This window comes from Aotus nancymaae, unplaced genomic scaffold (assembly GCF_030222135.1).
Source record: "Aotus nancymaae isolate 86718 unplaced genomic scaffold, 86718_ANA_hifiasm-v0.15.2.pri h1tg000011l, whole genome shotgun sequence".
NCBI lineage: Eukaryota > Metazoa > Chordata > Mammalia > Primates > Aotidae > Aotus > Aotus nancymaae.
In genome coordinates this window covers 12,326,217-12,614,574 of record NW_026988422.1, presented here as the reverse complement: position 1 = coordinate 12,614,574, position 288,358 = coordinate 12,326,217, and the positions used below count along the sequence as shown (strand labels likewise).

General features: G+C 37.3%; 1 protein-coding gene across 4 annotated transcripts; it reads right to left on the bottom strand.

The window, feature by feature from the left end:
• Positions 1-74,601: 74,601 nt before the first annotated feature.
• Positions 74,602-202,021, bottom strand: NECTIN3 (nectin cell adhesion molecule 3). 4 transcript variants are annotated; one of them, XM_012460941.3, is made up of 10 exons: positions 201,661-202,021; positions 161,571-161,912; positions 154,443-154,739; positions 151,424-151,541; positions 146,389-146,540; positions 128,302-128,440; positions 125,819-125,900; positions 83,643-83,686; positions 76,323-76,385; positions 75,453-75,542 (listed from the first exon to the last, which is right to left on the bottom strand). In XM_012460941.3, the coding sequence occupies exons 1-10, from the start codon at positions 201,818-201,820 to the stop codon at positions 75,533-75,535; spliced, it is 1,407 nt and encodes a 468-aa protein (XP_012316364.1). In that variant the 5' UTR covers positions 201,821-202,021; the 3' UTR covers positions 75,453-75,532. The 4 variants fall into 4 exon arrangements, with proteins under 4 accessions (XP_012316362.1, XP_012316364.1, XP_064230662.1 ...); XM_012460939.3 differs by lacking the exon at positions 83,643-83,686 and having other exon boundaries at positions 74,602-75,542; XM_064374592.1 differs by lacking the exons at positions 75,453-75,542; positions 76,323-76,385; positions 83,643-83,686 and adding an exon at positions 90,626-90,682.
• Between the last annotated feature and the right edge of the window lie 86,337 nt (positions 202,022-288,358).

Genomic DNA, 288,358 nt, shown 5'->3' with positions numbered 1-288,358 from the left:
AATACGAATCTTTAAAGATGATAGGAATAAGTGTTTTACCCCATTTTATTGCTATGGGGTGCCTCTCTACCACTCTACTATCTAGTGCTTGATCAGTGTTAGTTGAGGCAGAAAAAAGGAAAAAAAATAAAAAGGCAAGAAGTACAGTGCTTCTATTTATGAAGGGAAAATAGTAATTACTGCTTGGTAATTAAGAGGCTATTGCAACAACTAAGCTGCTAAGACATATTACGTGTCATTATAGGAAAACATTTTTTAAACTATGGTGTATTTCCATTTGATTAATATTAATATTATGGATTTATATGCTCAGAAATTGGTTAGCCAAGCTTCTCTCTTCATACAGAATTGCATCCAGTTCATCATAACAAAAGAGAACCTGACTTAGCACTAGAGAAAATAGAGATTTTTTTTTTCCTAAGAGAAAGCATGGCAGGCCCAAAACTCGGATGGACTCTCACTGCTGAGGTGCTACTCGGAAGATATTAATGGTGGGCATGTGACATCTAGCAGGCCATTGATAAAACTACTTATTTCTTCCCCAATCACAAGGATTTGTTCACCAGCCTGGTTTGCAGCAGGGCCAAAGGGTTGTTGGGGAGATGATAGAAGGCATTAAGCTAACAGACAAGGAACTTGGGACAATATGATTTGAGTTGGGAAAAGGGGAGCTTGGGTAAATGGGTTTAAAAGTTGCCAATAGAAGAAAGCTTCAAAAGAAAATTTTCATTTTTATATAATTTTTAAGTGTCCTCATTTTGCACAGAACCATATAAAAATTTCTAAACCTATAATTATATGTAATAATGAAAAACTACATTCCTCCCCCACATCAGAATAAGGCAAGGATACAAATATTATTCAACATTACTGGAAATTGTAGCCACTGCAGTAAGACAATAAAAATATGCACACACATTGGAAAGTAAGAATTAAAACTATCCCCACTTACATATTTCATTCTGCTGTGTATATAAATAAATAATCATTAATTAATTAATTTACAAACCATCAAACCCTAGAACTAATGAGTTTAGTAAGATCAGAGGATACAGGGCCAACACATAAACAATCAATTTTATTTATTTATTTATTTTTTCAGCAAGGCCAGTTTTACTTTCTGCAGAAAGGGTGCTGCTCGTTAGCAATCCTGCCACAAGAGCACACCAAACCAATGGGACAGGCACATTTATAACCTGATGCAGTCACCCTACTGCTGTGTCCAGTTTCCATTGGCCAAAATGGGGCCTCACATTCTACACTTGACCCAATTGGGTAACAATTTAAAACTTTCCTAAACAGGCAAGTGGAGAGAGAACAAAGAAAAGGAGGAAGTTAGTCACGAGATGGTCAGGAGATGCTACCAAATAAGGAATGGTAAGGACTATGACCTAGGCTTGCCCAGGCCTGTCTGAGCATGTCTGCGTAAGGTAAAGCAGCTAACTAGGTTGGAATATGAAAATAACAGTGAGCAAAGATTTTTAGTATGTGGAATGGTTATTCTTTAGTGTTTAAAATGAAAACTTTAAAGAACTTCTCTCTTACATTCCACAAATATCTATAATTTTTATTAGTAAGTTATAGAACATAGCTACAGGAGAGAGAGAAATTAAGGTCAACAAAAAGTAATCTAACAAAGGGGAAAAAATCTAAAGTTCCAAATTATTGTTAACATTTTGTGTTCCCACCAGCAATATGACACTTTCAGTTACTACACATCCTCAACAGTACTTGGTATTGTTTGATTTTTTTTTTTATTATACTTTAAGTTCTGGGGTACATGTGCAGATCTCACAGGACTGTTACATAGGTGTACACATGTCATGGTGGTTTGCTGCCTCCATCCCCCTGTCACCTACATTAGGAATTTCTCCCAATGTTATCACTCCCCAATCTCCCCAGCTCATGCTATCATTCCCCTAGTCCCACAACCCCCAACAGACCCCAGTGTGTGATGTTTCCCTCCCAGTGTTCATGTGTTCTCATTGTTCAACACCCACCTATGAGTGAGAACATGCAGTGTTTGGTTTTCTGTTCTTGTTTCAGTTTACTGAGAATGATGGTTTCCAGCTTCATCCATGTCCCTGCAAAGGACATGAATTCATCTTTTTTACAGCTGCATAGTATTCCATGGTGTATATGTGCCACATTTTCTTTATCCAGTCTATCATCGATGGGCATTTGGGTTGATTCCAAGTCTTCACTATTGTAAACAGTGCCACAATGAACATACGTGTGCATGTGTCTTTATAATAGAATGATTTATAATCCTTTCGGTATATACCCAGTAATGGGATTGCTGGGTCAAATGCTATTTCTATTCTAGATCCCTGAGGAATTGCCACACTGTCTTCCATGATGGTTAAATTAGTTTACACTCCCACCAACAGTGTAAAAGCATTCCTATTTCTCCACATCCTCTCCAGTATCTGTTTTCTCCAGATTTTTTAATGATCACCATTCTAACTGGCATGAGATGATATCTCAATGTGGTTTTGATTTCCATTTCTCTAATGACCAGTGATGATGAGCATGTTTTCATTGTATTTCTATAAACACATGATAAACTTATGGAAAATGCAATTAAAAGTACACTATCATTTACAATTTCTCCAAGGAAAACAGAATAGATAAAACATGTACAGAACTTGTATGCAAAAATTACAAAAAAAAAAATACAAGAAATCAAAGAACTAAGTAAAGGGAGAGACATGCCATGCCCATGGATTAAAAGCCTCAACATAATAAAGATGTCATCCTCTCCAAATTGATCTATAAGTTTAATAAAATTACTATTAAAATCTCAGCAAGAATTTTTGTTAACATAGATAAGCTTACTCTAAAATTTATATGAAATGGCACTGGCCTCAAATAGCTAAAACAAATTTTTAAAAAGTGAAAAGAGTCTCTATACCCTATAAGAGAGAGCCTTACCCTATAGCTATAGAAATTAAGACAATGTGAGATTGGTAGAAAGAAACACACACAACAAGTCACACAAATAAGTCCAGCTGATTTTTTTTTTACCATTATAATCATTTTTAAGTGTATGGTCGAGTAATATTGACTATATTCACATTGTCATAAAAGAGATCTCTAGAAATTTTTTATCATGAAAAACTAAAACCATATGTATTGAACAATCCCCCATTTCCCCATCCCAACAGCCCATGGAAACCATAATTCTACTTTCTGTTTCTATGAGTTTGATTACTTTAGATACCTAATATAACCAGAATTATAGTGTCCTTTTTGTGACTGGCTTATTTCACTTAGCAAAATGCCCTCAAGGTTAATCCATATTGTAGCAAGTGACAGGATTTTCTTCTTTTATAAGGCTGAACAATGTCCCTTTTTATGTATATACCTCATTTTCTTTGTCCATATAGCCACCAGTGGACATTTGGGTTGCTTTTATTTCCTGGCTATTGTGAATAATCCTACAGAAAACATGGGTGTGCAAATACATCAAAGAGATCCTACTTTCAATTATGTTGGATATATACCCAGAAGAGGGATTGCTGAAATAAATGGTAATTGTATTTATAATTTTTTAAAGAAACTCTATACTGATTTTCATAGCAGCTGCACCATTTTACATTCCTACCAACAGTACACAGAGGTTCATGTTTCTCCATATTCTCACCGACACTTGTTATTTTCTATTTTTTTGATAGCAGTCATCTTAATAAGTGTGGGGCAATATTACATTGTAGTTTTGATTTGCATTTCTCTAATGATTAAGTGATATTGAGTTATATCTTAGTGTTGGCATATTTGGGTTTATTCTATTTGAAATTTATTGAGATACTTAAACTTTTATGCCCATTTTCTTCCTCAAATTTGAAACTTTTGGGCTATTATTTCTTCAAATAGTCTCTCTGCTGATGTTTTTTCTCTCTTCTTCTGAGATTGCCATAATGTATATGTTGGTCCACTTGATGGTGTCCCATAACTTACTCAGGCTCTTTTCACCTTTCTTCATTCTTTTTTTCTTTTTTATTATTAGCCTCAATAATTTGAAATAATCTATCTTCAAGTTCACTGATTTTTTTCCTTCTGTTTTTTCAAGCCTTCTATTGAATATCTCTAGTGAATTTATCAATTCATTTATTCTATTCTTCACTCTGGAATTTCTGCTTGGTTCTTTTTTACACTTTCTATCTCTTTGTTGATATTCTCATTTTGTTCATGCATCTTTTTTTCCTGATTTGGGTAATTGTCTCAATGTGTTATCTTTTAGCTTATTAAACATCCTTAAGACAGTTATTTTGACTTCTTTGTCAAGTAATAATAGATCTCCATTTCTTGAGGACCAGTTTCTGAAGATCTAGTTTGCTACTTTAAGTGGGGTTTTATTTCTTGTTTCTTTGTGTGTTTTGAGTTGTTGTTGTTTTTTTTTTCTTGAGATGGAGTTTCGCTCCTGTTACCCAGGCTGGAGTGCAATGGCGCGATCTCGGCTCACCGCAACCTCCGCCTCCTGGGTTCAGGCAATTCTCCTGCCTCAGCCTCCTGAGTAGCTGGGATTACAGGCATGTGCCACCATGCCCAGCTAATTTTTTGTATTTTTAGTAGAGACAGGGTTTCACTATGTTGACCAGGATAGTCTCGATCTCTTGACCTCATGATCCACCCGCCTTGGCCTCCCAAAGTGCTGGGATTACAGGGAGTTGTTTTTTTTTTTTAAAGACCACCTCTCTCAGTCATTACTGACTGACTTCATTCAGGGAAGGCTTTCACCAGTCAGTACAGATAGAGATTCTGGGAACTTCTCAGACTGTTTCTGGAGATATGTCTTATCTGTGCTTATGAATGTAACTTCCCAGTTAAAAAGGTTTTCCTCCATTATTTTCCAGGAGTTCACAATTTGTTGCTCCTTGTGATGTCTTTGCATAGTAACATTGTCTCTCCGATGCTTCAAAAAGCTCATTCATTCACCTTTTTGAACTTAGCAGCCCGAAAGCATCCAAACTGTGACACCTCTCATCAGGATTTTGTGTCAGCTGAGACAGAAAACAGCCCCACAGATAGCTTTCAAAAAGTCAGAACATTTAATGTACATTTTATTTTTATTTTTGCTTCCGAAGGGAGAAGCCACAAGTTGAGAGTTTTCTTCCAATCAGACCACATTGTGCCAGCCAGGGAGAGGGGATATAGCAAGTAAATGCAACAAACTTTCTTACCTGTTTGGATGTAGTTTTTATTGGCTTTATACCCACTTGGGGTTTGCAATCTATTGAATGGTTTCTGGAGTTCTCAAAAAGGCAATTGGGCCCACATATTGTCGTTTAGTCAGTGTCTCGAGGGAGGAAATAAAGACTAGAGCTTTCTACCATCACTCTGGTCAACTCTGTCAAAATTTTAGCTCACTTCAGCTTTATCTAACTGATTGTTGTCTCTAGCCTCCTGCCCAAATGACTTTTGACAAAGGTTAAAAAGCAACTTAACAGTTTTCAACGAACATTTCTACAATTAGACATCTTTAGGGGTAAAAGAAGCCTTGCCCTAAATCTTACACTTTATTTAAAAATTAACAAGAATGAATCATGAATCTAAATGTAAAACTCCACAAAACTTTTCAAAAAACAAAAACAGAAACAAAAACAGAGAAAATCTTCAGAATCTGGACCTAGGCCAAGAGCTCTTAGGCTTGATATCAAACACACAAATAATTGATAAATTAGATCTCCTCAAAATTTTGCTCTGCAAAAGAGCCTATGAAAGGGATTAAAAAAAAGAAACTACAGATTTAAAGTAAACATTTGCAAACTACATATCCTATATAATAATATCTAGAATACATAAAGAACTCTCAATACTCAACAGTTAAAAACAAAAGACATAAAGATACATTTAACTGAAGAAAATATACAGATGGTAAAAAAAAAGCACATGAAAAGATGTTTAACATCATTAACCATTAGAGAAATGCAAATTTAAACCTCAATGAGGTATCCTGACATAATTATTAGAATGGCTAAAATAAGAAGTAGTGAAAACAACAAATACTGGTAAGGACTCAGAGAAACTAGACAACTCATACGTTGCTGGTGGGAGTAGAAAATGGTATAGCTGTTCTGCAAATTAATTTGGAAGTTTCTTATAAAATTAACATGTGATTTCCATACATCCCAGCAATTATATGTTTGGTCATTTATTCTAGAAATATGAAAACTTGTTCACACAGAAATCTATACACAAATGTTTATGGCAGCTTATTTTTAACAGATTAAAAACTAGAAACACCTAAATGTCTTTCAATAAATGAATGGTTAAACAGTGTTACATCATTATCATGGAACACTACACAACAAAAAACAAACTATTGATATACACAATGGTCTGGGTGAATCTCCAGAGAATTATGCCCAGTTTAAAAATCCAATCTCCAAAGGTTACATACTACATGATTACATTTATAAAACATTTTTGAAATGAGAAAATAATAAATATATTACAGATTGGTGGTTACTGGGGGTAGGAGGTTAGGAGTGAGTGTGGTTATAAGAGGACAGAAAAAAAAAGATTCTTGTACTGAAACTTTTGTACTAATAACTTTATCAATGTTAATATTCTGATTGTGATGTTGTACTCTAATTTGCAAGATATTATTATTGGAGAAACTGTGTAAAATTTACAGAGGATCCTTCTGTATTATTTCTTACACTGTATGTGACTCTAACATTATTTCAAAATAAAAAGGTTAATTTAAAAAAATCACTAGAGAAGCAAGTGTAGTAGTTGAGGGTCTCTAAACACTGAATGTTTAAGCCCTCCCAAAATTCATTAATTGAAACCTAATTCCCAATGTAATTGTATTTGGAGATGGAGTCTTTGAAAGGTGATTTGGTCATGAATGCAGAGCCCTGGTAAATAGAATTAGGGCCATTATTAAAAAGGCCCCAAAGAGTGCCCCTGTTTTTTTCATCACACAAAGACAGTCAGAAGATTGCCATTTATGAATCAGGAAGTAGGCCCTCACGAGACAAGGAATCTGCCAGTGTCTTGCTCTTAAACTTCCCAGCCTCTAATTTGAAATAAATTTCTGTTTTTTATACACTACCAGTCTGTAGTATTTTGTCTATAGCAGCCTGAATGGACTAAGACATGAGTAGAGAGTTTGTTGTCAGACACAACAAATTTGCAGTCCCAGTTCCATCATTAATAGCTGTTTTACTCTGGACAATGTCATAACATCCTTGAAACTCTAATCCCTTGTCTATCAAATGGGGTTAACAACAGCATCTATCCCATAAGCGTATGGCAAGGACTCAATGAATTAACACATAGGAAGCCTTATCCCAGAGCTGGTCATATGATAAGTACTGCATAAAAAAACCACTCCTAATTATTATTACACAGCTCCTCTCTCTCAATATTGTTCATAGTCGTGGACATCATTTTAGGTTCACAGGAGAAATAAGAAGAGATAAAAATTGGAAGACTGAACTTTACATTGAAGCTGTGCAAAGATTTAGTGTAGAATTACTCAGATGCATAAATTATAATGAGACACCAATGCATTTGTAATTAAACTAAGTAACTTTTGGGACTCCTGGCAAGAAGGCCAAATAGGAATAGCTCCTGTCAAACTCCCAGAAAGACTGACATGTAAGGCAGGTGATTAACTGCATTTCCAACTGAGGTGCCTGGTTCATCTCATTGGGACTGGTTGGACAATGGGTGAAGCCCAGGGAGGGCAAGCTGAAGCAGGGTGGGGCATTACCTCACCTGAGAAGCACAAGGGGTCAGAGAGCTCCCTCTCCTACCCAAGGGAAGCCATGAGGGACTAAGCAGTGAGAGACTGTAATGGGAGGAACAGTGCACTCTGGCACAAATAATGCACTTTTCCCACAGTCTTTGCAACCAGCAGACCGGAGATTTCCTCTGGTGCCTACATGACCAGGTCCTAGGTTTCAAGCACAAAACTGGGTGGCCATTTGGGCAGACACTGAACTAGCTACAGGAGTTTTTTTTTTTTTTCATACCCAGTAGAACCTGGAACACCAGCAAGTCAGAACCATTCACTCACCTGGCAAAGGAGCTGAAGTCAGGGAGTCAAGTGGTCTGGCTTGGCGGTTCCCACCCCCACGGAGTCCAGCAAGCTAAGATGCACTGGCTTGAAATTCTCACTGCCAGCACAGAGTCTGAGGTTGACCTGGGACTATCAAGCTTGGAGGGGGCATCTGCCATTGCTGAGGCTTGAATAGGCAGTTTTACCCTCACAGTGTAAACAAAGCCACCTGGAAGTTCAAAGTAGGCAGAGCCTGCTGTGACAAGACTGCCTCTTTAGATTCCTCCCTTCTGGACAGGGCATCTCTGAAAAAAAGGCAGCAGCCCCAGACAGAGACTTATAGATAAAACCCCCATCTCCCTGGAAGAGAGCACTTGGGGGAAGGGGTGGCTGTGGGTACAGCTTCTACAGACTTAAATGTCCCTGCCTGACAGCTTTGAAGAGAGCAGCAGATCTCCCAGCACAATGTTCAAGCTCTGATAAGGGACAGACTGCCTCCTCAAGTGGGTTCCTGATCCCTGTGCCTCCTGACTGGGAGATACCTCCCAGTAGGGGCCAACAGACACCTCATACAGGAGAGCTCTGGCTTGCACCTGCTGGGTGCCCTTCTAGGACAAAGCTTCCAGAGGAAGGAACAGGCAGCAATCTTTGTTGTTTGACAGGCTCCGCTGGTGATACCCAGGCAAACAAGGGCCTGGAGTGGACCTCAAGCAAACTCCAGGAGACCTGCAGCAGAGGGGCCTGACTGTTAGAAGGAAAACTAACAAACAGAAAGGAATGGTATCAACAACAACAAAAAGGATGTCCACTCAGAGACCCCATCCGAAGGTCACCAACATCAAAGACCAAAGGTAGATAAATCCATGAAGATGGGGAACAACCAGTGCAAGAAGGCAAAAAATTCCAAAAACCAGAATGCCTCTTATCATTCAAAGGATCACAACTCTGTGCCAGCAAGGGAACAAAACTGGACCAAAAATGAGTTTGATGAATTGACAGAAGTAGGCTTCAAAAGGTAGGTGATAACCTCCGAGCTAAAGGAGCATGTTCTAACCCAATGCAAGGAAGCTAAGAACAGTGAAAATAGGTTAGATGAATTTCTAACTAGAATAACCAGTTTAGAGAAGAATATAAATGACCTGATGGAGCTGAAAAACACAGCATGAGAACTTTGTAAGCATACACAATTACCAATATCCTAATCGATCAAGTGGAAAAAAAGATATCAGAGATTGAAGATAAACTCAATGAAATAAAGTGAGAAGACAAGATTAGAGAAAAAAGAGTGAAAGGAAATGAACAAAGCCTCCAAGAAATAGGGAACTATGTGAAAAAAACAAATCTACATTTGATGGGTATAACTAAAACTGATGGGGAGAATGGAACCAAGTTGGAAAACACTCTTCAGGATATTATTCAGGAGAATTTCCCCAACCTAGCAAGGCAGGCCAACATTCAAATTCAGGTAATACAGAGAACACCATAAAGATATTTCTTGAGAAGAGCAACCCCAAAACACATAATCGTCAGATTCACCAAGGTTGTAATGAAGGAAAAAATGTTAAGGGCAGTACAGTTACCCACAAAAGGAAGCCCATCAGACTCACAGCAGATCTCTCAGTAAAAACACTACAAGACAGAGAGAGTGGGGGCCAGTATTCAACAGTCTTTACCCCTTTCTTACACCTTATACAAAAATTAACTCCAGATGGATTAAAGATTTAAACGTAAGACCTAACACCATAAAAACCCTAGGAGAAAACCTAAGCAATATCATTCAGGACATAGGCATAGGCAAGGACTTTGTGACTAAAAAACCAAAAGAAATGGCAACAAAAGCCAAAATAGACAAATGGAATCCAATTAAACTTAAGAGCTTCTGACAGCAAAAGAAACAATCATTAGAGTGAACCAGGAACAAACAGAAAGGGAAAAAACTTTTGCAAGCTCCCCATCTGACAAAGGGCTAATATCCAGAATATACAAAGAACTTAAACAAATTTACAAGAAAAAAAAAAAAAAAAACCATTCCAAAGTGGGTGAAGGATATGAACAGATACTTTTCAAAAGAAGACATTTATGCAGCCAACAAACATATGACAAAATGCTCATCATCACTGGTCATTAGAGAAATGCAAATCAAAACCACATTGAAATGCCATCTCATGCCAGTTAGAATGGTGATCATTAAAAAATCTGGAGAAAACAGATGCTAGAGAGGATGTGGAGAAATAGGAATGCTTTTACACTGTTGGTGGGAGTGTAAATTAGTTCAACCATTGTGGAAGACAGTATGGTGATTCCTCAAGGATTTAGAAATAGAAATATCATTTGACCCAAATAGAAATCCCAATACTGGGTATACCCAAAGGATTATAAATTGTTCTATTATAAAGACACATGCACACGTATGATCATTGTGGCACTGTTTACAATAGCAAAGACTTAGAACCAACCCAAATGCCCATCAATGATAGACTGGATAAAGAAAATATGGCACACATACACCACAGAATACTATGCAGCCATAAAAAAAGATGAGTTCATGTCCTTTGCAGGGACATGGATGAAGCTGTAAACCATTATTCTCAGCAAACTGACACAAGAACAGAAGACCAAACACTGCATGTTCTCACTCATAAGTTGGCATTGAACAATGAGAACACACGGACACAGGGAGGGGAACATCACACACTGGGGTCTGTTGGGGGTTGTGGGGCTAAAGGAGGGATAGCAGGGGATGGGAAGATTGGGGAGGGATAACATTAGTAGAAATACCTAATATAGGTGATGGGGGGATGGATGCAGCAAACCACCATGGCATGTGTATACCTACGTAACAATCCTTCAAGATCTGCATATGTATCCCAGAACTTTAAGTATAATAATAAAAAAACATGAAAAAAGATGAGAGAAAAAAAGAATTTTCAACCCAGAATTTCATATCCAGCTAAACTAAGCTTCATAAGCAGAAGAGAAATAAAATCAGATGAGTTTGTAACCACCAAGGCTGCCTTACAAGAGCTCCTTAAGGAAGCACTAAATATGGAAAGGAACAACCAGAACCAGTCACTGCAAAAACATACCAAATTATAAAGACTATAGACACTATGAAGAAACTGCATCAATTAACAGGAAAATAACTAGCTAGCATCATAATGACAGGATCGATTTCACACATAAGAGTATTAACCTTAAATGTAAATGGGCTAAATGCCCCAATTAAAAATCACAGACTGGCAAATTGGATAGAGAATCAGCACTCATTGGTGTGCTGTATTCAGGAGACCCATCTCACATGCAAAGACACACATAGGCTCAAAATAAAGGGATGGAGGAAGATTTACCAAGCAAATGGAAAGCAAAAGAAAGCAGAAGTTGCCATCCTAGCATCTGATAAAACAGACTTTAAACCAACAAAAATAAAAATAGGCAAAGAAGAGCATTACATAATGGTAAAGGGATCAATGCAACAAGAAGAGCTAACTATTCTAAATATGTATGTACCCTAAACAGAAGCACCCAGATTCATGAAGCAAGTTCTTAGAGACATACAAAGAGACTTAGACTCCCACACAATAATAGTGGGAGACTTTAACACCCCACTGTCAATATTTGACAGATCAACGAGACAGAAAATTAACATGGATATCCAAGACTTGAACTCAGCTCTGGACCAAGCAGACCTAATAGACATATACAGAACTTTCCACCCCAAATGAACAGAATATACATTCTTCTCAGCACCACATAACACTTATTCTAAACTTGACCACACAATTGGAAGTAAAACACACCTCAGCATATGCAAAAGAATGGAAATCATAACAGTCTCTCAGACCACAGTGCCATGAAATCAGAACTCAGGATTAACAAACTCACTCAAAAACACACTACATGGAAACTGAACAACCTGCTCCTGAATGACGACTAGGTAAATAATGAAATGAAGGTAGAAATAAAGATGTTCTTTGAAACCTATGAGAACGAAGACACAAAGTGCCAGAATCTCTGGGACACATTTAAAGCAGTATGTAGAGGAAAATTTACAGCACTAAATGCCCACAAAAGAAATGAGGAACGATCTAAAATCGACACCCTAACACCACAATTAAAAGAACTAGAGAAGCAAGAACAATCAAATTCAAAAGTGAGCAGAAGACAAGAAATAACTAAGATCAGAGCAGAACCGAAGGAGATAGAAACATGAAAAACCCTTCAAAAATTAATGAAACCAGGAGGTGGTTTTTTGAAAAGATCAACAAAATAGATAGACCACTAGCCAGACTAATAAAGAAGAAAAGAGAAAAGAATCAATAGACAAAATAAAAAATAATAAAGGGGATATCACCACCAATCCCACAGAAATACAAATTACCTTTTGAGAATACTATAGACACCTTTGTGCAAGTAAACTAGAAAATCTAGAAGAAATGGACAAATTCCTGGACACAAACACCCTCCCAAGGCTAAACCAGGAAGAAGTCAAATCCCTGAATAAGCCCAGTTCTGAAATTGAGGCAGTAACTAAAAAATGTCGAGGACCAGATAGATTCACAGCTGAATTCTTCCAGAGGTACAACGAGGAGCTGGTACCATTCCTTCTGAAACTATCCCAAACTATACAAAAAGAGGGATTCCTCCCTATCTCATTTTATGAGGCCAGCATCATCCTGATACCAAAACCTGGCAGAGACACAACAAAAAAAGAAAATTTCACACCAATATCCCTGATGAACATCGATGTGAAAATCCTCAATAAAATACTGGCAAACTGAATCCAGAGCACATCAAAAAACTTATCACCATGATCAAGTTGGCTTCATCCCTGGGATGCAAGGCTGATTCAACATATGCAAATCAATAATGTAATCCACCACATAAACAAAATTAATGATAAAAACCACATGATTATGTCAATTGGTGTAGTAAAGGCCTACAACAAAATTCAACAACCCTTCATACTAAAGACTCTCAATAAACTAGGTATTGATGGAATGTATGTCCAAATAATAAGAGCTATTTATGACAAACCCACAGCCAATATCATACTGAATGGGCAAAAACTGGAAGCATTCTCTTTGAAAACCAGCACAAGACAAGGATGCCCTCTCTTATTACTCCTATTCAACATAGTATTCAAAGTTCAGCCAGGGCAATCAGGCAAGAGAAAGAAATAAAGGGTATTCAAATAGGAACAGAGGAATTCAAATTGTCTCTGTTTGCAGATGACATAATTGTATGTTTAGAAAGCCCCATTGTCTTGGTCAAAAAAGTCCTTAAGCTAATAAGCAACTTCAGCAAAGTCTAAGGATACAAAATCAATGTGCAAAAATCACAAGCATTCCTATACACCAATAACAGACAAACAGAGAGCCAAATCATGAGTGAACTCCCATTCACAATTGTTACAACGAGAATAAAACAGCTAAGAATACAACTAACGAGGGATGTGAAGGACCTCTTCATGGAGAACTACAAACCACTGCTCAAGGAAATAATACAGGATACAAACTAATGGAAAAATTGTTCATACTAATCGATAGGAATAAACATTATCCTGAAAATGGCCATATCACCCAAAGTAATATATAGATTCAATGCTATTCCCATCAAGCTACCATTGACTTTCTTCATAGAATTGGAAAAAAACTACTTTAAATTTCATATGGAACCAAAAAGGAGCCCACGTAGTCAAGACAATCCTAAGAAAAAAGAACAAAGCTGGAGGCATCACACTACCTGACTGCAAACTATACTACAAGGCTATTGTAATAAAAATAGCACGGTACTGGTAGCAAAACAGACATATAGACCAATGGAACAGAGACCGCCAAAATTATCACACGTCTACAACCATCTGATCTTGAACAATCCTGACAAAAACAAGCAATGGGGAAAGGATTCCCTGTTTAATAAATGGTGTTGGGAAAACTGGCTAGCCATATGCAGAAAGCTGAAACTGGATCCCTTCCTTACACCTTATACAAAAATTAACTCAAGATGGATTAAAGACTTAAATGTAAGACCTAAAACAATAAAAACCCTAGAAGAAAACCTAGGCAATATCAGTCAGGACATAGGCATGGGCAAAGACTTCATGACTAAAACACCAAAAGCATGGCAACAAAAGTCTGAATGGACAAATGGGATCTAACTAAACTAAAGAGCTTCTGCATAGCAAAAGAAACAATCATCAGAGTGAACAGGCAACCTACAGAATGGAAGAAATTTTTGCAATCTATCTATCTGACAAAGGGCTAATATCAAGAGTCTACAAAGAACTTAAACAATTTACAAGAAAAAAACCAACAATCCCATCAAAAAGTGGGCAAAGGATATGAATAGACACTTTTCAAAAGAAGACATTTATGCAGACAACAAACATGAAAAAAAGCTTATTATCACTGGTCCTGAGAAAAATGCAAATCAAAACCATATTGAGATACCATCTCATGCCAGTTAGAATGGCGATCGTTAAAAGTCAGGAAACAACAGATGCTGGAGAGAATGTGGAGAAATGGAAACACTTTTACACTGTTGGTGGGAGTATAAATAAGTTCAACCATTGTGGAAGACCATGTGGCGACTCCTCAAAGATCTAGAACTAGGAATACCATTTGACTCAGCAATCCCATTGCTGGGCATATAACCAAAGCATTATAAATCATTCTCCTATAAAGACACACACACACATATGTTTATTGTGGCACTGTTCACAGTAGCAAAGACATGGAACCAGCCTGAATGCCCATCAACGACAGACTAGATAAAGGAAATGTGGTACATATACACCATGGAATACTATGCAGTCATAAAAAAGGATGGGCTCATGTCCTTTGCAGGGACATGGATGAATCTGGAAACTATCATTCTCAGCAAACTAACAAGAACAGAAAACAAAACACCACATGTTGTCACTCATAAGTGGCAGTGGAACAATGAGAACACATGGTCACAGAGAGGGGAACATCACACACCAGGCCCTGTCATGGGATGGGTGGCGAGGTTAGGGATAGCATTAGGAGAAATACCTAATGTAGATAATGGGTTGATTGGTGCAGCAAACCACCATGGCACGTATATACCTATGTAAGAATCTTGCATGTTCTGCACATATATTCAAGAATTAAAGTATTAAAAAACAAAAAATGTCATAAGAGCTGGGTGTGGTGGCTCACACCTGTAATCCCAGCACTTTAAGAGGATAAGGTGGGCAGATTAAGCGAGGTCAAAAGTTCAAAACCAGCCTGGTCAGCATGCTGAAACCCTGTCTCTACTAAAAATACAAAAATTAGCTGGGCTTTGTGGCAAGCACCTGTAATCCCAGATACTCAGGAGGCTGAGGCAGGAGGATTGCTTGAACCTGGGAGACAGATGTTGCAGTGAGCTGAGATCACACCATTACCTTCCAGCCTGGGTGACAAGAGTGAGACCCTATCTCAAAAAAAAAAAAAGAAGGAATGAGATAATGTTGAAGATGAAACCCACAGCAGCAGACCATCCATATCAATGTGTGAGGAAAAATATTCATCTTGTTATGCCCTAACTGAAGAGGACCAATGATTAACAGCAGAAACAATAACCAACCATAGACATTTCAATTGGTTCAGCTTACACAATTCTGACTGAGAAATTAATGTCATGCAAACTTTCTACCCTAAAATTACTAAAAGCATTGCACCCAGGTCAGCTGCAGACAAGAGCAGAGCATTTGAAGGAAATTTTTTACCAGTGGGACGAAGATCCTGAAGCATTTCTCAAAGAATTGTAACAGGAGGTGAGACACGGCTCTCCCGGTACCATCCTGAAGACAAAGGACAATCGAAGCAGTGGCTGCCAAGAGGTGGAAGTGGTCCAGTGAAAGTAAAAGCAGACTGGTCAGGAGCAGAGGTCATGGCATCAGTGTTTGGGGATGCTCAAGAAATTCTGTTTGTTGACTTTTTAGAGGGCCAAAACTTAAGGAACATTCTGCTTACTATGAGAGTATTTTGAGAAGGGTAGCCAAACTTTTAGCAGAAAAATGACCACAGCAATGCTGCTGGCTCATTCCTCTTATGGAACAAGGGTAATTTTGTGAGAGTCTCTAAGGGAAATTATTAAGCATTCACCTTCCAGTCCTGATTTGGCTCCTTCTGACTTCTTTTTGCTTCCTAATCTTAAAAAAAAAAAAAAAAAAAAAAAAAAAAAAATCTAAAGGGCACCCATTTTTCTTCAGTTAGTAGTGTTGAAAAGATTCCAATGACATGGTAAAATTCCAAGGACCCTTAGTTCTTTAGATACAAACTAAAATGGCTGGTATCGTTGCTTACAGAAGTGTCTTGACCTTGATGCTGAGAAATAATTTTATTTTTTTCATGAACTTTTTGAAGGTTTCTCATATATGCAGCACAAAGTAGTAGTTGGTTTCACTTAAAATTCTTTAGTCTAAGAAATGTTCCAAATAAGACGAATAAGCAAATTTTTCCCGCTGTTTGTTTAAAGCATGTGACTGCATTGTTTAATGATAATAAATCTAGAGATCAAAAGGCTTATCAATCACTACTAAAATTATGTTTTCACTGACAATATAGAGGAATTACTCAAATTTACCAAAAAATGTGGGAAATTTTTAAGAATAATTAATAAGCACATCTAGTGGGAACAGCATGCTTACTTCAGTAACATAGGACAAAATATGAAATTTATTTTTTCTGCATTGGTCATTTCTTTGTATAATTTTCTAATAAAGATTATTCATTTGTGACTAAATATAATCATATCATTGTATCATAATTAAATGCACAAATGAGAAAAAACATCTTTATTAGTCTCTACATATAAATTATTGTTTCAAAAATAAAAAAACTAAGCAACTTTATGAACTCAAAACAAAATCACTGCCCAGGTTTTTGTATCCTTTTGTTTTTTTATGAAACAAAGATCCAATCAAACAGCCTGAGTGAAAGCTTGAATGAGCATTGAACAGAAACTAAGAGTGATGAAAACAATTCCTTACTCGTTTCCTCAATTGCTAATGATACTAACCAAAATTAATTCAAGTATTTTTAAGATGACCTTTTCTCTTGCTTGGAAAAAAACTTTTGAGATATTCACCCTTCTGTGAGAATTGAATTTTCCAGGTTGGTGTTCTGCTTTCATTTGGGGAGAAATCTTTTCAAAACCAAGAGAGGACGTAATGACATGAAGACCATCCTTTCCAGAATACTAGTAGAAAGAGATAAAGCAGGCAACTGAAGACTCTTTAAAACAATGTAAATTTGTTCTAGCAATTATTTTTATCTTCTTTCCTACCAAACAGCTAACCATCAACAAATAGACTGATGAGCAGTTTGCATGTTTATTTCGCCCTGATTTATTTTAACAGTATACCACCAATTGATAAAAAGAGGAAAAGAAAAACTCTTAGAAAGGACATATTTTAAACAATCTAGTATCCAGATTATCTGGATAATATTTGTACTTTGAAGCATATTGAATTCAGGAATTTATGGAACCTAATTAAACTCTGAATTACAGAACAAAAGAACACTGCATAACATGGAGAATATTATTAATGAGATTCTGCTGTTAGTGTAGATGAAGCTATTACCCTAGTGCAAGGACATTAAAATTGACAAAATTTAGTCAAAACTGAAGCTCCCCTACTTACTAGCTGCATGACTTAAGGTATTACTAACCTCTCTGACTTGCCTTTTTTTTTCATCTGTAAAATTGGGATTAAAGTAATTAACTTGCTGGTAGGTGTGGAATCAAGTGATATCATGTGGATGATGTGACTACCTCAGTGCCTAGCTTGTAGTAGGAGCTAAGGATAGTGTTAGATCCTTTCCTTCTTTGCCCTTATATCTTTTGATTCTCTTGTGTTGTGGCTCATGATTATGCTCAAGTTATCCCCAGCTTTTGATAATGACATTTCTTCTCAAAGACTGAACCCTGACATTTCATAGTAATACTTAAGGAAGATGTGATGCCTATCGAGCATAGATACTCCATTTCCAGGTTATTGTTGACAAAAAAAAAAAAAAATCCTTCTGAATTAAATGCAACTCATATATACCAAAGCTCACATAATGTTCATTCTTTGAAATACTAATAAAGAGGGAGAGATAAAATGGATTTTGGAAAAGTGCTTATAACCACTGACTGGAGGTACTTCATAGATGTGGGGATTTGTTCTCATAATCTTGTAAAGTAAATGATCTCCCCTATAACCTTAATCAAAAATCCCTGGCTAATGAAGTAAAGCTTAAAAGTCTACGTTAAACCTACTTTCAGCCACCAAAGTTTCAGAATAATGAGAGTAGTAAAGTGGTTGTCTCCTTGAAAGAGAGAAGGGTAGCAGTAGCTACAGATCAAGAAACAAGAATCTAGGTTTAAGCCAAGGTTGGAGGCTCTGCTGATTCTTTATCCATTATGCCGTCACTTTTGTATTATTTTTTTCATGACTGAATAGAAACAAAATACCATTTTAGGATGTATTCTGATATGTGACAAAACGCTAATAATGTGCATGACACAGTACAGAGTCAGAAAGCTTTAATCCATTTATAAATTTCTGGTGGTTTGTTCATCACAGTATATATGGTAGATTGTTACAATAATGGCTTTCAATGAATGACATCTCTCTATGTCCACACCTCTTTGCAATGTGACTAGCCATTCCTCTCATCAAGAGTTAGTCTGTTTCCCCATTATTTGAAACTGAGCTGGCCTTGTGACTTGCTTTGATCAACAGAAAGTAGTGAAATGATTGTGTGTGACTTCCAGGACCAAGCTTGAAGATGCTTTCCAGCTTCTGGTTTGACTTTCTTAGAACACTTTTGCTATCATGTTAAGAAACTTTTTTATATGGAAAATGAAAATGCACATTGACTGTGATTCTCAGCATTATACGTGACAAAACAGAAAACATTTGGAAATTTCTTAAAAGGTCTTAATATCAACAGATTTCCCACCTGACTGAAACTTTTTATATTAAATTGCACTCAAAGTATTTTGCATCTTCACTGAGAAAAGCAAAAAATGGGAGAGTGCTATTCTTATTGCAAACCCAAAGATACCAGATGAATATAAAATTCAAGTATTAAATACTCACGTATAACTTGCAGCTTAAATACCTTTTTGTGATCCTCAGTTAAGTATTGAAGGATGCTTCTCTCAGTTCCAAATATGAATTCACATGTAGCTCTGGGCTTCAAAGAATGAAATAAAACAATAATTTCAATTTTATAAGTCCTTGGAGTGAAAACAACTGAGATGTAGCTTTTCTTTGGCTGTGGTGTGTTCCAATCCCTGCAGGCCAATTAAGTTCTTTCAAAGCCCAGCAAGGGCTTGAAGGTTAATTAAAATGTGTGATTTTCAGAAAAGGAGAAAAGCCAAACTAAGTATAATATATAGTGCACATTCTTCACAAGCTGCCTTGGAGTCAACATTTAATTAACCAGCAGTGAGGCGCAGCACCTGTTTTTTTCTCCATTTCTGTACAAACACGCACTGTGGTGCAATCACCAAAGTCTCCATAGCTGATGTTTGCAGAGACTACTCTATTTCCTCCCCTTAGACAGGACCCTGTTTTTGGTGACTTTATCATTGCACCATCCTAATATTTTCTCCCATAAATAGATTCTTCCCCACTGTCCCTCCTCCAAAACTCCAGAGAAAAAGTTTTCTTATGCCTCCTATCACCCCTCTACACACAACTTACCCATATATTATATTGCTCTGCTTTTCGTGGTTGAAGCTACTTGGTTAATTAATGAATGGCCTGTGATATGCTAACCCTCTCTGAAAACACCTGCATTTTAACTGAAGGTCCCATAAGATTGTAAAATCCACCCATGGAAGGTGTGGTAGCCAAACTCAAAGACCCCATTGACTTCTGCTTTCTGATACCACACCTTTGTAAAATCCCTTCCTGAATTTTATGAGGGTTTATCTGAGTGACCAATAACATGACAGAAATAGTGGCGTGTCAATTCCAAGATTAGATTTTTTTTTAAATTCCATTTTATTTCTCCTCCCCTGCCCCCTCACACCCCCTTGTTACTTGCTATTTGCTCTGGGGAAAAGCATACTCCTGCTATATCTATGGAGAAGCCTCCATAGCAAGGAACTGAAATTCATGTGCATGATCTTGGAAGTAGTTCCTTCAGCCCATTAAGCTTTCGGAGACTGCAGACTTGATCAATTCTTTGGCTGCAGCTTCATGAGAGATCCTCATCCAGAACTACCCAGCTAAGTCCCTCCCAGATTCCTAACCTCCAGAAACTGTGAAATAAACTTTTTTTTTGTTTTAAGCCACTAAATTTTGAGGTAACTTGTTATACAGCAATAGATAACTAATATAGAAAGTCTAGATCTTTCTCACATGATGGAGCCATTTAGCAGCACACCGAGGTGACCTGCTGCAGCAGAGTGAGCTATGCCCTCTTTTTTGGGTGACTCTAGTAAGAAAAGAGAAGGAAAGCACGGATTTCAGGAGATGTACCACATGGTATGTGGGGGCCAACAGGAAAATGTTGCTGGGCAGGCTCAGCTGGGACTGGAGAAGGGAAAGGGAGGTTGAATGTTCAGTGGTCCAGGGATTTTCCCTTGTCAGGTTTGACATTGAGGCCTCCTCTTTTCCACTCTTTCTCTCTTCCTTAAGCCTCAGCTACTTGCAGGCTGTAGATAAACCAAGTGTTGCTGTCAGTCTGTTTAAGACTGTCCGTCTCACGTCATCTCCGTTAAGGTGTGCATCTCTTTTCTTTCTCTGGTATTCTTAAATGGCCAATAAAATAACAAATAAACCCTGTGGTGCTCTGGGACTTGTTCAAGCCCAAAGTAGATGCCCTAGTGTTCATGTTTGAGAAACAATTTGCTACAGTTTGAAAAGCATGTGTGGCACCAGATGCCTCTGAGTCCAAATGTAGCCTCTGCAACTTAATAGTGGTAGGTGGGTTCCTCTGAGCCTTGGTTTACTCATCTATAAAATGGGAATAATATCTAACTCATTAGCTTGTTAAGTTCATTAAGTGATATAACATACATGTATCTCCAAATACAGTTTCTGGCATCCAGAAAAAGCTCACCAAATACCAGTATACTTTCCTTCTATTCTCCCATCTGAATTATTCAAAGCCACTCTAATAACTCACAGAGATTTAGAAAGAACTCCAAGGTTTACTGTGTGATTCAAGAAAGAGTAAAGGTATGTTATGACCCATTTGGATGTGCGGTAACTTGCAAAGAGAAAATCAATTGTATGCCCCAATTGTATGTTATTTGTGCTCTACCACCAGATAGTACTTTAAATACATATGATTCAAATAAATCTATACAAGTTATGTAAATCACAGATGAAGTAAGGATGGATTTTTAACTGTTACTTTTATAACAAGAACAATCTCTATTAAAAAGACTTAGAGGTGAAAGGCAACTCAAAGCACACCCAGGCTAAAGTCATGTCACATATGAAAATCTCAACTTGACCACCTTTTAGAAAGAGATGGTAATGAAATGAATGTGTAGATTCAAAACCCAGCTCTGTCCCTAATTAGCTATATGACCTTGGGCAACAAACTCTCTGAGCCTCAATCTCTTTACCTCTAAAATGGGAATAATGATCATACCTGACTTCAAGGGTTGTTGTGAGAATTAGATAGATAGATAGTTGATAGACAGATATGTAAAATGCTTATACCAATGCCTCACAATGACTAAATGTAAGGAGTCACTATCATTTTCAAGTGTCCCTTGAGCTCTAGTTTGAAATTTTAGAGACAGAGAATTCAGGGCCCTAAAAGACCTTTCATTGTTGGACAGTGCCAGTTCTGCCCTGTGGGTCAAAATAAAGCAAGGCTACTCTTTATCCAGTAAGGCAGATCTCTTGATAATCAGGGGCAACTAGGTCCTTTCTGTCCTGTCCCTCTTATTGTGAAGCTTTCTAGATCTTCCATTCTCTGGCTGCTTTCCTCTAATTCCTCCCAGTTTGTCAATTATCTTTCTGGTATGTTTCACGCAGAATTAATGCAGTGCCCCAGATGTAACTGGGTAAATAGGACTAGGATTTCCACTAACAAGGAATAACTCCTTAGTAACAGAATCTCAATGTGTTCTTTTTGTTGTTGTTGTTACCTTGTTTGTTTATATGCAATGTTGTAAAATTAACCTTATTTTGTACTGAATATAGGTATTTGTCTCTTGAGTTTTACCTTATTTGTTTAATTTCAGCCTTCTGTCTATTCTGTCTTACTGACAGCACTTTGAATTCTATTTTTCCCAATTTTTTGTCAACCACAAAGCTACAAACCAGACAAGAGTTTTCATTCAAGTCATGGGGAAAAGAACATTTTCTTAAATTGCTGATAGTGGTCAGGAGTAGGTGGGGGCGAGGAGGTGAGAATTACTCTATCTCAGTGGATTGAAGAGAATGAAGGTGTTGGGCATTTTTGAACCCAACTATCCATGTATGATGTGGCCTATAGTGGTGTAATCTCTGTAAGCCAAGAAAAGTCACTGATCAATAGCAAGATGAATGAATGAATAGTTAGGAAGGCACTTGGAGGAAGAAATACTCAGGCTAAAATTTACACATAACTAAAAATTACTAACATCAGATACTCCTTGAGAAATGTTTTATGGGAGGTAGGTGACTGGATTTCTTAACAGGGCAGTGGAAAAAATCATAAAACAAGATAACTGGAAACATTCAATAGAAACTTTAGTTATTTCACAAGTCACTGGGCTCTAATAGAAGCAAGACTTTTCTAGAAATTTTGGAGGATTTTTAAAAATTTAGTAGATATAGACTTCATGTCAGATAATTTAGGCCTTCTGTATATACAGATAACTATGTTGATATAAACTGCATAGATTTTTTTTTCCTTAAGGAATTTGCTTTAGAATTAAAGAAAGGAAATGAATACATGTAAGTAGAATACAGGAATATTAAACACAAGAAGCTATGGGAGACTGAAAGAAAGAAAAATAGAAAGAAAACCAAAATGCTATTGAGAGTATATTGTGTACTAAGTACTTTCCATACATGAGCTCTTTTATTCTTCTGCAAGATTTTTTAGTGTAAATAATCCATTTTTTATAGAGGCCAAAACTGATGCTCAATGAGTTTAAATAATTTTCTCAAGGCACACAGGTAATAGGAAGCTGAATATGATTCAAACCAGGTTTGTCTATCTCCAAATCCTACATTTCCTAATGCAACACTTTGTCTGTTTGGTTTACAGTCTATTTGGGGAGAATATATATATATAATGTAAATTGAACAAAACAATTTATACCAGAAAAAATTAAATTGACAAATTGATGATTGATAATATTGATAACCTCATAATATAGATTGAAAATAGTTTTGGAGTTCAAAAGCAAAGAAAACCAAAGAAGTCTGGAGATGTCAGAGAAGGTAGCTTTGCAGAAAAAAATTGACCAATTGATCATGTTTTGTTAAGCCTTGAAGGATGGGGTTGGAATTTAACTGGGGGTCAGGGGCTAAGAAAGCACAGGCCAATTTGGGAAGAAAGAGAAGTTTCTTAAGAAAATGTATTAAGACCTAATATGAAGCAGGATATGGAATGTAAAAGAGAAGTATAATGGTGTAACCACTGAAAAGGAAATCAGAGAGAAAGATGCTTTCAGGTGAAAGATAATACATTATATTTTTAATTGTTGACTCTAGGGTAACAGTGAATTGTACAAAATAAAGTATCAATAAAATAAACAAAATAAAATTGATAAGAAAATAGGGCTTGGGGTGGAGATCTGAGAGGTACTTCAACATTGAAGTACTAATTGAATTTAAGGATCTTATTGGTAAAGATAAGAGCATAAGACAAGAGATAGAGTATTGCTGCAAATCCAGTTTCCTAATTAAAGGATCTAGTGAAAGGTCATCAGAAACCTAGGAAGAGACACAGAATGATGCAGTCACAAAAGTCAAAGTAGGAGAGTGTGTCAGGTATGACAGACTGAAGGAATGGCTTCAATTCTCCACCATTACCTACATCTACACCTTTACCATGGAAATGGTTGTAGTGCTCCAACCCTAGACTTTGGGTTTATCCATGTCACTTGTTTTGGCCAATATTGTGTGTAAAGAAGTGACTGTGCCAGTCCCTGCCTAAGTATGTGAGGCTTTAGATGTTTCCACTCAGCTTTTGTATCTCTACCATTTCCATGAGAAGAACATGCCCCAGAACGCTTTTTGGTCATAAAAAGAGGATGAGAGAATGTGCAGAAGAGCCCCCCGCCCCCCACAAATGGCATTAACATAAAACAAAGCCACCCCAGCAGCCATGAGCTGAAGCAAGAGCCACCACAGAAACTTATTCTATATCAACCAAATCCCAAGCAACCTACAAAAGGAGTGAGCAGTGATATGTGGTTGCTGTTTCATGTCACTGAGTTAAAGTTGGTGTGCTATACAGTTTAAGCCTCAAGATAGTCAACTTTGGCAAATATGTCAGAAATGATACACAGAAAAGACTATTAAGTTTGTAAACAGGGTAGTCACTATAGAGCTTAGAGAATAAATAACAATGTTTTAGGAAAGTAGCAAGTGCAAAAACTAGATTTCAAGGAATTAAGCACAGCAGAAGTTTCCAAGAAACAAAGTCATAAGAAGAGATCACGTAGTTGAGAAGCCTGAAGATTAAAATAAACAAGAAAATAGTATCATATACTATTGGAAGTGTCCTAATGTAGAGGGAAGGAGTCTGTGTGGGCTGGGGGTAGTGAACAGTTTAGGGAGGCTGATGATGGTATAGTGGGGAAGGGTCCTCAGAAATCAAACAGGAACAAAATACAACACAGAGAATAAAATCGGATCCAAGATGGCCAGTTAGGAGCAGCTCAGGATTGCAGGTCCAAGTGAAAGCACAGAGGGTGAGTGGATGCCGCATTTCCAGACGGATTTTTACTGCCCACAGACCAGGAGATTCCCAGGCGGAGGAGCCCCACGGGTTGCCAGGGCAGCTGTTTTGGCTGGCACGGCTGTTTTGCCTATGCCCCAGCGCAGCAGTTCCCAGTGCAGAGTAAACGAGACTGTGTCCCCTCTTAGCCAGCAAAGGGAGCTGAAACAGGGAGCCAGGCCAGGAGATTCCCAGGCAAAAAAGTGCCACAAATCTCAGAGCCTCAGTTTCAGCTGGCACAGTGGGTCGCTGCACTGGAAATCACACAGATCCCGGTGCCTATTCAACAGATGACCAGGTCACCTGGTAGAGAGCCAACCATTCAACTAAAAAACAAAAGGCTCTGAGGCAGGGAGCCAGGTGATCAGGCCTGGCTGGCCCCACCCCCACAAAAACAAAAACAAAAACAAAAAAAACAGCAATTGTAAACGCTCTGGGTTAAGACTTTCACAGCAAGCACAGCTGAACCCGGGATGGTCCAGCTCTGTGGGGGAGGGGCGTCCACCATTACGGAGGCACTCTACCACTACAGAGACAGTCTGCCATTCCTGAGGCAGCCTGCAGTTGCCGAGGCAACCCGCTGTTGCCAAGGCAACCCGCCATTACAGAGAGAGTTCGTCATTACAGAGGCGGGCTACCATTCCTGAGGCAGTTCTAACTACACCCACATAAACAGGACTGCAAGGAAGTTCACACAGCAGCTCAGCGAAGCCTCTGCAGGCCGAGAGTGACTAGGCTGCCTCCTTGTGGGCAGGGCAGCCCTGAAGAAAAAAAAAAAACAGGCAGCAGCACAGCAGAAACTCATAAACCCCTAACTCCCCAGGACAGAATACCTGGGGGAAAAAAAAGGGGTTTATGAGTTCTGTTACTGCAGACTTAAACTTACCTGCCGAGCAGCTCTGAATGAACAATGGGGCTCACAGCTCAGCACTTGAGCTACTATGAAGAACAGACTGTTTCCTCAAGCAGCTCCCTGACCCCCACATATCCAGAGTCACCTCATAAAGGAGAGCTCAGACTGACATTTGGCAGGTATCCTTCAGGGACAAAGCAGAAGAAACTGGTAGCAACCTTTACAGTTCGGCAGCTGCTGCAAGTGATCCCCAGGCAAGCAGGGCCTGGAGTGGACCTCAGCAGTCCTACAGCAGAGAGGCCAGACAGTTAAAAGAAAAACTAAGAAACAGAAATAACTTCATCATCGACAAACAGGACGGCCACTCAGAGACCCAATCTGAAAGTCAACAACTACAAAGTCGACAGGTGAATAAATCCACAAAGATGGGAAGAAACCAGCGCAAAAAGGATGAAAAGACTCGAAACCAGAACACCTCTCCTCCTCCAAGGGAGCACAACTCCTCACCAGCAAGGGAACAAGACTGGATGGAGAATGAGTGTGATGAAATGACAGAATCAGCCTTCAGAAAGTGGGTAATAAGAAACTTCCGTGAGCTAAAAGAACATGTTCTAACCCAATGCAAAGAAACTAAGAACCTTGAAAAAAGATTTGACAAAATGCTAACGAGAATGGACAACTTAGAGAGGAATATAAGTGAGTTGATGGAGCTGAAAAACACAACACGAGAACTTCGTGAAGCATGCACAAGTTTCAACAGTCGAATTGACCAAGCAGAAGAAAGGATATCAGAGGTAGAAGATCAACTCAATGAAATAAAACGAGAAGGCAAGATTAGAGAAAACAGGGTAAAAAGGAATGAACAAAGTCAACAAGAAATATGGGACTATGTGAAAAGACCTAATCTATGTTTGATAGGTGTACCTGAATGTGACGAAGAGAATGAATCCAAGCTGGAAAATACTCTTCAGGATATTATCCAGGAAAACTTCCCCAACCTAGCAAGGCAGGGCAATATTCAAGTCCAGGAAATACAGAGAACACCACAAAGATATTCCTCAAAAGAGCAACCCCAAGGCACATAATCGTCAGATTCACCAGGGTTGAAATGAAGGAGAAAATGCTAAGGGCAGCCAGAGAGAAGGGTCACATTACCCACAAAGGGAAGTCCATCAGACTCACAGCAGATCTCTCAGCAGAAACCCTACAAGCCAGAAGAGAATGGGGGCTGATATTCAACATCCTTAAAGAAAAGAACTTTCAACCCAGAATTTCATATCCAGCCAAACTAAGCTTCATAAGTGAAGGAAAAATAAAATCCTTGGTGAACAAGCAAGTACTCAGAGATTTCATCACCACCAGACCTGCTTTACAAGAGCTCCTGAAAGAGGCACTACACATAGAAAAGAACAACCAGTACCAGCCACTCCAAAAACATACCAAATGGTAAACAGCATCAACAGAATGAAGAATCTGCATCAACTAACGGGCAAAACAGCCAGCTAGCATCAAAATGGCAGGATCAAATTCACACATAACAATATTAACCCTAAATGTAAATGGACTAAATGCCCCAATCAAAAGAAACAGACTGGCAAATTGGATAAAAATCCAAAACCCATCAGTGTGCTGTATCCAGGAAACCCATCTCACATGCAAGGATACACAAAGGCTCAAAATAAAGGGATGGAGGAAGATTTACCAAGCAAATGGAGAATAAAAAAAAGCAAGAGTTGCAATTCTCATCTCTGATAAAATAGACTTTAAAGCAACAAAGATCAAAAGAGACAAAGAAGGACATTACATAATGGTAAAAGGATCAATGCAACAAGAAGAGCTAATGATCCTAAATATATATGCACCTAATACAAGAGCACCCAGATACATAAGGCAAGTTCTTAATGACTTACGAAGAGACTTAGACTCCCACACAATAATAGTGGGGGACTTTAACACCCCATTGTCAATATTAGACAGATCAACGAGACAGAAAATTAACAAGGATATCCACGACTTGAACTCAGACCTGGACCAAGCAAACCTAATAGACATTTGCAGAACTCTCCACCCCAAATCCATAGAATATACATTCTTCTCAGCACCACATCACACCTACTCTAAAATTGACCACATAATTGGAAGTAAATCACTCCTCAGCAAATGCAAAAGAATGCAAACCATAACAAACAGTCTCTCAGACCACAGTGCAATCAAGTTAGAATTCAGAATTCAGAAACCAATCCAGAACCACACAGCTTCATGGAAACTGAACAACTTTCTCTTGAATGTTGACTGGATAAACAATGAAATGAAGGCAGAAATAAAGATGTTCTTCGAAACCAACGAGAACAAAGACACCACATACCAGAATCTCTGGGATACATTTAAAGCAGTCTCTAGAGGAAAATATATAGCAATAAGTGCCCACATGAGAAGAAAGGAGAGATCTAAAATTGACACCCTATCGTCAAAATTGAAAGAGCTAGAGGAGCAAGATCAAAAAACTCAAAACCTAGCAGAAGACAAGAAATAACTAAGATCAGAGCAGAACTGGAGATAGAGACACGAAAAACACTACAAAAAAATCAATAAATCCAGGAGCTGGTTTTTTGAAAAGATCAATAAAATAGACAGACCACTAGCCAGATTAATAAAAAAGAAAAGAGAGAATAACCAAATAGATGCAATAAAAAATGATAAAGGGGATATCACCACAGATTCCACAGAAATTCAAACCATCATCAGAGATTATTACAAACAACTCTATGCACATAAACTAGAAAACCTGGAAGAAATGGATAAATTCCTGGACACTTGCCTCCTCCCAAGCCTAAACCAGGAAGAAGTCGAAACCCTGAATAGACCAATAACAAGGTCTGAAGTCAAGGCAGCAATTAAGAACCTACCACCCAAAAAAAGCCCAGGTCCAGATGGTTTCACAGCCGAATTCTACCAGACATACAAAGAGGAACTGGTACCATTCCTTCTGAAACTATTCCAAATAATCCAAAAAGAGGGAATCCTTCCTAAATCATTTTATGAGACCAACATCATCCTAATACCAAAACCCGGCAGAGACTCAACAAGAAAAGAAAACTACAGTCCAATATCCATGGTGAACATAGATGCAAAAATCTTCAATAAAATACTGGCAAGCCGATTACAACAGCACATCAAAAAGCTTATCCACCATGATCAAGTAGGATTCATCCCGGGGATGCAAGGCTGGTTCAACATACGCAAGTCTATAAATGTAATTCACCACATAAACAGAACCAAAGACAAAAACCACATGATTATCTCAATTGATGCAGAGAAGGCCTTCGACAAAATTCAACAGCCCTTTATGCAAAAACCCTCAATAAACTAGGTATCGACGGAACGTATCTCAAAATCATAAAAGCTATTTATGACAAACCCACAGCCAATATCATACTGAATAGGCAAAAACTGGAAGCATTCCCTTTGAAATCTGGCACTAGACAAGGATACCCTCTCTCACCACTCCTATTCAATATAGTACTGGAACTTCTAGCCAGAGCAATCAGGCAAGAAAAAGAAATAAAGGGTATTCAATTAGGAAAAGAGGAAGTCATATTGTCTCTATTTGCAGACGACATGATTGTATATCTAGAAGACCCCATCATCTCAGCCCAAAATCTCCTGAAACTGATAAGCAACTTCAGCAAAGTCTCAGGATACAAAATCAATGTGCAAAAATCACAAGCATTCCTATACACCAATAACAGACTTAAAGAGAGCCAAATCAAGAATGAACTGCCATTCACAATCGCTACAAAGAGAATAAAATACCTAGGAATACAACTAACAAGGAACGTAAAGGACCTCTTCATGAGAACTACAAACCACTGCTCAACAAAATAAGAGAGGACACAAACAGATGGAGAAACATTCCATGTTCATGGTTAGGAAGAATCAATATCGTGAAAATGGCCATACTGCCCAAAGTAATTTACAGATTCAATGCTATCCCCATCAAGCTACCAATGACCTTCTTCACAGAACTGGAAAAAACCACCTGAAACTTCATATGGAACCAAAAGAGAGCCCGCATAGCCAAGTCAATCCTAAGCAAAAACAACAAGGCGGGAGGCATCATACTACTGGACATCAAACTATACTACAAGCCTACAGTAATCAAAACAGCATGGTATTGGTACCAAAACAGAGATATAGACCAATGGAACAGAACAGAGGCCTCGGAGGCAACACAACATATCTACAACCATCCAATCTTTGACAAACCTGACAAAAACAAGCAATAGGGAAAGGATTCCCTGTTTAATAAGTGGTGTTGGGAAAACTGGCTAGCCATATGCAGAAAGCAGAAACTTGACCCCTTCCTGACACCTTACACTAAAATTGACTCCAGATGGATTAAAGACTTAAACATAAGACCTAACACCATAAAAACCCTAGAAGAAAACCTAGGCAAAACCATTCAGGACATAGGCATAGGCAAGGACTTCATGACCAAAACACCAAAAGCATTGGCAAGAAAAGCCAAAATAGACAAATGAGACCTAATCAAACTCCACAGCTTCTGCATGGCAAAAGAAACAGTCATTAGAGTGAATCGGCAACCAACAGAATGGGAAAAAATTTTTGCAGCTTACCCATATGACAAAGGGCTGATATCCAGAATTTACAACGAACTAAAACTGATTTACAAGAAAAAAACAAACAAGCCCATTCAAAAGTGGGCGAAGGATATGAACATATACTTTACAAAAGAAGACATACATGAGGCCAACAAACATATGAAAAAATGCTCATCATCACTGGTCATTAGAGAAATGCAAATCAAAACTACATTGAGATGTCATCTCACGCCAGTTAGAACGGTGATCATTAAAAAATCTGGAGACAACAGATGCTGGAGAGGATGTGGAGAAATAGGAACACTTTTACACTGTTGGTGGGAGTGTAAATTAGTTCAACCATTGTGGAAGACAGTGTGGCGATTCCTCAAGGATCTAGAAATAGAAATTCCATTTGACCCAGCAATCCCATTACTGGGTATATATCCAAAGGATTATTAATCGTTCTACTATAAGGACACATGCACACGAATGTTCATTGCAGCACAGTTTACAATAGCAAAGACCTGGAACCAACCCAAATGCCCATCAATGATAGACTGGACAGGGAAAATGTGGCACATATACACCATGGAATATTATGCAGCCATCAAAAACAGCAAACTGACACAAGCACACAAAATCAAACACCGCATGTTCTCACTCATAGACGGGTGTTGAACAATGAGAACACATGGACACAGGGAGGGGAGCACTATACACTGGGGTCTGTTAGGGGGAAATAGGGGAGGGACAGCGGAGGGTGGGGGGTTAGGGAGAGATAGCATGGGGAGAAATGCCAGATATAGGTGAAGGGGAGGAAGGCAGCAAATCACACTGCCACGTATGCACCTATGCAACAATCTTGCATGTTCTTCACATGTACCCCAAAACCTAAAATGCAAAAAAAAAAAAAAAAGAGAATAAAATCAGTGACTTCTGCAATCACCAAGGGGATATAATAAAGGAACTGACATCAGGCAGTGTCAATAGGCGTCATTTCATGAAGGAGGTATTTTTTCAGGAAAATTATCCAACTCTGTTGATCGCCAATTACAAAAGTTTAAAGATTATCATATGCTTGTCACTGAAATTTCTGTTGTCCTTACATTGAATAGAACTCTGAAGAATAAAATTTGTAATCAAGATATGCATTCAAAGTTATAGTATAGTTTTTGTGATGAGAGAAGGAAATTGACATGCCCTATAAAATTCAAGTCCATTGCTTTGATTTTAGGATGTTTCTAAGTGAGCAATCATAATTTCAAATGGGAAAGTGAAAGATCAAGTTGGTCACTATGCGAGGAAAGACATACGTTGTGCTGGTATGTTGGAAGGAGGTATGGTGCACAGATGCTGTTTGCTGTTGCTGGGCCACTCCAGGCTAACTAGAGTGCTGAGATCTTAGTGTTTCTATTACCTGGAAGTTCAAGAGATTTTCTTTTATTGAACTGACTCACAATCTCCCATCAAATATATGGGTAGTATCTGTCTGGAAGCCCTTTAACATGACATAACAGGACTATGGAAAATGCCTGTAAGCAATTTATAGATGAGGCTGGTTCTATTTTGGAGAACTGGTTTCCAATGATGTGCCTCAAATGTATTAGAGCCATCTGTGTAAAGTGGAATGGGAGCGGACTTTCTAAGATGTATTCTCTGCAGGGCTACTGCTGACTCACCCGGATAGAGAGTGAGCCCCACATCAACCATGCCATCATCGGCAAGTTCTTCTGCCTCATTTCCTCTCTAATAGCAAGTCAGGATAATATTTACTTTGCCTGTTCTGCTCCCAGTGGAGTGTTAAGAAACCTGCCCGATGGTGCAGCACCCCTTCCTGCCTACATACCTCAGGCTGTATCTAGATCATTGGTGAAAATTGGAGACTCAGATGTATGGTGCCACTGGCCCGTTGGTTTCAGCCACACCTGTATAAGCAACTGATACCTGGGTTTATGTATCCCCAGAGCACAGTCAGGTGGGAAAAGCATACTTCTTAGGGAACGGGAGAGTGTGGGGAGTGAAGGAAGCATCTCTTAGGAGTTCCAGTAAAGAAAATACAAATGCACTCTGCAATTGAAAGAGATGAGAATTCAGCAATCCAGCATACATCTAGACAGTCATTTCTAGAGGCACATTTGGAAGTATTACTTGGGGCAGGAGAGAAGAGTGCAGGATGGATCTTACGATGTTAGGTAGAATATCCCTAGGTCCCCCAGGATGAGATTTTAAATTTGTCCTTTGCAGATGTCAGATAGCCGATTCCCGGCATGAATAAACTATATAAATCATAAAATGAGAGTAGTTCCCTAATCAATGAGTGAATAATCTGTGCTGGATATTGTCTGTTAAAAATCAAACCACTCCATCCTTTTAAGCTCTGCTCTGTAGTGCAGGTTTGAGAAGCTCAAAAACTGCAGTTCCCAGATTCCTTTGGGAATCTAACTGTAGCGCTTAGTCAGATTGGGTCAATGAGAAGCACTCGTTTGAGATTTTAGGGATAGAAAATAAGAGCTTTTTCCCCCTAAGCTGTATATCAGTGTATAGATATCAGCAGATGGCAGGTATGGCAGGGATTTTACCTGAGGCTTTAAGGCATTCTCCTGAGAGCCACCCACTGCTCCACACAGGAGTCAGCTGAAACCACTGATGACAGGCTTCCTAAAGCCTGTTCCTCCAGGTTTCCTGGAAGCAGCCTTTCTTACCTTTGCTCCCCCAGCCTCTCAACGTAAATCTTTAGTTGTGCTGGATTTTTATTTCCTTGATTAAACTTCTTATTTCAAATACCTAGGGTAACTTCTATTTTACTGACTAGCTCTGACTGATAATCTATATGCTTCTGATTTTAAAATGTTTATAAATATTAGAATAATCTGGTTCTTGACCCAAACTAAGTACCAGCAAGCCACATACTCCTCTGGGTTGAAAAAGCAGAGTTTATGCCCATGAATTTATGAGCACTATGCCTTCATCCGTGCTAATAATATTTACTGAATGCCTCCTAGTGCCAATGTGGTTTTAGTAGTTTTAGCAGCTTACATTTTAGCAAGAGAAGAAAGATTATAAACAAGTAAAAATATGACACATCAGACAGTGATGGGCGCTATGGTTTAAAAGGGGAAGTAAAGGGGACATTGTGCTGTGGGGAGGGGGTTCTTTAATATGAGGCAGTTGAGAAAGGCCTCATTGATAAAGTGATATTTGAACAGCGATCTGAAAGAAATGAGATAGTCATGGACCTGTCTGGAAGAGATTTCTCTCAGTGTAAGGTCTTCGAGGCATGAAGACGCACAGCCTGAGTGAGGAAACAATATGCCTGGAGCAGAGTGAGAAATAGGGAGAAGAGAAAGAGATTGGGTCAGAGAAGTGACAAGATCTTACAGACCATGAGAAGGATTCTGGCTTTTACTTTAAGTGAAATGGGAAACTGCTTCACTGAATAGTTTCAAGTATGTATTGTTTTTAAATGAAGAAGACAACAAACTAAAAGATACCTTTATTTTAGAAAAACAGAGCTTGAGAAAACATAGATACTGCATTCTATCCTCAAAACTACACTTCACCGTGGTTCCCACTGGTCAATGACTCCTCAGACATAATCCTATCAGCTTCTTGGTTTTTATTTGAATATCCCAGTTTTTGCCATCCTAACAATCTGGCTTTTAAAGTCATTATAAAGGAATTCCCCATCTAGCCTTTACCATAATATTCCACAAATTTCAAAATAAAGGCTGAGTTCCTTGGAGGGATACAAGATAATGTTGGATTTAAAGAGAGACAAGAGGCTGAAAAATAATAATAACTTAATGCTAAGAGAGAAATGCATGTAATTTGGCTGAGATGATTTCCCTGGGAAGAGTGCCCACTTGATTAAATTAGAGTGTCTCATTGGAGGGAACCATAGCACGAGAAGCACCATGAAAGTTTTTCATAGCTACATTCCACATTCCGCTGTGCTGAAGAAGACATCAAGAGGCACTTGTCCCTTGGAAGAGTTCATTTCAGTTCTTAAGGGCTAATCGCAAATTCTACACTAGGACTTGTCCAAGCTCAGGGACTCCAAGAAAACCTCGTAGCTAAAAGCGAAATGGGTATTGGAAGAAAATGATGGAGGTGTTGGGGGAGGAAGAGGGGAAGGGAGGAAAAGAAAACAAAAAAAGAGAGAATATTTACTGTCCTAGGCAATATTCGGTGTCTATTGTGAGGGGATGAAGGGAATCCCTCAACAAAACACTGGGAAACAAAGAGAGAAAAATAGCTCAGTTTAATTAACTAAGCTTAGCCAGTAACAGAAAGAGGAATTCTAATTTGGCTTTAGAAACATTTTTAATGGAAGAATGAAAGAGGTTATTAGAGCTCTTATTTGCTGTTTGGTTCAATCCAGCCCTTTCCCTCATAAACTCTTCACCTAAAGCCTCGTCTGGGAAAGTAACAGGTATCTATTAAAAAATAAAAATCATCAAGCTCTATGTCGACATGAGAATGTTTTAAAATATCAGTTGTACAGCCAGAATTCAAAGGGTTGTTAACATACAATCACATTTTTAATAAAGGCATTTCTGTCTCTAATAGCTGACCACATCAAGACCCTCCTCCCCACCCCCAGCCTTCCTCCTCCCACCCCCGACACACACAATCCATACCACACTCCTTTCACTCCGCTATCATTATGACCAACTGTGCCTTCAATGATAGAAGGTTGACCGACCAACCATCCCAGTTTGCCTGGCACTCAGGTGTTTGTTTGGGATACAAGACTCTCCACAGAATATTGAGAGGCCTATCCTTAGGGGCAGTAGGGTAGAGAAGTTCTTCCAAAACTTTAATGTGCATAAGAATTACCCAAGGACCTTGATAAAATGCAGATTCTGATTCAGAAGGTCTGAGGTGGGCTCTAAGATTGTTCATGTCTAACAGACTCCCAGAGTGAGCCATGCTTCGGACAGCGCTGGTTTAGTGGACCTACACGAGGCTTTGGAACCACCTGGGTTGGCATCCTACCTGCAGCTCTTCCCAGATATTATTCTCACTTTCCTGATTTGCTTCATCCTACTGCCCATGAGGATCCAATCACTTCCCACCAGGGCCCACTTCGAAAACTGGGGATTATAATTTAACAAGATTTGGGTAGGGACACAGATTCAGACTATATCCAGAATGCCGAGTTGGGCCAAGCAAACATTTGATAAGATTAGTATAGATAGAAGGAAGCCAGATGCTACAATTCATTGGGACAATGGAAAAAAGACCCAGAAGGCATTTCTGAGAAATTTGTGGCTGCCACATCTATCACAGGCCCAGTGATTCAGGGTCTTCAAGGCACAGTGATTTCAAAGAGGAGCCCACATTGCCCCTGGGGTCTTGAGGCTCATTCCCCAGGGTCTCCTGAAGTTTCTTTCCACACATTCAGGAGGAGTTCCTTGGCCACCCCAACCATGGCTCATGTGGGCCAGGTTTAGCTCAGGCTAATCCTTTAGAAGGCACCAGCATTAAACCTTGGTGACATCTACACAGTGCCAACTCTGCAGCTATGCAGACTTCAAGAGCTGGGGAGGTGTGGCCACCTCCACCTAGATTTCAAATTGACATCTCAGAGAGCCTAAGGGCATAGAAAGAGAACTGCCAGGGGAGCAGGACTGCAACAGAAAGCCCCTAGTAGGGAAATTCTTGGTGGAGTCATGGAGGACAGGGCTATTCTGTAGAGCTCACAGTGTGTTACCCCAGCCTGGGAGAGCCGCAGGCACCAGATGAAAACCTGAGAGCTGTGGCATAAGCTGTGCCCAGAGAAGCTACAGGGGTGAGGCTACCGAGAGCCTTGGGGGCCCAACTCTCATACCAGGGTGTCTAGAAGACAAAATATGGAATCAAAGAAGATTACTCTCAAGCCTTGAGGTTGCCTTCTTGGGTTCTGAATTTTGTCGGGACCCATCAATCCTTTCTTCTTTCCTCTTTCTCCTTTCTGAAATGGAAATGTCTCTCCCATGCCTGTGTTAACTATTGTATTCTAGAAGCATGTGACTTGTTTGATTACACAGGCTCAGAGTTGAAGAGAAATTTGCCTCAGGATGAATTATACATTGAGTTTCACACGTATCTGATCATATAAAATGTAATTGAGACTTTGGACTTGAACTTTAAAGTTGATGCTGGAATAAGTTAACACTTTTGGGGCTACTGAGATGGAATGAACATATTTTGTAAGAGAGAAAAGGCCAAGAATGGAATGCTATGGTTTAAATGTTTGTGTCCCCTTCAAAATCGATGTGGAAACTTAATCACTTAATCCCAATGCCACAGAATTAAGAAGTGGGACCTTTAGGAGATGATTAGACCTTGAGGGCTTTGCCCTCATAAATGGGATTAGTGCTTTATAACAGGGCAGCAGGGAACTAGCTAGGAGTTTTTTCCTTCTACTCCTCCACCATTTGCGAGCACAGCATTCATCCCTTCTGGCGGACATAGAAACAGAGCACCCTGAAAACCAAAAATAAAATTCTAAGCTCCCTAACTTACTGAAGAGTTGGCCAAGGGGATCCCCAAGAAACCTGAAAAACTGGTTCAATCCATGACTGGAAGTGGGGGATTGGACACGCCTCATTATTTCCTCCTCCTTCTGGAGTTTAGGCACAACTGACTAGCATTAACTTTAAAACAGAGATCTTCAGACTAACAAAGCAGACTCTGTGGCATAAATACATGAAATTCCAAATTGACTCTTGTATAGCATCACATGACAGATAGTAGGCCCTGAAGTAAATCAAAGTATTTTACCCTAAAATATGTTCCTTTGACATATTTTGAAATGGATCTGCAAAGCTGTCTCTTAGAGAGAAAGTTGCATCCTGTAGAGAATCGCCTCCTCTTACCAGGTCCTTTCCAGAGTCTGGGACCTTTTAAGGTTCAATAAGAGACGTTTACTATCTATTCTCTCTGAAGCCTGCTACCTCAAGTCTTCCTGTACATGACAACAACCTCGGTTTCCACGACTACCTCTTTTCTGAACTCAAGCATTTGTTTATGCTGACTTCAAACAATTCAGGCAAAGTTTGGCACTTTCAACCAGCTGCAAATTGGAAAATCTTTGAATCCACCTATGACCTGGAAGGCCTCACTTTGAGATGTCCTATCTTTCCTGGCTGAACCAATGTATACCACACATATGTTGATTTATGTCTTGGCCTATACTTCTGTCCCCCTAAAATGTATAAAACCAAAGTGTAACCCAATCATGTTGGGCACATCTTCTCAAGACCTCCTGAGGTCGTCTCGCAGGTCATGGTTCTTAACCTTGGCAAAACAAACCTCCAAACTGATTGATACCTGTCCAAACACTTTTTGGTTTACATCTCTCTTGGAAGCAGGCAGCAAGTCCTTAACAGACGCCAAATCTGCCAGCACTTTGATCTTTGGGTTTTCAACCAAAATAATTTCATAGTTATTTCTCCTAACTGTGAGAAATAAATTTCTGTTACTTACAAATGACCCAGTCTAAGATATTTTATTATAACAGCACAAACAACTAAAGACACCCACCAACACCTACTCACATCCATACAAAATTTTTGTCCCTCTTCTTCACTTTATTATCTCTCCCAAGCACTTATTAACATCTAAAATATTTTATTTATTTATTTTCTTTTTGTTTGCCTTTCTCTCCAGAAGCATAAATTCTGGGAGGTTGGGTATTTTGTTTATATGTCCACTGTTCTAGCCCCAGTACCTACTACAGGTTCTGACACATAGTAGGCCCTCAATAAATATTAATAGATAAATATTATAAATGTTTTGCTCTATTAAGACCTTCTGTATAAGATGACCATAGTTAGCCAGACTGAGACACATATTAACCACAAAAATAAAATGTATTCTGACTTCTATTCCCTTTATAATTTTTTTCTGTAGCACTTATGACCTGAGCTTAAATACTTAAAATGCCTAGGTAGGTGTCTATAAATTTTCACATGTGTACATGGGCACAAATGCACACACATACACAGTTTAATACAGACCACAAAAAATATGCTTTATAAATGTTTCTTTTGTGGCAGAGTGAATTCTTCATGAGCCCTGAAATGCAGCATGTTGCCAACTGCCTTAGCAGACGGCAGTAGAAAACTTGTCCTGAAAAGAAAGGTAGTCCTGATTTCTGGATAAAGCAGAAAGACAGAGGTGTCTAAAAGGCTTCTTGGCTGTTTCACGATGGCCTTAATTTAGTGTTAATGGTTTAATTTCCAGGTTGTACCTCCTCCCTCCTTAAATAGCACTTAGTGTAATTGATGCCAAGTTAATCACTGTGCTGCCAAGAGAAGTGTCCATGGGGTAGGAACCACATGCTGTTTTACCTGTGCTTAAAGAGGAAAACGTCACGCATCTCTGAAGAAACAATGTTGACTGAAAAATAGCGCCAAGTCTCAGACAAGATCTTTGTGAAAAATAAAGCATGAGCACAAAATGAGAGAGTAAAGCTTATCATTATTTAAGAATTTAAATGATGATTAAGGTGATTACCTTTATCTTCTTTACTTTTAAGTAGTTTGCCAATAGATATGCCTTATTTTATAATTATCGACAACATGGTGTTATGTAAAACAAAGTTTATTATATGAAGAATATTCTCAATTTTAGTTGGAGCTATAAAGAACTAAGACTATGCAGAAGCACAATAAAAGGCTAACAGTGAACATCTCTGGATAGCGGGATTATTGCTAAATATTATCTATTCTCCTTTGCTTTTTATTATTTTCTAAATTTTAAGCAGTGATTGTATGCTACCTTTGTAATCTAAAAATAAAGTTGGTCAATTTTCTAAAAGTTGTTAGCAGCTTCTATTTACAATAACAAAGTATTTTGTTTGTCTGCATTGGGTTTATTTTAAATAAGTTTCATCTCTTTTTCTTGTGTCATACTAATAAGAAGAGAAAAACTTAATTTAGGGGAAATAAGAGTGTTTCCCTTAAAGTGTGTCACCTTTTAGAAGAAATCTTTCCATCCCACCGGTTCCTGTGATTTCTCCATCACTAGTTGAGACAGGGCAAGCATGAAGCTTTGCACCCCTGGCTTACATTCTTTTGAGTCTAGGGCTAGAGCATACCTTCAAGATCAACCAACACCATCTTCTTTCACAGCAGAGGAAACAGTTCCTGAGAGAGAATGAGATTTGTTCATGGTCACACAGTGTTGTAGACATTATAACAAAGCCAAGTCTAGAACCCCGGCAAGAACATGTGTCTCTCTTTTCTATGTGTTTATTCTGCTTATTATTTGCATTCAAAAATAAAACAGGAAAAGAACTCCACGCACAGTGCCTTGTATATAGAATACTCAGTAAGTGAATAATGAATAGGTAAATTAACTAAAAAATGTTGAACATCAATAATAACTACTTTACAAAGAAAAAGAGGCTCTGGAAATAAGCATCAGCTCCTTTTTCTTATCTTAATAAGTAGAAAGAAAACACAGAGAAAGAGCTACCTTAAAAGTAGAGAGTGTGCCACTGTCTGCGGCATGTGCTGGCAGTGGGTGCCCAAGATTACTCTCAGAGAGGCAGCCAAAATGCCTCTGATGACAGAAATGCATGGACAGGCCCACATATATCCTTCCCTGAGTTTAAATGGCCCAAAGAACTTGGAGGAAATATGAAAGTGTTTCTATATGTTCCTGGCAGGTAAAGAAAGGACTTGATTCAGTAGTCACAAGGGACTTCCTGTAAGAAATTGATTGAGGCACCTCCAAAACCCAATGGGATGTTGCTTCAGTGAAAACCAAAGTGGCTGACACATGACAAACTTCAGGTAGCAAAGGGAGGTTTAAATGCACCCTGGAGGACATAAAAGGAACATAAAACATTTAGCCTTAAAAGTAGGGATGGTTTTACAACCAAAGACAACATTTTCAGGATTTAGTAAGACGTACTAATAACAATACACAGGTTTCTCAAATGATGGATCTACATAAAATGCAGGGCTTGCTTTTTTCTATCATTCTTCTATCATATTCAGACCAACTAAATTTTCCTCAGTTGCCTGGATTACTCTGTAAGGCATAGTCATTTCATACAACTTTTCATGCAACTTAGTAAGCCACCTCATTCACAAAATATGGCAGCTGCCCTAGTTGACAGAAAATTCCCTATCATCCCCATTTCAAGATGCTCCAGCACCACACTTCATATTCAACCATCCAGAGATACCCTTTCTGAAGATTGTCTTTTTTTTCTTTTTTAGAGGTAAGGTCTTGTTCTGTTGCCCAGGCTGGAACATAGTTCCATGATCACAGCTTTCTGCAGCCTCAGACTCCTAGGCTTACGTGATCCTTCTGCCTTCACATCTGGAGTAGCTAGGAGTGCATCATCATACCTGGCTATGTATTTTACTCTTTTTTAGAAGCTGGAAACGCAAGTATATAAATTTTCCCCTCGAGCCCCCAGAACAAATACAGCTCCACTGATGCCTTAATTTTGGCCCAGTGAGACCCATTTCAGACTTCTGCAGAGCTGTAAGATCCTAAATTTGTGTTGTTTTAAGCCACTAAATTTGTGGCAATTTGTTAAAGCAGCAGTTGAAAACTACTACATAATCTAATTGAAAAGAAATATTCGAGAATTACTCATCAATTCATTCCTCACTCTCTTCCTTAAAGAGATGATTAAAAGATGGAAAAAGCCATCCCAGAGATTTCTAATATGGACTCTTCCACTAGACTCATCCAACAAAACCATGCCCCAATGACCCACAAGAATGAGCACAAGAACCGTGCCCACCTTCACTTTGGCCAGTGTGCATTTCACCGAGCTATACGTAATCACAGCAATCAATTCTAAATTATAGAGTGTTTTGCTCTGAAAATCAGCTCTCTGGCCTCCTTTTTAACTCCAGATTATAACAAATTCAAATACCTCTGTAGCACATGAAACAAAGACATTGCCTAATGTGTAATTTGGGAGGGAATTTAATGATACATCTGTCTGTTTTGACAAAGCACAGCCTTGAAGTATCTATTTAAAATAAAATCAGCAGATTGGCAACAATTAAAAATGAAAGCCTATAAAAAGTTTAGGGCAAAAAGCATTAAAGTCTAATAGCTCTTGGTTTACGTGCCAGCACTATAGTAAATATTTCCAGCACCAAATTTCTCTACTGAAATCTTGGCATTAGCTACTGCAAAAAATACCACCATTAAACACACATACAAAATCCATCTTTTATGAAAAATAGGCAGTGAGTCCATCTGGGATCCAGTAAGACTGAGAATGCCTAACACTTCAAGATATTTTATTGGATGTTGCTAAGCATTATCTTTCAAACCAGTAAGGTGGTAGCAACGCTATTAGTTTGTATAAAGTGCCTTGAAGCCTTTCTGATACTACACTGTTATTCTACCTGAGCAATTTACTAAGAAATTTTGGAAGTTTGTGAGTTTAGGATATTTTAAATGATCTTGGAAATATGCTATATAGCCATAAAATGTATCTATCTTTTTTCAAAAGCTTTAGAATAGTTACACTTTAAAACAATCTGCAATGACAAGAGACAGATACTACAAAATGAACTTCTAAGTCAATTTAGTTATAAAATTGCAGGAATTGTCAGTGACTGAATGATACCTGTGAGAACTGTGGGGGCAAAAGTTACTTCCTATGCAGCAGTCCCAGCCCCAGCACCTACTCTGCCGGCCTCTGGGACATGAATTATATCCCAGTGACAGACCTCTGTTCCCTCCTGACGTTAATTTTTCTCTGCTCTCTGGCTCTGATCATACTTTGCGTCTATTTAGGTCTTCTGCTTCCTTTTCTCAAATTCACTTACTAAAATTTTGGGGGGGATTATATCTTATCTGGTGTCTACCTAGTGATATAAATTCTGTTGGCCAGGCGCAATGACTCACACCTGTAATCCCAGAACTTAGGGAGGCTGCGGTGGGCAGATCACGAGGTCAGGACATCAAGAACATCCTAGCCACCATGGTAAAACCCCATCTCTACTAAAAATACGAATTAGCTGGGTTTGGTGGTGCACACCTGTAATCCCAGCTACTTGGGAGGCTGAGGCAGGAGAATCAATTGAACCCAGGAGGCGGAGATTGCAGTGAGCCGAGATCGGGCTGCCGCACTCTAGCCTGGTGACAGAGTGAAACTCCGTCTTAAAAAAAAAAAAAAATTATCTTGCTCAAGTTCCTTATGCTATGGTGAAGGCTTAGCCACACTTAGTGGCTCTCCCAAGAATTACTAATGGAGACTTCCTAAGAATTCTGTAGTTTTATGGAACTAATTAACTGTGTAAGTGGCTAGAGATGATTTGTGACATGGTATGGGACTGCAAATGTGGATATTTATTCTATTATCATAGCTACTTCCTAAAAGTATAATTGTCCAGGCCTCTCCAAGAAGAAAGTAGAGGTAGAAGAGAAACTGATAAAGGAAATCATGTTTTTTCATTTAGTCAATATTTATTGTATACCTACTATGTTCCATGGCTTGTGCCAAGTATTGGAAATACAATGAAGGATAAGACAGACATGATCGTGGCCCTTTTTTTCATAGTTAAAATAAATGCTAGAGATCCAGCCATCATATATACATTCCAACATGTAGGGAAGGATTAAAAAAGTACATGTCTCTTCCCTGTAAGGGAGGAGTTGTCTACACTATCACTTAAATTCCATTGACCAAAACGGAATTTTCTTAGCTTTCTTGTAGGACAGTGTGAATATTATTACACATTTTAGCTGTGTGTTGTGGCCAGCTCAAAATTAGTATTCTTGTTTCTATGAAAGAAGTAATAGATCCTTGAATTCAAATAGAATACTCTGACACTGCATCTTTATTTCTTTTGCATTCAATAGCATGTAACCTAACTATAAGCATAGAAAATATTTTGTTTGTATGATAATCAAATGTGACAACAAAAAACAGCTTTGTAATCTATAAAGTGTCACATAAGTGTAGAGTATTATTACTGAAGATAAAACTCTATTAGCTGTTAATTCAGAAAATTGGTACTTTCAACACCCAGTGTCTGAAAGGTATATAGTAGGAAAGGACCAGGATCAATTATATTATATATAGGCCTCTTCTCTGCTAAACTAATAATTATTTCAATTTCAGATTTATTTGGTTGCTAATATTGTTATTCTTATTAACAGACTGTTTTTAAAATATTTAGTTAGTGTTTTCATGCACATCATCTGTTCTCAGGGATTTCGGTCTAGAATACACCACATACATTTATTTGTTAAAATGAGTCAGGTATAAATTCGTTCATTCACTCATCCAACATATGTCTACTGAATGCCTATGTTGTAGCAAGTACTGTTTTAGATACCGGATGATAGACCATTCAATATTTTAAAAATTCTGTGATGGTTAATTTTAGGTGTCAACTTGAATAGATTAAGAAATACCTAGAGAAAGAGTAAAGCATTAATTCCGGGTGTCTCCTGGAGGGTGTTACCAGGGGAAACTGGCATGAGAGTCAGTAGATTGAGTGAAGAAGATCTGCCTTCAGTGTGGGCAGGCAACATCCAACTGGCTGGGGGCCAGGATGAAGCAAAGGGAGCTGCGACACACTCTACTATTTCTGCCTTTGGACATCAGGTCCCCCAGCTCTTCAGCCTTGGGACTCCAGGAATTACCATCAGCAGTCCTAACTCCCTCTAACCAGGCTTTCAGGCCTTCAGCCTCAGACTGAGAATTACACCATTGGTTTCCCTGGTTCTAAAGCTTTTGAACTTGGACTGAGCCACTTTACCAGCATCCCAGGGTTTCCAGTTTGCATAAGGCCTGTTGGGGTCTTCTCCATCTCCACAATCGCATGAGCCAATTCCCCTAATAAATGTCTTTTCATATATATATGTGAGCTACATACATCTTACTGGTTCTGTCTTTCTAAAGAATGCTGACTAATACACATGCTTTTATATTTTAGTGGGAGAAGGGGGAAAAAAATAGAAAAGATAATCTTTCTTTTTCTTGCTTTTCAATTTGTGCGTGTGATACGAAAACAAAGACACAAAACCACTTAATGCCTCTTCTGTAATGATAAAACAAGCATAGCAATAGTAAAAGTAAAGATGGTACCCGGAGACAAGCAAAGTTTGTAGGATTGAATGAACCAGTTGAACAAGTCACTACTTTATGGTAAGAACAGGAAAAACAGTATAACAAGAGAAAAAAAGTTGATAAATGTTAACTAAAGAAATAAGCTCCCCCACCCCACCCCATCCCATCCCACTCCCAACAAATGGTAATAGTGCAGAATGTTTTGCTGATATGGGCGTGACTTGGAATGAGAACAGATGGAAGGGCAATAGCTTTTATTGTCCTTTGATGTCTTAGCCAATTAGAAAGCTCATTGACTAAGTGAACAGAGGCAGGGCCACCCAATACAGAAAGGATATGGCATCACCAAGTTGGATTTGAATGGGAATTTATTTATCCATCCAGTCATTGTGCTACTAGGGCTAGAGATAAATAAAATAGACATAATCCCTGTTCTCAAGTAGTTTCTAGTCTAGAAACATAGATATTAATAAGAACAAATATGTAATATTTGTATATATGTATATATTTAGAGAATTTTTATATTTATAAATATATATTCATAACTTATGTACAGTTCTGTGAAAGAAAAGACAGCGATAAGGCATGTGGTTCTTAGTTAAAATTGGGGATGGAAGGTGGTCAGTGGAAACTTTTCTAAGAGATCTCTAGGCACAGATAAGGATAAATAGATGTTGATGGGAGAAGAGTGGGTCACTTCTGGGAAAGCAATAAACATTAGAGGTTACTGCTGAGAAAATAGATTTTTGAGACCAAAGTCACTCAAAAACTCACAATGTGTGCATATTACAGATGATGCATTTGAATTATATATTGTAGAGCACTTTCCATTAGTTCTGTTTAATATGTCCCTAGCACTGGCATGCTGGAGCCAGCTCACACAGACTTGCCAGAACCTATTCTAAGTGTCCTTTCCAAAATCTGCATTCAGTGGCATCAAAATGGTAACATGAAATTGGCAATAGCAGGAGTATTTACATTACAGAAATAATTGTAAAATTGGCAAATGTGACAAATCAGGGCTTTTTTACCCCCCCTCCAGACAGCTAGTTGTAAAACATTTATGCCAGGATGGCCAAGTAAGGAACACCTGGAGAGAGGTGATAAAAAGCAATAATTAAATTAAATAATTCAATTAATAAGTTGATACAGTATTTTTATATTTCCATAGTGGTTTAACATCTTTATAGAGAAAGCATCAAGGTTATTTCGTGAAAAAAATATGATAATCAGACATTCAGTTTGCTGTATCTATAGTAAATTGATTAATAAAAATGATTCTAGAACATACCCAAGTCTGATAATATCACTTCTAAAGAGAAAGTTGGTAATTTTTGAAAATGACAGTGTGTTTTATTGATTCATGCTGCCTTTTATCTATTCAACTCGAATCATTCAAAAACTATTTTCTAATTACTAATTATTGTGCCTGGTTCTGTGAAGGAAATACCAAAGGAAATAATAATCTCAGGATGCACAGAGTTTTCAATTTCGTTGGAATGAAACTTTAAAATAAAAAAATATTTAAATGTTAGAAGGTCACACTTGTGAAGGAATAGTTCAAATATTATGAAATATAAGCTAGAACCGAGGACAGATAAAAGTAATGAGGGAAGGATGACCTCCCTGAGAACTTAAATTAAGCTATGTCATCAAAGATGTGTGGAATTGCATTTTATTATTATAAAAACAATATTACACATTGCTGGTAGAAATGTAAAATGGTGCAGCTATTCTGGAAGAGAGTATGGAAACTTCTTACAAAACTAAGTATGTGCTTACCATAAAACCTAGCAATTTTATCTTTGGGCATTTGTTACTGAGAAATGAAAATTTATGTTTACCCACATATCTGTACACAATTACTTGTAGCAGCTTTATTCATGTTAGTCCAAATCTGGAAATGAACCACAGTTTGTTTAATCATTTACCCTTCAATGGAGTGAATGATTAAACAAACTGTAGTAGATCTATACCAAGGAATACAAGTCGGTTAGATCTCAAGGGAATTATGCTGAATTTAAAAAGCCAGTATCAAAATATTACATATTATATGATTCCATTTATATTGCATTCACAAAATGGCCAAAGTATAGAGATAGAGAACAGAGTAGTGGTTGTCAGAGGTTAGAGACTGGAGAGAAGGAGGGAAGTGGCTGCAGCTATAGAAGGGTAGCCTGAAGATTCCATACGAAGAACTGTTTTGTGTTTGACTGTGGTAGTGATCACAGGAATCTATACATGTGATAAAACTGTATCAAACTAAATACATAAACACACAAATGAGTACAGGTAAAACTGGTGACATCTGAATTAGGTTCATGAATTGTATCAATGTCAATTTTTTGTTTGTGATATTGTACTATAGTTTTTCAAGATATTACTACTGGGGAAAACTGGATAAAGGATATACCTTTTGTCTTGTTTCCTCCAACTGCTTGTGAATCTATAGTTATCTCAAAATAAAATGCTTATTAGAACACCATAACATAATAGTAAATAGAAAAGAGAAAATAATTTTTATAATTTCATCACACTATTAAAACAATATGGCCATTCCTTTTAGACTTATGATAGTAGTCAGATAAACACAAAGAATGAGAGGGAGATTATTAGAATATCCAAATAATAATGTGTTATTTTAATAAGACAAAAAATTTCAGTCTTATTTATTATCTACAAATATAGACTATGAGAAGAAAATAGTACAGAACTACATATAGTAATGCAGTTCTGTACTGTTAGTCCTAGCCCACCTTTGATCAGCATGCCACACTACCTCTATGGACTTTGTTTCTCCTAGCCCACCTTCGATCAGCATGCCACACTACCTCTATGGACTTTATTTCTCCTAGCCCACCTTCGATCAGCATGCCACACTACCTCTATGAACTTTATTTCTCCTAGCCCACCTTCGATCAGCATGCCACACTACCTCTATGGACTTTGTTTCTCCTAGCCCACCTTCGATCAGCATGCCACACTACCTCTATGGACTTTATTTCTCCTAGCCCACCTTCGATCAGCATGCCACACTACCTCTATGGACTTTGTTTCTCCTAGCCCACCTTCGATCAGCATGCCACACTACCTCTATGGACTTTATTTCTCCTAGCCCACCTTCGATCAGCATGCCACACTACCTCTATGGACTTTGTTTCTCCTAGCCCACCTTCGATCAGCATGCCACACTACCTCTATGGACTTTATTTCTCCTAGCCCACCTTCGATCAGCATGCCACACTACCTCTATGGACTTTGTTTCTCCTAGCCCACCTTCGATCAGCATGCCACACTACCTCTATGGACTTTATTTCTCCTAGCCCACCTTCGATCAGCATGCCACACTACCTCTATGGACTTTGTTTCTCCTAGCCCACTTTCGATCAGCATGCCACACTACCTCTATGGACTTTATTTCTCCTAGCCCACCTTCGATCAGCATGCCACACTACCTCTATGGACTTTATTTCTCCTAGCCCACTTTCGATCAGCATGCCACACTACCTCTATGGACTTTGTTTCTCCTAGCCCACCTTCGATCAGCATGCCACACTACCTCTATGGACTTTGTTTCTCCTAGCCCACCTTCGATCAGCATGCCACACTACCTCTATGGACTTTCTTATTTGTCCTAGCCCACCATCAGCATGCCATACTACCTGTATCAACCTTGGCTCTTCTAAGAGATACGATTTCAAGATTCATAGCTAGAACATCTGATTACCATTTAGAGCATGATGCTATACAAACTGATAGCTTCCTTCCCTACCTCCTGTTAATTTTAAAAGATACATTGACAATCAATACCTCTGTAGTCGAGTGAATCCCAAAGTCTTGGCCTGCTGTTGTGTTGGAATGTAAAATTTCAGGCACAAAATGGGAGTGAACCATATATTTTTTTCAGATAAGGTACAAACCTATGCATTAATCTGTTTAGTTGTAAATCAGAATCATGGAAATTGGATTTTTATATACAATACTCCCCTCCATCCTCTCTCCGCCACACATTCAAAACATATGCATGTTTTATGTTCTTCTTGTAAATGAATATAGGAAATTATATAAAACTTACTGATAAAACCAAGTCATAAATTTGACATTTGAATGCCTCCTCCTGTGTAGCCCCAGGTAACATCTGAAAGTCACAATTTAATTTTACACCTACAGTGAAAGGTTTATGACTATGTTATTCAAACAAACACATGTTGCTGTGAAATACCACCCTCACCAGGCCATCTGTTTATCTGGGCAATTTCATTTAGTACAGAGATCTGACAGATAAATCAGCTGCTTTTTGGAATACTGGGAGACTGCAGAGAAGCCCAAAGTCTGTAATTCAGCTTCGGCTCATCATTGGCCACGTAAGAAGTTATAATCAGAGTCAGTGGCAAGTGGCTGATTTGAAACAGCAGGCACTGATCTCTATTTCTGAAATCTCTATAGAAGATCCTTCAAGTTCAAGTAGACATAAAAGTCATACGTGTGTCTCTGATGCTTGTATGACCCAACTAGGTATTATGTTGAGAATGTTAATCATATTGTTTGTCCTTTCAGTTATTTTTTATGTGATTGTTTTCAAAATATGTTTATGGTCTTAGGGTAAAAGAAAGTAGTTAAGGTTAACTGACCATTATTGTGTTGTTTAATGAAGATCTCACAGCTAAATTTAACAAATATATCTTTGGAAAGCGAAATAAATTCAGATATTATTCATTTGCATTTTTTAGCATAAAATAGTGTAAGGAATACACAATTGAGATCAAATAGACACATATTCAAATATCCACTCTCTTTCTTGACTAGTCGTGTAGCCTTGGGCAAGTTACTTTACCTCTTTGAACATCACCTCTCTGAATCTGTTTCCTCACTTGTAAAATAGCAGTAAGGAAAACTACCACTCAAGGTTTCATGAGAAGTGACTTAAATGCACACTCAGTAGGTGCTGAATGAATGCTCACTGAACTGTCTTCATTGAGATCTACTTGAGTAACAGAATTTTTTTTCATGTTGTAAGAATTGGCCTAATTGACTGACATACCATAGGTGATCAATAAATGCTTGTTCTAGCCCTTTACTGAGATTTTTTTGGGGGGTAACAGAGTGGAATCATTGAACAGGAACTACCATTCAATTCAAGGTGTATATGTATACTAGTTAAGAGTGTAGATCCTGAAGCAAGACTGCTAAACTGTAAATACCAGCTCTGCAACCTTTTATTTATAGGCTTGGACAAGTTATTTTATCTATCAGTCTCCTCATCTGTAAAGTCTGGACAATAATATCCTACCTACTCATAATAATTAAGTAACTTAATATAAACACCACAGTAAAGCACTCAGGACAATTGTAGGCTTGTAGCAAACATTGGGTAAATATTAATTCTCGGTATTACTACTGTGTATTGTTTAAAATGTTTATTTCATGGCTCATATCTATCACTAGTCAATTATTTTTGAAGACCTTATTTTGTTTCATTTCCTATCAATCATTTAATAAAACTATTTTTTTTTCTACTAATTTATATTTTTTAATGCTTGGGTAATTCTAGCTCTCTTTCTTCCTTTCCTGCTTCATCAAATCTTCCTGGGTGATTACATTTCAAACGAGGGAATCAATGACCTTTCTAAGTCTCTCAGGAAGTACAGTAGGCTCTAAGATTCTATTGAATGTCTGATTTTTTTTTTTTCTGGTAAGCCTTAAGGCTTGATGTTCTCTAGGGCTCCTTCCTACATTAAAATTCTGTCAGGAAATTCTTTTCCACTCTTGGAGATGATTAGGGAGAAGGAAACAAGTTTATCTAAATCTCCATGGGAAATAAATGATTAAAATGGAACTAAGACATTGTTACACCCTCCTCTTCTTTAATGGTGACTCCATTAATATACTTCAAGGCCATTCTGTCACAAAGGATTTAAAAAAGAAAAACTTATTTGGCTTTCCATTTTATAAAACAGCATATTTAATGGTACTAAATAAGAACTTCTAAAGCCTAGCATGACAGCAACGTTCTCCTTTGCAGTGAAAAACGTGGCACTGCTGTTCTCCAGCAGCAGGACAAGTATTTACCTTGGGGGATAGATCTGCACTTTTCCTGAACACAGTCTGTCTCACTGTGGTTGCCTCAGGCTAGGAACGTGGGCTCTCTCCATAGCCAGGGCACAAGGCACAACTGCCAGCCTATACCATCATCAAGCCTCTGAGTTGGTTGCAACAGTCTCAGAGCAAAAAAATTGTAAGCCAAAGGGAATGGGGCAACAGCTCATCTCAGTACTCTTGGCTGAGAACATCTTTATCTTCTAAAGTAAGGGACCAAGATAAGAAACTATCTTTAAACGAACATCCTGAGACTTTTTCTTGCCTAAGAAAAATGCCTGAGTTCTCATCATCTTTCAGATCCTGAGTCATATCATATCCATGAAATAGTTGACTCTTCCTGGAGTTCAATAAAGTACAGTTCATACTTCAGAGATTAAGATCTTAGAGACAAAGGTGACCTTATTCAGAAGAGGGGGTACTTAGCCACCCAGTGTGGTTCAAGAGGCTCTGGGAAGCACCCTGAAGTTTATCCCTTCCTGTCTTCTCCCTCATTAGAATTGACTATTTAGATACTTGCTGTAAGTAATTTGTAATTTGAGATAAATTGTCTTTAGTTGACCTTTGAAAAAAATGAAACTGCCACTGATAAATAGTAGAGGACAGATCTAATTTTAAAAAAAAAATGCTTACCGACTATATAGAGTGTTTCAAAAGCTTAGAAGTGAAAACACTAAAGCTCCTTTAGGAGTAAGGTTGGGGATGGCTGAAAGCTGCCAGCCTGCTAGTCCATAGGTGGTAAAGTAATTATGCACAAAGCTATCCAGGAGCAAGGGCATCAGAGGGAAGAACTGCTGCCAAATTTAGGTTGGAGTAATTCAGCCTGGGTTGGGAGGGAATTCCAGGCAAGACCTCATGGACTCTCCAGGGCTTTCTCAGGACAGTCAGCCATAAGTACAGTGCTATAAGAAACAGATGTGCTGGGACAGCTTGATTTCATGCTTTTTTATTTCTTTTAACTCAAAAGAAGCATTTTACTAAATATGATCTAATTTGTATATTTCAAAGACTTTTCCAAGACAAGTTGAGGAAAAGTATCCTTATTCCACATGTTCTGGTTTGAGGTTAGGAAAATACAGCTTTTATAGTAAAGAATGCATAATTCGGAGCTGAGCAACTCAGTTCCAAGGAAAGAGGACTGATGGTGGGCTACAAGCTGAGGCAAGTGTGGGAGTCCTGGGAGTACAGGATGCCTCACCCAACTAGAATGTAGGAGAGAGACAGGGAGCTCAAAGCTTGCCTGCAAGGCCTTCCAACTGGAGCAGGTCAGCTGCAACAGGGAGGAAGGGAGGATCCTGGAGCAGTGTTTTACACTATAGCTGCACTGTGGCTCAAAACACCAAACCACATGTGGACACAACCCTTAAGGCATCCGAGGTTTGCCTCCTTTCTTGCTTAAGGACCTGACTCCTCCAACCAACTATTCATTCTCTTACTTTTCACACAAGAGACTCCAGGACAGTTTTTCTAGGATTTTACTTAAAGTTTGTTTCAGGGAAAATGAAATAACTTTAAAATAGAAGACACCTTTTGTTCTTGAAGTTCAAAATTACTTTCTGTCTTCCTGTGTATGTCTTTAGTTTATTTGCACTTCTTTCTGTGAGAAGCTCCACAGTTTATGCCAACATTTTTATATCCAGAGAGGGAAGACCTGATGTAGTGAGCCTACTCTGCATACTTTTCTCTGGAACTTAGCAAGAATCATGAGGTCATGATGGTCAAATTTAGCTATTCAGTTTAAGTTCTAGAAATCTTATTGAATGGGTGTGTTAGTCTGTTCTCACACTACTATAAGGACATACCTGAGACTGGGTAATTTACAAAGAGGTTTAATTGACTCACTTTTCTGCATGGCTAGGGAAGCCTCAGGACACTTACAATCATGGCAGAAGGGGAAGCAAATATGTCCTGCTTCACATGATGGCAGGAAAGAAGAGTGCTGAGCAAAAGTGGGGAACCCCGTTTAAAACCATCAGATCTTGTGAGAACTCACTATCACAAGAACAGCAGCATGGGGGTAACCATCCCTATGATGTAATTACTCCCACTGGATCCCTCTCATGACATGTGGGGATTATGGGATCTATAATTCAAGATGAGATTTGGGTGGGGACACCCAAACTGTATCAGTGGGTTCATCTCAACAAAGGAAATTTTATGCCACTATGATTGTCATACTGAATCCCTTGATAGTTTCCTTTGGATATAGAAAGAAAAATAAGCGTTACATACATAAGCTAAGAAGCTGAAAGGTTGTAATTTCTCAAGCAATGTAATAAGAAAACTCACTGAGAGATGAACATTACTATTTTACTAGACTGTTTCTCTTATCAACTGCTGGAGGATCTGTGACTCAAAAGCTCCCATAGCTAAAAATGCTTACATTGAATTCAAAGTCTAACTACTTATGTGTTTTTTATTCTATTTTTGAGGTTATAAAAGTAATACATGTTTATTATGGAAAATCTGAGAAAATATAGAAACATAATAAAAATCTATTGTAGCCCAATAGAGGAGTGCTGTTAACATTTTAAGGTAGTTACTTCAATCTTAATTATAGAATATACACATACACAAACACATGAACATACTGTACCACTGTAACATAACCAATGTCACAGAATATAGCATTTTGAATTTTTCTGTTTTCACTTAATATTATTAACATTTCCCATGCTTTAAAATATTATCTGAAAACATCTCAATGGCTGCATAATGTTCCATAGTATAAATGTATATATTATATTTTAACTTTTTTCCTATTGAGTTTTTGTATTGTTTCTCAATATTTACTATTTTAAATAATAATTGAATAAACATTTGATACATGAATCTTGGATTGTTTTACTATATTTTTAGTGTAGGTTGTTAAGTGGGAAATTATTGGGTCAGAGTGTATGGGCTTTTTAGAAAGATGTATTAGTTTATAATCCTAGAAGCAGTGTATGAGAGCTTTTATTATCCCATTTTCAATACTGAATATTATAATTTAAAAATTCTTTATTACTACAAGGAGTGAAAAATGGACTTTTCATTATTTTTTAAAGCTTTCTATTTTTAAAGAGTTTTCCTTTTCATAGAGAAAAGAGTATAATTGAGTGTATAGCGTATTTTCTTCAAACCATGTATAATAGGCCTACCCATAGGGCTTCCCTTAAATATCATAAATTGAACCATTTGGTAGTGACTATGATACTCTTAGTGCAAAGCACACCCTCAGAGTTTCAAGAGAAACCTATCAGACTCTGAGGGTATGCTTTGCAGAATCAACACATCAGAACATCAGCTGCAAAAAAGAGAGGCCGTTCTCAAGCCTGGGCATCACCATGGAAAGGGCAGGCTGTAGTCAGAACTGCTGCTCCAGAATGAGGACTTTGGACACTGGGAAAGAAGATGCAGGAAGATAGGAAATAGTCTTAGAGGATGTGGAAGCAATTGAAACAAACACTGTTTAGTAGCTCATTTTGCTGAAGTTGTTCCTATTGAGAAGAAAACTTACGAAGTTTGTTGAAGTAGGCAGAAATAACCAAACACTCACATAGCAGTGGGTGTCAGAGTAAGGTGCTTGCTGGAAATGAAACAGGTCAGACCTACTCATCCGGTGAGCCAGCCTCCTGTCAAGCAGCAGATGGTAGAAAGATGTCCATTGAGGAAGGCACAGTATGCCATCTGGAGGATAAGGTGGTGGCTCTTACCCAAGCAGACAGCACTTAGCCGGGAGGAGTATCTTCAGTGATCACTGATGGGTGTATATGACCCTAATATGGCATGGAGAGCTAAATACACTGTCTGCCCAAATATGAGTCTAGGTCAGGGTGTTTCAACATGCAAAAGCAGACTCTGAGCCCTTGTCTGTAGCTCACAAGAAGGACCAGCAAGGGTAAGGGGGACACTGGATAACTTGAAGATTTAGACAAGTTATCAGGTCAAGCCCTTGGGTCTGGGACATCCAAACAGTAGGCCAGTTACTAGGGTTCATGTCAAGTTACGGGCTGGCTGAGGATATCCTCAAGACCTGTGACGCTGACTCGACACATTCTACCACCAAGGCCTAGATTGGGCCAGAGCCTGCCAACAGGTGAGGGATGAGAGGTCTCAGCTATGGCACCTGAGAAGACTGAGATAGCAAGACTTAGGACTGAGAAGATTGAATTGGCAGGGAGCCAGGAATGTCATCAGAGAAAACAAGGAAGCTGCTCTCAAGGACACCCCAGATGAAACTCAGAATATCGCATTTCATTGTCACCATTCGAGTTCATGAAGAACTGGAAACTTCAAATGATACATTACAATAAATTTATGAGTAAAAAATAGGTATTAGAAGAGCTCTAGGAGGGATTGAGCAAAAAGTGCAACTATTTAGTAGACAAAGAGGAATAAAATGAGCAGCCAAAATGAAGTGTGCATTAATGCCAGCGAGGGGGGATTAAAAGCAGGAGGAGGATTTGTAGGGACACATTTTTTTTTAAGTCTGCTTGTAAATCAAGAGCATGAGATCAATGATGACTTCAAAATGCCTAAGGTATTGAGCTGATTTCCTTAACCTGTCTTTAATAAGAGAAATGGAACCAAGCAGCCATTTCAATTAGGTGGTAATGTAGAGTTTGCAAAAATGTCCGCAGCTGGTAAGGAAATCTGGAGCCTGTATAAATATGCAGCTCAGCAGGTCTTGATGAGATTCATCCTTGAAAGTGATGCCTGCAAATAACCCACACAAGGCAGAAAAGGGGTAGGTAGAGTGGGAGAGAGCAGGAAGAATGGGAAGGAATGAGAAAGGCAGCCAGCTATTTGGCACCTAGAGGAGATAGGTATTATGTATGTGAAATCTATGAGATATCTTCATTACAGTCCTAGAAAGCAGGCATTAAGGTGTGTTACAATCCCAGGAAATACTCATTAGGAGAAATAGTTAAGAACACAAAGAATTGTAGGTGGCAGTTAGCATCACCACGTTTTTCCACGTGTCTTTAATATATTCAATAGGTTGCCAGGTCACTATGAGAAAGCTTAGTTTTGAACAGCGTATGTTAGATTTTGTTCTGCCTAGCAAACTCTTGCCAAACACATATTACCTGCCTCATCTGTGTTGGGAGGGAGAAAGAATGCAAAAGTATACATCCAGTCCCTGCCTTTGTGAGCTTATGAACGCATGGAAGCACTAAATAATAAATCAGCAAATAGTGCAAAACGATGTAAACCAAACAGTAAGTCCTGTGAACCTGCACCTCACAGTGAGCATGTGAGGTGCAGGTTCACAGGGCCAAGCCAACGAACGGAGGTGCTCACATCGGCTTTCAATATTAGGGAAGATACTGAGCAGGTGGCACTGGAAATAGGCTTTCAGGATAGAAAGATCTAGGCAAAAAAGAGATGGTGGGCTTTTCTTGCAGAGGTTAGATTAGCAGGTAGTAGGGATGGGGGTGGGAAGAATAAAATAAATGGACTGGAATAGAGAGCTCATGCTGGGAAGTTGGCAAGGGGTGGAACCAAGTAGAGAGGAAGACTGCCAAGGTGCAAAAAAGAGTACTAGAAAAAACAACAGAACATGATTTGGTCAACAAGGAGTTACTTTGGTGTTCCGGAGTAAGAAAGAACCTTAGAAAAGTGGATTTTTAGGAAGACCAATTCAGCCCTGGGGAGGCAGAAAGGATTAGAGCATGAATTGTTAGGAGGATATGCCTTCCAAGTAAACTCTTACCTTTTCCTGCTGCCAATGTGATCCAAGTTGCCACAGTCTCAGCTAACTCCTTGAACTGGTCTCTTACCTGGACTTCCTGCTGCCGTCACTTCCGCCTTTGGTCAATCTCAACAGGGCAGCCAGAGTTTTCTTGTTAAAGTTAAGTAGATCGCTCCTCTGTTAAAAACCCTCCAATGGCTCCTCTCGCACTGAAGGAGAAACCCACAAAGGAGTACCTAATCCAGCCCCTACCCCTCATTCCTTCTCAGACCTCATCTTCTGCTATTTGTCCCCTCAGTCCTTGCCATTCTCCAAATATGATGGGCATAGCCCTGCTGTAGTACTTCTGCACTTGCTGTTCTGCTCAGATAATTCATAATTCTTCCCTTGAATGCATGACTCCTCCCCCTCTATCAGGTCTTCACTTAAAGACCAACTGTCAGTGAGGCCTGCCCTGGCCCTCCCGTCTAAAACTGTTTCCCCTTCCCTTCTTTATTTTTTGCAGTTACTACTCTCTAGCATACTCCCATGAGTTTACAAACTCCATGATCCACGGAATGACATATCATGTTGTTACTGACATACAATGCTTTTTTATTAAACTGTTCACTGTCTCTTCCCTCCACTGCCCTGATGAGGCGGAGATTTTTGTTTGTTTTGTTCTTTGCCATATTCCCAGTATCTAGACAAGAACCCCGCAGGCACTCAATCACATTTATTGAATTGATGGATGAATGAAGGAAGGAAAATCACAGTAAGGTGAGAATGGTTGTAGATATAAAGTGGATGAGAGCTGTAAGAATGGAGGCAAGGGAGATAACTACAGAGAGACTGCATAAAGATGCCAGAGCCTTTGAATGACTGCAGGAAGAATTAAGAAAATGCATGTCCCTCAGGAGAAGCACTACTGTTACTCAACATGTCTGAATGATGGGCTGATAAGGCTAGAGTTTTATCACAATCATCTCTGAAGCATGATAAACATCTGAATGAGAATGGGTGACTTGCTAAATGAGTAAATCTCAACTTTTTCTTTCCAGGATATTCCTAATGAGGTTTTGAAACATGTACTTTCCCTCATTCTATGCTGAATTCTGCTTGATATCACTGCACAAGAACCCATTTTAATACTAGTCTGAATTCTAAAATCAATATTAGTATGTTCTAGTCACTTTGAGAGCTCATTTTTAAGGTAGCATTTTGAGGTTTTTTATTACAAGCATTACAATTCATTGTTTTATAATTAGAAATGTCGATGAACCTCACATACGTGGAACTTGAAAATAAGAAATAAAACATATATGAGTGAGTAATATGAAGGACAGGAAAATGAATGTGAGAGTGACAAATATTGAGAATAAAACCAAGAATGCATGGGGCCAATTTTTTTTTCCTAAAGTGCTGTTACAAATAATCACTTGTGGGACTGGAATTGAGGTTAGATCAATGCAAGGAAAAGCAAATGGGATGGGGGCGGGGGAAAATAAGGGCCTGTTCATGCTCTGAGATGGACAGGAGAGGACCTGGGGGGAGGCTCTGCATCCAATGCTTAACATACTCTCGGCATCATCTGTCAATATATGGTCCAGATGGCCTAAAGACAGACTGGGAGGCTTAGAGGACCTGACAAATTAAGAGAGGATGTAGGGATGGAGGTACTGACATGACGGCATCCTTTACATATGTGAAGCAGGGTTTTAATCAGTCCATACACTCAGGTGTGCAGGAAACATCATATCTCCTTATTTTCTCCTATGAAACTTCTTCTAAATCCGTGACCCCATACAACAAAGTGAGCTGGAAATCCAAAGCTATTCTAGCGGCAACATTCTTATGCTTACCTTTTCTATTTCAGGATTGTGCCAGAGTCTTGGGATCCCACATAGCATGGTGGTGGGGTGGCAATTGGAAATTACTGCTCAGACACCTGTGCGTCAGCCCACGTGTCTTTTTGGGTCAACCACTGTATAGTTTCTTGGCCTGGCCTAGGACACAGGACAGTCCAGCCTTTTGTATTTACTCAGTAACCACTCCCTTTCAGGCTCTACTGCATACACAGGGAAATAGGGAAATATGAGACAACATGCTTGCTGTGTTTCTTGTGATGCCTTTTATTTAGTTAGAGAGAAATTGTTTTCTCTTCAAACTCCATTTTCAGAACAATGGCTTTAAGATTCGGGGAGAAAATCAAGAAAGGAATGGGACAAATATCTCCTAAGATGAGGAAACATAAAATGGAGGAAATATAGGGAGAAAAGTTAATAAATTGAACGTCACTTTGCCATTTATAGAACCTCCCTATCCTGTAAACAAATTAACAGTAGCCCAACAGAATGAAAGTAGCTCCAGCCTCCTTGAATTCTTTTCCCGGTGTGGTAGACATGGAAATGCACTGGCCACATTCCCCTTCAAGGAGAGACTTGTTGCCCCAGCTATCAGCCCTTCCTGTGGTAGCTCACATCCAGACTGAGGGAGGCAGGGGTATAAAAGTCTGGCTATTTCAGCCCAATGTGGAACAACTCAGATGGGCCATACCTGCTCCAGAACTCATTGCTGGGGTAGATCAGGGTCTTGTGAACCTGCACCAGTTCTTCTGTCTCTCTGTCTAATCTTGCTTACTGACCCTGCCTTCCACAACTGTTCATCTGTAAAAACATACCCTTTGTGCCACACACCATTTCCACATCTGCTTCCTGAGAACCCAACCTACAAACATTTGTTTAAGAGTAGCCCTGGAAAATAGCTAAAAAGATGACCAGGCACGGTGGCTCAGCCTATAATCCCAGCACTGTAGGAGGCCCGAGCGGGCGGATCACGAGGTCAGGAGATGGAGACCATTCTGGCTAACACGGTAAAACCTCGTCTCTACCAAAAATACAAAAATTAGCCAGGTGTGGTGGTGCGCATCTGTAATCCCAGCTACTCGGGAGGCTGAGGCAGGAGAATCGCTTGAACCCAGGAGGCAGAGGTTGCAGTGAGCTGAGATTGCCCCACGGCACTCCAGCCTGGGCAACAAAGCGAGACTGCATCTCCAAAAAAAAAAAAAAATGCTAAAAAGATGTGATTTTGGAGCCAAATCCCTACTCACCTGACAGGCAATAAGGACTGAATTGGTTATAGATAAAATACAGCCATCCCTTTACACAAATTGATGGTCCGGTGGTGGTCAAATGGCATAGTATGGCCCCAGAAGAGAACGCACTAGCAGGTGAGATTTATCAGGTGTTTGAGAAATGAAGGGGAAACAGTAAGTCTAAGGACAATGGGATTACATGAGTATTGCTGAGAGCCACTGATAGCCTAGATAATAAAAAGATGCAGGCAATAGGCAACTGAGAGCTAAATATGTAAGCCATGAGATTTCCCTGGTAGTTTTCAGAGACATGTTCATATCCTACAGCAGGAAGGCAGAGGAGCTGAGGATTGAGCTCAGAGTTAAATATAGTGCTGATTTCCAGATACACTTAAATACCCAACTAGGGCAGAACAGTTATTTCAACATGGTTGGGGAGAAACAGGACCCTGACACTTGAGATGGGAACATCTGGGAAGAGGCCCTGAATATGTGGAATCCCCAGAATCCTGAGGTGACCAGCTCTCTTGGTTTGCCAGTAACTAGGGAGTTTCCTGTGATGTGGGGCTTTCAGTGCTAAAACCAGGACAGCACTGGGCAAACTGGGGCTGTTGTCACTCTACAATTCCTCTGAATCCTCTGAGCCTACAGAAGTGGCCTATCCTCCCTACTTAGAGCTAGCACTTCTCTCTTGCTTGAAACTAATGCTGTCTCTTTCCCTCAAGACAGCACATACCACCACCCACCACAATCTCCCCATCAACCTCTCCTCCTGCCCATTAGATGTATAAGTAGGATTAATTCATAATTAGCCCAGGACATGCTGAGCTCGATAAGGGAAAAAAGGCACTCCTCTATTCCAAAGAAGCTGCAAATCCTAGCCAATATATGCTGGCAGATGCCAGGGCAGTACCAGTGGGACTAGATTTTGAGGCTGCTTGACCAAGAGGAGTTGGAACATAAGATTGGAGAAGGAAAAGTTTATTGATTTCGGAATACTCTCCAGGGACACAGGATTTACACCTTGGCAAGGCCCCCAGGAAATGGTGTCACCTTGCTACTAGGATGGCTCCTAGCAGCATAGAAAAGGCAGTGGCCCATACTAAGCAAAGATGGAATGCCAGAATTTCCCTGGCAGATGGAAGAATGGCTTAAAAGGCTCAGGGAAGTGGACATGTTAGACTGAAAGTACTGTATACATATTTATGTGAGGACCAAACATCCTCCAAAAGACTGTGTTTCACAGAAAGGCACAGAGGACACACCATTTTCTAAGGCCATGAGGAAGGCCACACAGGTGAGGGGGTTCAGCCTCACTAAAATGTTAAGCAATGAGGAAAGGACCTCAAATGGTGAGAACAGTAGTGATGATAGGACCCCAATATAAGAGGCCAGGTAATGATGTGTAACTGCCTGAAGCAAGGCAGGTGGATACAATTATCCTAATGAGTGGTAAGGTTGCAGTGGCAGCAAAGGCGGCCCAACGTGCAGTTATGGAGATGATTACAGTGATCCCTGGACCAGCAGCATCAGCATCACCTGGGAACTACTTAGAAATGCAAATTCTCAGGATCCTCCCAAGGCCTATGGAATCAGAAACTCTCGGGCTAGGACCCAGCATCTGTGGTTTAACAAGCTCTCCAGCTTATTCTAATGCAAGCTAGTTTGAGAACCACTGAATTAATAGAACATGGCCTCTCAAGGATTAAAAAGGTGGACAGGTAACAGGAGAACTGGCCATTTTGCACCATCAGAAGAAATTGAGAGATTATTAATAAGCAAGCTGGAAACTGATAATTAAAAAGTCAAAAGTTTTTGCCATTTCTGAACTTGAGACAGTTTTCAGACCTATAATTTACTGAATGACCACAGGTCTGCATGATGAAGACCCTTGCAGAACCACAGCAAGTATTCATGACAAGAATTTCCCCAGTTTTTGTCCAAAATAACATATGGGTATTTATTTAGGCAACTGTACACTGAGGACACCAGGCACTTCAAGGACTCTTGAGTCCAAGTTGACATTGATAGCTGGAGTCCCTAAGTGTCACTACACCCTCCCTTCATTAGAATGGGCACATACAGGGAGCTGCAGACCCACTCGATGGTCACTTCCCCAAAGGTACAGACACACTTGATAGTTGGCACAATACCCATATTAAGTCTTTGGCCTGTGATTAAGAGTTAACATAATGAGGAAGTCCAAATAGAAGTCCCTAAAACTGCCTCCCTGCTGAGTCAAATAGTAGATATATAATACTGCCAGGAGAGATGGCAGAATTTGTGCTACACCTAAGCGTTTAAAGGATGGTGGTCTCTATCATATTTCCATCAAATTTATCAGTCCGGTTCTTGAAGAAACCAGATGGAACCTGGAGGATGACAGTAGACTCCCACAAACTCAAAGTAGTATCCCCAGTTATATCCATTGTGCTGAATGTGGTATCTTCATTAAAGCAGATTAATAAGGTATACATGGCCACTGGTTTAGCAAGTGTTATTTTCTATTCTGATTAAAAAAACAGAGGATCAAGAGATCAAGACCATCCCAGCCAACACGGTGAAATAGTTTCTATCTCTACTAAAAATACAAAACTTAGCTGGGCGTGGTGGCGTGTGCCTGCAGTCCCAGCTACTTGGGAGGCTGAGGCAGGACAATTGCTTGAACCCAGGAAGGCAGAGGTTGCAGTGAGCTGAGATTGCGCCACTGCAGTCCATCCTAGCAAAAGGGCGGGACTCCGTCTCAGGAAAAATAAAATCAGGCAGAGTTCACATCCATGTGGAATGGGTGACAATATACCTTCACAGTTTTGACTCAGACTATATCAACTCCACTGCCTGTTCCATAATGTAGTCAAGAGAAACCCAGAATCATTGAACATTCCAGGGAATACCTCATTGATCCACCAATAGTGGGCTGGGCTTAGAATTGGCATGACACATGTACTCCAGGGGATGGTAGACAAGGATTCCAGAGCCTGAAATGTAGGTAAAATATTCAGTAATCCAGTGATCAGAGGTAGCTAGAATATTTCTTCTAACGTTTAAAATAAATAATTGCCTCTTGCACCATCCAGCATAAAAAAGTAGGTAAAAAAAAAAAAAAAGCAAGTACAAGGCGTGGATGGCCTCTTCAGGTCCTCAAGGCAGCATATTTCACACCTGAGAATACTGCTTCCAGCGGCTACGGGAATGGAATCCTCTGTGGCCAGAACAAAGAATAGGAGAGTGGTGGATGTTTCTGTAAACAAACTGCAGGAGAAAACAAGATTGCCTGAAAACACACCGATACCACAGGCGGCACCTTCACATTACACGAAATCAAAAGTAGTGATGCTTTAGATTATGGTATAGGGCACAGACCCTGGGTGTTGAACCCAGCATGGTGACAATCACTCTAACATGCTCCAGTATTTAGAGGGATAACAAGGCTGACTTTGGAAAGCAGGACTATGGCAGGAAATCCAGGACATTTGGCTGAATCACAGCAGGGCACATCTGTGCTAGAATGTCCTTTGCATTTTAGAAAAGGCTTTGTTTTTTCTTTAGTCAAGAGAAGAACAGGATAGTTTGCAGATAAAATCACAAATTGTTCAAGTCCCTTTGCCCTGCATATTTCTATTTGGGAAATTTCAAATTTGGGAAATCAGTAAGTTCTGATGAAATGATCAGCATGTCTCTTGACAATAAATAGCTCAGCTCTTCTACACTGAACAAGGTTAAGATAACTAATACTTCTGCCCAGTAAAGCGGATTCTTTCTTTGCTTTAATTTAAACAGACAAATATAGGTCAAAGCATCAATCCTTCACTGAACTTTTGGCTTTAACACCAGTAGAAAGGGAAATATTTAGAAAAGGTGAGAGCCCAAGAGATTGTGGATAAAAAGGATTGGTTATTCTTAAATATAGTACGTGAATCCCCATTTGGAAACATATTAGACAAGAATTTCCAAAGGGTATTTATTTTTTAGAGACAGGGTCTCACTCTGTCACCCAGGCTGGGAGGCAGTGGAGAAATCACAGCTCACTACAGCCTTGACTCCTGGGCTTAAGTGATCCTCCCTAGTAGCTCGGACTACAGGTACATGCCCCCATATCTGCCTAATTTTTCTTTTTCTTTTTTAAGAGATGGGATCTCACTATATTGCTCAGGCACACCTTGACCTCAAGTGATCCTCCGAGTAGCTGGGACTACAGGTACCTACCTCCATACCTGGCCAACTTTTTCTTTCTTCGTATATTTTTTTAGAGATAGGGTCTCACTGTATTACCCAGGCACACCTTGAACTTCTGGACTCAAACGATCCTCCTGCCTTGGCCTCCTAAATTGCTGCGATTACACGCATGAGCCACCTTGCCTGACTTAAAAGGGTTATTTAAAATATGAGATATAAACTGTTTATTTCCCGTATAATTCACCCTCTAAATCTCTCTAGAACTTTCTTGCAGCAATTTCAGAAGGTGTAGAACAATTTTTTTCCGTGCATATTGTTTTTTTGGTAGAAACAGAAGTCTAAAGTCGAGGCTTTTCTTGGAACCTCTGTAAAAAGAAACTCAGGCAAAATGTCTGACGGCATACTGCATATCTAACTGCTTAGACAAATCTTCCCCAACTTTTGACTCTCACTTTTGAACGCTTGCACAAACCATCCATATGTATGAAATGTCTGTTCTCTTGTTTACATGGCCATTTCCAGTCTATTCAACACCCCAACTGCAGGGTAAATGCTCCTGAGAGCAATAACTTAGTGTACCCTGAGAATGACCCTGTATGACACACATACCTGAATGCGTTTTCCAAGCTAGAGAATCCAACAGTGGCCAACCTGGAGATTTGTTCCTTGTCTATGAGGAACCATCTGAGCCCCTAGCGCATCCTGTGGAACACCAGCCATACAGAGGATTGGGGCCCCGAGTTTGGGTCGAATGAAGGTCGACAGATGAAGGCTGTTAGGTAAAGGAGATTAAGTGAAAATTTTATATAAATTGCATGCCTTTTGCAAGTGGCTGCAGTTCTGCCCAGCCTGCCGGCACTGGACTCTCTCCCTAGTATGTAAGCCCCAATAAAACCCCATGTCTTGTTTGCTGGCTCCGAGTCTCTTCTTCAGCCTCTTGAATGTGGTGCCATCCCCATTACAGTCAATAGGAGTTACTCACAACACCAAGATACATTTTCCAGGACGTTTTCTGGATGGATCAGAACATGTTAACTTTTGTTGCTTTGCCTTTATTCCAACGTGGTTTTTTTTTTTTTTTTTTTTTTAACATTTTTGGGAGGATGCATGTTTATATACTTATTTTGCCATGTGGAAATGTAGCTATGATTCCAGGGTAATGAAGGCTGAGAAAAAGCAAAAGGCTATCTGGGAGTTTCATAATCCAATGAGAAGGGGTAAATATTCTCCCTCCCACTGGATGCTGGTAGGAATGGAGAAGACCAACGACAGCCTTAAAGATGTTACCTCTATTTAGTGATTACTGTTTGTCATGCAGTCAGAAGTGGTTACACCAATAATGTGCTAGAGTCAGCTGGTACCAGCTTGGAAGTGCTGATAGTGCACATCTCTTCCCAACTTCAGGTTCAGTGGCGCCATGTTAGTAGCTTAAAACTGGCCCTGGTGATATCAGGTACATGACAGAAATCAGCAAATGATGCAAGTCAAGGTATTTTTTTTGTTTTTGTTTTTAAACCCAGCAAGCCGATTTATCAGCACTCTACCTTGTATATTCTTTTTAATCTTCCATATCCATCTTTAACAGGTTCATGCTTTCCTCTACATTCTTTAACATATAGAAAGTATTTATGATAACTATTTTAATGTATTTGTCCACTAATTCTATTCTCTAAGTCAAGGTTGGTTAGCTATGGGCCAAATCCAGTCTACAGCCGGGTTTCATATTGTTTATAAGCTAAGACTGGCTTTATCTTCTTAAAGCGTTGTAGAAAACAAACATCACTAGCCATCAGGGAAATTTGAATAAAATACACAATGCAATACCACTTTCCACTTATTAGAATGACTACAATAAAAACAGAGAGAATAACATGTAGTGAGAATGTGAAGAAAGTGGAACCCTCATACACTGTTGGTGGGAATATAAAACGGTGCAGTAAGTAGCTTTGGAAATCAGTTTGGCAGTTCCTCAAAAAGTTAAACCACAGAGTTACCATATGATCTAGCAACTAGATACCTAGGTATATATGCAAGAGAAATAAAACGTGTTCACTCCAAAACTGGTACACAAATGTTCATAGTAGCAGTATTCATAATTCATAAATATTTCCAAAAAGTGAATGACCCAAAAGTCTACCAAGTGATGAGTAGATAAAATGTGGTATATATCCATACAATGGAATACTCTTCAACAATATAAAGAAAAGATACATACATGCTATGACATGGATGAACTTTAGAAACATTAAGTAAAAGATGCCAGTCACAAAGAACTATATAGTATCTGATTCCATTCATATAACATGTCCAGAATAGGCAAATCCAGAGACGGAAAGGAGATTGGTGGTTGCAGGGACTGGAAGCAGAGGTGGACGACTGTTACTGTGAAAGGGTTTCCTTCTGGGGTGATGAAATACTTTAAAATTGATTGTGGTGAACTCTGTGAATATACCAAAAACCACTGAATTTAACACTTTAAAAGGATGAATTTTACAGTTTCTAAAAAGTTATTTTTAAAAAAGCAGTCCCTAGACTCTGGGATTTCTAAGGCCAGTAAGGCATCCCCAAAACAAAGTTCAGGAATCCATTATAGATGCCAGCTTTTCTTTTTTGGGGGTTGGAGTAGGGCAGGGGGCTGGTAAATGAGAACATTTAATGATCATTCAGCACTAATATAATTTCATAAAAGAAAGGCCATTTTAACTCCTAAGGATTAATCAGGAATGAAGAACAATTATTTAAGTGGAATAAATGTAGCTTCACTAAAAACGTATTAAGTTATTGTTGTAAGTAATTACAGTAAGTAACATCATATTAAAAAAAATTCTAATGCTACTTGATGCATAAGAGCATTTCTATTACTTTAAAAATCTTTTTAAAAAGGACTAAAGTATAGAAACTTAGTTGCCATAAAAGATGCTCTTTAAATCTTACATTTTATAGTCATGTAATTAGGTTTTTACATGTATTTTAATAATTTATTGATAATAATGTAAATGAAAAATCTTAGTTGATAAAAACTTTATTCAAAACTTGTAAAGAATCACATAGTTCAAAACTGCAAAAATAAAAGACAATTTCTGGTAACTTAAAAATAAAGTATATCTAAAATCTACCACATTAACATCTACTATTTATAGTACAATCTCCAGTTCAAAGCTAATCTTTGTATTTCTGTATATTTTAACACTTGAGCTAGAATCTTACCCCCATCCAACTACACTGTTATGTAGCCCTTTGTTTTAACATTTAACAATACAACTTGGGTATACTAAAAATAGTTCAATTGACTAGAAACTAATTAAAAAAAACAGGTTAGTAAAACACTTCTTTTGAAAACAGTGGGTGAATTAGTATTCTGAATTGAGTTAGAGCACATTTCTGCTTGAAGACTCTCCATATTAGGCACTGTGCATTTATATAGTACAGAACAATTGCAAAATGTTTTTCACCATTTATTAGAACCCACAACACCTGGACGCTGGGAAATAGCTGATTACCTCAGCTTGCTTACACAGGAAACACTGAGGCACACTGTGAGATCTTGCAAAGGCTAGAGTGAGACCTCATTAGCTTCTGAATTCTTCCAGGAAGAGCCAGATGTTTCTTTATGGAGGACACATCAATTTGTTTAATGATAGGAGTAAAAGTATGTGGGATTTATCTTTGGGAAAATTAGTTTGGGCTCCATAAATAAAAAGTTCAGAGCATGAATAAGGTGGAGATTTCACTGTGAAAAGGGTTAATGAGGAGAAAGTTAAAACCAGATATGACTCTTTCAGACAGATCACTTTTCAGAAGTAATAATAGCAAAACGAGAATAGGAATTTCTAACCCAAGGGGATTTGATAAAATAACTTTAGAAGAAGGATCTCTCTCTTAAAACAACCCTTAAACATCTTTTTTCCGTCTCATAAAGCCCCTGTGAGGTAGAGAGCACTTACTTGCAGGGATGAAGCTTAGATGTAAAGAAGTTAAGAGTTTAAAACCACATGGAGAGCGAATAGGCTGGAGCAGATGTTATGTCTTAAAGCATTGGCTTAGAAATAGAAACAGAAGGTAGAGAATAAACAGGAACTTTAATGGATGGACAAGTGGGATAATCCAGGGGTCTAGTAGCAACACCAGCTACTTAACATATCTTTTAAAAAGAACTTGGAATTTCAAGTATGAAATGAGACCTAAAATGACAAACACTTGTCTGAGTACTGAAATGCTCAGCTGAAGGAAATATACGCAGTAAGTTCTCATAAGACCATGTGGGAAAAAGCAGAGGCCTAAATGAGCTACAACCTGGGCAAGTGCAAACTAACGCATGTAAGACAAACTGCTATTACCTCTAGCTAAAATATAACGGGCACTGAGCCATCAATAAGGCTTGAGACAGGAACTTAATTTAGCCTGATCAATATGCTAGGGTAGGTTTTTAAAAATACCAGTCATTATTGGAAAGGGTATTTTAAACCAAAACAATGGTGCCCATTCACTTGGAAAATCACATACAACTCTGGTATTCAAAGATCCACTGTGATTTATTAGGGGAAATTAACTTCTGAAAGACACATAAAACATCTCTTAATGGTTGACAGACACATCTGTAGTAGGACAGGCCACAGTTCCAAGCCAGCATAGCAAATCTGATGTTCTGGATCTCCAGGGAAGCTTTCCCTCACAGTCTCTAATCAACTTTCACAGTCAAATTCCACACCATGATAATAAATACAACCAATTTAGGTCATGGTACCAAGGATCCTGCTGGGTCACAGGGCACCTGATTATAGAAACTTTATAAATTCTATTGCTGGGAAAAAGCACAAGAGGGCAACTGTTTGGTTTCCCATCTTTCGATGCAGCAAAAGAATGATATAGTTCACTTGGGTTTTATTAAAGATTGTGTGGGATGGCATTTATAATCTAATCATCTTAAGTCCACGAGTGTATCTTCTTGGGTCCAGCTGATATGCGTCTTCTACAAATCATGTGCTAGTGGCGCTGTAAACACAGCTACCGAATGGGAGCATTTAGGATAGTATCCTGCCCATTTTCAACTCATGAAAATGTTGTTTTCCATAAATATATATAGCAATAATATTCAAAGCATCTATTCCTCTTAAATTAGGGAAGTTAATCAATTTTAAGATACAGAACGTAACTAGTACTTTTTGATGTAGGGAGGCATGTCATTTGATAGATATCATAACCTCAGCTCCCAAACACTAACTAGAATATTCTGGGGGAAGGATTAATGGAATGGGTTTATTCATAACTAATGGAATGGAAGATGTTTTTGTCAGTGGTAGTTTCCTCTCTCCCTGAGACTCAGAGGGAACTTGTACATCATTACCCCAATTGATAACGTATGACAACATTTTTTTTTTATTGCATTTTAGGTTTTGGGGTACATGTGAATAACATGCAAGGTTGTTGCATAGGTGCACACGTGGCAGTATGATTTGCTGCCTCCCTCCCCTTCACCTATATCTGGCATTTCTCCCCATGCTATCCCTCCCCAACTCCCCACCCCCCCCACCATCCCCCCTCCCCCCAACAGACCCCCGTGTATAGTGCTCCCCTCCCTGTGTCCATGTGTTCTCCTTGTTCAACACCCGCCTATGAGTGAGAACATGTGGTGTTTGATTTTGTGTACTTGATGACAACATTTTTTATGTTCTTCTGAATTGTTTATGTTCTTTTTAATTTTACTCTACTCTGCTTCAAACTTCTACAGTCAAAACTTGAGTGGAGAAGAATAACAAACCCAACAATAGAAAAAACATAGAAATAACCAATATTTCACGTATTGAGACTGGAAAGGTAAATGTGGCCTCTCTGCTGTTGCCTCTAACCTTTGCGTGGAGTTAATGTTAACACAAATATAATAAAATGTGTCTGAATTAGTGAGAAGTTTGCAGGGGTGTGATTCTTTTGTACATGTGAACTGCAAAATGTTTTCTGAGCTGCAAATTTTTAGTAGCATTTCTTACATACACACACACATACCTCTAAGAAAGAACAGGCTATCTGTCACTAAGGATAAATGCCAGTTCAACTCTATGCAGCAGGTTGTTGAGTTTAGAGTGGTAAAGAGCTCCACCCCACCCTACTGAGAGGGTATAATAATCTGCGAAATCTTTAACAAATTCTGTTACACTTGATATAATTTCTTTAAATCATTTTGGCATATGTTAATCAGTCATAATACTTACTCTGGGGGTGGTTGCTTAACATCTGACATATCCTAATCAGGAATACAACTTCAGGGCTGTCAGCATTTGAAAAAAAAAAACTCTAGTCACTTCAGAGACTACCACAGAAGCTTTATTTGTAACTTAACACCAGAGACTTTGTTAATAAGTAAATATTTCCAATAGTCAAATTAATAGTGTTAAAGATATGTGGATTAGCCCAAGTGTTGCAGGGCACCCTACTCCTCCCATGAGCAGTATATAAGAATCTGAGAAGCCTAACAGTTTGGGATTCCTAACTTATTCTGTTGGAAGTGAAACTAAGAATTGACTCGCCTGACTGAATCTGCTGGAATATTCCTGGATTCACTTCTTTTTTTTAATTGCATTTTAGGTTTTGGGGTACATGTGAAGAACATGCAAGATTGTTGCATAGGTGCACACGTGGCAGTGTGATTTGCTGCCTTCCTCCCCATCACCTGTATCTGGCATTTCTCCCCATGCTATCTCTCCCCAACTCCCCACCCCCCGCTGTCCCTCCCCTATTTCCCCCTGACAGACCCCAGTGTGTGATGCTCCCCTCCCTGTGTCCATGTGTTCTCATTGTTCAACACTCGCCTATGAGTGAGAACATGCGGTGTTTGATTTTGTGTTCTTGTGTCAGTTTGCTGAGAATGATGGTTTCCAGGTTCATCCATGTCCCTACAAAGGATGCGAACTCATCATTTTTGATGGCTGCATAATATTCCATGGTGTATATGTGCCACAAAAATGCTCATCATCACTGGTCATTAGAGAAATGCAAATCAAAACTACATTGAGATACCATCTCATGCCAGTTAGAATGGTGATCATTAAAAAATCTGGAGACAACAGATGCTGGAGAGGATGTGGAGAAATAGGAATACTTTTATACCGTTGGTGACAGTGTAAATTAGTTCAGCCATTGTGGAAGACAGTGTGGTGATTCCTTAAGGACCTAGAAATAGAAATTCCTGGATTCACTTCTAATAACTCTTCTAGGTAGGATAATGTTGGGTTGCACAGGACAGAGTTGGGACTTTTTTAAGCTTACAGGACAGGTTGCATGGCTGCTCTGGTGCTTGCTTGCTCATAAACACGCATGATGCAGCACTTGGTCTAAGACCTGATTTCAGTGTAAAGTACCACCTGATGAGGTTGGGGGACCTACAGCCCTTAAACATTTCTATCTACCGAAGGCTGCTGAAACAACCTAATAATTATGAGTTCCCACATTGGCAAAGGCCAGGTTATAACGTTCTCTAGCAGAGGAAACCCAATAGTTTTATAGATATAACAATATCAATCCAGTCATAGTCAACAGTTAAAATAAGCTTGGAAATATTAGCTTCTAGTTTAACAGGTATGAAACTCTCTGGTCCTGCTATAAGGTCTACAAACGACTTAAGGAGGAAGGAAGGGCCTTAGCCAAACACAGGAAGAAGAGAAGCACAGAGCTGAGCCACAAGTGGGGACTGTGATGTTTCTATTTGATGCTTTTCTATTCTTCTGTCTTTCTGACTTCTTTCCAGTTGTCCAGCATAGGAGTGTTGCCACTCCTGGGAGTTCAATAAAGGTGAAACAAACAAACAGAGCAATGAGCATACTGAAGAACTAAGTTGAGGGAGAGATGTTAGAGAGGCTTGTGCCCACTAAAGTTGAGCCAACTGGGATGAAGTGCTTGTAATTTTGGTTGGCTGTTTTTGTAGCTATGGGTAATCTAAAGAATATGAGATTCTGAGCATTTGGATTACCCATAGTTAAGTAAAAAAATGAGCATACATACTTGCTTTCATCTTAATAAACATTTCTGATGGTTTTATTCTATATACTCTCTTATATCTCTGCTTTAAAAATAATTTAAAAACTATATTCCCCACTCCCCAAAAGCAGATTTGGGAGAAGTAACAGCCAACTGCTGCTCAGCATGCCCTAAGATTGTGTGGCAGGGGAGTATGAGCCTGTGTGTCCCCACAGGAGCTCCTGGGAAGAGGGCAAAACAGGAGTCTGGTTCTACTCTTTGAGATGATTCATGTAAGGTACTTGCCCTAGAACCCAATCCATACTATATACTCAATAATGTTATTAGTAGCAATTTTTAAAATAAGAGCAAATACTGGTAATAGTAACATGCATTTTCAATTCTAGCTAAAGCCTAAGCAGCTAAAATTCAGATAAAGAGCTTTCCACATGACAATTATTTGTTATAGTCAAAGGAACTTCTCTAACTTGCACTTGGCTATACGTGAATTTTCATTTTGCCACTAGGGAAACTACAGTACTCTAAATGCTGGTAAGGGCCCTGGACGTTTAGGTTCAATATGCAACAATAAAAGAGTCACAGACATTTTGTCAGTTTGAAGGAAAATTACAATTCTCCAATTTCCCATCCATTATCATCTTCTTCGACTCTCACCACAATTCTCAGAGGTTGCAAATGATACCCCAGACAGGTTAAGTGACTTGCCTATTTCAATGGCTACAAAGAGGTGAAGCTGGGAGTACCTGTTCTTTTGATACTTGGTAAATGGTCTACCTTCCAAACTCCAGGGAATGAGTCTTAATAGAAAGCTCTACTGTATATAAAGAATAGCACCAGAAAACCAGTATAGTGCAGGAAAAGAGTGATAAATGGAAAACCAAATAGTGAATTTTAGACTACTGTGAAAGGGGTTCCAGGAAATCATTTGCAATAACAGGATGAAGAAACTATCTTGTCCCTATAAGTAAACAAGGCCACAGGAAAGTAATGGGGAAACCTGTTCATTTAGTTTCCAGCACATTTCTTAAGTATCTATTATGTACATAGAAGCCTAGCCCAGTAAGAATTTTATATTACATGCCCCAAAGAACATGGACTTCTTAAACCATTACATCAAGCCAATTGTAGGTGGTGTGCATGCTCTGTTCTTAGCGTGGTGTGCAAAGAACACGGTGATCTGCTACTGTAGCAACAATGCACACTCCTGGAGCTTGGGCTACCTACAAAGTAGGCAATAAATGCTGTGTGTTTAAGGTAAGCATGCACACCCCACCCAGAAATGCAAAGTTGCAACCATAAGTAGATAAGCACTCTGGGGATTTATGTTTCACAGTGTTTTAGTAAACAAGTTATGGGAAGAGTATCTAATATCAGCTGTGGATTATAACCCTAAACCTCAATCACTGACCTTTAAGAATCTAATTTCCAAATTTAAATGGCATTGTCAAGTAGTCTAGTCTCCAAATTTAGAGATCAACAGGCTAATTTTGGATGGCAACTTTTGGTAGAGAGGGCTGGCTGATCAAACCCTTTTAAAGCTGCTTTCTATTTAGCTGAGTTTTTAGAGAGAACAGATGGAAGGCACCAGGATAAGCTGTTATAGAGCTTACGTGACCTGTGTAAAGGGCCAAGAGCTATATGATCTACCAGTTAGTTAAAGAAGTATAACAGGTGACGCAAAGGCAAAGAAGATACTGAACTCAGTAGTTGCAGGAGAGGTGAGACTACATCCTGAAATTTCTTTTTCATAACTACACTGAGAATTTTAAAAGGTAGACAGAAGGTTCCTCATGATAAGGAGGGCGCTGAAGACAGGCCACAGGGCTCCTGAGAACCAGTGTTTCCAAATCCCTTTCTCTTACGCAAATGAAGACAGCCACTCCCCTGGGTCTATGGTATGCTTTTGTGAAACTAATTCAACAATTCACTTCCCAGAAGGACCCTGGAAACTATCCCCAACATGTAAGGCACTGACATTTTTAAAGTTTTCTAAAGGAGCCGGTGCACCACCTTATTGCCTCCATAACATCCAGTGTTTATGAAACACTTCCTTGTCAAGGAGAGCTCTGATCACAGCCATCATCCTACTGGAAAACAATTGCCAGGATTCCTATACCTTCAGTTATACTAATTCAGTCTTGGTCTTCCAAATAATAAAGTTGAATATATTCTTTGCTACAAAGGGCAGTAAACTCCTATTCTGAGGTAGCACAGTAGCAATGAGCATCCTTGGAATTCACCCTTTGACCCTTACAGCTATAGACTAACATTGCTAATTACCTAGCTAAAGCATTGAGTTGAAATTTAAGCATCCTTTCTCCCAGAGTTGTTGGTTACTCAGGTAAATGGGGGAGAAAATATTTCTGCTGTAAAACTACCTAGATAATTTGATAAAGCATGGCAACTAAAAAAAAAACACACACACACAAAGAACTAGAGCCAGCACAACATAAATCATAACGTATCTTTGGCATCTCATTAGAAATTTGTGCTAACATTCTCCTCTACCCTTGAAGTTTAGGTTGCAAATATACACTACTTTATTTATTTTATTGCTTACTTCACTCTTTCCTAATATATGCAGAGTTTGTAGCATTTTCTGTATCTTTGACACACCTCTAATCTTCCAGAACACACAGTAAGATGCTTTTCTTAAGATGTGAGGGAAGTGATGGACATTCATGTGAAACTGTGTTCCTTCCACCTCTGCTTTATAATTACCTCATCGTAATTACTATTGTCAATCTCAGGGAAGGAAAGTTGGCAAAGGGAGATGAGAAAACTCAAGACAGACATTTACAGGCACTACAGTGTTACAGGGTACCATGGTAGATAAGTCATTATATTTACTTTTTAGCACCTCTTGACTCTTGGTGACCTGGTAAAGCAGGAGAAGGGATAAAGAACGTGAGGGTTTAACAAACATGCCATATTGAAGTGCCTTTTAAGTTTTCAAAATTTTCATCTGCTTTTAAGAGCAGAAGTTATTTCATGGTGACTTTCCATCAGGCTTTTCTGAGGTAGATAAAACATGGATGATAAGTGGTCTGAAGAATGCAGAAGGGGAGGTAAAGACTGGCTGGGATTGGTTTGAAAGAAATTTCAGAAGTGAAAGCTGAGCCTGTCATGTAAAATACTAGAGAAAGAAGAATAAGGTTAAAAGCTGTTCACCATTTAAACAAGGTTTTTAGAGTTTAATAGGTGCAAAATAGGCTAATCTAGCTAGCAAAGAACAGGACTGTAGGAAGAATGACAAAGCAAAAGAAGAACTTTGTTACACACAGCTAGTCAAGAGTAGGCAGATAACAGCAAGAGGTATGTATCCCTCAGGACATCAGTGATCAGCAAGGAATATATATCACAATAACATGAGGGTTTAAAAGCAACCAGCAGGCTCCAAGTTTTCAACTGCTTTTTCTTGCTATTTGGATGAAGAACAAACTTTGCCTCTTTCCTCAGGTATTGTAATTGTATTAAATATGTCAGGGAAATCCAAATCCCAGCTAAATAATTAGTGAAATAGATTCTGAACTCATTTTCATGCCCGTGTGAATTACAGATGAACAGGCTAGCATGCCTGAGACCCAATGAAGTTAATAGTACCAGCTGGGGCCTTTCTTTCTGGAGAATCACTGCAGTTATCACAGGCAGATGCTGTACTGTTAAATGAAAATGCCATTGTAGGGCAAATGTTAGTAGTTAAACACCATCGGCACAGAAACACACAAAGCTATAGTCAAGTTCACAAACACAGCTGGTGGTTAAGAAACCCTTAATGAAGACAAGAAATTTGCTATTGGCTTTGCGTCATTCATTAAGACTTCTAATACCCTTGGAGTGGGACTGTTCTATACGAGAGACAATTAAATAACTATTGCTCTCAGTTTCTCTCCCCAATCTAAGGATAAACATTTGTTAGAATGCTCATTGGAAAAAGAGAAAAATCACACATAATGTTCTTGTGGGTTGATGTAGATTCTCTTAGGATCGTTTTGATGATGGTTGCCAGGGCTCCGGTCTTGGTAGCACATCTGATTGTAAAGAGGGTACGTCTGCTGACTGCCATCTTCCCCAACTGGATTCTCATCTTCATAGTCAAAACTCCTGCTATTTAGTACATTCTAAAAATTCAAACATTGCTTACATTAGCAGAGCAGCTGTTTGCATTTTCCTAGCACTGGTAAAAACGGGCAAGAACAAATTGATTACAGTTTAGTGTCCCTGACTCATTACTCCAAAAACTATTACATGACAAGGTAAAGTTCAACAACTTATATTTTCCAGTCATTTGTTGCTTATAATATCCTGAATCAGAAAAGTAGCAGCTCCTAAATACAAAATTGTGACTAAGGGGGACTGAGATCAGTTTCAGGCTTTGAAATTCGGAGTTGCTATCAGTTAAGGTAACCTGCAGAAGACTGGGGTTATAAACCTCAGGAGTCTCTCAAGCAAGGCTCAAGCCTGAAATGAATATATGATATATACAGAGAATTAAACCAACCAAACAAAAGAAACCTCGACTTAACTCTGGGGAACTGGGGAAAGGACACAGCAAAATGAACTGGCATTTGAACATATGCCTGACAAAACTGAAAACATCTGCCAAATGTCTTGACCTTTCCTTCTGGCTTGACCTTGGGCCTCAGCTAGCACTTATAAAATGAACCCCCCATGATGTTCTGTGGTGTCTCTGGTGCAGACTCTTCTGCCTGGTTATGGGTTTCATAAAACTTGATTACTTCTAAGAGTAAACAAGCTCAAGGAGTTTACTAAATCTTAGCAGAGACACTCAAATAGGGGAAAGATGAATAAAATGAACTTGTATACAATTAAATGATATTTTAATAAGCATGTTAGCTACCAGCTCCACCCGGGCTGATACCCACAACATGGTTACTTACAGAGTGCTGAAGACTGCCAACTTCTCTTTCTTTGAACTGAGTCTGCAAAGGCAAGTGTTCAGGCTGGAAGAAGACACAAAAAGACATGCACTTTAAAACACATGGCAAAACATATCAACCACTAAGATTCCTATTTTTAAAAGAGCCAATCATGTCTTGTTATAAATGTCTACCAACTAAGCAAAATGTTCCACATGAGAGTAAGAAAAACAACTATATTTTTTAAAAGTTTCACTTACTCTTTCCTGGCTCGTGACTTCTGGAAAGAAGAAAATATAGGGCTGGGCACAGTGGCTCTCTCTCGCCTGTAATCCCAGCACTTTGAGAGGCCAAGGCGGATGGATCACTTGAGGCCAGGAGTTCGAGACCAGCCCGGCCAACATGGTGAAACCCCATCTCTACTAAAAATAAAAAATTAGCTGGGCGTGGTGGTGCACACCTGCAATCCCAGCTATTCGGGAGGCTGAGGCAGAAGAATTGTTTGAAACAGGGAAGCAGAGGTTACAATGAGCCAAGATTGCGCCACTGCACTCCAGCCTGGGCTACAGAGCAAGCAAGACTGTCTCAAAAAACAAAAAAAAACAATAACAAAAAAAAAAAAAAGGAAGAAAATAATGACAACACCTGCCTCAGAAGCTGTCATGCAAAGTTGTTTACGTCTTATATGAGGGAGAGCTCACCACAGGTCTCCTGTCTTTTCTCAGTAGAAGAGTCCGGTATTTCGAATCAGGTAAAAGTAGTTTGGGGGTGGTAATGAGACATTATTTTTTGTCTTTATACATAGATTTAAAGGATATATGATCATCTTTTTCTTGCTTGCTACTCTTCCATCCCTATCCCTACCCTCACCCCACACAGATTCTAAAGGGAGTTCATTTTCAAACCTCACCCTAAGAAGAAATTTTTTCAGTTTTCCTCAGCTTACCAACACATGACTTACCCTTCAGACTTCAGTTCTAATACCACTTCTTTCACGAAGCCTTGCACAACACCCTCAAGCAGAGATAGCCACTCTATTTTGTGCCTTCTTAGCATTCATTATCACAATTATAAGTCTATTTGTTTTTCTCCATTTCCAGATTGAGAGTGCTGGTTGAAGTGTTTCACAAACATTGTATCAGCTAATCCCCATACGTACAATACTTCTACAAAACTGCTATCTTTATTTTACAGATGACTGAGGCTTAGTTAAACAAGTTATCTCCAGTCACACAACTGGTAAGTGGTAAAGAGTAATTCCAATGTGGCTTTGTCTAATTCCAAATTCTGTATTTTTATATCCCTGCTTTCATTTTAGTGTCTGGAAAATAGATGTTCAGTCAATATAATAAAATAATGCCTGAATGTCTCCACACGTAGACATCTGTCAACAAGCTCTGCATTTCACTATCTTTGCTCATACTGTCTCTTTTAGTTTGGAAGGACAAATCATTGGGAGTAGAAATTCTACCTATCCATCATGGCCTGACTAGTCATTTTATTCACAGGGCTTGTCCACAGTCCCTGTCAAAGTTTATCTCTTTACTCCTAGTTTTCCTATTGTTCTTGTTTTTATCCCTATTATAGTACACATCATGACTATCTTGTTTTATAGTCCCTAATGTCTGTAACTTTCAGCTCCAGTAAGTAGTGAGCCTTTTTTAGTCACTGCTAACGGTCTGAATGTTTGTGTACTCCCACAATCCATATGTTGAAACCTAATGGCAATGTGATAGTACTAAAAGGTGGGGCTCCTAGGAGGTGAATAGGATATAAGGGTGGATCCATCTTAAATGGGATTAGTACCCTTGTAAGGGACTGAAGAGACTAGAGTTCTTCCCTTCCTTCTTATGAAGTTACAGTGCGAAGACAGCCATCTATCAGAAATAAGACCCTTGCCAGACACTAAATCTGCTGACACCTTGATCTTGGACTTCCCAGCCTCCAGAAGTATAAGAAATAAATTTCTGTTGTTAGCTACCTAGTTTATGGTGTTTTGTTACAGAAGCCTGAACAGACTAACATAGTCATCCTCCTCCATCCCCCTACCTTGGTTTGGGTTTGTGCAATAAGAATAGTTCATGAATGAATTTATTGGAATCTAAACTATCACCAATTCTTGATATGTCAACGTTATCTATATTATAAATTATGTGACACGTTCACTCCTCCTGTCACGGTCAGCATAATTCTATAGTGCTTCCCTTATGATCAGGTGATATTAGCAGTACACATTGGTAAAAGTCCAAGGCAGGGCCAGTCATGGATGTATGGCCAGTCATACAGGGCCCCTGGGGTTTAATGCTTTTAATACTTTGCAGTTGCCATCTAAGATTTCTTAATAATTTTACTGTTAATTTCTGTTTTATAAGTGGTCTAATGAGACAAAAGAGCATGCTTCAGAGACTTGTAGGCTAGGCTCACAGGCATCCCTGCCTCCTGTTGTCTGTCTTCAATTGGTTCTCGGGCACCACTTTCCCATCTTGCTGTCCCAGGTCCTATCTGGCATCCCCCTTGCTATACCCTTTCCAGTGACTGCTGCTGTCCTTGGCTTAGGCAGATGCCTGGGCATTGGTTCAACAGCACATGCCCAGAGTCATGGTGCATATGGCAGTTATCTGGAGGCCACGACTCAGTAAAGATGAACCTCTCATTCACCTCCAATCTAGGTACCTCATAATGCCATCTTGACAGCTTTAATTTTTGAACATGGAGCCTGGCATTTTAATTTTGCACTGGGTCTCAGGAATTACGTCGCTGGTCCTGGTCAAAGAAAAATACACTTGGGAAAAAATATCTTATATTAAAATCAGCATTTTCATTTGTTTCTTTGCTGTTTATTATTCTTCTTCCATTAATACAGATAACTAAGAAATGATTTCCCATCACTCACCACTGCATCTAACTTGACAAGAGGTGGTGTAATTAGAAGCTTCTCTGTAGAGGGAGTGGGTATGAATTTTTTAAGCCACTAAAAGAGTTAATCCATTTTTTAAAAAGTGGTATCTGGATGTCTTTTAAAAAACTGATTTATAAACTCATTTTCTCCCACTTCAAGTTTCCCTTTATTTCAATAATAAAACCTAAATACATTTGTGTTGATTTTTAGAACAAGTCAGTAGAAGCCATCATAACCCAGTACCTCTTTTATCAGCATCAAGGAACCTCTGACAGACATGCCACAGTCTGCTCATATCATTTGCTTCAGCAGTCCCTCATGTCTAACAGTATGACTTAATTTCCAAGTCTGACACTTATAGAAGAGAAAAGCAATTTAAGTGATGTTCTAAGCAACTTTGGCTTCCAAGAAATAATAGCTACCAAATGGAGGGCAACCAAAGATTTCTGATGGTTGTTTCTATTCCTTAATAGTAGTACAATCATGTGGAAAAGTTAAAAAAAAAAAGGAAGAGATCTTGAACATACCCTCTGATAACAATATGGTCCTTGCCTACTCTTCATGGCAGTGTGAGGGAAAGCAGGGGTACAGTCAACACTGGAAGGGAGCATATTCTAGAAACACAGTGCTTATGGTTTCAAGAGTTCAAGGGAAGATTTGGTTAGAAGATGTGCTGTTCTGTTTATGCTTTAAAATTCCAAATGGCAAATTTAACACAACCAGAAGATAGATTATCATTTACACTTTGCTGATCACCTGTTAAATGTGGTAACAAGTTTCAAGTCCCTGGAAGCCAACAATGCAGTGTGATAAGTAACAATATAGCAAGTATTAAGTTAATAGTATTTGGGAACTACAGAAGTAAATAATCTGTCTCTTCTGCTTCAATACAAACAGATTTTAAAGAGCCATAGCTTTATGAATAATAACACTGCTGCCTTTTACTCATGGTAGAAGATTTTTAAAAATAGCCAGAAGTGGTGCATTTGACAATAAAGGACAAGAAGGGAAAGTTCTCAAAATTGAACAGGAAAAAGTGGTGCCTGGAAACTTCACATGCACTGACTAGACAATAAATGAATGGATAAGTTCCTCTTCTCTATCCCATATTCTGAATCTTCATCATTAAATTATTGTAACTTTTGTAATACAATATTTAATAAAATTGTGTATGGAGACAAGGACCCAACACACCCTAGAAAAGGTTCTGCATTAGGGAAGTTGGGCTATAGAAAGCATTATGTATCTGTTTCTGCACTGTGTGGCTATCTAATCTCTGACAAGATTTTGTGACATTGGCTCAATACATAAGGAACTTAATCTAATGACAGATGAGTGTGTACTCTGTCAATCCACAGACCACCTGAAATGTTGTATATACTAGCTTCTCTTTTTATTTAACCAATTTTATTTTTTAGTGGTTTTACGTTTACAGAAAAGTTCAGTGGAACATACAAATAATTCCCACATATTCCCTGCCCCCATCCCACAAACTCCACAACTATGAACATGCTTGCACCACAGTGGTACATACATATGTTACTACTGAGGCACCTTTTCACACATCATCACCTGAAGTTTATAGTTTACATTAGAGTTCACTCTTTGTGTTGTACTTTATTTGGGTTTTAACACACGGATCATGACATGGATCTACTCTTGTAGTATCATACAGAATAATTTCATTGGCCTGAAAATCTCATGTGTTCCGCCATCCTCCCTACCCACCCAACCCATTGCAATAACTTACCTTCTTACAGTCTGCATAGTTTTGCTTTTTCCACAGTATCATATAGTTGATATCATTCAGTATGCAGCTTTTTCAAATTGGTTTCTTTCACTCTGTAATATGCATTTAACATCGTCCCATGTCTTTTCATGGCTTGATGGCTTATTTCTTGTTAGCACTAAATAATATTCCATTGTCTGGATATACTAATTTATTCATTCACTTGCATATTGGTTACTTCCAAGTTTTGGAAATTATGAATTGAGCTGCTAATAAACATTCATGTGAAGGTTTTGTATGAACATAAGTTTTCACATCATATGGGTAAATGTTGAGGAGTGTGATTTGCTAGATTGTATGGTAAGGGTATGCTTAATTTTTGTTGTTTTTCTGTAAAGACAGAGTCTTGTTCCATCACCCAGGCTGAAGAGTAGTGGTGCAATCATGGCTCACTGCAGTCTCAAACTCAAGGGTTCAAGCGATCCTCCTCCCTCAGCCTCCCAAGTAGCTGGGACTACATGCACACACCACATGCCTGGTTAATTTTTTAAATTTATTTTTTATAGAGATAGGGTATTGCTATATTGTGCAGGCTAGTCTCAAACTCCTGGCCTCAAATGATCCTCCCACAGTGTTGAGATTGCAGGTATGAGGTATACACTTAGTTTTTTAAGAAACTACCAAACTGTCTCCCGAAGCGTCTATAACATTTTGTATTCCCATCAGTAATGAGAGTCTAAGCTGTTCCACATCCTCACCAGGATTTGCTATTTTTAAAAATGATAATTAACAAAATATCTTACATATGTTTGAAAAGTCTCTTAAATAATACTGTACATGTTTGGTAACTAATAAATATGTACTAAGTGAAACTATAATACGTTAACTGATGGATACACAGCATATATTATTCTATTATTGTATCTTTTCCTAGAAAGCCTTAGGCTACTCTAAATCTGTAATACATATTTCAACTTCTCTACTTACATGTATATTACAGCAATTTCTATTGAGTTATAATAGATATTCATTCTCTTGATTTACTAAAGTCACAGAGGCCTTCATCTCTAGTTTCTAAAGTGCTAATTCTAGTTTTTAGGTTTCTTTATTATCTTTTTAACTTTTATTTTAGGTTCAGGGGTACATACGCAGGTTACATAAGTTAATTGTGTATCATGGGGATCTAATGTACAGATTATTTTATCACCCAGGTAATAAGCATAGTATCCAATAGGTAGTTGATTTTTTGTATAAGGTATAAGGAAGGGGTCCAGTTTCAATTTTCTGTGTATGGCTAGCCATTTACCTTAGCATCATTTACTGAATACAGAGTGCTTTCCCCATCGCTTGTTTTTTTGTCAACTTTGTCGAAGATCAGATGATGTTAGCTATACAGCTTTATTTTTGGGCTCTCCATTCTGCCGTATTGGTTTATGTATCCGTTTTTGTACTAGTACTATGCTGTTTTGGTTACTGTAGCCTTGTAATGCAGTTTGAAGTTGGGTAACGTAATATCTCTAGCTTTGTACTTTTTGCTTATGACTGCCTTGGCTGTTTAAACTCTATTTTTGGTTCCATATGAATTTTCAAACAGTTTTTCCTAATTCTGGGAGGAATTTCAAAGTTCCATGTAAATTTTATTTTATCGTTTCATTTTATTTTTTGAGACAGAGTCTTGCTCTGCCACTCAGGATGCAGTGCAATAATGTGATCTCAGCTCACTGTGACCTCTGCCTCCCAGGTTCAAGTGATTCTTGTGTCTCATCCTCCTTAGTAGCTGGGATTACAGGTGTGTGCCACCATGTAGAGATGGGGTTTCACCATGTTGGTCAGGCTGGTCTTGAACTCCTGACCTCAAGTGATCCACTCACCTTGGCTTCCCACAGTGCTGGGACTGCACTCAGCTCCATTTGAGTATTAAAATATATATATATATATTTTCTAATTATGTGAGGAATGTCATTGGTAGTTTGCTAGGAATAGCACTGAATCTGTAAATTGTTTTGGGCAGTATATCCATTTTCACAATACTGATTCTTGCTATCCACAAGCAAGGAATGTTTTTCCACTTGGTTGTGTCATCTGATTTCTTTAAACAGTGTTTTGTAGTTCTTGTTATAGAGATCTTTCACCTCCCTGGTTAGCTATATTCCTAGGCATTTTATTCTTTTTGTGGCTATTGTGAATGGGATTGTGTTCTTCATTTGGCACTCAGGTTGGAGGTTCTTGTTGTAAAGGAATGCTACTGATTTTTGTGCACTGATTTTGCATCCTGAAACTCTGCTGAAGTTGTTTTTCAGATCTAGGAAATTTTGGACAGAGGCTATCTGGTTTTTAGGTAAAGAAGTATATCATATGCAAACAGATAGTTTGACTTCCTCTCCTCCTATTTGGATGCCTTTTATTTATCTTGCCTGATTGCTCTGGCCAGGTCTTCCAGTACTGTGTGGAATAGGAGTGGTGAGAGTTGGTATCCTTGTCTTGTACTAGCTCTCAAGCGGAATGCTTCTAGCCTTTGCCTGTTCAGTATGATGTTGACTGTGGGTTATGATTATCATAGATGACTCTTATTATAATATTTTTAAGTATGGTCCTTCAATAACTAGTTTGTTGAGGGTTTTTAACATAAAGCGATGTTGATTTTCATCAAAAGCCTTTTCTGAACTACATGCGCCTAGAGAAAAGACTGGAAGGAAATGCAGCAAAATGTTACCTGTGCATCTCTCCAGGTGATGTGAAAAGCGTTTTTTTAACTTCCTGAATTTTTCAGTTTCCGCAAAAAAAAAAAAAAAAAAAAAAAAAAGGTGGGTTATTTTTATCTTAATTAAAAAACAAAAACAAACAAACAAACAAAAAGCCTTTTCTGCATCCATTGAGGTGATCTTGTGGTTTTTGTTTTTAGTTCTGTTTTATGTGATGAATCACATTTACTGAGTTCCATTATATTGAACCAACCTTGCATCCCAGGAATAAAGCCTCATAGATTGTGGTGGATTAGTTTTTTGATTACCTGCTGGATTTTGTTTGCTAGTATTTTGTTGAGAATTTTTGCATCTATGTTCATCAAGGATATTGGCCTGAAGTTTTCTTTTTTTGTTGTCATGTGTATGCCAGTGGGGGAGGCGAGCTCTGTGTGTATGTACTGGCAAGGAAGTAGGGGAGTCGTGGGGCATGAGTGTGTCCTGGCAATGTGGTGAAGAGAGGCTGTGGGTGGGCTGGTGCATGTCAGTGGAGGCCAGTCTGCTGGAGTTCTGTGACAGCTGGGCACAGTCTGCTGGTAAAGGAGCTATTATGCAGGCCTCAGGAAGCACCCTGGTTGGGTATTCAAAGTTGTGTGGCAAGCAGGCGCAGCCAGACTGGGAGAGGCCAGAAGAGAGGGGAGCATTCAGATCAGACTAGCCCCATCCCACGGGCAAGATTGTCCAGCTCTGTCCAGATACGACAGTAGCCCTAAGGCTAAAGTCTCCTAGGGGAGCATGGCAAGTCTTGAGAAATGAGCACCCTTGGCCATGCCCCACTGTATCTGTTCCCACACCAAACCCTCTGGTTTCCACACAGGCTGGAGTGCTGCCCCTGTCACCTCTTTAAGCAGCTTTTCCTACCAGCTCAAGGGTCTGTGGAGGTCATGGGTCTCCTCCTGCTAGGATCCCAGAGGTCCAAGGCAAGAGTGAGCCACTCCTATCTCTTCACCAGGAGTCACTGGGGGTTAGAAACAAGTTCTGGTGCTCAGCTACCCTGTGCGGAGTTCCCAGCTTCCTCCCGCTTCAGCCCAGTCCCAGCCTCCTCCCTCCAACCACTCTCAATTCCTTCCCTCTTAAGATTTTCTAGGATTGTGCTAGCCTTCTGAATGTTCTTGTCTCTCAGCAGCAGATGTTCCTCCTTGCTGCATCTAGTTGGCTATTTTGAATATGGAATCTTATTTATCTTAGTACCTTCTCTGAGCCAACAAATAAACCAGAGCCTCTCCTCTGTAGTATGTATTATATTTCATCCTGTTTCCATGTAGATAATACCTTAAAATCCCACCAGCAGAGCTTTCAGAGTTAAGGTTTATTCTCACTGATGATAGAACTAAGACTGCAAGTTGCTCTTGTCACAGGGCATAAAATAACCCTAAACACCTCCTGGCTCTGGCAGTGAAAAACCTTCAAGCTACAGTTCCATTTGGAACCAATGTCCCTGGTGCCAAATTTAAGTCTCTTTAATTTTCTTTCATAATTTCATCCCCAAAGCTCTGTACTTCCTTCTTTAGAACTATACTTCTCTTTTACCCTAACTCACTGCAATTTGTAAACCTTAAACAATGCTATTTTTAAAACACACTCTCCTACCTTCTCAAACTTTTCCCTAGCCCCTTATCTCCAATTGCTATCACCAACTGATCAGTACCTCTTCCAGGATTTTCTTAAACCTAGAGACAGCAGAATTCCTTCTAGTGACCATGTGTATAGTCACAATTGCCTTCCCATCAAGGACTCTGGCATGTAGATTACTCTTCTGCATTCTGTTTGGGTCATTTTGAGGGACCTGGATGTTCACAAAAATGACTCATCTTATGCCTCCACCTCACTCTTTTTTGGCTTTTCTCTCCACTTCAGCAAATCACTCCCACACCTTCAAGAACTTCCATATCATTTCCTTATCTTGCAACTCTCTTACTTTTCTTGCCACTGATTCTTTCCTCCTGGAATACAAGCATGTTTGACCTTCTCCTATCTTAAAAATGAAATTAAACAGTAATCTTTTAAAACTTCAACTTCCTACATTTTCAAAGGCCCTTAACTTACCTCTGAAAACCTTACCTTGACAAAATACTTTAAACACACAACCTTCCTGATGAAGGACCATCCATCTTCCTTCAGATCCTAAGGCTGTGAGTGAAGATACACTAAGCACCCTACATCACACCTCATGTGTAACTGGTCTGTCCTCCACTGCTGCCTTCCAATTCAAGCAGTTTCCCAGCTTCCCTGTCACATCCTTGGGTAATTTTCCATTACCGCATACTAGACATAATTAAATATTTTAATGTGCACTCACTGTTTCTTAAGGAGAGAGTAGACTATATGAAGAATGCATGAATAATTAATATATTACTTATTTTGATTCTTCCTGAATTCCTGTCTCACGTCTTAGAAAAAAGGAACAAATTACTATATACTGCTCTCTTATGTCTGTCAAGAAACTCTGAACCCAAGTTATAATACAACATTTTACATTACTTTTTCCTTTTTAGTTTACTTCTATTTGTGCTTCTGTTATTCTCCTAATTCCATTGTTGACCAAGGGAATTGTGTCTCTTTTCTTTACTCACCCACCAGAACTTGAGATTAATACTGAGGATTTTTGTTGAAATTATTTTTCATTCAATGCTAAACAGAGAGATTTCTGGAATTACTGGATCATAAAAAAACCCAGTCATTTTCTCTGAGCTGAGTCTTTGTTCTACGACCTTCCTACTTATTGCCGTGGTTTATTTTCTACAAGATGTTCTGCATTTATCTGTTGGCATTTTCCCTCTCTTCTGCTTATAACTCCACATGGCATTGTAAAAGATTTCATTTGATTGACATACCTTGCCCTAATGCTTCTTCCTTATACTGACAAGTGATACATTTTTACTTCTGCTTCCAGTCATGATGAAGAACTAATACCAGACTAACCTTCCTGTCATAAACTAATAGAAAATTGGACAACATATATAAAACGACAGTTTTCAGACACTGGACAACTATGTTGTATAGGAAAACATATATAAAACGACAGTTTTCAGACACTGGACAACTATGTTGTATAGGACTGGGATCCCACAGAATGGAAAAATACATACACACAAAATATTTGCACACACACGTGTGCACACACACACATGCACATGTGTTATCTTTTGATAACTTTTTTTTTGGTAACATAAGAAGAGAAAAATTCAAGGAGAGCACAGGATCTTGCTGAACTGAGGAAACAGAGTTCGGCATTCAGGAAAGTTGAGGTGACTGAAATGTGAGGGACAGGGTCCTGAAGAAGAGAAAGATACACATAGAAAAAGCTCCAGAAATCTGCATGAGAGTTTCCTTGGTTAAATTGTATGCTGGGCGTGCACAGAGCAAAGAATAACTGTTGGAGAAAGAAAATTTGCTAGGGAGCTGTTATCTTAACAATTACCAGAACTTTATTAGAGTTGAGTGAGACTTATGATCCAACCAGCTGAAGTAGAAAATCCTCATTGAACATGTGAGACATCCAGCAGAGACCCAGATTCACATCTCAGAAGGCTAAAGTAGCTTTAGAAGATAGGCTATTCTAGAACCATCCTAATAAATCTTAAAAACAAACTTCCAGAAGATCAGGTTGATCTTGAAGTAAATTAACTGATTTCCAGAAAAAAACTGAATTCTTATTAAGAAATAAGAGCAAAATTCAAACAATTGAAAACATAACATTCACAATGTCCAGCATCCAATTAAAATGTACTGACCGGCTGGGTGCAGTGGCTCACGCCTGTAATCCCAGCACTTAGGGAGGCAAAGGTGGGTGGATCACGATGTCAAGAGATTGAGACCATCCTGGCCAACATGGTGAAACCCCATCTCTACTAAAAATACAAAAATTAGCTGGGCATGGTGGCACATGCTTGTAGTCTTGGGAGGCTGAAGCAGAAGAATTGCTTGCGGAGGCTGCAGTGAGCAGAGATCCCACCACTGCACTCCAGCCTGGCAATAGAGCAAAACTCCGTCTCAAAAAAAAAATGTACTGACCATGATAAAAAAAAAAAAAGTGGGAAAAAAATAAGTATACCAGAAATAACATGTCTTAGTCTATTTTGTGTTGCTATAACAGAATACCACAGACTGGGTAATTTGTAATTTGTAAACAATAGAAGTTTATTTGGCTCATGAAGGCTGGGAAGTTCAATATCAAGGTGCTACTATCTGGCAAAGGCCTTCATGTTACATCATTCTATGATGGAAAGCAGAAGGCCAAGCAAGCACACAATGCAGAGAGAAAAGTAGGGTTGGAGTCTGGAGATAACTAACCCACTCCCAAGATAATGGCATTAATCTACTAATGAAAGCAGAAGGTGATTAGATCAACAGTACTACAATAGCAATTAAATTTCAACAGGAGGTTTAGAAGGGATATTCAAAGCATAACATGACAGATATGATGGAATTAGCAGATAAAATCATTAAAATGGCTATTATAAATATGTTTAAGGCTATAAAGGAAAACATGAACACAACATGAGTGCTCACAACTACAAATAAGAACCAAAGAGAACTTCAGAGCTAGAAAAAAATACAATATCTGAAATGGAGAAAGTTACTGGATGGCAGTAGCTGAGTAGACACTGCAGAAGAAAAAATCACTATACTTAAAGGCAGAAACTATCGATACAAAAGAACAGAGGGAAAAAGGCTGAAAAAATTGAATATGGCCTTAGTAATCTGTGAGATAACATCAAAAAAGTCTACCATTTGTATAACTGGAATCACAGAAAGAAGGGAAAACTACAATATTTAAAGAACTGCCAAAATTTTCCAAATTATATGAAATATATAAACCTACAATTCTGTGAAGCTCAATGAACCCCCACAAGGGTAAACATAAAGAAAGCCACTCCAACACCTTTCAAAATATAATTGCTAAAAACTAACAATAAAGAGGATATCAAAGATGTAGCTAGAGGGAATAACAAGACATAATACAATCAGGGAAATAAAGCATTATCATTGGCTTTCTCATTAGAAGAAAAAAGGAGTACAAAAGACAATACAACTACCATTTTAAAGTGATGAATGAGAAAGAAAAAAACCTACAATTCTATATCCCACAAAATCTTCAAAAATAGGCTAGGCATGGTGGCTCATGCCTGTAATCCCAGCACTTTGGGAGGCCGAGGTGGGCGGATCACCTGAGGTCAGGAGTTCGAGTCCAGCCTGGCCAAAACAGTAAGACCCCGTCTCTACCAAAAATACAAAAAAATAAGCCGAGCATGGTGGCGGGCGCCTGTAATACTAGCTACTTGGGAGGCTGAGGAAGAAGAATCACATGAATCTGGGAGGTGGAGGTTGCAGTGAACAGAGACCGTGACATTGCACTCCAGCCTGGGCAACAAGAATGAAACTTCATCTAAAAAAAAAAAGTGAAATAAAGGAAAAACTGTCTTATCACTATATCTGTACCATACAAATTGTTATGGAAAAGTTATTCAGGTTGAAGAAAATGGACTCCAAACATAAATTTATCAGTTTGTACAATTTTTAAAAAAATACATTATGGTTTAAAACAAAAATAGCAATAATGTATTGTCAGGTTTATAACATAGGGAGAAATAAAACGCATAAGATGATAAGGAAAAAAGGAAAGAAATTGAAATGTATATTAAAATTCATACAATATATATGAAGTAGTATTATGTAATATTAAGGTAGATAGTAATATGTTAAAAATGTGTATGCTAAACTCTAGATAACAATAACAGTAACAACAAAGTGGTAAACCTAATAATTCAACAGACTGGATTTAAAAATACCAAGTCACTCAGCTAAATTAAAAGAAGGCAGAAAAAGTGAAAAAAAGGACAAAGATCCAGTGGGACAAACAGAAGACAAATAACAAGATGATGGACTTAAGCCCAACCACAGCAATAGATAAGTAAAAATGGCAATAAACATAAACATAGCAATTTAAGGTAAGAATTTTCATATTGGTAACAAGACAATATCCAACTATATACGACCAATATGAAAATCACTGTAAATATGTAAGAAATATATTGGTTAAAAGCAAAGGGATGGAAAAACACACACTATGCACAAATCATAGAAAAAAGTTTGAAAACCAGAGTAGCTATAGTAATATCAGACAAAGTAACTTTAGGACAAAGAAAATTACCAGAAATAAAAAAGGATCTTTCATAAATGATAAAAGGATCAGTTTATCAAGAAGACATTACAATCCTAAATGTGTACATATTCAGTAAGAGAGCTACAAAAATATATGAAAAACTGAGAGAACTAAAAGGAGAAATGGACATATTCATAAATGTAGAACATAACACTCTCATCTTAGTTCTATAGAAATGAAAAGGGAAAATCAGTAAATATTTATAAGACTTGAACATCACTATCAATCAACTTGACCTAAGTAACATTTATAGAATACCATATCCCACAATGGCATAATATACATTAGTTTCAGTATACATGGAACATTCACTAAGACAGACCATATGCTGGGTCTTTAAAGAAGTTGCAATATATTTAAAAGACTGAAGTCAAACAGATATATTTTCTAACCATAAAAGAATTGATAGCTTCTGCACAGCAAAAGAAACAATCATTAGAGTGAACTGGCAACCAACAGAATGGGAAAAAATTTTTGCAATCTACCCATCTGACAAAGGACTTATATCCAGAATTTACAAAGAACTAAAACAGATTTAAAAGAAAAAAACCAAACGAACCCATTCAAAAGTGGGCGAAGAATACGAACAGACACTTTTCAAAAGAAGACGTATATGAGGCTAACAAACATATGAAAAAGTGCTCATCATCACTGGTCATCAGAGAAATATAAATCAAAACTACATTGAGATACTATCTCACGCCAGTTAGAATTGTGATCATTAAAAGATCTGAAGACAACAGATGCTGGAGAGGATCTGGAGAAGTAGGAACACTTTTACACTGTTGGTGGGAGTGTAAATCAGTTCAACCATTGTAGAAGACACTGTGGCAATTCCTCAAGGACCTAGAAATAGAAATTCCATTTGACCCAGCAATCCTAGTACTGGGTATATATCCAAAGGATTATAAATCGTTCTACTATAAAGACACATGCACATGTATGTTCACTGCAGCACTCTTTACAATAGCAAAGACTTGGAACCAACCCAAATGCCCATCAATGACAGACCAGACAGGGAAAATGTGGCACATACACACCATGGAATACTATGCTGCCATAAAAAATGATGAGTTCATGTCCTTGGTAGGGACATGGATGAACCTGGAAACCATCATTCTCAGCAAACTGACAGAAGAACAGAAAAGCAAACACTGCATGTTCTCACTCATAGGCAGGTGAACAATGAGAACACATGGACACAGGGAGGGGAGCATTATACACTGAGGTCTGTAGGGCGGGACTAGAGGAGGGACAGTGGGGAGTAGGGAGTTGGGGAGGGATAACATGGGGAGAAATGCCAGATATAGGTGATGGGGATGGAGGCAGCAAACCACATTGCCATGTATGCACCTATGCAACAATCCTGCATGTTCTTCACATGTACCCCAGAACCTAAAGTGCAATAAAATATATATACATTTAAAAAAAAAAGAATTGATGAAAAATCAATAAAACATTTGAAAATTTCAAAATGTTTGGAAAATAAATATATTTCTAAATAACTCACTGAGCAAAGAAGAAATAAAAGAAAAACTATAAAATATTTTGAACTGAATAATACTATCTTAAAAAACCAAAGTTTGCATAATTTCAAACAAAGAAGTGCTCAAAGGAAACTTTATATTTTAAATGCTTATATTATAAAAGAAGAAAAGACTCAAATTAATGATCTAAGTTTCTTAAGAAACTGAAACAAGAAGAGCAAATTAAATTCAAAGAAAGTAGAAAAAAAAAACAGTGAAAAATCAATAAACAAGCAAACAAATAAACATTGGAGAGAATTAATAAAACCAACAGCTATTTCTTTGAAAAGATTAATAAAATGGGAAACCCCCTAGCAAGAAATATGGAGAAAACACAATATCAAAATGAAAAAGATGACGTTACTGCTGATACCATATAAATTGAAAGGATAAAAAAGTGTACTATGAAAAATTTGACGCCAATTAATTTTGACAACTTAGATGAAACAAATAAATATATTGAAAGACACAATTAAAATCCTTCCACAAAGAAACTCCAGGCCCAGATAAGATCACTAGCAAATTCTACCAAACATTTTAAAGAAGGACTAACAGTGCTCTTAAAAATTATTTCAGCAAATGGAGAAAAAGAGAACATCTCTGAAACTTTTATGAGATTAACATCATCTGGATACTAGAACCAGACAAAGATATTATAAAAAAAGGAAAAATGTTTTTTTCTTCACAACACCTCAAAACTTTAAACCAAAATGGTCCTCAATAGATGAATGAATAGAAAAAATTATAGTATATTCATAAAATGAGACACTTCTCCAGCAATAAAAGAAAGTTTATTCATGAAATAACATGGGTGAATCTTAAAAACATTATACTGAGCAAAATAAATTGGACACAAAGGAGCACTTTGGAATTCCATTCATGTGAGGTTCTTTTAAAATGGCATAACTAATATATTGTGATAGAAATCACATCAATGGTTGCCTGAGATAGGAGGTGTGTGGGATGACAGTGGTGGTAGTGATGTGATGGCAGAGGGTATAAGTGAGAAAGTTTTCAGGTGATGGAAAAGTTCTTGTTTGGGGCAATGGTTACATCAATGTATACATTTGGCACAATGTACAATTAAAATACGGTATGGTATTATGTAACTGTAACTCAACAAAGTTAAAAAAACCTTTAAGTTGTTATCTTATTATAATTACTCTATTTTGGAGAAACGGGTAGGGAGATGAAGTAAACTGAGAAGTCATTGACATAGTATGGAATCTACTATGATAAAAGTACATATTAACTAAAGGAGTAACACATAAATAACTGGCCCCATATATAATTCACAAAATATGGATTCTTCAAGGCATATAGGCTATTACCCTCATATCTATTAAGTACCTCTCTAAAATAATTAATATAATATTATTAAAACTGTGAACCAAAGGTTGATTTCCCTTTCACTTTTTAAAATAGTTAAGAGAGGGGTCGACCATCTTTCAGGATCAGCAACTATAACAAATGTGTTCTAATCAGGTAAAATTTACAACATTAATTGGGCAGTTGTTCAGTGAGACACATAATTGTTAGTGTTCTCCAAGATAATTACACATATGAGTATGCTAGTCACATGAATGTCTCTTATTATTATAGCAGACCCTTAATATTCATAGATTTAACATTGCTGGTTCCAAGCATTCATGAGTAAGCTTAAAATGTTTATGACAGGTAGCAATTTGTAATTTTGTTGAGACATAAATTGGAAACAAGACCTTGGAGGTTTTCAATATGAGGCTAATCTAGCTATACCCATCTCTCAAGGTGTCTTTTATTCTCAACTCTTACATATGAGCTTTATAAATGATATGGGTATTTAGTAATGTAGGGTTTCTCAAAAATTCTATGAAGTATTCTCTGTCTGTGAATATCAACAGGGTTGCTGTATTATTAATCAACTTTTTTCTTTAAATTTGAAATTTTGTCTTTATTTTTTAAGTTCTTAGTTCTCTAATAATTATAATTGGCTGTGATCAATGCAGACTGCCACCACATATTACACAAGTTAAATGTATAAAGTCTGCCTGGTTCTTATTCCCTAAGACTTGAGATTAATTTGCTTACAGTTCCTCTAACCCAATGTCTTCTATCGATGTATCCCATCCCATAAATCCTCTCCTGTTGACTCACTAAGAGAATGACAGAGAGATTTCTTCCAGACCACACATGCTGCTATCAGAGTATATGTTCAGTAAACACTTAGTGAAAAATTATCAATACTTAAGAACTGACTCCCACTTTTAGTGAGAGGTCCCCAAAGAAACCTTGGGTATTTTGAGAACCCAGATTATTTTGAGAAACGTGTACCAATTGGACTAGAAATCTTGAGGTCTGAATTACTACTTGCAAAGAACAGGGCAGAGAAGGGTCTGAGATGGTTCACGGGAAGGGATTGAATGCTGTGAAAAGAGGTTCTAGATCCTTGGGACTTAGGAATCTTTTACAGATAGACTGGAAGAGAGGTTCTAGCATTAAAGGAAGAGGGCAAAGGAACACAGAAGTTGGCTTAATAATGGCAACATGATTAAAACAGACATCATTACACTCAGCTTAGGTAAAACTACAACTTATAAGAACTGACAAAACGATTTTTCCCCTACTACCTCCCTTATCCATTAGCTAATATTCTTTTTAAATTTTTTACTATACAATCTCAGGCTAAAGGCTTCAATTGCAAATGTTTCAGAGATTTAACATATCAATATAATTACATTTTCCTGAAGGTATAATATAGCCAAGTTTTATTATAGCCACGATTTATAGTAAGACAAGCACTGTTTAAGATGCTTTGGTTAGGCAGTATCATTGTCCCCATATCACAGATGAAGAAACTGAGGCTTAGAATGATTAAGCAACGGTTCCAAGTACCTAGAGCTAAGATTCAAATTTATATTTATGTAACTCCAAAGTCTGTGTCTTAAACCATCACATACAACTTCTCATCTTGAGTATATCTAGTCTCTTAATCTGTTTCCAAAACGGGGCTGAAAAGCGGTAAGACAATGAACATTTGAAAGGGCAGATGGCATATAAGTGAGGAGAAACACTAGTGATGCTCAAGACTGGTCAGCTTTGCCACCTGCTCTGGTTTATCTTCATCTATATGAGTCTAAATTACTTCACCTCCTGCTTGAGCTCCAGCCTCAATTAAAATAAAACAAAGGCAGGGCTTTTCTCAAGTCCAGGGCTGGACACACAGTGGTCACTTGTTGTAGGATAATGCCTTAAAAATTTACTAGGAGAGCATTTCCCCGCTCTTTTTGAATGTTTGTTTATACCCACAGTGATATAGTTAGTGCAGCACCTCAAAATGCAATGTCTAGTCCCCTGATTTACAATATAATAGATTGTAATGAGGCAGTTAAAGAAGAAATAATTATAGAAAGAAAGTCTTCATGGCAAACTTTTCAAATATAGGCTAAAATAATGAGGTTTGTTTGCAAGATAGAAGAATATTGGATATTTTATCCCACAAGGTAGCACTGAATTTTTCTCATGTCACCACAGAACTGTAACAGCTTAGTTGTTGAAAATGCTGTCTTAACCAAAAGAAAGGCAGTGTTTCTTCTTTATCACTGGTAAATAAATTTCATTACTTTTACTGAGTATACATTCCAGGATTTAATTTTTCAAAGCAAAATTTGATATGACATGTTTTAATGAAATTTCTTATCTTGGTTTATGGTCTTGCTTAATTCTTATATTAAAATACACAAGAAAGTGATATTTTACCTAAATTGTAATACATATGCAAAGCAAAGTATCTAATTAAAGCAGATAGATGGTAAAGGTGATGAACTGGTTGCAGGTAAACAATACCAAATTACAATTCCAAATTGTTCTTAATCATAAATCCTAACCATTTCTGGGGTACAAACGCACATATGCACTATTTTCCATAACTAATAAATGTCTACACATTTTAACATCAGAAAACCATACTGTCATTTTCACAAGGGGCATCTCTGCTCTTCAATGCCATGCCCTAATTGTACCTTATTATCCACTCATACCATTTTATCTCCAAATTTTCCCATAAGGTAAACCTCGATTTCATCCACATACCCAAACAGCCTCAAAGATGTTAACTGCCTTTTCAGTATCAAGCACAGTACTGTCACAAAGCCAACAAGTACATAAATATTACCTATCATCATACTACTACATAGTATCTTTAAAAATACACATCTTAAAACGTGTTCTCAGAGAAGCAATGCCAAAAATCATTCCATTACTGCCTTAGATGTTGTAATGATCAAAATTGTACATGCTAAAATAAAAACCAAAATTGAATTCCTCTCTAGAGATCATGAACATGGGCCTTCCAAAATCTCTTAATCTAGCATCTAAGTTCCTTCTTGCTTTCATGTCTTCCTTATCTGCATGTATAATAAATAGCAATTAGAGAAAAATTAGATACATATTTTTAAATAATAAATGAATAAAAAGACAAGGGTATAATAGATAAATGTGGACTTCCTTAAAAATACCACTCTATTTCATATATTTACTTAATTCTTATTTTTAAAAAACTTAATTGTTGTCTTTTTGAAATAACCTTAAGTAATTTCAAAGCTAACTGCTGACCCTTAACTCACAGAATTGGAAAAGACACCCTGTTAAGATTTTCTATGTGGTTAATAATTTATGCCATTCATTGCAAAAATAAAAAGTAAAAATCAAAACAGAAATGGCCCCCTAAAATCTTCAATACTAGATGTATTTTGGATTCTGAAACAATAGGCTATATACTAAGTGAAGAATGCCAGTTACCTTATATTCTTTCCTATGAGGCAAAACAGAAATGATTTCCCTTATCAACAATCTATCTTTCCTACTGAGGGTGTAACAGAAAGGTAGAAAACAAAATACAAAAGGGTCTCTATCCATTTACCTAATGGTTACTTCCTATAAGCCCTCTAATTCTAAGTTATCACTTGAACATATTTAGTTAATACTTATATGTATTTTTCTTGGGATCTTAAATTTAACTGAATGATATTTTTCAACATTTTCCCAGGAAAAAAAAAAAGAAAATATAGGTAACATATAGAGTTTCTCCTTCTGAAGGAAAGATAACCTAATAATGGTTAAGAAGGTAAAATACAAAGAGAAACTGTTTGCTACAGAAAGTTAATATTAATTTTCAAGAACACCAATATTGTAACTATAAAACCCAAAGAATGCAGTTTTGTCTGAATTAGAGAACTAATTATAGTCTCAATTTGGCATTTTCCCCCACAGAGACACTAAAGTTTTAAGTGACCTACACAGAGGCAGCTTGAACTGGAATCCAGCTTATGAGTTTAGGAAAGCCAGAGTGCATCAGTGATTAGAATGAAGGTTCACAGCACCAGTGACTCTAAAAAGGAAAGTGAAGCCGATGATACAAAAGCTGGAGAATCCTTCCAGTGAAGGTAGGTTGCGTGACGAATAAAATGAGTCAAGGATTTTTCTTATGTCTTCAATTCACCTATAGTGTCACTATTTAATTTTTACATAGTGAAACTGACTTAGATGCTAACCTATGAGGCAAGAAACAACAGTGAAAACTATTTTCTCTTCATATACACATGATTCATATGGCCAAACAGAGTTTGGGTGTTTTCTATTGGCCCCTAAAGGAGACTAATAACTACAAATAACAGGTCATCTACTTTAGTGTGGAATTCGTAAATGTCATTGCAAGATGACATTCCTTGACCTGCTAGTGAAAGGAGTCACTCTATTAAGACAGGAGCATTTTCATTGTAACAAATAACTAAATGTAGACTTTTGGAAAAACAATAGAAAAAATAATTTTTTTAAAATACCAATGCAAAAAATATTTAATAGTTAAAAACGGATTATTTTCCCTACTCCCTGAACAAATTAGAATGGCCCCACCCTCTTTGTGACCCTGGCTGGAATTGGGTCACAATTAGGACCCTCCCCTAATACCTAGGGAGACCTCCTTGGGAGCCATCAGAGGGTGTCACTGAAGCAGAAGCAGTTCTTCCCTCAGTCCCAGGAAGTTAGTTAAGACAAACTGTTAATGAGAAATGTCATCATGCTTGCAATATCTTGTTTGTAATCTGATGAGAACTGTGTCTAGGAGAACTGAGCTCTACACAGGTGAATAGACTGGAAATTAATAATTTGATCCTCTGAAATAATCTCATCATAAGTAATATCTACTTGTAAAAGAATGTATGGGCCCCTGCCCTCCAGGAATTTATAATCAAGTCACATGAAACAAATGTGACTTGTCATTCAAACAGTTAAACAATTTGAACCAAGACAGGCAATTTGAACACAAGTGGGAAGAATTCCTATGCTTTTACTTGTCCTTATCTCCCATGGTACTGATAGGGAAAGACAGAGAAACACTGGGTAGAAGAGGGCGTTTGCCTGGCAAAGGTCCCACCCTCAAGCCTGGAAACCTGCTGCCCTAAATGGGGACAGGCATTCCTAAGAAGTTGACTTTTGGCCTGCCACACCGACTATCCTGTACTCATATAAACTTGAACCCCAGGCTCCAGAAGGAGACCAGCAGGCGAAGAGAGGAGGGGACAAGCAGACAGACAGTGGAACAACATGGCAGAGAAATAGAGAAGAGGAGGAACATCTGAATGCTGAGAGGAGGTGAGTGGGGGTCAGAGAGGAGTCTGGCTGAGGGTGGTCATAGAGGAGTTTGGCCGCTGGATGGCCAGGCTCCAGGGGAAGATCTTCCCATTCCATCTCGGCTGCCAGTTCCCAATCCATTCCACTGACAGCCACTTCCATTACTCAATAAAGTCCTGCATTCACCTTTCAAGTCCGCACTTATCCACTGAGTCCGTGTGTGACCCAATTCTTCTGGGGTGCTGGACAAGAGCTCAGGATACAGAAAGCTGTCACACTGGCCCTCTGCCCTTGCAGAAAGGCAGAGGGTCCACTGAGCTGGTTAACACTCGAGCTATCTGCAGACAGCAGGGCTAAAAGGGCACACTGTTAACACATGCCCACTTGGGCTCTTGCATCTGTCCCTCTGCATGCTCACCCCCACACCCTCACTTCTTTGAGCAGCTGAAGCAACAGAATACGTGAGCCACACCCCTGATGTATGTTCTGCAAAGGGGATCAAGGAACCCTCCCATTTCAGTACCCAGTACACTGTAGGCATGTAACTACCTGCTGACCTAGTATGATTAAATGGCTAAATCACTACAAGTTCACAATGTCTCATCTGAAACTTTTTTTTTTGAGACAGAGTCTTGCTCTTGTTGCTCAAGCTGGAGTGCAACGGCATGATCTCTGCTCACTGAAACCTCAGCCTCCCAGGTTCAAGCGATTCTCCTGCCTCACCCTTCCATGTAGCTGGGATTACAGGCACCTGCCACCATGCCCAGCTAATTTTTGTATTTTTAGTAAAGATGGGGTTTCACCATGTTGGCCAGGCTGGTCTTGAACTTCAGACCTCGTGAGCCACCTGCCTCGGCCTCCCAAAGTGCTGGAATTATAGGAGTGAGCCACCGTGCCTGGCCCTCTCATCTGAAACTCTTAAAACCCGATGTGTTTTTGGAATTCAGAATTTTTCCTATTTTAGAAAAGTGATAGGTACATATTCTACATATTTATAAAGCACCTCCAGCAGGATATGGGACAGAACCCCATGATCAAGCACATAAATATAGCTGCAGTAGAAAATTGAATGTTCATATTGAGATAAATAATGATTATGAATAACACCATGAGAGTCAGTTTAGTTCAGATTTGAGTGCAAAAGGGGTTAGGAAAAACTCGATTTGCTTAGAGATTTTTGAAATTGTAGATAACACACTGAAGACTTATAATACAGACTACAGAAATGACAGGGGTTCAGAGGCTACAGCAATCAACATAAGCTATGAAGAAGTAAAGGTTAACCAGTATTAGTGAGGACTCACACTTTATTGGTGGGATGGGAGAACTCACTTGATTATAATGGGAGTACTGAGTTACATGTGGTGGGGTCAGATCACATAAGGCTAGACTGAGAGTCCCAAGCCTCCAGAGCCACCCAGATCCTTGGTGAAAGCAACACAGTGACAGCAGGACTTCAGAAACATTAATCTGGATTATGATGATGATGATGACAACGACGACGACAATAGTTAGGTTGTCAGAGCCCAGGAGAATCCAGGATTTTACTAGCAACAATAGGGAGTGAAGAAGGGGAAATAGAACCAAGGAGAAAGGAATACCAGCTTAACTGAAGAAAGGAATGTATTACAGGGGGTGACTACGGGGAGAAGTGATTGTTCTTCAAGAGAGGACAAAGACTATAAATTCCCTGGGTGGTGAGTAAGCAACTCATATTACAGACACTGAAACAACTGTGAGGTTCAGGGAGGTGGAGCAGAAGGTATAGGACTGTCATGAACTGAAACAGATGCGTAAGACTTTATGGGCCCCTGAAGAGGATCTTCATTGAAAAAATCATGTATGATTACAGGTAAAAGACCTAGAAGAGGTGAAAGCTGTTCATGTCTGGATAATAAGACGTAAGAAGATGGGAGGGGCTAAATGTATCACATGGAGGAAAAGACCACTGGTCTTGTAAAGATTTGGAGCAGATGCAGCTTCAGAAATAGACCTTCCTTGTTCACACAATGAAGCATCACGTATTAAAGGGGAGTGACATGCTCTTGGAGTAATGCTTTCCTAACAGACCCAGAAAGGGTAACACATCAAAGAGAATATGCACCATCTGTGTATTAAAGGAAAAGGCATAATTGTTTGCTTTTGACTGCAGCCCTGTTTCTAAAAGAATGCGGCATTTGTATGAAAGTTGCTTGGAGGCAAAAATGGAAAGATCATACTGGATATAAGTGACTTCAAAAGCTGCAAAAAATCTTCTATCACTTTTCTTCCAAAGCAGCTTGGAATGATTTGCTGCAATCTCATGTTTAACTCAAAAGACCTGAGGAAACTAAACAATATAGGGTAGAACACAAAGGTTCTCAGAACAACGGTGCAGGATTTCACAAATAAGTCTAGATGCTATAAAGTGTTTATAGAAAAATGAGGCCTCCAACCAATGTGCATGGGAAATGGCAGATCAAGGAAACAGGCCAATAGGAAAAATATCCACCTGACAACAATTTGTGGGTGGAGAATTCTATGATGAGTATTATGTCACCATTAAGAATGAAAGTTTAATTTGTTAGCATGTTCAATGATTCAACTGTAGGAGCCACTTAACTTTTTTTCCCTTCTATTAATATCATTTTTGAACAAATACCATTTATACTTAGTATGGTTTGAAGAAATATAAGCTTTTAAAAAGTGAGCACATAAAGAAGTTTAGGTAATTCAAAGTTATGTAGAACAAAATCCAGGATAACTCTGGGCACTTTAAATGTGTAAAAGTAGATGGAAAGGATATATTTTTATTTCTATCCTTCCTCATCCAAGATGTAATGTTTTAATGCCACCTAATATGTATCTTAACATAGTATCATTAAGCCTTCTGCATCAAAGTGACAAGGGCACAGAACAGTACATGATGTGTGGGTATGCTTGTGGGCACATGCGTGAGTGTATGTGGAGCTGGAAGTGGGGGAACCATGGTGATGAGAGGCACTACAATGAGGAAGTTAGAAGGAAGAAAAGAGGATCATGAAAGGAAGCAGCTGCTACTGACACGAGGGAAAACGACAAGCATCAAAATTACAGGGCTTACAAAATCTACTTGTAGAACTCATGGAGAAAACTCTTAAAATATGGCAAGTGGCCAGGCACAGTGGCTCAAGCCTGTAATCCCAGCACTTTGGGAGGCTGAGGTGGGTAGATCACGAGGTCAAGAGATCGAGAGCATCCTGGCCAATATGGTGAAACTCCATCTCTACTAGAAATACAAAAATTAGCTGGGCATGGTGGCATGTGCCTGTAGTCCCAGCCACTTGGGAGGTTGAGGCAGGAGAACTGCTTGAATGCGGGAGGCCGAGGTTGCAGTGAGCCGAGATTGTGCCACTGCACTCCATCCTGGCACCTGGTGACAGAGTAAGACTCTGTCTCAAAAAAAAAAAAAAAAAAAAAAAATGGCAAGTGTCCACAAGAAGAAGGAGTTGTGGCAGTACAAAGTCCCCAATTTCTTTATCTTAAAATATCATTTTAGTTGAATCTGCATTTCATTCAAAACAAGAAAATGCAGAATATTTAGATGACTCATGTCAGCAAAAATGCGTCAATGCAAAAATACATCTTCCTTATCTTATAAGACATTGAAAATAATCTACTTCAAGTACTTGGCTACAAATCTGTGTAACAGACGTTTAGCAAAGCAAGTTGGATAATGAAGTGAATTGTTCTAAGGAATATGTGCACTTTACATTGTAACATTACTTTTTATTTAAACTTACCAGGAGATGACATGTATATCTTTCAACTGTTTTTGAAGTTTTTTTTTTTCTTGTGAGGTCCCACCCACATGTGCAGTAGGGTCATATGCTATCTCTGTAAATAGGTTTCAAATGTTAATATGCACTGGTGTATGGAGCCCTGTCCTACAGAGATGTAAAGGCACTGATGTGTCGGGAAAGGATGGTACATTAAATTGTATCAGCTGAGCATTTTCTGGGTACAATCCCAGAGGCTGTAGAATAACATAACTACTAAAGTCTAAAGTCTAAGGTTATCCTCAACAACTGATGAATGAGAAGCACACTTGCTCAACCCCTTTCATCTGATCAATCTAAAATGTTAGTGCAAGTAGTCCCTCAGGACTATGGAGAAACAAATGCCCTCCTTTTACAAGAAGAAACTGAGTTGAGGTGAAAGGATTTCCCCCAAGGGTTCACTCATGACAGAGCTGGGACACAAATCCAAATCTATGCTCCTTAACTCATAGGCCAGTGATCTTCTCAGTACTTGAAACACTTGAAGGCTCTTGAACTAGATTGCATGGGTTTTAATTCTACTTCTAATAGATGGTAGCACTAATAAAGTGATTAACTCTCTGACCTTCAGTATGCTCACCTTAAAGGTGAGGATAATAATAGCATGTGCTTCACAATGTTTTTATGAGAATTTCATGAGGTAATATGCACAAAGAACTTAGAACAATGACAGAGAAAATGCTAAATAAATGTAAGCTTTAATTAGCATTAACGTATGTTCTCTTGGTTGGTAGGCAGCAAGGAATAAAAGAACCCAAACTCAGAAGCTGTCTATTAAAGATGATCTTGGTAAAATTACTTAACCCTTGACAAAAATTCCTTGCTTGGCCAAACTTTAGTCAGTCTTCTGAAACTTCTGAGGCCCATCTGTGCACTTCCTCATAAAATCTGTGTTTTAGCAATCCCTGCTAAGTCAGTTTAGCAAGAATCTCCCACCCACCCTCAATATATGATCATCCTAGAGAGCTCACAGGTCCTTCATCCTCCACCATCTCCCAGGTAAAGTCTGATCACCCTGCCCTGTCTTCAACAGGAATCCTGCTAGGTTGGCTTAGCCAGAAATTCCCCTTACCTCTGATGTCTCCTCTTAGTAATTTTTTCAGCCACTGACCGCCATCCTGCTCCTTGGCTATAAATGCCCACATGCGTATGCTGTATTCAGAGTTAAGCCCTATCTTTCTCCCCTATTGCAAGACTCCCTGTACCTATTTCCATGTTCCTGAATAAAGTCTGCCTTACCATGCTTTAACAAAAGTATCACTGAATACTTTGTTTTCCTTAATACCCCTCGAAGCCTCAGTTTCCTCACTGATAGAAGGGAGAAAACAGTAATTCCCAACTAAGGGGTTGACTGTAAGGATTAAGTGAGATCATTCATATAAAGTGCTTATAACAATGCCTACCATATAAGTAGTGCTCAATAGATTATAGCTATTATTCACAATATATTAATTCAATAAAAGCTTCAACTTTTTATCACCAACCTAATTCCATCCTACCCTCACTTACTGTCTCCCTCTACTTTTCACTTTTCTCCATCTTCATGCCTAATAAAGAAGAACAGAGCCAGAGATTTATGCTTCAACATTAAATATGAGAAGAGAGAATAAAAGTTTAAAGAGGATTTCACTTAATATATAAAACAGCCAAGTTTATCCAATACCTCAGTAGATAAGAGCTTACACTTTGGATAGAGACAAAGCGGGGCACACAAGAACACTTTCAACTGGCCAGTACATCACTTAGTAGCATACCAATGGTTTTGTTAAATGTCAAGCTAGCTAATAAAGGACATACTTTCTTCTCAAATGCTATCAGTGGCGGTGTACACTGGTATGAAGTATAAATTCACTAGCAATAACCATCAAAATTAAAATCCATGTTTCCATGAGTTTTCACTTCTAAGGGATTCATTTGATTGGTATGCTTCCATATACATTAATATTTATATTTGCAATTTCATTACTGCAGCTGAATATAACACTGTTGCCCTAAGTCTTAGTTCAAGATTTTAGGCATTTTTCCAGGAGTTAGTTAGGAGATAAACAGAATGTATTTGTTGCTGAGTGTTTTAATGGAGAAATGACGTCTTCGCATTAGACCATGGAAGTGAATGGAATAATCATCAACAACTTTAAAATGTGCTCTAGTAACTGTGCTTATAATCTATTAATTTTCTATGATAGTGCATTTTACTTATCCTCGAGCATGATTTACCAGGCAAAAAATATTTATTGACAATATCGCAATATCATGTTGTATTATGCTTGATGCCAAATTTTGATTTAAAATATAAAGCATCTTGAATATCCAACTGTACCCTCCTTTTAAAAAAAAGTTTGAATAGTCCTGATAGACTAGTATAAACTACATTCATCCTAGGATTTCTCTTCTTTTTAAATAAGGAAAGCATATTTTTTTTTCTTTTCCCTAATCATTATTCTAGTAATCAGAAAACTTACAGAGCCCCAGGACAAGGTAATATAGAAAGAAGTATAGAATTAGGAGCTAAATGATATAGATCTCAACCTAGTAACTGCAGATCCATCCATCCATCCATCAGTGTACTGAATGCCTAATGTGTGCCAGACATATGCTAAAAGGCAGCAGTAGAGGATTCAAATAATTAAGGCATGCTCCTATCCTCAATTGTGATTAGTTTTGAAAACCTATATTCTTTTGGTAGTCTCTGAACTTTCCTTTGCCCAGAATCTGCTTCTGCAAACTATCCCTATAGCAGCTTATGAACTGTCATCACAAAATATAAGATCATGTCACTGCCCTTCTCAAACACCTTTGATTGATTAATCCATTCAATAAATATTTGAGCACCAACCATTTGCCAGACACTTTTGTAGATGCTTAAGGCAGGCCAGTGCTGACAAAAAAATAATCCCTGTCCTAATGTAGTCTAATAGGATAGAAAAACATATATATATGTGTCTGTGTGTGTGTGTGTGTGTGTGTGTGTGTGTGTTTATAAGACATGTTATATAGGTATATATAAAACGTTTATATATATATATATATATAAACATGTTTTATATACCCTCTTTCTAGGTACTTGGGAGGATTATGTTTTTCTAATGTATTCTGATAGAAAAACGTGTGTGTGTGAATACACGTGCATGCACACACATACACATAATGTTAATGATAAGTACTACAGGAAGATATAAAAGGGAAAGGGGCTAGGAGGTCTGTGTATGCATGTGTGTAGCCACATGTTTGTGGGTGAGCATATCTAGCTTATTCCTGTCTCCCTATCTCTGCTCACCTATATGCTCTTCCTGGGAATGTCTGCTGCTTCTTCTCCGCCTACTAAAATTCTTCCTATTTTAAAAAACTACTTCAAACTACTCTCTCTCTGTGCAAAGCCTTCACAGATAACCAACTAGAATTAATGACTCTATCCTATCCTCTGTACTACCACAGCTCTTTGTATTTCTAGCATGTTATATTTTTCCCCTTATCTGGCTATTCATCCAAGGTTACTACAGGTTGAGTATCACTAAGCTGAATATCCAAAATGCTCCAAAATTCTAAACTTTTCGATCACTGATGTGACACTCTAAGAAAATGCTTTTTGGAGCATTTTGGATTTTCAGATTAGGGATGCTCAACTAACTGGTAAACACAATACAAATATTCTGAAGTCCGAAAAAAAAAAATCTGAAATCCAAAACATTTCTAGTCCCAAGGGTTTTGGATAAGGGATACTCAACCTGTATGGAGTGCTAACACAGAGGCTGGTACATAATATACAAAAAATAAAAGTGAGTTGCCTAAGATTAGAATACTGTCCTAATCTGTTTGTTGTAAAAAAAAAAAAGGGGGGGCTTTTTCCCAATGACCAGATACATACACTGATGTGTGTAGCCTCTCTGGTCACCCTGGAGTAGATGTGTGTATATAAAATTGATACACAGGGAGAAACAAAAATATCTGAAACAAAGGAGACTGCTCACCTCCACAGTTTCTAATGCCCATTTATCTGCCAATCCCTAGCATTTAGTCTCTCATTATTTCACATAATTCACAGACTTATTTTCACTATCTTCATCAACCTACTCAAAGTTGTATCTACATTGCACCCAGCTTTTATACTAAAATTGAGCTTTTATTTGTTTTTGTAATTATAACAACAAATATAAAGAAAAGGTCAGTTTTTAAGTGCATAAGCACTTTTACTCAGGAACAGCTAGTGTCTTATTACAACTCTCAATATTAGAAGAAATTGCATGTTGTTTTAGATAGTAATTATGTACTTAAAAGAGGAAAGGGGGTTAGATAATGTGCTTTCTGAGGTCCCTTCCAGCTGAAAATGCTGATTCTAATGCCTCTCTTAAAATAGCACTAACCAACCAGTCCGCTAGTCTTTATTCTTGAACTATTTCCCAGCTGTAGAAATATCTCCAGATGTAGTTATCTCTTTAAATATCTTTTGATTCATTGCAAGAATTCACTTCTAATTGACACTCAATTTTATAAAGTGAATGTGGCTACAAAATGCAAAAATTACTTAGCTCAAATGGGTGAACCACCTACGTGTCTATCTGGTTCAGTCATTTATGGGTGCAAATCTATCTACCTACCTAACTATAGTAAATATTATAAACACTATTTACTACTTATATATTATTCCTACATTACATGTACTCACATATATATAGTATATGTAGTTTTAGTGATACAAATTCTAAACAGAAAGATTACTAAGGCTTGAGATATAGCCAAAAGCAATGGACCTAAAGCTTTCATTCATTATTGTCAAGTGAATATCATTTCCCTCAAGACTATCAAAGGCAATGTTTATACGCATCTAAGAATCCATATTCATGCTGCACCCAGGAGTTCTGTCTCTTAAAGGCAGACTTTAATCTAGATTGATCCCAGATCTCAAATTAGATGAATATCAAGTAGGCACAGAAAACAAGATAATATAAGAAATTCATTTATCTTGGGTTAATTTCCTAGTGTTAATTACAACTCAGGAAATAGCTAATGCAGTCCCATCTGAGACTTCTGCAGGTTCTACAAAGAAAATAGGTAGATAATTCTCAGTTTAGTTTGGGGATTATTCAATTTCCTTGCTGCTCATTCTTCTCTTTGGTTTGTATCATGTCACAAGAAAGTGAACAGGGATCAGAAAAGGAGCACAGTGGACATAACATTGTTCACTGGCATGTTGTTCCCCTCTTTCCAGGTACTTGGGAGGATCAGTTAATCCACCCCCCTTGAAGTTATATGACTTGCTTGAGCCAACAGAATGGGAGGAGAGACAGCACTTAAAGTTTCACGTATGTAATTGCTGGGGCTCAATTCTCCAGCCTTCCTTTCCCCATCCAGTGACTATGGAAGCATATGTTGACATAAAATTGCAACTCTAAATTGGAAAATGGAGAGGAGCTGCCCAGGAGCATCACCAAAACTTACAGCAGACCTCAGGCATGTAGCAACAGTTGTTTTAAGCCCCTGAAATTTGAGGACTGTTGGTTCCTGCAGCATAACCGAGCCTATCCTGACTGAGGGAAGAGGCACCTAATTTTGCCACATTTAGCAGCTAAGGAAAACTTTTTTGGAGGATGGGTTGAGGTTATTGGTTTCTGAATTACTGCTGGAATTCGGCTCTCTCTCTTTCACTTATTTTATTCATATTTGGCTACAATTCAGACCAGGCAATTTCCCAAATATTGTTCTTGAAACAGAGTATTTTAATCATTACTAATTCATTATTCTTTAAGTATAGCCTCCCATTGTGCAACTAATAAACTTATGGAATAGTGATGCTCATGCAAAGTAGCCAAGTTATCTGTGACGGCTTTTTAAATGTTACAAGCACGTGAAGCATCCAAGTTTGCCCTCTGGGAAAACCAGAACTTCCTTTGTGCTCTGTCAATGGCTAGTCTGTCAAATCCATACTATACTCAGGCAGTATGAGGCAGGTTCCATCTCCTCCTTACATTTCCTTCAAAGATTATGTCAACTCATACATATTCTGGTTTTTTTCAGGGAAGTTATTTTGAAGAAACACATCTCATTCTCTAAGTGATAAAAATCTAACATCATGTGAACAACTTTTGGCTGAAGAATTTAATCAGTGAAAGTACCATAATGTGGACAACAAAAAGAATGTCTTTTAAAAAGTACCTGCATTCTGATTAAAGTTAAGCTTAGCTGTTTCAATAGTAAAATTTTGATAATAAAAGATGAAACAGACATGAAATACCTTGTGATTTAAACATGCCTTTGGCATAAGTCTAGTGTCTGAGTTACATGGAGGTGTGTGCTGAACTGTGTCTTCCAAAAAGTTATGTCTAAGTTCTAATCCTGGGTACTTTTGAATTCCTAAATATCTTATTTAGAAACAGGGTTTTTGCCAGTATCATAAGTTAAAATGAGGTCATGCTGGATTCCGGTGGACCCTAATCCAACAATTGGTGTTCTTGTAAGAAAAAGAAAATGTAGCCATAGAGATGAAGAACATCATGTAATGATTATAAGCCAGAGAACGCCAAGGATTCCCAGCAACCACCAGAAGCTAGAAGAGAGGCATGGAAAAGATTTTCCCTCAGGGCCTTAGACACCTTGCCAACACCTTGATTTGAGAGTTCTGCCTCCAGAATAGTGAGTGAATAAATTTCAGTTGTTAAGTCATCCAGTTTTTGGTACTTTGTTAAGGCAGCGTGAAAATATGTAACATATGGTCATATATTTCAGTCACAGTATTTGCTAATGGTAGTAATATGAGGAAAAAAACTCCCTTTGAAGGCTGACTATACAAACCAGGGCAGGGCATGATAGTCTACAGTTGAGAGAAATAAAGTCGAAAGACTCCACATGGGAAATAGCTTCAAGGTATAGCATCTAAAATATTTAACAAATGTAATTATATTTGAGGAAATTAAATATTTAAATTTGATGTAAATGTTGTATCTTGGTAATCAGACTCTTAAAAAATGACAAATGGATACAAGGCAAAGATTTATAAAAACTGGCTCTTAATGGTATTTTGCTAATCTTAATTTTAAATCTTAATTCTAGTTAAAAATTTCACTAACATTTAATTGTCACTATATCAATTATGAAATACAAATACTTTGCACATTTGGTATTTTCTTCTAGACTTAGGTTTCCTTTTGGTTTCACAAATAGTAATTCTTGTTTCTTATTTAATGCTTTTTTCCAGATTTTTGATAGTATTCTCAGCTCTTACATGTTTCATTTTTTTCACTGGGAAATCTTTTCCTGATTCTGAATTGTCCATTTACTTTATAGATCTGCTCTATCCATTTATAAAAATTAGGAAACCCTCTTTCTCAAAATATTATTTATCCAAGTAACTGCAGTCATGACAATGCACAAAGAAAAAAGAAATCATTGTGACAAAAATATTCATTAATGAAATAACCATCTATAAAATCAATCTTCCCTCAAACAGCCTTCCCTAATTAATTCCTTCCTATTAGTATAAAAATTTTGACTTAAGTCTTTCACTGGTCAGCAGATATTATGACCAGCCAATGATGTATAACAATGCAATGCAAATATAATGTAAATTAATTATAAAGTGACATTACAAACCTTGCAAAGATTTACTGACCTATATCGATATTTACCCTGAATTTTAGTTTTATATTTTTACGTTTCAAAAAGTTCTGGATATGTGACAACACACAAAGGACACAGATTTCATTTTCCAAAAACTGCTACAATATTTCTAGTCACACAGCCTTTCCAGAATACTGATACTCCGCCATTAAGAATTGGAGTTTATATAACCTTGCCTTGTATCTGAGTAGGCCTTTGTAGCTGCTTCACTATTAAAGTATGATGGAAGTAATCCTATGGTAACATAGCTTTCACTTGCCTCTCTCTGGGAACATGCACCTCAGGAATCCTGAGCTGCCATGTAAGAAGTCTAGCTACTGGGAAGCTACCAAGCTGGAGAGACCATGTAGAAAGACTATAAAGAAAGAGATCCCTGGGCAGTGGGAGTGTAAACTGTTCCAGCCCCCATCTGTTTGTGTTTTGTTATCCCAGGAACCAAACAAGAGAATGAGCATTCAGATGACTACAGCTCCAACCACCATCTGATTGCAACTTTGTCAGAAACCTTAAGCTGCTCAGGGCTTCTCACAAAGCACCTTGTCAACTGCAGAATCATGAGAGAGAGTAATAAAATGGCTGCTGTTCATTTAAGCCACTAAGTTTTAGTTGTTAGGCAGCAATAGAAAGCTAAAAGATTTTTACACCTGGAAGTAGAGTGCTGCTGTAACAAAACCTAAAACATGTGGCAATAGCTTTGGGACCAGGCTACAGGCGCATGTTGGAAGGGCCTTGAAGAGGCAGCTGATAGAAGCTTGATGACCTTCAAGGAAGTTGTTGGTAAAAGCTTAAAGGAAGATCAGGAAAATATTATTGGAAGCTGAAAGGGAATCCTTATTATATAGTGGGAGAAAGTTTAACAACACTGTTGGCTGTGGTGCTGTAAACAAAATTATATATATAATGAATTGGTGAATTTATGAGATTTCTAGGCAGCCTGATTGCATCAGTCTGTTCTCACACTGCTATAAAGGACTGCCTGAAACTGGGTAAATTATGAAGGAAAGAGGTTTGATTGCCTCACAGTTCTGCATGGCTGGGGAGGCCTCAAGAAACTTACAGTCACAGCAGAAGGGGAAGCAAACATATCCCTCTTCACATTAGCAAAAAGTGGAAAAGCCCCTTATAAAACCATCAGATCTCATAAGAACTTACTACCACGGAACAACAGCACCATGGGAATAACTGACCCCATGATTCAATTACCTCCCACCAGGTCCCTCCCATGACATGTAGGGATTATTTGAACTACAATTCAAGATGAGATTTGGGTGGGGACACAGCCAAACCATATCATTGATATAAGTGTCAACTATTTTAACTGTATATGACTGGGGTTTTTTTTTTTTAAGGCAGTGTTTAATTTTTGAGATCTATTTCACCCAAAAAATAAATCACAGAGAGTGACCTTCCACACAAACAAAAACTCTGCAAGATATTGCCAAATTCGAGACAGAAACCTTAAGAATCTACATAGAAAGGGATCCTAAGAGGTTGGGATCAGAATGGAAGGATCATAATGTTGACTTAAAATTTATTTATACAGATATGCTGAGATTCTGGATTCAATGTATTAGAGTGGCTGGCAGTGGCTCCAACAGGTTGGTTGTGGCTCCAACAGGTTGGTTGGCAGACTGAAATCCAGGCCCAAAGGTGGACTACACTAAATGAAGGTGAAATTCTAGAACTTACTTGATGTACTGTAGAAGAAAGAATCCAAATGCTTAAGTAGATCAAATGCTAAGGTGGATTTCTCTTATGAAATCCAGGCCCAAAGGTGGACTACACTAAATGAAGGTGAAATTCTAGAATTTACTTGATGTACTGTAGAAGAAAGAATCCAAATGTTTAAGGAGATCAAATGCTAAGGTGGATTTCTCTTATGAAATCCAGGCCCAAAGGTGGACTACACTAAATGAAGGTGAAATTCTAGAACTTACTTGATGTACTGTAGAAGACAGAATCCAAATGCTTAAGGAGATCAAATGCTAAGATGGATTTATCTTATGTAAGACCTGTTTAATCACCTGTTACTTTTTCCTTTAGAATAGCTATCATCAACTTTTTTGGAATGAGGGATGGGTTTCATGGAAGACAATTTTTATAGATTGGGGTACAGGGGATGGTTTCGGGATGAAACTGTTCCACAAGGGGCACTCAACCTAGATCCCTCGCATGCGCGGTTCACATTAGCATTTGTGCTCCTATGAGAATCTAATTCTGCTGCTGATCTGACAGGAGGTGGAGCTCAGGCGGTAATGCTCACTCCCCTACTGCTCACCTGCTGCTAGGCAGCCCCTGATCACCTCCTGCTGTGCCTGGTTCCTAACAAGGCACAGAAGAATACTGGTCTGCGGCCCAGGCGTTGGGGACCCCTGCTCCAGAAGGTCATGAGAACATTCCCTTTACCAATTCTGTGTGAAAATAGATTCATGAGGTAAGATCTGGCAACCTTGAGATCTCACTGGTGGTTATTCCCTGCAGGCCCAAGCATAGCAGTGGGTTAAATTAAATAAATGGCACTTTGTGGTGACAAAGGCCAAGTGGCAGCATTAAACCACAAGAAACAAGGTGGATGTGGTGCCAGACTAACACCCTGGAACAGCAATTTCTGTCAGAAACTCTAATTACCTCATTAGTATAATATACCCTATGTCTCCAGGTTGTGTTTGAAAAGCTTTAGAAGCCGATACATAGCTAACATTTCTCCCTACTCTACTTTTACTCCATACCTTCACACTTATTCTTACTTTCAATATTATTAGAGATATAAATTCATTCTCTAATTCTGTTCTCAAAAACTCATCTTCCCTAAACTTCATTCTATTTTTCTCTCCCATTAGCTCCAATTTTTCCATTAGAAATAATTTTTAAAATTAGAAAATATATGATCATCACTTTGGCTACAAAAAGAAAACAAATCTATACAGTGGAGAAATATATAAAGTAAATAAAAATCATGTAAAAAAGAGTTGATCTGAAACATGGGTAAAAATAGCAGGATATTGTCTTCAATACAAAGAAAAGGATATAATAGTAACTGATTTTGATAATCTAACTGGGTTTTGTCATTTCATTTTACTGTTGTTTTGAGTCTTATCACTTTGGTTTCCCATTTTTCACATCAGTTCAGAGCACTAGAAAAATCAAAATTTATGAAAATTTACTGTAAAAAAACCTGGCAATAAAGGTTAAATTTAAGGGACAGAAACACAATTAGGTTGACAAAATGAATACATCTGTATGGAAGATGTCTGAACTGACAGGGATTTTAAGATATTAAGAAGGTAGGTGGCTGTGAAATATACATACATAGATACAGAAATGGAAGCAGAGAATTTTAACAGAAGTACGGGGATTAGAAAAGAGAAGTTTATAAATTCATTTGGCACTTACCACCATGGAATATTCTATTTTGTTACAGACAACACATTTCATGCGAACTATCAGAGTTTGATGAAACAGAGGGACCACGGAGAGGAGATAAACTACATTATAGAAGGAATGGTTAAAAACACTGTGAGCACTCAAGCTGGTTTAAAGAAAATAATGGGAGCAAGTCAGAGAACTTTAAATATTTGAAAGGCTATAAAACAATTCCTGAAAGATTATTACAAACATTTAAGGTATGTATAAAAAGTGGATTAAAAAAATTGATGTTCTTAATAAATGTAGCTTAAAATGCTTAAGAGATTTTTAAAAATTACAGAGATTATAATCAGGACCAGTTAAATTGAAAAGAGGCTAGATTTCTAATTTGTTAGCAATTTGGTCTATCAAAAAAGAAATATGGTATCTCGTGAGGTAGTAAAATTGTTCATCATAAAGTGTTTTAAGCTGAAAGCTAGATGATGACCTTTTAGGAGTGATGTTAGAGGAAATTTTGCCTTGAGTAGAAGACAGAGCTTTGAGACCTCAAATGGTGTTTCCAACTCCAGGGCAATGACTCACACTTGACATGTGCTGCCCTGACAACTCTCTCCCTTGTCAAGTTAGGTAACTTATAATATCACATTCCTCACTTAAAAAAAAAAAGTACAGTGGATTACTTAATTAATTCCAATTAGTTCATTATGGAAAATTACCATCAAGGACAGGATTACTCAGCTGTAGAAGACTTTAAAAATATAAACTCGAGTCACTTTTCATGAGGCAAAAACCATGTTCATTATAAATCCCTGTATACAAGAACTAAAATAAGAGTGGAGGTGAAGGAATATTGCCTCAGAACAATTTTGATGTTTGGACTTACAATTACATGCAGCATTTTGAGACATAAGAATAGAAAACAATATAAACCTACTAGAGCAAAAATGGAAAATAATAAATTTAAGTATAAATTGTTATAAGCAAATATAAAAATGGACTTACAGAAAATAAATTGGAAGTTACTAATTATAATATCAATAATTAGTTGAGTCAGTCTTCTTAATGTTAGCAAATCTAATAGATGTGCAGTGGCGGTTCATTGTTGTTTAACTTATATTTATCTGTTCACTAATAATGCTGAGTATCTTTTTCTGAGTTTATTAGCCATTAGTACATTTTCTTTGACAAAAAATCTAAATAAGTCTGCTCATTTAAAAAAACTGGATTGTAGTCTTCCTATTGAGTTTTAAGACTTCTTCATATATTTTGGAAACAAGTCTTTTGTCTGATACAGCTGTAGCAAATTTTGTTTGTGTCTGTTGTTTGCCTTTGCTTTCTTAATGGTGTCTTTCAAAGGCCTATTGTTTTTAATTTTAATGAAGTCTGACTTATCACTTTAAGTTTTATGTTTTCATGTTCTGGTACAATTAATTTGTTTTTTCTGTATGTATGTGTACACGAACACCTGGTTTAAAAATTATACATACAGTTAGTTCATATCTCAATGGGAAATAACAGTAAAATTATTCAACTTTGTAACTACCTTTGCTTAAATACAGCCTGCTATTTCTCAGGTTCTACTTAAAAGTAAAGCTATTATTTTACATCATTTTTCCAAAAAGGTATTTGTGGTTTCCATGGGAACACACACATCAATAATAAGGCATTTGAAAGGTTTCAGACAAATACATTTACCTACCATTTCTTTTCATAAACAGGATTGATAGTCTAAAGAATTACTGCCCGCCAAACATCTGAAATTAAGATTATTACCTTCTGTAAAGTGCCAATGAATTTAAAATACGAATCATCATAAAGCTAAGCATTTCCTTTTAAAGGTCTTTAATGATTCTCATTCTTCTGAAGCTACTTTCATACAAAAAAGATTCCACAAATAGCAAGTTTTATATCTCATCTAATATTCATTGTGGTTAAAGCTACTGTAAAGATATCATTCGAAGAGCATTTTAAGCTTCTAGCATCTATGTGAGCTATCAAACAGTCATAATTGTAAACCAACTATAAGACAATGTTTAATTCACATTTTTAAGAAGAAAATATTCTTTAAAAAAGCAAAAAAATTAATTTTTGTTTACATTGTTTTCTAAATTCAATATTTAGATTGGCAAGTGTTCTTAAAATGAAACTTGAAAACATCTACAGAACAGTGTTTGTTACTTCTATTGTGTGTGCTTTTATAATGACCCAGTAGCTAATCAATTGTATAGTTAAATGTTACACTCAGAATCACATGTAGAACATTGGTCTCAAGTAATACCAATGTTACTTGTCAATCTACCACCTATATTATTTTTCCAGGGGAAGAAAAGGAGTCAAGATGTAGCAGGATTAGAAGGGGCCTTAAAACTTAACTTTATTCCCAATCTAGAAATGCTTCCTATAAGCTAGAACAACAGACAACAGCTGAGTCCAATACACAATGTCAATATTACTTTGCAAGGTATCAGCCTCATTATCAGACAAACCTAATCATTGGAAATGTCATCTTTATACTGAGTATTCAAGTCTACCTACTTGTGACCTTCACCTTGCAATTCTAGTACTGTTTTTTAAAATTATAAAGAAAAACTACATTCCCCAATCAATGGAACAATAAGAAATCATCATGGACTTTGGCTTTGTGGAAAAAACAGACAAATAAACTATGTTAAATAAACTCAAGCTGGATCTCTTGAAAAACCAAAAGTAGGCCTAAAAGAACTTAAAATATTTCAAGTTCTAAGTTTTTTGTTTGGTTGTCATGGAAACTCATCATAAAGAATGATCCTGCATATGAATGTGTAACACATGTATTTTGCTATCAAAGGTAATGAAAGTCAGTTGTGACATGTTAGTGAATACGGAAATAATTTTAACAGGCCTAATGCGTTTTGAAAAATGTTTGTAAAGCAGTATCAATGATTCAAAGTAAAGTACCACTACAGATAGTTCCCCTCCTCTAAAACAGTGGGTCTTATTAACTTTTCAGTAATAAAATGCTGTTTTATCTGAATTTGAAGATTTAATTTTAATTTACATGCCCAAGAATGCACATACGTTATTTTGGGGCCTATTTCTCAGGGTAAGATTCCCAAGTAGCAAGTGATATATATTTAAAAAGATGGAGTTACCAACTGGCTGCTTGCCCTGAACATATTCCCAATTAAGAAATATCAATAAATCAAATAATGGGATGTTACTGTACAAAAAACTAAGTGGATGAACATCTTGGTTTGAGAATATGTGCCAAGAAATCAGCAAAATAAGTTTGGAATCATGCCACAACCAAATTTAACCGGTGGTGAAAACATGTCTGTGGGCAAAGAGAGAGGTAACTGTGTCTATTATCATGCCTAGGAACAGGAAATTTGAACTATGGTAGCTTGGTAACTATGGAAACTTACATGACAGGTTGCCAAGGCAAACGGGGTTAAAAATTCCCATTCTCAGAAAATGAAATAATTTGGTGGCTGCAGGTCAAATGACTAAGGTCAACTCAACCAAGAATAAACTGTGGTCATGACTACTTTCCCCCAAACAAATCCTTTAGAATGTTTTTCCATTTATTCAATTATTTTTTAAAACTTTCTTAATTTTTGGCATTTTAAATCCTTCTAAACCAAAACGCATCTTGAATTTCATTTAGTATTTCTAAATTATTTCAAAACTGTAGGATTTAAAAAGTTATGGTCTTTTTTTTTTTTTTTTAACCAATGAACTCTTTAAAAACATTTAAATTAATTCATTCAAACATGTCTTCCTCAAACTTAAGATGCTTCTCAATAAAAATTTTATTTTAATGAAAATTTTAATTCTAATTTCATTTTATTTAAGTCATCTGAATAGATTCAAAAACAAAAGTGTGCTAAGTATTCAATAAATTTGTTCTAAGACACTTTTAGAGTACTGAGAGCTTTAAGCACCAGTGAGGGCTGGTGATACAAGACAAATGTCTCAAAGAAAAGTCATGTTTTCAGTGGAATTACTATCACAGGAGTTAATATAACACCATAATTATTTAGGAACTCAAAGTCGGGCTAGATGGACTTAAATACATACTGGCACTAGAACATAAATATGTAAAATCAGGACAATCCTAAACATTCTAGGATATAAGATTACTGTGCTAATACACAAGGAGTGTCTTGATAATAATCAGTAGCCTGAGACAGTCTCCCCATTGGTATTTTAATGTAAACAGGTAGTAACAGATATTATTAATCTCTAATCCTGGGAAGTAAGGCAGGCACTGAGGTCTCACTGGCATTGCTCATGTCACAATATGAAGATAGCTACCTTGGACAACTCTCCATTTAGGGAAGCCTTAATTTAGCCAAGGACGCCATCATTTAATCTACTTTAAAGGAGAAGTCTAAAAACAAAAAATCACTGAGCAATGTTTACTAAAATTTACTGAATAAATGAATGAACACTGTAAGTCTGGACATATGAGTAACATTTATCTTAATGTGTTATTGATGATATTCTCTCAAAAGTCCATATGTAGACCAATTTTCTATTTTTAACATATCAAAAGAACTTCAACAAAACCATCTGTCCAGAATAAAATGAACATTAAATGGCCAAATTCAAAGTAAAATTAGATTGATACTGGCTATGTAAAATTTAATTCACAAATAATATGGCCATTCTCTGACAACAATTTAGTTGCTTTGCTCTGAACGTTTGTAATAGTTCAGCTCTCTGTCCAGACTTCATTTAAATAAATTGCTGCCAATACATAACCATGAGTGCTTTTATAAAGAAAGCTACTAGGTGCTCTGAAATTGCGAGGAAATTTCATTGTACTTTGCTTACCACATTTAACTTCAATGGTTCCTTATTTCTGTTTACTCATGAGTCAATCAAATTTTGATTAAATAAAATGACAACAAAATTAGGTTCTCCATATCCCCATTCCAGAGATAGAAGCATGGCACTACATGGTTATCATATAATCTGAACATCATAAAAATTAAGATTTTCTCTTAAAAAGTCACTGTTGGCCAGGAGAGGTGGCTCATGCCTGTAATCCCAGCACTTTGGGAGGCCAAGGCAGGCAGATCACGAGGTCAAGAGATAAAGACTATCCTAGCCAACTTGTTGAAACCCCATCTATACAAAAAATACAAAAATTAGCTGGGCACGGTGGCACGTGCCTATAGTCCCAGCTACTCGGAAGGCTGAGGCAGGAGAATTGCTTGAACCTGGGAGGTGGAGGTTGCAGTGAGTCGAGATCACACCACTGCACTCCAGCCCGGTGACAGAGCAAGATTCCATATCAAGAAAAAAAAAAGTCACTGTTAAAGAGAAGGACAAGCAAGAGAACAGGAGAAAATATCTGTAAATCATATAGCCAACAAAGGACTGGTATCTAAAATATATAAAGAACTCTCAAAACTCATAAATAAGAAAATGATCCAATAAAAATGAAGTCTGAACAGATACCTCAGCAAAGAATGTAAACTGATGACAAACCAGCAAATGAAAAAATGTTCTACATATTAGTAACTAGGAAAAATACAAATTTAAACTTAAATAAAATACAACCACACAACTATTAGAATATCTAAAATTTTTAATGTCTGACCACAACAAGTATTGGTAAGGGTAGGAAGCAACTCACATGGCTGATAGGAACATAAATGGTAAAACCACTTAACATAATAGTTTGGTATTTTCTTAGAAAGTTAAATACACACTTACCATATGATCCAGTCACTCTACTCCTAGGTGTTTACCCAAGAGAAATAAAAGCATATATTTACACAGAGACTTGTTCAAAAATGTTCATAACAACTTTGTAATAGTCCCAAACTGGAAACAAAAATCTCCACCAACAGATAAATATTTAAACAAAATGTAGTATATTATAGCTACCTAAAAGGAATGAACTACTGATCAACACAACATGAATGAATCTCAAAATCACTATATAAAGTTAAAGAATTAAGACCAAAAGAGAGAACATATTGTATAAAATTTGTGTAAAATTCGAGAATACGTAAATTAATATACAACAGAAAGCAGATCAGTGGTTAGTTTCCCAAGAATATGAAAGAGAAACTGATAAAGAACTAGAGGGGGGAGAGTACCAAGAGGCACTAGGACTTTTGGAAATGATGGCTATGTACAATATTTTGATTGTGGTGATATCTGCCAGGTATATTGTGTGTGTGCGCAGTATATGTAAAACATACCAATTTACATTTTTAATATGTGCAGTTTAGTGTGCTAATTATACTTTAATAAAGCTCTTCTTAAAAAGTAAGAAAGTTGTCATCATAGGTATTGTCCATTCATCACTAAAATGTAAGCTCCACAGACAATTTTTTTCATCTTTTTATTAACTACATATTCTCAGTACTGGCACATATTAAATATTCAAGAAGTATTTATTTGATAAATGACAAAGAAGAAAATCAAAACACTACTACGAATCAAAAAGTGTAGACTCCATATATTCTAGTTTCATTTCAAGCACTACTAAGCTTATAATAAAGGTATCAATATTTCCAAAAGAAATATATGCTGAATTTAAATAAATCAAAGTAGCATCAGTTTTGTTTTTCTATTGAAATAATTTAACTGCTTAGCATCTTTAATATTTTTATCAAGAATCATACAGCTTCTTCTTTTTTTTTTTTTTTTTTTTTTGAGACGGAGTTTCACTCTTGTTACCCAGGCTGGAGTGCAATGGCACGATCTCGGCTCACTGCAACCTCCGCCTCCTGGGTTCAGGCAATTCTCCTGCCTCAGCCTCCTGAGTAGCTGGGATTACAGGCACGCACCACCATGCCCAGCTAATTTTTTGTATTTTTAGTAGAGACGAGGTTTCACCATGTTGACCAGGATGGTCTCGATCTCTTGACCTCATGATCCACCCGCCTCAGCCTCCCAAAGTGCTGGGATTACAGGCGTGAGCCACCGCACCCAGCCTACAGCTTCTTTTTAAATAACAACCGCAGATGCACAATAGTTACTGTGCGTCAGGCACTATTCGAAGGATGTAGCATATATTAGTTTGCTAATCCCTATAAAACCTCATAAAGTAGGCTTATCTTTTTCTCATTTATAAAATAGATAGCAAAAGCTTCGATATGATAAAGACATCAATCTTTTATACTTTACATGTTACAACTGTATCTCCTTTAATTAATTTTATGATTCTTGACAAACATGTTTAGATATTTAGATTTTTAAATAGTATTTCTTTTTTCTTTGAACGGCCTTCCCCAACTAAAATTAGTTTATAAATCATTATTTTATCCAAGCTCTGTTGATCACAAAAATTTTTTTCCACCTCAGAGTAGAATAAGGCCCAACAATACTTTCACTACTTGTCTGAATAATTGTCAGTACTTACTAACTGAAGGCAGTATGAAAGATAAACACTTTTTTTCTACTCAAGGGGAATACCATGCTAGAAACACTCAATACTTACTTGAATAATCCATTCAGTCATAAACTTTCCTATAATTTGGAAAAAAATGTTAACTCTTCTATCAGATTCTTTCCTCCCTTCCCTAATCCCAAAGATCACAACTACTGGTAGTGTCTGGAAACATATTCAGATCTTGGGAAAAAATAAGACCATCAATGATAACTAACAAAAGAAGCCTACCAAAAAATTATTATTGAAAGATGGCAATGATGTATTGGAAAAATGACATTTAAAAAGATACAATGAAAATGCATGAAACTATACAGAGTAGAAAAGTGAATGGGTTCAAGAAAGGCTTAAATGAAATATGGTCTGATTGTAACAGAATACCTGGAGGGACTTATCTCTTGAACTTAAATTCTTAAAACCACAAAGTTTAGTAACATTTGAGCTCAAGGCATAATTGTTTTGCTTTTCTTAATCTTCTTATAACATAAACCAATGGGGATATATGATTCATCTTTACTAAACTGTTTTTGCCAGATTTGGGTACCATGGAGCAATGCACATACAATTCATGCTGGAATCAAAACAAAATATTTTCACATCTACCTACAAAACGTTTACAAGTTCATCATAATTTTGTCTAATAAATAAAAAGACAAAAGAATGACAATTTTCAGGAAAAAAATCGCTTTTTAAACACTTGAAAAGATGCAGAAACTAATAAAAGATTGCAAAATTACAATCATATGTACCTGCCATTCCTATCAGATTAGCAATAAACAAGTGTAATAGATATACATACTATTGGTGAGGTTGTGGAGAAACAGATATTTTTAAATATTATTGGTAGAAGTCGAAAATGGTACAATTCTTATAGAGGATTATTTGGCAATATCTATCAAAACTATAAATACATTTACTGTTTGATGTAGCAAGATCAAATTTAAAAATTTACCCTGCAGATTATACTTGCATGACTATTCATTATAGCATCATTGGTTTATTAAAATCTTTTGACATTACAGGCCTTGTAATATACACACATTCCAATACTATGTAGACAGAAAAAAGAATGAGAATGTTCTCCGCATCTCAATAATAAAAGAACTCCAGTATATTTTAGAGAAAATGGCAAGATATATAACATGGTATATGTATACATTACCTCTTATAAAAGGGGGAAATAAATAAAAATGCACCTCAGTGTGTTTGTGTGTGTTTTCTTGTCTATGCTTAAAGAAACAGTACCAAGACAAATAAATTAATAAAACTGGTTATCTGTAGATGCAGTAGGGTAAATAGGAATGGGAATGAGACCTTAGAAAATACCTCCTTATATTGTTTTGTATGTATTATCTATACACCTCAAAAAATGTAAAAACATTCTTTTTCTACACTATCATGAATATTTACAAACATCTGCTAAAGAATGCAATATACTACAGTAAATTTTTGGAAAGAAATTCAGTTTTTTCAGATAGTTAACATCGCTGACACAATGCATAACCAGGATGACCAACTTAACACTCCAGGCCAGTGACTCAGGTGTTCAAATAGATCTCTATTTTCCTATGCTAAAAGGCTACTTACAGAGGAGAGGAAGGCACTGCAGAAAAAACAGAAACTACAGAAAATATAACAAAAATAATATTCACTGAGAAGTCCATTATAAAAATAATCACTAACATCTTAAAATATTTCTATAGTCTCTTTTTCTCTGTTCTTTTTCATACATTTTATGTTGCTATCTCGTACTTGATACACTGATATTATAGACACTGACATTAAACACACTGAAATATAGTACCTGTGATATGGATATTATAAACGATAGAGAAATTTTCACAGATCATAAACTGAAGAGGATATAAAGAAGGGCTTAATTCCGTCACCTACTCATTCAAAAACTGTTTGATATCAGAGTATGTAAGGTCATGCATATGTTAATTTGCTTGATTTAGTTATTCCACATAAATTAAAACATTTCATTGCATGTTGTTTATCATAAATATATACAATTTTGATCTGTCAAATTAAAAAAAAATTTATCAGGCACTTACATGTGCCAAGCACTGTGTCATGAACTAAAAATATGGTACTAAACAACAGTGACATGATCCCTGCCTTCATACTGCTTACAGTTTACAACAGGAGTTCTCAAATTTTTGGCCCCAGGACACCTTTATAAACTTTTACATTTTGAGAACCCAAAGCACTTTCATTTACAGGAGTAATAGCTAGCTAAATTTATCATGCTATTCACTTAAACTAAGAGTTTTTAAAAATTTAATTCATTTAAAAGAATAGGACACCTATTGTATGTTAATATAAATAGTATCTTCTAAATTTTATAAATCTTTCAGTATCTGGGTCAAAAGAGAAAAGTCTGATTTTCATATCTGCTACAGCATTTAGTCTACCATAATATGTTGTTTAGTTGAAGTATACAAAGAAAAAAGAGCTTCACACAGATACATAAGTGGGAAAAGGAATACTACTTCAATAGCCTTCAAATAATTAGTAAAATACTTCTTCAATACTAAACCAAAATGCTACAAGTGGTAGTTTCTTAAGGTTAGTTGCTATGGGGAATTTAAAAACATATCAATAAACTTTTTATATTCTGTGTCATTCATACAAGTACTTTATGAACATATTACATTTCATCACATAGAAAATTTACACACACATACACAAATATACCTATATATTTGTGTATATATAAACAAATATACATATACACAAAAATATACGTATTTGTGTATATATAAACCAAATGTCTTAAGTCATGAAAATTGATATGTGTATTCTTATACATGAAATACTGTTCATGAAACAGTTTCAGGGTTGTTAAAAATTAAAAATTTACCAAAAATCATCTGACAGGTAACTTCTGTGAAAATAGAAGAGAAAATCTCATGATAGTTCAAGCAATCGAAAAGCTTTTATTAACATGGTATGTCAGCACTGTAAAAATATCTTCAAAAGCCTCATTCCCCATAATATTGTTGCTAGATTGAAATTCCTATTATCATTCTCAGTAGAGTCAAATAAATATCCATTCCATGGAATCTCCTGGTCATGATTTCTAAGATTAAATGCTACTTTAGGCTGAAACACAGAATATTCTAAAAGATTTACATTTACATTCAGATTTTTCCATATCAGAAATCCAATTATATTCAAAACACTAAATATGTTTTTCTGAAAATGTTCCCTAGATCATTTTAGTAGGTTTGGAAAATATTTTTTACAATATTTTATAATTCTTCCAATTCAAAGCCAAAAAATAGCATTATTAATAGAATGCAGTGTTTTCCAAAATTTTAATGTAAGGAAATTCTATACTAGTGTCAGTTATTTCATATCAGATTTAAAACTGAACAACATAAGAAAGCCCCTCATATGTATTCCCCTGAGAAATCACAATATGCAAGGGATAAAATGGAGCACCATCATTTGCAGCAAATAGATTATATTCCTAATAAATGCAAAAAAATAAAATGAAAAACCATTAGAATGAATCAGAAATTTGATAACAGAGGCTGTATATACAATTCATATTTTTAAAAAGGCATTTTTATAGGCTAATAACAGCCAACTTAAAAAATCCACGGGAGGAGGGTGAAGAGAAATCCCAGTGACTATCAAAGTACTTAAAATGCCTGAAGTAAATCTAATAGGAATGTGAAAAGCACATAACAGAAAAGAGACTTTATTCTAGCATACATACACATACCACCACCACCACCACCACCACCACTGCCACCACCAGAATAGAGGCTTATATCTGGTTTCTAGATGGAAAGAAATAACATTATCATAAAGTTGTCAATTCTTAATAAAGTAATTAATGGGTTCAATAGAATTCTTATGGAATCTGGGAAGGTAATTTTGAAGTAGACAGGAAAAAGAAAAGTCAAGAAAAATTCTGAAAGGAAGAATAGAGATAAGGGAATTTACTGACTATCAAATTATATTATAAAACAATTGAAATAGCAATATCTTGGTTTCAGAAGAGCAAGACATAGCAATATAACAGAATTAAGAGATCAGAAACAGATCTAATATGTATAAGAATTTATTTTAGGATAAAAGTGCTCTCAAACCATGCAAAAGTACATGTAATTTAAAATATTTGGACAACTGATCGTCCCATTGGGGAAAAAAACAGGTTTCTACCTCATTATCAAGTTTAATATAGTTTCAGATTAAAATGAAACATAAACCATAAAACTATTAGTTTTCTAAGACTTTTTTTACACTCTAGTTCAGGGAGAGAGAAGGAAATGGAAAAAAGCTATTTCAGACAAGGCACAACTTCCAACAAATAAAAGGAAAGAGACAAACAGATTTTTACTAAATAAAAACTTAAGGTTTTTATTTAACTACAAGGTTAAAAAATAAGAGATGAATACAATACAAAAGATTACTATCCACCTCACAGAGTTCCTTAATCTGAGAAGCAAAGTTCAAAAAGTAACCAAAAATTTGAAAAATGATGCAAATAGGCAATTTACAGAACTATTAATACCTATAGGTAATTGATTATGAAAAGTAGATCGACTTCATCTAGGAATCTACAGAATGTTTTAATGAGCTACTTTTTCAGTCATCTAACTGGCAAAAAACCAAACCAAAACCAAAACCAAAACAAAAAAAACAAAAACAACATCTCCAGCTAAGAATTTTGTGACATTTAACACCACTTGTCTATTTCATTTATTTGCCAAAAGAGATGTGAGACTATACTCTTTATTTGAAAACAAGAGGTCTGAAAAGATGGCACATTTTCACCAGCAGGACACCTAACTGTGCAAGATGACAAAGCTAGCATCTGCTAACAGTTGGTGCACGTGCCAGGGAATGGTCCTTCCTGCCCCATGCTTGGTCAGTAGACTGACTATATGGTCAGCTAAGGAAGAGAAGATGAAAACATCTTGGTTGGCAGAAACATTCCTTTAAAATTTTTCCACCAAATTTCAATTAATTGATAGGCTAATGATTTGCCTTATTCAGGCTAAAGATACAGGACATACTTTAGGAGGAAAGTATTATAGACTATTCCCCCAGAGGTTATAAAACCCCAGTACAGGTTTAGAGATCCGATATGTTGTATGGGTAATAGAGAAAAAGACCAAACAAATTAAAAAAACCCACTAAAGTTGAGAATCAGAGACTTCAAATATTGATAGTTTAAACTTTCCCAAATACCAAGTACAGCACATTATTACAGGTATAGAATACAAGATAAAAGCACTAAATCAATACTTTCACATGAATTAATATGAATTGACTCCAAAATAGAATAAAATACAGTACACGCTAAGGAAAAGAAGCCCTTCATGCTACTCAATAGATATTCATTTTCTACTTTTTATTTTACAATAAATCTGTATGTCAATAAAACTGTATTAACAGTACGTCTTCAACAAGTATTTAGTAAAAAACCTAATATAATGTTGATTTGTCTTATCTGTACTAGCCATAACTTTTCTTGTTTGTTGACAAAATTCAATCTCTTAAATGTTTCAGAGAAGTGATTGAGATGTTAAAAACTTAGGTATTGCTATGTAATCTTGAATGCATAAAGACTAAACAACATTTTGAAAGAAATAATATAAATGGCTTAGTATTTTTTATTGTATCTTACATTATCTTATGTGTAGTCATGAACACATACCTGATATAGGTCTTTCTGAGGCAAAGGTGGGGATCGTTCTTCATACACAGGAGGTGGTTTATGTGTGGGTGGAAGGTCAATCCTGCATTGCAAAGGTTAAAAAATGTGATTGCCACATTTAGGAAAGAAAAAAAGCAAAAAAAAAAAAAATAAATAAAGGTTCTCATAAGGTTTGAGAATATTTTCTTCCTACTATATATTTATACGAGCCTACATGTTTAATTCACTTCTTATATTGCCATTAATCTATGAAAGATCAAAATAAAAGTAAACATTGGTTTTTAAAGGTTCCCATATGTAGAACCAATCATGTTTAAAGAATTAAAATAGAATTGAAATTATTAAGTAATCCAGTATATGACTTTACTTAAGCAGTGCATATTTTAATATTTGACTATGTCCATCAACATTTGAGAGAGAGGCAAATGTGTGTCACCTTTCCTCCAAAGTGTCATAATGAAAAAAGTTTATACTTTATTTTAGAAATATTTCCAAACTGATTTTCTAAAGCTAGCACTCTTAGAATATTCACCAGACAACATTTTCAACCTACAGACCATTATAAATTTTGCCATCTGAAACAAACAAAACCACCATTACATTTTTAGGAAATGCATTTATTTTTTCCAAAGTGATATGATCTATCAAAAAAATCAATATTTTCATATATTTTAAATATTGTTTACTTATAACAAAGATAGGTTTAATATACCTTGTAGCTCTCTGCATTTTACAAAATTTTATAAATATATTCTCATGCTTTTGAAGATCACAGATAACATTTTCAGTACCTGTGCTTAGTAAATCAAACAAAAAGTTATATTAGAGGATAAGGAGAATGAAAGCTATAGATGCTGAAGTAATAAATTCTCTGTGGTCTAATAATGTCTCAATATGAGCATAAACTTAGTATTTTAAATGGTTAAAACTTAAGTGATAAATAAAATGGCTACAATAATTTGTTAGCCTACCAGTAAATTATGTTTTTAAAATTATAGAAATGCCTAAGATAATCTCAGAATTAAGATTAAGTTAAGCACATGCTAGTCACTCTTGAAAGATTGAAGCACTCCAGTCCCACAAGCATTATACTGAAAGAGCATTTTACCATCCTTTATTTAAAATAATTGTTTCTTCTTATCTAATTAAAATTGCAGCAAATTTCTAGCTCCAAGGTGCCATCGGCAATTTAGGTGAGAAAAATGAGGCTCATTGAGATAAAGTAACTTACTCGTCCATGGTCATAGTACTAATTTGATCATGACAGAGCTGTAACTAATACACAAGTGTCTTTGATCCAAAGACTAGTGCTAGAATTGTGCCAAATTAGAGAAGCAAACACATATGAAGCATTTTACGAAGACAGAAGAAATATATTCTTTGAAAGTCAACCTTATGTCCTAACATAAAAACATTAATAAACCACATAAGAAATAATGCCACTTGTAAAGAGCTTCACTTCACTGTTTATAAAATATTGTCGTATTCTACTCTCCTCTTAACCATGTCAAGTAAGTAGGAACAGCACTATTCATATTTCTCAGATGAAGTAACAAAGCTGTTGATGGAATTAAGAGAACTGAGACACCAGTCATCTGATTCTACAGCAAGGTGCAATTTCTGCCTTACAACTCTATCTCAATGACTAGGCCAAAAATACTGCTTATTCTTTAAATAAGAAGATGTATATTTTATAACTCACCAAACAAAAAAAAAGTACTTAAGAAAAAAGTTTTAAAACTCAATGTATTTAATAACTTGATAGTTCAAAGTTATATCTATACATAAGACACATACATACAATCTGAAGAAACCATTAAACCTTCAAAGATATTTTTATATGTCTTTTGGTTACCACTTCATGAAAGGCCTGCATTTCTATTGACAAGGCAGGACAACATAAAGTATTACTATGTTACCCTTTAGAAAGATGTCTTATACACTCTGGGTGAAAAATGAAAAGCTGTTCTTTTTTTTTGAGACAGAGTTTTGCTCTTGTTACCCAGGCTGGAGTGCAATGGCGCGATCTCGGTTCACAGCAACCTCCGCCTCCCGGGTTCAGGCAATTCTCCTGCCTCAGCCTCCTGAGTAGCTGGAATTACAGGCACGCACCACCGTGCCCAGCTAATTTTTTATATATATATATTTTTAGTAGAGACGGGGTTTCACCACGTTGACCAGGATGGTTTCGATCTCTTGACCTCGTGATCACCCGCCTCGGCCTCCCGAAGTGCTGGGATTACAGGCGTGAGCCACCGCGCCTGGCCAAAGCTGTTCTTTACCTCTAGCAATTTACCTCTAGACAATGTTCATTTACCAAGATACAGTTTGAGATATTCCGATGAAACTAGGGTCATCTAACAAAGCCCTAACATTAACCTTTCTTCTATCCCTTAAGTGCTTTATGAGTAGCTATAAAGGTAAATATAAAGATTGACACATACTGATATTCATAGTTGAACAAAGGCAAAAACGTTACCTACATTTTGTCAAGATAGGATGGTCTCTTTTTTCGAGGAGTCAGCAGTACAGTCACAAAGATAGCAATGATGAAAAGAGCAAGAACAGCTCCAATTACCGCTCCAGCTACAGCTATGGAAGAGGTCTGCTTAAATGGAACATCTGTAAAGTAACAAAAATTAGGCTTTTCAAATAATCTTAAAAATAATTCTTGAAATTGCATATCTTAATTTCTACAATGTGCAAACTATTTGACTGAAGTATGTTATCCAACAGCCAGGTTAGAGGACCCCAAATTTGATTCATTAGGTTTAGTGGCATTATGCTAAAACCCTCCCTTCTTCCTTGTATTACATTAATATACAAGCTTAATTTTTTAAAAATTATGTAAATATCCCCAGTCAAACATCACTAAGAAAATATATTCTCAATGTGCAAAGAGTATCTAGAAAAGATAGAGAAAAAGATTAAAGTAATTTTAAGTTTGTACTCTAAAAGGTAATTTTAAAAATCAGTATTCTCTAGTAGAAACAACCCGTAATACAGACATTTAGCACTTTTATTCTATCAAAATTAAAAAAAAAACTCTATTAACAAAATCAAAAATTTTCGGGGCAAAACAGAAAATATCCCAGATTAAAAAAAACATAGTCAAAAAGTTAACATTATACATATTAAGATTTGAAAAATATTTAAAATATAAATATTAAAACAGGACTTGCACAAAATTTCCCTTAATTCATGCACATTTAATACAAAGTACACTAAAAATAGCTTCTCTATTACAATAAATAGAAATTCTCACTATCTCCCGGCGACAGACATATCATTTCTGAATATCAGTTTCTCTTTCCCAACTGCACCACAAATTTTGTAAGAAAGGATTTAAAAACCATTATTTGGCTGTTAGCATTTCACATTTTTCCAAAAAATTGAATCACTATTTTATGAACTCCCAAATAAGGGAATCCACTAAAACTATTACAAGTACTACATATTTTCAAATGTAAATATAAGAAATATAACAAAACAATCTTTACATGTATTAACTTTGACAATTTCAACTATATTAAATCCATTAACTAAATTTTGTGGAGATTCATGAATTACAAAGTTCCTTCACACACCTGATTTTGTCTTTCTTAAGAACTAATAAAAAAAGATACTGAGATAACATTCTATACATAAAGATACTGCAGTTCTCAAGTTAAATCTGCCAAGACCATTCAATCGTAGTAGAAAACAGAGAGAGAAATAGTTAGGTTGGAGCAGAGTGGAAGCTTCCACTGTTACCCCTTGTTCAAAGGGAAGAATGCTTTCATTAACATATATAATGTAAACTAATGAAGAGGTCTCCACTTTTACTTAAATTGACACAACCTTCACATATACTCTTAAATAACTGCAATAATTCTTAGGACCCAGACATGGCAAATTTACAGAACTAGCACTGTTGGTTTTGGAATATGTTTCATCTATTTACCATGATAGTATTCCCATATAAATACATATTTAGAAGTATTTTCCAATTCTGTTTTTATTAACACGGTATTTTAGATTGCCAAAAAGAACATTTTACTTTCTTTCAAATTATAAAGATGTCTTTAGGATACTAACAATCCCGAAGACATTTATTAACGGCTCATTTTATTAAGACTCATTTTGAAATAAAAATCTTACACCAGTAAGTGCAAGTCACTCATTTCAATAACGTTTCCAATGAATAGAATCTAAAAATAGTAAAAAAAACCCAAAAAAAACAACAACAACAAAAAACAATTATTCTGAAACACTATAACCCACTTAATCATTAGTGGTGACCCTCATTTGCTAATACAAGCCTGGTTTATCTATTGTTACTCAATTTTTTAATCTCACTATCTCCATTTGAATATGTGCTAGATAAGAAAAATATCTGAAACCCAGTACAGTCAAATGTTATTCTGCACTTGTAAATGTGAAAGAGATTTGGGATGACTTATGGATAATCTATATTATCATTTTCCCCACCATAAAGATTATAGCTTTGACCACTTAATATAGCCATAAAGTAGATGATCCTATTCAATCCTTAATATTAGGTAGGTTGAAAATATTAAGGTTACGCAATTTGACCAAGGTCATACTGCTCTAGTCAATGGCACAAATAAAAAATACTCATTGTCAAGTACATTATTTACTCCACACCAGGTATTCTCAAGGTCTCCCTCTCTCGGAAATTTTTCTTTCGCTAAAGGCAGTCTATCATGTTTGCCCAACTATACAGAATTTAAATTTTTGTTCTTATTTTGATGATGACAATGTTAATACCATATTTATAGGTTTTCTTCCAACTTATTTTTGAAAAGTTCACGTTACTCTTTGAGTGAGGCCAAATTAAGATTCTCAAATCTAGAGATCATTATAAATTTTTCAAACTATACATCTCTTCTAAGAAAACCTTTCATTTAATTTTAGCAGCAATCTGAAGTTTGGTAGTGCTCTATAATAAAACATCATAATGTAGACTTTTAATCACTTAATTTCCAACTTTAAATAGCTACTATTTTTAAAAACTTGAATACTTGTCTAAATAGATATCTCTTAAATATTTTAATTACAAGCTATCCAATTCTATCACACTAGTCTTATAATTTCTAACTCTAGGATTCTATAACTGAGAGTTGACTCTATGTATATCACACTTCCTTCTATCTTAATTTGGGCATCTTCATGTCACCTGGTTCCATTCGTTCTTTATCATATGTATCCTCTCTTTCTCACATACCTCTTTGTAGTATCAGAATAGTCTGGTAGGTGCTAAAATGAACAAATGGAGGAAAAACTAGGTATGAATCTATTTCCCAACGAACTTACTTTATTTAGATAAACCGATTATGCTAAATATGCATATGGGATATATTTCATATTTTCTTTTCCGATTCTTCTAATTGAGAACAAAAGAGGTTAAGTACTTAAGGTGTTAATAATTTAAGGGTATTAACAGTTGATAAAAACCAGTATGAATGCAAAGGAGGAGCACAAATCTTTTCTATTCAAGTAAAGCATTTTGATGAAAATTGATAATTTAGCCCCAACACTGTTTCCCATAAATCCTAGCCCAAATGGACAAGTATTCTAAGGAAAACTGAGAATTTAGCTCCAACACTGTTTCCCCATATCCCAGCCCAAATAAATACATACATACTACATAGACTGTATGTTTCAACAAAACCACTACAGAGGAAAAAATTAAGTGATAACATGTATAAACATGGGATTTTTAAACACTAAGGTAGTTTACTAAGTGAAGGCCATGAAACAACATTACCATCATCCTAAAGAGATGTTCTACTAAGAGCAGTGACATGCTTACAAGAGGCAGAAAACAAGACAAAAATTATAAAATATTTGCCATTAAAAGACTGGTGCATGCATTTCTAAAAAAAGACTAGCTTGCTTTATCACAGTAGTAATGGTAACTCATATTCACTGAAAACTTACCTCCAAAAATAGAAAAACAGCATTCCCCAATACAAGAGTATGCTACTGCTCCTAAGATACTATGTACATGTATATCTTCTGGAGATGTTTAAAAATCAAATAGTTACCAATGAATATAGATATAAGAAATGAGTTTCATTACTTTTTGGGAAATAAAAGTACACAATATTACAGATAATAAAGTTTTTATCAAACACAAATAATTTTTTAAAGAAAAGCTATTCAAACATATGTGTACACCTAATTCACATCTAAAACTGAGACATAATGCCCTATGTTTTCTCTTCAGGCCCTTTGACAAAACTTCAGTGATGACATCACAGATTCATGTGTTGGCCTACAAACTTATCTCCCCACCTTTGATTTGCTTCCATACTACATATCACTGTATTACCAATTTCCCCCCCAAACAATCCCATTCTTCATTTTTAATAGACCCTTTAATGTTTATTTTCTCAATGTGACTTTTTGATTCAGTGATTGAAAGGTCTCATATCATGATCAGTGTATGTTGATACTTGGTTTTTAGATGTGATTTGTGCCACCTCTCAAAAACACGGATTCAAATGGAAGAAATACATTGTTTGGATGTTAACAGTTTTCATCCCAACCAATAGTTTTAGAGCTTATCTTTATGTTCTGGATATTTGGTTCTTCATTGAGACCTTTCAATCACTGAATCAAAAAGTATAAAATCGAAAACAAAAAATGCATGAAGCACATTTGATCATGTAGTTTTATCAAAAATGTTTTAGTAATAAAAGTTGACTTTTAAAATGAAATGCAATCACACTATTTCCCAAAATCTGTTTTCGTGAGAAAAAATTAACATGTTAAATATATTATCAGATAGCTAAAATTTCCGTTTTGTGTATTTTATAATGTATGCAGCAAACTGCTATAGTAGCACATGTATAATTGGAGTACATACTAATTTTGAACTGGTAGGTACACTCAAAAGAGTTTTTACTGATCTAGAGAAGAGAAAAAACTAGAATAAGATGTGAGGTTATGGTAGATAGATACAAGTTGAAAGGAAGCAGCATGACAATTATTAAGACATCTAAGTATATGATATGGTAAAAGAACAAGGTTAATAGATCTAGGCTTAGAGCACCAAATGGCAGCTAATAACACACAAAAAAGTAGGCATTATGTTCTTTGTGATGGAAAAACATAGCACCACTTACATGTGATGTAACCTTGCCCTCAAATTAAACCTCCATGATATCACTACCAATTTACAGAAAATACAGAGGGATGTGTGTGGGATGCAAATGACAGAATTTAAGATGGAAAACTTTAGAACAAATGAAGCAGTTTCTAAGAAATAAATTGCAAGGGGCAATGGAGTGTGGGGGGGAGGAACAGAGTAAAAGATATTTCTAGCAATCACCACGTATGGATCATATTTGGAAAACCTGATTAAAACTGCAAAACACATATGACTAGAAATTTGAATGCTCACTTGACACAATGTTAAGGAATTATTACTAACTTTTGGTGTAACAATGATACTGTGGTTAATTTTTAAAATGGTCCTTAACTTTTAGAGCTATATACTGATTTATTTACCGATGAAATAATATCAGGAGAGATTATGTAGGTAAGGGTCTAAATGAAATAATACTGACCAGGAATTGATGATAACTGAAGCTAGTACATGGAGATCCATTTCATTATTCTGTCCTGTTTTTGTATAATTTTCCATAATAAGAAGTGGGGTTTTTTGGTTTTTATTTTTTTTAAAGAGAGGCCAAGGCACCTAAATCCTGCCCTTGGCTTTTAGATAAAACTGTTGCTTTACAATTAGGTTTTCCCTGGGATATTTCTCATAACTGAGACTGTACAACTTGCATATCATGTCTATGTAGCAATATTTTGCATATAAGGAAATGAGGCTCTGACCTATTCTCAAGTTTTGAAAATTACCTTTTAAAGTTATTGCTCTAAAAGGTCACTTTCAATCAGCTTCATTAGGACCCGGCCAGAGAAAAACAGCAGCTATTAACTAAAAGGCAAATTAAACAAGATATATCCGAAAATTGAATCATGTTTTAGTCTTCTAAACTGAAATAAACATAACTGTCACCAAGGTTCAAGAAAATAAATGATACCTAAGGGAATACAAGGCAAAAGCTTTTGTAAACAATGTTTGGTTTCAAGTCTTGATAAAAACCTAACACTACTCAAGTCAAAGTAGTCAAGTTAAAGTATATATGTACTTTATAAAAAAGCAGATGACTAAACTATAACAGAAAAAAACAGAAATATATAAACAGAATTTAAAAAACTAAAGTTGGTTTGCTGTGCACACCCCTCAAAGACTATTTCATACATGAATTTTTTATTAGGATACCAAGAAGGGAACAAAACAACCCAGTCTAACTGTATATTATCAAAGAAAAATCCTGCTCAAAAACAGTTTAGAAACAAATATGTAATTTAAAATGTCAGAAATAGGAAACAAAGTGATGCATCACACGGTGATTATAAATAATTCCAAGCAATGGCAGCCTCACTCTGTCACCCAGGCTGGAGTGCAATGGCGTGATTTCGGCTCACTGAAACCTCCCCCTCCTGGGTTCAAGAGATTCTCCTGCCTCAGTCTCCTGAGTAGCTGGGATTACAGGCGCACGCCACCACACCCAGCTAGTTTTTGAATTTTTAGTAAGAGACGAGATTTCACCATGTTAGCCAGGCTGGTCTCATACTCTTGACCTCGTGATCTGCCCGCCTTAGCCTCCCAAAGTTCTGGGATTACAGGCGTAAGCCACCACGCCCAGCCTTCAGCAATGGCATTTCTAATCAAAGTAGCTCACAATAAGTAATAAGTAAAAAACACTAAATGGCAACGTAAGAAATACCTTATAAAATATGTTAATTCCAAACTGAAAGCCAATATATAAAATATGACTTACGCCAAGGTAATAGTAAAAACATCTAAAATGGGTTTTAACAGCTAGGGCTACAGAGATAAGATAATTTATAACTATGGAGAATGTTAATTCATGATTCAGAATTAAATGGTTAATTAAAATCAAATTTAATAGCTAACGCATGCTGGGCCTAATACCTAGGTAACTGGTTGATTTGTGTAGCAAACCACCATGGCACTGTTACCTATGTAACAAACTTGTACATGCACCCCTGAACTTAAAAGTTGAAAATAAATAAATAAATAAATAAACCAACAACCACACACACAAAAAAAAAAAAAAAAAAAAGAAAGGAAAAAAATATTTTATAGTGGCCTACATGCCAACTATCCTTAACCCGATATTACTGTCTTGTTTTAGGAAAACAGGTTTCTAATTCCCACAAAACATTAATTAAATTTTGATAATTGAACTAGGTTACACACACACATACACACACGCACACACACTTTAGTAAATATAATGACCATTATACAAACACACACATATATATACACACACACTTCAGTAAATATAAGGACAAAGAAGGTAACACAGAGCCATGAACTTATTACAGAAATATGCCTCTAAAGAACTTTTGCAACTTTTATTTAAAGATTTCTTGTGTGGCTACTGGGGCTAACACCTAATACACAGGTTGGTTAAAAAAGAAAAAAAAAAACCACCAAACCAAAAGAAAACAAAACTTAGCACTGGTACAAACTAAAATCCAAACCCAATATATGAAAAATTTGAGAAAGGAGCTTTTTATGAAGGATGCATTTTCTAATTAACAAGTAGATAGGAAAGATAATTCAATCTCAAATCTAATCCCCTATCAGAATTAAAAATTCAAAATGGGTACCATTTATTCCTTCCTTATATTTTACATTGATTACTTTCATCCATAAACAACTTATTTGTTCATATACTGTGTTTTAGCGGTATTTATCAAAAACAAACTCAAATCAATGTTTTCACAAATAAAATGGCTATATTTCTCTCAATTTCTGTACTTATACACTGTATTCCTACAGCTCCTTAATGCAAAATAGTTACCCATGGGTTATCTTATAAAACTTTCCTATGTATGGCTATTAGAAGTAACACTTACTACTGAAAAACCTTAACAGTTTCCTAATATTAGACTTAACAAACAACCCTATTAGGCACATAGTAAAATACTAAATCTTTCAACTCTCAAGTACTTCTCAAATATCACTCTTAAAATTAACCCCTAGTCTACTTTAGATTCAATGCATTTTAATAAAAAGGGCAGAAAAAGTAAGTTGTATTCATCTTCGTTATATTATTGAAATATTATTAACCAGTATGAAAGAAAACTCTCAAGTGAATTTACAACAATGCAAAAACAGTGTAAACCATAAGAAAGAAATATAAATATGGCCAAAAATAGTACGAATATTCTTTCATTTTTTTCCAAGATAGAATTTCTATATATACCTGTCAAATAGCTATGAATATCACTAGCATTTAAAAACTAATTTAATATGTTTATTTGATGACTATTCATGTTTTCCAAACAAGTTTCTACGTACAGTAAACATATATAAAGTTCTAATAAACAACAGTGCAATGCTTCCCAAAGTCTTAAGCCCTAGTATCAGATTCTTAACAAGGCAGAAACCTTTCAGTTTGCCAAATGATTGGATTAAGGATACAGAATATGTCAAATACTCACTTGTGGTTTTCCAGGTCACCCTCTCCCACCAAAAAAAAAAAAAAACCCACACACACAAAAGAAACAAAGAAAACTAATCAAATACATAACCACAATGTAAAAGCAAGTTCATAATCAGTAAGTATTTATATTTTTGAAATATATTTCTTAAAATACATTGCTAATGTCCTTCAGATTATACTCCAGTTGAGATTTACATAGAATCCTATATATGATTATTCTGATCAGATTGATACAGTATTTCAAACCATTATAGTTTAAAGATGAAATTTTGATTTAAAAAAAAGCCACAGTTTTACATCTTTCATGGTTAAGAAATTTTAGACCCATCTTCCTTGGGGCCACCTCATCACTGAAACTTAAATTAAAAATAAAATCACTTTAATCACTGTTTTATCAAGGAAGTTTTCTTCCAAAATCTTGCACTAAAAAATTGTAGTATCTGTATATAAGTGATTAACCCTATTAATACCCAGACATTTTTAAGAAGATATAAGTGAACTTTTATTTAACTGTATCCTTAACCTGATACTATAGTCTTATACTAAGTATTTGGCAAGAGAAATAAAATAGGTTTCTAATTTCCACAAAATAGTGCTAGTTAAAATGAAGAAAACTAGTTTATAATCCTTCAGAATAAAGCTTTCACTATTTGTAAGATATTATGAACATGTTAGAGTTTTGTCCCCTAAATTTTTTAGATTTGATGATTATTGGGAAAGGGCTGGTTGGGGTAGGGGTTTAAAAAGTATCTACTACTTTGCCTTTTTATTAACTAAATCATATATTTAATTTATGACTCTCCTACTAACTTCAACTTCATTGCACTGGCAAAAATAGTTACTTTTTCAAATGACTTATCAATAGAAAAACTTATTCTTTAGGCTTCAAATTAGTTGTCATTATATAATTCTATAAGACTCCACTGTAGGAGCAATTTAATTACCTTACAAACAAAAAGCACATCTGAAGTATAGGTAACATTTCTATCTCAAAAGATACATGATTTTGAAGGAATATATATGTAAATATGTAAAAAAAACAAAAACAGAAAACCTTGTGTTTCCAGTTTTAATTGTAAAAACAAAAAAATTACATAACATACACTTAGGAGGAAAAAGGAGATGAACGTCATTATCTATGAGCAAGTGTTACCAACTGATTCTATAATTCAAATTTTTCTAGTTAAATCCAATGTTTCCAAGTTTATTCTAAATTTTCTTTCTGTACATTTACCCGTTTAAACAACATCAACATTAAATAACTAAAACAAGATGGTCCAGAAAATTCTTTCTATATATTCTTGGCTGTAATGTCTCATTTCTAAAACTAGTACCTCAGTATTCTGAAATGCCCTCGCTGCATCTTTTCATTTCTATTAGTATGTTTAGGAGATAAAGCATTAAAATAAGGCTACTGCCAAATGTACCAAAATCCATGTTCACATGACAACATAAGAACTGTTTCTCAGAAAGGGGGAAAAAAAAAACTAATAATTATCATGTTTGAAAGACATGTATTTTATTACTCTTGTAAGTATTTTGGACAAAAATATTGACCAGCTAATTATGCTCTTCCACACATCATGTTCACTGAGTTTACTACCACAGTTTTAGTGCAACAAAATATCTTTTAAAAGCCACTCTACAGTAATTATGGCAAGGCTCATTAAAATGCAGAGGTAAAGATTTCATTTGTATAGAAATTCAGAAAATAATGTTTGAAAAGGAAAGTCATTCCATCAGGCTAAATACTTTTTGTATATTAAAAAATATATATAAATAATTCTTGAATTAGTTTTATAGTCAATTTTGATGCAGTTTCATTGAGTGGTAATAAATTTTGAGAGGTATATGTTCAACAAACATTATACTTGAGATTATAGTCTTAGGTAAACATTTAATATACAATGCCAAGGTAGTTCCCTTTTTAAAAAAATTTTTGTACCAAATAACTCATACATTTAATGTTGACATTTCTTCTTACCTGTGTGCCTCAGATCAATAAAGTACTCTGCATTAAAATTTAAATCTTGAGACAGTAGTACAGCATTGAAAAAAAAATTGTAAAGCAGCTTAGATACACTGAACTCAGATTTTACATTTTCATTTGTCAGATTAGAATATAAAAAGCTTGAAAATCAACTTGAAAAAGCTTATTCTTCCTCAAGAAAAAGTATGAACAATCTGAAAATGATCAACTAGTATGAATGAACATTGTACATAGTTAAGTCACATTTAGTGGTTGCTAAACATACCACTCCCTCCTGGAAATTACGGAACCATCTACATGTGAAACTAAGTCATCTTCATTTTCGTCATAATGTTCATCACTGACGAACTTCATTCCCATTTTTAGATCTTCATAATAATCCATTGGTCTTTCAAACCTATTGAGATTTTCTACATTGTTCCACTGAGTTTTTTCAGGCTCTTCTAAATAGTCTTTACGTATCAGATTGTTCACTGGATTTTTGTTTTCTTTTTTTACACTGTCTGGGTAAGAATCAAGCTCGTCTTGTTGAAGAACATCTATTTGTGATTCTTTTTGCATATCTGATGGTGGAATGTAGTTCTTCGCAAAGTAGTCTCCACGAAACGTCCGTCTTCTCCTATAGCAGAATATTCCAGCCAAAACACTTACAAGTACTATGAAGAGAGCCCCACCCACTACACTAGCAATGATCGTGGCAATTGTGTCATCCTTAATTGTTGCCAAAGTTGACAATGGGAAGGGCAATTTTTTAGGTTCTGTTGCTAGATTCTCGATGTCAGCAGTTGAGGGATGCCACTGAATTGTAGGCTGAAGGGTGGTAGTAGTAGGAGGATCTAATGGAAACAGTAAAGATAGAGAAGACACAGAAAGGCAAAGAATGTCAATGCAGGCTGATTCAGCAGCAAGTTGACAAGACAGCACAGTTAATGAATATATTCATAGTAATAATAGTTTTTCATTCTTAATTTGATTAAGATTAGAATGTAGTGGTACTTATCTATTTAAAAACAAAACAAAACTGACATTTAGTCAGTTACCAATAAAGAGAAAGGAATAAAACCTATGGTGTAAACCTATGGTGTAATTCTTCTATTCCAAGTTAACGAGTGATAATTTACCCCAGAAAATAGGTACTTATTTTTTTAATGAAGAATATTACTTAAGTGTCCTATTACACAGATGGCTTAATAATTACTATAACAAAAAAGTAAATCAAATAAGTGAAATATACATTTTCTTAGCCAGTAGCTCAAGAAAATAAAACGAATGAAAAAATTAAAGTTTTCCTTAATATCCATTTTTACCTATGAATAATATGGTTTATTTTTATAAGATATGAGCATATCTTTAAAAGAATGAAAAACTATAGACTCTTGTTAAGTGGGCATAGTATAAGCTGTTGGTTTAATAATTCTCTCAAAAATATTTTCTTTAAATAAAAAAACTCAAAACGTTTTGGAAGGAGATACATAGTAAATACTATTATTTAGTAATAAAAAAAATAAAGAAGCATGTGTTTAAACTATGTTAGCCAGACAGGCTATTATCAAAGGAGACTAACAAAGTAAAAATATGTTGTAAAGTGATAAAAATGTCATCATCATGTCTAACACCCCATGGGCAAATTATCTAAACATTCAGAAATTTAAAAAATTTCAACTATATCTGCAAAATTTAATGTCACTACTTTAGGACGGAATCTCAAAAAGAGCAGCTAATATTTTAGAGAGAACATTCTAATAGTACTTAAATATTAGATGCAAATGAACCTGTGTATTGACATTAGATTACAGAGTAAATAGCCATTAATATTAAAAAGCAACTAAACATAAACAATAAAAAATAAAGACTGGTTAATTATCAATTAAGTAGTATTTATAGGTCATGTAACACAAAATTGTAGTGTTTGAAGAAAGGATAAGTTTAAATATCTTGAATTTCTTCACAGTGAAAAAAATAAACGACCCAAATGGTACTCTCCGATAATTAATTTTTGAATGAATGATACTGATAGAACTTTAAAAAATGAATGTTAGAAAAATACTAAATCTACATAGGGTAAGTTATTCTAATATTACAAGCTAAAGAAAAGTACTTACTGAAACAGGTTTCATCACGGAATGCCGTATGTATAGAATGTGGTAAAAATTTAGCGAGTACAGTATAAAATTTAATAAGTACAGTATAACTAATTTTCTATGAGTTTAAACTTACAACAGGTAATCCTGTCAAATACTTTGAGATGAATATTAGTTATCAGAGTATATTTAAGTGAATCAAGGAAGTTTTAATTTATGAAAACATTCACTAATGGAACAAATTCAATCTCAAGAAAACAAGTGTAGAATTGAAGGACCATGTCCAGTATAAAAGTAGTAAAGTCTCATGTAATTCAACGTCACAGCATTAGAAAACTAAAAATATAGACTAAAAATTAAATCATTTGTAAGATACTTCATGTATTTTCTGAGGAAGCAGGAGTACCAACCAGGAAAGTTGAGTTTAATGTATTAAATGTCATCTTTATAACGATTCTCAAAGAAAAAAGTATTACAATAAACTGGTATCAGCATATTTAAATAAAAGTAAAAATCATCTAATTATTTATAATTTAAATACTTTTCTGCCAGTAAAGTTTTAAAGTTTTTTGTGGTTCTTTATATAAGAGTTTTTTTCAGAACAGTGACTATACCTGAGCTCTCACCAAATAAGACAAAACTGAACATTTTTATCAAGTATCCTAAATAATGAAACTCTGACATTTATTATTTCCACTTGCAAATTTCTTTATATGGTCGTCTACTGTCCATTTCACTCAGATTTAACAAAATATGGCTTTGAGAAAAATCTAACCAAAAAAATTATTTTAAAATCTTATTCAATCTTGTTAATGGTTCTAGAAGTGTTTCAACCCATCATCCACTCCTTAATCAGTGCTAAAAATAGCTGAGCCTCACTAGTAATATCATTTCATTAAAGAGAGGCTATTTAATACTTCATTATGTTGCATTTTAAGCAATGGAAATAAGATAATGCATGCAAAATATTTTTTCTGTTTTTGAATTTACAATGAGAGTCACTAGCCGGGCATGGTGGCGCATGCCTGTAGTCCCAGCTACTAGGGAGGCTGAGGCAGGACAATGGCTTGAACCCAGGAGGCAGAGGTTGCAGTGAGCCGAGATTGTGCCACTGTACTCCAGCCTGGGCGACAGTGCAAGACACCGTCTCAAAAAATAAAAATAAAAAAAAAAGAAAGGAAAAACAAAAAACAATGAGAGTTACAATTATTATAAGGCAGTACTATTTCTAATCACATCACGATTTTAAGTCCTTCCCAAAGCAGTCCTCATTTTTCAGTTAGATATTGTTTTTCATATTCTTTGCTGACTATGTGATAAATGAGTATGTAATGGATATGATGACTCTTAAGTTCTTCTCACCCAAATGAAGAACTTTAAGTTTCCTTTTCTAATGAGTTTTGCCAAACCATAAAATGGAGTCAAGTAATGTCCCATAAAAGGCATATTTAGTCTTCTAACGTATATTTTTAGTGTCATAAAAATTGGCTTATTTTTCTTTTAGACTTCATATAGGTTGTTTAAATATACGAAATAATGTATTTTAATGTTTAAGGATTGCTAAGTAGCAAATTCTTAAGTTTGATACTACACTTGGATCTTAAAATCCATTATGACCTGAAATTCAAGTTTTGCATAGAAATAAGGGTTTTAGGCATAGGGGGACTTATTTGACACACTGAAGCAACAGCTATCAGTTAAGGGAAAAATATACATCAATAGCAAACCAGAAAAACACAATTTCCAGTAGTCAGTAAGTACTACACAAAGAGCTACTATACCCCTTGAGAGTATTACTATTATATAATTAAGTACAATTTAATAACTAAAATCAAATATTGCAATCCTGAATCAGAAACCTCTTACCAATATCTTACATTTATCAATGTGGGAAAATGTGTAACAAAATTAAGAACAATTTCCCTCAGAGCTGCTTACTCTGTTCTGAGCAGAACTTTTCATCTCTAGTCCTAAGGTGCATTTATTTTACACATACTAAAAATTATTTCTCAAATTTTAAAATATCTATTTTAATACTGAGGTAAAAATTTTTTCCTAGAAAAAATGAGTACATATAACAATGAAAAAGATTAACTGGTCATTTACTGTGTGAATTATGGCTTCTTATTTTCATAAAAGACTACTAGGTTTTACTAATAGTCATTCTGGAAAGGCAGCATTATACCTAAGATACTTGACATACTCCAACCAGTTATTAGATGACTTAACTAATCTCAGCATGGTATACTGTATTACAGACTCTGGATAGAAAAGTCAAGTCTAATTACTGATTACTTAAACATAAAAAATTCTCGGACGGGTGCCCTGGCTCACTTCTATAATCCTAGCACTCTAGGAGGCCAAGGCAGGTGGATTGACTAGCTTAGGAGTTCGAGACCAGCCTGGGCCACACAGTGAAACGCTCTCTACTAAAATACAAAAAATTAGATGGGCGTGGCAGCATGTGCCTGTAGTCCCAGCTACTCGGGAGGCTGAGGCAAAAGAATTGCTTGAACCCAGGAGGTAGAGGTTGCAGTGAGCCAAGATCATGCCTCTGCACTCCAGCCTGGGCAATAGAGCAAGGCTCTATCTCCATTAAAAAAAGAATTCTCTCTAATAACGCTACTTCTTTGAAAGTGCTTAAACTGTGATTTTGTTCATATTTACTCAAAATTTAATTTCCCTTTTTAAAGAGTTATAGTTACATAAAAGCAGATTCTGGATTTGTAAATTGATTCCCAATTGTTTTAGTCTCAAATTTATTCATTTATGTAACAAAACTGTATTGAACACCTATCATATGCTAAACATCACTGTAGATAATGGGAACATAGCAGTAATTAAAGCAGACTTTATGTTTAGACTTATGTTCTAATGAGTGTAAAAACAGACAAGCATATAAAAACAACAAAATATGTAAATATTTTACATATTTATAAGGCAATACATGCGGTTACATGGCAATACATACTGAAGAGAAAAAGAAGGGGGACCAGTAGTAGTAAAGGCATGGGAAGGGAGGTTATTTTATTTCAAATATAGTTGTGAAGGCAGACCTCACTGAAAAACGTGAAGGCAAAGGCCTTAAGAAGTGAGGGAAAGAGCTATGACAATACCTGGTAAAAGCATTCCAGGCAGTGAAAATAGCAAATGCAAAAGACTCTGAGGTAGGAATGTGCCTGTTATGTTTGAAGAACAGCAAGGAGTCCAGTAGTGCCTCAGCCAATGAGCAAAACACAGTAAGAAATGAGATTAGAGAGATCATCTGGGAGGAGGGCATGTATAGAGCCTTGTGAGTCACTATAAGGAGATGGTTTTCATTGTAGCTAAAATGGGAAACCCATGGAAGGTTTGGAGGGGAGGAGACATGATCTGACCTGCCCTTTAAAATAACCATCCTAGCTGCTCATTTGCTGACAAAGGGAAGGGGGACAGAGGCAAAATAGGGAGATTAAATGGTTACTGTAATAGTGAAGTAAGAGTGGCTATGGCTTAGACTAGTGTAGTTGTAGAAGAAGAGTTGAACTGGTAAGATTCTGTATTTAACATAATGGAAGAGCTAGCATTGATTTGTTAATGAATTCAATAGGGTTTGAGAGAAAAAGCAAAATCAAGAATAACTGTCAAGGGTTGTACTCTGAACAAATGTAAGGAAAGAAGGACCAGTAACTGAAAGAAGGAAGATGGGTACAGAAATATGTGTGGTATCAAGGAACAGTAGAAAGATCAGGACCTCAGTTTTGAATATATTAAGTTGCAAATACCTATCAGACTACCACATAGAGTTAATGATCATTAACAGGTAATTGGATGCACAAGTTAGGAGTACTGAACACTGAACTCAGAATGCTAACCGAGTATAAATTTAGGATATCATCAATGAAATCAGTACATATAAGAACGTCCAAAATGAGCCTTGATATTTATTTATTAATTTTTATTTTTATTTTTTTTTAGACAGTTTTACTCTGTCGTCTATGGCACAATCTGAACTCACTGTAACCTCTGCCTCCCAGGTTCAAGTGATTCTCCTGCCTCAGACTCCAGAGTAGCTGGGATCAGAGGCATGCTGGCTAATTTTTATATTTTTAGTAGAGACAGGGTTTCACTAAGGTGGCCAGGCTGATCGCAAACTCCTGGCCTCAGGTGATCCGCCCACCTCTGTTTCCCAAAGTGCTAGGATTACAGGTGTGAACCACCACGCCCAGCCAAGCCTTGCTATTTAAATCATTACATAGACATATTGAGTCTAATGTTTACAAGTAATATCCCATACCAAACTGTACAACAGAAACACAAAATAAACAGTCCTTAAGTGTATTTTAAATGTGCATTTCCCTGGCTTATTCTCTAACTAAAGAAAGAGAGACTAATGTACTAATATGTAACCTCATTCAGATTTCCAGCCAGGCACAGTGGCTCATGCTTCTAATCCCAGCACTTTAGGAGGCTGAGGTGGGCAAGATCACTTGAGCTCAGGAAGTTCAAGACCAGCCTGGACAATATAGTGAGACCCTGTCTCTACAAAAAAATACAAAAATTAGCTAAGGGTGATGGTGCACACCTGTAGTCTCAGCTACTGGAGGCTGAGGTGGGAGGATTGCTTGAGCCTGGGAGGCAGAGCTTGCAGTGAGCCAAGATCACATCACTCATTCCAGCCTGGGTGACAGAGTGAAACCATGTATCAAAAGAAAAAAAACACAAACAAATTTCCATGAAAGCACTGATACTGGCAGAAAGGGATAGGGCAGCTCTAAGCTTTTTGCTAGAGTCATGCAAAAAAAAAGAAAAGTTTACACTTCTATCATGTGCCAGGCACAGTGCTCATTGCTGAGTATGCAGTGATGAATAAAGCAAGCACAAATTGCTAAATTGTGAAGGTAAATAGTAAGTAAAAAAATCAGCATACAACCAAACATTTGTGGTGCCTGCTATAAGAAAATAATATGTGGTACTGTTCTTAGATTGATCACACAAGGACTAAGAATATAACACTTAAGCAAACACAAAATTTCTCCAAAACCTCTAATTTATCTAGTTTTAGATTTGAACAAAGCTAGAACTTTTAACTGTTTATTCCATAATTACCATACAAACCTGCATTTCTTAGGTTCTCTTCCTTTTCCCTCTTAATTTTCCATTTTTTTGACAGGAAGATTGCTATATTCTGGCAACCAGTAAGGAGTAAGATGCTCAAAATATTTTATTGAATTTTTTAAAATAAGCATTCTACTGATTATTTATTACCTGAAGCCACAACCAGGAAAAAATGTACTTTTAGCTCTCTATATATTTTATGAATGATCAAATTTATACTCAGCCAAATTAATAAAAATATTCACAATGAAACAAATAGAATGTGAAAAATCTAAGCCGTTAGTGGTTTAAGGACAATAAAAAGCATCATAAATTTTATTTCATTAACACGTTTTCAGTAGCATACCTATTTCACCTCTCAGTAACACAATATGGTATAGTCCCATATTAAGTGGCAAACAATGTTATTTAACAAGCCAAGTCATCAAATTTAATATTCCATTTTATTTACCAGACAACTGTGTACAAAGTGGCCATCAAAGGAAGAGAAAAAAAATCATTATTTGTTCTTAGTATAAGGACAAAAGAATCTAGAAAGTCATACTATTTATTAAATAGTCAATACTGTTGAACTAAAAAATTAACTATATGTACAGGCATCAAAATGTATATAAACTTGTTGCACAGACATTTTGACATTTCAATATAGGATGCCACATTACATACCTATCTCAGGATAGGGTTATTTTATCATATTCTTTTTAGATTATTTGGAAAAACTTCACACTGAGGAATCTATATCTTTGCATGTAAAAATTATTGCTTAGGATCATACTGTTATGATGATTATTCAGAAATATTTTAAATAACGTATTTTGCAAGCAGATAGTAACTCACCTGAAATGTAGATAACTTTTTGGTCACTTCTTTGACCAAGGGAATTGGTCACTTTACAGATATAAACACCAGAATAATTGAAAGTCAATGGATGAACAAAATGAAGAGTATTGTCTGAAGCTAATAAACCATCAGGCCATTGTCCATCCAATCTAGATTTTAAAATGCATAAAATTATTTTAAATATCTTCAGACTACATTTATTGACAGCTAGTTAAAATGAGACATTAAACGTTTGAGATGTTAGTCAAAATAAAAAAGTATCTTTTATACAAAATTCACTAAGAAAGTATACAAAAAGTAACAAATTTTCATTTTAGTAAAGATGAGCTAATAAGGCCATTAAGAACACTCATTCTTCCAAAATAGCAGTCCATGTAAGAGTTGCTATGCCAACATAATAAAATGGGAGAAAAGCAGAGAAAAAATATTTAAAAAATTTTATTCAGAAAACTGGAAGTTGGAAAAATATATTATTTTAAGATAATATACATACATACAATATCAGAGAAATTAAAATTCTCACTGAATCACCTATCTATTTATGACATATCTACAATAATCTTAATGAAGTCATCTCACTTATATACGTAATAATGTTTCAGCACTCTCTATAACATATTTATAGAGCATCATTTAATGCTAATACAAATAGACACTGTATTCCATCCAAAGATAGTTTCTAAAGCAGCAAAATGGGTCTTCTTATGAAATAATTTCATTTGTAAGGTGGGTATCTGTGACAATAAAAAGACACCATTTGGTGTCAATAATAACTCCTTTCAACAGTATTTACACTAATTTGGCTAAGAGGTCCTAGACCTAGTATACCTATTACTGTAAACCATAGAGAGTCCCACTATGAGAATTCTAAAGCGATTCATTATAATGGAACTAAGCATACTGCTAAAAATCACTTTTTAACTTGCGGGTACCAAAACACACACACACACACACACACACACACACACACACACAGAGAGAGAGAGAGAGAGAGAGAGTGTTTTTAAAGCTTAAAGGTTATTTTGTTTCTTTGTTTTTAAGATAAGAGGATAAGACCAGGCACAGTGGCTCACACCTGTAATCCCAGCACTTTGAGAGCCCGTGGTAGGCATATATCACTTGAGGTCAGGGGTTCGAGACCAGCCTGGCCAACATGCTGAAACCCCGTCTCTACTAAAAAAACAAAAATTAGTTGGGCATAGTGGCGAGTGCCTGTAATCCCAGCTACTCAGGATGCTGAGGCAGGAGAATCATTTGAACCCTGGAAGCAGAGGCTGTGTGAGGCAACAGTGCACCACTATATTCCAGCCTGGATGACAGGGCAAGACTCTGTCTCAAAAAAAAAAAAAAAAAAAAGATTAAAAAGTCAAGTAAACCCAGGGGCTCAACTACTACAGTTTAGACTAAGTAGATTTTCAAAAAGTTTATTCACTTATTCCTTCATTCAATTAGTAGCAGCCTACTATTTGCCATACTCCGCTCTGCCAGTGGTGATGAGATACGGAAGTAAATAGAAGATCGACACCTTATTACACAGGGAATAAGAACAAACAACAATAAAAAGGTGGAAAGAAGCAAATCAACACTGAAGAATAAATAGAATAATTTTGTTTTGCAATCTCAAGTGTAGTGAGTGGAAAAATAATCTGTAAAATCTTTTGGAGTTGGTAGCACTTTAATTCAGCACTGAGGATAAAGATAATATGCTTACATGGTTTAAAAAAAAAAAACAAAAGCACCCAACCTTTTCTTTTGAGGGCTTTGGAAAGAAAATTTTTCCAAGTATCGGCTTTCAAAAGGTAAACTCTTTCTACAAGGACAACAATGAAAATGAACTATATATGTCTTAACAATTACCTTTGTACTTTGGGCTCAACCTTCTAATCCCTTTAATTCTCCGAGAAATTGTAAAATGACGTAGAGTTAGAAATATCTAAATATCCATTAAACCTACAACGAAAGCATATTCTATGCCCTTATATCAACGTTACATGACTTATAATCACTGTCTGTACTCTCACAAAAACTCAGTGAAGTACTGTTATTGGCAAGGAAATTTAGGATTAAAAGTAAATGACTTACTCAAAAAAGACATCTGTAAGTTTAGTTACTGGGATGAGAATCCAGAATTGTATTGCTTTTAGAAATACTCTATCAAATAAACATCTTAACTAATGACTGCTTCCCATTCAAAAAAAAAAAAAAAAGAAAGAAAATGGAAAAGGTTTTCTCTACTTTTAAAATAGTATTTATGCTTAAAGACAACCAATTGACCAGATATAGTGCTTTCTAATTCCCATAAATTCTCACCAGAAAGAATTCAGAAATTAAAAAGTTATTAAAAACCCTAGAGGAGAAAAGAAAACAGGAGGCAGAATTCAACAGACAAGATGTTTCAACAAACTTTCAGAAGACAGAAAATAGATTTAAAAACAATATATGCCTTATGAATTCAACAGACAAGATGATTCAATAAACTTTCAGAAGATAGATTTCTATCTAATAGGTCAGTGTTTCTCAACCCAGGGATGGTTCTAAATAGACTACAATTCATAGGACTGACCACTACAAAAAAGAAGTATCAGCCTCAATAGTGCCAAGATTGAAAAGTTTTACTTTAAGATTAAGAGTTGCTTACAAAAGGCACATGGATGAGAAAGCAGCCAATTTGGTCAAAGAATCCAAAAAAAAATTTGGAGTTTGACTCACTAGACCTCAGAAGACTAGAAGGAGGCCAAGAGCTAGTTAAAAGGTACACAACAAAACAATAGATTCCTCCTGATTCTGTATAAACACCAGACATTTATCTCTCAGGCAAATAAAATGCAGTTTAATTCTAGAAATAAACTGGCCATGAAGTAAAGACTTACACTCTTCTATTAGTGATATCTGGAGCCTCCCCAGGAAAATAATCACATCTCTATCTGATCACTCTAAGTGGAATCTTAATGAGCAATCCCCACTACAGAAAGAACATCCACTAAGCATTTTATTTTAATGCTTCACTGTGAAAGACCAGACAACCAACAAGATTAAGAAATATATACACAATGAAAGACCAAACCAAAAAACCAAAGAACTTGGAGGGAAAAGAGACAGTATGCAGGAATCAGAAAAAAACTCTCTGGGGAAGAAGTAACTGTAGTATCCCCAGGAATAACAAGAAAGATACTACACTCATGAAACAAGAAAAAGATGCTAAACAAAACCATATTTTTATTGTTGGCCTATTTTCAGTTTATAAGAGCGTCTTCTCATTCTCTAAAGAATATTCTCATGAGAAGATGCTCTTATAAACTGAAAATAGGCCAAAAAAATTTTTTGTATCAAGTCAACTGAAATTTTTTAAATCAAGAAAATCTTCTAGGAAGAACAGTAAGATCATGTGAAAATATATAAAAAAAGAATATTTATTATACAATAAATAGGAGTTCTAAAAAGAGTGAACATGAATTTAAAAAAAAGGAGCTCTCTTCCCGCCGCCCAAGATGCCGAAAGGAAAGAAGGCCAAGGGGAAGAAGGTGGCTCTGGCCCCTGCTGTCGTGAAGAAGCAGAAGGCCAAGAAAGTGGTAAATCCCCTGTTTGAGAAAAGGCCTAAGAATTTTGGCATTGGACAGGACATCCAGCCCAAAAGAGACCTCACTTGTTTTGTGAAATGGCCCTGCTATATCAGGTTGCAGTGGCAGAGAGCCATCCTCTATAAGCAGCTTAAAGTGCCTCCTGCAATTAACCAGTTTAGCCAGGCCCCGGACCGCCAAACAGCTACTCAGCTGCTTAAGGTGGCCCACAAGTATAGAACAGACACAAAGCAAGAGAAGAAGCAGAGGCTATTGGCCTGGGCAGAAAAGAAAGTGGCTGGCAAAGGGGACGTCCCCACTAAGAGACCACCTGTCCTTCAAGCAGGAGTTAACATCACCACCACCTTGGTGGAGAACAAGAAAGCAGCTGGTGGTGATTGCACACGACGTGGATCCCATTGAGCTGGTTGTCTTCTTGTCCTCCTGTGTCGTAAAATGGGAGTCCCTTACTGCATTATCAAGCGGAAGGCAAGACAGGGACGTCTAGTCCACAGGAAGACCTGCACCACTGTCGCCTTCACATAGGTTAACTCGGAAGACAAAGGTACTTTGGCTAAGCTGGTGGAAGCTATCCGCACCAATTACAATGACAGATATGATAAGATCCGCCCTCACTGGGGAGGCAATATCCTGGGTCCCAAGTCTGTGGCTCGCATCACCAAGCTCGAAAAGGCAAAGGCTAAAGAACTTGCCACGAAACTGGGTTAAATGTACACTGTCAAGTTTTCTGTAAATAAAAATAATTAAAACAATACAAATTTTCCTTCAAAAAAAAAAGGAAATGACCAAAAAATAAGAAAATTATTCAAGTTGATAGATACACATCTGAAGATCAAAATGGGCCCTAAATACTGACAAAATATGAATAAAAACCTTAGTATAACTGTTTGAAATTTCATAGAAAGAAAATTATGCACATAGTAACTATATAAGTAAAGAGGCAAATATTAGCCAGAGGGAAAACAAATGGCTGTAGACAAGAGAAAACAGAAGTCTGGTATATTATTTAGCTCTTAGTAACATTTACCTGTCCTAGAGAGGCAAACAGTGATTACTGAGTTTAATTAACTAAAAGTAGCTAAAAGTTCATGTGGACTATGAAAGGTAGAAATGTTTATATAGGGATGTGTTTGTGAATAAAGGAGTAGACATAAAATTATAATTATTTATCTAACTAAGAAGTCAACAGTCAATGTTAAAAAGTATTAAGAAATAGCAGCTTAAGGCCTCTGATTGTAACTAACCATAAGAAACTGCTAAAATTGCTAAAGCAGCCTCTGAAGAACAGAACTGAGGGGGTAGGAAGGTGGGGACAGGTAGGGCAAGAGAAAACAAAGTAATTACAATTTTCTGCTATTACTATAATCATGTATTATATAGATAAAAACAATTTTGAACGTGGATTTAAGAACGTTTCACTTTTAGATAATTTACTTTTAAAGTATATAACATACCTGCTCCACACAGATTTGAATGGTGGTGGATTTGCATCAGCATTACATTTGAGATTAACACCTTTTCTTCCTACAAACCAATTTCCATCATAACCTGTTACTGAAACTTCAGGAGCATCTATAAAATAAATGCATGACAGGACAGATTATCTTTTGTTAATGATAAATGCAATATACATGGTAAAACATCTATTAACACAATAGACTAAGCCTTGAAACAGGAATCATTTTTCCTTACTCTCAACATATATAATCTATATGGAAGACACTACTCCAAAAGTATTGGCTGGCTGAAAGAATGAAATGAATGGAGAATGAGTACCCCCAAATGGGTAATTATGGTACATACAGTTTGAGTAATTAGACATGCTAAATGTTAAGGAATACTCATAAACCTATAATCACCAAAAGCTAAATAAAAGAATCCTATTATGTGAGATATAGAGATACAGGACAAAGCAAATATGTTATAGTATTTAATTAAATAAGACATGGCATTCAAGTACCATGTAGTACAAACTCACCATATAAAACAGTTTTTAAAGAGATGTTTAATCTAAAAGGAAATATCCGCTAAGAGATATCAGGTCAACTACAGAGATTAGATTCCCTATGTTACAATTAGTATTTTGGGGTCATGTAAAAACACAGGCTTTCTATGACTACATACTTACAACTAAAGTAAATTATCTAGGGCCTCAAATGTACTAAAACAAACTTTTATGCATTCCGTGTACCCAAAGGTCATAACTAGTCGAATGAGCAATTATCCATATCTACCAGCAATATAAATATGTATCTCCAAACTATTAAGTCCAATACCTATCATTCATTCAACCATCATTCTGTTTAGCTCCTTATAAGTGCCAGGCATGGCACTTAGAAATAATATACTCTTTTAGGCGTTTGGTATACATACAGACTTAGATACATAAAATTTACATTCTAATAGTAATAGGGAAGATGACATTTAAAAATAACTAAAACTCTATGAGGGCCAAGAAGAAAAAGATTAGGATGCTACAAGAGAAGATAAGAAGAAAGGTCTAATTTAGATTGGGGATGGGGTGGAGGAGGTGATAAAAGGCTTCCCTACAGAGGTGTTACTTATGTATGATGCAGAGACTATCTTTCTGTGAACTACATAGAAACCTAACTTAGCAGCACATGATCTGATAAGAAGCTGGAGAGAGACCAGGTCAGTCTTTACCTCTGCCAGGGAAGACTGTCCTACTGGAAAGCAAAGTTTACAAAAGAGTTGTAAAAAATTGAACTTTTAGGCATTAAAGTAGCCCAAAAGGATATCTCTAAATTTTGAGGTATAAGTTTGTGAAATAAGACAATATTTAAGTTTGTTTACATGTATTATAGGTCTCTAATTTACAGAAGGAAAAAAGTCATGACTATTCAAAAACATTTTAGGGGCAAGCCAATAAATCAAAACCATGTTATAAACACTTACATTAGAAGAAATACTTCATATATCTAAGATTTCATTCAAGCAAACAAAAAAATACAAATTGATGAATCTATCAGTCATTATTAGACACTGAAAGGAAAACATATATGCATATGCAAAATATATTAACTTACAATTGGGATCTGAATTTTATGAGAAAAAGAAAAAAGTTAAGACTCTGTAAAAGCAAGGTAGGAAAAGGAAAAAGAAAAATTTTAACGGGATTCTCCAGAGAATTGAGAAAAGATGGTATTAGCATTTAAGAATGCAGTGGGAATAACATTTTGTAAACTATGGCTTTTCAAGTTAACCCTATAAATGTTGAAAAAGATCCTGGGAATTAGCTTTAAAAACCATTACACCAAAGTAATGAATTTGGGTAATTTAAAATTCCATGCATGTCATATTGAAAAGCAAGTAAGTAGGAACAACAAAAAAGAGAACAACTCCTTCAATAACACCTAGATTATAATCTGCACATGGATAGAAGTAAAAGAAGAACCTAAATACTTTTCCTAATGTTATCTCTAATCTGCCTAATTTTCATTATCCTTGCTATAAACTATCTGCAGCCATCACCTTTTCTCCTATTCCAAATGTTTAAATAGTATACAAATCACAAAGAATGTATTAAAAACTAAGAAACTTTATTTAAAGGGAAAAGCAGATAGAAATGAATATATAAACGCATACAGAGGAAAGTATCCCTTAACAAAAGTATGCAAGTAACAAGGTGGCTCAGCTTTGAACCTGTTTCTACAATGGTTATTAACCAATTATGTCTTTAAAATATTGTTTTTTACCTAAAAAAATGCTTGTAACATGATCAATGAGACAAGATTAGAAATAATATTGAAAAACACAGATTTTCAAACTAATTAATATGTATCCAAAGAAGTCAAAGAAAACAAGGCCGGGCACAGTGGCTCATGCCTGTAATCCCAGCACTTTGGGAGGCCAAGGCCAGCGGATCACAAGGTCAGGAGTTCGAGACCAGCCTGGCCAATATGGTGAAACCCCATCTCTACTAAAAATACAAAAATTAGCTAGGCATGGTGGCACAAGCCTGAAGTCCCAGCTACTTGGGAGGCAGGAGAATCACTTTAACCTGGGAGGCGGAGGCTGCAGGGAGGCAGAGGCTGCAGTGAGCTGGGATTGCACCACTGCACTCCAGCCTGGTGATAGAGTAAGGCTCCATCTCAAAAAAGAAAACAAGATGGGGAGCATCGATGAAACTAACAGCTCAATTAATAAGAATGTAGAAGTTGTTTGTCCTTAAGCATTGTACATTTTGAGGTACAAGTTGCCAGAACTCCCTAAGTCCAGCCAACTTTTAAGATCATAAAAGGAAACAGTTATACAATTTTAAGTTGGAGAGCAACTTTAAAGTCATCTGTTCATCTTTACAAAAGTGATTAAAAATGCTTTGATTAAATACAATTTCCACGGAAACAAAATTAAAAGAAAAACAAAAACAAGGAAAAGCTATTATTCAAACTAAAAATAGTTTGATCAATACGCTGACAAATATTAAAAAAGCAAATGTTACTATTTACTTACACTGTATGTCTAATATGAAAGAATATCGGATGTCCTTTTCCAAGGCTGGATGTTTTACAACACAAGTAATTCGCCTTCCTCTAGCAAATCTGGTTGGAAATAGCTTGTACTGGCTGACAATTGTTGCTGTTTCATTTGGAAAAGAAGTTGTAGTGGATTCCATTTCACCAAGATCACCTTCCCAGTCAATGTGTGCAACGGGTTTTCCGGTGGCTGCGATACAAATGGCTGCTACTGTTTCATTTCCTCCATCAATTAAAGAATCTGGCCCTTTTATCAGGCTCACAGTAGGTTCAACTGTTTAAATATTTTTTAAAAAATTAGTTACATTCAAACAAGAATATGTTTATCTTTTCAAGTCACATCTAGACATATTTCACAAGCTTAAGGACAACTGCATATAAAATCTACACACATTATTGGTAATGCCATCATCAATTACATTCTTGGAAAAATGCATATAAAATCCACACACACTTTTTAGGTAATGCCATCATCAATTACAGTCTAGGCCAAATGAGAACAAGAATTCATACTACCACTACAAAGATGGCTTTACCTGATAAAAATATACATTCCTTTAGGGACAGATGAATTCCCTCCAACTTTATACAAAAAATTTCTGTGAACTAGATCACAATTCCCTTTATGAGATTAAAGATACTACTTCTCTGGAAGATAAGGATATACATATATATCTCTTCATTTTACAGCAAAAAAAAATTTTAAAGCAAATAGTTTTAAAAATAAGTTATGATTATGACTGTTAAAATGTTAAGAAAAAATAAGTTCCTTTGAGCATACCCATTGAAGACGAAATGTTTTTCTTGGCCCAGTAAGTGACTCAATAGTTTCATTTAAAACATTGCCTTTTAAACTTTCAAACTTTAACTCCTCATGTATCTAAAATAACCAATTAGGGTTGCTGAATATGTTCTCCTACTTTTATTTACAATATATACTTTAAGCTCATGCTAACATGAAACGTCACTAACAGTTAAGTTTATTGGAACGTACATACCACCCATCCTTCTTCTGATATAAGAAAGCTCCTCAGGGTAAAGCAACAACTTTAGAACCTCTCAATCTACTCTGGCCCCCAATATCTCTTAGTTATCTTTTCACATTTTCCAGCAATCGTTATGTGCTTCTTTGTGTGTAAATTCCTCAGTACTGGCTTCATAAATTTTGTGTCCAGTCTTTAGTTTACTGTGTGCATTGAGTTTTTATTTCAATGATTTTTTTTTTCATTTCCAGGATTTTGAATTGGTTCTTTCAATACCATCAAGAACCAATTTTTGTTTCACATTTTACTTTGAAATCTATTTTTATTTCACATTTTCCTCTCATAGATATGATTATTTTCCTTATGTAGGTCCTTTTACAAGATGTATTGTAAAATAACAAATGAAAAAGTACATGCAGCATATGCAATGAACAATTTTATAGCAAACATCCATGTAACCATCACACATCTTAACAAACAAAATTACTGGAACCTCACAAGTTCCTCACATTCCTCTGCTTTATCTTAAAACCCTGCCTGCCTCAATGTGAAAGCATTATATTGACTTTGGAGATCAACTGTTTATTTTTCACTATAGTTCTACAACCAAGAAATGCAAACCTAAACAACACAGTTTAGTCTGTTTCTGAACTTTTTAAGAATGGAACTGGACTATATGTATTTTTGTAGTTTTTCTTTGACTCAACATTATGTTCTGGAGATTCATTCATACTCAAAACATTTAGGTTAAATTTCTTGTTTTTGGAATTCTTTTTATTTTACCTTATTTTTAGATCATTTGGATTTACATACAATTGTATAGATTAGTTTTAACTGCTTTATAGTTTATTAGCAGACAATGGAGTTCCAGTTTTGTCTGAACAATTTTACAAGAAACATTTCCATTCATGTATGTTAGAATATTTGTGTACAAGTTTATCCCTAGTAGTAGAATTGCTAGTACTTATTTTCAACTTTATCAGATAATTTCAAAAACCTTTCCAAAGTACTAACGTACTCCCAATCTTAGAGCTCCTGCTGGACAATATACTCACCAATTGATACTGTCACCCAGCTGATACCGCCACAGACCTTTCAGTGTTTGCAATCTGATAGGTATGTAATGGTATACCACTGAGATTTTATTTTGAATATCTCAGATTATGAATGAGGTTGAAAATCCTTTCATATGTTTATGAGACATTTGGAATCTTTTCTTCTGCAAAATGCCTATTATAGCCAGCTGTCTATTTTTTTTCCTACTGGTGAGTAAAAGTTCTACATAGATTTGGGAAAACAGTCATTTGTAATTATACATGGTGCAAATACTACATTCTCTTAATTTGGTTCCACTACTATCACTCTATTGAAACTTTAATGTCATCAAAGACCCATCATCTAAAACTCAACCTTTAATGTCTAGTCCCTTTAACTTTGTAAAATTTGATACTTCAGCACAGCTCTTCCCAATCAATTGAAAAGAATTAAATCCTAATGTGTTAAAGTACTTGTTTTAAGTCATGAATTAACTCCTAGGCTATGAATTTAGAATTATACTAGCTACATGCTGTCCTTAGGAGAAATTAAAAAATAGTCAAATCATTTTCTGTAGGGCTTACTTCTTACTGTGAAAATGGCTCTAGAGCAACATTTTCTTAAAAACTTTCATATCTTTTCTTGATATATTACTCTGAGTTATTCTCATAACTCTCTGTGAATTCTTCCTATTTCTTCTAAACTCTTTCTTAATAATCAGTCCTAGGCCTGCAACTACTTTTGTATCTCACTTAAAAACTTCGATCTGATAAATATTACTACCCAGATGATTCTGAAAGTTTTTCAATTTTGATACAAGCCTTGACGCCTCAGATTCCTACACCTGGTTATTTCCACCTAGAGATCCTCAAAATCAATAAACCAAACACCAAAATCGTTTTATTCTCCCAATCACTGACACCCGCTTTTCATTCAGATGTGCCCATTTAATTAGCAGTAACATAATTTAATCACAAACTTTCAAAACCTGTTACTGTTCAAGCTTTCCTTATTTCTTATATCCGGTCAGTTACAAAATTCTGCTAATTATTCCTCTGTAATAGTTCCTGTCTTCACTCATGTGGCAAAAATTACAAAATTAATTGCAACTCTTCACGGCCTCATAGCTGAGACATTATGATTTAAGGACCTCTTCATTTCAATTGATCAAAAACACCAGATCCATCTTCCTAATCACAACTGTCATCACATTACTCTCTAAATCAGGTGAGCTTTTAGTTAGGCATTCATCTATATATGATATGATTAAAGCAGTGTTTCTCAAACTTCACTGTGTATACAAATCACTCAGGAATCTTGCTAAAATGTAGACTATAATTCAATAAGCCTAAGAAGGGTCTGAAATTCTTTCTCTCTCTCTCTTTTTTTTTTTGTTAAGAGGGAGTCTCACTCTGTCACCCAGGCTGGAATGCTGTGGTGTGATCTTGGCTCATGGTAACCTCTGCCTTCTGGGTTCAAGCAATTCACCTGCCTCAGCCTCAGAAGCAGCTGGGACTACAGGAGTGCTCCCACTATGCCCAGCTAATTTTTGTATTTTTAGTAGAGACTAGGTTTCACCATATTGGCCAGGCTGGTCTTGAACTCCTGACCTAGTCATCCACCCACTTTGGCCTCCCAAAGTGCTGGGATTACAGGCACGAGCCACGGTGCCTGGCCTGAAAATATTTCTAACAAGCTCCCAAGTGATGCCAATGCTTCTGGTCCACGAACTATGTTTTAAACAGCAAGGGTCTGAGAATAGAAGACAGGTGAGAAGCAGCACAACTATTGTATACAAAATATGAATTTCCAGTAATATAAAACTCAAATTCCGTATCCTAGCATTTAAGTTACTTTAACGTAGTCCTACTCTATAATGCTAAACTTTAATTCTTGTACTTTTAAATCCTTTGAACAATCATTAAATTACTTATTCAGTGATCCATTAATGCAGGGCTCTCAACGAGGGGTGATTCCCCACTAACTCCTGCTCCCCTCTTGAGGACACTTGGCAGTGTCTGGAGACATTCTTAGTTTAACAACTGAGGGATGCTATTGGCATTTACTGGCATAGTGTTTAGAGGCCACAGATGCTGTCTATGACAAATAGTACAGCTCACTGCAACAAAGAATCCTGGCCCAAAATGTCAACAATACTGGGGTTAAGAAAACTGTGCCTTAATGTTTAGTGGTTCCTTAGCACACCCTGGTGGTGGGTGGTGAGGGTTGGTTCCAGGGTCCCTGAGTATACCCAAATTTGTGCATAATCAAGTCCCGTGGAATCTGTGTACAGGAAAAGTTGACCCTTCATATATGCAGGTTTCACATCCCACAAACACTCTATTTTCTATTTGCAGTTAGTTTAAAAAAATCTATGTATAAGTGGAGCTACACTGCTCTAACCCACGTTGTTCAAGTATGAAGTGCACACTGTTTTCTGTTTCCCTGCCTTGGTTCATATACTATTAAATTCTAGAACACCATTTTCCTATTTTTCATTTTCCTATCCAAAACCTACTCACCACTGAGGACTGACTCAACTCTTTCTCCTACAAAATATTTCTTGACTACCAAGTTTACTAATCCATTCCTATATCCTACTCAAATAACACTGTACTACTGCTATACACTGGAAACTCTCACTGGCTTTAGGGACATAAAATTAAATTTTAAAATGCACAGTCACTGTCCACACGTTTATAGTGGAGAAAACATAATAGTGTGGTAAGTGCTACAATAAAGATATGTTCAACATAACAATGACAGCCAAAAAAGCATCAGATTAGGGAAAAGGGATCAAGAAACGCTACTAAAAGGATGTGATTTGATGAATAATAGTTACACAGAAGAATACAGGAAGAAAGAGAAGACAGAAAAAAGGGCAATCCAGGCAGAAAGAGAAACACCCATGAAAACATAGGTTAAAAGAACTGCAAACAGTTTATTATGATGATAAGACTTGGGTTTTTGAAAAAAGAGCAGCAAGGAGTAGAATAGATAAGCGAGAGATGTATGCATTGGCAAAATAATGACTAATCTTGTAACGAACAGCCTGGATGTTAAGCCAATAAGTATTGTACTAATTAAGAGGGAACTACTAAAATTTAAAGCAAAATGAAAAGTGATTTTATCCCCATGAGCTTGCTCTTTCACATGCAAAGCAATTGCCTTTTTTTTTTTTGGAAACAGAGTCTCATTCTGTTGCCCAGGCTGGAGTGCAGTGGTGTGATGATCTCAGCTCACTGAAACTTCTGACTCCTGAGTTCAGGTGATTCTCAAGACTCAGCCACCCAAGTAGCTGGGATTACAGACATACACTACTATGCCTGGCTAATTTTTGTATTTTTAGTAGACATGGGATTTTGCCACGTTAGCCAGGCTGGTCATGTACCCCTCGCCTCAAGTGACCCAGCTGCCTCAGCCTCCCAAAGTGCTGGAATTACAGGAGTGAGCCATGCCATACAGTACTTTTGTTACACTTTTTCTTTTTTTTAAGAGACGGAGGCTTGCTCTATTGCTGAGGCCTGAGTGGAGTCTCAGCTCACTGCGACCTCCACCTCCTGAGTTTAAGCAATTCTCCTGCCTCATCCTCCCGAGCAGCTGGGATTACAGGTGCTCACCAACACACCCAGCTAATTTTTTGTATTTTCAGTAGAGACAGGGTTTCACCATGTTAGTCAGGATGGTCTCGATTTCCTGACTTTGTGATTGACCCACTTTGGCCTCCCAAAGTACTAGGATTACAGGTGTGAGCCACCGTGCCTGACCTGTGTTACGACTGATGTCCTGCAGGTGAGTTTTCGGATATTCATGCCTTGCCTTCTAATCAGAAAATTTCTCAAAAATATCAATCTCTTAAATCTAAGTTATATTTCCCCATAGCTCTTAGGCCAGTGTCTTAAACATATTAAGCCTCAAATATCTAATTTTATTTTTATTTTAAAATAATATCTCTCAACATGAAAAAATATATAATAAATTTGGACAAAATTGGTGTCCTATATTTCAGAGACTAATATTACGTCCTTCAACATTAGGGGCTATCAACTTGTTTCTCTGGGAAGCAGACACTGTGATATGAGAAGTATAAAAAGTTTATTAAGGAGTGATAACTGGGAGAAACGGGAGAAGGAAGATTGAGTAAGGGGAGCTATCAGCACCTTGACAAAATCTCCATCAGGCCAATGAGCAGATTCCATTAAAGGAGTCCCACTTTGGGTAAAAATCTTCACACCACTATCTTATTCAATCACTGGCCCCAAGAAGACCTTATCCTTGGCTACCACTGCCTCACTAAGTCACTGGCCTGAGGTCACTCACAAAAAGAATAGCCCTGACTCAAAAACTGAAGTAATCTTAAAGGAGCCAACAGCTGGAAGCTGTCAGCTACCCACACTACTAGTAGGTGTTTGAATAGAGCCTAAGCAGTAGATTACCATGTCAGCAGCCACCAGTTGCTATTACTCCTCAATCTTCATTTCTATCATTTAAAAAGAACTTACCAGCATTTCCAAACTGGTTTACATTTCACTGCAAGTAGCTTAAGGTTCACAAGCTTTTTCAACATTTCACCATAAACTTTAACAGGTATCAGATAAGAAATGGTGAAATACCACTATTAGGAGCAAAAGCACAATATTCAGATAGCCAGGCAAATTTAAAATAGCAGAAATAAAATTTGATATGAAAAATTAAAACACGAGGTGTCAATGACTTCTAGACGCAAAACAGTATTTTTTTAAAAATGAAAAAACTTAAGATGGCAATTTAATTAAAGGCTGAAAATTTGAGGGGAAGTAACAAAAATAAAGATGTTAAAGAAACTCAGAACTTAGCATATAATCAAAACTCAGCATCTTTCATAAAGAAACCAGCTAAAACGATGTAGTATTACATAGATAAGTAGGTATATCAGAAAATATTTTATTTAAAGAGAACCTAGAACCATAAATTTTAAGATCTTAAATCATATTTGAATTCCTTTACTTTAAACCTAAACTTAAATAAAATTTCAACCATTTTATTGAAAATATTTTTATTATAATCTTCACCACTATCACCAAAATACATAATTCAAGCATACCTACCTAACACAGTTACAGTTGTAGAGGACTGGGCATTTCCAAGCGGGAATGTAACAGCTTTGCAGATGTATTTTCCAGAATCAGAGAATCCTATGTTATGTAGAGTAATTGTTGCATCATTAAGAGAATAGTTTTTAAACAAGACTCTTCCCTGATATTCTCCTTGAACAGAGAATCCATACTGAGGATGATGAACTGCAACAGTCTGTGAACTTTTGCCATGTATCTTCTCCCATGAAATTTGTGTTATGGTTTCATTTACTTCAATTAAACACTTCAATGAAACATTCTTTCCCCATACTGCTGTGACATGTGGCTCCACGATAATTGGTCCAGCTAAGGCCCCTATGGAGGAAAAAAAAAGTACTGCAATTCTTAAAATAGAAAAAAGTTGTTAACATTCTCTTCTCTTCCTGCCCCCATCTGTAACTATCTTAGGCTACATACACACATGTGCACACACACACAAGCACTCACATGCACCACACACAAAACTTACAACTGAGTAACAAAAATAAATGAAATACATGTTCTCTGGGCTGGATATGAGATCCAAATGTGACTAGCAAATAAATTAACAATCCACCAATATGTGTTGTAGTGAAAAAAGCACTAGATTAGGACTGAGTTGACTTGGAAGGAAGATCCTTCCCCAGTCAAGCCTTCACATAAGTTCCCAGCTCTGGGTGACATTTTTGACTCTAGCCTTGTGAGACCCAAGTAGAGGACTCAGTTAAGTCATGCCTGAATTCCTGGCACACAGAAACTGAGTGATAATAAATGGATACTGTCTTAAAGCTAGTATGTTTTGGGGTAAATTTTTTACACAGCAATAGATAACTTATGCAGCATCTCCCAAACCAAATATAATACCAAAGTATCTTCTTTTGGAGAGTCCCTAAATCAAGTATCTCTACTGAAAAGTCACTCAAGATAGATCCTATTGCCAGAAAATACTAATGAAGAAATGGTTATATAAATGTAAAATAGTTTTTCCATTTCAGGGTTAAGAAAAAAAAATTCACAAGCAAAAATTAAAATGACTTCAAACCTCTTCCATAGAATACTTATTTCCTTCCTAAAAGCAATAGAGCAAAACTTACAATGTTTTGAGGGAAATAAGGCTAATATTGATGACTGCTATAGTCAAGCAACATGCTGCTAATTGACAAGTATATTAAAACATGTATAACAATTCCTTAGAGGTCTACCACTCACATATGCGGCCTAACAAAATAAATGAGCAAACATACAAACCAAGAAGTAAACCAAAATAAGCACTCAAAAATGGAAACTGTATAAACAATAAACAATACCTTTAAAAATTACATCTAATTAATATTTTTAAATGAATACTGAAATGCAGAAGGGTTTCACAAGATAATCAAAAATGCATTTAACTATGTTCAAACATGTCGAAATATGTTAAAAACTTTATGCAATGTTATTTCCATTAATATTTTTTAGAGGAAAAATCAAAAACAAAAAAAGTAAATTATAAGGCAAATTTTATTATCTACCAGATGACTGAGGATATTACAAAAAGAGACTGACAATTCACACTGACTGTGCTTAACAACTATGAATTAAAAAGTTTCAGTTTTTAACCACTGCTCCAAAAAAGTATCAGGCCCTGAAAATTTACTATCACATTCTGTAATGCTGGAGTACAGATAATTACTAAGCTTTAAAATTAATCCAAGATACATGAAATGTGAAAATATTCCAATGTATTTTAGCAATCTACTACAACCTTGGTACTTTATAAACACATAAAAAAGCAGTCTCATGCATATTAATTAAAAAATTCATTTATTATGAAATAATAGCTCTGTATTTAAGAAAACTACACAGCCAAGTAGGACTATTCCAAGAACACAAGGATATTTTTAGACTATTCCTCACATTAAAAGCTCACACCACTTTCTTATTTGATATTAAAAAGGCATTTAATAAAACTTAGCATTTACTATCTGATTTAAAAAGAAAATCTAACTGAGAAAAGGACTCTTAATAAAGCAGATTATTCTCAAATCAGTGGCCATTATCAACATTAAACAGAAAGAGACATGGCTATTAAAAAAAAGATCAAGACAAGATGATGCACTATCATTACCATTGTTCAACTGAGACTGGAAATTCAATCCAGTGTAATAAGAAAAAGGAAATAATAAATATTAGGAAGGAATAGAAACAATTGTTATTTGAAAAATCCAAGAAGATGAAATAAAGGGCTATTAGAACCAGTAATGTGGTTGCTTATAAACATATGCAAAATGTATATGAACTATATAATCAGCATGTTACAATGGGTGATATCTTAACACATTTATTGCAGAAAAGGGTTCAATTATATTTGTAAACATTAATATTTAAAACACTCATGAATAAAATTTAAAAAAAAACCTTATAAATCTGACTTGAAAAAATGGAGGCTATGCCATATTCCTAAATAGGAAAACTTATTTACATGTCAATTCTCCCTATATTAATACACAAATGAAATGCAATTATAGTGAAAAACCCCGATAAAAATTTTAGAAAAACAGAGTAGAAATAACTGCCAAAAATATTTCAAAACACTAACAGACTACTTTAGAGGAGGAAAAACATTAAAGTAGAAATAACAGAAAGTTTGGTATTAGTAACATAAAATAATTCAAAGTACACAAACAGACCTATATATAATAGGATGTGGTATATAATAAAGCTAACATTTTGAGTGTGGAAATAATAAATTAGTCAAGAAATACTGAAAGAGCCTGAGCAAAATACTTGGAAAAATACAGATCCCTCTTTGATACTAAACAGCGAAATGAAAACAAACAAAAACCCTAGATGGACTGAAGACCTAAAAGTAAAAAATGACTGCCTGTACGTACGTACACAGATAAAACTATTCTGTATATCTTGTCAAATAACACTAATTACCCTAGAAAGGTAAACTTAACATTACTGAGGACCAAAGAAAGTATTTCTAGTTTTTATTTTACTCTCAGATGGAGGTAAGACAACAACAAAAAGTAGAATAAGAGAAGTGTCATGGAGTGACTGTTTGTGTCCTCCCTAAAATTCATTCTGAAGCTGTGCCCCCAATGTGATAGTATTTGGTAGAGAGGCCTCTGAATGATAAGTTTACATAAATTCATGCTGGTGTGCTCCCCTGCATGAGAGCTCACCCCCTCTCTTTTTCTAGGTCATGTTAAGATACAGTGAGAAAGTGATTGTCTACAATTCAGGAAGAAGATCCTCATCAAGAACTGGATCTGCTGGCACACGGATCTTGGACTTCCAAGTCTCCTCAGCTGTGAGCAATAAATGTCTGCTGTAAGCCACCCAGTCTATGGCATTTTGTTATAGTAGCCTGAGATGGTTTGGATGTTTTGTCTCCTCCAAATTTCATGGTGAAATGTGACCTCCAATATTGGAGGTAGACTTGTGAGAGGTGTTTGGGTCATGGGAGTGGAGCCCTCATTAATAGCTTGGTGCTGTCCCTGTGGTAACGAGTGAGTTTTCACTCTCTGAGTTCACAGGAGAGGAGATCTGGCTGTTTAAAAGAGCCCACCCTTTGCCCTTTCTTATGCTCTCATTCACTATGTGACAGGTTGGCTCCCCTTCACCTTCTGCCATGATTGTAAGCTTCCTGAGGCCCACACCAGAAACAGATGCCAGCACCATGTTTCCTGTGCAGCCTGAAGAATGGTGAGCCAAAATAAGCCTCTTTCCTTTATAAATTATCCAGTATCAGGTATTCCTTTATAGCAACACAAATGGACTATAATACACACCCCAAGTTGACTAAGACAGGTAGTACTGGCCTAATTATATCTCCTTACAACCCAGAAAAACCACAGCCTAGTGAACCACCATTACCAAAAGCAGTATTTGGAGATATTGTGGGGGTTGAGGGGAACTGACTCATTGGTTCAAAATTATATTTTAAACATTCTACAACATTTAGATTGGGAAAGCCTGTCTCTCAGCATGACAGCAGAGATAGAAAAATCACCAAACAAAAAAGGCTGGGAGACTTAACTAGAAGGGAGTAATCCCTAATGAACAAAGTCAATATTTACAAAAAAAAAAAAAAAAAAAGGGATAACTGACCATTTTTTAAGGTGTTTGGCTTTATTAATAAACAAATACTAATGTAACTATCAGGATTTTTTTTTTCATCTTTTAGTTTAATTTCTAGAAAGTAATGAGTGATTTTTACTTTCTAATTTTTCTATATTATGAGTTTTACTGTTTGTTATAAAAGTAAGTTTTGGTGTATTTTTTGCTTGTTTCAACCCTTAAACCTTTTGGCAAAGCTTTGTACTACTCTCCTAGTATTGATAAATTTGGCCCACCCTTAGATTCCATAAGCCTCTAATTATATATCTCCTTTTTCATGTTTTAATTAGCCAGAGTTCTGTTGTTGCAAATAACAGAATCTAATACATTTCCATTCCTGAACTAAATCCAAAAGATAAAAATCACTTCTGAATAAGATTTTCCCCTATGGAATCTTAAAATGTGGAGAAACAGATTTCTGTTGTGGCTCTTAAACCAAACTCCAAATTAGAATGCTTCACTACTCAGAGACTACCAACCTTTGAGCCTATTACTTCATCCCTCTACTTTCCCACATGAAGCTGAGTTTAACTGGAGAGCAGAAAGATCCTGGAGAAACATAAATGTTTATTATTAAAGACCTAAATTATTTAAAGTAAGTTCATCACTATTGGTAATGTAAGTCTAGAATATAAAGAGGAAAAAAACAGCAAATAACTGAATCTTCCACATCTAGCAAGACTCTAACCTTGTCATAAGGTGGTCCTGGCTACTGCACACTCTAGAAGCGAAGGAAAACCATGATAAAATGGGATACCCTGTTTCTACTCTGTCTTCCTGATTTAAAAGTTTAGTTTTGTATCATTAGCTAATTAATTAAATTGAACTTATTATTCTTTCAGAGAAAGAGAGAGACAGGATTTATTTCCCTATCTGTAGCACCGCAAAAACACTATATCCATGAAAACACAACTCTTTGGAGTATTCAAGTGTATTTGAATAGTCATTCAGTCAGTATTTACAGAGTGCCTTGGATATACAAAGCATTTGGAAATACACACATTCAAGAAGATGCTTGTGACAGAAAAGAAAATGTAATAACATATATAACTACTATGGGTTATTTACAAAAACAAAAACAAATGAAGTGAGATCCATATTAGAGATCACACTGAAAGTTTCTAAAAGGAAAATATGAACAAAATGGCAACCATTTCCTTTCTTTCCTCCCCAACTCTTAGCAATGAACCAAGAAGTAACAGAAACCATCACAAACTTTTGATACTATTCTTTTTAAGACTCTGATGCTATATTTTACCACATTTCACTTCTCAACCTACAGTAATGACATGAACGTTGGACATTTCAGTTCCCAGGATCTTTCAAATATTAAGATCTACATAATGGATATGTGCAAATATGCTATAAATGAGACATTTTAGTCTGTGTCCACCTAAACACCAGCTTTGAAAATCTCTAAGATATGAATCCTTTCAGACTCCTCAAAATTTAAAATAATTTTGAGGAAACTAATAAAATATACATCACTAAACTAGCAATATAATAGCATAGATTATCCTCAAAAAATTCATCACAAATACATTTCAACAAAACACCTTTTGGATTAATCAAATTTATCACCAGCACATTCAGTAATTAACCTGACTTGTTTTAAACTGATAGGTAAGTCATGTCAACTTTGAAAATATAACAAAAAGGTTTTTCAATAAAATCTCCCAACAATACTCAAAACAGAAATAAGCATGTAAGAATAAAGCCAGGTGAATTAAATAACGTTCTTAACACTATAAACTGCAACCAAATATCAGAGTATGAAAGAATCTCTAACTTCATCTCATGTCATAACTAGAAATAATAATTCTAGAATTAAAGGTTTCTATATTCTAAGGAGAAACCTGGGTTACATGCCAAAAATTGGTTAAGAAAACCAACCATTTCTTCATTCATTCATTGATCAGTATGTGTTGGGTGAACACTTTGTACCAGGCACTGCTGTAGGTGCTGAGCCCTTAGAGAGTTTGCATTTTAATGGGAAAACAAACAATTAGCAAGGAAGTAAAACTACAGAAGAGAGGTGTAAATGTCAAGGATCCATAGTGCATTCAAACATTTAAATTGAGTAGCATCAATAAAGTTGGCCAAGGAAGAAGGAAAAGAACCAAGAGGGCATCCTACACATTAAGTGAAGAAAGTACCTAGAAGACAGTGGTCAATTATTCCAAATGTTGTCTAGAGTTTAAATAAAAAATAAAATAAAATAAAGCAATGATAAGTAACCACTGAATTTAGCAACTGTTTTGGTGGAGTGGTGAGAATAAAAGCTTGATTTGAAATAGAATAGAGACTTCTCCTTTCAGACTTGGAGTAATAAGATTTATCCTTTTGCCTGAAACAATCATTTCAAGATAATAACCAACAGGATACAAAGTTCTGATCCCTCAGACACAGTAGACAAACAAGGTGAAGCACAAGGACAGAGAAACTAGGGCTAAGCAGTCTTTGAGTTATATCCAAAATTGTACTGAAGGTTCTAGTCTGTACAATCAAGCAAGAAAAATAAATTAAAAAAAAAAAATCCAAATCAGAAAGGAAGAAATGGAATGTCTTTATTCACAGAAAACACAATTGTCTTTTGAGAAAATATGGTGGAATCTACAACAAAGTTACTATGACAAGGGTGTTCAGCAAGGACAGTAATAGTCCTTATGCAGGACCTAAGACCAATATACACATATCAATTGTATTTCTATGCATTAGTAGCAGAAAATTAGAAAATAAAAATTGTAAAACAATGCTACCTAGAATAGCATCAAAAGAAGAAAATAAGGGCTGAGCACAGTGGCTCACACCTGTAATCGCAACCGTTTGGGAGGGTGAGGCAGGCAAATTGCTTGAGCTCAGGAATTCAAGACCAGCCTGGGCAACACGACCAAACCCTGTCTCTACAAAAACTACAAAAGCTATCCAGGCACGGTGGCTTGCCCCAGCTATTCAGGAGGCTGAGGTGGAAGGATCACTTGAGCCTGGGAGGCAGAAGTTGCAATGAGCCAAGATCATGTCACAGCACTCCAGCCTGACAGAGAAAGATCCTGTCACAAAAAAAAAAAAAAAAAAAAAGAGTAAGAAAAAAGATGAACTATGGATAAATCTGACCAAAGGTGTGAAAAAACTGTATAGTTAAACTATAAAATTTGCTGAGAGAAATTAAAGAATATCTAAAGAAATGGAGAGACATACATTATTCATAGATCAGAAGGTACAATATTATTAACACTAATTCTCTTTAAATTGATCTACAGATTTAACACAACCAAATTCCCATATTTATTCAAAACTGTCAAGGTGTTCTAAAATTTATCTAGAAATGCAAATATCTGTGATCTTAGGTTAGGCAAGTATTTCTAACGCATGTCACTAAAATCACAATGAGCGGACTTCATCAAAATAAATTCTGCCCTTCGACACTGAAGCCACTAATTAGGAGAAAATTGTTACAAAACATGCATCTGGTAAAGGATTTATATCTGATAAGAACCAAAACATATAAACAACTCCCAAAACACAATAAAAAGACAAACAAGCCAATAAAAAATGAGCAAAAGAAGCTGAGTGTACTGGCTCATGACTAACTCCAGCACTCTGGGAAGCCATAGCAGGAGGACTGCTTGAGCCCAGGAGTTTGAGACCACTCTGGCCAACTTGTGAGACCCCATCACTACAAAAAATAAAAATTAGCCAGACATAGTGGTGCATGCCTGTAGTCCCAGCTACTTAGGAGGCTGAGATGGAAGAATCACTTGAGCCTAGGAGGCTGAAGCTTCAGTGAGCTGCAGTCATACCACTGCACTTCAGCCTTGTAGACAACAGAGCAAGACCCTCTCCCTCCAGAAAAAAAAAAAAAAAAGAGAAAAAAACACTTGAACAGATATCACCAAAGAGGATACATTAATAAGCATATGAAAGGATGATCAACATCATTAAGGAAATGTAAATTAAAACTGCAATAAGGTACTACTACAACAGCCGTAAGAGTGGACAAAATTAAATAGGATGACAACAAGCTCTGAAGAAAATATGGATGAATTGGAACTCTCCTACATTGTGTAAAATGGTAAAAACCACACTGGAATACATATAGCAGTCTCTTAAACATACCATATGATTCAGCCATATCATTCCTGTGTCTTTATCCATCAGAAAAGAAAGCATGTGTCCATACAAAGACTTATACACTTGTAGACCAATGTTCATAGTGGCTTTATTTGTATACCTAAAAACTAGCAGCAATCCAAATGTCCATCAAGAGATGAATGAATATACCAATTGTGGTAAACCTATACAATGAAATATTAGTCAACAATACAAAAGGGCATCCAAATAGGAATAGGGGCAACTTACCCAACTTGATAAAGAACATCTACAAAATACCCACAGGCAACATCATACTTAATGTCAAGAAACTAGAATCTTTCCTGCTAAGATCAGAAACAGGCAAGGATGCCACCTCTCACTATTCCTTTTTCAACATCATACTAGAAGTCCCTACTAAAGTAATAAGACAAGGCAATAAAAGTATACTGATTATAAAGAAAGAAAGAAAACTGTCATTGTTTGTGGGTGACAAAAAAAACTCCTGGAACTAATAATCAATTATAGCAGAATTACAGAATACAAAGTTAATAAACAAAAGTCAGGCTGGGTTCAGTGGCTCATGCCAGTAATCCCGTAACTTTGGGAGGCCGAGGCGGGCAGATCACAAGGTCAGGAGATGGAGACCATCCTGGCCAACACGGTCAAACCCTGTCTCTACTAAAAATACAAAAATTAGCTGGGCATGGTGGCAACGTGCCTGTAGTCCCAGCTACTCGGGAGGCTGAGGCAGGAGAATCACCTGAACCCAGGAGGTGAAGGCTGCAGTGAGCTGAGATTGCACCACTGCACTTCAGCCTGGTGACAGAGTGAGATTCTGTCTGGAAAAAAAAAAAAAAAAAAAAAAAAAATTCTGCTCTGCAAAACACATTATAAAGAGAATAAAAAGATAAGCCATGCTTAAAGTTACTAATCTTGAATTATAGCAGCATTAACCAGCCTTCAGCTACCTGAGTGGCGGCATGAAGAACGCACAGAGCAAGATTTAACCTGGGTTGGACATTTTACCAGACATGCACAATTTAAAAGAGAAACAGGCAAGGGAGTTGATGGTGTAGACAAGTAAGTGGTTTTAATGATGGCTGACGAACTTCAACTTGGTCAAGAAGGTGGGGAGGAAGTAAGATGAAAGGATAATAGAAACCAATACAGCTAAAGAATTATTGCAACTGAGGTACTAAGCGGGATGAGGTGGAAAATGGGAGATGATGGCTGGATAGCGGAAAAGTTCATTTCTCTGGGACTCAGTCTTAAATGTTTATAAAATGTCTCATCACTTTATAATTGTATATTCTTGAAAACTGTCAAAAAGCTTTTATATACACCATTTCATTTGATCTCCACATCCCAACCCTTGCCCCTAAAAAATCACCCTATTAGGCGCAGGCAATTTTTTTTTCCATATGATGGATCAAGAATATAAATAGTAAGGAACAGTATCATTTGCCATAGTTCAGAGGATCAGGGAAGACTTTCCTGGATGTGACATTTAAGCTATACCTTGAAGGCTCATATTTTCATAGGCTGAGAAGACAATTTTCATGTTAAGCAAGGATTCAGTATGAGGCCAAAATATGTAAGTACAAGAAAAGAACAGAAAGGAAGGTTTAATACAAAATGGGAAAGGACAGTAATCAGAAATGGCACAAAGAACTAGAACTAAAGTCTTATAATTATTCTCTGGCACACTGCTTAGCATCTTCTAAAATAGTACTGTCTCAGTGACACAGCCACATGTGGCTATTAAAAATTAAATTAAATTAGGTTTTCAGTTACAAGCCATATTTCAAGTACTCAATTTCCACAATTGGCTAGTGACAATTGTACTGAATAGTATAGCTATGTAACATTTGCATCACTGCAGAAAGTTCTAGATAACACAATTCTAGAATAGAAGTTCAATAAGTCAACTTCCTTTCTAAATACAGGTTGGCAGGTTTACATAAAGCTAAAAAATTCAGCTTCAAAAGAATTAATTTTTTAAAGTTTACATTTCTTTTTTTTTTTTTTTGAAAGAAAGAAAGAAAGAAAAAGAATAAAGAAGAGGAGGAAAAAAGGAAGAGAAAGAGAGAGAGAGAATGGGAGTATTGCTTTCTTGCCCAGGCTAGAATGCAGTTTAGTAATGGGTATTGAAAACCTCTTTTATACCAATAATTATACTTGATGTAAACAGGAAGGAATAGCCAACCAATATTTCATTTAAACCTATAAAATGCTATGCGATTACTGAGTAGTGATTTACTTCCAATTATGTAGTCACTTATGGAACAGGTGTGAGGTGGTAATGTATGTTTTATGTATTTGAAGTGGAGAGTTCTATAAATGTTTATTAAGTTTACTTGTTCCGGGTCTGAGTTCAAGTCCTGGATGTCCTTGTTAATTTTCTGTCTCGTTGATCTATAAAATCATTAACTCTTCTTGTTACATTGAGCCTTTTGCCATTATGTAATGTCCGTCTTTGCCTCTTTTGTTCTTTGTTACTTTAAAGTCTACTTTATCAGAGGCGAGAATTGCATCTCCTGCTTTTTATTTGTTTATTTTTACTCTCTGATTGGTTGATAAATCTTCCTCCTTCTCTTTGTTTTGAGTCTTTGTGTATTGTTGCACGTGAGATGGGTCTGGATGCAGCATAGCAATGGGTTTTGGCTTTTTATCCGATTAGAATATATATAACTTTAATACTAGCATTTGATGCTAGCTGGCTGTTTTGCCCATTAGTTACTGTAAATTTTTCATTGTGTTAATGTTCTTTGCTTTTTGATATATTTTTGGAAAGGCTGATATTGGTTGTTCCTTTATATGTATAGTGCTTCTTTCAGAAGCTCTTGTAAAGCAGGCCTGGTGGTGGTGAACTCTCTAAGTACTTGTTTGTTCGCAAAGGATTTAATTTTTCCTTCGATTATAAAGCTTAGTTTGGCTGGATAGGAAATTCTGGGTTGAAAGTTCTTTTCTTTAAGGATGTTAAATGTTGGTCCCCACTCTTTTCTGGCTTGTAGGGTTTCTGCTGAGAGATCTGCTGTAAGTCTGATAGGTTTCCCTTTATGGGTAACCTGACCTTTCTCTCTGGCTGCCCTTAGTATTTTCTCCTTCATTTCAACCCTAATAAATCTGGCGATTATGTGCCTTGGAGTTGGTCTTCTTGAAGAATATCTTTGTGGTGTTCTCTGTATTACCTGGAGTTGAATATTACCCTGCCTTGCCAGGTTGGGAAAATTTTCCTGAATGATATCCTGAAGAGTATTTTCCAACTTGGATTCATTCTCTTCATCACATTCAGGTACACCTATCAAACGTAAATTAGGTCTTTTCACATAGTCCCATATTTCCTGGAGACTTTGCTCATTCCTTTTCATCCTTTTTTCTCCAATCTTGTCTTCTCGTTTCATTTCACTGAGCTGGTTCTCGACTTCTGATGTCCTTTCTTCTACTTGATCAATTCGACTGTTTAAATTTGTGCATGCTTCGCGAAGTTCTCGTGTTGTGTTTTTCAGCTCCATCAATTCACTTATATTCCTCTTTAAATTGTCCATTCTCGTTAACATTTCGTCAAACCTCTTTTCAAGGTTCTTAGTTTCTTTGCATTGGGTTAGAACAAGTTCTTTTAATTCACAGAAGTTTCTTATCACCCACGTTTTGAAGCCTGCTTCTGTTATTGGAACACACTCGTAATCTATTAAGCCTTGTTCCGTTACTGATGAGGAATTGCGATCCCCTGTAGAGGGAGAGGCATTCTGATTTTGAGTATTCTCTGCCTTTTTACGCTGATTTCTTCCCTTCATTATATATTTATCCGTCTGTTGTCTTTGTAATTACCGACTTTCTAACTAGGTCTCTGAGCAGACGTCCAACTTGTTAATTCCCAGCGCCGAAATCTGAGCAGTCCACTGCGCCAGCCAAAACCGCGGTGTTAAGATTGATGGTGCTTTTCTGCCCAGGAATATCCGGACTCTGCACCAAAAACTGGCGCGCTAAGGCACCAGCAAAACCGCCGCGCCGGCCACAAGAGTCGCCCTGGCGACACGTGGGGCTTCTCTGCTGGGAATCTCCTGGTCCGTGAGCAACAAATATTCGTCTGAAAGTGTGGCGTCCTCTCGTTCTCTGCGCTTTCACTGGGAGCTAGGAGCCCGAGCTGCTAGTGATCAGCCATCTTGGATCTCTCTCTAAAGTTTACATTTCTATAGTAACTTACCATAACCAATATAGTGAATAACAGGAACAGAAAATAGCAAATTTCTACTAAACTATTTTCTACACATTACCACTAACTATTAAGTTAATCCTAATGTATCATGATATCTTTAATAATCTCTAGCAATTTCAGGCTTTTATAAAATGCTTTTTAAAATGGAATCTTCACCATCTATTCTCAAACAATCACTATGTTTTAACTTCAAATAAGGACAGTATCTTAATTTAACCAACCAACATAAGGGTTCTCCTTAGCTGAATTTACTGTATGGCTAAAAGCACAATTTCGTCATATTTTCAGAAGAGAAGCACAAAACTTTAGATCAGAATGAGGCCTTAGAGGATATCTGATATACCCTCATTCTACAGAGACAGTGATTTGCTGTTATTATATGACTAGTTAGTGGTAAAACATAGAGAAGAAGAAGCCTCCTGGCTTTCAACGGTTGTCTTTCCAACTCCCTCATGCTGAGCGCAAAATGAGTAAAACTGAATGTTTTATAAAAAGAAAATCTAGAAGAGCTACTAGTTGAAACATTCGAAAACTCAATGATTTCCAAAATACAAAGGTAAAGAGGTATTGCAGTTCTTAAATCAAGCACTATGCAAGCAAAATGCAGAGACAGAGTTTTCATAACAATTATTCAGATTGTACTCTTTCCATTCCCACTTCAACCTGTGAAATTTTGCAATTTTAAAATACTAATGAATTATTTAAAAAATAATTTTAGTTTTTAAAAAATGCTTTAAATTTAGTTTAAATTACTATTTAAATATTTAAATGAGTTTTAAACTTAATAATAAAATGTATTCCCAAGAATATTACAAAAATTATATTACAGGTTGAGTATTCCTTATTGAAATGCTTAGGATAAGAAGTGTTTTGAATTTGGTGTGGTTTTTAATTTGGAATTTTGAAATATTTCCATACATATGTAAGATATCTTGGGAACAGAACCAAAGCCTAAACAGAAAATTCATTTATGTTTCATATACACCTTATATATATATAGCTTGATTATACACAATATTTTTTAAAATTTTGTGCATGAAACCAAGTTTGTGTGCATGGAACCATCAGAGAACAAAGGTGTCAGCTGTGAAATGTTTCAAATTTTGGAGCATTTCAGATTTTGTGAACTTGTAAATATCTTCTCAGAAATTGACATTTAAGAAACTAGCACTTTAAAGACAAAAAAAATCTATAAATTCTCATAAATGATAGCCTTCTATAGTGGTTCAGGTAAAAATTTATATACCCACATGTCAACATTCATGAATAATCCCAAAATCTCAAACTTGCTGTTTTAAAGGAGGCACCTCTAAACAATTACAAAGGGGAATATGGTTCAGTAATATAGGTACTTCTAAGACCTAAGAATGAGATTTAAAACTGTAAACGAGTAACAGAATGAAATAAAAAAAACAAGAACTTTGGAGTTGGACTTAGATTCAAGAACACAGTGTGATTATGGGTCCTTGAGCTGTTTTATCACCTATAAAATAGGACTATTATCACCTAATTAACAAGGTGTCAGTAAAATTTAAAATAAAGCACTCAAACATGGGAATAGGTACAAACTAAGCACCAAAGGAAGAACTACTAGAACTGTTTCAGGTCCAGTTGAAACTAAAGCCTGATTCTATAGTGGCACTAATCTACATGGCTATATGATTTCTGCCTTGTGCCTCCAACCCTAGCATCACTAATAGCTAAGAGGTAAACACAGAGAATGTATAGAGCTACGCTGATCCATAGTTAAATTTTGCAAGGCTGGTGTGATTGCAAAAATGTTTGAGCCACGCAGACATTCTAAGACAATTCAAGGTTGAAGAAAAAAGTGTTTACTAATATAGGTAAAACACAGGATGCACATAGCACATATTAAGAGTTCAAATATTTATTGAGTTTCACTCATGGAATATAAAGTATTAATACTATGTACTACAACACAGAAGACTGTACAGCTGCAACTTTCAAGAGCTGATAATCTAGAAAAGAAAATAAGACATACAAGGCAATGAACGCTATGGCTATAGTGACGACTTAATTTGTTAACCAAGCCAAAATAGTTTAGAGAAACGTTATTAATAATTTTATCACAATAGTTGTAAACCTAGATATTCCAAGGAAAACGGGGACATACTATCCTTATGAGAGCCCCCAGTTAAGGGTACAAAAAATACTTACAAAAAGGAATGAGAGAAGAGTATAGTATAAGAAAAGCTACATCTACAAAGTAACATTTTTTTTCAGCTACAACTGAAAGAGTCATTCTAATTTTATCTGGGAAGTTGTAGGAGATCAGCAGCATTTATGCTGGATACCTGGTGAGATGAAATTTTCCAGGCAGAGTAAAGGCACTAAAGGAAAAACAAAAGCAGAGAGACTCACAGAAACAGAAAATACAAGTATCAGTAACAAAATGACAGGAGGTAAGGCCAGAAAGGCAAGTTCTTAATTCAGTTTGTTTGCTCATCCGTTTTTTTTTAAACTAACATCATTTATTTAGCAACCTACCTGTATGGATCATTTATGCCAAGGAAGGACAAAGGAGATGAAGCATGCTCCTTACCTTGGGGAGCTTAAAGTATAGTCAGGAGGAGAAACAGAATACTGTAGGCTGAAAATACAGGAAGTCAAAAAATTAGCAAGAGTATAGGAAAACTGGCCTAACAATTCACATATTATACTGGAAAAAAGAAAGCACAGATGCAGAAAGGGTAACTAAATTAGGTGAAGGGAACCTGTAAGTATTACCTTATTTGGAAAAAGGAGTCTCTGAAAATGTAAGTTAAAGGTCTCAGGATGAAATGACAGTGGATTATCCAGGTAGATCCCAAATCCAATGACAAGTGTCCTTACAGAAGATACACAGAGTAGAGTCAGAGAGATGAAAAGGCCATGTAAAGACGCAGGAAGAGACTGGAGTGATGTAGCCACAAGCCAAGGAATGCCTGTAGCCACCAGAGCTGAAAGCAGCACAGAAGAGAATCTCCCTTAGAGCCTCTGGAAGGAACATGGCTTGATTTTGAAACAGGATGCATAACACAAATTACGGACTTCTGCACTCCAGAACTGTGTGAGAACATACTTGTTTTAAGTCGCCAGTTTATGATAATTTGCTACAGAAGCCCTGGGAAACTAAATAAGAGAGTACTGCACTAAATTTGACGTAATACCCAGAACAACAATAGTAATATGAACAGAAACAGGGAAGATGTTCAGACTTGCATACTGCTCAGAAGTCCTAGAATCAATGCTAGTTTAAAAGTATTTCTTTTTTGCTCTGTATTAAAATTCAGAAAACTTTATAGATTATAATCAAAGAAAAAGACAATTATAAACTCAATAGCTTTTGACTTCCTCATCTAGCAAAGCAAGGATCTCGACTAGAAAACTGGTTTTCAAATTGATCTCCATGTCCAATTCTAGTAAGGTAACTCAAGGAAGAGGTGGGGGAAAGTACTACAAAAAAGAATTTCAAAGCACAAGACTTACAGGTTCTATCAGAGCAGCTTCACTTTTACACATGTAAAATTTTTATATATATGTATTAGTCCTTTTTCATGCAGCTGATAAAGACATACCCGAGACCCGGCAATTTACAACGGGAAGAAGTTTAATGGAGAACTCACAGTTCCATGGGGTTGGAGAAGCCTCACAATCAGGGTGGAAGGCAAGGAGAAGCAAGTCACATCTTACATGGATGGCAGCAGGCACAGAGAGCTTGTGCAGTGAAACTCCCCTTTTTAAAACCATCAGATACTGTGAGACTTATTCACCATTACGAGAACAGCATGGGAAAGACCTGCCCCCATGATTCAATTACCTTCCACTAGGTCCCTCCCACAACATATGGAATTCAAGACAAGATCTGAGTGGGGACACAGCGAAACCATATCATTTCATATCTGGCCCTACCCAAAGCTCATGTCCTCACATTTTAAAACCAATCAAGCCTTCCCAACAGTCCCCCAAAGTCTTAACACATTTCAGCATTAACTCAAAAGTCCAATCCCAGACAAAGCAAGTCCCTACCACCTAAAAGCCTGTAAAATCAAAAGCAAGTTAATTACTTCCTAGATACAATGGGGGTACAGGTATTGGATAAATACAGCCATTCCAAATGAAAGACATGGGGCAAAACAAAGGGGCTATAGGCCCCACACAAGTCCGAAATCCAGAGGGGCAGTCAAATCCAAAATGATCTCCTTTGACTACATGTCTCACAACCAAGTAACACGATGCAAGAAACGGGTTCCTATGGTCTTAGGCAGCTCCACCCCATGGCTTTGTAGGGTACAGCCTCCCTCCCGGCTGCTTTCAAGGGCTGGCGTTGAGTGTCTGCAGCTTTTCCAGGCAAATGATACAAGCTGTCAGTGGATCTACAATTTGGGGGTCTGGAGGGCTGCGGCCCTCTTCTCACAGCTCCACTAAGCAGTATCCCAGTAGGGACTCTGTGTGGGAGCTCCAACCCCACATTTCCCTTCTGCACTCCATGAGGGCCCCACCTCTGCAGCAAACATTTGCCTGGGTATACAAGCCTTTCCACACATCTTCTGAAATCTAGGCAAAGGTTCCTAAACCTTTGACTTCTATGCACCCACAGGCTCAACAACACAGAAGACTTGGCAGCTTCCACCCTCTGAAGTAACAGCCTGAGCTGTACCTTGGCCCCTTTTAGTCATGGCTGGAGCAGCTGGGATGCAGGATACCAAGTTCTAGACTGCATACCGCAGAGGGACACTGGGCCCAGCCCACGTGACCATTTTTTCCTCCTAAACCTTCAGGCCTGTGATGGGATAGGCTGCTACAGAGGTCTCTGATATGCCCTGGAGCCATTTTCCCCATTGTCTTGATGATTAACATTCAGCTCCTCATTACTTATGCAAATGTCTGCAGCCAGCTTGAATTTCTCTTCAGAAAATGGGGTTTTCTTTTCTATCACAGCGTCAAGCTGCAAATTTTCCAAACTTGCATGGTCTGTTTTCCTTTTAAAACTGAATGCCTTTAATAGCACCCAAGTCACTTCTTGAATGCTTTGCTTCCTAGAAATTTCTTCCACCAGATACCCCAAGTCATCTCTCTCAAGATGAAAGTTCCACAAATCTCTAGAGTAGGGGCAAAATGCCGCCAGAAACTTTGCTAAAGCATGACAAGAGTCACCTTTGCTTCAGTTTCCAGTAAGTTCCTCATCTCCATCTGAAACCACCTCAGCCTGGATTTTATTGTCCATATCATTATTAGTATTTTGGGCAAAGCCATTCAACAAGTCTCTAGGAAGTTTCAAACTTTCCCACATTTTCCTGTCTTCTTCTGAGCCCTCCAAACCGTTCCAACCTCTGCCTGTTACCCAGTTCCAAAGTCACTTCCACATTTTCAGGTACTTTTTTCAGTAATGCCCACTCTACTGGCACCAATTTACTGTATTAGTCCATTTTCATGTTGCTGATAAAGACAACCCAAGACTGAGCAATTTACAAAGGAAAGAGGCTTAATGGAGAACTTATAGTTCCAGGTGGCTGGAGAAGCCTCAAGATCACAGTGGAAGGCAAGGAGCAGCAAGTCACATCTTAAATGGATGCCACCAGGCATAGAGAGCTTGTGCAGGGAAACTCCCCTTTTTAAAGCCATCAGATTTCATGAGACTTACTATGACAAGGACAGCACAGGAAAGAATTTCCCCCATGAATCAATTATCTCCCATTAGGTCCCTCCCACAACACACGGGAATTAAAGACAAGATTTGGGAGAGGACACAGCCAAACCATATCAATACTAAATAGTAAAACTATTCGAAAAAAGTAAGGAGTAGGGGAACAGGAAGGAGGCTGAGTATAAACAGATTAGATGTTTGGAGTCTTTTTCTGCACTCTTTGGCAACTTGTTCCTTCTTCTGCCTTCTGGACAGATGATGATCAAAGGTAGACCCCAGAAATGTATACTGTAATACTATAATCCAACCACACTCTTTTCTTCCAACATAATTTTCACAAAGTACCACAATAGCAAATATTCATTAGCCTTTGAATCTCATTAAGTCTGTGAATATAACACTCAATATAATACAAAATCTTTTTTGAAAAAGTAACTTTAGGATCCTTTTTTTCACTGACTCCAAGATGAAGATCTTTTCCCCCATGTCTCTAAAACAGATACAGGTGGTCTGTGTATATGCAAATTTGGTTATTATTCCTGGTGGCATGACTGACCGTACGCAACACTATGATCTATGACTTTTAAGTTAACAAGAACCCTATGCTCTACTAATTTCTTCTGGTATGATGAGGCTAGCACCAGAATGAAAACTTACAGAATAGACATTAGAGCCTTGTAAGAAAAATCTCAGTAACAACTGTCTTTTATGTACTAATGAGTTAACATAGCAAGCATAACTGCTATCCTTGAAAAAGGCCTTCCTGCAAAATTAGCCCTTAACTGGCATTGGTGAATTTAGATTTGGGGAGGGGTTCTACTATTAACTGATGATAGTTCACTCTTTGTGCAAATATGGTTTACACTGAATAACTACTTTCCTTCCAGGAGTCTGGAATTTGGGTATATGCTAGGCAGGGAGTACACTCATGATCAGGCCCCTCACCCCCAAAAAAACCCTGTGCCTTGGGTCACTATTCTCTAATAAGCTTCCCTGATTGGTAACATTTCATAAATGTTACAACTTGTTCCTAAGGGAACTGAATCCATCTTGTGTGACTCTGGAAAAGAAAGGTGGAATCTTTTGCCTGGTTTTTCCCAGACTTTGCCTCAGGCCCCACTGCTGATTGTGCTTGGTATCCTTTACATATCATAAATCATAGCCTTGAGTATGACTCTGCTGAGTCCTGTAAGGCCCCAGAGAATTACTGAATTTGATGGTAGTCTTGGGGACCTTTTAACATATCTTTTATGAAATATAGCATCAAGTAACTCCTCATAGCACTGAGGAAAAAGCACAGAAAGGCAAAAGCAATACGAAAAAGACTCTATTAAAAATTAATAGGAGTACCTTAAACATTTTCCACTTATATTTCCATTTTCTTGTATGCACACAAATTATGATGATTTTTAAAACTATGCCTATGGGTGAAATATTGATAAGTATAAAAGTATCATAAATATAAAATAAATCAATACATATAAAATAAAAATTACAAGTATTGGCACAGATTTTGTCTTTTCTTTCCTTATATGAAATAAAAGTAAATATAAGTCAATATATATAAAATAACAATTGTAAGTGATGCAAAAGTGTTGTCACAGTTTGGTTTTATCTTTTCCTTCCTTAATGCTACATAAAATCATAATATCTTTTAATCTATGACAATTTATATTCTATGAAATAAAGTAATTGTCACAATTTGATATCCTAAAGCAATAGATCAGCATCTACAGAATAAGTGTCTCACATAATGACAAAGCAATGCAAGTTATGACACACTAAGAATAGACTAACAGAGATTTTAAAACAATGGTTTTATGTTTTTTCTACATTTCATACACTATCTAAATATTTAAATGTTTTAGTTACATGAATTAATATGCATAATTCCCAAAGTTTCTAGAAAGGCAATAATACAAACATTTTTCATTTCATTTTAAGAGATACATAAGGCTGGGTGCAGTGGCTCACGCCTATATTTCAGCACTTTGGGAGGCCGAGGTGGGCGGACCATCTGAGGTCAGGAGTTCCAGACCAGTCTGGCTAACAAGGTGAAACCCCATTTCTACTAAAAACACAAAAACTTAGCTGGGTGTGGTGGGGGTGCTGCCTGTAATCCCAGCTACTCAAGAGGCTGAGGCAGGAGAATCACTTGAACCTGGGAGGTGGAGGTTGCAGTGAGCTGAGATCACACCACTGCACACCAGCTTGAGAAACAAGAGCGAAACTCTGTCTTAAAAAAATAAATAAAAAACAACCCCACACACACATAATACTTAGCTTCTAATCTTGTACAAGAACACCTTTAAGATACCTTCACACTATGGAAATGTGTGCATTATCAACTTAAATACTGTAGTGCATCTTCATGAACTTGGGTTAGGCAAAGCCTTCTAGATACGGCACAAGCATAAGCAACTAAAGGACAAAAAAAAAAGAGGTACACTGTACTTTATCAAAATTAAAAGCTTCTCTGTTAAAATGGACAACATCAATAAGGTGAAAGAAAACGCAACCTACAGACTGAAAGAAATCATTTGCAGAAGACATACCTAAAATACTTGTCTCCAGAACATATTCTGAGGGGGGAACCTCTTACAGGTCAATTAAATATAAATAACCCAATTGAAACATGGGCAAAGGATCTGAATTAACAAGCCTTCAGGGAAGTTATGTAAATGGCTAATTAGCAAATGAAAATTTATTCAACATCATTAGCCATCAAGCAAACCAAACCAAAACAACCTCACACCCACATGTGATGGTTAGAATTAAAAAGGCAGAAGAAAATAACAAGAGTAAGAATGTGGAGAAAATTATCAATGCTGGAGGGAACATAAAATGGAACAGCCTCTTTGTAAAATAGTTTGGTAGTTCTTCAAAAGGTAAAATATAATTGGCAAAACCTCCAGCAATTTCACTTGCAGGTAAATACTCAAGTGAAATAAAAATATATGTCCACACAAAAACCTGTAAGTGACTATTTACAGCAGCATTATTCATAATAACCCCAAAGCAGAAATAACCCAAATGTCTACAGACAAATGCTATATATCTACATAATAGAAAATTAGTTACAATAAAAAGGAATGAAATACTGATATATACAACAATATCAATGAACTTTGAAAACATTACACTAAATGAAGTAATACAGATACAAAAGACTACACATTTTATGTTAACATTTAATGAAATACACAGAATAATAGTACATCTATAAGGACAAAGAAGTAAATCAGTGTTGCCTAGTGTTGGGGGGTGAAATGTTAGGGTAAAATGGGAACTGACTTATTTTTTTTGGAGGAAATAATAAGATTGACTGTAATGATAGCTGCATAACTCTATGAATCCACTAAAAACCAATGATCTATACACATTAAATCAGAAAATTGTAAGGTATATGAATTATATCAATAAAGCTGCTGTATTTACTGTATAAAATAAAAATGCCTTATAAGATACATACACACACACACACACACACACACACACTCTCTCTCTAGCACTAATGGCAGAATGAGGATAAAGATGGTTAAACCAATGGTTTCAAATAGGTTGCTGTAAAAGTGACTGTGGGTTTTAATGGCAAAAACAGCAATTACTTTTGCACCAACTTATTTAGAAAGATAAAGTAGAAGTTTAAGGCAAAAAGAGAATTTTAATTAGCAGATTTGCACTGAACAAAATACAAAGGATGATCTTCAGAGAAAGAAAAAGAATTCCAGATGGAAATTTTAAACTGCCATGAAAAAATGAAGAACTACAGAAAAGGTAAACACATAGGAAAAAGAAATATTTGCTGTATAAAACAGTAAAAATGCCTTATGAGATGAACACAAACACACACACACACACAAACACTAGCACTAATGGCAGAACAAGGATAAAGACAGTTAATGTTTGATGGTTCCTGTACTGCCTGGGAAGTAATAATATATGTACTAATTACTATGACTTTAATAAGTCAAGGATGCATCTTGTAGTCTCTCTAGGGTAGTTAACAGTAAGGTAGTTAATGAAGTTAATATTAAAGAATATAACACCCAATCTAACAATAGGAAAATGGAATTAAGAATAATTAAACAATGGAAAGCAATAAATGAATAAAGCAAAGGACATGTGGACAAATAGAAAGCAAAATATAAGATGGTAGAGCTAAACTCAAAAATGTAAATAAATAAACTATAACAACTAAATAGGCCAAACAAAAGACAAGGCCTAGTAGACTGACTTTCTAAAAATGTCTACTGCTTACAAGTGATGCCTTAAATTTAAGGACACAGAAAGATTGAGAGTAAAGGTTGCAAAAGGATAAAATGCAAACACTAATCGAAATAAACTTATGTAGCTATATGCAAACTAGACAAAGTAAATGATAAGGCAAGAAGTAATGCTAGAGATATAGGACCATTTAATAATGATAAAAGAGCCACGTCTCAGGAAAATACAACTCCAAATTTGATTGTACCTCATAACCTAGTTATGTACAGAACAAAAATTTACAGAATCAAAAGAAAAAAATAGGCCAGACTCGGTGGCTCACACCTATAACCCCAGCACTGTGGGAGGCTGAGGCAGATGGATTACGAGGTCAAAAGATTGAGGCCATCCTGGCCAACATGGTGAAACCCCATCTCTACTAAAAATACAAAAATTAACTGGGCGTGGTGGCGCACGCCTGTAGTCTCAGCTACTCAGGAGGTTGAGGCAGGAAAATCACTTCAACCCAGGAAGCAGAGGTTGCAGTAAGCCGAGATTGAGTCACTGCACTTCAGCCTGGCGACAGAGCAAGACTCCATCTTAAAAAAAAAAAAGACAAATCCACATCATGGCATACAATTTTAATAAACTGCTCAGTAATTAACAGAAGCTAAATAAAAATTAGAAAGGGTTAAGAAGATTTGAACAATGCAACCAACTCAATTGATCTAACTGATACATATACATACCTGGAAAGAGAACACTTCACCCAACAAGAGCAACGTACATGCTTTTTAAGTGTACACAAAGTTGCCAAAACTGACTGCATATTGGGTCCGAAGACTGAAATCCTACAGAGAAAGTTCCTTGACACAATGTTAATCCAAAAACCAGTAAGAAAGAAAACTTTTAAATCCCCATATATTTAGTTAAGCAAAAATTTCAAAATAATCCATGAGTCAAAAAGATCACACGGAAATATCAAAATGTTCTGAACTGAATACACAAAGGATGCAGTTAGTCATGTCTAAAGGAAAAAAATTATATATATCTATATATATGTATACACATACATACACACACACACATATGAAGAGAGAAAGGCTGAAAATCAGTAATCTAACTATCCATCTCAAGAATGAGAAAGACTTAAGAAATAAGCCATTCTCCAAATAAAAATAAGTAGAAGAAAATAAGATAGAAAATAAAATAATGAAATAGAAACCGAACATGAAATAGAATCAACTATGAATCAAAAGTGGGTTCTTTGAAAAGTATAATAAAATTGAAAAACTCTTGGAAAGACTGATTCAGAAAATGAGAAAAGGCACAAAATACTAACATAAGAAATGAAAACACAGAGCATCACTACCTATCCTCCAGGTGTTAAAAAGATGGTAAGGAAATATTATGAACAAGTTTTTGTCAACAGATTTGAAAGCATGAAGTTAACAAATTCCTACAAAAATGCTAAGTGCCAAAATGACACAATAAATCTGACTAGTACCATAAGTATTTAAAATGTTAAATCTGTAATTAAAAATCCTTCTCTTAAAAACTCCATGCCCAGATGAATTCTACAAAACAAAAAAATTATCAATCTTAAACTCTTACACAAGACAAAAAAAAAAAAAAAAAAGATGAACACTTCCCAATTTTTTAATGAGTCTAGCATAGCCTTGACACCAAAACATGGCAAAAGTCTTTTAAGAAAGAAAAATTATGGGCCAATTTAATTCATAAATGTAGGTGGAAAGAAAATAAAATAGCAAATTGAATCCAGTGATATAATAAAGGACATATTCATCAAAATCAAACTGAGATTACTCCAGAAACACAAAAATGGTTTAATATTTTCATAAATGTAATTCACCATCAATAAAGTTGTATAGCAGAAGCATGTTGGGCCCATAAAATACAGTTCAGCACATTATAAAAAAATGGGGAAGAAAATCACATTCTCAACATTGATATTTTATTTATAAAATTTATTTATAAAATGTTTTATATTTATAAAAACATCAAAAATCCAAATAACTTGAATGAATCTATATTTAAAATTAGATTTAAGTTTAATCTAAAATCTATAGTTATATAAGACCTCTACACACAGAACAAACCAGAAAGTTTTATTTAAGGAAAACCGTAACAAATGGAGAGATAAACCAGGATCATGGATTGGAGACTCGGCATTAGAGAGATGCCAAATCTAGCCCCACATTAAGCACCCAGTCACAGTAAAAATTCTTAGAAAAAATGGGAACAGAAAGAAACTTCCTGCCTTAGTCCATTTTGTATTGCAATTAAGGAATATTTGAGACTGAGTAATTTATAAAGAAAAAAAGATTTATTTGGCTCACAATTCTGATACCTGGAAAAGTTAAGACTCGGCATCTGGTGAGAGCCTTAGGTCACTTTTACTCATGGCAGAGGGCAAAGGACAGCTGGTATGTGCAGTGATCACATGGCAAGAGGGGAAGCAACAAGGCAAGAGGGGAAGCAACAAAGCTAGAGAGGAGGTGACCAGACTCTTTTTAACAACTGGCTCTTGAAGGAATTAATAGAATGGAAACTCACTCATCTCCCTCTACCACCCCAGGGAGGGTATTTACTCTATCAATGAGGGGATCTGCCCTGCACCTCCCAACAGGCCCCACCTCCAACCCTAAGGATCAAATCAACATGAGGCTTGGCAGAGTAAAACATACAAACTATAATACCTCCCTAACCTGATAAAAAGCCTTCTGCCAGGCATGGTGGCTCACGCCTGTAATCCCAACACTTTGGGAGGCTGACCTGAGATCAGGAGTTCAAGAACTGCCTGCTCAACATGGTGAAACCCCATCTCTACTAAACTTACAAAAATTAGCCAGGGGTGGTGGCGGGCACCTGTAATCCCAGCTACTTAGGAGACTGAAGCAGGAGAATTGCTTGAACTGGGAAGCAGAGGTTGCAGTGAGCTGGGATTATGCCACTGCACTTCAGCCTGGGCAAGAGAGCGAGACTCTGTCTCAAAATTTAAAAAAACTAAAATTAAAAAAAGGCTTTTTTTTGAGACAGAATCTTGCTCTGTCGCTCAGGCTGGAGTACAGTGGCACAATTTCTGCTCATTGCAACCTCCACCTTCCGGGTTCACATGATTATCCTGCCTCAGCCTCCCTAATAGCTGGGATTACAGATGTGTGCCACCACACCTGGTTAATTTTTATATTTTTAGTAGAGACAGGGTTTCACCATGTTGGCCAGGCTGGGCTTGAACTCCTAACCTCCAGTGATCTGCCTGCCTTGGACTCCCCAAAGTACGGGATTACAGGCGTGAGGCACAGCACCCGGCCTGGCATCTTCTATTTACAATAAAAAAAAACAAAAAACATCATACTTAATTTTGAAATGCTGAACACTTTTACCTCTGAGATTACACATGTAACAATGCTTATAGGCACTGCTTTAACATCATACTGGAGGTCCTAGCCAGTGCAGTAAGACAAAGGAAAAGAAAATACAATTATTGAAAAGAAATAGGCCTTCATCATCATAGATTGCCATCTATGCTTATATAGATGGAAAATCCAAAAGATTCTGCAAAGAATTAAAAATAAGTGAAATTAAGCAAGGTCTCTTTACATAAGATCACAGTACCAAAACTGATTGTATTTTATATAACCACAAATAATGAGAAAACATTTTATAAATATTTATAACATCAAAAATCCAAGTAACTTGAAATAAATCTATAATTAAAATTAGTTAAAGTTTAATCTAAAATCTATAGTTATATAAGACCTCTACACACACAACAAACCAGGAAGTTTTATTTAAGGAAAACATTAACAAACGGAGAGATAAACCAGGCTCATGGATTGGAAGACTTAGCATTAGAGGGATGCTAAATCTAGCCCCACATTAATCCATACAAATTTAATGAACTCCCAATAAAAAAATCCTGCAGGCTTTTAATGAAAATAAACTGCTACTAAAATTTATGTGGAAAGGGAAAAGGAACAAGACTAAGTACAATAAACCTGAATAGGTGAGCTTACTCCACCCAATATGAGGATATATTATAAAGCTATAATGAGACATTACGATACTGTACAAAAATAGAAAAATGGACCACTGGAACAGAGTCCAAAAATAAACACAGGCATATATGGCTACTTGATTTATTATAAAGCCAGGATGCATAGCCAAGAGTCTTCTCCATAAATGGTGATGGCTGGGTGGGGGGGGGGGGGTACACAGGAGCCCTATTCTTATATAATCACAAAAATAAATTTTAGATGTACTACAGTAAAGGAAAATAATAAAGCTTCTAGGGGAAAAAAATTTCACGATGGTGTACTAGAGAAAGATTTTGTAAAGAAAAACACAACAAATTAATTGTAAAGAAAAAGATTGGTTTAGACTACACATATAGATATTAAGGAACTGCTTTTTATCAACACAAACCATTCATAGAGTGAAATGGCCAGAGTAGGGGAAGATACTTGCAATACATATAATTAATAAAGGGTTCATACTTAGCATATGTAAACAATTCCTAGGAACCCATAAAAAGATGAAAGACAACCAAACTGAATAAAAAAGAGAGAGAATGAACAGGCACTTCACAAAAGAGGATATTCCAATGGCCCATAATCTTAAATCTCAATCATCAGGGAATTACAAATTAAAATCACAATCACCATTATATGCTGATAAGAATGGTTAAAAGAAAAATACTGATACTACAAAGGACTAGCGAGGATGTAGAGCAACTGCAACTCTCAAACATTACTGGTGGGAGTATAAACTGTTATAAGCACTTTGGAAAATTATTCCAAGAAAAACATGCATAATATGAACCAGCAATACCACCACCAAAAACAGGTACAGTGATGTTCACAGCAGTACCATTCATAAAAGCCTAACAGTAAAAACAACCCAAATGTCTTTCCAACATTAAAACTGATAAAGTATGGAATAATCATGGAACAAAATACTGTACAGTGGTTAAAAATGCTGCTACATGCAACAACACGGATGAATCTCACAGTGTAAGCAAGGAAGTATTACAAAGTTCAAAAACATGCAAAACTAATGTATGATGCTAGTCAGAACTGTGGTTGAGAGAAAAGGATTTGTGACTGAGGAGTATGAGAGGGACTTTTGGAGTCTGGTAATGTTTTATTTTTTGACCAGGATAATGGTTTCATGAATATGGTCACATTTTAATAGTTCACCCAATTGCACATTTATGTATATATTTTTCTGATATATGTATGCATATCATGTATGTGTATGTGTGTGTGTGTGTGTGTGTGTGTGTGTATATATATATATATATATATATATTTTTTTTTTTTTTCTGATGTACTGTGGCCCTCAACAGTATCTTAGCTATGGTTCTGGATGTAGTTCTAGATGCCTATCTTCTTTTGGTTCTTGATTTCCATACCTGAAGCATCCAATAGCTTTCAAAAAACTGTCTTTTAACCATGAGGCTAAGTTTCTGAAGTTTGTTAATTTAAAAGTTTTAATATTTCATGACTGTCTCAAGTTTTGTTCAAACCAACCTCAAATCCTCAAATGCTGTATTTAACTGGCACTTTGACTTCAATCAAGCCTAAAATCTCACAATTTGCATAGACAAAACAAAAATCATCACCTCTATATTACAAGTAAAACTCTGTCCCCAAAAAGATATGTTGAAGCCCTCACCTCTAGTGTCTGTGAATGTGAATTTATTTGGAAATAGAGTCTCTACAGATGTATTTAACATGTAAATTAAGATGTGGTCATACTGATGCGCGGTAGGCCCTTTATCTGGTATGACTGTTGTCCTATTGAGACATACAGGGAAAATGTCATGTGGCAACAGAGCAGAGATTGTAGTAATGCAGCAGCAGGCCAAGAAACACTAAAGACAGACAGTCACAACCAGAAACTAGGCCAGAAAGAGGCAAGGAAGGATTCTATCCAGAGTCTCAAAGGGAACATGGCCTTGCTTACACCTTGATTTCAGACTTCTAGGCTCCAGAACTGGGAGAGAATAAATTTACGTCGTTTTAAGTCACCCAGTTTGTGGTGTTTTATGGCAGCCCACCCTTCCATGTACGCAACATCTAATTCCCACATCAATCTTCCATTCAATAACCTTTGCAACATTTTCCCATCTGTCTGATAACTCCAAAATCACTGATTTTCCACCATTTCTTATATCCTAGAATCATTAAGAGGTATTACTTTGTCTTTTAATTATCTCATTTCTAAACCTTTCCCTTCCATTTTTATCATTGAAACCCTAATTCAGGCCTCAATAACTTTTCAACTAAGGTACCTCACTTATTGGTATTTTTTAAAATCTTACCTTCCTTATATCATTTCTCTCTTCTCAAACTTTCAGACACCCTATCACATCATATTCAAAAAGCACTCAGTCTGACTCTATTCTGCTTCCTTCAATACATAAACACAACTGGTTACCAGGAACACATTTTGTTCTTTATTGGCTGGTCTTTCACAGTACCTAGAATAGTCTCTGGTAGACTTAGTGCTCAATTAAATATTAACAGCCACCAACATAAACTTACTACTGCCTGCACACCATCTTTCACGTTTCACAAGTTCATATTATGCCAATTCATGCCATTACTGACTCATTTCATTCATTCTTCATTGATGTCTTACTCCATTTTTCACAAGTTTTACCACTTAAATCGCTAAAAAACTCATTCTAAAAGTTTATCACGTACATCACTAAAGAACAAAGCCTTTTTGTAATTTCCCTCTCTCACACCTAGAAGTGTCTCAACATCTTCACATATTATTTTATCTTCCCTATCTAGTAGAAAGAAGTGTCTTTTATTTCTAACACTAGCCTTTCTCCTCTATGTTTTTAATGTTTCCACTTATCTCTTTTCCTGGACCTTGCCATTATCAATGAGCTTCTCCTGCTTCTCTTCCAAAGACACAGAAGTCTCATCACATAAATTAAATTTTTTTAAAAAAAGCTTTTCAACTTTCTGTAGTGGACACTTGTGGACAATATATTTTATTGGGCTATGGCAACAACAACATCCAGTTTCTATGAGCAGCAATGCCAGTGTCAGAGACAAGGCTCTAATACCCAGAATCCAGGAGACCAGAAAGTAATGACCTTGACAAACTGCCCCTCAACAGTATCTTAGCTATGGTTTTGGGTATAGTTCTAGATGCCTACCTTCTTTTGGTTCTTGATTTCCATACCTGAAGCATCCAATAGCTTTCAAAAAGCTGTCTTTTAACATGGGGTCAAGTTTCTGATGTTTGTTAATAAAACCTTCACTGATGTCATGGCTTGGGCTGCTGTAACAAAATACCATAGACTAGCTGGCTTACAGTATTTCCTACAGCTCTGGAGCATGAAAGTCTGAGACAAGGGTGCCTAAAAAGTTGGGGATCTCTGCTTTAAGATGTGACATTTTTCTCCTAACCACTTTTACTAAAATTATTAAGAGTCTTGAATACCCTTACCTCTATAGTAAATGTATTCATTTATCAAATAAGATTTTTCTTTGTACATTATTTTTCTCCTCCCTCCCTCTCATAGCTTATCCAATCAAAATATCACAATCTAAAAAAAATTTCTGGCCCCCTGCACTCTTCCCTTCCCTCTTTCTACTTTTTTTCTTCTCCCCCGCCCCCTTCTGCTTGTGTTTCCTTCTCTCTCTGAAACAGCTCATCCAATGCAAATACCTCAATCCTGGTAATTCTGTTTCACCAACTACCTCCTACCTCTCAAACCTTACCCTCCTATCCCCACCTCTCACAAATTTCCAAGTACAGCTCAAAAATACACTACAAAGGCACCACAATTAAAATGTATGTGAAATCTTACTGGATTAATCCATCCTTTTATCATCCTTTCCTACTCGTTCCTAGTTATTCCAAGTTAGTTCATCTCTAACTCCTCCTTCCTTGCCCACAATCATATCCAAACACCATATAATCTACTTCTCAGATACAGTCCTCCCTTCAAATCCCTTTGCCAGATTGCCATTTATCTCTGTAATCCTCTCTTTCCAAGGAACATTACAATGGTTGTCACTTTCACTTGTCTCTCACAGCTCCTAAATATCTTTTACATTTCTGCCAGAGCTATACAATGCTATATAAAGTCACAGATGGACTCAACAGTTACCTGCCTTCAAAAGTTCCTGAATGGCTACACAGTCTAATCTCATCAGCAAAGTATTTAAAAATCCATGACTTCCCTCCATAAGGTTAATGCCTGAACTACAAGGGAACACTAATTCCTTCTAGAATCCTCATCTCGGTGGTCTTTTTAACTTGGAATGCCCTCTTTTTCATAGACTTTGTCTCACAAATGGAAATCTGAACTCTTCCTTCAAGATTCAGCTAGAAAATTAGCTACTCTAAGTCTTCCATCCCTAGTTAAATTGGTCCTCTTTCTATAATCTGACAATACTTTGTTTATATTTCTAACAAGATAATTCATTTTTGTTTGCTGTATTATTTGTTTTATTTTTTGTATTGTTTGTTTTATTTACATAGCACTTTACTGCAATTTAATTTCATAGCAATTCTGCGAATAAAGTATTATTTAGCCAATTTAACAGGGGAGGAAACAAGCAGAGAAGTAACTGGGTTTAAAACACACATACATATACACAGATAAAGACACGTTTCATTCCAATCGCCTGACAATTAAGTTTTACATTTCTTATGGGCAAAGACTCCAAGGAACCTAGCAGAGTCCTTCCTATGTAACAGATGCTTTATAGGGTTGTGGGGTTTTGTTTTGTTTTTTATTTTGTTTTTTTGGTGAGACAGTCTTGCCCTGTTGTCCAGGATGGAATGCAGTGGCAAAACCTTAGCTCACTACAGCCTCAACCTCCCAGGCTCAAGCAATCCTCCCACTGTAGCCTCCTAAGTAGCTGCGACTACAGATGAACTCCACCATGCCTGGCTAATTTTTTTTTTTTTTTTTTGGTAGAGATGAGGTCTATGTTGCCCAGGCTGGTCTCAAACAATTGGGCTCAAACAATCCTCCCGCCTCAGCTTCCCAGGGATTACACGTGTGAGCCACGCGCCCAGCCTGCTTTGCATTTTAAATATGTTTGAAACCACCCTGTTTTAACTGTCTAAACTCTTGAAGACATAGCTCAAAAGTCTCATTTTTAACTCTTCTAGTCCTTAATATTTTTGTAAGCTATATCATATCACTTGGCATGTTGTTACGAATGTCATTTTATATATAAGCATGCCATTAATCTTACTAATGAGTTCATAAGCTTTAGAGAGCCAACATGCCTCATTCCACTGTGGTATCCTTTATACTCCCTAGCACATGGTTGTTGTTCAACAGTCTCCAATTTATCCCTTGTTCCAATCTCTAAGTCCTTTATTATTTTTTTTTTTGCATGACAAAATAAAAGATACAGATCAACTGTGACTAAACTTTACTTCTATTCTAACAGTAAATATTACTTAATCCATTCCTGAAATATAAAGCTCATACATAGGTCAGGGAAGTATTCTAAGTATCTGATGGTAGAAAAATCTAGAGTGACTATTTTAGATGACTGTAGAGGGCAGCAAAGCAACAGTAGTATCCTGAAATAAAACCATGTATTTTTCTTAGGGAACTTCAAATTTGTTTTTATATTTCAACAGATGCTGTCAGGGTTTAAATTTTTGAAGGACGAGACTTTTGGGGATGCCAAATACAAATTTCACCAGCTACTTATATATTTAAACATTTTTACTATCAACTGAAAATGTCATGAAAATATATCAATGCCCAGTTCCTTTTATATGAAAAACAAGCTTGATAAACAATGCAGTTTCAAAATAGCCACCATAATTGCTGAGTACTTTAAGAATCTAAAAGTTGAAAATGTTTTCTCATTGAAAACTGTAAACATAATCTCTTAATTTTATTTTCTTAAATACAGAAAAGAATGTCAATAATCTAACTAGATAGTCTTACTTCCTGCTAATTAGTATTACTAATTCTAAACTTGATATGCCTTTTTGTTATTCAAAATCAGTCAACTGTAGGGTCTATACCTGTTTAAAACAAAAAAATTATAAATCCTTTGACACTGTACTAGTATACAACAATAAAAAGAATGAACTTTGAAAAGGAATAGGAATTCCCTTACCGTCATTTCAATATTGAAGTTCACTCTGTTTTTAATATGAACTATGCAGAAAAACTGCATCAAGATAATCATATATTTATAACCTCAGAATTATTTACAGGAATGGGGAAGCTACTATAAAAATTGACAGTGAATACAACTGCACTATTTGCATGTTATACATTATCAAAGATTGTGTTGGTAGTAATTTTTTACTTCCTTTAACAAGCAGAAATGAAGAGTTTTAGGGTAACTGCAGTAGCCATTAACATAAACAGACTTATGATTTAGGGAGAAATGCTATCATGTTTTAGCCCTGTGCCCTTAAAGAGAAGTATAGAAGAGTTAGCTATATGTCTTCTTCTATTTGATTCTCTTCTAAAAAACTAAAGGAACTAAGAAACACTTCTTTATATTCTGCATTTAAAGTAAAGCAGGTAGGCTATCTCTAAGCAGGTTTTAAAAACTAGGTAGTTTACTGTCAGACTTAGTATTAAATTAAATGTATAGCCATGAATGATTATCTCTAATCTAAATCAATTTTGTAGGGAGTCCACGTCTATAATGAAGGACATTTGTGAAATGAATCTTAATCTACCCCACACTAGCTACAATTAAATTAGAAATCTTATTAATAATCTTCAAAAACTATGGCCTAAGATTTTCAGTAATAGCAATTGTGTCTATCATGAATAATTCATAGAAACAGTTACTATATTAACTTGATTTTACTACAGTTTACCAATACTAACATTTCATTTATACTTTTTTCTTCTGAATTGAAGCAATAGAAGAGTCAAGGATACTCCTGACATTTTATATAAAGTTCCCAGACACTCAGTTGGAGTCCTAGCCCGGCGTAGTTTTATATTAGGATAATTAAATTACAAAACAGACTATCTTAAATTTACCCACTTCTTCCCTAAAACTCAATTCCAGAGTCAGATGTGTCATACATAAAGCATGATACATCTCACAGAAGCTGCTTAACAGGTAAATAACATACAGTTGATTTTGAAGTAACAAAGTACAAGACTACTATTCTCCTAGAAATTCAATTCTGCAAACATCTCAAATTCAAAATGGGTAAGGCAATGGGAAATAGAACTGAAGAGAGGAAAAGGAATTTTTTAAAAAGAAAAATCAGTGGAGATCTCAAGTAACATTTTTAAGTCTATCAACCTTTTCTAATTACAAGAGTACAAACTTCTTTAAGAATATATTCCTATGATGTGTTCTGCACAACACAGCTTCTGCAACATAATACATATTACACATAAGAAATAAAATGTTTAATTAGTTTGTTAAACAGGATATTTTACTGAAGAATTTCTTAGACTATTAATAAACTAATGCACATTGTAAATTTCCATGAGGGATATATCATTAGTTTTTCCTATTTCCAAATGTATTAAACCATGGTACTTTTTCTTCCAAAAACCTATCTTCTGAGACTAGAAATTTAACAAAGACTGTTCTCAACCTGAAAGCATGAAAAAAATGAAAACAGAATTGCATGCTCACTGTGTGCAACAAGTGGTGAGGGAAGCCTTCCTGGAAAAGTCAATCTTAAACCAAGCCCTTCAGAATTTGATCAGGTAGGAAGGAAGAGCAAAGGGCATAACCCACTTCAGAGACAATGAAAGGTTTGGACTTGAACTATCCAAACTGGTAGCCACCAGGAACATCACACTTGACTATGAAGTGCATTAAATGTAGCTAATCCAAACTGAAATGATCTGTAAGTATAAAATATCTACTGGATTTCAAAAACTTACCATGAAAGAAAATGTAAAATATCTTAATTTTTAATAACAATTGCATGCTGAAATAATGTTTTGGTTACACTGTGTTAAATAAGATAAATTTCACTTAATTCTTCTTTACTTTTTTAATGTGGCATCATGAAAACTTGAAATTACATGGCTAGTATTATATTTCTATTAAAATGTGCTTGTTTAGACTAATCTTGATTTTGCCATTAAACTCTTGAAATAAATAAAATATGAGTGTCTACTACATGCCAAGCACATAGGGAAACAAATAGTGAACGAAAGAGTGAAGCATATTTCTTTCAGAAGATAACATTTGGTAAATTCATAAACGAAAATGCTACAATAAATAGCACTTGTCAAGAGAAGAAAGAATGATCTGATGTTGTCTTTCAAAATACAAATGTCTCAATCCTTGGACTCCCTCCACACCTCAGCTGTCTTACAAAAATTGTTAATCTAGTAAGTCTACAGTGGGGCCTGGCCATATTGTTTTGAAAAAGATTCTCTAGTAACTATGATTAACTCACACATCCTATCTTCGCAGGCTCTAGCTATTTGAGAATAGTGATTTACAGCCCCACTCCCTTTTTCTGTTATTTTATTTCTTATGATGAAACCTAGGCTGACAGCCTAAAGAGCCTCTACTGGATGCAAAAGCCAGCCTATTTAAAGTAAGAACAAGTTTGATTCTTTTTTTTTTTTTTAACCATTAAAGTTAAAGGAAACCAAAGTTTTTTACACATGGCTCACATTCCAGTTTATGAGTATCTACTCACAATGCAACAGGTCTTCCCTACTTATCTTATTTAGCAGAATGAATGGTGGGCAGTCAATAGTCTTACAAGAAAAACAATCTTCTGGATGCTATACTGAAGAAAACAGGTAAAATTCACAATATAAGTATATAATATCCTTTCTAAAACAACTATAGTATCTGCAATATGGCTATATCTAGACTCATAGGAGGCAAGCCTCATTAAAATTTGTAGTTGAAAAGTTACATTCTAATTGGTGATTCTTTTAGAAAAAAACCTTGAAGCCTACCCTTAATAAAGTTTCATAACATTTTTTTTTTTCTTTTTCTGAGACGGAGTCTCGCTCTGTTGCCCAGGCTGGAGTACAGTGGCTCAGTCACAGTTCACTGCAGTCTCCTCCCCTCAGGATTCAAGTGATTCTCCTGCCTCAGTCTCCTGAGTAGCTGGGATTACAGGCGCCTGCCACCATGCCCAGCTATTTTGTATTTTTGGTAGAGATGGGGTTTCACCATGTTGGCCAGGCTGGTCTCGAACCCCTGACCTAAAGTGATCTGCCCGCCTCGGCCTCCCAAAGTGCTGGGTTTACAGGAGTGAGCCATCGAGCCCGGCTTCACAAGAGATTTTAAATAAATGATTAAACTCTATCAGAGCTTATTCTTATAAATAAAATCATAAATTTTATAAAATTCAGGAAAGAACATATATTCAAGAATTTAAAGACTATTTTAGACAAAAATATATGAGGTACTCAAGCATATGACAGATTAAGGGTGCTCAGATTTTGGATCTGTGTGCATGGTACACAAAATTGTCTTTAAAGTTTCATTACTGACCTAACTGTTATTTGATTTTAACCTACATTTACATATTAATAGTAATTACTAACTGTCTCATCTTTTGCAAACCATGTAGGCTTATTGTCAATTTTTAGGAAGATTTTAATAGATTACAGAATATGTTATAGCAATGTATTATTTACTCACTAATGTTTAATGGTTAAAAGTTACAGAATGTCAAAATGCTCTCTTAATTATCATAGCCAGCTCTCCTTCAATAATTTTCAAGTAATTAGCAATAACCCTTAAGTTTTATTCCCACACATACAAAACATACATCAGCATTGCCGAATTACTAAATTGTAAACAGATGCGAATATAAGTGACATAAACGAGGTAAACACATATAACACACACAATTGACCAGCTTTTCCAATTCTTATTTCTGATGCTGTAGATAAATGCAAGAAAGGAAGATTTGATCTTTTCTGCTTGCTTCTAAATTTGGGTTACTTTCCAAAAACATTTGTTTGGGATGCAGAAAGACTCAAATTGGCAATATGTACTATATACCCCAACTGATACCATCAGTAACTTACAGCAGAATCAAATTGTGATTCCCTTCTCCAACCTCTATCTTCAATATAATCACTAACATGTTAAGTGACCTTAGGAACTGTCAAATCTTAAAACACATTGGACACCATTAAGGAAACAGTCAACTAGGTTTTATACAACTATACAACTGAGTTAATTTGACTGTATTCTAATATTCTGAACACTCATCATCTGTATATTTATATGAAGTAAATTTAACAAATATTTGAAGATCACTGACTAGGCTATACAGTCAATATAAAGATGTAAAGTACAAAATTTGAAAACTCTATTCAGGACATTGGTGTAGAATTTAAGAATCACTAACACTAGCCTAGTTAGTTTATGCTGTGCAATATAATAAATGCTAATATTTAAGTGTTACTATATTTCATGCACTTTCCTAAGTGTTTTATTCTGTCATTTAATCCTCACAAGATATCTATCCGCAAGTTGGTAATGTTATCTCTTTTTAAAACAAGAGAAACTTCAAGTTTCCAAGGTTAAATAACCTGCCAATGATTTACAGCTAGAGAGAGAGAGAGAGAGAGAAAAAGAGGAAGGCAGGGCAGAACAGGGAGGGAAGGAAAAAGATATCTCAATAAGATCTGACCCAAATGATTTTTTTAAAGTGACTTTTTTTCTCACTGCACATCATAAGCCTTTATCTAAAGGGTTAGGTTTCCCTTTTCCGGGCAAATCAAAATACCTCATGAACACCAAACTGTTCTATAATCATGTTTCCTTTAGGTCGATCACCAAGTTATAAGCATCTTGAAGCCAGGACTCTGTCTTATTCATGTATTATGTCCCCAAGCGCCTATCAAGTAGTCAAAAGGCTTTTAAAAATTCCATATCATATTAGATCTTCTTTTCTGTGATCTTTTAAACATCCATCTTAAGATAAAGCCTTGCTGAAAACTGAAAGAGGCAAAGAATCCCAGAGTCAAATGGGACCTCACAAAGGTCAAACAGTCTATCTTCTTATTCATCACTACCATATCCATGCTAATTTTCTCTACGTCAATCCAAAAAAATTGTGGGAAGAAAAAGTGAAATAAATCTGATCGTCTATGAATTGATTATTGTCATCATAAAGAAACTTAGAATTTCATAATTAAATGAGGTTTATCAAGTCAGATGATGCAGTCCCCTTGACACTTAAACCTAGGAATTTCTTAGGCTTAAAAACAAAGAAAAAAACTGGCAATCTGACAATCTGTAAAATTCTCATTTTAAAAGTTCAATTCTCCAAATAAGACAACGCACACCCCAGAACAGCCAGTCAGCAAATCTGATAAAAATATTTTATAGCTTTCAGAATATCACGTCCACCAGTTTTGAGGAATATTTTTATTAACAAGATACAATTTAGTTAAGGCCACGCTGCATATCAAACATACCAACATATCAAAAATAACAGCAAAAAGAAAAACCTGTATGTGATAAAACAAGTAAAGCAGTCTCAATAGATCATCAGCTATAGTCACCTTTTTAAACCTTAAAAATCTTTTCAACTCTAAAACTGGCTCCACGCAAATACCAATCACATACCAAACCTTGTAAGGAGTACTATGAATGTCATTATAACTCTATTAACTAACAGTAGTTAAGTCAACAATTTGTTAAATTAACAGTTTACTTGAAAGTTTTGCTTCCACACTATTAAGCTTCCATAAGTCATAACAATTGTGCCTACTCAAAGACTGAATTCTAAAATAAAGGTTGATGGAAAAAACTCTTCATAAGGGTTCACAAATTAGGGTGTTACAACACTATAAGCCAAAAAAGGAAGCTCTTTAAATGAGTAGCACACAGGAATACAAAACTGGTGTCTACCTCTACAAGAAGAGTTGACTCTGAAGACTACACCTACTCTAAAACACAGTCCATTTGCCTACGCTGCTTAAGTTTTTAGGCTAGAAAATAAAATAGCAAATCCTTCCAATACCACATTATTAAGGAGATTTGTAAAAATTGTGTTCTTCTTCCATGTGAAAACCAAGATGTTCCTTCGAAAGTAATCAACAATTCATTTTCACAACCACTAAGAAATTACAATGTAAATAATTCCTGTATCACCTATTCATATTACCCGGCTTCAACCTTCCACAGAGCTTTGCCTAACTAGATCCGCCCCTCTGGAGGTATAAATTTTCTCTCAGTCCTTAACATAAACGAAGTCAGGATAGTAATAAACTGGTAAGGTCCCCTCCAACTATCCTCTCACTCGATTGTGAGCAACATCCCCAATTCTCCTTCATGGAATATAACAGCACACAACTTCAACCTAGATTCTGGCATCAATTTAAAAAGATATAGCATCAAGAACTTTGTCTTGGAACCAAGTATCTGGGGATATAGAAACTGTAAAATTAATAACATTTCATTTATCATACTATACTCTGTGTAAATCAGAAACTTTCATTACAGTGCTGGAAACGTAGTGGTAACTGGTAGCGGAAACTGTCAGCCCAGAAGAAGCACTCAATCCCATCATGCAAACTTTGCTACCCTCAAAACCAACTACCCTGACTCACCTACCGTGTAATAGGATTCCCCTTCTTCTAAATCACACTATCCAAGAAATTTGCACACATCTCTCCTTTTAATACTGGTAAAACTTCAGTTTAAGGTTTCATGAAATACTGAAAACCAATCTTTGAGCAAGCTTAAGTTCTGCCCCTCCACTTTTCTTACCAAGTTAAGAGCCCTCAAATAAATAACGTGTCGTAATGTTTTAATACTATTCCTTCCACCAAAGACTTCTCGCAGTGTTTAATACTATTCCTCCCGCCAAAGACTGGTGTCCTTATTTTCCCAAATCACTGCCTTTCATTATCACTTACGTCCATTTCTCTTGCAAGAAGAGCAGATTTTTTTTTTTTTTTTTTTTTTTGCACGATCCTTAATAAGTAGGCTTCTAGTCTGCCATACCTGGGAACAAAACTCACAGAGACTAGCTCCCAAATATGACAGGGAAACAGTAACATAACACGAGGAAAGAGATGGAAAACTGGCGTGTGACTATTTTGGTTAGAACAGCCGGGCAGAGTCCATAAAATCAGGTATTTAACACGTAAATCTTGTTCCTGGGGGTGGGGGGGTGCTAAAATAAGCACGGATAGTGTGAGAGACGTCCCACAAGCTGGAAGGCAGGGACCAGGCTCAATCTAAAGAGATTCAGAAGCTGCCAGGGCAGAGGCGGGGACCGCAAGACGGAAGAAACCTGGCTGTAGGGGATGCTGCGGCTGGGTGGGCTAAGACGGTGCTTTCTCCAGGGTGGAAGGCCTAGAGAAGTGGACCCGGAGGCTTCATTCCGTCGGGCTCCGGTCCCTAGGGTTTCTGGGCTCACAGCTCAAGTTTCACCGGGGGGAAAAAAAAAAAAAAAGCAGCCAACATGCATCCCGGCACCTTAACCCACGAGTCTGCGCTCTCCGCTTCCTGGGCAATGAGCGAGGAAGTAACGGTCCCCGGAGCAAACCCGGAGCTCGGCGCACTAAGCACCATCGCCAACCCTCGGCCATCCGAGCCGCGACCCGCGCGGCCGCGGGGTAGGGGAGCGGGCCGCCGGCGCAGCACTCGCTGGCCCGGCCCTTCCAAGGCCTCGCCCCGGGCGCGGCGAAAAGTTTCCAGCCAAAGTCCTCAGCGCTCGCTCGCGCAGCCAACCGCCAAACACAACCGCCTCGCTGCCCGGGAGAGCTGCTGGGCAGAGCCGGCCGCGGCGCCCGCACCCTCAGTGGCGTCTCCCTCAGCCCACGCCGGCCGCCGAGATTCACCTACCACAGAGCCGGGAGAAGAGCAGCAGCGGGAAGAGCAGCAGCAGCAGCGGAGGTGGCGTCGGGGGCTGCAGCAGGAGCCCGGCTCCGAGAAGAGAAGCGGAGGAAAGTTGTGTTTTGCCGCCTCCAGGACACAGCAAGGCCGGCCGCGGGGTCCGCGCCATCCCCCACCCTCCCCCCGGCCGCTCGCCCGCCCGTCCCCCAGCTCCCCCGGCCCCGGCGCCTCCGGCTCTGGGCGGTGGCTGTGGAAGGTCCGGCGCGCGCGTCCCCAGCTCCCAGCTCTAGCGCCGTCGCTGCCGGCTGACACTCAGCCGAGCGCTGGCGGCTGCCTCGACACCGCCGTCGCCGACGCCACTGCCGAGGCTGAGGCGGGAGCCGCCCGCCGCCGCCGCCACTCCCCTCCCCCCGGCAACAGCCCGCCTCGAACTCCTGGGAACTCGGAACGCACCACCCCGCCCCACGCGGGAGGGGGGAAAGTAGCCGACCCTCAGAGCGGGCTCCCGACTCGCCAGCCCTCCCCGCACAACTTCAGCTCCCGTCTGATCCCCAGGCGCAAGCCCTGTCTCCTCCCACCCCTGCCTCCTACACACGCTCCTCCCCTTTCAAAAAAAAAAAAGCAACTCTTTTCATCCACTTTGACAACAAGGTTTCTCCCAAAGCAGAGCTTTAAAAGGGGCAGGAAAATCTGGAATAGGTTAGTCGGCCCCGCCCCTCGTTCCTGCCTGGTTTCCCCCCTTCCCTGCCTTTCCAATGGTCTCGCCCACTCCGCCCCTCTTGGGTCCACCGAGGCCCCAGCGCCGACTGAGGCGAGGGCTGCGGGACAATCACGCTAGGCGCTTGCCGCTCCCGGGCGGCGCTCTCCCTCTGGCGGGGACCTGAGACGAGGAGGGGTGGGAGGGGAAGGCAGGAGGGGGCTGCTCTTCCGTTGCCCAAGCTAATGGTTCCTGTGTAGGAAGCTGGACGCAGCCTGCTGGACTAGTAATCCTCCTCCTCGCTGGAGCGCGGGGGACTGAAGGGAGAGACTTTCTCCTCCTTCCTGCTCCCCGGGACAGCTGTGCTCTCCGAATCCCTCCCCCTTCCCAGCCCACTTCCCCGCTCGCCGAGGCACGTTTGCTCAGGCGTTTGTCCTGCTCTTTTCTCTGGCAGGGCGGCTTGGTGGAAGGGTCGGCGGAGCTGGGCGAGGAGAGGGGTCTCAGGTTTGCTTTCTCGCTCTTGCTTCTCACTAGCCGCTGGGCTGTCCACTTTCTGCGCCGGGCAACTGGCAACAGGAGGCCATGGATTTCCCCCAACGAGTGCGTTGGTGTTTTTCGTTGGTTTTGTTTCGTTTGCATGTTCGTATGTGTAGTTTTATTTTTTTGTCTGTTTTCCTTTGAACTGATCGCAGAGACGCGACCTCGGGAAGTGTTAAACATTTGCCCGTAAGAGGAGCGTCTGTGGTCCACCATGACCCTCGCTCACCGCAGGTGGCTGCCCGCCCTGCCCTCTCCATCCTCCCGCCTCTCACAGTGCCGGCGGTTGACCTTGGGGCCACTGCCACATCGGTTCTGCGGGGGGAGTAGGAGGGTGAACAATTTGGACTGTCCGGCGTAGGGGGCGGATTGAAGGCGGAGGACACCAGTCCGCAGGCCTGACACCATTAATTTTATGTAGGTCCTGTCGTCTCCACCAGATAGCCATAAGTGTGTTCCAATAACGGGAAAGCTGAACAAGGATCAGCCGCCCAGAAATCAGCCTGTCGAAGCTAAACTAATGCTTGCTTGCGGCCAAGACCACGCTGTCCTCGGCTTTCGGTCACTAGAGTCTTCCCACCTTCTGCCCGCTGGATTACAAGGCTTTACTCACCTCCAAGGCTACAAGCCATTCTGCACCCTGCCCACCTCTTCTTTTCTTTCTTAACTTCTGCCTCCCATCCAGTCTCCCAGCTCTCGGTCTGCCTTTTTCCCTCCATCCCTTTCCTCTTCCTCCCTCCCTGTGCCTGTCTGCCTCTGTCGTTCCCTGTAAGCTTGTCTCCTGCAGTCAAGGCTTTCTATCACCTATCCTCAAGATGCATTTATGAATAAACCTTGTCCTGCATCGCTCTGGGAGATCCCCTGATGAGGATCATAATTGACGAAATGTAGCTATTGTGACATTCCTCGGCTGTGCTGACACCACCTTTTCCCTTGAGAAAATTTCTTTTCCTATATTCGCATTCCCTAAACCTAATTTCACGGCTAAATTTAGACAGCCCACTGCGCAGCCACTAGCTAATTATCTGTTTAGATAGCACTTTAACACATTGTTGAGATTCAGTTAAATGTTAACCAAAATTTTAATATCACTAGCCAATTTCCTTCCCCCAGGTTTTCCCTGATGGTTCCACATCTCCAAGAAAAATAATTTAGCCAACATTTTCAAAGATGCCAAAGACTTAAGTTGGGTGGGGCCATTAGGCAATTGCTACAGAGACCGTAAGGAATTAGCAGGTTTAGTTCTTCTAAAAAATATAATATGGAGCTTTAACAAATATATTTCCTCCCTATTTATAGAAATTGAATAGTGGCCTGCTACGATCTTCTTTGACCTAAAGTGAAGAGAGAGCATGGAAGAGAAGTATTTATAGATCGTATATAAGCATTAAAAGAGCACCATGCTGGTGTTCTATGTGCATATATGTATTATGTTCTAACAATAATAATTTGTGTTTATACAGCATCTTCAACTAAAGATGTCAAAGCACAAGCTCACTTCCCGCGGAAGGCAGCAATTACTATTCTCTCTACTTGACAGCTGCAAGAACCTAGGCACAGAGTTTAAGTGCTCTGCTAATACTCCCAACTATATGTGGTGGTTATCCTGCCAGAACCAAGTTCTTGCCTTCCAGTGGACACCATTGACCTCTCAAGATTATTCTTTTAAGTTAAAAAGAATAAATTTACTAAGGTAACTCAAATTTCTACTTTCTAATAGTAAAAGTATCCAATCTTAAATAACATTCTCCTCAAATGAATGAATTTTAGACATACCCACCCCAAGCTTTCCTGTTGGAAATTTTTACTGGCTACAGAAAGAGATTTTACATTACATATACAACTCATTGTTTTCAAGGGCAGAAATACTGTTAATTTTTTATAAACCTTTAACATGAGATTATTAGTGGGTTCTATGCCATTACAGATAAGTTCACATTTATTGTTTGAGTAACAAACTGTTTAAGCAGTGCATAATTATAACTAACATTAATATTTCTGACACCACTGAATAACAAAGTATGCATGTATTTTTTTCAGAAAAAAATTATCTGAACAGAAAGCAACATAATCCTAATGCCAACAATGGTTTCATTGTTTTGGATTAAGAGTACTGATGGTGTCCATCCTACTTTCGGCTCAAAGCTTTGTTTGCCAATTATCAAGGTTCATTAACTCTTAACTAAAAAACAAAGGTTGACATCTTTTTTTTTTTTTTTTTTTTTTTTTTTTTTTTTTGAGACGGAGTTTTCGCTCTTGTTACCCAGGCTGGAGTGCAATGGCGCGATCTCGGCTCACCACAACCTCCGCCTCCTGGGTTCAGGCAATTCTCCTGCCTCAGCCTCCTGAGTAGCTGGAATTACAGGCACGCGCCACCATGCCCAGCTAATTTTTGTATTTTTAGTAGAGACGGGGTTTCACCATGTTGACCAGGATGGTCTCGATCTCTTGACCTCGTGATCCACCACCTCGGCCTCCCAAAGTGCTGGGATTACAGGCTTGAGCCACCGCGCCCGGCCCAAAGGTTGACATCTTAACAAAGAAGTAATTATGTACAGTGCTAGGCATTTTACATTTACTCAAATAATCCAAGTAAATGATTTGAGACTATTATTAGAATTTCATAGCTGACTCTGAAACAAAGGAAGTATTTTATAGAAGAGGTAAGACATTATATACTTCAGCTAATTCTCCTTAACATCAGTAATTTTTTTACAACCTGCTGTGTGAGGAAACATAACTTTTCTTATAGTAGAAGAGGTGAACAATATTTTGTGGATTATTTGAACTTGGTACTATATTTGATAATAACCTTATGTTACCCAGTTAGGATCACAGTTTTTGTAAAGAGAATTATGCAACTAATAAAAAACAAACTGCAAAACCACAGAAAAGCCCATCTACTTGCAAAATGTTCGCCAGCCTCATTCTTATTAAATGAAATTATTTCATACTGAAGAGATCTTCCCTGTATACTCATATGCCTTTCTTTCTCCTACTTCCTTTGGGTCTTTGCTAAAATTTAACTCTATCATTGAGACTCTCCAACACCACCTATGAAAGAGCTGCCCCCTACCCTAATCCCTATGCCCTTAACTTACTTTATTTTCTCCATTGCCCTTACCATCTGACATGTCTCTATTTATTGTCTGTTCCCTCTAACTAGAAGGAAAGTTCCACCAGGGCAAGCAAGTATCTATATTTTCACTGCTAAAACTCAAGTAGGCCAGGCACCATACCTCCTGCCTATAATCCCAGCACTTTGAGAGGTTGAGGCTGGTAGATTGCCTGAGTCCAGGAGTTTGGGACCAGCCTGGGCAACAAGGCTGTATTAGTCTGTTCTCATGCTGCTAATAAAGACAAACCCAAGATTGGGTAATTTATAAAGGAAAGAGGTTTAATTGACTCACAGTTCCAAATGGCTAGGGAGGCCTCACAATCATGTAGAAGGCAAGGAGGAGCAAAGTCACATTTGACATGGTGGCAGGCAAGAGATCATGTCCAGGTGAAATTCCCTTCATAAAACCATCAGATCTCATGAGGCTTATCACTATCATGAGAACAGCAAGGGAAAGACCTGCCCCCATGATTCAATTACCTACCACTGGGTCCCTCCCACAACATGTGGGAATTGTGGGAGCTATAATTCAAGATGAAATTTGGGTAGGGACACAGCCAAACCATATCAATAGCAAAACCTCCTCTCCACTAAAAATACAAACAAACAAACAAACAAAATTAGCCAGGTGTGGTGGCATGCTTCTATAGTCCCAGCTACTCCAGAAGCTGAGATGGGAGAATCACCTGAGCCTGGGAGGCTGGGGTGGCAGTGAGCCAAGATCACATCCCTGTACTCTAGACAGCTGGAGAAAGACCCTGTCCCCCGACTCTCCCCTCAAAAAACAAACAAAAATGAAAAAACAAAAATCCCAAGTACCTAGAATAATGTCAGCCATATAGGTTCCAAATTGGATGATTAAATGATTATTGTGAAATAGCATACTTAAGTGCATGTGTCATTCATCAGAGGTTTATACTTCTTTAAGCTCTTGAACATAGAATAGATCATGTTTTTTTTTTTTAAGCTGGAAGGTGGTTACTCTGATCATTGCTTAACACTCTTGTTATAATTGTTATCGGTCCTTTTATTAAACTATTATCTCTCCACTATGTGTTCATAGTTCTGCCCTGGTTTTGTAAGGCTGGTGCTAGGACTCTATGCAAACTATGTATCTCCTTTACCAACTGGCTTCCTGACAGGTTCTATCAATAGATGTCACTGGAGAAAATGTGGACCCCTGGAGTAGGACAAAAAGGGACTTGTTCCTTTCCATTTGCTTCTTGCTATCAGCGTCACCTCAGCAGTAATAACCTGTCACACTGTCTTTAACAGTTGATTCCAGCCTCCCACTTCTTTTATACTCTAAATCCCGGAGTCCTTATGAGTCCTCAAAAGTACCAGCCCCAGCTAGGCTGTTTCTGCTTGTCAGAGGTCCAAGCCCCAGCTAAGGAGGATGGCTCCTTTAAACTTCTGAATTCTGATAATACAACCTTTTCCCCTTGTCCTCCTAGTTCTAAAGGTAGTAACAGCTTCCCACAGTTTATATGTCTGGATCACCACAGTATTTCCCTTTTTGATCTGGAGAACCACCCCTACCATCCCTGTGTAACATTTTCATATATTCCCTTGATTACATAGTATAATTTCTATATTCCTGATTGGACATCAACTTATTTTTCAGTGACTATTTCTCAAGACCTTTCCTTGTAGTAGCTATTTTTTTCTAAGTTGAACTGTTTAAATCACAGAACCAACATCAGTCCATCAATTAATGTAAATAAAAACAACAAGGCAAATGAGCAAAATTTATTTTTTCATTGGCAATAATCCAGGTTAGCAGAGTTGGATTGGAAATATGTAAATTTGGAGCTAATTATATTGTCATGTCAGCAATATATACACATGCTTTGTATTCTTGTTGTTGCTTCTCATCCAGGTAATGGTAAAACAAACATAAAATTCTCATTTTTAGATGGTTAGGTGATTTTTTAAATGAACTTTGCACTTGAGAATTATTATGAAATTAAGAACAAAAGGAATTTACACTTTAATAGACGAAATAAGACCTAGTGTTTGATGTATCACTAGGGTGATTATAGTTTACAGTAATCTATTATGTATTTCAAAATAGCTAGAAGAGAATAATTCAAATGTTTCTAGCAGAAAGAAAAGGCCAATATTTAATGTAATGGATATCCCAATTATACTGATTTTATCTTTACAAATTACATGAATGGGTTGTCACATGTACCCCCAAAATATGTACATCTATTATGTATCAATACAAACAAATGAAATTTTAAAAATTATTTGAGAAAAGATTTGGACTTTTCTCTTAAACCTACAATGAAAACAAACTTACATTTTACATAACTATCTAAAGCCTAGCTCTATTTATAGTATACAACTCCTATAGAGGTGCTGGTGTTCCAAAAAATATAGTTTGAAAAACTGATAGGCAGGCAAAAAAAAAGAGCTATACTGTATCATTTTGGTAGGGAGGTTAAATAATAGTGTAGGTAGTTTTAACAAAGATGAGTAAGCTGCTATGTACTGGAATCTGTGTTAGGTATTGGAAATAGAAAACCCCAAGTCCTGACTCCAAATACTAATAACAATATTCTTGCAAACATTGGAGGGATGTACAGTATGTGACAGAGCAGAGGACTCTCAAGTCTGCCTAAAAGAGACTGGGAAACCCTCACAGCACAGATAACATTTGAACAGTCTTAAAGAATGATTAGAAATTTTACATATGGATGGAGAAAAAGCAGAAGAGGGAATAGGGGAATGATAGACAGAAGGACACAGAGGCACGACTTAGTATGATGTGTTCTATAACCCATAAGCATGTCTGTTTAGTTGACCTGTTTAAATCAGAGTGCCAACATCAGTCCATCACACAAACGGGAATTGGAAGATAAGGTAAAAATGAAGTTAGATGGGCAGGTAGGGATTGTTTGTACCTTGTAAGGGAGTTTGGATGTTATCTGGTCAATTATGAGAACAAATAAATTTTGAGTAGGTGAATGACAAGATTAGATTTGCTAGAAAAGTCAGAGAAAAATGTGAAAACGGATATATTGTCAGGGGATTTGGGAGAATTATAAACAGGAGTTTAGTAAGAAACTTGTTATAAGGAACAGAGTGAATGAAGGTCTGAACTTTCATTCCTGGATGAAATAAAGTGATAAAGCAAATGGAAAGGAGAAAATGAATTCAGGGGAATTTTAGTATTTTAAAATAAAATAGTTTATTTCCAGAGTGGGTTGAATGTATGGTGTGGCTAGCTAGGAGGTAATGATCTGGACAACTGAGAGAAGCAAGAAACAAAAGGCATGAGAACAAAGTGATGAGAAAAAGCACTAGGTAATGAAAACATGAGTAGAGGCAGAAAGGTATTAGAAGAGAGAATATAGAGAAGAAAATAGGGGTAGAAAAAACAAATGACAAAGTTTTGCAATAATGTAATTGATGATTTTATATATTATTGAGCAAAATTTTAGGGCAGATTTTATCATTTATTACCACTAAATATTGTTCCTTGGAGTCTCATGTCTCAATTAACCAGCCTTATGTAATGTCCAGTACGGTTTCTTTTACATTGTCAATAACCAAAAAATATTTCTGGAAAGGAAGAAAGGGAAAAGAAAAGAGTAGATGGTTTTGCTGTTGTATATAGATTGAACTGAACTAAAGAATTCTGGTGTCTGTGTAGGATCAGTACAGTAAAAAGCCACTTCTTCCCCCATAGATATTTCAACAAATCCTGCCCTAATTAATCACCTAAAGCGTTGTTTCTAACTTGTACCCTTTGCTATCCAACCCAAAACATATATTTATCAGACACGCCATGCCCCTTAACCAAGAGAGACACACAGAAGGAGTCTGTGTAATGTAATGGTAAAATTCCTGGAGTCACATTGCCTAGGTTTCAGTTCAAATCCTCACTTTGTAACCCTAGGCAAGTTATATTTTACTTTCCTCATGTGAAAATAGGGAAAACAATTATTTCTTCCTCACCATATTTCAGGGTAGAGTTAGTTTATGTAATTACTTTAAAAGGGGCCTAATACATAAAGCCCAAGACGTGTTAGGTGTGGTAGTAGTTTTGTTATTAGTAGTATTAATATTAGTATTTTATTATACTTCTGAGACAGGCTCTTGCTCTGTCACCCAGACTGTAGTGCAGTGATACCATCAGGGCTCACTTCAGACTGGACTTCCCCAACTCAAGTGATCCACCCACTTCAGCTTCCCGAGTAGCTGGGACTAGCAACATATACCACCATGCCTGGCAATTTTTATTTTTTGTAGAGATGAGGGTCTCACTATGTTACCCTGGCTGTATTAGTGTTTTACACATACATTTAGAAATTGCATATCAATCACAGCAGCCTGGGAGTGGAATTTCGATTAGGCTCATGTTGCCAACAATCCAGTTGAAATCTCAAAACCAATTCTGATAAACTCTAACTTACATTAACCAGACTGTGTTAATTCAGCATCATTCTTTTTTTGTTTACAAACCTCTGCAGTTTACCTCTAGAATAATGCTCCCCAAGAGGTCTATATCTTAATCCCCCAAACCTGTGAACAATATATGGCAAAAGGGGATTAAGTTTGCAGACAGAATTAAGGTTGCTAATCACCTGACCTTAAAAATAGGGAGATTATCCTAGATTATCCAGTTGGGCACAATGTAATCACAAGGGTCCTTAAAAGTGAGAGGAAGGTAGAAGACATGAGTAAGACAGAGATGTGACCATGGAAGAATGGTCAGTGAGACAGAGGTTGGGGCTTTGAAGATGGAAGGGAGAGTGAGGCAAAGAATATGGCAGTATATAGAAGACTGAAAAGGCAGGCTGGGCGCAGTGGCTCATACTTGTAATCCTAGTATGCTGGGAGGCAAGAATAAAAGTCCAGGAGTTTGAGACCAGCCTGGGCAACATAGGAAAATCCTGTATCTACAAAAAATGTAAAAAAATAGTTGGACATGATAGTACACACCTGTGGTCCCAGCTACTCTGGAAGCTGAGGCAGGAGAATTGCTTGAGCCTCAGAGGTGAAGGCTGCAGTGACCTGAGATCTCACAACTGCACCTCAGCCTGGACAACAAGCAAGACCTCATCTCAGAAAAAAAAAGAGCGAAGACACAGGTTCCCCCTTAGAGCCTTCAAAATGGAATACAATCCTGCCCATACCTTGATTTTGGCCCAGTGAGAACTGTGTTAGACTCCTAACCAACAGAACCATAAGATAATACATTTGTGTTGTTATAAGCCATTGAATCTGTAGTAATATTATAGCAGCAGTAGAAAACGAATCCATCTCCCAATTCCTATACGTTAACTTCTAGGAGCAACACTCAAGAATATTAACAACAAACTCAGTTTTTATGTTTTGTTTTGTTTTTTGTTTTTTTGAGATGGTGTATCGCTCTGTCACTCAGGCTGGAGTGTAGTGTCATGATCTTGGCTCACTGCAACCTCTGCCTCCTGGGCTCAAGCCATTCTCCTGCCTCAGCCTCCAAAGTATTTGGGACTACAGGCATGCGCCACCACGCCCAGCCAATTTTTGTATTTTTAGTAGAGACAAGGTTTCACCATGTTGGCCAGGATGGTCTCAATCTCTTGACCTTGAGATGCACCTACCTCAGCCTCCCAAAGTGCTAGGATAACAGGTGTGAGCCACAGCACCCAGCCTATTTTTTTTTAATATACTTAAATTCTGGGATACATGTGCGGAATGTGCAGATTTGTTACATAGGTATACATGTGGCATGGTGGTTTGCTGCACCCATCAAACTGTCTCTTGCACTAGGTATACCTCCTAGTGCTATCCCTCCCCTTGCCTCCCACCACCCTACAGGTGCCAATGTGTCATGATCCAATCCCTGTGCCCATATGTTCTTATTGTGCAACTCCCACTTATGAGTGAGAACATACGGTGTTTGATTTTCTCTTCTTGTGTCAGTTTGCTGAGAATGATGGTTTCCAGCTTCATCTATGTCCCTGCAAAGGACATGAACTCATCCTTTTTTATGGCTGCATAGTATTCCATGGTGTATATGTGCCACATTTTCCTAATCTAGTCTGTAATTGATGGGCATTTGGGTTGGATCCAAATCTTTGCCATTGTGAATAGTGCTGCAGTAAACATATATGTGCATGTGTCTTTAGAGTAGAATGATTTATAATCCTTTGGGCATATATTCAGTAATGGGATTGCTGGGTCAAAGGTATTTCTAGTTCTAGATCCCTGAGGAATCACCACACTGTCTTCCACAATGGTTGAACTAATTTATACTCCCACCAACAGTGTAAAAGCATTCCTATTTCTCCACATCTTCTCCAGTATCTGTTGTTTCTTGACTTTTTGGTGATCATTATTCTAACTAGCATGAGATGGTATCTTATAGTGGTTTTGATTTGCATTTCTCTAATGACCACTGATGATGAGCTTTTTTTCATATGTTTGTTGCTTGCATAAATGTCTTCTTTTGAAGTGTCTGTTCATATTCTTCACTCACTTTTTGATTTTTTTTTTTTCTGGTAAATTTGTTTAAGTTCCTTGTAGATTCTGGATATTAGCCCTTTGTCAGATGGATAGATTGCAAAATTTTTCCCAATTCTTTCCCAATTCTCTAGAGAACAGGCTGCTGGTTCACTCTAATAATAGTTTATTTTGCTGTTCAAACGCTCTTTCACTTAATTAGATCCCATTTGTCAATTTTGGCTTTTGTTGCCATTGCTTTTGATGTTTTGGTCATGAAGTCTTTGCCCATGGCTATTTCCTGGATGGTATTGCCTAGGTTTTCTTCTAGGGTTTTTATGGTTTTATGTTTAAATCTTTAATCAATCTGGAGTTAATTTTTATATAAGGTATATATACAGTTTTAGTTTTCTGTACATGGCTAGCCAGTTTTTCCAACACCATTTATTAAATAGGGAATCCTTTCCTCATTGCTTGTTTTTATCAGGTTTGTCAAAGATCACATGGTTGTGTAATATTGGGGTTCAGGGGTTCAGGGTGCTCTTAGCTCCCCTGAGAGGACGTTTTTCCAGGTTCTTGGTCTCCTGCTCTCTCAAGAATGAGAGAGGGGACCATGGCGCAGTGCACAGTAAATGCTGGTCTCAAAAGTGTAGAAAGTGATTTATTTAGAGAGAGAGAGAGAAACAGAAGGAGAGAGAAAGAAACAGCTAACTCTCACACTGAGTGAGAGAGTCCAGAAAGACGGAATCCAGGAAAGGAAAGTAGCTTCCACCCTGAGTGGAAGGGAACAGAGAGAGATGGAGTTTAGGAGGGGAAGACAGGCTTCCACGAGAGAGTGTGGAAGGGGACTCCAGAGGGGAAATCCAGGAGAGAGAAAGATGGCTTCCATGAAGGGAGTGTTCGTGGAAGGGGACCCAAACATGGAGTCCAAAGGTGTGTGGAAGAAGGGGACTTTTAACCTGGGAGGAACCGCCACCTTCTCTAAGACCCCAGGCCAATGAAAGGAGTTCCTTAGAACTTCTGCTGGAATGACTGACTCTTAGTTTCTTCCCGTACCCGTGAAATTCAAACATAAACCATTAAGTCTCCTGGATGGAGAGAGATGGGAGGGGGGCATGGCACTAGGAAGTTTTTGTCCTTAAAACTATGTCCCGTTGTGGACCCAGAAAGAGAATACATTCCCTCATTCCCCCGCTCTGAACAGGAAAGCCCAACTTCTGTTGGAATTACAGATGTCGATCCTCTTTACTTCCCACTGAAATGGGGTGTAGAAAGGGCCTTGCAGTTTAGGCTTCCTCAGAGGGGAGACTTTCAGGGGTACAGGTTGATCCTGAGGTCCACGATAGAGCTCACGAGCCAAGGACATCAGGGGTTCCAGCGGCAGGATTATTTGTGACCTTATGGTTCTATAAGAAATGAGTGTGACAAAGTGGTTAAAGATGACAGGCCCAGAAGCCAACAAATATAGAATGGTTATAAATGAACCTAGGAGAGAATAGAACTGGGGCAGTCAGTTGTTAAGCTTCACAACACTTAAATATCAGCATTTTGCCTAGAGCCAGATTCCCTTCTCACTATGAAAAGGATACTCAGAGTTTGTGAGATAGCGAAGTTGGGGGTTATAGTCTGTTAATGCCGGGATATAAATTAGACTTATGCGTGGTTGCTTCTCTGAGGATCTTGTTGGAAAAGCAGATGTAGATCTTCTAAGAGCTCGCAGGGATACGAAGTGTTGTCTCCTGGAACTTCAGACTGCGGAGTAGAGGGTCTATGACTTTCCTTGGGAGGTATCCAAGGCTTCAGCTGAGTGTGATGAATCCATGAGTCAATTCCCACCACTTTAACTGCCGTTGAGGTAGACAGAATAACCAAAAATTGTCTTTCCCAAGATGGGCCTAGAGAGGGAGAGTCTGAGGGGAGAGATTCAACAAGCACCAAGTCTTCAGGGCAGGAAAGAAGGCTGTGCCAGCATCTGGGAGAAGACTGACTTCCTGGACTTCTATGGTCAGCTTTACCCAGGGCTCTGTGAGGGTGACCGCTCATGCTGGCACTTACTCTAGGCACCCTCAGTCCTGCTATTGGGTCATCTGGTCAGACACCTTAGGCCCTGGGAACCTTCATCCCCTGGGACAGTGTGCTTTCCAGTGATTTCCTTGGCACAGCAGGCAAGGACAAGATGGTGGTCCATTCCTCTGGGGACAATTTCTTGTAAAATGTCCCTTGAGATTGCACTGGTAACAAGTTCTGCCAGACTGGTGAATAACCCAAACCTTTCCCTCATTTGAGCCCCTGGGTCTGCTTGCCTGAAAGCCATAACTAAGGCCGATCTCTCCTGTTCCTTTCAGCCTGTTCCTTCTCATCTCTATTATAAAACACCGAGGTTGCCTGGTGCAGTAATGATTCCAGACTCTGTTCTGGTCCCAAAGCCAGCTTCTGGAGCTTCCACCTGATACCTGCTGCTGACTGAGTAATGGACTTGTCCTTTAGTATTAACTGATTCTCAATGGAGTGTGGTGACAGGGGGTGTATTTTATTAAGGCATCCTGCAATTGCTCAAGGAAAGCTGTTGGGGTTTTTTCCCTTCCCTTGGGGTTAGTTTTGCCACTTGGTGGAGGGTAATTTGATCATGCTATTTGGCAGAGAAAAATAAGTGGCTTCTTCCTTAAAGACTATATGTCAAATTGGTCCCAATTTTCCAGTATACACTTTAATGGGGATTTGACCTTGGGAATAGAAGCACCCATCTGAAATCGAACACAAGGGATGCCTGCATCCCCGATTAAAGAAATTATAGCTGCTTCTACCTGAGGTGTCCCCCAGGTAAAATGGGTACTAAACTGAAATATCTTTCAGTCAGTACCCCGAAATTTCATATGCCCAAAATGCATGATCCATCCTATCAGAGGGCCTCCTATGTACTGGATTTGAATCACAACCTACCAGCATCATAGGACCACTCTCACTGCCTACATGACCTCCAGTGACTACCATAGAGGAATGGAATGAGAGAATCTGTTGGGTTAGGTAGTCACGTACCAATGAGCCCCAGTGAGGCTCAGGAGATGGGTACCAATATTTCCCAGCAAAAGTCCAATTTACACAGGCCAATTTATAAAACTGCCCCAGAAGGGTAAACTTCTAGGGAGGGGTTATTAGAGCACACAGTTCAAAGAAGACAGGCCATGTGGCTTAGGCTGGAACAATACCCTCAGGACCTGGGTCTCCTCTCCCCTAACCCATCTTCCCTTGTAGGAAAATGCTCTTAAGGTTGTGAGACCTGCCATTGACTATTTGGGGACTGGAACCATTTTAACTATGATCTTCTACATGGAAAAGTTCTGCCATAGAGAGAGCCAATCCTAAGCAAGACAAATTATACACCAAACACAAAGTCCCATAGCCTTCAGCTTCTGAATTTCCCCAAAAGGTTTTGCCAATTCAAGACAGGCTCCCAGCAGGAACCTGAACCAGCAACCCTGCAGTTACAGGTCCTGTATCTTAACCAACTGTGCACACAGGCCAGTTGCACTAAGGGAAGGCAGAAAGTTTCCTTAAACTGTATTTTGAATGAGAATACTGCACCCTGAAGCTATGTGGCCTGCCTAAAAGCTGGGTGGGGCTGACGGCCAGCAGCCGCTTCCTTTCTGTCAGCCTTGCTGGCAGAGGGAAAAAGCCGCTTGCCACGACAGTTTAAAAGCCATGTTCGCAGCCACTGCTGGGCCAGCCTTACGTTCCCATGCGCCCACGGCTTTCAGTTGCCATGTTGACCCCGCCAGAACCATGTGCGCGCCTGGGCCACTCCCCAGGCTGCTGCCCACGCAGGGACCTGCGCATCCTGGGGAGCCTTTTTACCTGGCTGCCTGGTACTGGAGAATCCCAGGGAGGCCTGCCAGAACTATGGGCCAGGCTGCCACGCTCCCAGGTCCCCTACAGGCTCAGGCTGTACCTCGCCTCTCCCTGCTGTTTTCTCTAGCCCGGCTGCAGCTTGCTGCTCAGCTGAGCTGTGGGAGGTCCCAGTTCCTGTTCAGGGGCTGGGCTGTTCCCAGCGGGTAAGGAGGGAAAGGCCCTGGGGGCAGTGCTCGCCTTCTTCGCCCCACAGGCTCCTTCAGGTTTTGGTCCCGAAGGATAGAGAAAGAGAGGGAAAGCAGAGAGAGAGAGAGCTTGAAGGTAAAGAAACTGTGCTTTTAATTCCGGCTAGCCCACACCACTTAAGACGGGCTGGGTCACAAGGCTCAGTGCCGCTGCTCCAGTTCCCTGAAGCCCTGCCTGGCTGCACCTGCTTCAGGTGTTCTTAAAGAGACAGGACAGAATGGGGCCGGTTTTACTCACAATTTTAAAGTCTTTTTCTCTGGCTGTACCTCTTTCCTGGCTGTACCCCTTTTTCTGGTGTACTCCTCTCCTGGCTGGCTCGCCAAACATGTACTATTGGGGTTCAGAGGCTCAGGGTGCCCTTAGCTCCCCTGAGAGGATGTTTCTCCAGGTTCTTGGTCTCCTGCCCTCTCAAGAATGAGAGAGGGGACCACGGCACAGTGTGCAGTAAATGCTGGACTCAAAAGTGTTTGTAGAAAGTGATTTATTTAGAGACACAGAGAGAAAAAAACAGGAGAGAGAAACAGCTAACTCTCACACTGAGTAAGAGAATCCAGAAAGATGGAAACCAGGAGAGGAAAGCAGCTTCCACCCTGAGTGGAAGGGAACAGAGAGAGATGGAGTTTAGGAGGGGAAGACAGGCTTCCACGAGAGAGTGTGGAGGGGGACTCCAAAGGGGAAATCCAGGAGAGAGAAAGATGGCTTCCATGAAGGGAATGTTCGTGGAAGGAGACCCAAACATGGAGTCCAAAGGTATGTGGAAGAAGGGGACTTTTAACCTGGGAGGAACCGCCACCTTCTCTAAGACCCCAGGCCAATGAAAGGAGTTCCTTAGAACTTCCGCTGGAGTGACTGACTCTTAGTTTCTTCCCACACCCGTGAAATTCAAACATAAACCATTAAGTGTCCCAGATGGAGAGAGATGGGAGCGGGGCATGGCGCTAGGAAGTTCTTGTCCTTAAAACTACGTTCCCTTGTGGACCCAGAAAGAGAACACATTCCCTCGGTTGTAGATGTGCAGTGTTATTTCTTATGCCTCTGTTCTGTTCTATTTGTCTATATATCTGTTTTGGAATGAGTACCATGCTATTTTGGTTACTGTAGGCTTGTAGTATAGTTTGAAGTCAGGTAGTGTGATGCCTCCAGCTTTGTTCTTTTTGCTTAGGACTGTCTTGGCTATATGGTCTCTTTTTTGGTTCCATATGAAATTTAAAGTAGTTTTTTCTAATTCTGTGAAGAAAGTCAATGGTAGAGCTTGATGAGGCTAGCATTGGATCTATAAATTACTTTGGGCAGCATGGCCATTTTCATTATATTGATTGTTTCTACACTTGAGCATACAATGTTTTACCATTTATTTGTGTCCTCTCTTATTTCCTTGAGCAGAGGTTTCCAGTTCTCCTGGAAGTGGTCCTTGACATCCCTTGTAAGTTGTATTCTTAGGTATTTAATTCTCTTTGTAGCAATTGTGAATGGGAGTTCACTCATGATATGACTCTCTGTTTGTCTATTACTAGTGTATAGGAATGCTTGTGAATTTTGCACATTGATTCTGTGTCCTTAGACTTTGCTGCAGTTGCTTATCAGCTTAAAGAGTTTTTGCATTGAGATGGTGGGGTTTTCTAAATATACAATTATGTCATCTGCAAACAGAGATAATTTGACTTTCTATCTTCCTATTTGAATACCCTTTATTTCTTTCTCTTGCCTGATTGCCCTGGCCAGAACTTCCAATACTATGTTTAATAGGAGTGATGAGAGAGGGCATCCTTGTCTTCTGCTGGTTTTCAAAGTGAATGCTTCCAGCTTTTGCCCATTCAGTATGATATTAGCTGTGGGTTCATCATAAATAGCTCTTATTATTTTTAGATTGGTTTCATCGATACCTAGTTGACTGAGTGTTTTTAGTGTGAAGGCATATTGAATTTTATCAAATGCCTTTTTTGAATCTGTTGAGATAATTATGTAGTTTTTATCATTGTTTCTGTTTATGTGATGGATTACCTTTATTGATTTGCATATGTTGAACCAGGCTTGTGTCCCAGGGATGAAGCTGGCTTGATTGTGGTGGATAAGCTTTTTGATGTGCTACTCGATTCAGTTTGCCAGTATTTTATTGAGGATTTTTGCATCAGTGTTCATCAGGGATATTGGCATGTGATTTTCTTTTTTTGTCATGTCTTTGCCAGATTGTGGTATCAGAATGATGCTGGCCTCAAAAAATGAGTTAGAGAGGAGTCCTTCTGTTTCTGTTGTTTGGAATAGTTTCAGAAGGAATACTACCAGCTCTTCTTTGTACCTCTGGTAGAATTTGACTGTGAATCCATCTGGACCAGGGCTTTTTTTTGGTTGGTAGGCTATTAAGTACTGCCTCAATTTTAGAACTTGTTATCGGTCTATTCAGGGATTCGACTTCTTCCTAGGTTAGTCTTGTGAAGGTGTAAGTATCCAGGAATTTATCCATTTTTTCTAGATTTTCTAGTTTATTTGCATAGAGGTGTTTATAATATTCTAATATTCGCTGTTGGTAGTTCTATTTCTGTGGGATTTGTGGTGATTTCCCCTTTATCATTTTTTATTGTGTCTGATTGATTCTTCTCTCTTTTCTTCTTTATTAGTCTGGCTAGCGGTCTATCTATTTTGTTAATCTTTTCAAAAATGAGATCCTGGATTCATTGATTTTTTTGAAGGGTTTTTCATGTCTTTATATCCTTCAGTTCTACTGTGATCTTAGTTATTTCTTGTCTTTTGCAAGCTTTTAATTTGTTTGCTCTTGATTCTTTAGTTCTTTTCATTGTGATGCTAGGGTGCCCATTTTAGATCTTTCCTGCTTTCTCCTATGAGGATTTAGTGCTATAAATTTCCCTCTAAACACTGCTTTAGCTGTGTCCCAGAGATTCTGGTACATTGTGTCTTTGTTCTCATTGGTTTAAAAGAACTTATTTATTTCTGCCTTAATTTCATTATTTACCCAGTAGTCATTCAAGAGGAGATTGTTCAGTTTCCATGTAGTTCTGCAGTTTTGAGTGGATTTCTTAATCCTGAGTTCTAATGTAATTGCACTGTGGTCTGAGAGACTGTTTGAGAATGTTTTAGTTCCAATTATGTGTTTTGTCAGAGGTTAAGATTACAAACCCCACTATTTTTTTGTTTTCCATTTGCTTAGTACGTATTTCTCCATCCCCTTATTTTGAGTCTATGTGTGTTACATGGGTCTCCTGAATACAGCATACTGATGGGTCTCAATTCTTTATCCAATTTGCCAGTCTGTGCCTTTTAATTGGGGCATTTAGCCCATTTACATTTAAGTTTAATATTGTGTGAATTTCATCCAGTCATTATGATGCTTACTGGTTATTTTGCCTTTCAGCTGATGCAGTTTCTTCATAGTGTTGATGGTCTTTACATTTTGGTTTGTTTTTGCAATGGCTGGTAGTGGTTTTTCCTTTCCATATTTACTGCTTCCTTCAGAAGCTCTTGTAAGGCAGGCCTGGTGGCAACAAAATCCCTTAGCATTTGCTTGTCTATATGGAATTTTATTTTTCCTTCACCTATGAAGCTTAGTTTGGCTGGATATGAGATTCTGGGTTGAAAATTCTTTTCTTTAAGAATGTTGAATATTGGCCCCTACTCTCTTCTGGCTTGTAGGGTTTCAGCAGAGAGATCCCCTGTTAGTCTGATGGGCTTTCCTTTGTGGGTAACCTGACCTTTCTCTCTGGCTGCCCTTAACATTTTTTCCTTCATTTCAACCTTGGTGAATCTGATGATGATGTGTCTCAGCGTTGCTCTTCTTGAGGAGTATCTTTGTGGTGTTCTCTGTATTTCCTGAATTTGAATGTTGGCCTGTCTAGCTAGGTTGGGGAAGTTCTCCTGGATGATATCCTGAAGTGTGTTTTCCAACTTGGTTTTATTCTCCCTGTCACTTTCAGTACACCAATCAAATATAGGTTTGTTCTTTTCACATAGTCCCACATTTCTTGGAGGTTTGGTCATTTCTTTTCATTCTTTTTTCTCTAATCTTATCTTCATTCTTTATTTCATTAAGTTGATCTTCAATCTCTGATACACTTTCTTTTGCTTGATTGATTTGGCTACTGAAACTTATGTATGCTTCATGAAATTCTCATGCTGTGTTTTTCAGCTCCATCAGGTCATTTATGTTCTTCTCTAAACTGGTTATTCTAGTTAGCTGTTCCTCTAACATTTTCTCAAGGTTCTTAGCTTCCTTGCATTGGGTTAGAACATGCTCCTTTAGCTCAGAGGTGTTTGTTATTACCCACCGTCTGAAGCTTACTTCTGTCAATTTGTCAAACTCATTCTCCATCCAGTTTTGTTCCCTTGCTGGAGTGGAGTTGTGAGCCTTTGAAGGAGAAGAGGCATTCTGGTTTTTGGAATTTTCAGCCTTTTTGTGCTGATTATTTCTCATCTTCCTGGATTTATCTACCTTTGTTCTTTGCTGTTGGTGATCTTCAGATAGAGTTTTTGCATGGTCATCTTTTTTGTTGATGTTGGTGCTATTGCTTTCTATTTGTTAGTCTTCCTTCTAACAAGGCCCCTCTTCTGCAGGTCTGCTGGAGTTTGCTGGGGATCCACTCCAGACCCTGTTTGCCTGGGTATCACCAGCAGAGACTGTAGAACAGCAAAGATTGCTGCCTGATCCTTTCTCTGGAAGCTTTGTCCCAGAGGGGCACCTCCACATGCCAGCTGGAGCTCTCCTGTATGAGATGTCTGTCAATCCCTGCTGGGAGGTGTCTCCCTGTCAGGAGGTATGGGGTTCAGGGACCCACTTGAGAAGGCAGACTGTCCTTTAGCAGAGCTTGAGCACTGTGTTGGGAGATCTGCTCTTCTTCTCAGAGCCAGCAGGCATGAATGTTTAAGTCTGCTGAAGCTGTGCCCAGAGCTGCCCTTTCCCCCAAGTGCTCTGTTCCAGGGAGATGGGAGTTTGATCTATAAGCCCCTGACTTGGGCTGCTGCCTTTCTTTCAGAGATGCCCTGTCCAGAGAGGATGAATCTAAAGAGGCAGTCTGGCAACAGTGGCTTTGTGACATGGTGGGCTCCGCCCAGTCTGAACTTTTTGGGGCTTTGTTTGCACTGAGTGGAAAACTGCCTACTCAAGCCTCAGTAATGGCAGATGCCGCTCGCCCCCCACTCCCCCACCACTACGGTCTAGAGTTCACTGTTGACTTCAGACTGCTTTGCTGGTAGTGAGAATTTCAAGCTAGAATTTTAGGTTCGTGGGCTTTGTGGGGGTGGGATCCACTGAGCAAGACCATTGGCTGCCTGGCTTTAGCAAATGATTCTGTCTCCCTGGCATTCCAGGCACCACTGGGGTATGAAAAAAAAAAAAAAAGACTCCTGCAGCTAGCTTGGTGTCTGCCTAAACAGCCACCCAGTTTTGTACTTGAAACCCAGGGCCCTTGTGGTGTAGGTACCTGAGGAAGAGGGAATCCCCTGGTCTGTGGGTTGCGAAGACCGTGGGAAAAGCATAGTGTCTGGCAGGGTCCCTCACAGCTTTCCTTGGCTAGGGGAAGGAATTCCCCTACCCCTTGCACTTCCCAGGTGAGACAACACCCCACCCTGCTTCTGCTTGCCCTCCTTGGGCTGTGCCCACTGTCTAACAAGTTCCAATGAGATGAATTGCGTGCTTCAGTTGCAAATGCAGAAATCACCCACTTTCTGTGTTGGTCTCACTGGGAGCTGCAGACCAGAGCTGTTTCTATTCAACCATCTTGTCTGGGAAATCAAAACTCAGTTTATTTCTAACTACCTTATCTAGCCTACCTCCCTAGGCTCTAGGCACACTCCATTCCTGAGTAGTCTCTGTTTTTCTCATAAGACTCTTTCAGACCCTGTTCCACCATAAACAAACATCCCAGTCTACCTTCTCAAACTAAATGAAACATGAATTTGTATCTTAAAATTTAAGATCTTTGGCAGCCTTTTCTTTAATAAAGCTTCTGTTTATTCCACGTACTTCAACCCATGTTTCTTGAAACAGGGCTGGGTAATCTACTTCTAGACCATTATTGGTAGCCTTTCTTTAACAATCCCCCCACCTTTTGAACTTCTGTGTGTATCTAAAATTCTGCTTCTACTTGAAGTCCTTGACAAAATCAGTTGTTTTCAATCTCCTGAGAACCTCTGGTCTCAGTAGGAATTTCTCATTTAAAAGGTTTTTTCTCGCCTGGCCTCCAGTTTTCCTAGCAATTTATCATCTCTGTTGAATTTATGCTCTGTCTTCCAGTTTTTGTCTTATAATACTTATCTCCAAATCCATGACTCCAATTCTGGCTTTTCTGCCTTTCTCTTCAGATTGGACTTCATGGTAAACTTTTCAATAACGTGCTCATCAGCCCTTGTCTGCTTTGCTAACCCTCACTAATGGCATTCAGCACTCCTGCCATACATATCAGGAGTTGCTTCATAAAATATCAACAGGGTGCCAATTATAATTCCTGATATTTCATGATATCAAACTTCTCTTCAAATTATCAAAGCTATACAAGAATCCTTGCAGTCATCTTTTTGAAGACTTTGCAGTGACTGCTTCAAATTTTTCCCTTTCTCCTCAAGCCTCCATCCATTTCCTTAGCCCATGCACTTTCATTGGATAAGGCTGCTTCTTATTTCCCTGATAAAAAAGCACTCCTAGGTCAACTACATCAATTACCTTTCAATGTAACTTCCCTTCTCACCGTTTCCTCTCTCTCAGCAATAATTTCAAAGTTCGTTAATTGTGACCTTATCACCACCTTCCCCCACAAATCAGAATCTATAAATGGTTATATTATAAGCATCTGATGATAGAAGAGCATAGATACAAATCACCTCTTAAAAATAGAACAAACACTGGGTATTAGAATTTCTAAAATCTAATTTCAGAATCAGGAACCCAGCTTCAAAGATAACAGACTGCTGATAGCTCAGCTGCCGTCTTGTATCCTAGAGTCTTTCTGTTATGGGAATAAAGAGCCAAAGGAGTTGACCTAATAGATAGAGTCAAATTGGAGCACTATCAGCCAGCTTGTCAAATGAATCAATTCTATTTCTTTCATTATCAAATACTTTAATGCTCAGATGTTGCCATTCACTATTTGAAAATATCATTATGGCATAAAATGCATGTGAATATTTAGGTAAAGCAGATTTTGTTGTTTTCATATTCCCAGTAGCTGGGACCACAGGTGTGTGTCACATGTCCAACTAATTTTTTACATTTTTTGTATAGACAGGGTCTTGCTATGTTGCCCAGGCTGGTCTCAAACTCCTGGACTCCCACCTTGACCTCCTAATGTGGTAAGATTTCAGATTTTGTTGTTTTCATATTTTGTTGTTTTCAAATCTGTGAAAATCTGTTTTCATATATTTTATTATGTTTCTATATTTTGATGTGCTAGAACCTCAAGATTAGAGGGGTCTTTGCTTTCTAATTTTTCTTATTTTGGGCTTTTTTTCCTATCTATTTTCGTAACTGTCTTCATGGTTACTTAAATTAATATGGAATATATTAGATTATTGAAAAATATTTAGGTATACATGCTTCCAAGACACTTACATTAGTTAGGGTTTTCCAGAGAGATAGAACCAATAGGATATATAGGTTGATAAGCAGCTGGGAAATTAGATAGATAGATATATGATAGATAGATAGATAGATAGAGAGAGAGAGAGAGAGAGAGGATTTATTATAGAAACTGGCTTATATAATTATGGAAGCTGAGAAGTCCCACTACAGGCTATCTGCAAGCTTAAGATTTTGGAATGTCAACAGCAAGGCTTAGTACAAGTTGAAAAGCCTTGGAACAAGGGAAGTGGATTGTGTAATTCTTAGTTTGAGATTAAAGCCCTGAGAACCCAAGGTGGGAGTGCCACTGGTGTAAGTCCTAGAGTCCTAAGGCTGGAGAACCTTGAGTTCTAATGTCCAAGGACAGAGGGAGGAGAGCATATAAGCTCCAGGAGAGAGAGAGGGAAAATCTTTTTATTTTTTATTTTTATTTTTATTTTTTTACTTTTTTTATTTTTTATTTTATTTATTTATTTATTTATTTATTGCATTTTAGGTTTTGGGGTACATGTGAAGAACATGCAAGATTGTTGCATAGGTGCATACGTGACAGTGTGATTTGCTGCCTTCCTCCCCTTCACCTATATGTGGCATTTCTCCCCATGCTATCTCTCCCCAACTCCCCACCCCCCACTGTCCCTCCCCTATTTCCCCCCGACAGACCCCAGTGTGTAGTGCTCCCCTCCCTGTGTCCATGTGTTCTCATTGTTCAACACCTGCCTATGAGTGAGAACATGCGGTGTTTGATTTTGTGTTCTTGTGTCAGTTTGCTGAGAATGGTGGTTTCCAGGTTCATCCATGTCCCTACAAAGGACGCGATCTCATCGTTTTTGATGGCTGCATAATATTCCGTGGTGTATATGTGCCACATTTTCCCTGTCCAGTCTATCATCGATGGGTGCCGGGCGTGGTGGCTCATGCCTGTAATCCCAGCACTTTGGGAGGCCAAGGCGGGCAGATCACGAGGTCAAGAGATCAAGACCACCCTGGCCAACATAGTGAAATCCTGTCTTTAAAAAAAAAAAAAAAAAAAAAGGAAAATCTTTTTCTGTCCTTTTTTGTTCTGTTGGGCCCCCAGCCAATTGGACGGTGTCTGCCTACTTGAAGGTTTCTACTCTGGCCCCCAGCCAATTGGATGGTGTCTGCCCACTTGAAGGTTTCTACTCTGTCCACTGACTTACAGGCCAGTCTCCTTTGGAAACACCCTCACAGACACACCCAGAAGTTTTGCTTTACCTGTTCTATGGATATTACTTAGTCCAGTCAAGTTGATACCTAAAATTAACCCTCACAACTAATATGTCACTTTTTGGTAAATTCCTGTATAACATAAGAGAAATCCCTGAGAAACAGACTCTTTTGCTTATGGTAAAATAACCATTTCAAACAGTTTTTGTCCCTGAAGGGATTATTAACAATAAAGGAAGGGACTACCCTTTTGAATACTCTAAGAGAAGATACACTGCATTTATTCAGCAAATATTTATTCCACATCTTCCACGCTCCATCCGGTGGGGATGTAGCAATGAATAAGGCATATATATGTCTTTCGTTTCTATGACTTTTTAGTTTGTCATGAGTGGTAGATATTAAATGAATATCATCTATTTAATTATTTAGTCTCAATTTTACGAATGTTAGGAAAGGCACAGGGTGCCAGAGGGTACATACTGAGGGAACAAAATTAATATGTTGGGGACAAAAATAGCTTTGTTGATGAACTGTTGTTTAGGCTAATACCCAAAGGATAAATTAACATTAACCTTATGGAAATTGTGTTTGTGTGTGAGTGTGCGCGTGTGTGTCTTGATAGAGTGGTTTAAAAGCCAAGTTTGGTTAATTTGAAAAATTAGAGTAGGAAATGTACCTGTTATTTGTGTTCCCCTCTCAATCACAGGAGCTAGAAGCCTGCAAATCACATTTTTGTTAAGTCTTTGGTAAGCACATTTTATATTAATTTCTGTCACAAGGTGGCAAGAATAGGCATAGTGCCTCCAACATGTCAAAGGGAAGTAAAGACTAGTGGAAGGTGATAACAGCTTCCTGATCTCCAAGTAATATTTTATTCATTGAAACGTTTCTTGGATTCTGTTTTTCCAGCTGTACACTGACTAATGCAGGATAGAAGAAGGGCATAAGAGCCTAATGAGGTCAAAAAAGACCAGGTAAAGGATATTCTTTTGGGTTGTATAGCGTGTTTTGGATTTCATTGTAACAGCAATGGGAACCCATCGAAGGATTTGCAATAGAGAAGTCATTGATAAATTTTCCAATTTTCAAAACAGCAATTTGACTGCCATAAAGAGAATGGATTGGTGAAAATAAGAGTGAATTCAATAATCAGTTAAGTGGATAGGAATTCAAATAAGAAATGATGGTAATTAGATCCAAAGTGATAAAAGTGGAGAAGCTGACAGAGCTGAAAAGAAATTGATAGGACTTGGGGCTTTGTTGGATTTAGGGGGCAAGAGGGAAAAAGTAAATGATGATTCTAAGATTTCTGACATGAGTACTGGGTACATGATGATGTAATTCACTGAGATGAGACAATTTTAGGGGCAAATATCATAACTTAGAGTTCAAGTTGCATATGAGATATACAAGCAGATATGCTGAGCATAGTTATATATGTAGATGTAGAACTCATAACATTAGTCTATGCTGAGGAAATAAGTTTAGAAGTAGTCAGCAAATTGATTATATTTCCAGCCATGTAAATATATGAAATCTGTTAGGACATGAGCATATTGTGAGAATAATAAGGTCTAATCCTGAGAAATGGGAATATTTAAATGACATGCTGAAGAGAAGGTAGTGCTAGAGAAAGAAACCTGGAAGTGGCCAGAGAGGAAAAAGGGAAACTAAAAATGTGGCATCCTAGAAACTGAGGAACAAGAATATTTCTAGAAAGAGAAAATAATTAATTAGGTTGAATACTACGATTGAATGAGTACATTGGTAATCTCAGCAAGAGCAAGTAACAGAAACCAAACAGTTGTTAATATAAGCAGACACTGAATTTATTTAAAGGGCATTAGGTAATTTATTAAATCTCTGAGAGATGTGGTAAACCAGATTAGAGTCCAGCAGCCAGAAACAATGTCCAAAACCATGTTGCAGAGATAATCAAGAGAAGATACTATTGATGCAGCCAGTGGACACTAGCTGTCACATTTGACACCAGGGAGAAGACTTGAACTGTGCATTAGACACCACTTTTTGCACTGCTGCCATGGTCACCTCTGGAACTCAGTTTCCCTGCAACTGTCACCACCACCAAAGAGTTTCTTGAGGCCTGCTTTATTCACAGGCCAGTCTACCTGACCTACCTGGTGATAGAAACAAAAGCTAGATTGAAACTAATGGTGGAATAAATGGAAGATGAGAATCTGAGAAGAAAAAGAATACAGCTGACATTTGAACGATGCAGGAGTTAGGGGTGCTGACTTTCTGCACAGTCAAAATTTCACATGTAATTTTTGACTTCCCAAAACTTAACTACTAATAGCATACTGTTGGTACTACTGATAACAAAAACAACTGATTTACATATATTTTGTATGTTATATGTATGATATGCTTTATTCTTACAAGAAAGTAAGCCAGATAAAAGAAAATGTTACTAAGAAAATCATAAGGAAGAGAAAGTATACTTACATTCATTAAGTGGAAGTGGATCATCATAAAGATCTCCATCCTCATCATCTTCACATTAAGTAGGCTGAGGAGGAGGAGGAAGAGAAGGGATTGGTCTTGCTGTCTCAAGGTTACCAGAGGCAGAAGAGAATTCACATACAAGTGAACTCATGTAGTCCAAACCCATGTTGTTCAAGGGTCAACTGTAAATAACTTTTTAAGACATTTAAAAGAAAAGTGAGAGAGCAGTGGCTTCATACTGACCTGCAGTATGATATCCACAGAGAGTTTTTCAAGATTAAAAAGATCTAGCAAATATGGAGAAGCGAATGAAATTAGGAAGTTACAAGATGATTTAAGATATAAGATTACCTGAGTAGCAACACAAGAAGGCTTCCTATCACACTATTGTCTAACATTACTCTGGGGATACCAAGTATAGAAAGTGAAAAAATAATTTCTAAATTATTTTATGAGAAAGTTTAAATATGAGAAAGGATGAGTTTAGATTATTACTATTTGCAGGTAACATAATTTTATTTGTGAAAATCTTAAAACAATTACCTAAATACCTTTTCAGAATTGAATAAAGTGACTGACTAAAAAATCTGTATACAGAAATTAGTAGCACTTATATATTGAAACAACAATGAGTTAGGAGATCTAATAAAAGACAAAATCCACTTACAATAGCAATAAAAATGATAAAATACCTAGAAATGATCTTAACAAGAAATACGTAAAATTTATATAAAGAAAACTTTAAAATATAAATTACAAAAGTAATAGAAGAAACCATAAGGTTTTTCTTTCTTTCTTTCTTTTTTTCTTTGTTGTTGTTGTTTTGTAATCATGGATTAGAAAAGGACTTTCCAAGTATAAAACAAAAGCCAGAAGCAATCAAAGTAAAACTTGAATAAATCTGACTGTAAAAAATTTTCTGCATAGTACATAAGCCAACATATATTACAAAAGCCATCTTTACATATAAATAATGTCTACAAGTCAATTTCCTAAAAACATAACATGAGAAAATAGAAAAAGGATATGAACAGAGAAAAGGATATACAAATGGATTTTAAATATTTGAAGAGACTCAATCTTAAAATAAATAGGCAAAATGTTAATTAAAATTATATTATGAAACCAGGAAAACCTTTGTGATGGTCTTGTGTTGGGTGAGTTTTACTGCTTTTTGGGGCTTAGAAAACAATATCCCAAAATCAAGGCTTCAGGAGTAGCCTCAGAAGCAAGGGTGTTTCTTTGACCGTCTCCTACCCTCCTGTCTCTGGTGTTTCATTCTTCCTTGAGGTTAGCCATAGAAACTAGAATCCATCTTTCCCAAGGCAGATCACAGAAACCAGAGCCCTTTTTCCTTTAAACCAGCCATAAAACTTAAAAATATTACTCCAGGTTGCCCCCATGCCTCCATTTTCTGTGTAAAAATTGGCCATACAGAAATTATCTGACCTGTCTTGTTTGATTGTAGGTCATAAGACTCTCATTCCAGAGAGGGTCCTGCCCCATATACAGAAGGAAGAAATGCATGCTCAGAGACATCAAGAATCTAGGCAGACAGGCCTTACTGGGTTTCCTCACTCAGTCTGTTAGTATTAGATCATATCCTTTGTGTCCATTAATATTTCTACCTGACTGTCCATACTTCATTTAACCTAAGTGTAAAAATAGACAGTTTTCCCTGTTTCTTTGGGTATTCATTCTGAAAGCTCCCATATACATAAAACTATAATCAAATAATTTTATATGCCTTTTCTCCTATTATTAGTCTGCCTCCTAGTGATTTTCAGCAAATCGTCAGAGGGCAAAGGAGAAGTTTTCCCATGGCCCCTACACTCTCAGACATTTTTGGTGGGATTGTCATTTGATCTCTATGGATAATAATTTGACAATATTTATCAAAATTACAATTGCATTTACCCTTTACCTGTGTAATCCCATTAATAGAAATTTAACTTATCGATATATTTTCACTTATGTGAAATAATGTACAAAAATATTCAATGCAATATTGCTGATAATAGTAAAAGTTAGGAGACAATGTAAATGTCCATCAATAGGGTCAGGATAAACAAAATTATGCAACATTCATAATTTATACTATGCAGTTTTAAAAGAATGAATCAATATTTTGTGAGTTAATATTGTTTCTAAGATATATTTTAAGTGAAAAGCAAGATATACCACAGGGTATAAAGTATGTTACTTTTTTTTTTAAGCTTGAGAAAATATTTTTATACATTTACTTAGGTGCGCTTAGAATATCTCTGATAGGACACTGCCCCTAAGAGAAGATAGATGACTGGGACTAGAAATAGAAAATAGATTTTCTGTCATATTCCCTTTTGTAATTTTTGAATTTTTAGACATCTAATTATATTGCTTACTCAAAACAGTTAAAACTTGAGCAAAAAAAGAAAAAAAAAAAAACTTGAGCAAAAAGCATGAGATTCCTGGAAATATATAAAGGAATACATGCCAGAATAGTGGAGAGATTGGCCTTACATATAAAAGTAAACATTTCCTCCAATTTTACAGATCAGAAAGAATATAGGGGAGTTGAGGGAGTTGAAGCATTGATTTGGTGCAGGAAGTTGTGAAGGATTGAAGAAATTTTTTCCATTTTTTTTTTTTTTTTTTTTTTTTTAAGGGAGGATGCAAAGTCATGAGAGTATAAGAGAAGAGTAGATGTTTGAAATAATTATTGTGAGTATAGGAGAGTGAGTTGACTATAGGATTGTAGAAGTGCAGGGTAATATTAAGGGCCAAGTAAAGGTTAGACATGAAGATCAAAACTGATTTTTATTAGCTCAGTTGTCTGATATTTCTCCATCTCCTTTTAGTTGGTTGGGGTGAGACAAAAAGATAATGAAAATGAGAGGTTCACTTTTCTTGCTAAGATGAAGACTGAGGACAAGATGATATCTGTGAGTGGAAAAACACCCTAAAAATGGGTGATTACGCTGCCAAGAAATGCCACCCTGGTAGGGAGAAGTGCCATTTAACTGTTTGTCATCATCTGTCACAAAGAGAACAACAAATTTATAAAGATTTGCTTACACAGAAGCAACACAAATCCTATTTGGTTTTCCTAAGTTCTTAGAAGTTTTGTAAGATCCTGACTAGTTTAAGCTCACTCTGTAAAACTAGGTTTAATCAAGTTGTCAGTTTGCAAACTCCTTTTTACTTATTTGTTATTCATGTTAAATTCAGTATAGTAAGAATCTATTTTGAGAGGTTTCTTAAAGGAACTTTAAAAAGAATAGTATACTAAACTGGATTTTAAAAATATTCTACCATTTAAGCCAAACTTAGAAGTAGAACTATATCCTGAGTCATGCTGATTTATAAGTATTACAATGTTGAGTAGAAAGAATGTGTGTATCTGCTGTTCCTGACATATTAACTGTTAAAAATTGAAGGACATAAAAGTAACAATGAATTATTATTTTTTAGCTCTTCAGCTTGAATATAGTACTCTGTTTCTGTTCACTAGAAATGCCTTTTAAAATACTAATTTTTAAGTTTAAAAATAAATGTCATTTCTCAGTAATTTAATCTTTAGATGCTTTAAGGTCCTTCTGTTACTTAAAACTCTTAAAATTACAATATATATGAGAAGAGCCAATAGCTTATTTTTATCATGGCATCCTATTGAAAATGAAGGTAGTATTCATTCCCCAAAAGTCTGTTGTTGCAAATCCTCTTAGAAAGTGCTTTAAAAAGCTCTCACTTTATTCATATGCTTATGGAGGTAGTTCCTAGTCAGTGCCCAAGCACTGCCTCCCATAGTGATATTGAAATAGCAACAATGAAAAGGCCATTTCTTCAGAGTTGTCATTGAAAACCGAATTTTCCTTATGCTAGGTGCAGACTCAGGACTTGATTGATAGTCCTTTGGTTATTCTTCAGTGATAGGCCAGTAGTTCTATATATATTTGCATGGGGCAGTATAAATTGTACATTCTTAGAATACAAAAAATTATTTGTCTTTACATATAGGTTCAATGGAAAAGACATTGCATTGACTAGGACCCATATTTGTGAAGAATTATGAAAACACAGAGCATTTTGCAGCAAATTATATAATCATGTAAACAGTAAACTAATAATAAACAGTAAACTGATAACAGTAAAATTTATTTAAAATTTGTAATGTCTCATATCTTCATGGCACTACAAAGGTAATGCTATTTTAAAAATTAAAAGTGGAAGCTACTCCTTTTATTTGCTTCTGAATATGATTAGGTCAATATACCTTTTGAATCAGATAATTTTTTGACCTAAATACGTTTAATCCTCTTCTCCTACTTCATATACAAGGAAACAGGCTTTTAGAAAAGAAAATATTTTCTTTTCTCACCCATTGCTAGGTTTGTGGCTGAGGCCCTTATTTAAAAAAAGAGGTTAACAAGAAAAAAGTCATAAATATTTATTTACTATAAAGTTAATGTGACATGGGAGACTTCATAAAGAAATGAAGATCCAAAGAACAGGTAAACCTATGTGTATTGTATGCTAGGTTTGATAGAGAAGTGGATAGTCATGGAGAGGTATGATTGGACTAAGTGGTTAGCAAGGCAAGTTTGTACACATTCTTCTCTGTGTTTCTGGGTCTTCACAGACAAGGATGTTTGTTATCTCCAGGGACAGGAATGGTACTTCTAAGATGTGGGTCTTATGACTTTGCTTCAGGGACGGAGGGTGGGAGATGGTCAGAGAGTAACTTTCCTGCTTCTGCTATTTTGGGGTAATATATCCTGAACCCCATCACTTGTAAGTTTTTGCCTTATTCAGGGACTTCTGTCCTCTTTCTTTTGCATTCTTTTCTATGAAACATACTCATGGCAGAAATACATCTGTGGAACTGTGGGTTTCACCTTAGTCAAGTTTGTCTCCACGGGCACGAGTCACAAAAGGCCTCAAAACCATGTTAACATTTAAGATTGATCTGCCCTTCTGCTTCTAAATGTGAGAGCCTATACTGGATCTCTGAAGAAAACAAAGATGAGATGAGGTCCTCTGGACTTCATGAAGTGACATGACAGAAAGTATGATTGTCCAGCTGATACTTTACTGTGTGAAACCATTATCTGTTACTCCTCCTGAATCCTGAAGGACAGACTCAGGGGCCCTCTAACTCATGATAAGAGTTGTCAAGGTGATACAACAGCAAGACCATAGGCTTTGTTGTCAGAATAACAAGTTTTGAAGCTCGGTTTCCCCACTCACTAATTTTTAATGAGCACATACATAGTTTAAAATCTGAAAATGGGGATGATAATAATTTCTACCTATTTCCAAAATTTGGTTTGAGAATCAAGTGGAATATTAATATATATGTAAGCATTTTATGAACAAGGAAGCAAGTTATAAATGCATTATCTTGTTAATTTAGTCACTTCACTAGGGGTAGGTCCATTGTGGGCCTCCTTTGAGGTAGACTGTATTTCATGAATTTATAACAAAATTCTAAAGTTTAACCAAGACAGTATATGGAAAATTTATCTTTTCATGTCTTTATGCTTTGTGTCCCCTTTGTTGCAGTAACAACACAGATATAAGAAAAAAGGGTTTGAGTCTGTTTATAGTATTAATCAGATTCCCACTCTCATTCATATTGAGATTTTAAATCCTTTTCTTACACATCTAAAGGAAAGTGTATCTGACCCGGTGGTTTTTCCTTTATCCCATCACTTTATTTAGTACACCTCATTAGCATCAAATAGTAAGGTATTTTATTTGGGGTTTTCTCTCATAGTACTAGAAAATGCAATTTTGCTAGATGAAATTGGTTTCAATGCTAAAAAATAAATATTTATCTTCTTAAAAATAAATGTTCACACTTTGATATAACATTCATTTTCTAGACATGTACACTTGCTCAGAGATGAAATTGTATCAGAAGATTTAGGATAATAATTTATTGAGAATATATAGAATCATCCTCAAATATTTTTTAATTTTTAAAAATTGGTGAGTTTTTTTATTTTGCTTTTTAACCTTTTTATATATAATAATTTACATATTTATGGGATACATTGAGTGTTAAATTCACAGCATGAGTAATGATCAAGTCAGGGTATTTGGAGTATTAATCACCTTGAGTGTTCATCATTTTTACATGTTAGTATCATTTCCAGTCCTCTCCTCTAGTTACTTTGAAATATACATAATATTATTGCCTAGTCACCCTAGTCTGTTATCAATTATTATAACTTATTTATCTAACTGCATATTTGTATCAATAATCAACATCTCTTCATTTCCCCCAGCCCCCTTTCCCAGTTTGTTATTGTTTTACCCTATATGTCTACAAAATCAAGTATTTTAGCTCCCACCTATGAGTAAGAGCATGCGGTATTTCTCTTTCTGTGCCTGGCTTATTTCATGTAACATAATGACCTTCAGTTCAATACATGTTGCTGCAAATGATATGATCTTATTCTTTTCTATGGCTGAATAATATTCCATGGTATACATATAACATATTTTCTTTATCCATTTGTCCATTGATGAGCACTTAGGCTGATTCCGTATCTTTGCTATTGTGAATACTGCTATGATAAACATGCAAGTACAGATATCCATTTGATATACTGATTTCTTTCCCTTTGTACAGGCACCTAGTAGTTGGATTACTGGATAGCATATTAGTTCTATTTTTAGTTTTTTGCCAATTCTTTGTATTCTTTTCCATAGTGGTTGTACTAATTTACATTTTCACCAACAGTGTATAAGAATTCCCTTTCCTCTACATCTATACCAGCATCTGATATATTTTGTCTTTTTCATAATAATCATTCTAAATGGGGTGAGATAATATCTCATTATGGTTTTGATTTGCATTTGCCTGATGATTGGTATTATTAAACATTTTTTCATATACCTGTTGGCCATTTGGATGTTCTCTTTTGAGAAATGTCTATTCATGTTCTTTGCCCATTTTTAAAGGAGATTATTATTATTATCTTAACTGTTATTATGTTTGAGTTCCTTGTATATCCTGGATATCAGTCTCTTGTCAGATGAGGAATTTTCAAGTATTTTCTCCCATTCAAGAGGTTAGGGCCAGCCACAATGGCTCATGCCTATAATCCCAGTGCATTGGGAGGCCAAGGTAAGAGGTTCACTTGAAGTCAGGAGTTTTAGACAAACCTGGGAAACATAGCAACATCCTGTCTCTACAAAAGTAAATAAATAAATTATTTGGGTGTGGTAGCACACACCTGTATGCTCAGCTACTTGGGAGGTCAAGAAATGAGGATCACCTGATCCCAGGAATTTGAGGCTGCAGTGAGCTATGATTGTGCCACTGCACTCCAGCCTGGGTGACAGAGCAAAACAAAACCAAAACCAAAACCAAAACAAAACCTGTCTAAAACAAAACCAAAAAAGGTGTTGTCTCTTTACTCCATTCATTATTATTATTATTTTTATATTTTAAGTTCTGGGGTACATGTGCAGATCATGCAGGATTGTTGCATAGATTTACACATGCTGTGGTAGTTTGCTGCATCCATCCTCCCCCGTCACTTACATTAGGTGTTTCTCCTAACGTTATCCCTCCCCAATCCTACCACCCCCTACTATCCCTCCCCTAGCCTCCCACACCCCCCCAAAAGCCCCGGTGTGTGATATTCTTCTCCCTGTGTCCATGTGTTCTCATTGTTCAATACTCACTTATGAGTGAGAATATGTGGTGTTTGGTTTTCTGTTCTTGTGTCAGTTTGCTGAGAATGATGGTTTCCAGCTTCATCCATGTCACTGCAAAGGACATAAATTCAGCCTTTTTTGTGGCTGCATAGTATTCCATGGTATATATGTGCCACAATTCTTTATCCAGTCTATCATTGATGAGCATTTGGGTTGATTCCACTGCTATTGTAAACAGTGCCGCAATGAGCACACATGTGCATGTATCTTTATAATAGAATGATTTATAATCTTTTGGGTGTATACCCAGTAATAGTATTAATGAGTTAAATGGTATTTCTATTTCTAGATCCTTTAGGAATCCCCAGACTGTCTTCCACAATGGTTGAACTAATTTACACTCCCACTAACAGTGTTTTCTCCAGATTTTTTAATGATCGCCATTTTAACTGGCATGAGATGGTTAAAAAACCACTTGGTTAAACCACTATCTTATAGTGGTTTTGATTGTCATATCTCTAATGACCAGTGATGATGAGCATTTTTTTCATATGTTCATTGGTCGCATAAATGTCTTCTTTTGAGAAGTGTCTGTTCATATCCTTTGCTCACTTTTTGATAGGGTTGTTTTTTTCTTGTCAATTTGTTTAAGTTCTTTGTAGATTCTGGGTATTAGCCCTTTGTCAGATGGGTAGATTGCAAAAATTTTTTCCCATTCTGTTTGTTGCTGGTTCATCGAATGATAGTTTCTTTTGCTGTGCAAAAGCTCTTAAGTTTAATTAGATCCCATTCATCTATTTTGGCTTTTGTTGCCATTGCTTTTGGTGTTTTAGTCATGAAGTCCTTGCCTATGCCTGTGTCCTGAATAGTATTGCCTAGGTTTTCTTCTAGGGTTTTTATGGTGTTAGGTCTTATGTTTAAATCTTTAATCCATCTGGAGTTAATTACTCTCTGTTCATTATTTCTTTTGCAGTGCAGAAGCTTTTTAGTTTAAGGTAGTCCAACTTATCATTTTTGTTTTTGTTGCCTGTGCTTTCGAGGTCTGAACAATAAACTCTTTGCCTATATCAATGTTCTGAAGAGTTTTTCCTATGTTTTCTCCTAGCAAGTTTATACTTTTGGGTCTTACATTTAAGTCTTCAATCGATCTTGATTGATTTTTGTATAAGGAGAAAGACAAAGGTCCAGTTTTATTCTTCCACATATGCTTATCAATTATCTTAGCACCATTTATTGAAGAGGGTATCATTTCCCCAATGTATATTCTTGGTAGCTTTGTCAAAGATCAGTTGGTTGTAGATATTTGGCTTTATACCTGGGTTCTGTATTTTGTTCCATTGGTCTATGTGACCATTTTTACACTAATACTGAGTAGTTTTGGTTATTTGCAATATGTTTTGAAATCAGGTAATGTGATGCTTCCAGGTTTGTTCTTTTGGCTTTGGGTTGTTTTGCCTTTTCAGGCTCTTTTTGGGTCTTACACCAATTTTAAAATTGTTTATTCTATTTCTTTGCAAAATAATATTGGTATTTTGATAGGGATTGCATTGGATCTGTAGATTGCTTTGGGTAATACGAACATTTTAAACAGCAGTCCTCAACCATTTTGGCACCAGGGATCAGTTTTGTGTAAGACAATTTTTCCATAGACTAGGATCAGGGGAGAGGGGATGGTTTCAGGATGAAACTGTTCCACCTCAGATCATCAGGCATTAGATTCTCATAAGAAGCATACAACCTAGATCCCTTGCATGTGCAGTTCATTCTTCTTGTTCATGCTCCTATGAGAATCTAATGCTGCCACTGATCTGACAGGAGGTTGAGCTCAGGCAGTAATGCCTGCTCACCTGTGGCTTACCTCCTGCTGTGTGGCCTGTGTGGCCTGGTTCCTAACAGACCACAGACCAGTACTAGGCGTTGAGGACCCCTGATTTCAACAATACTAACTCTTACAAACCATGAGAATGAAATATCTTTCCATTTGTTCATGACTTTTCAGTTTCTTTCATCAGTGTTTTGTAGTTTTCCTTGTAGCTATCTTTTAGCTCTGATTAAATTTATTTCTAGGTATTTTCATTTTCTTTTTCTTTTCTTCTTTTTTTTTGTAGTTATTGTGAATGGGTTTGTCTTGATTTCTTTTTCAGCTATATTATTATTGGCATGTAGAAATGCTACCGACTTTTGTATGTTGATTTAGCATCCTGCAACCTTATTAAACCTGTTAATAAGTTCTGAGAGTTTTTTGGAGTCATTTTTTGTTTTTTCTAGATATGAGATTACGTCATCTGCAAAGAACAATTTGACTTTTTCTTTTCCAATTTGTGTGCTTTCTATTTCTTTTTCTTATCTGGTTACTTTAGCTAGGACTTCCAACACTGTGTTGAATAGGAGTGATGAAATGGGCATTCTAGTCTTCTAATGTTAGAGAAAAGCTTTCAACTTTTTCCATTCAGTATGATATTAGCTGTGGAGTTGTCATATATGGCCTTTTAAATTTTAATTTTGAGTTATGGTCCCTCTATGTCCAGTTTGTTGATAGTTCATTTTTATCATAAAGGATGTTGACTGTTGGTAAATGATTTTTTCTGCATCTATTGAGATGGTTTTTGTTCTTCATTCTGTTGTTATGTCACATTTGATTTGTATATGTTGAATCTCCTTGCATCTCTGAAATAAATCACATTTGATAACGGTATATTATCTTTTTGATGAGCTGTTGGATTTGGTTTGCTTGCATTGGTGAAGATTTTTACATCTGTGTTCATCAGGGATATTAGACTGTAGCTTTCTTCTTTTGTTGTTGTGTCCTTGTCTGATTTTGGTGTCAAGGTAATTGTAGCCTCATAGATGAATTAATGAGAATTCTCTCCTCTTCAATGTTTTAAAATAGTTTGAAGAGCATTGGTGTTAGTTCTTCTTTATACATTTGATAGAATTCCACATTGAATCAATTCAGTCCTGGGCATTTATTTGATGGGAGACTTTTTATTACTGATTCAATCTTGCTACTCATTATTGGTCAGTTCAGGTTTTCTATTTCATTCTGATTTAATCTTAGTAGGTTGTATGTTTCTAGAAGTTTATCAGTTTTCTCTAGGTCTTCAAGTTTCTTAACATACAATTGTTCATAATAATCTGATCTTTTTTTTTTTTTTTTGAGATGGAGTTTTGCTCTTGTTACCCAAGCTGGAGTGCAGTGGCGCGATCTCAGCTCACCGCAACCTCCGCCTCCTGGGTTCAGGCAATTCTCCTGCCTCAGCCTCCTGAGTAGCTGGGATTACAGGCATGCACCACTATGCCCAGCTAATTTTTTTTGTATTTTTAGTAGAGACGGGGTTTCACCATGTTGACCAGGATGGTCTCGATCTCTTGACCTCGTGATCCACCCGCCTTAGCCTCCCAAAGTGCTGGGATTACAGGCGTGAGCCACCACGACCAGCCAATAGTCTGATCTTACATCTTCTTGTAGAGCAGCTGTAATGTCTCTTTTTCATTTCTGATTTTGTTTATTTTGGATCTTTTCTTGGTTAGTATAGTTAGTGGCTGATATGGTGTATTAACCTGTTTTCACACTGCTGATAAAGACATACTTGAGACTGGGTAATTTATGAAAAAAAAAGTTTCATGGACCCACAATTCCATGTGGCTGGAGAGCCCTCACAATCATGGTTGAAGGTGAAAGGAACATCTTACATAGCAGCAGGAAAGAGAAAAATGAGAGCCAAGTCAAAGAGGAAACCCCTTATAAAACCACCAGATCTTGTGAGACTTATTCACTATCTCAAGAACAGTATGGGAGAAACTGCCCCCATGATTTAATTATCTGCCACCGGGTCCCTCTCACAACACTTGGGAATTATGGGAGCTACAATTCAGGATGAGATTTGGGTGAGAACAGAGCCAAACCATATTATTCCTCCCCTGGCCCCTCCCAAATCTCATGTCCTCACATTTCAAAACCAATCATGCCTTCACAACAGTCCCCCAAGACCTTATTTCAGCATTAACTCAAAAGTTCACAGTCCAAAGTCTCATCTGAGACAAGGCAAGTCCCTTCCACCTATGAGCCTACAAAATAAAACACAAGTTAGTTACTTCTTAGATACAATCGGGGTACAAGCATTGGATAAATACACCCATTCCAAATGGGAGAAATTGGCCAAAATGAAGGGGCTACAAACCCATGCAAGTCTGAAATCCAGAGTGCAGTCAAATCTTAAAGCTCCAGAATGATCTCCTTTGACTCCACATCTCACATTCAGATCACACTGATGCAAGAGGTGGGCTCCCATGACCTTGGGCATCTCTGCCTCTGTGACTTTGCAGGGCATAGTGTCCCTTCTGCCTGCTTTCACAAGCTGATATTGAGTGTCTGTGGCTTTCACAGGTGACCAGTGCAAGCTGTCAGTGGATCTACCACTCTGGGTTCTGGAGGATGGTGGCCCTCTTCTCACAGCTCCACTAGGCAGTGCTCTAGTGGGGACTTTGTGTGGAGACTTGCACTCCACATTTTCTTTTCACACTGCCCTAGCAGAGGTTTTCCATGAGGGCTCTGCCTCTGTAGCACACCTCTGTCTGGACATCCAGGTGTTTCCATACATCTGAAATCTAGGTGGAGGTTCCTAAGCCTCAGTTCTTGACTTCTGGGCACCCACAGGCTCAACACCATGTGGAAGCTGCCAAGGCTTGGGGCTTGCACCTTTTGGACCCACAGCCTGAATTGTACCTTGGCCCCTTTTAGCCATAGCTGGAGCAGCTGAGATGCAGGGTACCAAGTCCCTAGGCTGCACACAGCAGGGGTGCCCAGATCCCGGCCTGCAAAACCATTTCTCCTCTTAGACTCCCAGGCCTGTGATGGGAGGGGCTGCCACAAAGGTCTCTGACATGCCCTGGAAACATATTCCTCATTGTCTTTGTGATTAACATTGGGCTCCTTGTTACTTATACAACTTTCTGCAGTAGGCTTGTATTTCTCCCGTTTGTTTTTCTGTTGCATTGTCAGGCTGCAAATTTTTCAAATTTTTATGTTCTCCTTCCTCTTGAACACTTTGCCTCTTAGAAATTTCCTTTGCCAGACACCCTAAGCCATCTCCCTCAAGTTCAAAGTTCCACAGATCTCTTGGGCAGAGGCAAAATGCTGCCATTCCTTTTGCTAAAACAGAGCAAGAGTCACCTTTACTACAGTTCCCATCAAGTTTCTCATTTTCGTCTGAGACCACCACTTCAGCCTGGATTTCATTGTCCATATCATTATCAGCATTTTGGTCAAAGCCATTCAAAAAGTCTCTAGGAAGTTCCAAACTTTCCCACATTTTCCTCTCTTTTTCTGAGCCCTCCAAACTATTCCAACCTTTGCCTATTACCCAGTTACAAAGTCGCATCCACATTTTTGAGGACTTTCATAGCAATGCTCCACTGTTTGGTACAAATTTACTGTATTAGTCATTTTTCATGCTGCTGATAAAGACATACCCAAGACTGGATAATTTATAAAGAAAATAAGAAAAGAGGCTGGGGAGGCCTTACACTTATGGTGGAAGACGAAAGACATGAAAGACACCTCTTACATGGTGGCAGGCAAGAGAAAAATGAGAGCCAAGTGAAAGGAGAAACCCCTTATAAAACCATCAGACCTTGAGACTTATTCACTAACATGAGAAAAGTATGGTGGAAACTGCTCCCATGATTCAATTATCTCTCAGTGAATTCCTCCCACAACACATGGGGATTATGGGAGCTACAATTCAAGATAATATTTGGGTGGGGACACACTTATCTTGAATTGCAGCTCCCATAATCCCCAAGTGTTATAGGAGGGACCCAGTAGGAGGTAATTGAACCATGGGGTAGTTTTATAAGAGGTGTTTCCCCCTTTTGCTCGACACTTCTTCCTGCCACCATGTGAAGAATGATTTGTTTGCTTCCTCTTCTACCATGATTATAAGTGTCCTTAGGCCTCATCAGCCATGCTGAACTATGAGTCAATTAAACCCCTTTACTTTATAAATTACTCAGTCTCAGGTAGGTCTTTATTAGCAGTGTAAGAACACACTAATACAGTGGTTGATCAATTTTGTTTATCTTTTTGAAGAAGCAACTTTTCATTTTGTTGATCCTTTATATTAATTTTTAGTTTCTATTTCAGTTAGTTCTGCTCTGATCTTTATTGTTTCTTTTGCTAATTTGGGGTTTGGTTTGTTCTTAATTTTCCAGTTCCTTGAAGTGGAACTAGATTATTTTACATTAGATTATTTGAAATCTCTCTCTCTTTTTTTTGATTTAGGGGCTTATTTCTATAAACTTCTTTCTTAGTACTGCTTTTGCTGTGTCGCATATGTTTTGATGTTATATTTCCATTTTCATTTGTCTCAAGTTTCTTTTTTTTTCCATGTTACTCATTGACTCAATAGTTTTCAGGAGCAAGTTGTTTAATTTCCATTTTTTGTATACTTTCCAAAGTTCCTCTTGATGTTGATTTCTAGTTTTATTTGATTGTGGTCTGAGAAGATACTTGACATGATTTTCACATTTTTACATTTGTTGAGACTTGTTTTGTAGGCTAACATAGGTCAGTCTTAGAGAATGTTCCATGAGCTGATGTGAAGAATATGTATTCTGCCATTGTTGGATAGAATATTCTGTAAATGTCTATTAAACCCATTTGATCTAAAGTCCAGCTTAAATCCAATGTTTCTTTGTTTACTTTCTGTCTAGATGATTTGTCTAAAGCTGAGAGTAGGGTGTTGAAGTTTCTCATTATTACTGTATGGTAGTCTATTTCTCTCTTTAGATTTAGTAATATTTGCTTTATGAATCTGGGTGTTCCAGTGTTGGGGGCATATATATATTTAGAATTGTTATATCCCCTTGCTACTCTAGTCTCTTTATCATGTAATGACCTTCATTGTCATGTTTTTGTTTTTGTTTTTTACTGTTTTTGACAGAAAGCCTGTTTTATCTGATATAAATATAACTACTCCTGCTTACTTTTGGTTTCTATTTGTATGGACTCTCTCTTTTCATCCCTTTACTTTCCATCTCTATGTGTTTTTACAGGTAATGTGCATTTCTTGTAGGCAGTGTATAACTGGATGTTTGTTTTTTGAAAAATTCATTCATCCAGTCTGTCTTTTAAATAGATAATTTAATTCATTTACATTCAGGGTTATTATTGATATGCGAGAGTTGTTTTATGTTGTATTTCTATCATATTGTTGTTTTCTGCTTGTTTTTAATAGTCTTCATTTCTTTTTCTTTTTCCTCTTATCAATATTCCTTGTGTTTTAGTGATTTTCTGTGATGGTACCATTTGGGTCTACTGTCTTTCTCACTTGTTTGTTGGCTTTACCAGTGAGTTTTATATTTTTGCATGCTTTCATGATGGAAACTGTCATCCTTTTGCTTCAAGGTTTGTAACTCCTTTGAGCATTTCTTGTAAGGTCAGTCTAGTGGTGATGAATTCCTTCAGCATTTGCTTATTGGGAATAGATCTCTCCTTCATTTATGAAGAATAATTTTGCTGGATATAGTATACTTGGGTGGCCATTTTTATCTTTCAGCACTTTGAATATATCCTTCTATTCTCTCCTGCCACAAACTCTGTGGTTAATTGAACAGGGGCTCCTTTATATAACGAGACACTTTTCTCTTGGCGGTTTTAGAATGTTCCTTTGTCATTGACTTTAGACAATTTGATTATAATATGCCATGGAAAATAACCTTTTTCATTTTATCTGTTTGTGGATCACAGGGCCTCCTGTATATAGATGTCTAAATCTCTTGCTAGACTTGGGAAGTTTTCATCTATTATTTTGTTAAATAAGTTTTCCAACCCTTTCATTCTCTCTTTGCCTGGAGATACTGATAATTTGTATATTTAGTTGCTTTATGGTGTTCTATATATCATGATGATTGTTATCATTCTTTTTTATTCTTTTTTCTTTATTTTTGTCTGACTGGGTTATTTCAAAAGACCCATCTTCAAGTTCTGATATTCTTTCTTCTGTTTGATCTAGTCTATTGTTGAACCTTTTGAGTATACTTTTTATTTCATTGAGGAAGTTCTTTAGTCCCATCCCAGAATTTCTGTTTGGTGCTTTTTTATAGTATTTATTTCTTTGGTAAATTTCTTATTTATAGTCTTAATTCCCTTTTCTGATTTATTTGCATTGTTTTTCAGAATTCTGTTGTATCTCACTGAACTTTAGACCATAATTTTGAATTCATTTTCTGGGATTTCAGAAATTTATTTTATTTTATTTTTTTGTTTTATTTTTATTTTATTTTATTTTATTTTTTGAAGGAAAAAAAGGAAGAAAGAAAGAGAAAAAAAAGAATGAAGAAGAGGAAGAAAAAGGAAGAGAAAGAGGGAGAGAGAACGGGAGTATTGCTTTATTGCCCAGGCTAGAATGCAGTCTAAAACTGGGAATTGAAAACCTCTTTTATGCCAATAATTGTGCTTAACAATGGAGACAGGAAGGAATAAGGGAAGAAAATAACAAACAAGCAGCGAACCAATATTTCATTTAAACCTATGAAATGCTATGCAATTATTGAGAAGTGATTTACTTCCAATTATATAGTCACTTTTGGAATAGGTGTGATATGGTACTGATAAGAGTGTATGTTTTGTGTATTTGAAGTGGAGAGTTCTATAAATGTTTATTAAGTTTACTTGTTCTAGGTCTGAGTTCAAGTCCTGGATATCCTCTTATGTATCTGGGTGCTCCTGTATTGGGTAGGTGTATATATAGGATTGTTAGCTCTTCTTGTTGCATTGATCCTTTTACCATTATGTAATGTCCTTCTTTGCCTCTTTTGATCTTTGTTGCTTTAAAGTCTATTTTATCAGAGGTGAGAATTGCAACTCCTGCTTTTTATTTGTTTATTTATGTTTGCTCTCTGTTTGGTTGGTAAATCTTCCTCTGTCCCTTTGTTTTGAGTCTTTGTGTATTGTTGCATGTGAGATGGGTCTGGATATAGCGTACCGATGGGTTTTGGCTTTTTATCCTGTTAATAATACATATGAGTTTAATACTGCCATTTGATGCTAGCTGGATATATTGTTGGATACTGGTTGCTCCTTTCTATGTATAATGCTTCTTTCAGAAACTTCTGCAAAGCAGGCCTGGTGATGGTGAAATCTCTAAGTACTTGCTTGTTTGCAAAAGATTTTATTTTTCCTTCACTTTCGAAGCTCAGTTTGGCTGGATATGAAATTCTGGGTTGAAAGTTCTTTTCTTTAAGGATGTTGAATATTGGCCCCCACTCTTTTCTGGCTTGTAGGGTTTCTGCTGAGAGATCTGCTGTAAGTCTGATAGGCTTCCCTTTGTGGGTAACCTGAGCTTTCTCTCTGGCTGCTCTTAGTATTTTCTCCTTCATTTCAATCCTAATGAATCTGACGATTATGTGCCTTGGGGTTGGTCTTCTTGAGGAATATCTTTGTGGTGTTCTCTGTATTACCTGGAGTTGAATATTGTTCTGTCTTACTAGGTTGGGAAAGTTTTCCTGAATAATCTCCTGAAGAGTATTTTCCAACTTGGATTCATTCTCTTCGTCACATTCAGGTACACCTATCAAATGTAGATTAGGTCTTTTCACATAGTCCCATATTTCTTGGAGACTTTGCTCATTCTTTTTTATCCTTTTTTCTCTAATCTTGACTTCTCATTTTATTTCGTTAAGTTGGTCTTCGAACTCTGATATTCTTTCTTCTGTTTGATCAATTCGACTGTAAAAACTTGTGCATACTGCGTGAAGTTCTCGTGTTGTGTTTTTCAGCTCCATTAATTCACCTATATTCCTCTCCAAATTGTCTAGTCTCGTTAGCATTTCGTCAAACCTTTTTTCAAAGTTCTTAGTTTCTTTGCATTGGGTTAGAACAAGTTCTTTTAATTCACAGAAGTTTCTTACCATCCACCTTCTGAAGCCTACTTCTGTTAATGGAACTCACACGTTCTCCATCAGGGCTTATTCCGTTGCTGATGAGGAACTGTGATCCCCTGTAGAGGGAGAGGCATTCTGATTTTGGGTATTCTCAGCCTTTTTACCCTGGTTTCTTCCCATCATTGTAAATTTATCCACCTGTCGTCTTTGTGATTTCCGACTTTCAAATTAGGTTTCTGAGTGGACGTCCAACTTGTTGATTCCCAGTGCCGAAATCTGAGCAATGCACTGCGCCGGCCAAAACAGCGGTGTTAAGGTTGATGGTGCTTTTCTGCCCGGGAATCGGCCAAAAGGGAACCCAGTCCCGCTCATTCTGCACCAAGAACTGCCACACTGAGGCGCCAGCAAAACTGCCGCGCCGGCCACAAGAGTTGCGCTGGTGACCCGTGGGGCTCCTCCGCTGGGAATCTCCTGGTCCGTTAGCAACAAAAATTCGTCTGAAAGTGTGGCATCCTCTCATTCTCTGCACTTTCACTGGGAGCTACAATCCCGAGCTGCTAGTGGTCAGCCATCTCGGATCTCTCTCAGGAATTTATTTTTGATTGGAATCTATTACTGGAGAATTACTGTATTCTTTTGAAGTCATCATATATCCCTAATTTTTCATGTCTCCTTTATCCTTACTTTGATATCTGCACATCTGTTATGATAGATATTGCTTTCAGTTTTTTGGATCAACCCCATAGGGGAGGACTTTTTCCTGAAGATATATTAATATTGTTGATTAAGTAGGGTTCTCTGGCTTTGATTTTGGGTATATGTAGTAGCATAGTCTCTGTATGGTTTCTCTGTCTATAATCAGTGTCAGTGGTATATGTGATTCCCCAGTGATTTAAATTGTGGTTATTAATGGAGGCTGTAGTAAAGTTTTGCTAGGGACAGGGGTGCCAGGTGGGCTGGTCTTTGGGCCCCAGTTGTGGCAGCGGTTGACTGAATATGCCTGCCATTAGGCACCATGGTATTGTATGCTGGCACTGGGGTTATTTGGATCAGGCAAGCCAATTCTTGGACCTCCAGGTGGTTGTTTACATGCTGGTAGTGGCAGCAGTGGACCAAATGGGTGGGCAGGTTCTTGGATCCCTAAGTAACTGGCATGGATTGGGCAATGCCAGTAGAGTGGCACAATGACCCTCTGGGTCTTGAGCTTTACATGCTGATATTGGCAGTTGCCACAGTACAGGATCACTATCCACAGCCTCAGATACACAGCTCTCATGTTCACTGTTCTTGGCAGCAGAAGTACTGCAGCACCATGCAGAGAGGGGAGGGACCCAGCCCTTCATGTGCAAGCCCAGGCATGGAGGCCACACCACCAGTGGAGGTACAGCCACCACTCATAGCCTTAAACAGACAGTACTCTAATTCACCCACCTCAGCCTTCAGTGGCAGCAGTAGTGGCTGTGCCTATTGTGGTGTGCAAAGGAGGAGAAAGGATTCTGCTCTCTATGGGTGAGCCTGAGCCACTCCTCTGGTAGGAGATGATCTCACTCTCCACTTACATGGCTGACCACAGAGTTTGTGCCACAGCTGGTGATGAGGTCACCTCTCACAGCCACTGAGAGGGAGCTCTCAATCTCTGAAAAGTGTATATTTTGGTTTCCTTTGTCCCAGGGCTTCCTTTTCTGTTCAGCATTGTCATTTCCCTATAGGATAAGTAACTAGGGACCCTGCAGCACCTTTGGGTCCAGCCAGTGCTATGGCACTGTAGCTCTCCAGGTGGACACAGGGAGATGTAATTTGGAGCTCCCAGTATGTAGAGTTTTGTGATCTGTGGTTCCCAGGGCAGGATGCTGCCCCATCACTGCTGTGCTCTCACAGTGACAGCCTGCTGCAGCTGCTTAGGTCTCAGGGAGGTGAATGACCCAGCATAAGTTCCCTGTCTGGTGCAATGTGGAGTCTCCAAATCACCACCCAAGCTAGTGGCAGGATTTGTGTCAGTAGAGAAGCTCTCCCATGGTTCAGATCGTAGCAGTACATGCTGGGGATGTACACCACTAATCTTCTCTCACTTACCTTTTCTTTGCAATTCCAGACCCACTTGGACTCCCAACCAGTTTAGCTAAGCTGGTCTTTTGCTTCCTTTTTCTTTTGTGCTTCAGGTATTTCTCATGACTTATGTGTTGGACTCCAGTGTTCTCTCCTAGATGATCTGTTTGTGGTATGATTACCAATTTGTAATTTTGTTTTTCCTTTCTGGAGCGGGAAGGTGTTTGAAGTCTCTAGTCAGCCTTCTTTAAATAGGCTCTCTTGTCAGATATTCATATATGTCATTACCTGAGAAAATCTTTCCTTGACCTCACAGTCTAAATTAATTACACCTGATTGTTTATTCACATAGCAAATGTTTATTTAATTTAATATGTAACTCACAGTAACTCACAAGAGTTTAAACTTCACTATGACTTTGTCTATTTTGTTGAGTACCATATACATACTCAGCATTTAATGTTATACATTGATTAATTCAATGAATATTTGTTAAATGAACAAATAATAGAAGCATAGAACTGATAATGCTTTTAATGAAACATTGCATATTTATTTACATATTTTTTTCTTCCATAAAGTGTGGTAGAAAAAAATATATAAAGAGAAGAAAAAAGAGTAACTTAAAAGGTATTCTTGCATGGAGATTTTCCTCTCTTTAAAAGTCCTAAACCTGAAAATTTGGTCCAGAGGAAGTGGTATCAAGCAGTTCTACAAAATCCAGTTTAATTGTTCAGTGTTTGTGGCAAGATTAGAAGTACTTTTTTGCCATCTATGCAAATAGTACAAGTTTAGAGGGAAAACACAAGGCAAAACAGTAAGAGGCATCTGGAAAGTAGGTAAAGGAGTGAATATTAGGCAATTTTCCCCTAGCATTCCCTTCCAGGGAGAAAAGGTAAGCATTGCTGTCATCCTCTGTATTCAGTGCTCTTTGTCTACTTTGCTCAGGACAAGGTCACATTCTACCTTAAAAAAAGTGTTTTCCAAAGAAAGGTGATGCTGCTAACTATGAAACTGATTGATGCTTTTGAAGCTTCCTCATACCCTGTCCTGATAGCTGTGGTTGTTATCTTGAAGTAAAAAAAGTAAATCTTTTCATGTTTTTCATGAAGCAATCTTTTCATGTTTTTTTTTTTCTTGGAGTGCATGTGTGTACGTATAACATAGTGGAGTAAGTGAAATTAGTAATATTTCAGCAAACTTGATTTCTAATTATGTAAAGCCTAACTCTGAGTTACTCTCTTAGTTTTATTACATAAACAATCTCAGATACATGAATCATTAAGGGGATCCTCTTTAAAAAATGATTTCTAGATATTCAAGGTTATTGTACCTCCAATTTCATTTTTTTTCCTAAGGTACTGAATTTCCTGTTAAATTATACAAACATGTAATACAGTCATGCATCATTTAACCATAGGAATATATTCTGAGAAATGCATTGTCAGGTGGTTTGTCATTGTACAAACAAAGAATATACTTACGCAAACCTAACCGATATAGCCTACTACACACCTAGACTATATGATATAGCCTATTGCTTCTAGACTACAAACCTATAAAGCAAGTTACTGTACTATAGGTAATTGTAACACAGTGGTAAGTATTTGTGTGTCTAAACATATATAAACTTAGAAATGGTACATTGAAAATACAGTAAAAATATAAAAGATGGCGTATCTGTATAGGGCTCTTCCCATGAATGAAGCTTATAAGAGGGGACATTGCTCTGGGTGAGTGAGTGAGTGGCAAGTGAATGGTAAAGCCTAGAACACTACTGTACACTACTGTAGACTTTATAAACACTATACACTTAGCCTACACTACATTTATAAAATTTTTTCTTTATTCAATAATAAACTGAGCTTACTATAACCTTTTAATTTTATATACTTTAAATAATTTTTCACTTTTGTCTCTTGTAATAATGCTTAGCTTATAACACAAACACATTACACAACTGTACAAAAATATTATCTTTCTTTAATCCTTATCCTATGAGCTATTTTCTATTATTTTTATAATTTTTTTTTTTTTTTTTTTTTTTTTTGAGACAGAGTTTCGCTCTTGTTACCCAGGCTGGAGCGCAATGGCGCGATCTCGGCTCACCGCAACCTCCGCCTCCTGGGTTCAGGCAATTCTCATGCCTCAGCCTCCTGAGTAGCTGGGATTACAGGCACGCGCCACCATGCCCAGCTAATTTTTTGTATTAGTAGAGACGGGGTTTCACCATGTTGACCAGGATGGTCTCGATCTCTTGACCTCGTGATCCACCTGCCTCGGCCTCCCAGAGTGCTGGGATTACAGGCTTGAGCCACTGCGTCCGGCCCTATTATTATAATTTTAAATAACACAAACACACACATTAGCTTAGGCCTACACAGGATCAGGATTATCAATATCACTACCTTCCACCTCCACATCTTGTCCTACTGGAAGGTTTTCAGGGACAATAACATAAATGATGCTGTAATCTCTTATGATAACAATGCCTTCTGCTGGAATACCTCCTGAGGTATTTTACAGTTAACATTTAAAAAGGTAAGTATAAAGAGTACACGTGAAATTAACAATAAAAGTATAGATATATAGTATAATACATAGACCAGTAGCAGTCATTATCCTTATCAAGTATTTTGTGCTGTATATAATTGTATGTGTTATACTTTTATACTACTGGCAGCATAGTAGCTTTGTTTACATCAGCGTCCCCATAAACATGTGAGCAATGGATTGAGCTATGACATTATGATGGCTGTGATGTCTCCAGGTGATAGGAATTTTTCAACAGTATTATAGTCTTATGAGATCATTATCATATATGTGTCCCTTTATTGATAGAAACTTTGTTATGCTGCACATGATTGTACTTGATGTTTGTTTCTAAGAATTCAAGAAACAAACTTTGTTTCTAAGAATTCCTACCATATTCTCTGGCTCAGGGAATGCCTAGAAAGGTACACATATTCAAAGACCTTTTCTCAAGGCAAGACAGCCCACAGTGACCCACTATGCCACTAATATTCACAATTCAGAGGTACACAGAGAGACTAGAGTCAGAAGCCAGGAACTGCCTGTTGGCCACAGGGCAGCAATTTGGTTCCTGGCAGTTTGTTGTTTTTCTCAAAATTGGAAGTACGTTGAAAAGCTGTCTTCCTTGTAGTATGCTGGATATAAGCTATAGAGTTGAGGCAGGCACAAAATAGAGTAATTTATCAAGCTTCCCACAATTTCTCCCAGACCTGAAAAGGCTGAAAGGAATGTGAGATCTTATCACCCTAATTGAGAGGATAAGACAGCATAAAGAAGCTATTTAATTTGCACAAAGAGAATTATCTAAAATTATATTCATGTGAAATAGCAATGGTGGCTCTAACAGCAAGTTACTGTCTGAGTCCTCTGGAAATAAGCAGAACTTTAAGACTGAGAATTCTCGTCAGTGTGTGTATTTTGCTAATTGAAACTAGGAGAATAGCTGGGTAGAAGGTGAAAAGTTGTAGTCTAGTCTACCTGCAAAACATGAGATCTCATGACAGCCTCACAGTGCCTGCAGTGATATACAGGATAACTCTAGGAATCACTTTTTGGACTAACTACAGTCTAATTTCCATAGGTATGCTGGTCAAACATATTCATTTTCCTTGTTTGCTGTATAGTGAAGGGAAAGGAAAAAAAAACAACTGAAGCCAAATACTACCATCACTTCCTCTTACCTTTATTCCCTTATATCCACACAGAGTTTACTGAAGAAATCTTAGAATTTGTAAGAGGCTATAGAGATCAGCCCATTTTAATGTTTGTTTTTGTTGATACAGCACAAGTATATGCAGAACTGAATCAATTGACCTAAGGTAACATAATATGAAAGGGAGGATGCTGTACAGCTTGAGCAAATCAGCCAATCTCTTTGGGGTTCAGCTTCCTCATCTTAAAATGAAGAGTTTGGATTACAGCAATGGCTTTCAAAGAGTTGGGGGTGGAAGGAGCTTCCCAGTTGAGACCCACTTAAATTAAATAATTGAGTAATCCTAGGAGTGCTTACAAGTGGAATAACTAAGTCAGGGTCTAAATATGTTTTCATGCACTTCCCTATGGTTATGCAGCAACTTGTTTAAAAAATATAATAAAGAAAAAAGGAGGAAGAGGAGAAGGAGAAAAAGAATTACTTTTGAAGTGTCAATGGAGAGCAAACATGAAGTCAATCTTCCTGTTTGAATATCATGAAAATGTGATTACATTATTATGTGAAGACCATTCAATCCTGGGTTAATTTAATTACTCTGACTGTAATGACCCAAGTGGACTACCATATAATCAGTTTAGCTTTAGAAATAAGTATTTAATTCCTAGACATTTTAACATTTGGGTTGGTGACAATATAACTGTTGTCAGCAGGCTTGTGCATGTATTATCCAGCCATTCATCATAGTATCAGTGCATATACATTGTGTATGTTGCAATCTACGTTATAGTACAAAATCTCTGTCAGGTACCAAGACCAATCTCCCTAATAATGCTGTTAACCAACAGGTCAAATTTCAGCAGGAAAAATATGCTAAAAAACCTGTATCAGTTTCTAGGTAATTCCCTTTTTAAAATTAAAGGTTTTAAAAAATTTCTCACTGATTTCCAAAAATTGATTTTTAAAGCATTCTCACTTTTTTCAGAAGCTAAATTTAATATTTACTTTAAACCGCAGTTGGCATTTAGTCATTTGTGCCTTTTAAAGATGTTTCCAATGGAGCTTCACTGAGGGAGTAAACTGTTATATGATGTTCACAATAGGTTGCTAGTGGATTTTTCCACCAACGTAATTTAAAACTAATTGATAGACTTAATTTTTTTGAACATTTTTATGTTTTCAGAAAAACTGAGCAGAAAGTTTAGAGAGTTCTCATTTGTTTTCCCTACCTTCCCAATTTTTCCCTATTATTAACATCTTGCATGTGTGGTACATTGTTACAATTGATGAGTCAATATTGATACACTATTATTATTAACTAAAGTCCATAATTTACATTAAGGTTTACTCTTTGCATTATTCCATCTACAATTTTAATAAATGTATAATGGCTATTCTTTTTTATTATAACACATGTAGTAGTTCAGGAGAAAGAAAATTCAGATGTCTTTGAAATATCCCAATTTTTAAATGTTGACAACTAAATCAATTTTTTCTTTGTAATTTCGTATTTTGTTAATTATGTCAAACCATATCCCAAAGTCAAAATGATATTACCAGTTACGTTCACAAAAGTCTTGCTTCCATTTCTTTTTATTGTGCTCTGTTTTATCCTTCTTACAAGTAATTTCTTTAATTAGTTTTTGTTTTATCCTCCATTCTATATTTTTGAAAATAAAAACATTGTGTATATATACTCTCATATTTCCTTTAATTTTTTAAACAATAGCATACTATAAACACTGTCTGCCCCTTGTTTTTTTCACTTACTACGTTCTGAATCCATATTAGTGTATAGATATCTTCCTCATTTTTTGGACAACGATAGAGGGTTCCATTATGGGGATGTGCCATTGTTTATTTCAGGGATTGACAAATAATAGCCTGAAGACAAATCTAGCCTGACACCTTTTTTATGAACTTCAAGCTAAGAATGAGTTTTATGTTTCTAAATGATTGAAAGAAAAATTAAAATAATAATAGTATTTTTTAAATGAAAATTTTTTAAAAGGCAAATTTCAGTGTTCGCAAATAAAGTTTTATTAAAACACAGCCATGCTCATTTGTGTATTGTCTATGGCTGCTTTTGTGCTACAGTGAGAACGATGAGTAGTTGCAAGGGAGACCGTATAGACCACAGAGCCTAAAGTATTTGCTGTCTGGCCTTTTCCAGAAAAATTTTGCCAACTCTGATTTATTGAGCCCATCTACTATTAACAGATGTTTTGGTTGTTTCCAGTTTAGTAGAAATAATAAAGAAAGAAAACTTTAAAGTATAGCCTTTGACATCAGTCATTTTGTATTTTTTGCCAGTATGTCTCTACCACAGATGCCTAGAAATGGAATTGCTGTGTCAAAGGGCAATACATAGGTAATTACAGTAGAATTTGGCAAATTCCTCTCTAGAGGAATTGTATAATTTTTGGCTAGGCTTGGGTAAACAGGTACCCTAACAATATGTGAGAGTGCCTGTTTACCCAAGTCTAGCCAACATAGCATACTGTCAACTAATTTGTTAATTCAAGTGGTTTTAATACAGTAGGAGATGTCAACAAAATATGTCCAAACATAAGCTGCAGCTAGGGATCCACTCATTTGCAGATCTGCAGAGTATTATTGGTCAGGTTGTGCTATGTAAGAGTGTTCAATTTTGAAGGTACAAATGAAGACTGAAAGCCATCCCTCTTCACCTTATTTTGTGCCCTAATACAGGTCTGCTTACATCATTGGAGGAAAGTGTGCCTTCCCTCATTGGTCCAGCCAGAGAGAGTTGCCAATTATTGGCCTACTCAGTGGATGTGGCTTTTTGCAGTTTATTGCTACAGGAAGTGGGAGATTGGGTAAGTGAGACAGCTTCACAATTTATGACACATATTGTAGGTAGGTCATTCAAATATAGAACTCGTTTCACCTACCTATTTATTTTTCCTGCTTTTCCCTAATATCTATTCTGCAAATCCACACTATCCTCAGCTAGCTTAGTTCTAATCTTCCCAGTGGAGTCTTTTTTAATTTTTCCCATTCCACCTATTGATCTTTTATTTTCAAATTTCTATCATCTTGTCTGTAACTCACAGCCTATCACAAAACTGATTCATTTTCTTGATTGTTTTATCTTATTACCTTTCTTTGTCCCTTTCTTCTTCCCTAGGCCACCCTTCTCTCTACCTCCTATACCTCCTCTCTCTTACGTACTGGAGTCTTAGGTACATAGCAGATGTTTAATATATATGGTGGGTGAGTTAAATGCACCAAATTTTCCAAAAGTGCATCCAGAAAACACTTGGAAATTCCCAATGGATTAACTTGCTGGAGTGGGGTTTTATAACTGATTGAGATCCAATGGGCTCTTCCATCTGATTAGCAGGAACTGATATATTATTACAAGTAAGTGTGATTTGTGGTTAAGAAGTGAGGTCAGAGCCATCAGGGCAGATGCAGATATCAGGAGATGGATGAGGAATCAGGAGTTGGGGAGTCAGGATGGTTTGATGGTGAAATGTGAAGTGCTACAGAAGATCTGTTTCTAGACAGAGGGGCAACAATGTGAGTGTGCTGGAATGGTCTCACTGGATTGTGGCTATGGAGCAAGAAGTCAGGACTGGTCTAGTGGGGGTGGGAGTTCAGCAAACCTTTTCTGTTAAGATCCAGATAGTATACTTTTTAGCTTTGCAGACCTTAAGGTCTGTGTTGCAACAATATAGGTGTTATTGTATCTCAACAGCAGCCATAGATGATTTATAAATAAGTGAGTATGGCTGTGTTATGATAAAACTATTTACGGACAGTAATTTAAGTTTCATAAAATTTTCTCACAGAAAATTTTTTTCAATAATTTAAAAGTGTAAAAACCATTTTTATCTCAAAAGCTGTATAAAAGCACGGCCAGGGACCATAGATTCAACCCCTGGTCTAAAAGCACAGTGCTGATCTATTAAGAAGCTGAGTACTGATTTCTGTCCATGAAACTCTATATGAGAATGTTTGAATTGAGTTGTTTTTGATATAATTTTCTTGTATAAAAACTGATGCTTGGTTATTTTAAAAATAAAATTACTATTACAATTGTTCTGATAAAATAATAACAATAGTGACAACTGTTTGCTGAGTACCTATTATGTGTCTGAAATTACACATACGTTAGTTAGTCCTCACAAGAACCCTATGAAATTTGAAGGATTTTGTAATTTATTTGATGTCACATAGCTAGTTAGTAACCAATCCAGGATTTGAACACTAAAACAGAGCAACTGCACAAACATGAATAAATATAGCTTGAAACTGGGTAGAAGCCTATCATTTTAATAGCATCACCAGGTGAAACACAGGGCACAAGGCAGATTGAGAATCCAAAATCCAAAAATTCAAAATCTGAAGTGCTTTAATATCTGAAGCTTTTGAAACAATCAACATGATGCTCCAAAGAAATGCTCACTGGAGGATTTTGGATTTTCAGATTTGGGATGCTCGGTTGAATAATGCAAATATTTCAGAATCCAAAAAAAGTCTAAAATCCAAATGCTTCTTGTTGGAAGCATTTTGGTTAAGGGGTACTCAGCCTGTTTAGTAAATCACACTGTGTTATCATTCATGTTTCACAACTTAAGGCAGATGTAAGTGCTGACTAAAATGCCATTGGTAAGGTGAAATTGTGCTAATTTTAGTCTATAAAAAGTTTATTAGTTTTGAGTTTCAGATTATGATGTAATTTCAACAATGAGTTACAGCTTCAGTTCTAGAAAACTAGTGTTGGGATAGCTCTAAAATATATATTTGAAGTATTTGAAGCTATGAAATGTCTGTACAGCAGTTATCCACCTATAAAAGAGGGTACAGTGAAGCACACATCAACCTAACACTATCTATCAATGATACAGGAAAATATTCCACATATAAATAACTCTGTTTTACATTCTTATGATTTACATACTCTCATACATATATTATCATGTTATATATAAGCTGGCACAATCCTAGATGGTTGGAAGGGAAGATACCTTTATCTTCCCTTGCTTTAGAATTGGAACTATAGAATTAGAACTGTAGAATTGGAACTTCCCGCTTTAGAATTGGAACTATAAGGTTCAGTGAAATGAAGTGAGGGATTGAAGTTTAAAGAGATGGTCTATAGATCCACATCTTAAACCAAGGCCAGCTTCACAGGCATTGACCTGTGCAGTTGAATAGGGCCCTGAACTTAAAAGGCCCTTGTGGTCCGGGCACAGTGGTTCATGCCTGTAATCTTAGCACTTTGAGAGACCAAGGTAGGTGAATCATGAGGTCAGGAGTTTGAGACCAGTCTGGCCAACATGGTGAAACCCTGTCTCTACTAAAAATACAAAATATTATCTGGGCGTGGTGGCAGGCACCTGTAATCCCAGCTACTCAGGAGACTGAGGCAGGAGAATTCCTTAAACTCAGGAGGCGGAGGTTGCAGTAAGCCAAGATCGCGCCACTACACTCCAGCCAGGGGCGACAGTGTGAAACTCCATCTTATAAAAAAGGAAAAGAAAAGAAAAAAAAGGCCCCAGTGCTTGGTTTAATAATCCACTGTCGATATTTTGAAATTCTCCATAACTTATTAAACATCATCGTTTTGCATTAGGCTCTGAAGATTATGTAGCCAGTCCTACTTTAAACCAAAATCTTATTGTTATGTGATCTATACCTTTTTCTTTGTTCTCCAAGAATTATTATTTTTTTTCTTTCCCTTAAGCTTGTATTGTGTCAAAACATTCTCCAATAATTCTTACGATGTTTACATATGGGGGTGCCAACCTAGACTATGGCATGTTAATCCATTACCTTCTAGTGTATTCATTGTTAGTAATCTATTAGTCTTTAAAATTCTGACGGAAAATGATTTTATACCTAGAATTCTATACTTATACAAAGTATCATGTGTGAGGGTGGAGAAAAGAAAAACATTTTCAGTCAGGGAAGACTCAGAACATTTGCCTCCAGCAATACCAGTGTAAATCAGGAAATAGGAAGACATGAAATCCAGGAAATCATTGCTGCAACCCAGAAGAGTAGTCAAGGGTAGTCCCAGGATAGCTATGCAGCCCATCTGGAGAGCAGCAGCCCCAAATGAAGCAGAAAGTTGAGACAGAAACTTTCTGTGGTTAGGGGTGGGGAGAGAAGGACTCATTTTATAAGTAGATCATATGATGAGACTTCAGAAAAAAAAATGAGAATAACTTTAAAAAAATAATATATAAGAATAAAGTGAAATAAGTACAAATTCCAGAAACAAACCTAAAAAGCTGTGTAAGACAGGAAATGTAACTATAGTACAACTGGTTGGCTGATGGTCCAACTACTTGATTGCAGTGATATTTATGTATCTTCAAAATATAAACACTGTTAGGTTACTTAACTAGAAATTATATAACTGTATTGGAAGGAATGGGAGAGAGGTTGTGGTTGTGTTGTAAGAGCTAAATGACCACATATTAGAGAAAGACATAAATAGTATCTAACATTGGTAAATCAAGAATAGCAATATAGGCTGCATGTGATGGCTCATGCCTGTAATCCCAGCACTTGGGGGCTGTGGTGGGAAGGATATTTCAGCTAAGGCTTTGGAGATCAACTTAGGCACCATAGTACGACTTCATCTCTGCAAAAAAAAAAAAAAAGAAAAAAAAGAAAAAAAGAAAAATCAAAAAATTAGCCAGGGTTGGTGGTGTGCCTGTGTTCCCAGATACTTGGGAGGCTGAGGTGTGAGGATTGCTTGAGCCTGGGAGGTTGAGGCTGTAGGGATCTGTGATGGTGCCACTGCATTCCAGCCTGAATGACAGAGCAAGACCCTGTCACACAAAAATGATTAGCAATATAAACATATTATTTATAAATGCAGAAGCTTTTAGTTAAAAAAAGATTCTCTCTAGGGAATAGAATCTGATGTTAGAGAGAAATGGAGAAAGAAATGATAGATATATTCATTATAACTTTTTCAGTACTATTTGATTTTTATCAGCATATATATGCATCACTTTTATATAAACATGATTTTGAATACTCTTTTCAATTGATTCTCAGAATTTAAAAGTTTTAAAACCTCTTTTCAGGTATCAAAATGAGGAGAATATACAGACGCTGTGCTGTAAACTATTCAGTTTACTTTGATATAGTATAAGCTCCTATTTCTTAAAGTAGCCTTAGTAGTTTTAGTCTAGGTGTTCTACTTCTCACTTTACTGATGAAGGTGTTTTAAAACTTAATTAGCTAATGCCTATAAAGGGATTTCAGGTATTGGATAAATGGCTTAGTCAATGTTAAAGCTATTTTTTCTAATGAGAAATTTTAAGGTATATTTAGCTATGACTTTTATTGGGTATCACATGACAAGAAAATATAGGAAACTGGACATTAGAACGACCATTGTGCCATTCTATTACAGTCTGTTGTAGTTTTTAAAACTTTAGATATTTTTTAAATCAAAGAAAATTTATTTTATACCTCTTAGAGGTCACCAAAATGAAGGAAGAATAAAATATAGAGGGTAAAGTTAAATAGAATTTTAAAAGTAACAAAAAGCACCCTCTTGTCATTACCTGGTATCAGATGATTTTAAAGAAAGAGAAAAAGATTGTGATATAAAAATTTTAATCATATTTATAGAGCACCTACTGTAAGTCAGACCTTGTTGCTGGCTTATTTCAAATACAGTTGACTTTGAACAATATGGGTTTGAGCTGTATGGACATGATTATATGTGTTTTCTTTCCCAACCAAATGCAGACTGAAAATACAGTATTCTTAAGATGCAACCCAAGTATACGGAGGGCTGACTTTTCATATACATAGATTGTAGGGAGCTGACTGTGGGATTTGAGTATGCATGGATTTGGTTATACAGGGATTACCCTGGAACTAACAATCGTCCACGTATACAGAGAGATGACTGTACATAATTTCTTCCAAATAATGTCATTTTCATTGTGCAGATAATGAAATGAACTTCAGAAGTGTTAAGTGACTTGTTCAAAATTATACAGGTAATGTGATAAACTTATAGCTTAGGCCTATGCAATCTAACTCAGAGTTGTCCCAAGTTCAACATGCTGTGAAGTTTTCTGATAAAGCATGTGAAACAAAAATGAAGATAATGAGGGAGATAATACTAACAGGGTACAGTGGCCGTTGTTGTATATTGCTACCAAATTTGAAAGGCTTTGAGTTCACAAGTTGGGCCTCAAACTTTCTGATGAACTTGGATTTAGTTAGAAAAAATAGAGGATGAGGATAAAAAATAATTTGGGGAGATTTAGATGTAGGCTATTGTTGAGTAACAGGGAAAAGAACTTAAACTTCTAGATTGGTGGTTCTCAAAGTGTGGTCCCTGGAGTAGCAGCATCAACATTACCTGAAAGCTTATTAGAAATGCAAATTTCTGGGCCCCAATCTAGATCCAGATTCATGCTTCTCAAATCTTAGTTACATAGGAATTCCATGGGCAGCTAGTTACAAAGATTCCTGGGTCCCACCTTCAGAGATTCTGATTCAGTTGGTGTGAGGTGGGGGACTAGAAATTTGTACTTCTAATAAACTCCCAGGTGATGTTGATGGTGCCATTCTGCAGACCACTTTTGACCATATCCCATAATAGGTTATTTTTGTTCAAAGAGTGAATATATGAATGTGTAAACTTTTCATCAGGACAAGGAATTGGTACAGTGCAATGGGAATGGAGGGTAAGAATGGAACAACCAGGAAGATAGGCAGAACAAATAGATCAGTCACAAGGCCTGGTAGTTAGGTTTGTACCTAGAGTGGTTAAGGTTTACATCAAGTACTTATGTTAGGAGATGATCTAGAATCTTTCTTAGCAGGCCTAGTTTTGTTTTACTCATCCTGTCTGAAACATGGCAAGAAAGGGACTCTTAATTAGTGATTGCAATTACTTTTATACAAAAGTCCATGAATCATTGAAGGGAAGAAGCACCAGGGAGCAATTAATTTTTTAAGTTTTAGCATCATGTTATTATTTTTTCTTCCAAGGCAACTCCTGAAATGGGATGTTTAACTAAAACCCTGTCAACATCCTCTAATCTTTCCCTTTCACATCAGGAGTAAGAAGCGGTGCTTGAGGATATATCATTAAAAAAAAGTTCCTTAGTATTAAAAATCTAAAATTTAGACTTAAATCTTAAAAAAATTAAATATAAAACATATTTTCATCTCAAAAATTTCCCACATCCCCTATACCTTTATAACATTTCCAACTTCTTACCCAAATCTCGAAAGAAATGTTGAAGTCATACTTACAGATTCAGTTGAACATACTGTATTTGTCTTCAAGAACAAAGGTTCAGAAATACATTGTGTAGGTTGTTTGTAATTTGAGGGTCATATTTAACAAAAACAAATACCCCCATGCTAGAATTCAGAAATCCATAGAAAATTATTGTGTTTTGTGGTAATAGGTATAGGGCAACTTTTTCACTTTTTATAGAGAGAGACCAGAATATTCATTGAATTACAGAGTGGAGAGAAACCTTGGGAGACTCAAACCCTGTTCATTCAGACCAGAGGATGAAATAAAGGGAAAAAAATGAATTTGATTTTGTGTTCTAGATACTAAAAGCTAAACAAAGATACCAACTCTAAGCCTTTGAATTAGGACCCACTCTACTGGAGAAATTTATTTTTCGAGTAGTCAAGGATATTAGAAATGTCTCTCTCAAATCTTACATCGAGTTTCTCCAGAAACAGATCCTGAGATAAGGATTCAAGTGCAAGTGGTTTACCTGAGAGCTGATCTCAGGAAATACCAGTAGAGAAGTGAGGAAGAAAGAGAAGGGAAGGCAGCCAATAAAGAGTGTATCATCATGCAAATTACCAATGAGAATAGAAGGAGCTTCATTCTGCTGGAGAACACTGGAGTCAGTGTAGAACATGTGCTTCGAAATTCTCCCACTAACTCCAACAACCAGTCATTAGTTAGGGGTAGGGTGAGGAGGGTGGGAATTGATTCTCTGGCACTGCTGGTCTGCCTTGTGTATGGGCAAAGAGAGTTCCACCCAGGGTCAACTACAGGATTTGTGGGGCTCAGAGCAAAATCAAAATGAGAATGTGAGGTCCCTTGTAGAAAAAGGCTTTTGCTAGTTTTTCTTCTCTCTCTCTCTCTTTCACACACACACACACACACACACACAACAACAGTATGTGTGTGTTTGCTCTTTGATGTCACGCTCCCTCTGGCATGGATATACATTCAGGGCAAGTGCAGGTCCTCATAGTTGGCTAGTCCCTGCCCCATTTTGTCCCAAAATTAGGCACATAGGGTATGCTCAACATATGTGCCTGACCCTGACTCTCATCACAACTTGTTCCCAGGCACCCTCTGTGGTGGTAAGAGGATAACAGAAGTCACTGGGTCTGAGGCAGGGAAGCAGCAGGACCAGGGAGTGTGCAGAAGTAGAGGCTCCAAGCCCCCTGTGCAGTTCTATTGTCCCATTGAACTTCTGTTACAGAATGAAGATTCAAAGATAAAGAGTAAGAATTGCAATACAGCAAATGCAGAGAATTAAACCTCAAGCATGTGGTACCCACTTTTGAGTACAGGGCCCTGGGTGTCTGTACTGGTTATAACCCATGAAGTTAGCTCTGGTTCTGCCAGCTAGATGAACCCTTTAGCAAATAGATGAAGATGCTGGTAGTTGGAGAGTAGAGTGGACTACAGTGGTTAAAGTCCAAGAGGGTATGGATGGGCCACAAACAGTGCATGCTAGAGAGTCAAAGATTTAAACTGTAAACACCCATTTCTGTAATTAATTTTACTTTTCAAATGAGATCACAGGAAGTTCTTTAATTGATCCTGAATAAAGTTATTCCAACACTTCTGGATGATCTTTCCTTTTGGCTCATTCCCATACATTAGGGACTCAAGTCATATATCTTGCATTAGCAGCTGTGGAAACAAGTATGGTTTTCCCAAATAGGCTCAATCATGTATTAAGTATTTTTGTTGTGCTCCTAATATGTACCAGACACTGTGCTATGTGCTATAAATACAGTGATGAACAAGACCAAAAAGCTCCCTACTATAATGGTAATTATATTCCAAGTTTCACTCAAGGAATCTGCTACTTATATCTTGCTGAAATTCTCCCCACATCTAGGAAGTAATACTAGTACTTGGAAAGAGAGAGCAGTAATATTGTTATTTCATGTCAGTTGCAGCCTTTAAGAATATTCATGAAAATGCAATAGCTACATTCTTGTCTACCTTTTAAATCCATTTAAATTCTTGCTAAGCTATAAATTCAGTGGAAAGTCCCTTGGGTTAATTATAGATTTTGTAAAAATAATTCTTTCTATTCCTTTTCACAGTGATAAACTCACCAGCATATCATCCAGGATAAATATATAAGCAGTCGTGTTTAGTATACTGTGGTTCCTAATTGTCCTAAGGTTGCTCTAAGGAGCAGTGCTTTGTAATAAGTCATCTGTACTCCCAACCCTAACTCATAGGGGTCGTTTTTTTCTTATGAAAGTAAATGAAAGTGGAAACAGTCTTTCCTTTGGTATTCCACCAGTTATGATCTTAAAACTGCTCCTGAGTATTTGGATCTTAACTTCTCTTCAGTACTCCTTTACAGCGTGAAAGTAGCACTGTACTGATGGCTTGCCTCTTTTTCTCTCTTTTTTACTTTATCTTTGGTGTGAAGAAGATTTTAAAAAATGACCACACCAATAAGCCTTTCAGAACTGTGAAAAAAAATCACATCATGAAACAAAATAATTCTCACTTTGTTCCTGGAAGAAAATGGCCATTGTTTCTTATCTCTGAGGTAGTTCTTGGGATGATGACTGAAATGGCAAGAATAATTGAGAAAAATACCTATGTGCATCACAAAAGCCAAAATGCACCTTTTCTATTATACAAATAATCATCAGCTCTTGCTGACAATTGATATGATCCATTCAGGGAAGAGGCATTCGTATTCCTAGATATGATATGAAAAGCCTCTTATCTCTCCTTCACCATATTTGTAGTGATTTAAAACACCATTTGCAGCATGCACTATGCATACTGTACACATAGGGATGAAATGTATCTTAGAACATACTTATTTCAAATGATGCTGTTGGTATACTACTTTATACATCTGATTTTAAAAGATCACAAATAGCTTGCATAAGAAATATTAAAATAAGGAAAATCACATAGAAGTCAATTTGGTTTTTAGCAGTGTTGAAATATATGTTGACGATGTATGTATATTTTACTGATAAAACCATTTGGAAAGAAAGGTTTTGAACATTTTAAATGCCATTTTGTGTCACTTTAGAACTTGTATTTTCATATCATAATATAGAAAAATAATTCCAAAACATTCCACTAGCAAAAAATGGCAATATTGGAGGCAATTTTCAATTTTTCATTTATAAAATCTCTAACACCAAAGAAACGTATAAGAAATTCTAGATGAGCCACACCCTATTTCAGTGAAATAAGTATTAAATTAACTTTAACATCTGTTTATATGGATCTTTTCCATACTTAGTACAGAACCTTCAGCTCCAGCCTCCTGCAAACTTGGCCACAGTTATTTCTAAAGGTTCCCCCTGGGGAGGTTTTATTGTTATTACCAAGTTTTATCCGCTTTTTTTTTTCTGAGATATAGTCTTGCTATGTCACCCAGACTAGAGTGCAATGACATGATCTCAGCTCACTGCAACCAACCTCCACCTCCGGATTCAAGCGATTCTCCTACATCAGCCTCCAGAGTAGCTGGGATTACAAGCATCCACCACCATGCCCAACTAATTTTTTTTTTTTTTTTGTATTTTTAGTAGAAGCAGGGTTTCACCATGTTGGCCAGGCTGGTCTTGCACTCCTGACTTCGTAATGCACCTGCCTCGGCCTCCCAAGTGCTGGGATTACAGGCGTGAGCCACCGCGCCTGGCCTTTCCATTTTCTTTATCTCCATTTTCCTTATCTCTAACTCTAACCTGTAGCTGAGGATGTCTGATGTTGAGGGGTTTGTTGTCTACTAGGCTACATGAAGGTACCCCAAAACAGCTGTCTCTGTTTCCCACAAATGTTCTGCTGGTATCTTGCTCTGATAAGCTGCTATGTTAGGAAGGACTATTATTTTTTCTGGGCATTGCTCTCTCCTGACAGTTATTTCCTTCTGCTACTAAGTTCTTAATCAAGTGACATGACAGAGTCCTCCAAGAAGTCAAAATTTCTGCTACTAATCAAAAAACTCCTCTTACTCCTGTCATAAGTATATTCTCTATTGAGCTTTCATACTTCCAGTGCTTAAGTCTCAAATCCTGAGTCATCCTTGATTGCCTCATTTCCTTCACTCCCTACATCTAATCCATAAGTAAGCTCACTTGAATCTACCTTTAAATCTATCCACAATCTGGCCAGTTTTCACCCCATCTACCTCTATCACCTTATCCAAGTCTCCATCACCACTTCTTACTTGGGCTATTATGAAGAAGGGAATTAAATAATAGCAATAATAGTAAAAACAAAACCTTATAATTTGTAGTTGCTATATAGTAAATTTTGCTATGTTGTGTTCTGTTTAACACAAAACCTAATCCCCAGCTCTGCTTAAAATTAACTAACTCCCCGTAAAACCTACTTCATCTATTCTCCCCACATTATTAGCAAAGTTCTCAGGCATCTCAAGACTCCTATTTTTCTTGCTGACCAGCTACAAGGTCACATGGCAAGATAACACCCAAAGAATGTACAATGCGTTTCTCAAAATGCTACTTTTCAAATGTAAAGTACATCACAAGACATGTTACAAATTAATTAGCTGTTCTTTGTTCTGGCTTCTTTGAACCTGTTAGCTGCTACATCATCCTCGATGTATAAAAAGTACCCCATTTTCTTTCTCCTTTGCTCAGCCTAGAGATGCTAATCTGCTGAGCCCACTAGTGGCCACCTTAATAAAATCTTCCTGTTTCACCCATTGGTCTCTCCGGTCTCCTAAATATTCTGCAACATTTTTTTGGTGAGGCACCCAGGATGTTTCCTGAATATTCTGTGACAATTATAATAGTTTCCTAACTGATGTCCTTGTTTCCAGCTTTGCCACTAATACAGAAGCCAGAATGATCATTTAAAAACCTAGTTATAATTCTGCTCTAACCAAGTCAATGGTTTCTGTCTTAGAATGAAATTGACCTTGTTTTACACAGCCCTTAGTAATCCGGCTCCTGGCTTCCTAACACCTTTTCTTAACCTCCCCCTTACTCACTCACCCTTCACCCCCAACCCCTGTGTTCATAAAGCCCCCTCACTTTATTTTCTGCTCTATGCAAGTATCACCTTCTCAGAGGGGGCTTTCCTAAACTAACCACCTTACATTAAGAAAACTACCTTTCCCTGGCCACGTGTGGCAGCTTGCACCTGTAATCTTAGCACATTGGGAAGCTGAGGCAGGCAGATTGCCTGAGCTCAGGAGTTCGAGACCAGCCTGGGCAACACAGTGAAACCCCATCTCTACTAAAATACAAAAAAAAAAAAAAAAAATTAGCTGGGTGTGGTGGCATGTACTGTAGTACCAGCTACTTGGGAGGCTGAGGCAGGAGAATTGCTTTAACCCAGAAGGCAGAGGTTGCAGTGAGCCAAGATTGCAACACTGCACTCCAGCCTGGGTGACAGAGCAAGACTCCATCTCTAAAAAAAAAAAAAAAAGAAGAAAAACTTTATTTTCCTGTCCACTATATCCCACTCATGTTCTGGCCCCTTAATTGACTTTTTCATCACAGTACTTTTTGCCATCTGATATATTAAATATTTATTTGATATATTTGTTTCTAATCTGTCAGTCCAATTAGAATGTCAATTCCATGAAAGTAGCAATGTCATTTGTTTTGCTCATTACTGTATCCCTAGAACTTGGCAAATAGTAGGTGCTTAATAAATTTGTTGACTGAAGGAATGGGTGTTTCACCCCTCCTATGAGAAGGGTGACTACTGGGACAAAACTTGGTGTTTCTGGATCTTTGGTTAAATATTATAATAACGGCATTGTATCCTAATGTGTTAGTTCATTTTGTGTTGCTGTAAAGGAATACCAGAGACAAAGGAATACCAGAGACTGGGTAATCTATTAAAAAAAAAAATAGGTTTATGGCCAGGTGCGGTGGCTCACACCTGTAATTCTAGCACTTTGGGAGGCCGAGACGGGTGGAACATGAGGTCAGGAGTTCAAGACCGACCTGGTCAAGATGGTGAAACCCCCTCTCTACTAAAAACACAAAAATTAGCTGCCTGTAATCCCAGCTACTCAGGAGGCTAAGGCAGGAGAATTGCTTGAACCCGGGAGGTTGCAGTGAGCCAAGATCATGCCACTGCACTCCAGCATGGGTGACAGAGCAAGACTCGATATAGAAAAAAAAAAGAAAAGGTTTATTTAGTTCATTATTCAGATAGTTGAAAAGGTAATGATTGGGCCTCTGTATCTAGTGAGGGCCTCAGGCTGCTTCTACTCATGCAGAAGGTAGAGGAGGGCTGGCTTGTGCAGAAGTCACATGGCGAGAAAGGAGGAAAAAGAAAGAAGGGGAGGTGCCAAGCACTTCTGACCCCAGGTGTTTGGGTCATGAGGGCCAGCCCTCGCTCCACTAGGGGAGGGAGGAAGAGAGAGTGAGTTTTCTCTCCCTCAGTGGAGTGAGGGCTGGCCCTCATGACCCAAATACCTCCCATTAGACCCCACCTCCAACACTGGGAATCAAATTTCTACATGAAATTTGGAGGGAACAAACATCCAAACCATAGCACCCACTATTACTGCAAGCTATTATAGCCAACAATAATATTGATTAAGAAATGTGATTAAAAATATATATATATATGTATATATGGTACTAAATGAATATCTTCAAATATTTGGCTACCTTTTAGGGAAAGTAAGGCTATCAGTCTGGGTAGTTATAATGATAATATCTTAAGATATGTGATAGCCATATTATATGCATCATACAACTCATACAGAGGATAATTTTTAGCTATTATTTTTGATTCAATAATATCTAAGGTTTTTCTCAAAAGTTACATTTTATATATATTTTCTTTCAAAGTTAATGGAAAATAAAGAATATATACTAAAGAGGAAGAGATCTTAAAAAAGAAAATTTCTTTTTTTTGTGGGTGTTTTTTAAAAATTTTTTTTTATTGCATTTTAGGTTTTGGGGTACATGTGACGAACATGCAAGACTGTTGCATAGGTACACACATGGCAGTGTGGTTTGCTGCCTTCCTCCCCATCACCTACATCTGGCATTTCTCCCCATGCTATCTCTCCCCAACTCCCCACCCCACGCTGTCCCTCCCCTATTTCCCCCGACAGACCCCAGTGTGTGATGCTCCCCTCCCTGTGTCCATGTGTTCTCATTGTTCAACACCCGCCTATAAGTGAGAAAATTTCTTAGCCTATTTATAAGCTTAAAAAGGAAAACATTTTGTAAATGAGCAGTGAACAGAGAAAATGCACTGAGCTCTCTGCTGTGTTTTCCTTCTCCTATACTCTATTACCATTAATACTTTGCTCTGGTTACCAAAGATGTGGGGGTTTCTCCCACACCAATCAATTCTGACACTAACTCAGTGTCTTACAATTCGGTTCAATTCTGACACTGACCGGAGTTAACCCAGACTCCACTGGTTAAGGACTGAGTCCCGTAAGACTGCTCCACACTTAAGATGCCTTTCACAAATGACTAGGTTCACAGGTTACCCACAACTTCTGTCTCAGTTGGCTACAAATGAGAGGTTCTCACAACCCCCTTTTCAGATTCAATGATTTATTCAAATGGCTTACAGATATTGGGAAAACACTTTACTTATTTTTACCTGTTTATTATAAAAAGATGCAACTCTGGAACAGCCAGATGGAAGAGATGTATGGGGCAAGGTATGGTAAAAAGAGTGGGGAGCTCAGTACTTCCAAGTATTCACTAACCCAGAAGCTCTCCAAACCGTGTCCTTTTGGGTTTTGTGGATTTTGTTATGTAGTCATGAATGATCGAATCACTAGTTATTGCTGATCCATTCAATCTTCAGCTCTTCTCCCCTACCCAGAGGTGCAATAACATATTCTGGGGTTGAAAGATCCAGCCCTCTAATGATTGGTTCCCCTTGCAATCAGCCTCCATCTGGGGGCTATCCAGGACCCTACATCTATCAGTCATCTTGTTATTCCAAGACTCCAAGGAGTTTTTTTTTTTTTTTTTTTTTTTTTTGAGACGGAGTTTCGCTCTTGATACCCAGGCTGGAGCGCAATGGCACGATCTCGGCTCACCGCAGTCTCTGCCTCCTGGGTTCAGGCAATTCTCCTACCTCAGCCTCCTGAGTAGCTGGGATTACAGGCACGCGCCACCGTGCCCAGCTAATTTTTTGTATTAGTAGAGACGGGGTTTCACCATGTTGACCAAGATGGTCTCGATCGCTTGACCTCGTGATCCACCCGCCTCGGCCTCCCAAAGTGCTGGGATTACAGGCTTGAGCCACCGCGCCCGGCGACTCCAAGGAGTTTAACAGCTGTGTGCTAGAAAACAGGAACAGAGACCAAATACATATATTTCTTATTATATCACAATATCACAGACAAGAAGTTCTTTGTACATAGCTCATACTGATTTATGTAAGTGGGAATGTGCTTTCCTGCCTTTGTCTTCAAATGTCTTTCTCCTTTCTAATGAAAATTATAGTTTATTTTCTTTATAAATTGACAGTGCATTTAAAATTCTTCTTCAGAACAGTGTAATTTAAAATGAGGCTATTTGAAAATGGGCCATTTATGTGCAAGAAGCTTTATTAGGCCTAAATAACTGTCCAAATACATATTTTGAAAGTTATATAAAAGTGTTGTTAATATCCTCAGTAAGTCCAATCAGTTTTCTAATCTATAATTAGCTTCATTAATCTCTGGACAATATTACTAGCCTCTGAAAACTCTATACACCAACAAGGAAAATCTGAGAAGCATGGAGAAACATGTAGGAAAAAGAAACAAAGAAATTTGACTGTAAAATAGGTAGTAGTCGATTCTACTATGTTAAACAGCATTTATAACTTGTTTGAAGTTCTCAGAGGTTTCATGCTTGGGGAAACTAGGAAGGTGAGAAATATGAAATTTGAGTAGAGAATGATCTTTTAAAACACAGAATAACAGTATAAAAACCTTTAGGCCAGGGGAAAACTTTCTCTGAAATTTCAATTCAAGTTCTTGAATTAGACAACCTCCTTAGACAAGCATTCTCTGTCATTACCACAGTATCCTTTCTGTAGTGCTATGATTATGGAGAATGCCATAATTACAATCTTCAATAGCAAAAGAAAATTACTGTAATACTATTGCGATAATTTTTACCTGAAAAATAGAAACTTGGCATCTTTTATCTGAAATAATGTAATGCTTAAAGGCTGCTGAATTGCAATTCTTTTGGTTAATCTTTATATTCCAGACTAAATGATTAATCCATCAAGGCTGAAGAATATGTTTTCAGGTGTTTTGATAAGGAATTCGTTTTTATCAATGGCCTAGATTTTCCCCATTTTCCAATAAAGGTCATTAGATTAGAATGGTTTAAAGCTGTGGTTCTTAAACTGTAATGCATCTGAGTCACCTGGAAGGCTTGTTAAAATTGCTGGGCCCTGCTCTTAGAATTTTTGATTCAGTAGGTTTGGAGTGGAGACTAAAAATTTGTATTGCTAATAAGTTTCTAAGTGGTCCTTGTGCTGCTGGTCTGGGAATTGTGTTTTGAGCACACTAAACCACTAGTTTAAACTAGGCAAGTAGTTATCCCACAAATAACTTATTTTAAAATTTATGTTCTGTTCCTTTATTGAAAGATATTATTGATCATCTAAGAAAACATGTTTAAAATAGATTGTTCAGATATGGTTTTAAAAATACACTGAGTTCTCTGTTGTGTCTTTTCAAATACTACTTGGGGCTAGTCTACAACACATAGTCTCAAAATTGGCGGCCTATGCAAAATGTGAAGTTCTACCCATAGAAGAACATCTATATAGTTAAAGTTATTGGCCCATTACTTCTTTCTCTTAATAACAATCAAACTAATTAAGAGAAGAATAGATAATGTTAAAATATAATAAAAATTCTCAAGTTTCGATTGTATTTATTGATTGTCAGGTTAACACTTTATTGACACTGCACCAATTTCTGGAACTCTTTATAAATGGACTGAACCTTCCTTACTTTGAAAGAACCTTCCTTACTTCCTTCATCTGAACTATACTTTTTCATATCTCCCTTGCCTGAAAAACGTTTGTATGATTAGACGTGCAATGCCAAGCTATTAAGATATGATTCACAATAAATAGATTCCTACTTGTAAATAAATTCCTCACACTTCAACTATCTTTTGGTTAAATTTAATATTCAGGTTGAAAGTTATGGACGTTACAGTTGAAATAAAGATGAGAAACAAAAGAGTAGAAAATTCACTTCCAGGGTCATGGCAATAAAAAAGAAATTATTGTCTCAACAGGTTTTTCTTTTATTTTGCCTAATTGCATTTGTCTCTTTGTACATCGCTATTTTTAAGTATTATGTTAGAAACTGGTTTTTATTGCTCATTTTTCCACATATTATCTTCACAAATATACCTAATACGTTGACTTCTGCTCTCAGCCTGTCTCTCTCCAGAAAACACCAGAGTTTCTCTTGTCTAGAGGAGACTGGCAGCATCTCCTTGGACATATTGCCAACAAGGTGACATGCAATCAATAACCTGTCATCTTCCTTTACAGCAGCAGAGTGACTTTTGTTATTTTCACCTTTCCTCATGGCATAGGTATTTTATGTTAAGTAGCCTTCTTGGGCTTCTGAGTTTACAGAGATATTTCTGATTTATAAAGCAATGCATAACCTTTTTTTTTTTTTTTTTTTTTTTTTTTGAGACGGAGTTTCGCTCTTGATACCCAGGCTGGAGTGCAATGGCGCGATCTCGGCTCACCGCAACTTCCGCCTCCTGGGTTCAGGCAATTCTCCTGCCTCAGCCTCCTGAGTAGCTGGGATTACAGGCACGTGCCACCGTGCCCAGCTAATTTTTTGTATTAGTAGAGACAGGGTTTCACCATGTTGACCAGGATGGTCTCGATCTCTTGACCTCGTGATCCACCCGCCTCGGCCTCCCAAAGTGCTGGGATTACAGGCTTGAGGCAATGCATAACCTTTTAAGTGTATCTATCTTTTCTAAATAATATAAATACAAATTTCCATGGATAAAATAGTCCGATGAAAATTCAAATTTAATATTACTAAAAGTATCATATATAAATATTATAAATAAATTTGACATTGAACTTTGGAACATATGGAGTGGACAGCATATTCCCAGAAGCCAAACCTTTGCACACCATTAGAACAACTTAGCACACTTTTAGAAAAGATGCTATTCTTTCCTTCCTGCCCCCACCTTCCATATCTTAGAGAATTTGTCCATTTCACATTCTCAGAGATCACATTCCTTCAATGTCTGTGAACTGGAAAAAATGGACATGTGAGTCTAACACTCTGGTGAAGCTAACTGATATTAGGGGACATCTGGAATTTATAATGTGATTTAGATATTTTATTTTAGTAAAATAAGGTTTCATGTTTTATGGCTTCTCCCACTCTATAACGTTTACAAGTAAAACTGCTAGTCAAGATATGAAGTTGTAAATTTCTTATTTGGATTTAAAGTAAGAAAAATTTTGTGACCCTAAACTAACAGTCACTCCTTCAATAAATACAAATTAAAAGCAGGATGAATGGTGCTTATATAAGGTACTGCAATGAAAATTACAAACAAAAGATGTTTTGGGAAATGTCTTACCTCATTATTTAAATGAGATATTGTTGAGAAATTTCTAAATAGCTTTTTGGATAAATTATCATTCCTTTCCATAAGTGCATTTGAATAAAAACATAACTATTACAATAATAGTTTAAACATAGCTATTATTGATAATAATTATGTTTAAAACATGTAGTTGTTTGTATATGTTGTATTAAAAAAACTTCATAAAGGTCATATACGTCTCATTCAATACAAGCCTAAAATCTTTCAAGTGCAGGGTGGGATGTCATCTCAGTTAATTCATTGTCATTTCTAAAATTTATTCAAAATAGTGACATGGGTTTCCTATTTAACAAGGTGTGACTAACTAAAGCTGAAGATAGATGATAGATTTTCTTTCCAGATACTCATTTTTTCACATTTGCTCCCCAATGGTGATCATGTAAATTATCTATCGTGTGTGATATACTTACCTAGAGAATATCTCAGGAAAGTTATTTTTAGTAGAGTAGCTAATTAATTTTTAAAATAGTTTTGATATTCCTGAGATATCAAAATAGAAAAAAAATCTTCCAGTGACTTCCATTTCATTTAGTTTTTAAAACTTTGTTCAAAATTTTTTGAGATATATGTACATACAGAAAAGTATATAAAACTTATCTGTAGGGTTTAAATAATAAAATAAATATCTATGTACCCTTCACCCAGGGTTAAGAAACAAGATATAACCATCACCTTGAAGGCACCTTACCAATTACATCCCTCAAACTCTCCCAGAGATTGACCTTGATCTTACAATTTTATTCTCCTTGCTTTTCTTTGTAATTTTGCCATTGAGATATCGATCCTTAAATACTTTAATATTTTTTATTCTACATTTTATTGTCTTATTATTACATTTAAAAAATTTAAACTTTATATAAATTAAATTCTACTGTATGAATTTTTGTGATTTCAGCAAGATGGTTTTCAGATTCATTCATATTGATAAGTATAGGTTGAATTAATTCATTTCAGTCACAATGTTTTATTGTATAAGTACTTTACAATATTTATTCATTATATTACTGATGAACTTTTGGGTTGCTTTTGTCTGACCTGCCCGGACCCTCATAACTTGGACCCCAAGGCGCGACCAAATTAGACCAGATGAAAGAGGAGTTCAGGCTTTATTGGAGAATCTCCGGGCAGACTGGACTCGTAATGGGGGAAGAGTCAGCAGTCTCGCATCGGCTTTCTTTGTTCTGTGGCTTTTATAGAGGTAGAGTGACTGGGGGAGTGGGAAAGCTGGCGTGTCGGGTGGCGATTGGGTAGGTGGGATGTCGCACGGGAAGTTTGCTGGGCAGGAGTTAGTTGGGTGGGAAGCTGCTGGAGAGCTGACGGGCCAGGCCTGTTGCTGGGCAGAAAAGGAAGAGGGGCCTTTTAAGTGGAGAAGCCGAGTACTTTCTATGTGGCTGGGACCTGAGTGGGGTGAGGGGGGGCCCGAGGGTCTCCTGCCTGACATTCCCGACTCCTTAAAAGGAAAGAGGGCGACGGATTCCTTGTCTGACTACTTCCTGCTGATTTTGGGCGATGAGAGAAGGGGATAAGGAGTCAGGTCGGCTGGAGGAGGCCTTACTCGGGCGGGTAGCTTGGGTTGATAGGCTGGAGTAGCATTTGGTGGACGGTGACTCAAGTCAGCTCCTGGAAGCGCTGCCGCAGGAACTGCAGGAAACAAGGAGCAATGAGTAAAATTAGGCCGACCGCTATTAGGGGCCTGAGCAAGGGAGATAAGAGGGTATACATTGAGGACGACCACCACGCTGAGGCTTCAGCGGAGAACTTCTGGCTTTGTAAGTTATTTCTAATTTTTTTGAGAAAACCGAGTGGAACCAATTTTGGTATTTCCTTCTCCATCTATATCTGGAACAATTTTTAGGCGGGAGGGATGAGTTAGCTCTTTTGCGGCCGGGTGGGTGGAAAAAGAGCCCCAAGTTCATCCCATGCAAGAACGCCAAGAGGAAACTTTGCACGCTCTTTGTTGGTCGTAGTGAAAGCAGAGCAGGGGAGCGGAGTAATGGATGTTGTTAAACCTGGTAAAATTTAGATAGATGGGGGCGCTGCACCCTGTAGAAGGGCAGTCAGAAGTTGTAAGAAGATGATTATGGCTGTATGGGGGAGTGTTACAGATGAAGGCGGTTTTGGTATAGTTTTTAGTTAGGTAGAACCTCTATATGTAAGGGGTGTGGCTACTAAGCCTTGGTAAGTTTGACAGATAGAAGGCCAGTAGGAACAGCTTTCCATAATGAGGGGGTTCCATGGGGAGCCTTTTTTACCTGGGACAGGTGGATCCAAGATTGGGCTTCAGCAATTTTTTATGGCTGATGGGGTGGTTAGGATGACAGTGTATGGTCCCTCCCACTTGGGGGCGAGGAGTTTTGGGGACAAGGATTTAATAAGGACTGAGTCACCCGGAGATACTTTTTGGTCAGTTTCGGATGACTGGGTAGGTTGGGGAAGAGAAGCGTTGGCGTGCTCCCTAAGGAGGTTTCGAAGGAGAGTGAAGTAAGGGAGGTAACTGCTTAGGGGCGTGACTTCAGGTGCTGGAGGAGTTGAGAGTAGGAAGGGGCGACCGTACAGCAGCTCAAATGGGCTTAGCTGTGATGGGCCTCGGGGGCTTGCCCGCAGCCTGGTGAGAGCGATAGGCAGCAACGTGACCCAGGACTGGCGGAGCTCAAGCATAAGTTTGGTTAAATGTTTCTTGATGAGGCCATTGGCCCGCTCCACCTTACCGGAGGACTGGGGATGGTAGGCAGCGTGCAGCTTTTACTGGATTTCTAAGGAAGTGGAAACAGTGTTAGTAACTTTGGAGATGAAGGCTAGGCCGTTGTTAGACTGTATGGTGGCAGGGAGTCTGAACCGTGGGATGATATCTTGAACAAGATGAGTGGCTACCGTTCCTGCAGACTCAGAGGCTGTGGGGTAAGCTTCAATCTAGCCTGAAAAAGTGTTAACAATGGTTAGCAGATATCGGTATTGCCTGTGCTTTGGCATGTGAGTAAAATTGATTTGCCAATTCTGGCCAGGCAGGAACCCACATAATTGGTGAAGCTGCCGCCGAGGATGACAGGAGCCCTGGGAGTTGGTTTTTGCACAAACAGTGCAGGAGGACTGGACCTCCTGTATGGTACTGAGGACATTGTAGGGGTGAAAGAGTGGGCTGAGGAACTGGTATAAGGCTTTAGGTCCAATGTGGAGTGAGTTGTGAATGTCTTGGATTATTTGGTACCTCTGTTTTTCAGGGAGGATGAGGAGATTACGCTTGAAGGCCCAGTTGTCTTTGAATTGAATGTTGGGTGAGGATTGAAGGTTGGCTAGTTCAGTGGGAGTGTATTGAGGGTGGTACATTTTAGAAAGGAAACAGAGGGTAGCAGGAGGGGTCTCTCCTTTTGTTGTGGCTTTGGCAACCGAGTCAGCAAAGGCATTTTCCTTAGCTACCGGAGTAAGGGTGGATTGGTGTTTTCTGCAATGGATGATGGCTACTTTACTAGGGAGCTGGATTGCCTGAATAAGCTGAGAAATGAGTTTTCCATTGAGGACAGGGGTACCTTTAGTGGTGAGAAAGCCCCGTTCTTTCCATATCATGCAGTGTGAGTGGGCAATTAGGAATGCATATTTGGAGTCGGTGTAAATGTTGACTGTTTTTCCGGTTGCCTAGACTAACGCTTGAGTGAGAGCAACTAACTCAGCTTGTTGGGAGGTAGTTCCTGGGGACAGGGGCTGCGCTTCTATGACATTAGTGTCCATGACGATGGCATAGGCAGCCTTTCGGGGTCCTGGGGTGTTAAGGGTTGAACTACCATCGACGTAGAGGGTGACTGAGGCCGTTGGTATAGGCTGGTCAGCTAGGTCTGGACGCGGGGACTGGCTGAGCTTTAGAATTTTGGAGCATGAGTGTGTTGCTGGAGGCTCTGGAGAGAGAGGAATAAGCGTGGCAGGGTTTAAAGGAGAACAATGCGAAAGGGTGATAGTAGGGTTTGGGACTACTGGGTGTACAGGTATGACGGCTGCATTGATGAGGCGGAGATCTTGGACTAGTCTATACTGGCCAGAGGGTTTTCGTACTGGCAAAATGGGAGTATTGCACAGAGAGTTAACTGGGATTAGCAGACCCTGTTTCTTTAACTTTTCTATGATAGGGCGGAGGCCTAGTCGGTGAGTTTTGGAGATTGGAAATTGGGGACGGGTGGGAAAGGAGGTAGGATTTTTTAGGTGGATGCGTACTGGCTGGTGATGGGAAGCTACAGTTGGAGTACTGGTGCCCCAGACTTGGGGACAGACGTCAGGGAGAAGTTGGGTAGGTTGGCAGGAGGTTGGTGGGTCTGCAGCAAGGGAAAGGAGGAAGGCATTGGTGTGAGGAAAGACAATAGTAGCTTGCAATTTGGCTAAGATATCTCATCCCAGAAGGGGCACTGGACATGAAGGAACTACTAAAAAGGAGTGTGTGAATATGGAGGAGTTAAAAGAACACGTAAGTGGGGGGGTTTGGCTGGGAGTGGAGGGAGTTCCGTTAATTCCCATGACAGAGACCTGGGAAGGGAAAGTTTTTCCAGAATAAACGGGAAGTACAGAGTAGGCAGCCCCCCGTGTTAAGCAAGAAGGAGACACTTTTATCCGCTACTTTGAGCACGACCCTGGGCTCAGCAAGGGTAACCGGGGTCGGAGAGCCAGGGCCCCACTAGTCGTCCACTAGCCCCAACAGTTCTGGGAATGGAGAGTTTTGGATGCCTGGCTCCTGGACAGCACGAACAGGTTCCAGGCCTCCAGTGACCATCCCCTGTTGTCCAGTATGCCGATCCGGAGAGACCGGGACCCTGGATGAACTGGGTTGGTCAGACTTCCAGTGCCCCATAAGCTGGCAGATGGGACAGGGCTTGGTGGGTGAACGAGGCTGGGGACAGGCCTTAGACCAGTGTCCTTCTTTTCTACATTTAAAACACGCACCAGGAGGAGTGCGGGAATTGCTTCTAGGTCTTTGGTTCCCTGCCGGCCTTAGGGCAGCCACTAGAGCCTGGGTCTGTAGTGTGACCTTCTGCTGCATTCGGGCTTGGCGGGCTACTTCAGCCGTGTCTTCCCTAGCATTAAAAACCTTAAAGGCCATTTTTACCAGGTCTTGTATGGGGGTTTCCGGACCTTCCTCCACTTTTTTAGTTTTTTTTCGGATATTAGGGGCTGATTGAGAGATAAAATGGGAGGCTAGGACAGTGGTCCCATTCTGGGAGGCGGGATCTAGTTGGGTATAACGGACTAACGCTTTCTGCAAGCGGGTGAGGAAGAGGGCGGGATTTTTATTAGGAAGTTGAGTGACTTCTCTTAGCTTGTTATAATTTATAACCTTGTTAGACACAACATCTACGCTCCTGAGGAGGTACTGGATCATGCGGTCCCTTCGGGGTATATTAGACCCACGACTAGCCTGATAGTCCTACTGAGGGTTTTCATTTGGGACTACTTCAGGGCCTAAAGGGACCTGGTTACTTATAGCATGGTCCTTATCTGCTTGGTGTCTGGCTGCAGCAAGGATACGCTCATGCTCCTCCACTGTGAGTGTGGCGGTACAGATAACGCTGATATTATGCCAAGTGAGGCTGTATGCCTGAGTGAGATATTGGAATTCCTTGATATAATTGGAGGGGTCTGCTGAGAATGAGCCAAGCTGCCGCTCAATCTGTGACAGATCTTGGAGTGAGAAAGGGACATGGACCTGAACTAAGCCTTCTGTGCCTGCTACTTCTCGAAGAGAGGCTAGGATTGTGGGTTGATGAGAGTGGGTATGGGCGGCTACCGGGGAGGCAAGAGGAGGCGGGGCCTTCGAAGCAGAAGGCGCGGAGAGGGTGGGGCATAGGCTGCCGCTGGAGAGGTTAGGGGAGGCGTGGCCTCCAGAGCGGAAGGCGCAGAGAGGGTGGGGGCATAGGCCGTCGCCGGAGAGGTCAGGGGAGGCATGGCCTCCAGAGCGAAAGGCGCAGAGAGGGTGGGGGTATGGGCTGTCGCCGGAGAGGTCAGGGGAGGCGTGGCCTCTGGAGCGAAAGGTGCGGAGAGGGGTGCGAGCTAGAAGAATTTGATGGGTGGAGCAGGAGGAGCAAAGATTGGGATGGGAACGGAGACTTTTCAACAAAGCCTGAACATAGGGATTTTTATTGTCTTTGCCAGTGCGGCGGCAGAAATTATCGAGATCCTGAAGTATGTTGAAATTGAAAGTGCCAGTCGGGGGCCAATGTGACTGATTATCAAGCTTATATTGGGGCCAAGCAACCTGGGACAAGAATACAAGCTTTTACTTGTGCAAGGTTTGCGAGTATCCCAGTCTAGAAAAATTTAGAAGCAAGCACCCTAAAGGGGTGTTTGGGTCCACTTTAGACTCCGTGTTCCCCATGACCGGGTGACGAGCCCGCCGGTGCCGGATGGGGAGATGGCAAGGAGAGGGTGTCCCCACTCATTGCAGTCCCCACAGGTTTCAGGGTTGGTGAGGTTAACAGTCAGAGAGGCGTCCCCGTCTGTCTGTTACCTACGCACGGAGGCTCCAGGAGCCGGAGGACTGCCTCAGCTCGGCTGAGTCTAGGGCGAGGAGTCCGGAAGGCACCGGAGGGTTAATCACCACGGCCACTAGGGAGAAAGGAAAATAAGGCAGGCAAAATCTTACCTTGTCCGGAGTCTGGAGGCGGTGAGGCAGGCAGACCGAGATTGAGGGGGAGGCCGTGGCCTGGGCCGCGAGGGCCAGGCACCGGACCGGCCAACCCCCTCCCAGGTTTCGGCACCACTTGTCTGACCTGCCCGGACCCTCATAACTTGGACCCCAAGGCGCAACCAAATTAGACCAGATGAAAGAGGAGTTCAGGCTTTATTGGAGAGTCTCCGGGCGGACTGGACTCGTAATGGGGGAAGAGTCAGCAGTCTCGTGCTGGCTTTCTTTGTTCTGTGGCTTTTATAGAGGTAGAGTGACTGGGGGAGTGGGAAAGCTGGCGTGTCGGGTGGCGATTGGGTAGGTGGGATGTCGCACGGGAAGTTTGCTGGGCAGGAGTTAGTTGGGTGGGAAGCTGCTGGAGAGCTGATGGGCCAGGCCTGTTGCTGGGCAGAAAAGGAAGAGGGGCCTTTTAAGTGGAGAAGCCGAGTACTTTCTATGTGGCTGGGACCTGGGTGGGGTGAGAGGGGGGCCCGAGGGTCTCCTGCCAGACAGCTTTCAGTTTTGCTATTATTGATAATGTTCATGAACATTCTTAGATATTAGCCCAGCAGAGGGATTACTTAGTTCTATCAAAAAAAATTATTTTATCATCAAGAAAATCTTTGCACATAGTAGGCCCTGAGAAATGCTTGAATGAATTAATTTCTATAATTTGATAGTAGATTAAAGTCTCTTTAACATTCCCTAGCAAATATGTACTGGGGAACAAATACATAAGATATATTTGGAGATAGAATGCAAGGTAAAGACTTAATAATTGCTTAATTTGATTTACGTGTTGCAGAAGGAACTAAACACTTGTTGAAGAAAACACAGCACAACTAGAAAGGAATAACTCATTGTCCTTAAGTATGTTCATGCTGGACCACCAAGCAAGAACATATTTGCCCAGCTAAGCTCTTTTAAAACCTTTAGGGGCAAGGACAGATAGAGACAAGCACAATATGTCAAATATTTGCCCAGCTGGCTTTTCCTGTCATGTTGGTCTTCACAGAGGTGGCAATAAATTTTCCCTTCAGGACTCTTCATGGTCCTTCTATTACCATTCATTACATTCCAATTCCCATCAAAAAGCATTTATTAAGTGCTTATTCACTGTATTACAAATGAAATCATGGCTACAAAGTGGATTAGTATTCTTTGTTGCTGAAGAAAGTTGAATAACTTTGTTTAACCTCTATCTTATGTTAGAACTCAGTTGTACTATCAATTCTTCCCACACAGTTTGAATGATTTAAATGATATTAAAAGCCTACACATTTGGAACACAAGGCTAACTATGATGACGTCCCTGTAGTCACTTGTAGCCCCAGGGAGACTAGAGTTTAGTCACAATCTCCCTCTGGCAGGAAATGTTAAGAAATCAAGTACTTCCAGCCTTGTAATTAAGCTTTTCTGAGTTCTTGTGGAAGGGATGTTGATTAAGACACAGTTTTCTGGATTCCATGTTTGCTTACCCTGACATTAGTTACCTATCTGATTTTTTCTTACCTGAATTCCTGCCTTCCAAAGTTTAGCTTATTTCTTTAATTTCTTAATAATTCTAATTCTTTATTTCCCAAATGATCATTGTAGATGTAATTGGAGGTGTCCTGACTTACAGCTTGGGTGTAAATAACTGCCCCCAGCAGTGAATAGCATTTCCAAGATTATATTTGACTTTACCAATTTATATTAGTAGGAGAACAAGAAATCCAATCTCTCTCCCTGATACTCACCTAACCTTCCTTTTGTATTCCAAGGGCTGGGCTTATTTTTGTCTTGTTGCTAGCTCTGCTGCTTTTATTTTTCACGTAATTAAAATGCCCCAAACAATTCCTATGGTTAAAGTTCTCCTTTAAATCTAATATTCAGTGACTCCTAGCTCAAGAGTAATAGGACCCCTCTTATAAACAGCCGCCATCTGCTATTTTTTCTCTTTTTTGTACTATCTACTTGCCAAGGCATTAAATACACCATGAACTCCAATGCAGATTTTTTCTATTACAGTATTTTCTTTAGTAATATTTTATGTTAGAAAAATGAGAAGTAATATATAATTACCCTACTAAAGTGTGAATTTGGGTTCATCACCTGATAGAGTTGCCAGAAAAAGGATGCCCAGTTAAGCATGAATTTCAGATAAACAACAAATAATTTTTTAGTATAAGTATGTCCCGTGCAAAGTTTGAGACATACTTACACTAAAAAAAATTCATAATTTAAAATTCAGATTTAACTGAGCATTTTGTATTTTAGTTTGCTAAATCTGGCAATCCTACATCTTGAGCTGGAGGACTTTGCAACTGCCAGCAGATGTTGGTTGCTCTTAAAAACCACTACCTTCTCCAATATCATCCATGTACTTCCTTATAAAATCTAGTTTTAGCAAATAACCCAACTAAGTCAGTTTAACAAGAACCCCTCCCCACCCAATATCTGATTATCCTCAATATCTGATTGGGTTCCTCATCCTTCAGTATTCCCTAAGTGGCATTTGATCACTTCAGCCTGTCTTCAGCTAGAATCCTATTAGGTCAGCTTAGCCAGAATCCTTTAAGCCCTGATGTTTCCTCTTGATAATTTTCTGTCAACTGATTACCACCTTGCTCCTTGGCTATAAACTCCCACTTGCCAGTGCTGTACTCAGAGTTGTGCCCAATTTCTCTCTTTCACTACAAGACTCCATTGCAGTGGTCTCTATACCTATTATGATTGTCTTGAATAAAGTCTTCCTTACTGTCCTTTAGCAAGTATTATTAAATAAGTTTAATAAGTTTTAGCAATGTGCTGTAGGATGAGGCCTATGATGATGAACTTTAAAATCCAATAGCTTTTGTATCAACCACTGCAGATCACTGCCAGTGATTCTTCAAGATTTCGAGAAGGATAACCTTTCTCACTAACACCCTCCTCAGTAAACTCTGAGGACAATGGGCTTCCATGATGAAATTCTCCTGAAGTCCCAATATTCTAGCTCTTTAGATTTGTGCACATAGTTACTTCGGGAAGACATAAGGCTGCTCATGGAAAGACTGGGATAGGCCTGGGCCGCCTCACCTATGCAGAACCACTCTTCTCCCAACAGTCATGTGGCTTGGACTTACTTTTTTCGGCCCTCATGGTAACCAAATTTCTGTGGCTTCTTTGCCTTTCATTGTCACTGAATCTCTGTTGGGGTTATCCTAATCTAACAAATTTTAAGAATCTTGAGTTTTGGGGGAAACGTGGTTTAAGCTCCTATGCTTTGACATATCTCAGGAAGCCACTAATCTTATGCAAATATGTTTCCTTCAAGCAGTCTCAAAAATATGGATAGTACTAGTAGTTTCTCCTGAAAAATGAAGGAAGGAAAGAAGGAAGGAAAAGGTTGGGAAAGGGAAGAGGGAAAGAAGAAAGAGGGAGGAGGAAGAAGGGGAGGAGAGAGCAAGAGAGAGAGGAGGAAGAAAGAAATAGGGATAAAGAGAGATGGAAAGTTCCACCTCTGAGCATATCAAAAAAGAAAGAAAGAAAGAAAAACATATTTGAAGTTCTATTTCAATGGAAACAGTTAAATTAGTATTAAACACAATTTAATACTTAATAAATAATTGGGTAAAATGAAGCGACAATGATTCCCAAGTCTAGCAGTGATTACTATTACTATAAGGTCTTTGGTCTTGCAAAAATTTTTCTGTGAATGTTTGTGTGAGTATATGTGTGTATTTTCTGTGGGAGTGTCTGTATACTCAAACAAATGAATTCATACACTATGGACTATTTTCAAACATATGTATATTTACTTAATAGTATGTTATCAATTCAATATTTTTTCCATATTGTTATACATCTAGAATATCATTGTAGTAACTATGGAATATTTCACTGATTGTAATGCTTAATGAATTTATGGATTGGATTCTTAACAGAAAAAAATAACCTATTTTGTACCTTTATTTCCAATTAACTTGTGGCTAAATTTTTGCACATATCTTTATTTTTTTAGTATAAATTATCAGTTGCAGAGTTTCTGAAACTGGGTAAAGGGTATTATTCATATATATACACACACACATATATATTTTATATATATACATGTTTAATTTTATTTTGAAATACATTTAGATTTAGAGAAGAGTTGCAGAGATAGTGCAGACAGTTTCTCTATATGCTACGTCCAGTTTCCCCTAATGATTAACATCTTACCTGTAGTACATTTATCAGTACTAGGAAATTAACACTGATAAATACTCTTAATTGAGCTACAACTAGTAGTGTTAGAAGACTAATGTCTTTTTTGTCTGTCAAGAATCCAATCCATAAAAGCATGTTGCATTTAGTAGTCATGTCTTCTTAATCTTTTTCAAATTGTTTTTCATGACCTTGATAATTTTGACAAGTACCAGTTAGCTAATTTGTAGAATATCCTTCAATTTGAATTTGTCTGATTCTTTTCATTATTAAGTTGGAAACGTGATCATATTGTTTAAAGGTTTTTGCCATATACATTAGAAGCCCTCTCACCCAATATGAGTCATAGGTTAAAGAAGTTGTTTAAAGCAGGAGATCTTTTTTTTTTTTTTTTTTTTTTTGAGACGGAGTTTCGCTCTTGTTACCCAGACTGGAGTGCAATGGCATGATCTCGGCTCACCGCAACCTCCGCCTCCTGGGTTCAGGCAATTCTCCTGCCTCAGCCTCCTGAGTAGCTGGGATTACAGGCATGCTCCACAGTGCCCAGCTAATTTTTTGTATTTTTAGTAGAGACGAGGTTTCACCATGTTGACCAGGATGGTCTCGATCTCTTGACCTCGTGATCCACCCACCTCGGCCTCCCAAAGAGGAGATCTTTTTAAATGATATATACCTCATATATTTTATTTGCTTTATATGCCTTCACTTGCCAATATTTTTATGTTGGGCCAATGTTTTATTTGTTTTTGTTATTAGTAAATTCTACTGCTTGGCGTCCTAAATCATCTACCTTTCATAAATTACAAGTAGAATGAATAAATAATTCCTGATCCTAGTTTCAATTTGTTTAAAATGGAGAGAGAACTTAAAGCACTTGAAATTCAAGATTTTTACAGTTTTGTTTTGAATTTGACTCATCCACATCTGACAGCTTTCTTTCTTTTTCTTTTGAAATGCATATTCATTGAGTGTTTTCAAAGCACTTAATTACCATTGAAAAAACAAATCACTTTTAATCTCATCATACTGGATAATATTTTACTATATAAGCATTATAATTAAAGATACAACTGAAATGCAAAACTGACTCTTGGTAGATAAATCCCTTTAGTCACTAATCATTGAGAAAGCAGCAGTGCTTAGGTGAACTTGGAAGAAGCCTCCTAGCTTCAAGTGTTGTGCAGGCAGAGAGTACTTGGTGCTTTGTACAGGGAATGAGTTCTGGTTAATCTAGAAAGCTGTTTAAGAAGAGACCAGTTAAGAGAGCTGCTGATGTATTTCCAATTGTCCTCCAGTGGAGTTGTGACCTATTTATGTTCCTAATTACATGGTAGGAGAATTTCTGTTCCTCTATCTTTGGTAACAGTGAATAAGAGTATATCAAATGCAGTATTTCAAAATAGATTATATAGAAATAATTTATGTTAATAGAAAATTATTTCTTGGTGATGACTAAAAAGACTGATTCTCTTGGTCATTTTGCTATTTATCATCTCTATTTCTCTATTTGTTTCTGATCTTAATGTGTTTTTACACAGATAGCAAGCAAATTCTCTGACCTGCTTTTATTTCAAAGTTTCTAGATGGTGACCTGCTGCAATACCTGGTAACAATTGTTCTGTTAACTGCAGTATTATGAATCTGGGACAGAATTATGTTTCTTTGAATCACTCTCTGTCTAGTGACTTCCAGTGTGAACATCATAGGTATCTTCTGTATTTAAAAAGCCAGCTAGAAAAAGAAAAGAATCATTCACCAACAAAGGGGGGATTTAACACAGGGATTAGAAACAACATGTCCAGATAAGCCATGCTACTTGCATTTATTTCATCTGTCACATCTCTACATATACTCCTACTACTCTTCTTTTGCTGGCCTTCCTATGTTCTTATAACATATTGGGCACATTCCCACCCTGGGTCTTTCTGCCGCCTGTTCCCTTTGCCAGAAATATTCTTTTCCCAGTTATCTGCATGGCTAGTTCCCTTACCTCTTCCAAGTCTGTTCAAATGACACATTTGCACAAAAGTCGACACTGATTACTTACTTAAAACTTACCACTCCAAACACTTTCAGCTACCCTGACTTGTTCATTTTTATAGCACTACTTTCTTCATATTATACCATTTACCTTTTAGTCATATATATTAGTTTTTTCAAATTGTGAGTGCATAGTAGGTGCATATATTTATGGAGTACATGAGATATTTTGATAAAGGCATACAATGTGTACAAATCACATCAGGGTAAATGGAGTATCTATCATCTCAAACATTTATCATTTCTTTGTGTTATAAATATTCCAATTATACTTTTAGTTTTTAAAAATTAATTGATTAACTAATTAATTAATTTTGAGATGGAGTCTCACTCTCTTGCCCAGGCTGGAGTACAGTGGCACCGTCTTGTTTCACTGCAACCTCCGCCTCCTGGGTTCAAGTGATTCTTCTGCCTCAGTCTCCCAAGTACCTGTCACTACAGGCACACACCACCATGCCTGGCTAATTTTTGTATTTTTTTAGTAGAGGCAGGGTTTTGCCATGTTGGCCAGGCTGGTCTCAAACTCCTGACCTCAGGTGATCCACCCACCTTGGCCTCCCAAAGTGCTGGGATTACAGGCATGAGCCATTGCGCTTGGCCATGCTTACTTATTTTTAAATGTATAATAAATTATTGTTGACTGTGGTTACACTGTTGTGCTATAAAATACTAGATCTTATTCATGCTATCTATTTTTATACTCTTTAACCATTCCCACTCCCACTCCCTTTACTACCCTTTCCAGCCTCTGGGTAGCAATCATTCTACCCTCAATCTCCATCAGTTCAATTGTTCTAATTTTTGGATCCCACAAATGAGTGAAAATATGTGAAATTTGTCTTTCTGTACTTGCCTTATTTAACTTAGTGCAATGAGCACCCATGTGGTTGCGAACAACAGGATATCATTCTTTTTTATGGCTGAATAGTACTTCATTGTATATATGTACCACATTTTCTTTATCCGTTCATCTGTTGATGAACACTTAGGTTGCTTACAAATCTTTGCTATTATGATTAGTACTGCAATAAACATGAGAGTACAAATATCTCTTTGACATATATATGGACTTCATTTCCTTTGACTAAAGAGCCAGTAGTGGGATTGCTATGTCATGCGATAGCTCTATTTTTAGATTTTGAGAAAGCTCTATACTGTTCTCCATCTTGGCTGTACTAATTTGCATTCCCACTAACAGTGTATGAGAATTCCCTTTTCTCCACATCCTCACTGGCATTTGTTATTACATGACTTTTGGATAAAAGCACATTTTGCTGGGGTAAGATGATACCTCATTGTAGTTTTAATTGACAGTTCTCTGATGATCAGTGAAGTTGAACACCTTTCCATATGTTTGTTTGCCATTTGTGTGTCTTCTTTTGAAAAATGTCTATTCAGTTATTTTAACAATCTTAAATTGGATTATTAGATCTCTTCCTATTGAGTTGTGTGAGCTTCTTGTATACTTTGCTTATTAATTCCTTATCAGATGGATAGTTTGCAAAATTTTCTCCTATTCTATGGGTTGTTTCTTCACTTTGCTAATAGTTTCCTTTGCTGTATAGAAGCTTTTTAACTTGATGCAGCCCCATTTATCCATTTTTGCTTTGGTTACCTGTGCTTTGGGGATATTAACTAATAAATCTTTGTTCATTAAAATTTCCTAAAAAGTTTCCCCAACATTTTCTTTTAGTAGTTTTATAGCTTTAGGTCTTAGATTTAAGTATATAATTCATTTTGATTTAATTTTTGTATATAGAGGAGATAGGGGTCTAGTTTCATTCTGCATATGGATATCCACTTTTCTCTACACCATTTATTGAATGTTCTTTTCCCAATGTATGTTCCTGACACCTTTGTTGAAAATGAGTTCACTGTAGATATATGAATTTATTTCTGGGTTCTCTATTCTGTTCCATTAATTTATATGTATGTTTTTTTCTGCCTGTACCATGCTGTTTTGGCTATTAAAGCTATGCAGTATAATTTGAAGTCTGGTAATATGATTCCTACACTGTTGTTCCTTTTGCTCAGGATGCCTTTGGCTATCCTGTATCTTTTGTGGTTCCAAAACAGTTTAGGACTATTTTTTCTATTCCTGTGGAAAATGTCATTGGTATTTTTACTGGGATTGCATTGAATCTGTAGATTGCTTTGGGTACTATGAAGACATTAACGATATTGATTCTTCCAATCCATAAACATGGAATATCTTTCCATTTTTTAATGTCCTCTTTAATTTCTTGCATCAATGTTTTATAGTTTTCATTGTAAACATCTTACACTACTTTGGTTAAATTTGTTCCTAGGTGTCTAATTTTATTTGTAGCTATTGTAAATGGGGTTACTTTCTTGATTTCCTTTTTAGGTTGTTCACTGTTGGCATACAGAAATGCTACCGCTCTTTGTATGTTGCTTTGGTTTCCTGAAAATTTACCAACTTTGTTGATCAGTGTTAATAATTTCTTTGGTGGAGTCTTTAGGTTTTTCCAAATATAAGATTGTGTCATCTGCGAAGAAGGATACTTTGACTTCTCTCTTTCCAATTGGATGTCCTTTATTTATTTTCTTGTGCGATTGCTCTAGTTAAGACTTCCAGTACTATGCTGAGTAACAGTGATGTGAAAGTGGGCATCTTTGTCTTGTTCCAGATCTTAGAGAAAAGGCTTTCAGCTCTTTCCTGTTCTGTATACTAGTTGTGGGTCTGTGATTTATAGCTTGTATTGTTTTGAAGTAAAGTCCTTCTATCAATAGATTTTTAGGGTTTTTATCATGATGGTATGTTGAATTTTATCAAATGCTTTTTCAGCATACCTTTTTGTACTTTATTCTATGGATGTAATGTATCACATTGATTGATTGGTGCATGTTTAACTGTCCTTACATCCCTTGGATAAATCCCACTTAGTCATGCTGAATGTTATTTTTTTTATGTCTTCTATACTTCATGCATAACATCAACTTTCAGAATAACAAATAGAATTTTATAAACAGACACAGAACAGTAGAAACACAAGAGATAAACTTATGTGGCTTACAGCCAGAAAAAATCTATAATTGAAAAATTATAGAACTCATTACTATAAGCATACCAGCATTGATATCTGGAATTAATGAGTCTTGTACAAAATAGGAAGGGCCAAGACTGAAGTTACATTTTAACAACAGTTGACAATTCTGGCCAAACATTTCTTATAGACATTTTCTTGCTGAGGGGTATAAACTTACAGTTGTATATTACTCACAAGTACTGTTGAGTAGAGTTACATTTAATTATATCATGTAGCATGTAATTTTTAAAGTATATGTTCAGTTCCCCTTAATAAATAGTTTCTTCCTTAAAAAATAGCTTTAAGATTAGCAGCAGAAAAGGAACTGATTGAATATTTACTATTATTTTCCTTATTGGGTAGACCAGATCTTACCTTATGTCTAAAAGTATTTTTCATCCATATTTTGTCATATGTCCATAAGATTATATTTCTTATTATTTTCTTATTCTTCTTATCCTGAACCTTACAACACTAACATTTAGTTAAGATTGACTTTCAACATCATCCTTCTTGTCTGCAGGACTTATGCCATATAGATTTGTACACAATGTGTCACTTTTGATCTATAATCTTATATTTTTTTAT

What these genes read in the sequence shown, in the direction of transcription:
- NECTIN3 (XM_012460938.3), bottom strand. Translation starts at nt 201,820, where the DNA reads ATGGCGCGGACCCCGCGGCCGGCCTTGCTGTGTCCTGGAGGCGGCAAA. An exon ending in GCTCTTCTCCCGGCTCTGTG is followed by an intron (nt 161,913 to 201,660) that starts GTAGGTGAATCT and finishes TTTCCTCCATAG; the next exon opens with GGGCCTTAGCTGGACCAATT. An exon ending in TACAACTGTAACTGTGTTAG is followed by an intron (nt 154,740 to 161,570) that starts GTAGGTATGCTT and finishes ATATTTAAACAG; the next exon opens with TTGAACCTACTGTGAGCCTG.